Source organism: Serinus canaria, chromosome 14, assembly GCF_022539315.1.
Source record: "Serinus canaria isolate serCan28SL12 chromosome 14, serCan2020, whole genome shotgun sequence".
NCBI lineage: Eukaryota > Metazoa > Chordata > Aves > Passeriformes > Fringillidae > Serinus > Serinus canaria.
Genome location: NC_066328.1, coordinates 13,329,262 through 13,612,023, shown reverse-complemented (window position 1 = coordinate 13,612,023; position 282,762 = coordinate 13,329,262). Strand labels below are relative to the sequence as shown.

The window sequence follows — 282,762 nt, the reverse complement described above, 5'->3', positions numbered from 1 at the left end:
GCGTCCCGCAGGGAATTGGGGTGACAGAAATGAGCGCTCGGAGCCGGCTGCGCTCAGCCCGGCCCCGCAGTCGGCAGTTTCGGCCGAAAGAGGCTCCTCTTCCCCTGCTCCCCCCAGCCCCTTTTTCTCAGGTCCTGGAGGGAGCAGGTGTGTGAGCAAACGTCCTGGTCAAGGCTCGACACTGTTAAAAGCAGCCGGGCTGAGGGGAGGAAATCATCCCAGCAAAGCTGCTGGAGGGGAAGGCAAAGCACCCCCTAAAAGCTCCAGAGCCAAACATTACCCACCCTGCCTCTCTGTTACCTGCAGCTTTCCTTGCAGCACTGCCACTGGGTCAAAAGCCCAGCAGAAAAATAGATTTTGTTGTCAGGACAAAACTGGGCTCTGTCACCCCAAAGAGAGTGTGGCACCTCCAGAGCCAGGTGCAGATGGGCACTGCAGGATGCAAAACCACGTGGGGGATGCAGGGGAATGCAGAGGGATGCATGGCACTGGGGGGATGCACAGGGAGCTGCTGGTTTGTAAGAATCCTGGTTGATGCTCTGGGGAGCCAGTGAACTCAGCAGAGGAAGGGTCTAATCCAGAAACCCAGAACAGGGTGCTGTTCAAACCACAGGAACAACCCCAGGCACAGCAGGGTGGCAGCCACAGCCTTGGCTGTGAGGCAGGAGCTCATGGGGCACTGTGTCTGGAGGTGTTGGAGAGCCACAGAGCCCTCAGAGGCTGCAGGAGGGGGTGATGGTGTCTGGGGCACACAGCCAAGGAAATGGGGCTCCAGCCCAGACAGCCCCAGAACTGTACAGCTGAAAGCACACTGCCTGATCCCTGCTCAGCCAGGAGGGACAAACCACCCCCAAGTGCTTCTCACTTCCCTCTTTAGGGCTCAGCAGGGTGGAAACTGCAAGTCTCTGGTGCTATTTACAGAGGTGAGTTTCCCCTGCAAAACCCCGAGAGCAGCGAGCTGGGGCCACATCTCCAGGGCCATTTCCCTGCTCTGCCACACTCACCCAGCTCAGGCAATGCCAAAATCGTGATTTCCCTCCCAGGGGGAGGCTCAGTACAGCAGTGATCTCATCCTTTGTGCCACATATATGGCATGTGGCATGTGGCAGTGTCCCTGTGGCTGTGGTGCCTCCTCTGCTGGCCTTGCTCCAAGCCCTGAGGTGCTCTGGATGGTGCCAGAGCTGCTTCCCACCCTCCTTCAGGATCTGGGTTCTCATGGGCCACATCCAAACTCGAGGTGCTGGGTTCCTCTGGGCTCTGCTCCCCATGAGCAGCATCAGCCTCCAGTGTCCCTGCAATGGACACGGCAGCAAAACATCCTCTGGCCTCTCCAGCTCCACGTGGCAGGCACAAAACAGGAGGTTTTGAACAAACAGAAGAACCCTTGATGCTGTTCCACAAATGCTTTTAGTAACAGGTATTGCTGCTTCCTTCCTCCTTCAGCTGCTTCTGCAGAAAGGTCCCTCTGGACTGAGCTGAGTCACAGCTCTGTCACGCTGCCAGAGCCTCGAGTGCTGCCACAGCCATGCCCAGCATCCCTGCAGGAGCAGGGACAAACCTCTGGAGCCTGACAGCAGGGCAGAGGTGGCTCTTTGCCTCTGTGAAAACAAGCTGTGCTATTAGTGAGTTGTTAACGTGCTATTAATGAGTTATTAATGTGCTATTAATGAGTTATTAATGCTCTGTGCCCCCAGCACAGCCAGGACTCAGCTGCCCATGCAGGGCATAGCACAGCCCTCCTGCTTCCCAGACATGGATGCACCTGAGAATATCAGCGTTTAAGGCACCTCACTAAAGAAAATTCAGTGTTTAAGGCAGCTCACTAAAAAAAAAACCTAAAAAATCAGTGTTTAAGGCACCTTGCTGGGCTCCAGAGATGCTCTGTGAGCTGTGAGCAGGAGACAGGACAGGGGCTTGTGCTGACCATGCTGGGGACATGGAGGGGATGGACGCTCCCAGCAGTGCTTGGTCCTGGCAAGGTGAAACACCTTTCCCTGAAGGGAACCTCCCCCTGGCACAGGCTGCAGTGGTGGAACCACCCCTGGAGGGATCTAAAAGCTGCTTCAGGGTGGCACTTGGGCATGTGGCTCTTCAGTGAACTGGCAGTGCTGGGGGCAGGGCTGGGCTCAGCCTGGGAGGGCTTTTCCAACCTCTGTGATTCTGGAATTCTGCTGCAATCCCACGCAGGTTGCTGAGAGCTCCCACTCCACCAAGGCCCTCTGAAATGTGCCCACCTGGGCCAGGACACCTGTCCCTGGTCCTGGTGACACATCAGTGTCCCCCCACACTGTCCCCAGCAGCCCAGGCACCCAGGAGCCAATGCAAGGCTCTGAGTGTGCAGCCAATTTGCATGGAAGGGACAGGGGGAAGCCCCAGGAAGTGCAGAGCCAGGCATTAACCAAATCTCTCTAAGAATAACCCTGGGCCATGCAGGGGCTCCGTGCTGCAGCTCGAGGGGCCATGGCTGGAGCCCAGGGGGAGTAGCCACTGCTGGAGAGCCAGATGTGAGTGACCCCATGGAGGGGCTCCGGGGATGGGGTGGGGGGTTTGGGGGCCAGGGCTGGGGCTGGGCATGCTCCCAGTGCCAGCAGGAGGGGAGGCTCTGCTCAGAGCTCCCACCCTGCTGGAGTGGTCAGTGCTGTGGGGCTGGAGAGGGAATCACAGAATGGTTTGAGCTGGAAGGGAGCTGAATTCTCATCCAGTTCCACCCCTGCCACAGGCAGGGACACCTTCCCCTGTCCCAGGTGGCTCAAAGCCCTGTCCAGCCTGGCCTTGGACACTTCAAGGGATGGAGCAGCCACAGCTTCTCTGGGCACCCTGTGCCAGGGCCTGCCCACCCTCACAGGGAAGAATTTTTTCCTAAAACCCAATCTAAATCTACCCTCCTTCAGCTTAAAGCCACTCCCCCCTTGTCCTGTGGTTGCTTAAAGTTTGGCATGAGGGGTCTGTGGGGGAATTCAGAGGGTCCTGGTGATTGAGAGGAAGAGGGAAAGACTCACCTGGCTCTGCTGGAAAATCCATGGCTGAGAAGTCTGTGCTGGGAGCACCACATGGACCTTGGGACTCCGCAGGGAGGGGAATGTCTGTCCTAGAAGAGACCAAACATCTCCTTGGAGGTGTCCTTGCAGCACCTGGGAGGAGGTTCCCAGGCTGCAGCCCCTCAGCTTTAACACAGCCCCAGATCTTCTTCCCATCCCTTATCCCTAAACCCCACCTAGGCCAAGGATGGCCCAGCTCCCTACCACCCCCAAAGGGCTCCCTGCCAGCCCTGGGGGCTGCTCTGGGTGCAAAGCCCAGGTTTGTTCCCAGAGCATCTGAGGAGAGCAGTAGCCTGAGCCTTGCTCTGCCTGGGGATGACTCCAGCCAGCTCCACAGAAAGTCATTATTTAATTTCATAGCAATGTTAATTGAACAGTGGGAGTGCCAGGCCAGCATCCCAGTGCAGAGAGGATTTTTCCCTGGGAATGGGGAAGGTTTCTCTTGTGCTGCCCCAGGTAGGACCCAGCCCATCCTGCAGGGAAGGTGCTGGCTGGGCAGGACAGCCCAACCTCTGAGTCCTGGAGAGAGAGGAGAGGTCCTGGCAGAGCACAGGGGATTTTCTGTATAAAAATCAAAGGTTTGGCTCTGCCAAAGCAGCAGCTCAGCCTCTGGGCACGCAGAGCTGACAATGCAGCCTGGGGAAGCTTTGAACCTTTGGGGCCATCAGCACCAGCATCCCCCACCCTGCAGGAAAGAGCTGCAGCTCCAGGAGGCTCTCGGGAGCCCTCTCAGGCAGCAAAGGGCTCAGGGCCACCACTGCCACCCTCCTGCTGGGTCAGAGCTTCCTGCAGCTGCAGACCCTGCGTGTGGCACCAGCCAGGAGCTGTTATCAGCCAGCCAATTCCTCCAAATGTGAGGTCTGGATGGTTTTTATGCTGCTGAGAGCTGCTCCTGTGCCTCTGGCATCACATGCAGTGCACAAGGGCACTGGGAGCACTGGGGCAGCAGAGGATGGGACAAGCAGCCCAGGATAGGGACAAGAGCACGTCCACCTCCAGCTGGCACTGGTTAAACTGGTGCCTAAAGTCTCCTGGGGAGATTTCCCTCCTTCTTCTGCTCTGACATTTCTTATTCATCAGCCTGGTTTCACTATGACACCAGAACACCCAAGAGAAAGAGCAGGAATGACACACAAGGTGGTGTTTCTGGCACCTTCAGAAAAGCCTGTAAGGACAGGAACAGTCCCCAGTGCTTGTGCTCCCTCTGGCAGTGCAGGGATCCTCCAGACCCCCAGGGCACAGCTCAGGGCCACCTCTAGGCCAGGGTGACCTCTCTGTGTGTCCCCTGGGACTGGCACAGGACACACACACAGCTTGAGAAGCAGATTTGGCTGTGTGCTCCTGCTCAAGCCTGGGACCAGAGAGGGCTGAGGGACAGCCAGGATCTCCCTGCCAGGGGTCCCAGCCCCAGGAAGGGACGAGCCCCGTGGTGGCCACCCCATACCCACCTGTGTCTCTGTCCTGCAGCCATGGATGGGCCACGAGCAGGGCAGGATGCCATGAAGAACTGCACTGACCAGGAGTACTGGGACACCCTCGTTTCCCAGTGCATCCCCTGCAGCCTGGCCTGCAGGCAGTCCCTGGCCAGGAAGTGTGATGCTGTGTGTGGTGAGTGCTGGGCTGCCCCTGCGTGGAAGAGGCAGGGATGGGGCCAAGCTGGGAGGGAGGATCAGAGCCTGGGATGAACCCCAGGGCAGGCTCTAAGCCAGCTCAGCCTTGCAGAGCTTCAGGCCAAATCCACAGGGGGATGTGACAGCTCCCATGGATGGGCTGGGCTGGCAACAGCTCAGGACCAGGACCAGGGTCCTGCAGCTCTGCACTGCTCCCTTCTGGGCTCACCAGGCTGCACCAACACTCCTGTTCCCTATTGGGGAATTCCCTATTCCACCCTCCAAAGGCAGTGATGTGGATCATGACAAACCCCCAGACTGGGACAGGCCCTGAAGTGTCCTGGAAACAGCTGGGGAGGAGGACAAGGGACAAATGAACTTTGGTACCCAGCCCTGTGCCAGCACCCTTCCTGGAGTCCCAGGCTGAGGTGGCTTCACCCATCCAGGGCTCACTCAGCAGCCATAGGTGAACATCTCCTCCTTGGGGACAGGAGATGCCGTTCCTGGCATCCTGAGGCAGGTTTTGGTGTGTCCCAAAGAGCTGTGCAAGCCCCAGGGCAGCAGCAGCAGCCAGGAGCCCCCAGGGGAGCCCAGCTGCCTCTGGCTGGCTGAGATCATCCCCTCCCCTCAGCTCTCCAGCTAAAGACCCCCCAAACCCCGGGTCTGTCCCCCTGGCAGCCCCACAGATGCTGTCAGTGCTGGGGGTGCAGGCAGAGCAGCGAGAGAGCTCTGCTCTGAGCTGCCAGAGCAGCGAGCTGGGCTCGTCCTGTCACGCATTGGGGTGGGGGGGATGTGCTGAGGACACCGCGATCATCTCCCTCCCCTCCCCTCCTCTCCCCCAGAGTCCATGGACTGCAACAAGAGGCCGGGATTTTACTACGATGATCTGGTGAAGACCTGCATCAGGTGCAGCTCGGTGTGCGGGCAGCATCCCCGGGAATGCGCCCCGTCCTGCGAGCGTGAGTCGGGAAAGGGGCAGCGGGACCCCCCCCTTGTCCGGGCACTGCCCTCGGGGGGCTGCCCTCCCACCGGGCTGGGGGAAGCACTCAGGGCATCTCTTTCCCATTTTCTCCGTCCTACCGTGGCCTTTCCCCGCCGTGTGCCAGTGTTCCCAGGTGTTCCCAGGCCGGGAGCTCCCCCGGGCACGGTGGGGTCGGCAGCCGTGGGTGCCCCCCGGCTGAGCTGCCCCAGCCCTCGGGGAGGGGACAGGGAGAGCCCCAGGATCTCCAAGTCCTTCCCTGGGGTTGAGCCGATCCCTGAAGGTGTGGGAGGGTGTGAAGGGAGCCAGCGGGCAGAGGGGACACAGAGCCGCTCCCAAACCCTTTCCCAGCGGAGGGCACAGGCGCTGGCAGCTCTTTCCCTCCCAGAGGTGTCTGAGCTGCCCCGTCTGTCTGTCCTGCCCGCAGCCACGCCCGCGGCCGTGCTGGAGCAGAAGGCGTGCGCGGAGCAGGAGCCGTGGCTGGCGCTGTGGCTGCTGCTGGGGCTCTGCCTCTGCAGCCTCGTCTGCTCGCTGCTCCTGGGCTGGACTCACCTGCGCAGGAGGGGAGAGCCCGGCTCCTGCCAGCCCAGCGCCGGCAGCTGCCACTGCAGGGAGGACCCTGCCAAAGGTGGGTGCTGGCAGCGCCGGGAGAGGGTGGGGGACTCGGGGGGACAGGCTTGGGCTGCCAGAAAAAAGCAGAGCCGCTTCCTAAAAGGGAGGGAGGAAAAGCAAAGACAATGAGAGTGAGCCTGGAAGAGGAGCAGGACTGGAGCCCTGTGCCCGATTCTCCACCCTGATCCCTCAGTCACAGCTTCCCTCTTGGAGCTGCTGCACAGGCAGAACCTCTCCAGTCTCCATCCAGAGGCTGAGGGGACAAAAGCCAACCCTCTCCCAAAATGAACACCTGTCCCACAAAAACCCCACGAGTTTTAGTTCTGCAGCCAGAGGGGCTTCACAAGTCTTTGTTTTAGGGAGAACAGGAGAAAGGATAATGTGGAACAATGCAACGTGGAAAAGGTGGTTTCATTCTTCCTCCTTTTCTTCTCTCCTACCTTTCCAAAGGAAAAAATGCCTACTTACCTATTTCTGCAAACACATCACACATACCCATGTTTACATACATCCCCCTCAAAGCCATCAATGTCAAAAATCACCAAGGAGGACCCCATGAGCCAATGTGACACCTGGAGTCACTCCAAGGGCTGTCCCTCAGGGCCATTCCTGTCTGCTTTGCTGAAGGACACAGGGATCGAAGGGTGATTTTTAAGATGAGCCAGCAGGTTTGGAGAGATGTTCTGGGTGATGCAGTGAATCCATGCTGGAGCTGGGTGTCCTCTCCAGGTCCAGGAGCAGCTCTCATGCAGCTCTTCAGAGCATTCCCAGGTGGAAGCTGCTCCTGGGCCCCTCAGCTAATGCAGTTTATTTGCAGATGGGCTGGTGGAAGCTGCCAGCGTTGGTGAGGGGTTCACCAGCATCAGAATCCCAGAGCCAGTGGAAACCTGTGGCTTCTGCTTCCCTGGACATGGCTCTGCAGTACAAGAGACCAAACCCTGCCCCAGCAGCTCCTGCCACCCCGGGGAAAGGGCTGCTCCCTCCTTCTCTGGGATCTGCAGCACGGGGAGCGCCGGGGCCCTCCCCAGCCCTGAGGATGGCCACTTCAAAATCATCTGCTCTCCTGCCCAGGAGAAGGCACCCATGGTGTGACCACAGGGGTGTCCCAGCACGGGGCCACCATGGAGGGATGCTCCCTCTGCCCCCAAACCAAAGCTGCTTCACCCTTTGTTGCCAGGAACAGCCTCTGCCCAGCCCGGGCTGTGCCAAGGGCTGCAGGACACAGACAGGGCTGGAGGTACCATAGAGCTGTTTGCTTCCACTCAGGAAACCAAATTCCCATTATTCTTGTGAATTCCCAGTGAAAGAAGTCACTTCCCAAGTAGCAGCATCCTCCAGCTTGACCTGGGTGCATGCCAGCCCTTGGGGACATCTCATGGGGACTTTTCATCCTGGATCCATCCCTGCAAAGGATCCCTGCTCTCCTCTCCCTGCCTGGAGATTCCTTCACGAATCAGAACAATTTTCAGCACAGCTGTAAATGTCTCAAATGTGGAATTGGATCCGAGGATTTACTGGTGGAATTGATAAGGAGCCAGCGTGGGAAGCTCCACTGCCAGTTTCCAGCACTGCCATGGGTGATGGGGAGGCTTTGCCTCAGGACCAGGACACGATGCTGCACATGAGGAGCTGGGACAGGCACCAAAACCCTCAATGGAACTGGGTTTAAATATGAAAATTCATCCAAGGCTGAGATCTTTCTACAAAATTGGATTTATGTATATCTGACCTGGGTTATTCTGAAGAGCTGGTAAAAGTGAGGAATCAGCTGAAGATAAAGCTGCTTTGAGAGAATATTTTTATCTAGCCTGTCTTTGAAAGCTATCATAGAAAAATAGGGGTTTCAATGTGTAATTTGGAGTTCTCATTTCCACTAAAGGAGACTGTAGGAATTTTTTTTTTTTTTTTTGCAAGGAATCACTCCTGGTAGGAGCCCATCCCCTCCACTGTCTTAAGCTAGAGCTTTAAACTTGAAAGAATAAATGTAATTCAAAATATGCACAACTTGGTGCTGGGAAAGCAGACAGCTGGAGAAAACATGAGCAGAGTAATGAGATTCTACACCTTCTACATTACACTTTCCTTTAAATGTAAATACTTCCTTATCATTAACAAAGGCATCACCTGGGAGGTTCAGCCTCTCACTCTGGTCACCTCCCACAGTCCATGGACCTCCCAACATCCAGACCAGAGCTGGGATCACTGCTCCAGGTGAAGGTTTTGCACTTACCTTGGGGCAGCACCAGCACATCGTCCCCTGGCACCAGGGCTGGGAATGCCCCCAGCTCTGTGCTCCCTCTGCCCAAGCTCTTCCCAGCAAGGACAGGGAATTCAGGAGAAGGAAAACCCTCAGCAGCAGCCAGTGCCTCCCCAGGCTGCCCCTTCCAGCAGGGAGCTCCTGGGGACACCTGGATCCAGCCCAGCTCTGGTGCCCTACAGACCTTCAGTGCCACCTCCAGGCCATGGTCTTACACAAAGAGATCCAGAACCTTATTTAAAAACAGGACAGAATTAAGTGAACACGTGCCACCAGTGCTGCAATTAGGGCATCCCTGCAGGATCAAGAGGCATCAATTATTCAAATGAGAAGGATTTTAGGGCCATGTCTGTGCCAGTGAGAGCAGGAGCTCACCCTGTGTGGCACCAGGAGCCCCAGCTGGCTCAGGAGGTCACTCACCTCACACCCAAGCAAAGCCAGGGCTGCTCCTCCTGTCACCATGTGGTGTCTCAAAAATTGGGGAAAACTCATCAGAGGCCAAGTCCTGCCCAGACACAAGAAGGGCACCCTCACCCTCCCCTCCTTGTGGGAATGTAACTAAAATTATCAGCACAGAAAAGGTAACAGAGAGCAACTTGAACAAATTAGCAGGAAAATAACAAACACCCTTAGCTGGAGACCCAAGAGGAATCAGTGGATTTGGCATTTTACAGCCACTGGCCAGCAGCTCTGAAGGATCATACCTGGAGACATCAGTTCCAGTGTTAGGGGGACACTATGAACAGGACACCAGCAATTCCAGATGGGACCAGTCCAACCACATGGAATTGAGGGCATTGATTCCGAGCAGGATCCCCCGCCCAGGGTTTAACCAATTCCCACATTTCTGCTTTTTCCATCAGGCAAAGCTTGATCTCTACTAGAGTGGCTGAGAGACATGAAAATGTAGCTAAAAGCACTTTCTGGCTATTTTTGTGTCCCCTGTAGAGCTGTGTTCACTGCTGGCAGGTAACAGAACACACCCCACCGTGAGCCTGCATGGCTGCACCACTCTTTGTTTCCAGTCATTTCTGCAAATGCCTCCTCCCAACAGACCCAGCTGTGCAGATAGAAAATATACCTCAAAATAAACAAGTCAAGCCCAAACTGCTGCCCTGGATGAGGAGCTGTCACTGCTGGCCGTCAGCACATCAGGGAGCCTTTGCCTCACTCTCCCTTCGGCTGTTCCGTGGCCGGCGTTTTCCTACAGGCGATGCTGAAGGAGTTCCGCGGAGGAACCTCCCGGGAATAATTCCGTGCAGGAGCTGCGGGGCTGCTGCTGGAGGGATGGAGGGGGAGAGAGAAGGCTGTGTTTGAGAGAAAGCAGCAGGAGGGGTAGCGCTGCTCATACGCCAGCAGCTGCTCTTCCATTTTTATAGGAAAAGGGAAAATGCTGTCCCCTCCTCTCAGAACCATGGATTTACTGCTGCTGGAAATAGAACCTGGTGTGATTCGGGAACGGACACGGGGGGTGGGCTGGTAGGCTGGAGAGGGGGGAAGAAAAGAATAATAGACCTTTGAATACGCTAAGAATTCTGCTTTTGAAACCAGAGAGAGAGAGCCTTGAAAGCTCCCCCCGAGAACCATCTGCGCCCGTGCAGGCGCACAGAGCAGAACCCTCTCCACCAGATGGGCGGGGAGGAAAAATTAAGGGTGATTTATACGGCTCGGCTGCCTCGTCCCTAAACAATTTGTTCCTGAAGGCTTAACAAAGCCGGCTGCAGCAGCTCCGCCGGCTGAGCGTGTGCTGTGAAAAACAGAATTCATTAAAAGGGCAGCCAAAGGCTCAGACTTCGGCGCCACAAAGCGAAGGCAGCGCCGGAGTCATCCTCATCCTCCTCCTCCTCCTCGGCGGCGCCTGCCGCGGGGTGGCAGTCCCGGTCCGGCCGGGATGCAGCGCAGCAGCGCTGGGGATGACGAGAGCTGGCTCCTGCCTTGCTCCGCAAGCTGCTGCATTATTAAACAGCAGCAGAAAGCATCCGCACGGTGCCGTGCCCGCCCGGGGAAGGAGGGGCCCCTCTCCTGCAGCTCCTGCTCCAGCGCAGGAATGCTCGGCTCAGAGCGGGCGGCACCGAGCACAAATGGAAATGAAATTGTCACACGGGCAGGGAACGCGATGGCCTCGGCAGCGCCGGGGCACCCCCGCACCACACCCAAGCTCCTGGGTCTGGCTCGAGATGTTCCACTTGTCCTTTCCTCCTCCGTGCCCTGTCACAGATGTACAAAACCTCCTCGTACTGTTCCAGTCTGTGTCCAAATCAAGAATTTCACCTGTTCAGTTGCTCCTGTAAGATGGTAATTTAAAACCCAAACACACTCAATTCCCTTATTTTCCTGTTTATCAGACTGTGTTAGACACCTGTACCTCATTCCTGGAGCACAGAATGAAAGGCTTGGATCCCTCCCTACCTTTCCACACTGGCAAAGCTGAGGAATGCCTGGCTGGGGATTTATGCAGAGGTTAAAGATCAGAGCAGCTCTGGCTGCCCCTGGATCCCTGGAAGTGTCCAAGGCCAGGTTGGATGGGGCTTGGAACAACCTGGGATAGTGGAAGGCGTCCCTGCCATGGCAGGGGCTGGAACAAGATGATCCTGAAAATCCAACCCAAACCATTCTGTGACTTTTGGTGTGACACCAGTTCACACAGTGCCCAGCTGACACTTCACCCTCTCCACACAGGAGAACAAAGCTGGTTTTGCTCTTCCAGGCTCTGATTATACCCCCAGCCCAAGCTCCTGAGAGTGAGATCCAGCACGAGCAGCGACAGAGGGGGAGGAAAGGCCCCGGAGCTGAGCTGGGAACACCAACACACAGGCTGTGCCACTGCAGGAGGAGGAGAGCACGTGAAGAGTTAATCCATGTGGGAGGATACAAGGAACCAATACCAGCCTAGCACATACCAGGAAAATGTGTTGTTTACTTAGAGCACTGCAGAAGGGCTCAATAGCAGCAGATCCATCGCTCAAAGCTGCCCCGGCAGCGACCATTCCCAACAGATGGTACATTTTTCACCACTGAGGTTCTCTCAAGTGTCAGATATATATAAATCCACCTTTGGAAAGCAGCAGGGGGGAAAAAAACCAAACCAAAACCAGCAACAACAAAATAAGCGCTTTTGAGAAATTCAAACTTATTCACAAGATTAAAAAAAACCCCAACAAAACAAAACCAAAAAGAACCAAGACCACTCTTACAGTATAAACACACCAATTCATTCATTTTTACTGATGGTTGCATTTATGAATTTCATTCTCGTGAAAAAAGGGAATAAAAGGAAAAAAATTAAGAAAATAGCTATTTATAGAAAACAAAACAAAAAAGGGCTCAAACAACAGAATCTGTGCTGATGCTTTTGGATGAGCAGTCCGATGGCATTGAACATTACCTGTGCAAGCAGGCATGCTTGAAAACCTGTCTGAGTACTGCAGCTTCAGTCCCACAATCCAGGATTTCTTTTATGGTTGTTGGAAAAAAAAGAGCCTAATAGTTTCATACTGTATTTATTTAATAACTAAAATTCACAAATAAAAAGATACTTGCAAAGTCCTTTAGTTGTCTCATCCCCTCCTCCTCCACTCTACTGCTTTCAGACCCATATGCATAAAAAAATGGGTTTGGATTTTTAATTTTAACTGTTATATGATTGGTCGTTGGAGCTGAAGCACCAAATGGAGAAGATGCTTTATGGAGATGAGGGTAGAATCCTTTGCCTTCCCACACACATTTTTGGAGGAACACAGGAGATGTACCAGTGCCCGGACTCCTCTGCTCCCATTTCCCCCACCCAGAGCATTCCTTTCATTTTATATTTCCTCTGTTAAGTGACTGACTGCAGCCTCTTTTCCCCCTTTCTGTCCTCGTGGGACTGCACACACGGTGGACATTGTTCATTTCTCACTCTCCAGGCTGTGAGTCAGTGTCAAGTAGGTCCTGTTACAGCTCAGTGCGAGTTGGTTTGTAATGGGTCTTTTCATTTCAGGTAGGTTTGTGTGTCGATTCAGAAGGCTTGAGTTGTTTCTTCCTTGTTTACATCTGACAAGCTGCTGGATAAGGCTATTCATACTCCAGGAACTGTTTGTGATAGAACAGCAAATATCTGGAAGAGAGCAGAGGGACAGTGGCAGTTCTGTGCCAGAGCAGATGAGTTTCCATTGATGCAACCATAAGACATGAGGGCTGTTAATTTTGGTTTTCTTTTCAATTTGAGGCAATTCCAGGGATGAGAAGGAGGGAAGCCAGCTGACATGATTTTACCAGCAACTCAGGGAACTGAACAGCTGTACATCAAAGAGGAATCCCATGGATGCCCCATCCCTGGAAGTGCTGAAGGCCAGGGACAGGGCTTGGAGCAACCTGGGATAGTGAAAGGTGTCCCTGCCCATGGCAGGGGGTTGGACTGAGATGAGATTTAAGCTCTTTTCTTAGCTTGGCCATTCTGTGAAAGAGTCAAACCTTGTAAAATCTACTCAGGACCTGAAAACTCTGGAAGATTGGATTCTGTTGGTGCTCAGACAGGCAGCAACCATTTAACACTAATGTGACACAAAATAAAGGTGCTTTAAGGTACAGCTGTTGCTTTAGAGTCACACTGCCAGAGATCAGACCAGGATTACTGCAAACTGCCTCCCATTTACTGGAACAGAAGCAAAATGAAGCAGCAGCCATGTGGGTGAACATTCACGTCCCAGTCAAATATCTGATGTGCCAATCTGCACTCAAATCTGGTGTTTTAAAGGATGAAGTTCTTCCTTCCTGTGTGGAGATCAGGGGACTGATCTCCACACAACCCTTACCCACCCTGACACAGCCACTGGGGAGTCCTCAGAGCACTTCTGAGACGTTCCAAGTGTTATAATTCCATCCAAGCCCTGTGGATTCTCTCACAAGATGCAGAGCTACCGTGTCAGCCTTTATCTGAAGCAGGGAAATGCATCAAAGCTCAAACCAGCCTTTATGGGCCATAGCTGTGTTGTACATCCTCTCCTCCTTGCTTCTGGCAGGTTCTTCCCTGGGCATAACCCCACCTGAGCACCAGGCATGTGTTACCGAATTACAACAAACTCATTTCTCTGCTCACCTCAAAGCAGAAGTTCCCTGTCAAGTCATTTAACACTAAAATTCAGGTATTATAGATTTCTGTTTTTACTTCCCGATTGAAGTTTAAAAAAAGGAAAAACGGGAAAATCTATTAAAAAAATTACAACCTGAACATTGTGCCTGCAGCAATCCTTGAAAATGTCATGAATAATTAAAACAAGAATGGTAAAGACTTATCTCTGCAGTACCAAGTCCATAGTTGAAAATGCAAAATGAAGACTTCAGATTTTAAGTTGCTTTTCTTGGAACATGTATCAGTCCCCAGTGCTTCCCTCAAATGAGGAACACCACGGTGCTTCCTTGAAAAATACTGCCCTGTCTTCACAAAGCTTGTGTAATTTAAATATCAGAAACCATAATGTCAATCTGAGATTAATTTAAAGCCATGAGCTAAGAAACAGCTCATGTTCTCTACCTGCCTCCCAAAAAGCCTTGCTATTCTGGGTCACAGCACTTCCTTAATGACTTTTCTTCCAATCTTTTACACTCATCATAATCCAAAGGTTCTGCAGGCACAGACTGGATTGTGTCAGAGGTAAGCACTGCTCCTGCACTGGGTGACCACAGCACTTTGGTTTTCAGAATCCCTTCCATTAGCAGGAGTTTGGACATGAGCAGCAGTTCCAGACATGCAGTCACCTGATGTCCCTTGTCCTTCCCCTCCCTTTCCTTCAGCAAATCCAGGGTTATAAAGCAATCGTGGATAAATGTAACTGTGCAGTCTCCATGCTGAAGCACTGAGCATTACAGGGAATATTCAAGAGAGAAATTATCCTTCTCTACAATTAAAAGGGTTTTGTTAAAGTAAGGAAAACCCAACAAAGGTGGAAGTTTGCCTTCCTTTCCCCTTCCCAGGGGACCACTTACCCTTCACTGTCTAGCACATCCTTAATGCTTGCCTTGGTGATAATGGCATCATCACACTTGAACCACTGGTCCTTGTGCTGCCGGATGAAGCTGGTATAGTGCCCACTCTCCAAGGTTCCCTGGTGATTAACTACTGCAAACAAGGAATACCTGGGACAGGAAACAGACCATCAATATGTGCATCAAAAGGGGCAAAAACACACATGTCAGACAGGCGGAAACTTTTGTTCATAAGCACACATAGCAATGGTAAAGGATCTGATCCATCATAAAACACCAGCTCCTAACACTAGCTGGGAAGAGGGTGGTCTTGCCCAGGGGAAAAAAAGAAGAATTTTTCTCTTCCTTTCTTGCTATTTCTGCAACTCTCCAGTCTGGTGACCACTGTCAGCTTTACCAATACTGACTACCAAATTTGCTTCTAAAATAGATCGATATTGGTGCATTCCTGAAAAGGAACACTGATTATCCAGTCTGACCTTTCACTTCCCTGATCTACTCTAGTGAACCAGAAAAAATGCATTTGAGGTATGAGGAAGGAGGTAATCTTAGATATTTCTAATGATAAACTGCTGAACTGATTAACTGCCCTTAATCTGCAGAGCCTGGACTTATTCTGAAATACTGAATATATTCAGCCTCAACTTCCAGCTCTCAGATGCTGCTGTGCATTTGCCTGAGAACTTGCAGGCCCACTCTGTTCCAAAAAAGACACCGATAAGCAAGTTGCTCTCATTTTGCTTTTCCTTTTCTTTTTTTAAAAGTGCAAGACTGAAGTCTTTGGCTCTTTTGTTCTAAGGTAAGATTTTGTTTCCAGTCTTAAATACACTAGTGGCTCTTTTTCAAGCATTTTCCACTCTCTTTAACTCTTTCATAAAATGCTGCCCTCACACTTTTGTGTGACACAAGCACAGCTACACAATGGTAAAATAATCTCTCTAATCTCACTTGATATTGTCCTACTCAAGTTGAAAATTCACAGAACTCTTTTGACACAGTGGTGCCACAACAAGGCACCTATTCACTGACTGCCTACAGAGCCACTGATTTAGAGCCACCCTCTCGAGGGGAGCCCTTGAATCCAGCTGGGATGGACAGCACACTTCAGTCCCAGCTGGAGCCTTCTGACACTGCCCCACCCCTTCCCTGGCACCCAGATCCCTGAGGAATCTAGACACCTTTGCTCTCATCCTTACCTAAATCTGCTTAATTTTTAACAATTTGTCCAAGATAAGGCACCTCAAAAGTGACCAGCTGTGTTACCTTCAGACCTTTTCTAGCACTACTGAACACCCCACATCCAATGACTAAAGCTGTAGGCCCACACAACACCTGCCTGGTACCTGCCTGGGTGACACCTGCACTAGGACCTGGTTAGTTTGGTTTTATATCTTTGTGTGATTCCAGTTTCTTACTGAAACCTTTAGTGGCAAATCAAGTGCCTTGAATTTAAATACACAACAGCAGCAATGAAACATGTAACCTTATTTAACTGAAGAGGTAAGGTTTGGGTGACCATTTCTATTCTCACAGAACAAAGGATACTGGTTTCAACTACACCCCCCCAAGTGCAAGTCCCACACCAGTCCATCATTTATTCTGACTGGAATCAATATCTGCCCAACAGACCCCAGGATCACTGGGATCACCTACTCCTGACTTTGAGTGTCAGTGTTCTGTTAACTTTCTTTGGTCCTCTGGAACTCCCTTTGCCATTGCAACGGGAAGAGGACTATTGCAAGGCAACATCCATCCCTTGTCATAAACATTGTGACCACAGCATTTCATTTTGCCCAGGAACCATTTGAGGGTATCACCCCCAGCTCTGGAACAGAAGGGCAGGAACTGCAGCGAGTGAAGCTTTACTTTGCAACATGTCAGACTTACTGTGCTGTCAGATACGGTAATGCACTGGCACTGCAGGATATAAAGCAACACTATCTCCTTCCACAAGGCAACTACCTTTCACAATAGGAGTCATGGAATGTACCACTTACTTATTATCATTGTTTAGACTATCCGTCGGCTGCTGGTACTGCCCGTTCATTCTGCTCTCTTTACTGCAACACACACACACACAAAAATCCAGTCACTTAAAGCAGTGGCTTCCCAAACCCAGGAGATTGCTCTGACATGACACACAGCCTGTTTTCTGAATCCAGGTCCTTATTCCAGCTGAGCAGCAAAGGGCTGATTAGGATGCTAAAGATGCTTTATTTGCTCTCACAGCAGTGCTACATCACAAACACCATTTCTCCTCCTGGTCAAGGCTCCAGTGCTGCAAATTCACATCTGTTTACGTCAAATGTTTTATCCAAAAAGCTTCAAAACAGGTTAAGAAAAGATCTGTATTTGAAACCCAGGAAATTATATAATTACATCAATCCTTTATCTTGTAATGGGTCAATCATCTTGGCTTTGACTTGCGAATTCATTTTGTGTTTTGACAGCAGCAATAGGATTATACTGTTGATTTCCTAGCAGGTGAAATTCAGACTACTGAGTTATGCCTGCTGATTATCCCATCTCTATTCCATTATGCTGGATACCTTTCATCAGCAGAGCCTGTTCTATCCAGGGAGAATTCACCACAGAGGAAGAAGGAAGTCTCAGGAATATATTGGAATAGACCATATATTCTTAATAGAATAGTGTTTATCAGAGCTTCAGGGCTCTCCTTTCTCTCTTGGTAGAAGCACCTACGTTTTTCCTGGGTAATAAGGAGTGCAGGCAAAGCTTGAAATTATAAGTAAAATTTCAGCATCAAACAGAGTCTATCTGTTAAGAGATACCATGGTTTTGGGGCTTTCTGCACTGCTTCAGACATAAATTAAATCCAAATATCCTCTTGCACATTTGCATGAATGTCTGACAAATACCTTTTAATTAAGCTGATTAAATTCCTTTCATAAAGGTGCATTTATATAAATGCCACGTCTTCCACAAACCTGGGAGGTGGGAGAAGTCTTGCTGTTTCTATTTTAATCTGGACTATGTTTTTGCTTCTTGCAGGATTCTCTAAACAGAAGCTGAAGGTACTAAACAAAAACCCCCAGATTTGCTTATGTGCAGGAATAAAAAGGAAGGATTTTTATAACTTCAGGAATACTGGTTAGGGATTAGGCTGGCTCTGTTCTGGCCAACTGCACAGGATGGCAGGTGGGTGGGCATGGAGGGGATGGGACCAAAGCAGGGATCTGAAGGCAGGATGGATCTGGGTCTATAAATTGAACAGGCAACCAGAAACATAGCACACATTAATTAAAGAACCCCACCACAATGTTTAAATATAAATCCTTTTCAGGCACATGAAACTGAACAGTTTATCTAAAAATGGGTTTAGACAAGCTACACCTTCCACAGAGAAGCTCATGGCAGAAGTGCCACACCACAGACACTGTTCTGTACCCTCAAGTACTCTCCTTGCTTTGTGCTGCACGTGTGTGAAGTGGAACCAGTTCTGCTCAGTCTGTGGGGGGTTTTGGCCTTGGAACCCACCTGGAAGCCATGAAAGGTGTCATGTCCAGCTCCAGTGGAAACGAGACATACGTAGTGATCTTCCGCCTCAGTTTGGCTGAGTGTTCAAACCGCTGCAGGCAAAGGCAAGAGGGTTCTTCTTTAGAGAAAGGTTAAATTTTACCTCTTTTATAAAGGTCCTAAGCTTAGAAACAATAACATGAAAGCACATTAGCAGTCACTATGCAGGGACAGCCCCAGAGTTTTCCTACCAGCTCTATGGGAATGTCCATGTAAATAACAGCACGTTTCTGGCAGGAAAACAAACCACCATTTGTGGGCTCAGTGTTAACACAGTATTAATTAGATTATTTACCTTGATATCTATGCATACAAACCTATTCCCACCTGACATCAAAGAAAAAATATATTAAATGAGGAGAACACACAGAGCCTTTACCCAAAGCAGTGTTCATTTGCACCAGGGCTATTCAAACCCATGGCTGCTGCCTACCCTGGCTCACAGAACTGGTGATAACAGAGTTTGCCTTCAGATTCACACTCTGAATACACCCATCCCATAAGCTCAAGTGACAGGAGTCAAGCCTACACAGGAATACCCATTCAAATTAAGGCAAAAAATGGAATATGCTAACAAAAAAAGCCTTGTCCCTCAGCCAAAAGGGGGCTGCAATACCCACCACCCTCTCCTCATCTCCTTCACTGAACATTAAATATGATCAGGAACAAATACCAGAAAGAGATGAATGAGTTTCTATTTAAAGGCAGCTTCCCTCTCCACTTTTCAGAAATTCCTCTCTATTTACACTTCAAGTTAATTATTCCAATTGTGATGCTGTAACAATTCCCTAGCAACAGATCCAGATGTGAAAAGCTGAGACTTCTGTAATTCTTATCTTTTGTGTTTCTCTCTTGCATTAACACACAAAATGAAATTTGCATTTTGCATAGACAGGACAACACAATCACTGAGGAAAAGTAATTTATTTCCCAAAAAATCTTCAGTCATTTGGAATCACACAAATACTGAACTAAGCATAGGAAAGGAGTGGAGCACATTCACCTTGACTTGCCTCAGAACTTTTCCATGCTTTTCCTTCAATACAGTGGCAATCTTTCAGTGAAAGTGTAAAAAGTGTACCCTGTAGGATGAGGGGATGTAACTGGAGCTTGGTTTCTGTGCTGGTTCAGGTTTTGGACCAGCCTTCCATTCTGTCTCTAGATTCAAGCTGGTTAAGCTCCCCCAGACACACTGCAAAGCTCCATCAGAGATAATGTAACACTATCTTAATAGAAAACCTAGCTGGCAAGGCAAGATGTTCTTTATATTAACTTATATAATAAAAGTTTTGTCAGTGAAAGTCAGAAGATATGTCTAAAAATTCAGCTCATCCTCTCAGAGAGGAAATCACATCCTCTGCTATGCTGGCCCCCTGTGAACTTACTTTGAGATGAAAACAGGCCACAATGGGTAATTTCTTCATAGTGAGTTGTTTGGTAGATTCTTGGTAGCTATGGCAACCACTACATTTGATTTTGGCACTGCTTCCTAGATGTTCTGGCCTTGTAAACCTAAAAAAATATTGAAAAGCAAAGGAATGCACAAAACAATCAGATGGTTTTTGACATGTGCTGGAAACGCTTTCACTTGTGGGTCACTGGCACCACAAGAGACAAGAGTCAGTGAGTTTTATGTAATTTTGGAAAAACCTTCAATCAAACCAGAATAATGTAAAGTGCTATGGCTCAGATATCCAAATGTGACATGGATCATTGCTCCAGCTTGCACTGAAGTGAATCAGTGGCTGAGAAAGGAGCTCAGTGTCAGTTCATCTCCTACAGCAGAGCAGCTCATTTTCATACAGACAGCAAAGAAAGATCTTTTGTTTTCAAACCCAAAAACATTGATATGGAAGACACTCTTCTGCAACACACTATCCTACCTTGTAGCCCTCCAGGGCTGGGATCAAAGCTCTGAGATGGAAAGGCCTGTAAACACAAAGTTCTGCTGAAAATACAGATACCCTTCTAAAAAACCTTTGTTGACTAAAAATCTCTTTCAAAATTTTCAGACAGAACTGCTCAAAGGAACCATGGAAGAAACCATTAGGGAACAGGGAAGTGCTCACAGAAAATGGACTACCTACCTCAATGTTCTCACTATCAACTACAGCAAAATCTCTTTTCCAGAAACTCAGCACAGAAAGGACCATGGACTTCCCTTTCTTAGTCCTGTCCTCCAAGTTTAGACTTTGAAAAGGCAAATTAACCTTTTTCCCAGAGGCTGCCTTGTAACTAAGATTTTTGAGATGAAATATTTCAAAATATAGTTTAAAATTTTAATTTTACACTTCTTCATTAAATGAAGAATGTGAGGGCAACATGGTGTCCCTCACCCTCACTTTGACTATGGCCAAAGCAGCCTTCAGCACTAAATGACATCACAGCTTCCTGATTCATTAACAAGATTTCCTTTACCTGGCCTATGTGCCATCATGCTCTGGTTTTAATTTTTTTTCTTTGTATTTGTCTATCCATAAGTCTCTAAAAAGGCTTATAAAGTTGCTCTGATAGTTGTTTGGAATGTCACAATCCTGCTCAATCCTTGTTTCTTCAGGTCAACTTCAGCTGCATGGCCACACTGACATCAAGTTACCCACCTTCTTTCTTGCAAACTTTTGGATAAAAAATACAGACCCATCCTCTTTATCCTTTACAGTTCAACTTCTTTCCAAAATCCATACTTTCTGAAGTATCTTTGAACCTGAATGTTTTTCTTTCCCTATCATCAGCTTTGAGTCTACAGATCTCTGTGTTGAAGAAAATCACCAAAATTCAACTGGTTTTGCCTCATGATGTATTCCTGCATCAGCAATTTTTCGTGTATACTAATTCCCTCATTTCCTTAAAATTATTGGTCTTAATGGTGTCAAGCAGATTAGAAATCAGATGTAAGAGACCATGATTTTTTATTTCAGAAAGATTAGCTTTGCCCCAGGCTCCAGGTAACCTCTTCCTCAGGCAAATATCTGCATTTGCCACAGGAGAATGACTTTCAGATCTGCTGAAAGAGCCAAGTGAACTGTACACAAAGCCAAAACCTTCTCCCCAGGTATCTGTTTTCAAGATGCCTCAGTGTCAGCCTCAGAATTACCTTTTCTTTTTGAAAGCTCCATTCCTTTAATCCTTAATGGCATCCCTGCAACTAAGCTGGGAGTAGCTGACTCTCAGTCGTGCTTAGAGCAAAATCTGATTCTACTTGGTGTTAGAATTCAGATAAATATTAAATGCAAAATCAACTCTTTTCATGTACCTCCTCATCCAAGAGAAGCAAGAACAAGGAGACGGACTTTAGTGATTTTGGTCATGTAAAACCACACTGTCTGGCAGTAGCCAATGCAAAATTTGTTTTCTTACATCATGTGGCAAAAGGCTTTGAGTGCTTATTGTTGCTTGGGCCTTCTTACTTTCTCACATGCAAAATCAAAAATATGTGGTATAAAAATGCTGTTTGGGGACAGAGCTATGAGAAAGCCCCACTTAGTCCCAGTGTTCAGAGCCACCTGGAGAAGAGGAAGAAGCCAGATTCCCTGTGTGCAAGGCCAGGCCATACCTTCTCAAGCAGTCTGTGAGGGTGGTGGTGCCCGACACGTGGCTCTCCCCGTTGACCACGCTGCCATCGCTGCCCGGACTCAGCGGCCAGAAGGGGGTGGAGGAGCCTGGCAGATCCAAACTGATGTCCCAGAACGGGTCTATCGTCGTGGAAACGCCACTGGGGGAGACACAAATGGTTCCACACAGGTCACCATCAGATTTTCTGAAAAATCCCTTCGCCAGGATTTCTCCTGGGAAGCTGAGAAGCCTCAGAGAAAAATGAAGACAATAATTATCTGATTTGCTTCTCCTGAGTTTTGGTGCTTTGGAATGTGGTTGGAGATTATTTATCCAACATGTGAATTGTTTTAACTTAATCTCCAATCTCCATCCAGCTGTGTTGGGGCTCTGAAGAGAGTCGTGAGTCTTTCATGATTATCTTTTAGCCTTCTGTCTGTATCCTTTCTCTATTCTTTAGTACAGCATAGTATAGCATTCCTTAATATAAGACAGATCATAAAATAATAAATTAGCCTTCTAAGAACATGGAGTCAGATTTATCATTTTCTTTCCTCCTCACGACAGAGGCTCCAGAAAATACCACACACACCTTTAAAGGAAGCCAAATGAACAGTTTCTCTCTTGCTTTGAGGAGCACTCCAGGTGCTTAATTTTAAGGACTTTGGGATCTCCATCACCCCTAGAGGGCACTCAGAGATGACAGAAAATAGAGCTGCTCCAGAGCGTTTGCCCACAATGGATCATTTCCCTGCATATTTAAAAGCTCTGTGTTTGGGGAAATGTACATGATCTATTAAATACAAAATAAAAGTATTTAAGACATTCTCTCACTCACTGGAGCCCTGAGCCTCGAAGCAGAGCTGCTCTGAGACAGAGGCACCACTGACCAGTATAAACCAGTTAACATCTGTGACAACAGCTACGTGCCATCCAACTAGTTTACAAGCTGGTCTTGTCTGCTCAAGACATGGAAGATGGTGCTTGAGGCTACCTTAAAAAAGAGGTTTTAAAAATACTCTTGCTGTCCAGCAGTGTACTGAACTCAGCTCTGCAGCTCCTCTCAGCATCTCCTACAGCCTTTGGGATTTGAGAGGCCAAAGAGTGACTACAGCAAGCAGTAGCTCGTGTTCTCCATCAGAGCTCTCTAAAGACAGCTGAAGACAAGTCAACAGCCAGACTGTGGAAAAAGCTGCTCAAAATTTTAACTGCCATTGACTCAAATCTTTTCTTCCAGCATCCACATTTTTAAGAGAACTTCAGGGGTCTAAGCTCCTTGTTATGTTAATTTTTTGAGTTCTCTCTTCCCCTAAAACCAGTGTCTTTCAATCTGCAATTTCATTAAGACTTCAATATTCTGCCTTTTCCCTCTGCTTCATTTGTGCAAAAGTTGTCAATTTCAAAAGGAAACTTCTTTTGTCAAAGTTTCATCAATGTTAATATTGTGTCATAACAAATCAAGCTTTGCATTATCACATAAGGATTCTGTGGCTCTACCAGGCAAAGAACAAAATTTCCTATGTTTTCCTTACAGTAAATCATTTGCAAATCCCTCCAGGAAACTGAGAATAAAAGCAGATTCAAACAAGCCCAGCCCATGTGCAGGACAGCAAGAATGTAAGGCAGAACAAAAAACAAGAACTCTGACTTCTGCACTATGGCAACACCAAACATCTCTAAAGAGAAGTCAACTTGTTCCAGTACAGAGTAGGACAATAAATACATTTTTCCATACTCTTGTAAAGGCTTTTTTTCTGGTTCCTGAGATTACATTAGGCATCAGCCTCTTTGAAACCTCTCCTGATGATACATGAGGCTCCTGACTGAAAGAAAATGTGGTTCTGTATGAGAATTTTCTTCAAATGTATTTGCAATTCTGTATTTTGAAATTCAAAGAGATCTTGGAAGTATTTTCTTTATGAACTTGGAAAACAACCACCTTTTCCAGACTAGTAAGAGATTTGTGTGCATAAGCCTGGAGTACTTCCCAGGCAGCTTTTTAGGTATGTCTTAATACGTGACAGTTAAGTGGTAACTGACTGCATTTAGCTGACAGAATCATAGAATTAAAGAATCCCAGGACATTTTGGTTGAAGAGACCTTAAACATCATCTCATTCCAGCCCTTGCCATGGGCAGGGACTAGACCAGGCTGCTCAGAGTTCCATCCAGCCTGGCACTGAACACTGCCAGGGATGGGGCAGCCACAGCTTCTCTGGGAAATCTGTGCTGGTACCTCAGGGTGCTGCACTAACACAGTTCTTGTCTTTCTGGATTTTTGCAGTATTTACTGGTATTCAAGAGAGGAAAGGTTCAGTGCACTGGAGGGGTGCAGGTTTGAATCAGGGCCCAGGATCAGAAGTGACTTACTGGCAGACTTGACAGGTAACATCCGACTGCAGTCCGCCTGTGAAGATTTGGTCTATGATGCAGTTACAGTGGTTGGGGTTGTTGGCCTTCTTCCCATTATCATCACCTGCAGGAATGCAAACACAGGCTCAGAAGTCAAAAATCCTCTGAGGGAACAGTGGTTTGTCTTGGACTGTGTCTCTAGTAACTCTTTCTAACTCAAACTTACACTGCAAGTTCACCAGGATAATACAGAACCCTGCAGAAGTTGAGCATTGAAGAAAACAAGGAAACAAGATTGGAATTCCTTGAAAAATACAGAAGATAACCAAAAGGTGACTAAATGAGGTGAAGCTTTAAGCCATAGCAGTTCTTAGCTAAACCCTTGCTCAGGGCATCTCCCTTTACAGAGGTTTGCTTTGCACTGCCTGGCATAAAGATCAGCTCCTAAGACAAAGAAGTTGCCAAGGTGGTTCATGAAAATCAGTATTTAAACTTCACAGCAGCAAATGCTACTTTTTTACTTCTATCCCAGTCAACTTCTGTGAGTAGAATGAGGGGAGAAGGTTTGTTAAGAGCTATTCACCCCCAGCCCACTGCCTCCATCAATGTGCACCTTCCATGAAGGTTTTCATCAGTGGGAAAATAAAAGATGTCCTTATCTGAAGGGAGGAGGCAATCCTGTGTCCTCCTCCAGCTTCTCCAGAGGCACAGTGAACACATTCCCATCTCTGAGGCATCACACACTGTCACTGCAGGTCCCAGCAGGAAAGTGTCATTTTTAGGACTTGAGTGCTGAGATTAGGCCAATTCAACTTTGTCACAATAACCAGAGTATTAAATAACCAAACACTTCTGCACACAGCTCTCAGCTTCAAAGCCCTCTCCCTCCATTCCCCAAGGTGAAGTAGGAATGACACTCTTTTCCTGAGATTTCCAGACTGTCCACTGCTTATTTTCCTTGGGCAGGACTGATGCAACTGGGCGTGCTCTGCAATCACAGATGCACACACCAACTACTACACAGCACCAGCTAATTATTTTTTAAAATACATCTCAAGATGTTTTTCCATCTCTTTCAACAGCAACTGCTACAACAGAACTAATTTTGGAGAGGGTTCCCAGTGTATTTAACTCACTGGGAAGTATTTGATTTCTGAAACTGAAATGCTAAGATTGAAATACTGAAATACTCCTCAAATCTCTGCTACTTCTCAAAACTAATTATTTTCTATTCAAGAATGTCAAAAAAAAAAAAAAACACCTGAAGAAATAAAAAGTTTCTAAAGAGCAGGGCAATAGACCATTTTCATGTGTTTAAGGTGCTCTAGTTGGAGTTTTCTTGTAGTAGGAACAGATAGAATTGTATTTTTTTTTTCCAATGAAGCTTTAGAATTATGCTGAAAAGTATTATATAATAATCTGGCAAAGGTTCCACTGGATACAAAGTGTGGAAAAGCAGTCATAGGTGATACCTACTAAGCTGCAATGGGCCACTTGAGTTAATTAGATTCTAAATGCCTCAGGAAAGTTCTGCCTCAGCTGCCAGATTTAGGCTTTAGAAACTTTTGTTTGAATTGCCAAGAAAAGCACATTGTTTCCTTAAAAAGACTCTTGAAGAAAATGCTCTAAAATTAGACTTCAAGTGTATGAGGTTCAAGTTGGGGGTTATCACACCCTGTCTGAGGTGTTTCTTGATGGGAATTTCAGCTAAATCTTACTGAACTTCAGAGCTTTTAAAGGGCTCAATTATGCTAAGCTAATGAAGAGGGCATACAGGATAGAGACTGTGCAAGGCATCCTTCACCTACAGAAAAAGGTTCACTTATGCTTGCTTCACAAGCATTAAAGAAAAAAAAATTCAAAATAGAATTAACGGGGTTTTAGTCAAAGCTCCACTTTTCCTTTTTAAAGAACTACCACATCCTTGTAATCTCTCCATTTCAAACATTGTCTCTGCTTTGTTTGGAGGGGGCAGCAGGAGAAAAGCAGTGCTGAGAGCTTTTCCCTGGATCCCAGGTACCATCCCAGCTGGACACCTTCAGCAGACAGTCATTTCCTCCCACAGAGAGAGCTGAGCTCTCCCTTTTCAATTACACAAGTCAATTAGGATCAGTGATGAGAGGGTCTCAAATGAATATCCTGCAAGCTTGTTCCCAGCAAAACAGAAGGGTATTACCCACTCAACATTATTTCCCATGACATTTGGTTGGAGAGGAGGGAAAAAAGAGTAAGATTACCACCTACACACACTTGTCAATATGGAACAGATGCTGAGGGGAGGTATATTATGCAGCTGAGAACTACAAGCTGCTAGATTGTTGTGCTCAAGTTAAGGTTCCCTTCAACATTTCTGTCTCCCAAATGAGGTTTTAATTTCAGGTATTTTTTGGGGTTTAAATCCGGTCCAGGGAAATCAGAAGTTTTTAAGAATGGTCAGCACAAGACTAAAAGCAAACTTAAAAATACATCAATGTACATATTAATGTGATTATGAGAATGGCTGAAAATTGAGTTTAGGAGTTTGCATTCAAATTAAATGCAACTCTCAAAAAACCCCACACAGGTTACTCCTGTGTCTGTGAAATAACTAAGCATGCTAATCTATTTCAAAATAGGCATTTAATATACCACTAAAGGAAAATAATACATAGCAACAGTAACAACAGCTTGAAAATACATAACTTTTAAAGACTGCTTTTGGTTTTGATATAAAAAACCAAGTTTTGCCTCAATCTTTCATTCTGTATTTTAAATGAGAAATGGGAAGTCAGGAATTGTCAGATTTTAAAAGAGGTATTTATCAAAACAAGACATTAACATTAATATTTCTCCTTTGCTTTGGTCCCTGGTGTTCTAAACAAGTGCTTGTTATTTCTGACAAAGTAGTGTACATAGATTTGTATCTATATGGATCAGAGCAGATGACATGTTTCACAAGCATATGCTCTATCAATTCCTAAGAATATCATGGAGAATTCACAGAGCAGGGCAGTGTTTTCCTCCCAAATCTCAGTACACCATTCTTTTTCTGCCTTCAGATTTGTTTTGCAGCACTCCTTGTTAAAGGTGAATGCAAAATGCTTCAAGAAATCCAAATAAATGAGGAATAATCAGCTTTAAGGTACTACTTCCCCTTTTTTAAAACTACTGAATAAAGTTTGGGATAAAAACACAGATTACTTCTATTTTTTTATCTTGCTTTTTGAACCTTTGTGTATCAGTGCCCATCTCTGCCACTTGAGTGTTTCTGCAAAAGGTATGGAAACCCCCACAGCCAGTGATGCCACTGGACAGAACAGTAATTTTTGACTTGCAGTCTTGGTCCTTTCAAGAGAACAATAATTCTGGTCTACGTTTCCCCAAGCTTGAAGATGTCTGAGACAAAGGTGGGAAACTAAAAAGTGCCTGCATGATTGGAAGCTCACTGGTGTGGAAGTTTGCAGAATCAGAACCCCAAATTTATCTCAGAGCACTGGGGATAAAGATGTATCTGTCATGTTGACTAAAAGCTGACTTAATGCTTTACAGCCTGGGCAGAAATACAGATTATTTACACTATTTTTTCCACCAAAATACTACTTTCCAGTTAGATCACCTGTCTCCAGCTGTTGAAATGAAAGTGATGCACAGGCAAGACACACTTGACCCCCCTTTTATTCAGAAATATTTTCTATTACTCCAGCAGCACAGAGGAGCCCTATTGAGGGTTTAGAATGTGCCCTGCCCAGATGCCACAGCTCAACCCAACAGTGCCAGCCCATCTATCACCCCTAAGACAGGATTTACATGGACATCAGACAGCTATCCTGGCCTTCCACACTCCACAGATGCCATTAAAGCAAAGTATAGATTCAACCAGCATTTAAAATACCAACCAAATCAAAAGAAAATTGCCTGGGCCAGCCTGCCCACATAATCATCTCAGGGCAGTTGTAGGATTACAAAATTTATCTTTAAATGGAGATCAAAATCAGGTATTTTTCTTAATTTAGGCAGTGACAAATCAACAACAAATATGCACAGCTTTGTCTTCACTTGCATTAAGACATTTCCTAGACAGCTGAGTACACAGAATGGAAAAGGGATAAATGACTAATGGCAGCCAAACAAACATCACTGCATTTTTATACATAAGGAATACTTTCACTTACTTTGGTGGCTGAAGCCTTGGTGATCATGAATAATGTCCAAAAACTAGAGCACAATTTCCCCCATGACTTTTTTTTATTTCACTGTGTGTTAATTGTAAAACTTCATTACTATTGACTGGAAGCTTTAAAAGCTTTTTTCATTCATTAAAATAAATATTTAATATTGGCAGGGCACATATTATTTGCTTACTGTAGCTGTAGGACATATTCTCACTATTAGTAATAATATTTTTACATCTGCACACTTCACATGCAAGTGTGTCTGTGTGGATACACAAGTGGGAAAACTTTCTCATTACACTGAAAACTAGTTCATTCCAAATGTGGTTTTGCATGACTATACTTGAAATTCTGATTTAGATTAACTTGTTTGGTTCCCACACAACTGCTCAACCACTTATTTAAAATTACCTTGATGTGGTCTGTAAATTATTTACTATGATTTAACAAAAGCCTCTCTATTTCTTCAAAAACAGAAATTTGAAAACCTGGCAGCAGAGTTGTCAAGATTCTTCATTTAAAGTCAAACCACATTTTTTTCAGAAAATCTTTTCAGATTCTTCATCAGTTTGAGAAGAGCTGAGGGACCTTTACTGTTACAACTAAACTAAACCCTAAGTGCTTTTCCTAAGAGCATTTGAGCAAAGTTGAGTGCTGAAATCTTCTTTTTGATAACCAAGGACTTTTTGTTTGTTCTATAGTATCAACCCTACTACTTTTCCCTTGGAGAAATAGTAAAAATTTCACTGGTGCAGTAAGTGAATCAAGTTAGAGAAAACATTGGCAGATTGGGAAATTTTCAGTTCAGCTTGAGTACAGCTAACAAACAGAAAATACATGATTTCATATGATATTACAAAATCAAGACTTAGATACTTCATATCAAAAAGCATGACACTGAATATTTTTATTGTATTGTACAACTACGTATTGTTCTATACAGACTAAGAAAACAAGATACCACAGCCACCCATTGCTCTTCCTTATTCACATTTCTGTAAGCAATTTGGTATCAGAAATACAATAGAATCACATTTAAGCAGAATAATAGTATTAAGTATTAAGGCATAACCTCTCCCCTATGTAATTTTCATCAGTCCCATGACACACTGAGTAAGAGTTCTAACTACTGGAAGTATAAATAGAATTAAAATGGCAATTTAAAAGAAAAGATAGTGACTCACAACCAATAAGAGAACATCATGATGGTGATTCAAACCAATGTACAGACTTGTCTGCTTCTAACTCTTGGTACTTTTTGACAGTGGGAATGGTTTATTTGTTTCTAAATATTTGAAGTCTACCGAACATTTTTAAAGGAATTTGCTAAGAGTGCTGTACTGGCACTAGACTTGGTTCAAGAAGAGATGGCTCTACCTCCTTTGGATGCAAGAATCCTTGTTGATTGGAGCCTCAGGACAAGCCTTACCTTTGCAGTGTCTGTGTAGCACATCTAATGCAGCAATGAGGAACTCGTGTGCATCTTGTTGCTCGTACCCTGCTAAATGCCGTGCGTGAGTCCATACCAGGTGCAATAACCTATATGGAATGTGAGGAGATCGGTGCCCAGAGTAAAACTGCTCAAAGCAAAGAGAAGGACATGACTGTTAACAGCTTACACAGCCTCAGTGCAGTGCATTATTAAAAAGTCAAATGAGAGCAATTAGTCAAATCAATTTAAACCGTTTAATTCTGGTGGCCTTAATAACAAAGGAGAGAGACAGCTTTTGTCACACACTACTGGAGAAGTGATCTCAGAACTGAGCAGCTCAGTTTTCTCCCCTGAAATTCCATCAATTTGTGATGGATTAGCCTGAAAAATGTGGGGGTGCAGGGAGTGGGGTAGGCAGACACAAACATCACTCACAATTTGCTTACTGATACCACTGGCTTTTATTAAAATAGCCTGGGGAGGAAAGAAGGGAAAAAAAATCCTACATTTAAAAAGGATCACCAATTTCATTCACAAATTATGTGAATGAAATGCCTTCCCCCATATCAGAACAAACACTGAAGATGAGAATATTAGATGTTGACTGTCAGCCAATCCGTGACCCATGGCAACTCTGCATCCAAATGCTGTGCACACTTCAATTTTATGGAAAAATTTCTAAGCAGAGCAGCAGCCTCATGCCAGTACTGGCCTTTCACTGTAAAAGGCTTTAAAAACAACTTTACTGAGCCAGCTGTTTGCAGAGCTGAAGGTCCTCATTCAGTGAGTGCTCCCCAAAGCCAGCTGCCATCCCTGCTCCAGCAGGGTGTCCCTGCCTGGGAATCTGGTGCTGGACCAGCTCCTGCATCTGCTCCTTCATCTGCTCCAGTCAAAATCTGATGAGCTGGCTCCAGAGTGACTAAAACTGCCCCAGGTGATTTTGCCAGAAGCACATTAGAGAGTGCATAGATGAATTATCAGTCAGCACAGCCTGATGTGAAACACTGCTGCTGCTGCTGCTGGGGGTGACACAGCTGGGGAGGGAAGGACGACACTGCCCACAGAAACTTTTTTAAATTAAAAACCAGCCAGGTCCCACTTGAAAAAAACTCAAACAACAACAACAAAAAAACCTCCAAACAACCCACCCAAAAAAAAAACACACCAAAAAACCACCCATGCTAAGGGTCTGTGTTTCCCTGGGTTGAGGTTCAGCCCTTCCTTAATCCCTGCACAGTAATACCAGTTCCAAAAGCAAAGCAGGGATGCTTATGTTGTCCCTGCAGGAGTCAGAAAAGGCCCAGAAGAGTTTATTCACTTGACAAAGTAACATTTTATTTTTAAGAAGTGAACATTTGTGAGTCATTTTGCCTTCCCTCACCTTCAGCAAAGGTATCTGCCATAAATGCTGCCTGCAACACCACAATTATGTTTTCCAAGGATCATTTCAAATCCATGGCAGTTTCTTTTCAGTTACTCTTCCCAAACAGAAGACAGAAAGTGGCAAATACACAGAACAAAAAACAAGATTTAAACCCCCAGTAGTATATAATTCTCATTCTTATTGGAAAAGTGAGCTTCCTTCCCCAGCCCTGAGTTTCTCCCTGCACAATCTCCGAGCATTTTATGTAAGTCCAAGCACAGGCTCTGTGCTACAAACCTGCTGAGAGAAAACACTGTATTTTAAGGGACAGGTTGGCAAAAGGCAGCACAATCTTCATCTAATCCTCATATTGGTAGGGTTTCCGACATGATTTTAGTTTCTTTTCTCCCACAGAAATTTCTTTCTCACAAGCTCCACTTTTCCCCAACAAGAAGCTGCACCTCTGCAGCCAAACACCACAAAATGCTCCTATAAATACAAAGATCAATAGTTACTCTGATGCCAACAAGGATGACACTGAGGGACTGGAGTAGGAGTGTGGTAATTGAAATCTGCTGATGCAGCTGCTGCTCAACATAATTCAGGGAACTGCAGCAATAAAACTTCCCTGTTCTGTCACTCCTTACAATTAGTCCCAGAGCTCTCTGGTCATTTTAACCACCAGCACTCCATGTAATTACTCCACTGCAGACACAAGACCTGCCAGCAGATTTTACATTCTCTGCTGCCTCAGTAGGATGAGAAAGATCTGACATGAAGCTTTATCAAATTATTAACTATTATCACACAAAAAACTAGAAACCTGCCTGGTAAGAATGTGGGGCGGGGGGAAAGCTTCACTGCTCAAATAAATATTAAATGTAACAAAGAATCTGAGCACATTCAATAACAATATTTTAACTGGAATGTATAAAACATCCATCCCATCTCTGTCATTTCCTTGCTGCTGGGAAAAGCAGCCTATCAGAGCAGTTCCAGTCCACAAAACGGAAAAGAGTCCATGTAAGTTTTATTCCAACCTTTTCACTGAAGTGTGCAAATACAAACAATGATGTATTTGCAAGTCACCTTTAAAACACAGCTGTTAAACAACTGTTAACTGTTCCAAACATAATTTAAACTTTTTTTTTTGTTTAAATTTGTTTTCAATTTTGCACTATCAGTTGTTTATATTGGAGAGAACTGGTCTGAGCAATTTCAAAGTGCTGGGTAATACACTGCTTAATTGCTATTCCAGGAAAAAAAAGGGAGGGGGGAAGAAAGGAACAAACCAACCAGGATTCAAAGCCTCGATTCTTACATAGCCCAAGTAAAACTAATTTTGTTTTTCCACTTGAAACACTTGCTATTGCCTCTAGAAAGAATCTATGGAGGATTTAGAAGACTATAGGTTTTGTAATTTGGATTATTGTTACCAAAAACATACAGAAAGCAGTGAGGCTTTAAAACAAAACAAGTCCCCACTGTACACATCTGTACTTCTTTCTCCTCCTCCTGCCAAAAACATGCACAGAAGTTTCTCAATTATGTGAATAAATAGATAAATTTGATTTATCCTGCACATGTATCTGCTGAACACTCTCTGAGCTTTGTAATTATGAGTTCATAGGCAGAAATCCTATGCCAGGTTCAAATCTAACTTGAGAATTCAAAAACTCCTCTTGGAAATTGGTTCTCAGTAAAGACTTTAAGTTTTCTGGCCATTTACAATGGATGAAAGGACTGGGCAACACATGGAACACATGCAAGAGAACACCTTCTGGAGGCTTCCCAGAGAACAATGGTTCAAAGAATCACAAAATGTATTTTGCTTGCATGAACTCTGTATGTTCTACACTTCCTTCGGGGAAAAGTACTAAATTTTACTAAATCAGCACAAACTCTGTTTTCCATGACAAAATTCAAGCTTCTGTCTATGTAAAGAGCCTTAACTATATTTTTCTCCCCACTAGTACCTTTGTTGTAACTTATTTTATACAAAAGTCACTTCCACAGTAGCATCTTCAGATATCAAAGCCATAAATCATCTCCTCCTTTTCCCTCTTGGTCCTCACTTCTCAACTCTTCACCTGCTTGTGCTGTGTGCTGTGCTAGGCTCACAGGGCTGAGTAATGATGGGAAAAAGGAAGAGTTTGCTCCTTCCACCTCTGAGTGAGGGGACTGCATTCTGCTCTACTCCCATTGCTACTATTCCAGTCACAGAGCACATGAGACACAGATCTTCTAATCCTACCTTCCTGAGTGGTCATTCTGAAAGGATTTAGATAAACCTCAGGGTGTGGACCATCCTGAAATGAATTTTCATTGGTGAAGCAAAACTACAACACAAACACCAGTAGGTAAAAAGGAGTGCACCAATCCTTTCAGCCTGAAGGCTCAATGAATGGATTGTGTGCTCTATCTTCCCCCTGCCCAGCTTCACCACTATCTGTTACTCCAAAATCCTTTTCATTCCTTTTCTTATGCAGTGTAAGTCATGTCATGATTCTACTGAGAAATGGGTTTCATGTAGCACAAAGAAGAATGTTAATTGATGCAGTCAGATATTTTTAAAACAAGCAGAACTCAATGCTTGGTGTGTCTGCCAGAAAAGCTACCAGGAAGAAAACACCTCAGTCCTGAGAACCATCTGACAGTCATTACTCACCACCAACCTACTTCAAGGTGGAAGAACTTTGTAGCTTCCTATTTATCACAGAGAAATCACTCAACCTATATAACTACATGATCTTAAACAAAAAAGAAATAAAGTGGGATGGGTAACTTCTGTTTAAGAGGCAAAAGAGCAAAACTTGCTTATTTATATATAGTAAGTTTAATTTAATGTTCAGAACAGTCTCTCTTTTCCTCCTGGAGAGCTCCCACTCAGGCACTCACCAGATCCCCTGGCATTCCATTTGCTTAAGATCACACCTTCAGAAAAGAAGGGTGGAGGGGAGATGAAATTAACCCTTGCCCTGATTGTTTGTCCCTGGGTGAGATGCTTTGGGATAACCACACCAGTTAATCCTGGTGGGAAAGCTATGTAGAAACAAGACAGAACCTGAATCAAAGTTTCCCTGGTAATTCAATTACAAAGGAATTCTCAGCCATAGCACTGAGATCTCCTGGTTTGCCTTCCTTTGCTCAGACCTCAGCTCTGCAAAAGTAGTGACAGACTCTTCATTACAACCACTGCAGAGAGCTGGGACATGAAACATAACCAGTCTGCTCCAAAAATGGCAAGATTTTTGTTATAATTCTGAATGCAAAGAAATTAAAACTCACTAGGAACAGAACTGTACAATGGGTGCTGACAGAGCCACAAGCACAACAAGGTATTTACTGCTTGTGAGGTAAAATACACCAAGTTGGTTACAGACCCAACAGCTTTGCTTAGGAGAATTAAGCTCCAGTTTTACTTCTAGGAGGTTGAGTCACTTTCTGTGTCCTCCCACAGCACATGGCTGCAGTATTTAATGTGAAATAAGGACAGGGACTATTGCTGTCTGCACAGTCTGGTGTCACAGATATGGCTGTTCCCTCATCCATACACCCTCATGTTGCAGAACATTTAATTAATAGAACTAATGCAAGTGTAGGCATGAATTTTGACTTGAAAATGAAGGCTGAGCTTCCCAAAGTTGTGTATGAAATTAAACTTGATTACAACTGAAACTAACACAGTAACACCAATGCTGCATTTCAGCCCCATTTTGGGTAACAGCCTGTTCTCTTTGTTCCATGCTCACAGTAGAGCAAAAGGCATCCTGAGCCATCAACAGGGCTCCACACACAAAAATGGAAACAAAAATCATTACCTAGAGAGTCTTGATCTTTCCTGCAGCCTCTCAATCTGTAATGTAACACTCATTTCCCCTTTCCCAAGGGATTTTTTCAAAAATGCATGTGTAAATAGAGTGTGGTGATGTTCAGCAGCGTGGGACTTTATATCACTATTTGATGAAAGGATATCAAGAATTTACTAGTTCCTTATTTTTAAATAAGCAAATAGGTTTCTCTATTAACAGTGTACAGAAACTGGTATTTCTATACCATGACTGATTTTTTTATCTAGGCATTGTGGTATTTCCCCACTTAACTGCACATCTGGTTTCAATAATCCTACAGCTGCTACCTATTGGTCTGCCTGCCTTTTGTTTTTACCTCCTTTCCTGACAGACTCAGAACAATTGAAAAACAGAACAAAAAAAAATGTAACATACAGCTAATGATTGATTAGCAGAATGAAATGTTGCAAATCCTCAAAAGTCTTGAGTATAAGCAGAAACCAACTTTGTACTGGAACAACTAAGGGGGCTTTACCTTCTTCTATATATGTTTAACTCACCTGCAGTGACCAAAAAAAATCATCTCTGGTGAAAAAGGCACAGGAGTAAAATCAAATTGAAAATCACAAGATAAAGTAAAGCTATTTTATGTTGGCCCCTGTCAGAATGAACTTCCACGACAGCACATCCACAGAAAACCTGTTCTGTGTACAAACACTTCCAGCAATTTTAAATGCTCCTTGTCAGCATGTACACTACAGCTCTTTCTGGTTTTTTGGTTGGTTTTATTTTACTTACCAAGAAAGCAGATCTACCACTGAGGAAAAGGCACAGAACTGGGTCTGTTTTGAAAGACATCTTAAAACTAGGAGCCCATGTCCACCCACAGTTCTTACCATACTGATGTGGAATTAAGACAGATAATAAAGCTCTTGGACTATTTATTAAGGAAAAGCCTGTGCTCATCTCACACAGCAGGAAACAGACCTACAGAAAAGAGAGACTGCAAAGCCAGGTTCCTGAGTGGGAAAGGGAAAGAAGTGCAGCTTGTACAGGGAAGACACAAAGTGTAGCAACACATTCACTTCTCTTTATCCTCTTTCCTGGCCCTTACTGGGTTTGCACATAAGAGATGACAGAAAAGATGCTTCTGCTGGTGAACAAGCACTAAAATGAGATCTTTAAAATATTCATACAGACCTCCATAATGCAATACCTTAAACCACAAGGATGTATACTACTGCTTTATTCTCACTCCCATTATCACCCCAAGAGCTTGTGACATATTTTCCAGTTACAACTTGCACCTTTAATTAAAGCACACATTCAGCTTCAAGACTAAGGATTCCCAGATCAGTCTCAGAAGAACAGGCTGCACTGTAATTATTTCCCATACCAGCTTTGCCTAAACAAGGGTGACTTCACAATAGGACTTAAAAGCCATTAGTTTCCCTTTCAGCAGCTGGGTATTTTTGACAGCGAGACCTCAATCTTTACTGCTGTGCTTTACTACCTTTTGAGGGGAAACACAACTTGCATTCCCTTTATATTTGCAAATAGAACACAATTCCTTCTGGGGTAAGAAACAGCATCTGTGGCAAGGTGATGCTTTGTGGCAAACAGCACTCACCTCCTGAAAGAGCGTAGACATTTCACAGACCAGACATGAGCTGGGGCTTTGCATTTCACATTTGTGCCTGTCGGAGAGGAAGAAATCTCGCAGCAGTGGAGTGTGGGTAAGTGCCTGGACAATACAGTTCATAAAACATGTGTTCCCAAGATTGATTAGCCCTCGTAGACCTATAAAGACAGAAAGGGGGAGGGGATGCATAAGCATTATCAAGTTAAAAAACCGGTAGATTTGCATTTTTATGTAGTTTTTACAATATTGCCATGGATTTACTGTATTACATGCAAAGCTCCAAATACAGTTTTATACTGGTTTAGGGAGGCTATTGATATTTTTGTACTCAAGTCTCAAGAAGCTGCAGAAGCTTTCTGAACTACACTAGGATTTTTTAAATTCTAGGAAATAAGGAAACCTGGAAGTTCAGCAACACCAATACCATTATTTTGCAGTGGTTGTTCTGCCATATGTCACCCAAACATGTCCCTCCCCAAGATTGATATCAAAGTGCAATGACCACAACTATTAAGTCAGTACAATAAGAAACCAATACATTTAAAGAAATCAGTAAGTAAGTTTTCAGATTGCTTAAAAAGCTTTCCCCCATGCACATCATGAAGCCAGAACAAGGTTCTTGTACTGTTACAATCATCATCTTTCTAAGACAGGCAGCAAAGAAAACAGCCCTGACAAACCAAGTCAGGCTGTGACATCCAATGCAGACTTCAGAGATTTTAAACCCAAGATCCGAACAGAACAACTTTTAAAAAAGAAACTCTGATCAACACTAATTCCATACCCATTTTAGGTAAATTAAACATTAATCTACAGCATACATCAAAAAATTCAACTTGGCGTAAGAGGATTCATCACACCTTAAGTCAAACGTTCAATAATGTCCAGAGACGATTCCTTGTGCTTGGAAACCAAGATGCTTAAAGGAAAGCTCTTTTGTTGCACAACAGAAGAGAGGTTAGGAGTGGGGAAAGCTTTTCAGTCATTTTGCAAGGTCTAAGTGAGAAGAAAAACATGCTCAAATCCTTAAGTATTCTTCCAAAATATCAACATAATACCACCATACAGGAGCGCTAAACAAGAAGAGCATCAGGTGGCCAAGAATGCTTATTTTTAATCAACAACTTACTTTGAAATGAGATAAAATGCACCGATAGATACAACTCTGGTATTGATTTAAAATCAACATAGTCCTCTTCTGCAATAAAAATAGGATTACTACAGAAACATTGAAAGAAAACACAACAGGATTACTAGTCACAGAATGAGGAATTTCTTTGTCATTCTATGGGATGAAAAAACCTCTCAGCTGGCAGTGCTGTGCTAATTAGAAGTGGTGCAGTTCCCGTGCAGTACAGCAGATAGTGCTCCAAGGGCTCTTTAGCATCCTGCAGCAGGAGGAGGTGTGGTCCAGTTGCTATGATACCACTGAGAACGGGCACCAGAGCAGCTTGAACTGCACCCAGAGCTGAAGGCACGGACACAGAGCACTCCTGAATCTTTTCTCCTGTACCTAAAGCAACATCGACCTGCTTCCAACAGCTTCCTGCTCCTTCTGTTTACTCACAGGACAAAGTTTCTCATTATATTACAGTGACTTCTACTGGGCAGAAGCTTGTTGCAATTATTTGCTTGATTTTCATGCTGGGAGGCAATAAGTGTGTGCACAACATTAGCAGAGTGTTAAATAGTTAATTTGTTGGAGCAGCTTGAAATACTGTGTGATGCTTCAGCTTGGTCCACAGTCCTATTTCAATTCCCAGTCTGTGTCTCTGCAAACAATGTCACAACAGGAGGGGGTTCGTGCTGTGCAAGTGGAGAAACATTTTGGTACCTCTTGCTTACCTCTCCCTTCGTTTTCTGCCATTTAAAATTGACTGGATTTATTTAAATCACAGGCTGTGCTCACAGGAGGTTGGAAGGCTCCCTGACATGCATTTTGAGAAGCAGAAGATTCTATTCTCTCCCTATTTCTCCCTCTGGTTAGCACCAGATTTCAAAGCCAGCCTGTTCAGCACAGAAAACTAGAGGAAAACCAGTAGTAAATCTAGAGATTCCCCCTAGCACTTTTTGGTGTCTAATAGAGCAGTCACAAAAGCAAACACATTAAGGCAGCTTTTTGGAATCATTTATTAAGCATCATTTATTACATGCCTGTGGCTGGACCGTCTTTCCCTGTGACCACAAGAATCAAATCTTCCTTAAAGTTGCCACCAGGAGACAGTTACAGGCATCAAACTCAGAATGCTCTTGCTTTACTCAGCTTGCTTGGTCTTTGCTGTCAGTTTTTCATGGATCTAAATGAACGATTCATGTGCTGGGACTTCAATTGAATGAACCAAGACAAAGCAACCTGCAAAACAGACAAGGCTGAAATGTGAATACTCCAAACCCCAATAAAAATCAGAAAATGGTGATTTGTAGCAAAACATGAGAACTTACTCAGTTGAAAAGGGAAAAAGGAAAGCAGCACACATCAGTCTTATCCTTGTGGGAGCAATGACTGCAGCTGCTGTACAGTCTCTTAAACTGGTGCTTGAAATGAAACAGGTATGAGGAACTACAGCTCAGGTACTGCATAAGTAATTGCAGCACACTGGAAAACATCAGAATTTGATGTAGGTAAACTAAAGAGCTGACAGAACTCAGAACAACACATCCTCTTGTGCTTAACTTTTATGGGGAATAATGAGTTTTGTTGGAAAGAAAACCAGCTAAAAATTAAAGCCTGTACAGCACTCTGGTCAATAACATACTGAGAATGTAAAAGCTTTGTGCCTGCCACACCTATTCCCTCCCCTTTAATAAAGCTTGGCAAGGTTTTGCTGGAATAGTCAAGCATTGCAACATGTGGGTCATAAATTAACAGAAAAATAATGTGCCAAAACCTCACGTGCAGCAGTCCATTTGTGCTAGAGCACCACCAGTGGTCTCCACCAGGCTCTAATCAGAACACAATGTCACAGTCTAAGGATTGTCAGCAGGCTCCAACCTCGACTAATAATAAAGCTCTAGTACTTTGCAAGATTCTGCTGTGCTTCATAGCATTGTCTTTATTTTTGCTTCTTATGAATTGTTCTGAAATGAGCAAGGGCAACCTGTGAGATACTTAATATTTTCTACACATGCATGTGTGTTGTTGTGGTAAATGTACTTCACAGGAAAGAAGTTTTGGCTTTGAACCATGCTGATACAATTGTAAATATTGGAATAAATTAATGTTGCTGAGAAGACAAAATTGTCATGTATGGTATAATCATAAAAGAAGGAAGTATCCTTTAATCATCATGCATGGAATACAAACAGTACTCATTGTGCCAAAAGCTGGGCAGGCAGGGCATAAGCAAAGGCAAGAAATCCACTTTTGCAATGCCTTGAGCACAGGGAAACCCATCTCAGAAATTTTGTACATTTGGTCTCCAGACTGGGTTCTGGCTGGCTTACCTTTGTCAGCTTCAATTCTTCCATCTTCTTCCAGGAATGGGTTCTGTTTTTCCAATGCTCTAAGCAAAAGATCTGCAACACTGGGCAACACTGGTTGTTGGGATGCAAGGAGATCCAGAACACTGGTCCTGCCAGTACACCCACACAGGGGAGATGAAAAATCCAAGACAAGATAAGGAAATTCCACTTCTCCATGAAATGCAACTTTACAGCTATTAGAGCTGGGGAAGCAGGGAAATGAGAGGACCACACATGAATAGAAAATACAGAAAACCCAATCTTGCCCTCATGGAGGAGGTTCTGTTTGCCTCTAAACCCAGGCTTCAGGCTGGGACTGGAAAGACAGCAAACAAAGCAGTATGAACAATGTTCCCATGCAGAAACCTGAGATTGAGTGGAATGAAAGTTCTGGAAGGAAGAGCAGCAGTGCACCTTGGTGAGACAACCAGGAGATGATTCAGAGGCACCAAAGCACAGCCAGCCTGAGATCCTCTCTACACAAAGCCCAGGTTGGCAACACCTTAGAGCAATCCTTGTCCCCTACCCCCAGCTCCCCATCTGGTGTTGATGCTTCCCTGCAGCTCCACCAGACAGAGTCACAAGTCAGTGCAAGCTGAGGAAGAGCTCACTGAAATATTTAAAGACAGTTCAACATCACACATGGAAACAAACAGTGCAGCACAGCAGTGAAGATTTCTAGAATAATTTTGGGTATTCATCCTATGTCCATCCAACAAGAACTGGCGACAACATTTAAGAGCATCTTTCTGAAAGTATTTCAGAAGAAGACTACCCTACTTCCCAGCACCTAAAACTACAACAAAATTCTCTCTCAGCTCTCAGGTTTCAGGTGTAGAGCTGAAACACATGACCTGAATGGAGCTGCCACAAACACTGGCCCAGTGAGACCCAGAGCTGCTGCTCCACCTGCATGCCAAGAGCAGCAGTTTTGCTAATGGGGTTAGTGACAGCAATTATTTTCCAAAGCTAATCCCTTCTGAAATGTTAATACAAAAATACTCATTTCAGAAAGCAGCAGTATACAGACATGTGAAATTACAAGTCTACACAGGAAAACTCATCACATTCTGTGATACCAACGATCACGTGAGTGACCAATAAAGCCCCAACCATGCAGTTTTGGTTAATTTATTCCCCAACACTTCAGATGAGCATCCTTTCTCAGGGACTGAAACCCACAGTAACTACAGAAGCAGGAACACTGAGGCAAATGAATTATAACTTTCTCTTCAGACCTTCTTACAGAACATTTTTTACAGACTTACCAATAACACATTTGGGTATTAAATTGTTTTGACAACTGTTTAGAAAAAGCTACAGAAACTTTTGTCACAGCCAAATTAAATGAAGAAATTTCAACCACATGATCTTAAAAACTAACTGAACAATTCAACTACTGCCAGCAAACACAGAACATGCAATCTACCCAGAAAGAAAAAAAATCATCTCGGGAGGGAGAAGAGGAAGCAGAAAATATTGGTTCATCAATAGATCTTTTTTTCAAGAGTAGTTCTGACAGCAACACCAAGCAAGGGATTACATGACAGATCAAAGAAGTGAAGATGAACACTCAGGACAATAATCTTCCCTTGTTGGGTTACTGCTGAACCAGGGGAAAACATGCTCATGGCTCCCTCTTTTTTATTTTTCTGACTTGAGTCCCTTTCTCCAGCTATTCAGGCCTGCCAGGTCAGTCACTGCTCAGTTTGAATCACTGTAAATCCCTCTAGAAACAAACCACCTTCCCTGAGCTGTTTCACCAGCACCACCCACCCCCTCTCACCCCCTGAGCCATTCCATCACCAGCAGGCACAACCTGGAGAGCTTCACTCACTCTTCTGCTCTACCCAACTTTTAAGCTAAGCCTTTGAAATCACAAGTCAGAATAGAGTTCTAGAGCAATACATCCCAATTTGGAAAATGAGATCTGCAATACATCTTTTCAATTTTTTCTAGATATGTTATATTCTATACATGAATATTTCACTGTATCACTCCATTATCTAAAAATATTTCTTGAATATCATATATATGTTTGTGCCTATCAAGATTCATAAGCCACATTGAATGCTGTAGTTTTGGGAGGCTGAGAGGATGACAGAGGACATTGTATTTAGATAATATTATTATAAAAATTTGGATTTCTTTTTCCTGTTTTAACTATAAGTAAGTATTTTCATTTGTCACTGACAGGAATGAAATAAAAACCAGCCCCTTCATCTAAAAGCCCTGATAATACAGAAGGCACAGAGTCCGGAAGCAGTCAACCTAAGACTATGAAAAATAACTCCTGTAAACAGAGAGAAAATAAATTATAGGACTATTTTAGATACACTTCATTGTGCACTGCATCAAAATCTACAAGTTTAGCCACCACTACACAGCAGAAAGGCAAATAAATCAGAAAAGCCCTTCTGGAATGAAAAAAAAGTCATTATAGGAAAAAGAAGTATTTGAATTTTAAATGAAACCCCATCTTTAACTTTCCCATTCCAGCTAAAAGTTTCTGGATCACTGCATTTTTTCTATTGCTATTGAAGTAACAGATTGCTCAACAGCAAAAAATTTGCTTATATGTGCAAAAGGAAACTGTCCATGAGTTTGTATCTGGTTGAGAACTCTGGAGTCCAACTACAGGAGCTGCTACACTGGGGAGAAGAAGGATCTGCCATGAGTGGCACATGTATTGCCAAACCATAAACTGTAGAGAGAAAACAATATAGTCATTATTTCTCCTTGGATGTATCAGCAGCACCAGAAGACAAGGACTGTTTATAAGGCTGAATCATCAAACCCCAAAGTTCTCAGTCTTGGTGTGTCACTGCTGTACAGAGTTGGAGGAATTCATCCTCATTACTGACCTGTTTCACTGTTAACACAGCTCTACCCCGAGGCAAAACCGGCTTAGGCAGTCCTTTTAAAGGAGTGATCCAGACACAATTCACACTCTACCTGAGCAGCTGACAGCCCAGACCCAAAAGGGGAATGTGTCCCACGCACTGAATGCAGGCTGGCACCTCTACCAGGTGCTTGGTATGTACTTACTTTTCTTAAGGTACTCGTTCCTGATCAAGGGTGGTTTTGTTTTTCTAAAAGAGAGTTAATTTCCCACCTTCCAGATTTTAAGTGGTTCAAAATAAACAACACAGCCCTTCATATCTCCTAGTCTGTAAGAAAAATCTTACCTTATGTGTTTTGATTTAAATCCAACACTTAAAAGCATGTTCAAGTACTTTATTCAGGCTCACAGGGCAACTTCCAAGTCTTTTTTTGGACAATTTCTGGCATATTTGTGTGCAACTGGGCAGTTCTGGAGTGACCTCAGCATTCCTAGGAGACTTTCCAGATTTATTCTTTATGTTGTGTTAGAATTGCCATTCAAAAGTGAATTTTTTGATTCTTTTTCCTCCATTAAAATATCCATAAACCCCTGAAAAGTTGCCAAATGGCAACTTACATTGCCAGGAGAGATGCACAGTGAGATTTGCAGCAGAGATCAATGCATTTTCTAGCACATCTATGAAGAAGACCTAGTTCATCCACACCACGTGGAAACAACAGCCCTTACTGAGACACCAAAAATGTTTTTCCAGCATTTAGTTTGCCCCCACCCCTCTTAGCTGACAGGGAATTGATTGCATTCACTATTCTTATTCAAGAGCTTCAGTGACATCACATAATACACACTTAGAGAAGGGACAAACCACATCAGGACAGTGCAAATGTAATTGGAAGACAAAACAATAACTCAAGAGCAACTTGTTAAAGGGGAGAAACTATCTGAAATCAATTAAATTCAATAAAAACGATTGTAAAGTAGGAAACAAGGAAAAATTAAGCAGACAAACACAAAATAAGGAGCAATGGCTACAGTAACTCAGCCTCAACAACTTAATCTTGAGCTGTAGTTCTTCTACAAACAGCATTCTGGAACTTAACAGGAATAGGAGAAGGCCTGGAAGTCATTCTGCTCTGGTGACAGGTAAACCTCAGCTGCATGATGTCTGGAATTGAGCACCCATTTTAAAAAGAAATTATGCAAAGTCAAGAACATGAGTAAAAATTTGTACGGAATTAGTATTTGAGACTGGAGAAACAACTGAAAAATCCACTGGTTGAGTTAATTAATTAAAACCAGATAGTGTTGGTGGAGGAACAGCCAGGCTGACAATTTTCAAGAATGTTACAGGCCACTACAATGAGGACTGTAATTAACTCTTGTGACCTACCAAAGCTATAATAAAAAAAGACTGAGCTCAGAAGAAGTAAAATTTAATTAGATATTAAAAATAATTGTCTCAGTTAGAAAACACTGCAATGAGGGAGATTGGGACTCTGAGTTGGAGTGGTTCCAAAGGCAGCTCTGTCAGCCCAGTGCACCTAACTCAGGAGAGGTGTTTGTTATCCTTCCCTGTGTCTCACCCTGAGACTGCTCAGCCATTCAGACTGGTATTACAGTTGATACCAAGCACACAGACCACCTCTGGCAGGAAGGGGAAGGTGAGGGCATTTCACAGACAGCTCAGCCCACCTGACGCCAACTGCAGAAATGGTCACAGAAAGGAGGAACTGCACTCACCCCCTGCACACAGCAAGGAGTCTCTGAAAAGCATCACCCAGCATCACTCAGCAGGCCAGGACACACAGACAGTGCCAGAACAAGAGAGGGATGCAGGAACTGTCAGTGCCTCCCAAAGCAGCCACCCCTCACCCCCTCTCCTGTAACAAACTCCCAATGCTGGCAGGTGGTTAAAAGGCACAGGCTGAGCAGTGAGCAGCCCTCATCCCTGGATCCCTACTCAACCTCATTGCTCTGGAAACCAAAATTACCTGCCCTGCTGCCACTCAGACAAGGCTGGAGAACAGGTAACAACTGCTGTTGGAATGAGGGCTGCTAACTCTCCTCAATGTTATTTTTAGACTGCATAGGTATTCTGTGCATGGGCTCTTGCATTTGTGGCTCAATGCATCACTCTCTCCATTTAGTAATGCAAAAGAAGAGTCACAGGATAATGCAAAGAGATCCAGGGGGTCTGGCATTCATTACCTTTGCGTCACACATACTACTGTGTATCAAGGAAAATTTCAGTTTGCACCTAACAAAGTTTAAGATCAATTCTGGAGGAATTCAATTGAGTCCCTGTATTGTGCTGCACCTTCAATTAAAATCAACTCCATAACACTGACACAACACTGGACCCAGGGTTCAGCATAGGAGATATGTGTTTGAAATTTATTTAAACAAGGAATTTCAAGCAATGACACAGAAATAACCAGCAATGAATGGAGATGAGATTCAAGAAAGGTCGTCCTTTGCCAGATTTAGGAGGAAAATGACAACCTTAAGCAATGACTACCAAAGATGGCTTTACTACAGATTCTTCCCCCGTGCAACAGCTTGGCCTTTCCACACATCCTACTTGGACACATATTGTTGGAAGAACCTAAGGGCAAGTGACATGGTTGGAGCAAACACATCAAACAAGTTACCAAGAGTATGAGCCAACACCAAGTGTATCATTTTATATTATTGCTGCACAGATGAAACCTCCAAGCCAGAAATGACTCCTGAGTGTGCACAGTGTGCCAGACACACAAGTACTCTCTATACTCTACTCCCAATAGGTATATCTTTGTGCCAATTCCCAAACCGGTGATGCCAAAACAGGAGCCTTTCCACTGCCCAGAGGAGTTCCCATTCCCTGCCTCAGGGCACACTCCCTTGGATTTCATTTCCTGGGGTTGCTCTGTGTGTTCAGCAGTGTGCAAGCACCGTGTTCCTGATTCTCTGAGGGCTACTGCTCAGTTAGGATTGGTTTTATTCCTGTTTCTCCAGGCTAAGAGCACTTCACACAAGGCAAGTGATCACCTTGGGTTGTGTGGGTTGTGAGGTTACAGCCTGTCACTACTTTGCAGTGGCTGCATGCCCAGATTAAGACCAAGCACACACACAGGACAGGAGCACTTGATGTCCTTTAAGTTCTCCTCCGTCTGATTTGGTGGCAATTGGCTCCTGTGTGCACACCCTCAGCTTGGTAAAATGAGTCAGCAATCCTAAAATATCTGGCAATACAAACAAACAAACCCCTTAAGGTTAATTTTTCATATGGCCTGTGTAAATAGAGAAGCTGTTTCAAGCAAGACAAGGGACTGAAAGTATCTCTTCTCTCTGAATTTAAATTAAGAAACGTGTTTCCAAAACAAAATAAAGTGAGGGGTTTTGACCAAGCCACTGAAAAGTGCATTGAATCTTCCACTAAAATCACAGGAAACAGCTGTAGAAGTTCTTGAGATGTCACCTGATCTGTCCCTATACCTCAATGCAGAATTAACAGTACCTGTATTATTCCTGACAAATGTTTCTCTGAATTGTTCTTAAATCTCATCAGTGATGAGATTCTGCAATATTCTCTGAAATGTCTCTTGTATTCTGAAGTGCTCCAGGGTCTTACCTTTGTAAACAAACTAAGAACTGCAGCAACATTAACATGGAAGATACACGTACAATAAGAGCTACAGATAAGCTCCCCTAACGCTAGAGCTTCTGAATTAGAATGAATGTAATGCTGCAAACAGCAACAGCTTTACAAAAGCTCCAAAAATGAGGGAGGAGACAACTTGTCCAAGATACTGGGTTATCACTGTTTTTCTTTTCTATCTATATGGATTTACTGTCTCCCACAGCAAGCTTAAGTTTAAAATAAATGTGGGGGAAAGGAAAAGGGGTGTTAAAGGAAACAATCTCTGCATTGTGCGAGAGTAGTCTGGAACCTTTTGGTAAAGTCATCTCACAAGATGAGGACCCTGTCAATAAAGGCCTTTTTTTTCCATTTCAAGATCCTGGAAAATGCCAGTTTTTATATCTGTAATTTTGTATTTCAGCATTTTTATTGACCATCTGCATTGTAAAATTGTTTTTCTCTCTCAGGTGTCAGGAAGAAACCAATGCAGCATGTTCTCAAACCCAGAAACCTACACAGCATGTAATCATCCACAGCAACTATCTCTCTGTTTGATTCTCTCAGCTGAAATGAAGAAAGCTGAAAAAGACATTAAGTACTGCAATAGAACTTGAACCAAACTTCTCTGAATTCCTGTCCTGGCACATCAAGACTCACTGAACAAATTTTGCCTGTTGTGCTTCAACCTGATCCAATCTCTGTCAGGATCTCTGAGCATTGAGCAAGCACTGGGGAATGTACACACAGGAGAAGGAAAAGTGTCACTAGAAATAACCACATAATCAAATCTATTATTAAATATCAAAACATTATATGATCTCTGTAAAATATGAAAATCAATTGGCTGGAGGAGAAAGACAGAATCACGGAATCCTAGAATGGTTTGGGTTGGAAGGGAGCTTGAGAGATCTCAAAATTCCAACCCCCTGGCATTCATTCCACTGGAGATGTGGAAGCATGTCAAAACAAAAGCTTCAGAAACAAAAAGGCACCTATTCCTGAAAAGCAGAAAGAGCAACATGAAATGTCACATTTAAGTATACGCACTGAACAAAATGCCTTCATTTACTGCTGAAGCCAGAGACCTCTCAACTGTGGTGCCTGTTGTATACTCAGATATACAAAGCTGAACAAATTTTAATAAGTTGAATAAAGCTATGGAAAAGCTGTCAAAGCAACCAGGAGCTGCCCTGTCTCACAGACCTTATAAAGTTCAAGACATTGAAGTCCTAAGGACCAGAGCATGAAAATAATGATTATTCTCATAATTGCTGGAAGGTCAGGAAAAATAGACAGAAGACATTCAGCACCAAAAAAGTAACAGTAGCAGGCAAAGAACACATTTTCATTTGTGAAAATGCCTGAATGATGGATCCAGAGCTGTATGACACCGGCCTTTAACAGCCACTTAAGCTGTAGACCCTTCAAGGTGTTTTCCCTTGGCAAAAAAAAAGCCTTTACACAAAACAAAACACTTCAAAAGGTGGCACAGAATAAAATATTCTCTTTGCCCTCCCCCAAAGCAGCCAAAGTTAAAAGCTCAGCAAGCACAAGCCTTGCAGAGAGAGCCTTGTGCAGATGGCACCCATAAAGAACAAGAGATACTCCCACCAAACTGACAAAATAAAATTCACACCCGCAGCCGTCCTTTCCCCCCAATATCACACCATATGCTGCCTACAAGTTCTTACCCTTCCTCCAAACAGATTTCACAAATTAATAACTTAAGGAGCAGGCTAAGTGCCAATGAAATTAAATGCATCCAAATATATTAATATGCACAAATTATTGTTGATGAACTGGCACAGAGCTCGTCCAACAATCCACAACACACAAACCATGCCACATGCTGTTTATGCATATTCCTGCTTGCAGTATATACTGTATCTACCTTCTGGCCACATAAAGCCAACTCTGGAAGCAGACAGGAAAGAGCAGAATGGAAGGTCAGAGTAAATATAATCCAAAAGCAATCCACAAAAGAACAAAACTGAGATGGGGATGATTGGCCTTGTTGAAAACGCCACACTTGCTGTGCTGACACCGAGTTAATCAGGTGAAAATACAGTGGGTAAATCAAGGCTTAAAACAAATTGTTGGCTAAAGAGATCTGTGGGTGTCCCATCCCTCCAAATGTCCAAGGCCAGGCTGGACGTGGCTTGGAGCAACCTGGGATAGTGGAAGGTGTCCCTGCCCACAGCAGGACAGGGAATTGGATGAACTTTAAGGTCCCTTCCAACCCAACCCATTCTGTGATTCTATAATTTTTTTAAACATAAGAAAATGAAGATTCTCATGCTAAGGACACAGCTCTGCCCATGGTAAGACAACAGGCACTCGTCTATAACCACTACAGCTCCATGGGCTAATTCTCAGCTTCCCTACTGAACAAAATGCCTCATAACAACAAATATCTCATCTACATAAAGTATCTGGTTCAGAGGGCCATAATAAGTCCAGAGCAGGAAAATCAGGTTTCATTTAAAAGTCTGGAATATGATCCAAGCTCTGGATCAACAACCTTGTCTTCTAAGGAATTTCCCACTGTGCAAACACACACAGGATATCTTCCTTTTCCTCCAATCCCCAAGGGCCACCTAGAGTAACAAAATTAAAGTATTTTCTATGCAAGTAGGAATGGCAATTTTCCAAGACAGGATAACAGAAAAATTCAACCCCAACTGCAATTTGCTGATTTCACACACAATTTGTACAGTCTGCAGGGGTTTTACCTGATGTGAAATGAAAATATCAACAGGACAGCTCATATACTGAGTGGCATCAGCTCCTGATTTTCCTGAAAGAGGGTCTAAAATTCAAAGAAATATTGAGGTAACAAGATCAGAACAAGATCCCCTCATTCCTCACTGGAGCTGGCCTGGTGGCAACAATGCATTCTAAGGAAGTGCTGTTCATCAGTCAGCTCTTCAGATGCTGACAGATTTTTGTCTAACAAAAGTTTCTACAACAAAAGTCTGGTCACTCTAAGCAGGAAAATGCTTCAGGGACTTCACTGATAACTCTGATGTTCTTAATCTTATCCAGGAACAATTAAATCACAGATAATCAACTGCTGTGCAGATAAACCACACACAGAGACATTACTGCAGTGATGCAAATTGCTTTCTGGCACCAGCTTTGGAAAACCAGGTGACAAGTTCCCAGACAGTCAATACACAAAAAGACAACTGCAGCATCCAATCTGGAATTTCTCCTCACAAAGCCTTTTGCAGAGGAAAGCTTCTATTTTATATTGATAAAGAGCTAAGTTTAGCAAGTTTAACAAGATTTTCTGAAAGTACAGCTCTACAAACTTCAGAGAGCAAAATTGCTACTTGTGTTTTAGAATTCTTAAAATATTCACATCCTTCTAATTTTTCTTAGAATTCCCTGGAAGCTTTAAGAGGAGAGAGCTTTTTAAATTTATTTTTAGGATCAGCTTTATCAACTTTAGACCTAAGAAATGTATTACACAACTGGGTCCAATGGTCAGACATGCTAAGCTTGTGACAAAGTAAAACAGGAACAGAAGGCTCTCTATTGATATGAAGGTATCATTTCTTTTTTTGATTTTACCAATCCAACCTTTTAAGAAACAATTTTTCATCAAGAAAACAATTTTATTAATGAAGTTAATATAAATAAAGCCAAAGAGGAAACATTCACCTGAGTAGTCTTAAAGGTGGTTTTCTTTCCTTCATCACACAGCAATCTAAAGGAATTTAAGAATCAGAGATTTCCATTCAGGATGCACTTTGTGCAGTCATAACTTCAAATATCAAAGTAGTACTGCTTACAAATCAGTAATTTAAATTTAAAGCCCTAGCTAAAAATGTGGTGCAGTAACAAACCATATTTTTCATTCCACTTTTCCACTTGAGCTACCCTAAGTGCCATCCAAGGAGAAAAAGCACACCTGAGTGCTGCTACATTCAGAAAAAACATCCAAGTACTAATGCAGCCTTCAACACTTCCAAGTTAGAGAAGCAAAAATGCTTCTGCTGGCTTGTCTAGAGAACAGAAATATTTTCCAGGTCACTGTTCCTCTTCCCTTGCCATCTTCACACGGGAGTTCTGCAATATTCATTCTACTGATGCTCTTTGGCCCATCAGGCTGCTCAGCACTGCAGCTGTAAAACCCACCTGCTAATCCCAGGCAGTTTTGGTTTTGTCACCTCTCCATCCCATCACTCCTGGTGAAGAGGATTTGCTCAGTCTCCTGGAAAGGTTCATCTCCCCTCTGCCTTTTTGCAACCCTGCAAATGGGAATCCCGGGTGGCTCCTGCTAATTACCCATGTGCATTGGGAGTCTCATTCTGCCTGTTGTTAATACACCCATCTTTAGCCACAAAGTCACTTCATATGCTAATCAGAGAGCAGCTGATCCCAAGCTAATATTTCATATACTCAGGAGAATGGATCTGCTGGGGGTATTAACGACAGCAGAGCAAGATGAGCTTGGAAAATAGTTCCCAGAAGATATTGTATCACTTCTGGTTCAACCCCCTAACAAATAATTTGCTTGTGAATGTGGAGCTTTGTCCCTTCCCTCCCTTGCAGAGGGAGGCCACTTTACAGACAAGAGGAGACTGAAAAAATTAGATTTTTTTCTTTTACAATGTTGGAATCTAATTTAGTAGCTATTAAGTCTTACCTAATTTTTCCATGTAAAAGTTTTTGTGTTTATGGGATGCTTGAAACATCAATTTCAAGCCAAAATCAAGATGAGCTTTTCTATGAATATTGAATAGTCCAGGACACTACTCAGTCCTGCTGCTGAGAGCAAAATAAAATAACTTGGGAAATTTCTATGTTCCCCACAATATGCCATCCCTTCAATCTGATCTGTGGAAAAAGCTGTGGCAACACAATGAAAAAAATCAACATTCATGTGTTGGAGGTGGAAAAAGGTCTGAGAATGTCTTGAGCTGACACAGCTTCCACAGAGCACGTTTTTGGTCTGAGTGGACGTGACATTCCTCCTGAATCTCCTGAAATACAGAAGCTCCATCAAAATGTCAAGTCAGGACACCAGAACACACAATGTCCCACACAAAATCCACACTGCAAGGATTTCTCATCATGGCTTTTTGCCTGTAAGACAACTCAACATTTCCACTTGGTTAACAGTGTGTTCCAAGTCACTTTCAAGGGGCTTATGTGCAATATTAGGAACAGCCCTGTACATCCCAAAAGACAGGAATCAGCACAGTTTCCACAGCCTGCAGAAGTGCCCAGTGTGAGTTCTCATTGCAAGAGCAATTTGCTCAATGGCAAAATAGAGATTCAAGTCAAGTTACCTGCACTATCTTCTTACTAGATGGAAAAAGTATCTATGAGATGGAAACACACAGCATTTTAAAGAGCATCAAGGAAAAATTATGGATTTCTGTTAAGTTTTTTCCTCATTTTTTTGAGGATGTGAACAAGAAGTTCCTTCTTCAGTAGGTTTCAAATTGTCACTCAAGGAGAAGAATCAAAAGCTGTGAGTTTTGCACATTGTTTCCTTGAACTACCAGTTCAAGTCTCCATTATAAGAAATTCATCTCATGTCTGAGTATTCTTCAGTTTTAATTCATGGTGCTAATCAAAGACAAAAGATCCTGCAGCTGTACAAAAGTTCAAACAGCTCAAAAAGCAGCAGACACATCCAGCTGTTTTGAGAAGCACCATGAGATTGCTACAAATCTGGAATAAAAAAAATCCCTTCATGTACCCAAAATGTTCAGCCATAAAGTAAACATCCACCTAAATGAGTGTCATGCACGTAATACAGACGTGACAGGCAACTGCAACAATCATATTGTACCACCTAAGTGTGTTTTAGATAGGAATAACATCAAGTTTAATGTAATTTATTGTCAGGGCTCAAAAAGCATATGCAGATCCTTCAAATACAAGTTATGTACATCCTTTCAAGGCCACACCTGCCCAGGTTTCAGTCTGTTGTCCCATGTATTTTAGTTGTAACACTGATAAATTGTCTTACACAAATGCTGAAACAATTGCTGGCCAACCACCATTCCAGGTCATAGCAGAGCAGTGAAACATTCCACTCCCAAGTGATATCTGTGCATCTCTGGGGGTAGGATAGAAAGCCACAAACCTCCCCCTGGCCCTCCTCTTAAAACAGCTTTGAAAAGAGGATTTTATGCATAAAAGGCAGCTGGTTATGTTTTAACAGACTCTTGTGTAAACAGAAGTGCTCAACAGATGTGCAGCGCCTATCAGAGATGGTTATCAGCATCATTTTCATTTCCAGAACCAATAAAACTGGACATCATGCCTATTCTCTGAGCCATTTACCTACCTCAGAAGATAAACTGGATTCACTAATATCTGCTATGGGATTGATAAAAACCTGATGTCAAAAGAACTGAGTATTAGAAAAAGAGAGAAACGAGACTGTCCAGCTACTGCAGCATTTCAGTCTGCAAATAGGCTCTTCACTGATCTGAAACTGCAAACAGACAAGTCAAAGTGAGGGGAGGGAAGGCAAAAAGACTCTGAAGCAGATTTATATTTAGCAGCAGGTTAGGTGAAGAGAAAAGGCTCAAGGACAATGGCAGGTCTTTTCTTCCTTGAGCTAAACCCCCAATGCATTTTTGTGAAAGAAAGCAAGTCTTCTGCTTTTAACTGCAGCCCAAAACTGCATTATGGCTCCTGGGTGCTTTGATTTTTTTTCTTTACTTTCTAAATCTCAGCACACAGGCAGCTCCAGGGCTCAGTAGGAGAACTCTTAAAAGCAGGCCTGCAGAAGTGAAGAGATCAGTGACTGCCTTGTCCCTGTGCTCCCGGAGCTCCCCCGCCCAGACAGCCGCAGATGAGATTTCACGCCACCAGACACGGCCTTTTTAAACAGCCTGAAAGATTCCAAATCCTCCAAGAGCAGGCAGAGCATTCCTTCTGATTGCAAAGAGAAACACTGAAATGTGCTTCAATTCTTCACAAAGGTCATGGTAACCTTCAAAATTCTATCAAACCTCTTCCCCCCCTCCCCAGCTCTATTATCTTTACTAATTTGTAATGTTCTTTACAAAATACACTGGAGTTTCTCAGAACACAAATCCCAATGTGAACATGATGCAAGCAATCTTTGCTGAGTTAATTTTTCCTAGGCTGTTTAAAGTTTCCAAAGTCCAGATGTTTTTCCAACTGTCTTCCCTGTCCCACGACAGCGAAAACATAGGTTCTTTAGAATTACCATTTTATATACATTTTCAACTTACTCTGTGCTTCTCAGTCCATTTTTTCCACATAAATAAACACATACTTTGGATTAAATGACTTACTGCATTACAAACATGACATTAGAAAGCCTTAGAAAGTATGTTCAGTGTATTTTGACAAATGCAAACGTGCTGAAAGCATGACATGTTCCATGAAACAGTACAGAGCCTTAAAACTGTGGAAAAAAATTCAGTTTTCTACTTGCAATGTCTATGGCTACACCTCCAAGCTTGTACAATTAACAATCATGTACCATTAACAATTTTTTTCCAAACCTCACCACTAAAATGTTATTGTGCATTTAACAGCATAGGAAAATGCCCAATAATCTTAATTAGACTTTGTCAGGGAGCTAATTTTAACCCCCTGCTACCCAACCTAAAAACAGCAGGGAAAACGTTGGAAGAACTGTTAATTTTTATCACCTTTACCCAAATACTTCCAGCCAGAAGCAGATGCACACATTTCAGAGAATTCTTTGCTCCAGACCACTGAACTCTTAAGCATTAAACCTCTGAGATGCATTTCAAACTTGCTATTTGACACCACTAGAGAAATAAAATCACTTTTCAGAGCTCATATGAAATTAAAGAGATCCCATTTAGAGCGTAAAACGTGAAGTAGGAATGTGCCACTTCTACTAGATTTACCAATAGACTGCTTTGGTTAAGATTGCACTAACTACAGGATTTCCCTTCACATGGGATCTATGATGCAGGCTGAGTTGAGATAGTATCAGTGATTTCTCATTACAAGCATGTTGTAAAAAACCAGGATTGTGTTTTGTAGCTGTTACACAGCTCAATCATCAGCAGCACCTGCAGTGACAGAGCAGATATCCTTCCACAGCAAGAAAAAGGTAGTGTAAAATAAACTGGCTTTGTTATTCTAAACCTTACAGAAATCCACTACAATCACCAATGGAAAAACAGCACAGAATTTTGAACATACAAATCAGTGACAGTTTGGCTCCAGAAGGGATTTCTGGAACTCACCTATGGTGCAGTTTGTGGTTATTTTTCTTCGCTTGGGGTTGTGTCGTAGCAATTCTAACTCTCTCTTGGTCGGCTCCCATGTTGAATACTTCTCTCCAATGCCTAAGCAGATGAAAACAAAGTTTCAGGAAGTTCTTTAGTACAAGGATTAAAAATTCTGTTCAAGCAAAACTTTCAACGTGCTGTCCATTAGGTTAGATTCAATTTATGCACACGTTAAGGACACTGATTGCTTTTTGCCCCTTCTCAAAAAATATAGTTTGAAAAGGTACCACCAAATTTTTGAACAAAGAAGAACTAACATAAGAAAACAAAGGTACTTCTTTACTTATAAAGAACAGTTAGGCCAATAAACTTTCCATTATTGGATTATAATCCTCCTTTCAGTTAAAAAAAGGAAATTCCAGCACAAGAATAAACTTGCTATTACTCAAAAATACATTTCTTTGTGCTCAGAGGAGGTGAAATGACACAACCAGCATTGATGAACTTGCCAAGTTATTAAATAAATCTAAACTGATCCAACTTAATGGACAGATAATCTTTAGAGAACAGCAGAATTTAATAATTCAGTATACTGAACAGTTACTACGTGTATATGCTATTACAAAGAATGACCTCTCCTTGTACTATTAATGAAGGATTAGACAAGTTTTAATTTTTGACATTCACTTTGTTGACATATCTAATGTTATCTAAAAATGAAATTAGTAGTAGGTTTAAACACCACCCTCCCTCCACCAACCAGTCAAAACTCTCCAAATATTAAACTACCCTTTCTCATGAGCTAAAATCTGTCATTATTCTTTTTGAAGACCAACACTGCATTTCCAGAAGATTTCTTTTGCTCAAAGGAAAGTGCAGTAGAAATGAGTCAGGTCAGTAGTATGGAGACCAGATCTGAAATGAGCACAGAGCTGTGTTCAGTGTACACCTGATACAAGAAAACACAAGAGTGAAGACTCAGGTGCTGACCAGCTCAATACTGCTGCAGCTTTCTATGTAGCACACAAATTGCTGTGCAAGGTCAATTATTGTGAGTCACAAAGGCATCTTGGCACTAAAAATAAAGAATTATAAGATGGCAAGCAGTCTATTCTAAATCTGAGAATTAAAGTCAATTAAGAGTTATTTTTCACAGAATGCATGGAGCAGAAGCAGCGCTTTGCTACAGAAAATAAATTATAAATCATACATATGAAAAGGATAGTAGAAAAATATAGCTGGAGGCTTACACATTCTGCATAATATACATTAAATTTTAATAGCTCTTTGATCTTCATTTTCAGAAATAGCTATGCTTGTCAGAAACTACCCTCCCAAAAACATTCAATTCACAGTTACTACTGACCCTCCAGGTTCTAGTAACAGGAGGTCTCATTTTTAGATTCTCAAGGACTATAGAATTCTTATTTACACAAATACACCCATCTCTCACTTTATTTGATTCAACAACAGATTATGCAAGGAACTTAAGGAACAATACCAGAATCCCTTTCCTTTATCCAAGATTCAGCATCAAGCTACACACCCAGGAAAACAGAAAAGGCAGGGAATGACTGAGACTGATGAGATAACACAGCTGCAATGCTTTGGACACATTGCACGTCTGCAGAGACCCTTTGGAGATGCACAGATGGACACTTCACAGGGATGGAACATTGGCTTCCAACAGGTTTGGCACTGGATGTCTCCAGCAACCCTGGTCATATTTGTAATGCTCCCTTAGGAATTTATATAAACTCATTGGTAACACCATGTTAGTAGCAGCAATTGCATTGTGCAGCTGTAAATTCCTGTGTTTGGGTTCATTACAGGTAAAACATGGCCAAACACAGCCAGTCAGTGTGATGAACCCAGATAATAATTTAAAAATACCCCCTTGGGTATGTTTAAATCCTGGTTTAAGTCAAATACAACAAAATTCATACCTGGAAACACATGTGCACTTTAGGCATGCAATAGCTCCACATATATCAGCAGCACTATTAATATATATTTATATATATCTATATATAATTATATAGTTTAAATACTGTAGAGAATGGGACTAAAGCATGTCACAAGAGCAACTGTAAGTAAGGTTAAACATGACAGACTGGATTACTTTTAAGGATTCTGGGTGAATGAAATAATTGTTCAATTTAAAAGAAATGAAAGGAAACAAAACACCATGTGCAATTAATGCCACAAACAGAGCAAACAAGACAGAAAACATTCTTGCAGAAGCCTCTTGTTAGAAGGAGCACAAGTTAAGTCAGACACAGAAATGAAAACATGTTCCATTCCAGCTATATAACTTAGCAGGAATGCTGAGGTTATATTACTATTGAAAATTTGGAAAAGGCAGAGCCATTTATTAGGAATTGTTTGATGTTTAAAAATGCAAAACTGCAACAAAAAAAAAAAACCAAAAGACAAAGAAGGAAAGAGGTTTAATAAAAAGGTTTAATAACACTCACAAGCATGCCAAAAACTCCAATATAAACTACCTTAAACAAAGACTTGCAAACCATGCACAGGTCACCATTTACAATTAAAGGAAAGTAGTGTTAGATAAGTGAAAATTAGTAATTTTAAAACTGCTGCTATAAAATAGTCAGAGATTCAAGTCAGCACGTGAAATCTCCATCTAAGAAATTATTTTATTGGGTGAAGTACTCAAATTGGCATTTCTCTGAGAATTCATCAGGAGCATAAAGATGAGTGAAGGAAAAGGCAATGAAGGCTCAGGTTTATAAAAGTCACAATTTTTCAATCATTGTTTACTTTGCTGAAGTTAAACAAATTCCAATTTTTCCTCTCCCAAAAATTCAGACAATAATTAGAACAAAGGGCTCTGTGTATTCTCACCTCCCCTGTTATTAATATCCAATACCAAAGGAAAAAATACTGGCCAAGTTGCAACATTCAGAGTTACACCAGATAACCCTGAACTACAGCTGGACTGGGGAATTCAGCACACTGGGAGTTAATACTACAGGAGTATGAAATGAATCTCATGATATTTGGGGGTTTTCTTAAAGTTGTTTTTTTTCTCCAGGCATCATGTTGTTATGTGAGCATCTATTAAAGTATAAACTAAGACCCTTCAAGCACTGTGGAGAGAAATTTGAACATTTCTGCATTTAGCATTCAGTTTTTAAGCCAATCAGTTTCTGCAGACTGGATTGGCTTCTGAAGTTCTTAAAGTTGGCAACAAGATCTGAGGTAAAGTAACTCCATGGTTGCAATATAAACCCAAGACATTGAGTTTGGGGCTTGTGCTCCTCTTGACATTCAGTTTGGAGCAAGAAGGGATCTTTCAGATAACAAGAGGAAGGGAGCACAGAAATTGGAACAACAGAGAGAGAAGGAGAAAACCCAGACATAGCTCTTATTTTCTCCCATGTACATTTCTCATTCCTTAGATAAATTTTTGAGCAAACACGTGGTTTCATAATAAAAAGACATAAAAAAGAACCTATGCCATGACTTTAAACAAACAAACAAAAAAAAAGTCTACATTGCAGACTCCAGTAATTTGAAGTGTTGCTGTCTCTTCCTGGATTTTCTGTGTTCACTGATCACTCCAGATTAGTTCTCCAGGGACAGAAGATGGAATGTGCAGACTCACACAAATATACATTTGTGGATATATATTTAATGTGCCATTTAATCAGCACAGAGGCTTGCAGCCTGGCAGTTCCTTTGGGTGATTCTCTGACCTTCTCTACACAACTGTGTGGTCCAAGATGACCAGTGGAACAATCTTGTAGCTGTAATTCCCTGGAATACAAACTACAGCAGGCTGATGTCCATGGCAGGACAAAGTGGCTGCATCTCAGTCCACAAGGCACAAGTGTATCAATTGATAAGGACAACATAAAGACATTACTCTTCAAATCTGCATATTTAAAAGTAAGGAACTGGGGGAGCTTTCCTCTTCCATGGAATAATGAAGATCTGTTGTTGTTGCAGCTGATTCATTTGGTGCCCCAAACACAGATTGAAGGAGTTTCCAGAATAGGTGCAGATCTTGAATAAAAGGTTTTTAAACCTATTCCCATTTTGTCTTGCTTTGAAAACCAATGCTTTGTGCTAAAAGATTTTAAGGTGTATTTCCTTGTTCTAGGACTCACTATCCTCCTTTCCTCTGACTCCCTTCCCTCAAAGAGGGAAGAAGCAGGAAGCAGACTGGGATCTATAGTAGGAACCAAGTGAAGGCAGCTATCTTTTGAGCCAGCAGAAAAGCTCTCGTTAATACGATGTTAGCTGCTATTTTTAAAATTGGAAATGAGGTTAAGAATGGTTTGAAGTCATATCAGCCCTGACTAAGGCTGTCACATTGAAACAGGATGCCATGGATTCCAGAAGAGACATTACTAGACAGAAGTCATCTGTCTTCAATACAGACTTTCCCACTTTAAGAAAACACAACCCCCCAGAGGCCACTGGAAATGGAAGATGACAAGCTTTTAAAACTGATGCTTACAAACTACTCAGTTTAGAATAAATGATATTTCCTTTCCAAACAAGAAAACCAAAACCAAAACAAAAACCAAAAAAAAAAAAAAAAAAAAGAGAAAAGGTTTGTTTTAGAGGAATTCTATCAAGGAAAGAGCATATGAAATCAAGTCTGCTGCAATTATTCAATCACTGGAACATATCCAAACAAGAGGAAAACGATTTGCACGATAAAACTGGCATTCTTAACTGTGATTCATGTCTAAAATGGCAGGATAATCAGCAAAGGGACGCTTGTTAGTGAGGTGCGTCGCCAGCCCACGCCTCTTACCTGTCATTGTACACTGGTAGTGAGAAACCACTGTTGGGGTGAAGGCTAAAAAAGAAAAAATTAGGGAAAGCAAACTGAATAAAACAAATGTGTGTACATATATTTGTGTGTAAATATTTCTACATAGATACTGTGCGTGTACCCTGAAAGCACAGGTGTGTAAGTAAGCTGGCATGATCTATTTAAAAAAAAAGTTAAAAAAAATCACACACAAGGGTTGCATTTCATGTGAGGGGAACACATTTATTGCCTGTACCATGTAAATAAGCCTAAAGGAGCAGACTATTACATTCTCTACCTAATACAGATCGAACTTTTGATATTATGCAAGTTTTGCAGGATTAATGTTAGATAATTCTGTATTTTTTTTTTGCAATTAGAGATACAATATTTTTGCTACAATTAGGTGTGGTGCACTTGTTAAACCCACAGTCTGACTCCTGGAAACGAAGAACATCTCTCTCCCATGGCTGTACTACTCTCTCTAAAGAGCTCTTTCTTCCCCTTAGTGGTTTTTTGCCACTGAACAAATGGGAGGGACAGGTATGATTAAAAACAGAAACAAGAAATTCAGGCAGGAAAACCAAACCTTGTAATTTCCAAGCTTTTCGTTGTTCTTCTTTGGCAATTTGTTCCATGTCTTTGTCGTATATGTAATCTTGACACATAAAGCAGTATATACCCCCATACAAAAGGTCTATGGCTGCAAAACAGAAGGGAAGTTGGGGAGGAGGAAAAAAGATGTGAGTTCATAAACCAGAAGGCATTTTAAAGCAGGCTTCCAAGTCAGGCACTCCTTCTTCCAAGCAGTCCACAAAAGAAGAAAAATCTGTACCTTAGAATCTGGAAGGGAAAAAACAAAAAGAGAAAAACCCAGACATTTTTCCAGTTTCAGTGTGAGTTATTCAGCTGCTTCTGGCACAGCAAGAAAACTGTGCAGGACAACAAAGCATAAGCTGCCTTCAGGCTGTTTGTAACCCACAATTTACCTTTCAAACACCTGAGTTACCAAGAGGCATCAGGACAGTGACTGACTACAATGCACACAGAACCAGCCCTGTAAGAGTTGATATATGAGTTTGAACTGCCTTTTCCTAAGACTTCAGCCATTTCTCTCCAAGGCCATTAAAATAATTAGGAAGCACCTAGTTAAAATACAGATGAAGGCTCCAACAGAAGACAGCACAGCAAATTCAAAGCTATTTCTCCAGGGGAAAGGTTTTCCAGGGTAGTTTATGCCACAGGTTACTTCTGTCTCAATTTTTCATTTCACACACCCTTTCAGAATAAACAAATGAACACTGACCAATGTTAAAAATATTTTTCTTGCACAACCTTAAACAAAAGAAAGCCAAGAAACAAAATAAATACCTAACTGAGAAATGTCATTTTACTCCAACATATACCATGGAAAAAGTGCAAAGTAATCATAGTAAACTGCTGATTTTCAATACACAGATATGAAAAAAAGCCACGATCACAGTAAAGTTAAAAATCTGTGAGGACTAACAAATCTTACTAAAATACAATCTGCACCAGCCAACAGCTAAGAAATACATCACCCTTCTCCCTCAAATGTAGAGCTTTAATTTATTTTGTTTTTTAATTCCTTTTATTTCCAGATAATAGCATTATTAGAATAGCCTTACTGCAATGGAAACTTGTTTTAAACACAGGAAACCATTACCACATTAGGCAGCCTTCAAGAAACAGCATGGAATTACTCTGAAAGGCTCAATAAGCCAAACCACGTGCCATGCAGCAGGAATTCTGCCATGGATCTCAGCAGGCAAACACAGGTGAAGTCTCTGTGCTGCCCTGATAGTAGGGCAGAGCTTGTGGTGAGGTTTTTTGGTAAAAGTTCCTTTCTAACCCCATCTCCTCCATCCTTCACAGCCTCTACCCCCTCACAACTTGCTGTCCTTCTCCTTTAGTCTGTAACAAGCTGCTTTTTAGTCTCCTTCCTCTCTTTTAAAATCACCTTTTCAATGATTATGTCAACTGTTTGTTACTTCTCCTATTATTCAATAAACCAAATGACTTTAAAGAGTTTTCATCTTGCTGATGTGCTCCATTCTTCTGTTTTGCCTCTTTGGACCACTCAGTTGGTGGAAGAGGATAAGGACTGTTACCTCCTACAAAGGCACAAACTCAATTTTCATTACCTTGTGCAATGTTCCAACACCAGAATATTTCACCCTGATGCCCAGAGTACTGAATAAACCCCTTTAGCAGAATACTCCAAAAGGAGACAAGACTCTGAGCTGTGGTGGAAGATTAGTAATGAAACACTATGCAACTGCAGGGGTGGTATATCACAACTGACAGAATATTAGAGTTCGACAATATTTACTCCACTACTTATTGCATTACCACTTCTGCACAGTTTTCTACAAAAAAAAGCTGTAGAAAATCCAAAATATTGGTCTTAAAACACAAACCCAAACATTGTTCTCCACATACTTTTAAAACATCCCAGCAACAGGCCCCTAAATGACAGAACAGGGGTGGCAGAATATTGAATAAAAAGGACTCTGTGAGCACTAATAGTTACAATTTACCATCAGAAAATATAGGCATAGCTGTGCTCAGAGGACTCCTTACTTTTCTTTTCTTCCTGGATTTACATGCCTGAGCAATGAAATAGAAATGTCAAGATCTAAACCAACAAGAGAGCAGAAGGAATTCCTGGTATAAAGGACCAGAAAGTTTCACAGAAACACTGGTGGAGTTAAAGCTGTAATTGCCCAGCACCTGATTAAGGACTCTTGAGGAAATATCCTCTCTCCAACACACTTATGGGAACAATGCAGTTGTACATTTGCCAACACTTCCAATGTCTTTTTAATGACTGCAGGGGGTTTTGGACAAATTACCTCAAGCACCAGTGACAAGGCAGCCCCAAAGGCCTGGCCACAGCACAGAGGAGGGGCAGGAGATTCTCACGGAACCCAAACACGGCTGCTCAGGAAAAGAGTCCACTAGCAAAGTTTGGGAATTAACTGTTACAGGTTAATGTAATTTGAATTTTTTGCCTTGAAATACACTTAAACTTTCTTATGCTGGTTGTCTTGAGGTGAAGAAGAACAGAGGAACCACTGAAGGGACTGTTTTACTGGCAGAAACTCTACCCAAGCAAGCAATTCCTTTGCACTGACTGAAGTTCCACCACACCCAAAGGACAAAGTCCACACAAAACTTTCTCCCACAAAGGACTGGGGGGACTGAAACAAATTTCACCTCATTGCTAGGCTAAATCTTTTTTGTTTTAAACTAAAGCGCCATGAAGCTCTATCCCAAACTGAAACACCTGGCCAGAAAATTCCATAAAAAACACGACAGTAAAGCATGAGAATGCACACGTAGCAAACTTCAGCACTGGTATTTGCATTGATATTTTACATCACAAAACTAACAAAAAGGCCTCAAATTCATAAAACGTTTGGGAACTACCAACGTAGGAATAATGCCCAGATGTTTTGGATTAACCCACTGCCAAGCCTGCCAGGATGCCCCACATTCCTCACAATGAACATCTCTTTTAAGGAATTTCTGTGCAATGGCTTCTACTCCCAACTTCCAGGATCTGCTTTTCCTAAAACTACTCCAACCCTTCCCTCAGGAAGGTACAGTGGGATGACATCAGTGAACTTCAGTTTTAGCTTAATACACATGCAGAATTTATTACCCTTGGAAAATAAGATATACAGCAAGTAGAAATCTACCCCTTTTTTCACAAGGAAGAACCAAAAGCAATTTAAAAGAATCACAATGTCATTTTATTAAATTTGATCAATCTAGATTCCTGGTTTAAGAATTCAAAATACCTCCTTGGTGATCACAGGCAGAGCAATTTAAGAATGAAAAGACCTCTTGGAATGCAACATTTTTCTCTGCTTTTATACCTTCTGTCCTGACAACAAGCTTCCCTTCCTTTAAAGTCTGATCTCCTCGGACTTCTTCACATACAAAATTATAAGCAGCTGTGACCCAAGAGAAGAATGAAAATATATTTTATTTTTCATTTAAAAATAAAACTATCAGCCTGGAGAAACAAGGAGGCAGCAGAGAAGATCATGCAGGAATGACAACAACTTTATCTACTGGTGCAAGGAACACTAAGTTTTAAAAAACAACAGCTCTGAGGTGAAAGTTTAAATCTGACAGCAAAAAGCCTTCAAACTGCATCTGGGAGCCAAGTAAAGTGTTTTAGTTAAGCCCAAATGCTTTATTTTTCCAACTATATCCACTGATGGGAATACAAGAAAAGCAGGGAAGTGTGCCACATCCAGAGTGTTCATATCTCATCCAGGTAAAAAACCTTGGATGTTCAGCTTTTGAAAGATCCAGGTGAAAAGAACTGGCTTTGCTCAGCCGGGAATGGGATACTTTACCATAATATTTGATACCATTCATCACATAGGAGATATTTGTGAATCATGTTGTGGTGTCATCTCCCTTGGATCATTGGGTGCACTCAAGTAGAAAAAAAACCTCCAGCAGCAGCTCAGAATTCAGGTCAGTTTTTACCTGTACTGAAATTAATTCCATTGTGAATTTCTATGACTCATTCTTGGCATATTATCAACCTCAAATCAACACAGTCTGTGTTCTATGCAAGAAACCTGCATTTTCTTCAACTTCTGTAACAAAGGAGGCTAAATTTGCAATTCTTTCAGACCATTTTAAGCCAACATCCTAAGCTAATTCATGCTCCCTGATTTCTCACCTTGAGTGTTAATCATTAACCCCATTCCAGGTAATTGGCTCAGGTTCCCAAGAAGCGATTTGTTAAACTTCAGCCAGTTCTCCACTGGATCTTGTCTCTGATCTATCAGCACAAAGCAGGCATCTGATTGCCTTCCTCCTGATTTCCTGGCACCTGGAACCTGCACCACAGCTCAGAATTCCTGAGCTGGTAAGAAGGGAGGAAAAGAGGTGGAAAAGGGACTACTCCTGCTAAATTATGATCCAGCCATTGAGAACTGCAGATATTTACTGTCAGGGAAAAAAACCAAAAACAAATCCAAAACTTCCTTCTGTTGCCAAAATCTTTTAATCCACATTAAAAACGATAGTCATAGTCAAGCAATATCCTTCCCTCTCACATTCAGTATCTTCTCCTAATACTCAAAGTAGAACTATTCCATTAGTGCTGCTTTTTCTTCTTTTTTCAAACCAGGAGTCAACAGGTGAGAAGTGTTTTTGTGGCTCTGAAGTCTTCAAGGTGCCTACTGGCCCCATATGGATCTAGAATTTTAATGTTTAAACTCATTTTGCCTGCAATCCAAACATGGCACGCACCCAATATTATCCTGCAAACCACTTAACACCAGGAGCCAAATGGGCAGCCCCTGTGCTGTACACTCTGTGATGGTTTAGAATATCATCCTACAACTCCACATGAATCCAAGCCAGGAAAGATAAGATGAAGAAAAAATGTCCTGGTGTCCCTATGGAACCTAGATAGAAAATGTGCTTTTAACTGTTAATTTACAGGAACCACAGTGTGTCAAATCATTTTATGTTGTTGTTATGAGTGGAATATTAATTCCAGCTCCTTGACCCCAATCAGAAATACATGGATTGTAAGCCCTATAGCAGTGGGGTTTTCTGCAGCTACAAGAGTGTGTACATACAACAGAAAATATTCACTCAGAAAGAATACTAAAACTTCATTTGGTGTCTGCCTAGGAATTTTCAGTCCCCATCAGGAAACTGATAAATTAACCACTGCTGCAGTTTTGAGATGAACTTTATAGTACCAACCTCTCTTCCCTTTTAGAGCTACTGTTCACAGACATCTTCCTGCTTCTGCTACTCTGGGACTAAGTTACTGTGTACCTTCCTTCACTGAGCAGCTGTAGAAAAGATAAGGAAGAGACCATCAATTTTTACAAGGATAGAATCCACCAGCACATTCCCCAGGTGCTGAACCTGATTTGGAAGGATTATTTAGGAAGATGCCAGAGTATGTTGATGGCACACATTCATTTTGGATAATCAAAATAGCTCCAGAAGGATTTCAAGTTACTTAGCAAAAAGGCAATTGCACCAAGAGTGAAACTCCACCCACGAAAGAGGCAGACAAGCAACACCAAGCAGAAAAGAAGTTCTGCAGTCCCTGAATTTAACTCCCTAGTAGCAATATCAGCTCTGTGCTGAACGGCAGATTAAGAAGCACAAAATAGAAGTCATGGAAGAAGTCATGCTGTGCAAGTCATTAGCACAGCAAACTGTCTTAATCCAAAGGGCTGGCACCAGAAATGGACACATTAGAACTGGAAAAGTGAAGTATGATGATGATGATATTGAGAATCATACATAAGAAAAGGTAAAAATTGTTCAGGTTCCTACAGGTGGGGAAAAGGAAACATCTGACAGGATCAAAAACAGGAAAAATCCCAGAGAAGCTCAGTCAGGACTTTGCTCTCAGCATTTCACAACTCCTCACAAAAGACACACAGAGCCCAGTGGGAGTATCAGACTGTCCTGGAGGCTGACTGAGAGGAACTGAGCAATGCAGAGATGAAAAAAAGCAGCTGCTATAGCTGGATCTTACCTCACCTGCCCATCACCCACATCCACAACTCAAAGAATACATTAAATTAAGTCCACCATTATTAATATACATTGAACAGGGAGGCAGATTCAAGAGCACAGGAATCACTGTAAAGGCAGACTGTGAGTGCCAAATTCAGATGGCTCAGACAGGCAGAGATAGGAAGGGATGTATTTAAAACCACTCTGGAATATGATGCTGGAGCCTCCTGAAAGACAGCAGAGAGCTGCAAACACATCCCTGCCATGCTCCGACAGCTGTTACAGCTGAAATCCGTGGTATTTCTTACAACTGTGATTAAGTGTGCAGCTCCTGCCTGTCTCCATGGAGACTGATGTTGGCTCAGCAAAAAGTCACCAAGTGCTTTAAAATAATTCCTCTTCGTTTTGAAATTTCAAAGCACTTAACTTGTTTTTGCCTATCAGATGTTATTTTCCCAACTAAAACTGCAGCAGGAAAAGCAACCAAAAGCATTAGTAGAACTACAAAAATATTTTCAAAGCTCATTTCACATGCAGCTGGAAGTTAAACACCAAAATATACATTAAAAAAACAGAGAGAAAGGAATCTCCAAAACTAGAAATCAAGCAGTCACTTGCACAATCTTCACATTATGTGTATTTGTGCACCAAGTAATTTATACTTAGCTGCAGAAGAATCCTTTTTGGGATTATTCAGTAAAGTATTTTGTGCTTTGGCTTAATTAACTCTTGCCCTTTTTATCTAAAGACTATTCCTTTTGGGACATACCTTTTCTGACACAGCCTTAATTGTCTAATGCCAGGGCAATAACCACAACAGACCCCAAGCAAGAGCATTTTTAAGAATCTCCCTCCTCCACCATCCAGTTTTGGTTTTCCTTTAAGGAAACACAAGCTAATTCACTACACCAGAAAACAGCATATTCTGTCTTGCAGAAAAAATAACTTGAATTTAAGCTTCCCAAATACATAAACAGCAGCTGAGAATGTGTGCAATTAGAAAGATTTTTTTAAAGGTTCTCCATAAATATGGTGAGTTTAGTGGTAAAAATATTACAGTGTTTACAAAGTGTCCACAGATAAACAGGTAAATACTGCTGACAGTCTCAATTTAGCACAGTATTTTTTAAACCCTAAATGTGGCCATAAACTTTTATTAGCACAAAAGGTTGTTTTTTATATATATATATACACACCCACACACCCCTTTTACCAGAAATTCTTCAAGTTTACCTCAAATAATTTGCACTTCCATATTGGTAGAGATCCCAAAAAAATTCAGCTAATGAACTGACTTTAAAAGCTCTTTGAGGTAACACTGTGCAAAAAGCAATTAAAAGATGTCACACTGTCTTTTCAGTTTTCAAAGAATGGCTGAGGTTGGTAGGGACCTCTGAGGTCACCTTGTGCAGCCCCTGCTCCAGCAGGGCCATCCAGCACATCCAGGCTGCCCAGGCCCATGTCCAGAGAAATTCTGAATGTATATGGGGACAGACCCTCCACAACCTCTCAGGGCAGCTTCTTCCAGGCCTTGGTCACCCTCACAGCTTGTGACAATCAGACACAACTTCCTGTACTTCACTTTATCCTTCTTGCCTCCTGGACACCACTGGAAAGAGCCCAGGACATTTTTTAACCTCTCTTTCAGGTATTTGTACCCATTCATGAGGTTCCCCTGAGCCTCTCCTGTGAGCTGAGCAGTCCCAGAGCTCTCAGCCACACCATGATGAGATTTTCAGTACTATTTCCCAGTATTCTATTTTTCAAGACATTTACAAACTTAAAACTATACCACTACTGAGCCTCATCTCTTTCTTTCTTGACACATATGGAGGAAAAAACTATAACGATCTGCTGGTTCAAATAATCTTTTCCATAAATAGTAAACTTACACACCCATTTCTTAAGCACAGGAATACACAGCTCTGTTGGCCTTCTGGAGCTTCTCTGTCTTTATTTTCCATGAAGACAGTTTGTTCCATGAGCACTTTAGGATAAATTAAATTAGGAATGGTGGCCACGCTGGTCAAGAGAAAATTTATGCCATGAAATTTATGCCATGAAATAATGCCTTTTTTTTTCCTGTATCTTACATCACTCCAGCAAGAATGTATTTTAATTTGGAGAAAAATTATATTCATCCATTTTAAAACAGAATTTTAATATGGATCAGGATTTTGCATTATAACTCAATAATGTTCTGAACTATAAGCAATAGGTAATTTGAAATAAAACCAAAGGCTTTTGGTTTTGAACATGGAATAGCACCAATACTGACAGAACAGAAGAACTTGTTGGCCTTGAAACCAGCATTTTATGAGACTGTTGAGGGAAAGGTAATCCATATGAATTAAACTGTTTTGTTACTACTTAGGTTACTGACCCCAACAGAAACAAGAAGCCAACACAGAAAGATGAAGAAACTCCCCCCGCCTCCAAACTTCAACAGTTTAAATAATTCTGATTGCTACTTGATTAGCCTTCTTTGTGAAAGAAATGATGGCTGTTTTCCTCAGCAATAAAAGAAGTGAACATGACCTCCTGAAAAAAAAGTTTACTGAAATAAATGTTCTAGTTCCAGGCATCAAACCCACCATTTTTAACACTTAGGAAAAAACCCCCAAAACTCTGCCTCCTCACATTTTTATATATGACATTAATTCATAAATACCAAGATACTAAGGAAATTTTAAGCTGTGAAGATAAACTTAACAGTGATGCAATGGAAGTTTAAACACCAAGTTTAGAATGAAAGCACTAAACTAACCCAAACCCCCAATAAAATTCTCTCTCTGCCTAATGAGGTAATTACAAGAAAATATCACTTTACTGGCCTGGAATGGAGAGGGATAACAGAGAGGATGATGAGCAGCACTGGGATGAGAACTCACCTAAATTGTGTCGCTTTGTCTTCGCGTGCTCGTGAATATGTTTCTTTGTAAAACAGCCAAAGAAGACACAGTAGAGGCAAGAGTGGAGTCTGTTCAGGTGGGCACCACACATATGACAAATGCACGACTTTGCCTGAAACAGCAAAACAGACACAGATTGTGAGGGCCAGAAGCATCCCCCAGCCCAGGTAACCAGCTCTCGTGGTTGCCCCTCCCTTTCACTCTGGAAGGCTGCACAACAGCAGGGAAACTGTTCTGTCCTCATGTGCAAAAAAAACCAGCAGCTGGACATAACACAGAAAACTCCTCCATTTGTCCAAGAGATTTGCAAGTCCTATCAGGGAGCAGGTCTCATGATTCAGATGAACACCAGAACCCAGGGAAAGGAGCTGCCCAGCAGGGAGGTTAAGTGGTGAAGAGGGAGGAGTTGGAATGGTGGGACCACGGCAAGAACTCTGCTTTTTCACAGCACCAACCTCCTTGATGCTCTCAAAAGCTGCAATATAACTTAGACATTAAAATGTGTGTGGGTATATGATATTTCATTGTTCTGCTGGGAGATTCTGCCACATTCCCTTATTAGATTTTTCGACATTAGTCCAAAGAAGAGTGGCATAGCATCAAATCCATCCCAGCCAGAGATACAGAAGTTGCCTTTGCCATTCTGAGACTGGCTTTGGACCAGGAGCTGAAAGCAATGAAAGTTTTCCCAAAACTGCCCAGAATGGGCAGATCTGAGGAAAGTTGCCCTGATTCATTGGAAATAATAAGCACACACCCCTGATATGATAGTCTATGATAGCAACATATTTTAACAAGTGAGTCTTAAGGACTAAAAAAAGTCACTGGAAAATTAAATAGACTTTTTGACTCCTAATCATATTTGAAGCACTCTAAGCCAACAGCATCCAAACTCATCTCTTAGCATTAAACTAAAGTACTTCAATAATTTTTAATGACTCTGTTTAATAAGAGACTTAGGAGAGTTTTGAGAATAAGTCTTTCACTCAACCATGCCAAAAGTAATTTAAGTTCAATACCATCGGACTGGAAGTTACAGACAGGAGAAATTCCTTGCAGTAAATTTACTTTTCATCTCAGAACTGGATTCAGACCTCTGTCTGAGGGCAACTGAACTTCTGTAACAGCTTAGAGCTACAAAGAACACTTAGAGGTATGTCTGATTTTACAGTCTAATCTGAAAATACTATTTCTTTGCTTGTCAATACAGAAAGACCCTTTTCTCTTCATACCAAAAAAAAAAGAATTTGGATTACTAAAATCCTAAGATATCATCTAACCCAGGCAGTGCATTTCATCAAAAACAACCCACAAAATTCTTCAGTAATATTTGCCCAGTCTGCCACGACTTAAAATTACTGCTGAATAAATGATGCACAATCTTGTTCTCTAGTCTGGCATTTTTCTCTCAGAATACTTTTGGCTTTTTAAAAAAATCATCAAAGCAGCTTGCAATATGTTGCACTATGTAATTTATTTTCAAGCTCCTACAAATTAAGACTTAAATTCTGAATCTCACATGTTGTGTATTCAAAGTTATCATAAGTTGTTAGGGGAAAATGTTGAATCGAACTCCACACACCTACAGAAAGAAATATTTTAAAGTTGGGCCAAAAAAAATTCACCACCACCAGCACAATTTCCATCTTTAGAAAAATGCTGCAGAACTGTCAAACTGTTGCCTAACGGCCGCTCGTTGGCTGCAAAAGCTAAATAGGATCAGCCTATCTGTTAAGATTGCTGCTATGACAACAACTCCAGCAACCAGGCTATTTTACTGAGCCAGCTAAAAATAAATCTTTTAGCATTAAATGTATTGTAAACACATGACATAACAAGCATGTAAAAGCTGGTCATTTTAGGCTAAAAGGCAGAAAATTCACACCCTAAAGTGTTTTTATTGCAATGGAAATTAGGAGAAATTGAAGAATGTATGAGGAATTTAGTGATGAGTTGAAAGAGCAGTTCAATGACCTCTTGAAAGGAAGCTATTTTATCCATATCCTCAGTTTGTTCAGTATAGCTCAAGGTGGCTTTTCAAAAGTTGTAAGAAAACAAGGTTAAAAGAGAGAGTGTGGAATGAAATCAATATCAAAAACCATAGTGGCTATTCTTAACCAGATTAGCTGTCTCCTTGTCATCTGTCTGCGCTTTTAAACAATTTGCTAAGTTAAAACAAAGCTGCCACTCTCCTACCCCACCCCAAATAATCAAATTACTTTGTTTCATAATACTCCCACCCTGCTCACATCTCTTGAGGCTACAGTCTTAAGATGAAACAGAATACTGCAAATGAGTAATGAGCAGCAGTCGGATCCATACAGTCACCAGCTTGTTTTAAAACAGCATTCAACTTTTTAAAAAGGCAAGTTAGGTCTTGCTTATGGTCTCGATACTTTAGGGAACTCAACCAGGATTTCAGCTACAGAGTCAACCTGTCACTTCTCCTCCCCCAAGATACAGGAACATCCCTTCCTTATCCAAGAGTTTTCCCCTTCCTTTGCACTCTCTCCCACTATTATTCTGCTCCCTTCCTGCTTTCCTCCTGTATTATCCTCATCTTTAACCCCATCATACACAATCCCTCATCTTCATGTCCCCAGCCAGTCTTCCTTCATTCCACACTAAACCTCTGTCTGTTCCCTTTATTTTTGCTCTGATACTCCAACAAACCACACACAGAAACCAGAGGAGGCCATGAATGTTTTCCTTCTGGAAGAATACAATCACATTTTTAAATGATAGGAAAGAATGGTCCTGCACAATATAAATGGTGTGTGCACATACAGAGAGCTACAGATAGTTCTGACAGCATCTCAATTCCTCTGCAACTGAGGAATTCCCTCAATTCCTGTATTGCTGCCACAGCTGGGGAAACCCACAGGCCCAGCCCCAGCAATGGTTTTGTACCTCTACAGAGGAGGTTCAGCCCAGCAAAGAGGGTGCAAACATTAGTGCATGACACACCCAGGGAACTGGCTGGCATCACCTCTAAGGCAAGGCAAGAGTTCAAAAACTGCTCTCAATGCTGTGAACAGTCATGATACAAAATGAGTTAAAAAATAAAGCAGCAGGCATCACTAGGTCAAAACCTAGAGTTGCTGACACTCCAAATCTTCCCAAATTGTCAGAACAGCTTATTACGAGTTTACCATCAACCCATCAGAATAGCAGTGGAGAAAATGAACACATCCACTGATGTTCTGCTCTTGCACTTCTCAGTCCAGCAGCTCCTGCTCTGCTGTCCTGGGCCAGCTCAGGCTCCACCTAAAGCAGGCAGGTCACACAGGGCAGGAGCATCACTTGTTCTAAAACCCACAAAGCTGTTTCAACCTCATGTAATACTGGGTCCTCAAACCAACCAATGGCAATGGAAATGAGCTATCCCTACAAAGCCAATAGTGCAGGGAAAGCAAGAGGCATTCAGTGACCTGAGCTAATACAAATTCTCCTTCTGTATTTGCAGCTATTTCAGAAATAGCTTTGGAAGTACAATTTTTATTTAACTGTATATGAAAAGAGGAAAACATCTTTTTAGAAGTTTTCCACTGTGGTACTTAGGAGTCTTGCCTCTTATGCTCACACTAAATATATCAAAGCACTTGGAGAACAGAGAGGTTTTTAGCTACAAGCTTGTAAGCCAGAGACCTCCTACCTTTCACAGTCTGCAAAACATCTCCACCACAAAGGTACAGGGGAAAAGATGGTCGAGGTAACACTAACAAGACAGTGGGAGGCTTGGGAGGTTAAAAGATCATAACGAAGGTGTTGCCACCCTGTAGGTGTTCACAAGTAACTCAAAGAAGCAGATTCTTAAGGCAGTCTTAAAGCAAACATGAGTTATGAATTCCTGCAATGTTTGATCAGGTACAAATTTGTAGCATTTGGAAAGTAAAAGCTTCCCAAACCAAACCTACTTTATTCCCCCATTTTTTAAAGTAAGTCTTTTGTGTAAAACAGATATAAAAAAAAGAGAAAATATTTAATTTTCTAACATGTTATAATCGTTACTGGAAGATTTTGGTGGATATGCTTCATTTTACAGCCCAAACCTTCTTCAGAGACAACTTTATTCTCAGTCTGCACAGATTAAGGTGTTTGTTGGGCAGGTCTACATATGCCTACCTAGAGAACACAGATGTATGTGGGAAATTCTGCCTCCATGCCCAAGTTTGCCACCAAAACCTGCTTTGTTCCCCAGGAGCAGTGTTTGGGCTCCAGAAGTGTTACCTCAGCTCTGCCAAACTATTCCTTACAAGGCTGTGCTTCAGAGGACTTGAGAGAAGGTGAAAGCAACACTTGTGTAGAGCCTTAGGAATCTGTGACAGTTCCTGCAATTAAACTCTGCTTTCTTCAATCCTTAATCCCTTACAGACACACGAACAAAAGTGAAGAGACTGAGTTAAGGTTTGCAGTGTTCATTACCTTAATAGCACACCAGGGGAGAGAAGAAAAAACAAACCCAAACCAGGAAAGTTAGAGACCTTAGACTGAAAATTTTTTAATATGAAGTGCAAATGCCTTCACTGGGCCACAGATCAAGACACTGAAGCAAAATTTAAACATTCTCATATATTCAGTGTTCCAGACCTTAATATTCACATTTTAGGAACATTCAATCCTCTCTGGAATTTTTGCCTATTCTATTCCCCCTGCTATGTTTAGATCACAGCCTGGACACAGAGGTTTATTTTTATTCTTATTCATTCATCTTGCAACCAATTCTCTCCCAGATCTAAAGCAGCCACAGCAGCTCACATTGAGTGATGAACAGTGTGCTTCCCTTGGCCTATTTTTTGAAAGGAAAAAAGGACAGATAATCACAAAAGGCCATGAAACCAAGCACTGCTGAAGATGGAGACCCTATGGCTATTCCAACAGTGGAGATTCTTCTGCCCTGTGGGGGACAGAGCCAGTGTTAAAGCACAGCCAGGAGCATTTATTACTCCTGAGTACTCTGCACCTCAAGAGTAACAAAAATGGGTCAAATCTGCCTTACAACAATTCTGTCACTCCTTAGTCTGTATTTACTCCCAGACTCCCTGTACTGTGCTCCTGACACCAGTCTGTCACAAATCCATCAAACACCAGTGCAGGGGCTGGGACATTTCAGATATTTAAATAATTAAAACTTCAAAGCCATGTTCTTAGAGTTGAGGAGACAAAACGAAGGAATTGATTCTGCAGTTCTCCATGATATGGCATATAAATCACTCCTCCACATGCTGATAGGATGATTCAGTTACTCTGAGTCAGTGCACTGCTCTGACACATCAGCTTTAAATAATTTAAAAATCAACTTAAGTATTGTTCACTCACTTCCTGCAACCAAGTCCTAATTAGAAAGACTGGAAATGTCAATTTTGTCTTTAAAAGAACATGCCCTCAATATTGTAAATTTTATTTTCAGACCCACTGAGGTCAGGGGTACCCATAAAGGTTTTATTTGTACAAGCAAAACTGTGCACTAGTTACAGAATCTTTGAGTTTGGTAAGTGCTCAGAATATCATAGGTAACTTCATAAACTGGGTTATTTTAAATGTTTGTTTAGACAGCAGCAGAATCAAAAAAAAAAAAAAAGGCAGAGAGGAGATGTCTACACAGCTCTCCCAGACTGAACAGGACACTTGGCTCTGACCATCTGCTTGAAGTTTGAAGACAACACTATCACAATTTATAATTAAAGATGAAATGGCCTAAGCTGTTAAATAACATCACAGTTCTCAGATGGAGTGTAAATAAAAATATACCATTATGACCATGTGAGCAGCTTGCTGCTGGTTCCAGTGAGTCCTACTTCTGTCTGCAACTGAAAAAACTGTGGAAGAGAAAAAGGAAACTGAACATGCTAGAAAGCGACTCGAGGAAACTTTTTCTCCTTTCATCTGATAGGAATTACATGCATGGACAATAGTCAAAAGAAATACAACACTGAATTCACTCTGAAATGAAGACATGTTGTTAAATGAGAACCATGCTGTGGCCAAGGTCTAGCCAAGATACAAAACCACGACTTTGGTTCAAGGGCTCTCATCAAGAGAGAAGAGAACCCGGCAAGTCAATCTACAACTACATAACCCAGATGAAATTAATAATTATGTCTGGGGTCGAAACACAGAACTGAGAAGGTATTATTAATTCTACATACAGATTTTCCTCCAGCTCTCCTTATTCTGGATGATGTGTGTCATTTCAAGAGATGGATATTGAATCTCTGCGATTTTTTACACTTTTCCCATTTTTCGTTTTACACAAAATTCCGCAACAGGTACAAGGTTGAAATAAAACTTGGGAGGAAAAGAAGAACTGTGCAATTTAAAAGACAGCATGAGCTAGAGGAAAAAATAGGAGGATACTCTAAAAATGTAATTCTGCTTTTCCTGTACATAGTCACAGTAGTAAAAAGTTGTGTTTCAACAAGAACAAAGCAATTCTCTGGAATTCAAATGACTATGCTGAAATTGCTTCTTTGCTTCTCCTTTGGTAGGTGCTCATCCCCTCCACCAGCGTTTACAAACCTAAATGATTTCTCAAGTACTTTATAAAAGATGCAGTTAAGAGCCTATTGTGTTTTTAAACCATTTAAATAATGGACCTTATTCAAATTAAAACACGTGTCCTTCTAGAGTAGGATTCTTTTAACAGTGGGAAGTCTATTTGCCTTGTGAAAACACATAAGCTTCTTAAGGTTCAAATGCACTGCTCTCTCCCTGGGTATATGAGGAGCATGGATACATTCTGTGTGTTGATTTTTATCTATTTCCTGCAATGCACCACTGCAGCAGCAAATTCCACATGAGAACAAGGGGCCTGCCAAGACCGCAGCAGTGTGTGCTCAGATCAGTGCAAAATCTATTCCTTTCCCTCACCATTCCCCCACGTCAGCAAATCCCGGAAATGTTTTTAAATGTCCTATTAGGTAACATATTGATCTCTTCTGTGGCCACGTGACTGGGGAAGCAATTCAAGGAATAAGCTAAACAGCCAAACCTGCCTGATGCTATGCAGAGTCTTATTAAACCCTGCCCAGTCTGCAGAGATTACTTTTTGCCCTGTGTAAAACTAAGAAATGGGATTCTTCCTATGAAAACAGGAATGCTCTTGGGAAGTTTGCCACAGTACTTGGATAGAAATATCCTAGACTGCATTCTTTCAGAAAGGAAAGAAGAAAGGAACTTCAGAATCAAAGCTCTAACAACTCCTACAGGCTCATTTGGAAAAGCACACATATTCCAGCTATCTTTTCTTTAACTACTCTATGACAGCCATAAAAATACAGACACTTAATTAGCTCAGATCAAAGTCAGAGCAATTCTGCTGGTAGGAAAGATGGATAGAGGATGCTACAACACAGATTCTCCATGGGGTGACTTACCAGTGGGACAAATATGGCAAAAAAAGACAAACAGTAGAAAATGAGCAGCAGTAGAAAGACAGAGGGCACCTGTTAGTGACTGGTTGATCCTTAAGGTCCTTTCCAACCCAAGTCATTCTATGATTTTAAAAACCCAAGGCCACACTGAATAGGGCACATCTATTGCTGATTTGTCAAAACTTCTTTGAGTTCTTAGATATGACACATATATGAAATTAGAAATTCTGCTTGTCTAGTTCCACTTATTATTTTAAGACGTCAGCACCTGAGTATTTATGTTCAGGAAGACTCCAAGCCAACCTGCACATTACTGCTGAGGAACAGCCAGAGAATGAAAGCAAATTCTCAACGTGCTTGCACAGAACGTGTTTGATATCCAGTAAGCTGAGGTTTACTGTTTCCTCATGCCTCAATACCAAACAAATTAATAATTCATGTCACTAGAGCTAAATAAGAGGTCTTTCATTCACTACAAAACTTTTATGCAAATTTGTAAGCCTAAAGTTATGGAGATAAGACAGAGGTAGTCAGAATTGCTTTTCACCCTTTAGAGGATGAGATTTAGACAGATGGATATTTTGAACTCTACAGACAGGCAGGTCAGCATAGAAAAAACATTATTAAAGCAATATGAGCAGAAAATATGTTCTGGAAGAGAAAAGGAGCTTAGATTTCTCACATTAAAACTGGTAAGATGAATGAAAGCATCATCAGAAAAACAGCTGGGAAAGAAGCATTCTCATGGCAGGGATTTACTCCTTTATCCATTTAAAGAGTTTGCAAATTGCTGCAGTCCCACAATAATATAATAAACATTAATCACAAAGTATTTAGGAAGGTGGGCGATAGATTCTCAGCAAAGAGCTTCTGTCTTTTTCCACAGAGTGCACAGCCAACTATGTTCTAACACTTGCTGATGTATTTAGAACATGAACTTGTTTTGCAAAATATGTGCATTTTACCCTCCTCCCAAAGGAATGAATTGGGAGGAAGGTGCTGATAAACTGTGACTGCCTCTCAGGATCAGGGCACAGGGAATTCTACCTCCTGTTGGTTAAGGAGGGCTCAGGGAAGGGGTGCTTCCCACACAGAGAAGTTTGGAACCACATACATGGAACTGAGAAGCAACACCAATGTGCCCCACTGGTATCAGGATTATTAAAGACACCACTTGTTTATTATGTATTTTAACAAGGTTTCAGCTATAGGAAGAGCTGTAGGACGTAGGGTGACATCACAGAAGCAAGTTCTGCATTCTTTCCTCACTGCAGTTTGTTGACTACATCTAAAGAGGTCTCTGATTTTTTTCCCAGCAATATCCAAACACTAAACAACACTTTGTTTGTTTGTTTTCTTAATGTACCAATCACAAGTATTAAGTAAAAATCCATATATTTCCTTTTCACAGCTGCCTGGAGGCTATTAATAGACTAGTTATATATTAGGGTCATTACTTAGTTCAGGCAACCTAAACTGACAAATTTCTGAATTGAGATTTTTTTAAATGGAGCACACAGAAATTCATCCTGATATTTTGCATAGTCTCTTCTGTAAATTACTACAAGGAGTGCTACTAAGTAAAAAAAAGTGTTTTTTTTTTTTTTTAAGTCACATGAAAAAGTCTACCTTTTTTAATAGTGCAAATGCAATTATCTGTGTCTTTCTGAGGTGTCATCCTCAGTAATTTTGACTCCAAAAAAAACTTACCATGATTCTGATCAGTCACAGTTTAATAAACATGAGGCAAACCTGTAAGTGAATGGAGTTGACATCCAGGCCCTAAATCTGCCCACTGACATTTGTGTAAAGGAGAAAAAAAAAAAAGGTCTAGAGCTTCATTGCAATGCAATTCTTCAAAAAGCAGCAAAAAGAACCAGCAAAGAGATTCAAACCTTAACCCTGGCCCAGCTCACACAGCTGCCTACAAGGACCAGAAGAACATTTGTGTGCAGGTCAGATGACACTCACCCTCACAGCAATGGGAGAAGTTCCTGCTCATAGCAGCTTTGAGCTATGTGAATTCACTAGAAGAAAAAAATCTGCCCTTATATCTGTGAGAATAAATATACAAACAAGGTTACAGAGATATTTTGTTGGTAGTGGTTTTATTATTGTTGTTATGGGTTTGTTTTTTGTTTTTAATTTAATTTCCAAGCAGCTGCTCCATCATATTAAAAAAAGCTCCACTGAAACTAACAGCCAAGCAGGAATTGGCCAGAGCTTTGTATATTTGACGAGTACTATATGAAAAATGTTCATATTCAGCACAAAGTCAGAACAAAAACATTATTTTCCACAAATTCATGGAGAACAAACTTGCACAACAATTCCAGTGTCACTTTTGTAGACTTGTAAACAATGATTCATGAGTATTTTGAAACAGATTTTCTATTTCATATTTTACCTTCTAACATTTCTTCTGTTCATTCATAATTTGGATCAAATTGGAAAGATTTGGCTGAATTTCAGAGTGTTTGAACACTTTTTATCAACTCAAGGTAGCTGCAAGACTGCAGCAACCCTGAAAGTTAACCTATCAGGAGACTCCAGCAAAGTGCTACATGTTGATGACATTCATCATCACCTACAGCAAAAGATACCAAGATTTGACAAGAATATTTTGTGCTGACCAGCCAGGCCCCACTCTCTTCACTCATCTTCTGTATTTATGAGAGGAAGTGCTAAACCCTTAACTCTACATAGACATTCCCTCCAACAAAGGCTGATCCCTTCAGCTTAGCCCCATTCACATCCCACCAGTATTATTTCCACATCTTCCTTTTTAGTAGGCTGCTTGGTTATATAATACTCCCCATTGAAAGCAAAAATTAGCAGATTATAGTGTTGGTTTTCATTTATGGACATTGTGCTTGGTTTGTCATTTAATGTAAAAAGTGTTAGTTTCATTTAAAGCATGGCTATAAAAATTAGTTAAGACAAAACAAATGCAGACTGCAGCAGCCAGCTGGGCTCAGTGGCTAGGAAAGCTTATTAGGCAAAGCACATGCTTTTAGCTAGAGCACACCTCTGCATTCCAAAGAGAAATCCCAGCAGGACAGCAAGCTTTTGCAACACCAGGATAAGAAAAGCAAGCAGAAAAACTCCCAGGCTCTTAATTACAGTCAAAGTCTATTTCATAATATCAACAACAGATCTTTCTCCCTATTTTCCTGTCTCTTTAAAGCATGGAATAAAGCAAAACCAAGGCACCTCCACTCTTTACCATTTGACTTGCCATGTTTTAGAGAGAAGTCTCACCTACCCTCTGCTTCCCAAAGGAAGGGGCTGGAAGGACTGCAGAAGAAAGGGTCAAAATACGATTAAAAAAGTGCAGGAACTAAACCAAGCCTTTCTTCCTTGATGTAAAGCATGAAAACATAATGTGGGCATTATATAACTTGTCTGTGTAAACACAAGTTTCTTTCTGAATTGATTAGTTTACATGAAATTCTAAAGCTTCTATTAAAAGATGAAAGATGAAAAAGGAAGATGATATTTCAGTTGAAGTGCTATTCAGTGCTGGTGAGATAAAAATCCATCTGCCTTTATACTACCAAATACATCAAATCCTGTGTCTTAAAGAGTGTGTGAAAAGTACAAAAAAAACAAAAACAAAAAATCCAAAACCAAACCAAACAAGTAACCAAACAAATAAACCCCACCCAAACAAAGCAGAAAGCAGAACAACTCCTTTGTGCTGTACCCCATAAAAGACTCATCTTACAGAGCAACTGGGGAGTTCCAAGAACCATGTCTGGTAGCCAGTTCCAAGCAGTTGTTAGTGATCTTTCAAAAGGGGCACAGCTTTAAACCTTAATAATTGAAAATCTGAACTCAACTCTAAAAAAATCCTGAAAGTATTCCAGCTCCTGAAACCGCTGAGTTCTGCAGAACAGGAACCATCAAGACAGAACACTTCAGACTCGATGCCACCTCTTCATTCACAGTGCATCTTTCTGACAGTACTTCAGAACTCATAATGTGCCATTGCCTCACATTCTCACAAAATGCTCTTTAAACCAGAATACAAGAACTCAAGTTACAAGACAGCAAAGCAAAATGTTTAAAGATGTCAAAGAGTATCCTGAACCTACATCCAAACCGAAAATGGTTATAAAGCTTAGGGACAAAGACCTGGTTTTAAAAAGGAACAGGAAAGGGTTCACCTTCAGCAGTTTAACTCCTGCCCTTACAGGAGCCAGGTCAGTGATGTGCTCAAACACAACCTCTCACCTTCCAGGTGCTCTACAAGCCCTTATGGCTGTGCCCTGAATGCAAGAAAAAGTAACATGCTACATAATATTTTCCACCTCTTTTTTCTTGTGAAGACATTAAGGTTCCTACTAGAGATTTAATTTTGTCCACTGCCAGAGAGCTAGAACAGTACTCTGATGTAAAAGACAATTTGCCTGTCAAAGTTAATAAATTAATCCAGTTATTCTTTCATTAATCACACAGAAATTAAGGATGAAATTAAAAGATTCTCTAAGAGAGGGGAGATTTTTCAGAAACTTTACAGGCATGTTCAAGTGGTTTTCATCAGTCCTGCAAATCTACTCCCTGGCACTTCTTCCCCAGGAATGAAGTAATTGAAATTAACATGCCAAAAGACTTAATCAGAGCAGGATTTCCTGACATCCCATTTCTGATAATCAAGTTATGGCAATGGTAAGTGATGAGGGAAACTGGGGGACAATGATACCTACACATGTTTAAGCCAAAATCTGCATTAGCAGTATCCAGTTCACCAGTCCCAGGTAAAACTCATGGAGAAAAGACTTATCAGATCTATTAATATTCCACATGACCCTTTGAACAGCAAATTCATCACTGCAGTTTTGCTAGACACAAGTCAACTGGCAACACTAAAAAGAAACAAGGAGAAAAAATCCACATAGTGGACATGTCAGGAATACTATGAAGAAAGAGGGAAAACAGAACCCCACTCAATGTGACAGCTTCCTAGATCAAAACTGTTTCAGCCCATACAGCTCTCTTTTCTTTCACTGGCTCTTGGGAAATTCTGCATTTTGGAAAGAACTAATCTTCCTTCTCAAATGAAAACACAATTATGTACATACACACACACACATATATAATGTGTTAAAAAGTGTAACCATTTTACTTAGAAGAAAGCAAACAGAATTTGAATCCTAATTTCCTACAAAGATTGTTTCAGAACACAATTTATATACTCTTAACATTCAGCAAATACCAAGTACCAGGGACACATTGCAATTTCAATTAAAAATAATACCTTAACACAAGAATTGTCTGTATAATGGGAAAATACATGGGGTTTTTTAGAGGCTTTGATCTGTTTATTAATGCCATGGATATTCAGTAGTTCACATTGCATCCTTGGACAGAAGCAGATTCTGTAAGAGCTGAGAGACCTTTAAGAAGAGAAAAACACAGAGGGAGAAGCCATAAGCCATCACTGGAACACATGCACCTGACAAATTAGGAGCACGTGGCATTTCAGGAATACCAGTGCCTGCAAAAGATGCTTGAAAGAAGAGAAGTCTGCTTATGCATTCCAGGTGATTGCCAGCAACTCCTCCTGCACGTGGCACTGATTCATTCAGCCACGACAGTCAGAACTACAGCTCTGTCACATTTGTCAAGCACAAAAAGACATAACTTAGATTCTACCTGGCAATAGCAAATACTGAGCCCACACCATATCCATTAACACTAATAATTAAGATAAGTAGTGTTTCATTTAGCAAAAGGGCATCTGTACAGCAAAGCTGCAGAGAGCTTCAGAAAAAGAATTACTCAGATATAATTTAGAGTTTATTTTATCAGGAGAGTGTGATGGTACTTGGCACACGTGAACTTTTATGCAAAGCAGAACACAGAAAACTTCAGTTGCATAAATATAATAATCATGTGATTTAAGTAAGTTCTTTGGAAAGCAAAAATCATCTATCTGAAGACTCCCAACTAGAAAAAAGACACTAATGAAAATTGGAACACACATTGGTGAAACAAATTGCTCTTTAACTCCTATCACAAACTAAATTCATCTTTTAATCAGAGAGTAAGACAACAAACACCAACAGCCAAACACATCCAAAGAAATTACAAAAAAGGATAAAGGGAGAAAACATCATCCATATGGTCTAGCTCTGCTGCTCTGACAAAACACAGCAGACCTTGAAGCCTCTTTAATTGATCGTTAAATTAGTGAACCTGAGGCTTAAAAAGGCAGAGAAAGAACAGATTCTGTACTAGACTGGATACCACACACCTTGAAGCATCTCCTATTACCATTCTCCACTTTTCCTGGCCAAGGTTAAGCAAATTACCAGTGACTATATGTGTGTGGGTTTTCAACATATATACACACACCAAAAACCCCTAATTAAACTTAAAAAAAAAAAAAATCCACTACAATTGTTCTGTGCATTGAAATGAAGGATTAAAACCTCAAAATTCAAACTGAGACTTTCAAAAGTTAACATCTGGAAATGCATTTATACAGGGAAAAAAAAAAAAAACACCCAAGCCCTGAGCTCCACCCAACGACAACATCACAAAAATGAAATAAGCAAGTGCTCTTACAGGAGTCTAAATACCAAAACACATTTTCTCATCATACATTCTGGTCTCTCATGATACAGGATGAATAGGAGCCTGTTATGAGACACTGGGATTGAAAGAAAGAAATTTCATAACCACTTACAATAATTATTGGCATTTTTAGTAAAACAATAGATGAAGTCACAGTATTATTAACTCTGATATAACAGAGCAGTGACTGTTCAGTGGACCAGAACTCAGTCCTTGAATGAAGACTGACTGGAACAACCTGAGGTACATTTTTTTTCTTTTATGATTAAGACAATACCATGGAGAATGGTAAAACTTTCCCAGAAGCAACTACTAAACCAGCCTTTGCATACATTTTTTAACTTTTTAAAATTAATTATTTGTACAATATGTACATATAAAACACCAAATCAATGTGAGATTGCCTGACAGATGAGACAATATAGTACAGAAAATTTAATGAGCCACAGACTTAAGAAAGAACCAGCCACACTTCAAACACACAGACTGCTGGAAAAACTAATAAAATTAATGCTTTGTTTGTTGAATGTACATGAATTACAATTACAGTTTTATTGCTCTGTATTTGTTCAAATATACCCCAGTGTTCCTTTACACAAATGTAGGCTTCAAAATAATCAATGGAATAATTAGAAACACTGTAGAGAATTAGTGCATTGAGTAACATTTCCATAATTTCTCCTAAGAAATGATTACCAGATATTAGATAGCATGAGCAGTGCTTTTGAGGGACTTAAGGATATACTCATTTGGTTTTCCAGTTGAAGAAAAGAGTTCTCATTTCCAACTGGCTTCCCATCAGCCAATATGTTACTTCAAGACTCTCCAAGAATAAGGAGTATTGGTACAATCAAGAAATCTTACATGCTGCTACTACAGCACCAAGTGAAAGGGTTTTGGGTTTCAGACTCATAGAAAAAGTTTCCTTTGTTATGTGGTTTTAAATTTGAATTTCAACATATGCATTAAAAAAAGAAAAAGGACAAAAAAGCAAGAAGGTCCATCCACAGGAAAGAGCCATAACTTCTCTCTGAGCTGAGTCTACATTGTAATTTCTGCTGACTTTCCAAGGTCCTTCAGGGAAATCGAACTCAGCCAACAGTTTCTGTGCCAAGGCCTCATGTTAACAATTGTGTACAGAACACATTGTTGGGATGGGCAGAACCAGCTGTGCCACCAAACACCACCCTGACAGAATGAGCCTGAAATCCCACTTCTTCCTTAAGGTCTGGAGGGATTATTACACCTGAACAGAACTCTGGGTTGTTCTAGCACACTCAGGTAGTGAATTCCCTGCTATATCCTCACTGCTCACTATTCAGGGGTTTCCTAAACAACCAACATATTAAAAACACTCTTCCCTCATCATCTCCCCACCCAAAACAAAGAGGCTTTGCCTGCAACTCTTCCACATTCCCCCGGTTTGTATGAGATGTTGTACAGGCTTCCATCTCCCATTATTTTCCATTTACTTACTTCCCCTACAGAAACTGAAAGCTTTGTTGTGTCAGGAGGTAATTATTTCTATCAAGCAGAAGGCTGAATTCCAGAGAAGCCCAAGAAGCCAATGCTCAGAAAGCAGCAAGGCTCTGTGGGTCCTGCCTTCCCTTCTCAATTTCAGTTCTCTCCCCAAAGAAACTGTGGATGGTCTGCTGGAATCCTCAGCTTCCCCTTAAGCAGGGAATCCATCTGATGCAATCTCACCAATTACCACATTGCATTCCAACAGGGAAACATCATCACAAGGTAGGACTCCACAAGCTCTGCCCCAAAGCTGTAAATGACTGAGGTCTGAAATCAATCAGCTCAAGCAAACAGATCAACTTAACACTTCTTGTCTCCCAGCTGAGCAACTGAATTTGGGAGGAGAGAACAGCTGGACCTGAAGATCTCAAACAGCAGTCTCACTGGGAAAGAGGGAAGTTAAGTATTTATCATTTGCTTTCCTTCTTCCCCATATCACACAAACCCTAACAGTTTTCAGAAACTTTAAATTATTTATTGCCCTAACATACTAACAAATCTTCTTTGGCAGAAGAGACACATTTTTACACATTCTTCCATGGATCTAGCCTGTCCCAGCTTCCAAAACTCAGACAGACTTACCAACACTTAGGGAAAACATTAGCTGACATACAGCAGCTCAAAGCTCCAAATCCCTCACCAAAGTTAACATAGCAGCAGACATTTGTGTGTGCTTGGCATTGCTAAAAAAAAAAAAAAAAAAAAAAAGGCATTGTATTTGCTATTAAAAATAACCACAGTGCAATCTGAATGTTGGTAAGAACAGAGAACTCATCTGTCAATTTGTTCTAAACAAATTCCTGTTCCTACACTCACGGAAACAGTACCAGGAATAAATTCAACATCTATAATGCACAGATTGAGCCTCAATCCATCATTTGGATGTGGCAGTGGAGGCCAGAAACAGAACAGGGAACTCAACCTTTTTCCCTCCAGCTCCCAAAGCTGTGCAGGCTACCCCAGCAACAGAAACTGTCTGTGCTCTTAGAGCCCCTGTACATGGGAAAATGAAAGGCTGATACAAACACAACCCACAACAGCAGGATAGGGCAGGATAAGGGGAAACAGGAATGAGGGAGAAAGTGAATTATAAAGTCATTTATCTGAACAAAAGCCAGAACTTCCTTGGCATATTGCACTTGAAAAACCAGTTAAGAGCTTGAAGCAAAACCAAGGGATTCTTCAGGAGAGTATTACAATTGCAAATCACCAGTAATCTCACATAGATTAGAGCAAAAATATTCCATGAGAGCCAGTACAGATTTATAGTCTTGATCTCTTGCTTTGTCTCCATAGTTATAAACATGGCTGGTGTTTTGGGGACAAATACATGGCCTTTATGCTTTACAGCAGGATTAAAAAAGCATTTGAGAGCATTGAGGCCTCAGGCCTTCTTAGAGTACCTGAAATTGCTGAAAAGCTTTCCCTGCCAAGCAAAGAGGTGATTTGCTCAGGTCTAAAAGAAGCTCTTCCTAGTTCTGATTTTCAGGGCAGTGTTTCTTGTGATCTGGAAGTGCAAAGAACTGAGGCACAAGGAATGAAAAGCGGAGGAGCTCTGCATGACACACTATGTGTGGATAATAATAAACTCTCCAACACTGCATTTCTACCTGGATTTTGTCCTATAGGAACACTTTCATCATAATATAACTTCTATGGCACCTTCTCTTAAAATACAAGAGAGGATAAAATTATTGGTGACACAATGTCCAGCCACGGGATATGATGAGATTTATGCTGGAAATACATTGGGAAAAGTGTATTTCTGTCTGACAAAACAGTCAGTAAATCTCACTTCCCTGGTAATCAGACACCACCATGCCCAAAATGTAATGGATACCTTGGGGAAAAAACCTACATAACTTGCATTTTTCTACAGCACATATATAAGAGCAAATGTTAAGTTGTTACAGGGGACTCAGATCCTGTACCAAAAATCAACTTATTTTCCTCTTCAGGGCTCTACATCTCAGATGTAACTAAACCAAACACCATCTTTAGGCCAATGCTGAGATATGATGATATCCAGAGTTCACAAAGGCTCTCCTGCTTTTGAAAGATCCTAAGGATGCAGATGGCAGAGGCTCCAGTTCTTCAGAATTGAGCCAACCTAGTCACTACCTCTTAAAGAAAACACAAAATTTCCACAGCACCCAACCATGGCAGAGAACCCAACAAACAGCAGGGGAGAGACTGTTAATTTCCTTTTTTAAATTCCCCTCATCCTACCTTAAAAGCTTTCCTTCCTTTTTATCCTGAACACAAACCAGAACTTCCCTACATGAAAAACCAGAAAAATTAGCCACAATCAGAAGTTCATCCACGTTTTTACTAGTGTTACACAGGAATGTGTTTCAGTATATAATAGTGTTTCCTCCCTGAAGTCAGAGCAGCCATAAAAAGGGGGGAGGGGAGGTTGATTGCATGAGTTCTGCAGCATCTGGCTATGCAATAAGACTCTTGAAATAATTTTCTCTAGTGTAGCATATAGCCAACAAATCTGGCAAGAAGCAACTTTCAGCATGTGTTGCTGTGACAGCAATGAATTATCACCCCAGTCTGCAGCAAGATTAACACTTACAACCTTGGCATGAGGAACAGTCTGCTCAGACTCTGTGTCAGGAGTAGTGCTCCATGCTTAGGCTCGAAAGGGTGGGCTCACGTTAAGAAATTAAGAGCACAGAAATGTAGACATTTGTCTAAACTGTAAACAAACAGATAATTTCTAGGGGAAAAGGCAGTGTACAGCCAGAGGAGTCGGAACACGAAGGAAAACTCATGGTATGGAAGAAAAAAGAATAAGGTAGCCATTGAAAACAAGGTACTGTCTGTTGTAGAGGATGTGCTCCAAAGAACAGATACAGAACAAAAATCAGGAAACAATGAACCAGATTCCTCCTGCTTAGTACAAAATCATTGACATATCCAGGCAAACCAAGCTGATGTGAAATAAGTGACACTGAAAGCTTGGGGTGATCACTGAGTCCAACCCAGGACATTACAAAGTCTGTCAGATCCTGTGTGCTCTGCAGCAGAACTCACCTTTACTTGTGAGTTAAGGCCAAGCTCAAAACCAGCTTTGGCCTCACTGGAAGGTCAGAGAGGAAATTACATCAAAACCATCTCTGCAAAGAAGTAGACTCCTGGTCATCCATTCCACTTTTCCAGCTAACTGACCACAAAGAAACCTGGAACCAAAGCTCCTTACCACAAGTTCTTAAAGCAAAAACTGCAGAAGATGTGAAGGACAAAGCTGAAGAACACATAGTGGAATCTTCTTCCTGCTTGAACACTCACCACATTTAAACCTTCTGTAGAAGTGACAGAACTGAAGCATGACTTCTGCCCTTTGATCTGGTTTGCTAAATTTTTTTCAATAAACAGTCTGGAAATTCCACCAATCATCAATTTTAATTCTAATGCAATCTCTTTGCTTCATGGACCAGAAGAAAAGTACATTAATGCTGGTAAGAGTTGATTTCACATATTATGTGTTCTACTTTCAAGACCTTAACTTGAAAGAAATACTTTGAGCAGTTAAGCAGTGTGAGTTGAAACATATGAATTGGTGAGGTTAAGGGATTTAGCACTGAGGAAGAGCAGGACAAAAGGATTTCATATCTTGAAAGAAAACTAATTCATTAGTTTTATGGATATAAAAGTATTTAAAGTGACAGGAACGGTCTTGCAGGCATTACACTCAGCAAGGTTTACACAGAACAGAGCTTTCTGCATGACAAAAGGAAAATGTCACCATTTCCTTGAAAAGCTTTATTTCAGATACCTGTAAGTAGATATAACACACCTGCAAAAAAGAGTATTAAGAGAACAGTATGTGTTGAGAATTTTGTAAGGAAGCTATTACAAGTCATTTACTACCTTGCTAGGAAATTACCTCCAATTCCCTGTGATTTGAAGCTTCTCCAAGAAAAAGGTAGCAAAAATATTGTGTAGCAAAGAGGAGCACACACTGAGTAAAAACAGTTCCTGCAAATGAAGGTCACTTTGAAAAAACTACTTTGTAAAGAAATAATGGAAATGCATCTAAAGCCTTTAAATTATTTCTCACCATACATTTCTTCCCACTGCTTCATTACTTTAAACTGGTGTGTCCTTCAAGATAGACTCAGCCTTAAATCACTTGCCTTGCTAATACAAGACTGAATGATCCCTCCCAAACCTCTCTCATGTCTTAACAGATCACAAAAACACCATCATTCTTTCTCCAAGAGCAGAGATAAATACTCTTCAGGCTGGAATATGTAACTACCACTTTCTGTGGTCCATTCTCCTTGTAATTCACTCCTCTAGCACAATCATCAGGGCAAGGGAGCTACAAGGCACATCCTTCCTTCCTTATTCCCACTCACATCCACTTCTGGAGACTGTCAGGGAGAGCTGACTCAAAATATATTGTTCTTCCGGTAAATCCTTTGTACACACTATCAAGCTGGGTTTATTACCTTATTCAAATCAGACACTTGAAATATCTGCCCAAAATAGTCTCATGTGCCTCAGCTCAGGGGGGTTTTCAGCTGCAATTCTGCATGGGGGGCTCTACTAACTACCTGCACAGCAAATGCCACCACAATAAAATCCAGCCTTGGCAGCTATTTTGGGTTCCTGGATTAGAAGTGTGAGCTGCATTAATGGGTCAATAAGAACAAAGCCTTCTGGGTCAAGAGAGTGAAGAAACACTGGGTAGGTTGGTGTATCTCAGCTCCTCTACAGAACAAATACCTGTTTGAGCAACCACCAGGGAATTGATTCTTCAAAGAGTTTCACCCATTTATTGTCCTCATCTCCACAAGATGGGACTATTCAAACACATGGGTTTTGTGGGGTTCAGCTTGTGCAGATGAGGTTATTCTACACTAAGATTGTTCTGGAATACAAAAAAGCCACAGGGAAGGGCTGAATACAATGCAGTAACACCAACAACTGATTTCAATGGTATTCTAGGGAATAGATAATTTTTCAATAAAAACTATAAAGTCAACTAGGCAAATGGAGGGATGCTTTTGTTTTTGAGCATATCTGAAGTTGTCATTCAGACAGTGGAACGAGGGGTTTGGGGTTTTGTTTCATTTTAGTGAAAAAAAACCAAAAAAAAATCAGCATTAACAAGCTTTTTCTAGTCTGAGTATCTTATGGATAACAGCATTTTTCGGTAGTGATGAAAAAAGCAGGAAAACACATCAGGAACCACCACACTTAATCAAATTTAAAAAATCTGTCTCAATATTGAGCATCTGTACATGCTATGGAATTGAACATTTCACAGATACAGTACAGAAGCATAAACCAGAAAAAAGGAGATGCTAACACATTGAAAATGTTTAATAGCTGAATATTGAATTATTAATCTATTCCAAAACAAAAGCCCGACAGATGCCCTAGCCCAGTCCTTTCCATGGCTGCACCAGTAGAGGAGTAACTGAGTCCCAGGACAGCTCCTGCCCAGGGATCCCTGGCGGGGTTGCAGAGGCTGCACCTCTCCACGACCCCGGGAAGCACGTTTGGCTTTCACTGGAGTGCTGCTGTCTCCATCTGGCACAGCGGCCCCCAGGGCTCCAGCCAGCTGGCACCGCTCGGAACAGCCTTGGGGCTGCTCCACACTGCACAAGGGAGGAGGCCAGAGGAAAACCAGCACCATAAAGAGATAATTTACAGTCCCATTATCCCATCATCCTCAACTATATGCAGCAGGAGCATGATCTAGGCACACGGCCCATGACCACATGCTTTAAACCAACAAAAAAGTTACATCAGCTTACGAGAGGTTGATTATAAAAGACGGAAATCTTAACTTAGAGATGGGCCTATTTAAAGAGGGACACAAGTGGCTCATAACTTGATTACTTGGAAAAACACTATTCATTTCATTAAATTAAACATAATATGAAAAGATTTACTGTAATAGCTGATCACACATTACAGGCATTCTACACTCCCCCATTCATTTATTTTTCACAGGGAATCTGGGGTAACTTATTTGCATACAGGACTAAGTTCCAACAATTGCAGACATAAGACAAGTTTCATGTATCAGGCTCAGCACACACCAGTGCATCACCTGTGAGAACAGAAGATACAAGTACACCACTGCAGCACTAACAGAGGTTCCTTCACAGAACCTTCTGGATGAAGTCAGTATTAGAAGCCCTTTACAGAAGAATCCACCATTAGGACAACACTCTCACATGGTCTGTCACTGGCACAGTCCAGAGCACAGCAGCAGTTATTATTCAAGCTGCCACATTCAGCCTCCCAGTGTCACTACTCAGATCAGTGAAATATCAGTAAGAGGAGGGGAAAAAAAAACTTTTCATCTTTATCTGTTCTTTCTGGTTCATGGCACAACCACACAAACATGACACAGCAATGGTACAACAGCAGCAACGTGCAGCCCAGAGCTGGTAATTCCTTACACTATTAAGGAAAGACACTTTTTCACCCAGAGCAGAAGAGCTGTTTTTCATGTTCTTCACTTACCAGTCTCCATGATAATGCACAGAAAGGTTCAAATTTCACATCTCTTGCTTTTCTGGTAAATCAAATATTGCCTGTCCTTTACCTCATTGGCATTCTTCTCACCCAAACCATTTACCAATTCCATCATGTACTTGTGTCTCACTGGAACCCATATTTATAACTAGTTTCCAAATTTCAATTCAAGATTTTAAAACTTGTCAGATTTGCTAACTCACCTTCTCCTTAACATCCTTTTCACCACTGCATAAAACAACTTGCCTGCCGGTTTCAACGTACATGTACAACGTGCTCACAGAATTAAACCGCTTGCTTTATAAAGAATTGCTGTAAAAAGTAATTCTTCAGGTTACTGCAAAATTGGAGCTCCGTTTTTCTACAGTCAGATTTCTGCAGTACACGGCCTAAGGCAGACAAAGAAAACATCTCCTACTCCCCAAAATCTCTCAATAAGGACATAATTATTACAAACAGATGCAGAAAACAAATTTAATTTATTGGGGTAACTCTGAAACTTGCATAGCAAGAAAAATTCTAAGTAACAGAACTACTATGTGACAAGGAAATACATCACAAAGGGCAGTAAGACAAAATTATGCTGAACACAGTATAAGATAAATTTCCTTGGGGAACAGCCTCATCATTACAGAGGAAAGTCTTGTTCCTCTTTATGCACAGAACTGCAGGAACTTTGAAACTATTTTCATGGCATTTCTCATCCTGTTCTCAGCATCAAGATCATCCCCCAACCAAAAACACAAAATGTAGTCATGAGTGACCAAAGAACTGAGTGTTCATCATGCAGATAAACATTTCCAATAATAAGCTCTCAGGAGGGGATGCTTGCTGAGAGAGCATGGCAGAAGTCAGCAATGCACAGAGGCCAATGAGAGCTTCACCCTGGCCACCAGCTGCCAACAGGACAGAGATCCAGTCAGGAGCAAAACTGGGCAGTAATATGAAAATAATGAAGCACAGCAAAGAAAAACATAAAACCTTAAGACAAATTTTGCATTTGTCCGTGGAGGGCAGAGGGTCACAAAAGCTCACCTAACACAAACGAGGTACTGAAATCAGTCAGCTATCTCAGCTGTCTGCACTTACTGAGCTGTCATACATCTGCTGTGCAATAAATCTCACCTTTATTTACCAAGTACATTGTAGACGAGGTCCCTTAAAATCTGACTTGCAATGCAACAACAAGGCTGATTACAGAGGACAGAAGTACAAACTGTAATTAGACAAACTTTGTGAAATAACATCAGCCTGTACAAAGACACAAGGATGGAAAGATACTTTTTAAACAGAAGCTGGCAAGGGGGAGGTAGGCAAAAATAAAGCTTATAAACTGCTGCTTTCTTTCCTTGTGCTGATAAACACTGAAGTAATTCAAGTCTGTACTTGATTCAAAAACAAAAGCCCTTTAAAAACAGAAGCAAAACATACATATAAAAGCCCTGGCAGTCAATTCAGTGAGAAGAATCCAAAGCCAAACCCTATTTAAAAAGGGCTACTTGGATGCATGAACTTCTGAGTGACAAGCGAGGCAAATGGAACTCGGTGCCACATGGGCGTTTGATCCTCCATCATACCCATCACTAAACCACATTCAAATGCTGCAGGCTCTTTTATGTGTTTAAGAAAAATAAAGGGACTAATAACGAGGTGATTTTTAAATATAATACATTTTAAACATGGATGAAAACTTGGTTTAATATACTAGGGAAGAGCTGCAGCACAGCACTCCAGATGAAGGCACTAATGACAAAGAGGAGATATTCCAATGATCTCTTGAATGAAATGTAGATTAATGATCTCTAAATATTAAGTCTACATAAACACAATTCACTGAATGTATGAATAGTCACATTTTCACATCTTACATGCATGTGCAGAAGAGCTCAGCTGTGTGTTAAACCAACCATGGCAAAACCAGCATGGTACAAGGACAAGACCATTTACGCTGAGTCAAATCCCAATTCTGATTTCAGACTTACTACCAAGCAGTGTCAGTTAGTGAGCTGCCTCTCACCACTACCTGAAATATGAGGATATTTAATATATTTGTCATGTTTAATGTCAGAATTTGTGTCAGGATATGAAAACTTGCACTAGCCCTCAACAGTTGCATTAAAAAGACACTACATTTTACGTAGTGTTGAAAACAACTCCTGTTAGCAATATTCACTTTTTTCTCTTTTTTTCAAGTTTCACCTTGTCGAATACCCAATTTTTTTATTCTATGAAAAATTTAGTGTACTGTAAATCTTCACAGACATATTTCCCACCAGGGATATGCTGACATCACCAGTGATACTATGCAAGAGGTAGACAAGAAGAGCCACGTTAATTTCAAGCTCCATTAAACACAGGAAAGGAAGAATAAGAGGAGGGGAAAAGTTCTCTTTAGCAACTTTAAAAGTAGCAGAGACAGGCAAAAAAAAAAAAAAAAAAAAAAAAAAAAACAAACCTAAAAAAAGGGGTTTTACATTAGCTTAAGAAAAATAAAACCAAACCTTAAGGAACATTCTACTTAAGTAGAGAAATGCAAAATCTAAAGTAGAGTATTTCCTGTATTCCACACACAAAAGAATGTGACAGGACTGCTTGCTGCTAATCAGTTATCAACTGATAAAGTGAATCTCAGGTTACTTTGAGTCAACTGGTGTCTGGTAACAGTTCACTTTACAGATCCTCAAATAGGTCTTGAGACAGATAAAATGATTCTTTCTCTTAAATGAGAGAGATCAGCACCGTGGCAGCTCCAGCACTAAAGTAAACCACAGATTGTTCCTGAGCTGCTGTGCCAGTTGCATTATGTGGTCCCACTCCCAAACAGAATGCAGGTCTATTTTGCAAGGAGTAACTCTTTACATTGATTCTATTAGCAGCTAATGCAGCAAAGTTCTTAGCTTGAATTAAGCCGAGTGTACATAAAGGACTGCCAAATCAATATGTAAGGGAATACAACCACCAAGACAGAGCTTTCATCCAGTCAGAACAGATCTATCAGCTTCTAGACCTGTTTCTGCTAAGGAAAGGTTTCCAATTCAGGCCTCTTGGGTAACATATGGCTCTCTCCCTACACTCCAACACTGCTTGCTGATAACACACTCCAGGATAACAGAATAAACTGTAATGTCATTATAGCATTTCACTCACTTGCTCCATTGTCCACAGGTTAACGAGAGACTGGAGACAGTGGCTCTAGGCAGCTCTTTCTGTCCAAGTCTAGAAAGGCTCTAACAATGGCTCTCTGTATGGTGGGGAAAAAAATAATTTATTTTTTAATAATGTTTTAAACAGGCCAGTGAGATGTGTATGGGTCACCTTCAGACTGCCTTTCTCCTGATGTATAGTGAGGACATTAGTATCTCCACACCTTGGATGCTGCTGCAGGCAACAGACACATTACAAGTACTTGGAGAACCATGGGAATATAAGTAATAAAAAGCCCAAACCCACCATTTTAAAGTAGCTGTCAGTCAAGTGAAACAGAAAGGTGTGGCTAATTATAAAAAAAAAAAAAAAAAACAACAAACTATATCTACCAGGAAAAATACAGAAATAAACCAGTTTCTTCAAAGAATTCATAGATCATAAGAATTCACAGATCTGCACATGAACAGGAAGAACTGTGGGTACTTGGTTTAATGTGGGAAACACAAGATTTTAAACCGAGTTAATGTTTCTCTGGTTTAAAACAAATCAGCCACCACTGGGAATCAAACTAACAGTTGCAAGAGTATTTGTTAGGAAGAAGGATCCCCAGAGTCCATGGACTCTTTTTTTTGCTCAACTCAAGGAGGAGTAATTCCGGAGAAGGAGAGTCAGCAATTCACAAGCAGAAAACTTCCACTACCAGTCAGTAACATTTGCCTCTAAATTTGTTACACCAGTTACTGAAACAGAAAATCCTCAAATGAAAGGAGGAGAGTACAAGGTTTGCAAGCAATTTGCAGCTCTGGTTTCACCTTAACGCCACAGATTAAGGCTTGAAACAAAAATGAGGCTATCACCTAACCTTTGTTTGGGGTTTAAAGCTTTGATGGCTTAAAATAAAGCTCAACACATAGTCCAGCAAATCAAACAAAGCCATTCCACCCTGCTCACCTTCACACTACTCCCTGTCATTTCAGTTTAAAAGCTTTCAGCATTAAGCAAATAAAATCGTTCAGACGAAATTAAAGAGATGCTACAACTACTCTGACAAACAGCTTGGCTATGAGCAAACCTTTGACTGCTGATAAGACTACAGGAAAAAAAGAAATAAGCCTTCTTGTCCAACATATCCCTATTTTTTCCTTCATCAGCCTGTGCAGATCCATCTTCTTGCTCTAAAAAAGAGAACAAATACAAGTAGGAAGAAAACTGCATTATTGTCTCTCCCATCCATGTTAAAGACAGAGAAGTCCTGATGGTTCAGATCCCACAACCTAAAAAATTGCTATTCACCATCCTCAAGTTCGCAGTGCAAGACCAATTCCTAACCTTTGTCCAGAAACCAACAAGTGATTAAAAAAAACCAAACCACAATACAGGATACAAAATAGGCTTAGCACCACTAGAAAGAGGAAGGTCTTGTATTATGTTCTTCAGCACCCGAGACAAACTCAGTGGAGCATTCTCAATCTGGGATATCCCACATATACCAGGCTCTGCTGGGTACAGAGCTAAAATCTCATGTCTGGGTATCTCACACCAAGGTCATGTCTTCACACTGAGAGGAAAGAGAACACTACCTTCAGCAGGTCTAAGGACCTTTTAAATCCTTAGTGGTTAAGAACTATGGAAGATTGCTCAGGTATGAAACTGGAGACCTCCTGAACAATGAAGCTTGCAGTTGACTTTGACACTTCTCATGGGCTTTCAGAGAGAAGGCAGTTCCCACAGCACATGGCAAAGAAGAACATCCTTCCTGAGTCAGACAGTTCACTCAGGCAGCCACAGCAGAGTAGGCAGCTGAAAAAGAGACATGCTTCTTAAATCCTGGACTCCTCTTTCAAGTGCTCCACAGGATTTGTAATCCAGAAGTTTGGTGCACACGCTAAAAACGTTAAAGAAAAACAAGCTAAGATTTCCTCATTTATTAAGCAATCCAAACACTCAGCCTGTGAAGATGGCACAGCCTGGTGAGGCTCCTGGCCTGTCTCTTACAGTACAAAGCAAAGCACCTAAGCAACATCTCCCTGTTCCTGGACAGGTACATGGGGCAAGGCCCTTGGGAAGCAAACATGCCTCAACAGGCACAAGATGAGAAGTTCCACCAGTAGCTTACCCTGAAGACTGCAAGGTCACTTTAGCACGAACATGACACACTGATTTAGACTGTGAACCACAATACCTGCTACTGAAAACATGACAATGCAGTTATCTGCCAAGTTATTTTAACCTTTTTAACTTTGAAAGTTAGGAAATTAACCAAAGTCATTTCAGGTTTAAGACTAAGAATTGATTATCTGTCAAAATATTACAAGGAGCCACACACTGAAGTCACAAGTTCATGGGGAGAATGATACCTGAAGACAAATCATCACCTATAAAAGCAAATGTTTCTTCATATCCGAAAGGATCAATTGGTCTGTAGGACCCATGTAAAGAGAGAAAAATGGGAAAAACAGGAGAAGCTCTCAAATAGGCAGAAATATGCCATAATGCAGCCGCTGTCAGTGAGAGTGCACGGCCCCTGACAGGCAATTATTCTTTGATCTATTGGCTGAAGCACTGAACAAACATTCTGAAATTCCACACAGAACCTTGTGCATATCACGACTGTGGTCACAATGACCAGTTTACTTTTATCATCAAGAGCCTTTTCAGAGCAGTGATAGTAAGCACCATTCAGAATGAGACAGTTTTCCTCCAAGGCATATAGTCCAGGAAGAGGGAATTTAATCATAAATTCAGTGGCCCTTCCAGCAATGAAACCATTACTTACCAACTCCTGGACACAAAGATGCATCTACATGTGTAATTGCTCACTGATGGGGACAAAAGCTACATTCAGCACTGCAAAACAGATTTTTCTCATCTGTAATTCAAAAGGAATAAGCCAAGTGTTTCAAGTGTGACCCTACAGAAAAAAAATGGAAAAAGCTGACACGAAGGTCTGGCACAAGCTTTTTCAGCATCCTCTGTCTGCCCCGTAATTCCTGAATTGGGAGTAGTGGTGACAAATTTAAGGACCTCTTCTAGAGCGTTACCTAATTAAGTGTGAGGTAATTTTCAGATCAAAATATTCAAGGTAAAGTCCATGACCTACAGAAACACGAGCTTTGCCATCAGGTTATTAAACAGATTCTAACTACGGCAAATTAAAAATCAAGAGTTACAAGTCAAAGCCCCAACATGAAAAAGTCCACCCTAATTTTACGTCACTTTACACACAACCTGAAGTCTAAAACATAGCTCCAACATTTAATCACAGTAACTACAATTTCAAGAGCCAGTCTTTGGATTTCTCTCTCATCTCCTGTTCCACTCTCCAGTGTGACAGCTTTGTCTTTGCTTAGGCTTCACCACCAGCAACAGAATCACACCACGACAAGCCCTGTGCCTAGAACAGCTTGTACAAGTGCTGCACTTCAGTTTGGCCAAGATGCAATGAGATGAAGCAAGTCCCAGCCTCGCTCCTCCGTGTGGATACAACAATGCACCATGATGACAGCTCAAATCCTGGCACAGCCAACGCTTCGGGAGCAAACACACTCTGAAAATCTTCACCAGAATCCCAGTGCCTACAAAGACACATACATAATTACCTCTTGGTTCTGACTGAGGATTGAAATACACGTTCAGGAGACAGCTTTCCCACTATAAACCAGGCTTTAGAGCCATTCTGCTGGAAGCACTGGCTGTAAAGCAAACTGAACGGCGAGCTGGAGCTCGTAAAAGCTTATTCACAGAAAAGGTGCGTATTAAAACCGAATAGCACAGCACTAAAATGGTCTGCCAAGGCAGAACGCAGTGTAGGTACAGCAGCAGAACGGACCCTTTCTGCCCCCTGCAGTTCCCACTGCTCCCTGGATTTTCAAGACAGGCTTAGCAGGGATAGTAGTTACCATTCTAGAACCAGAACCATTTACATCTGGCTCTCACCAACAGCCAAGGCATTTTTACACCTACCTTCATCTGAACAGCAGTTAAACTGCCCAGTGCCTTCCATAAAAATCAATTCTATATATGGAATGTTTCCTGTGATAAACACATAATGTGACTGTCCTTGATCATGCAATAAAAAGAATATCACTTGCTAATAAACCTTTAATTTAGCCTTATCATTTTGATGATTAGGATTAAGAAGAATCTCCACCAATGAATACGTGCTCTTAAGCAGTTGCAGCTTGCTCCTAGAACATATACACATATATACATAATGTATGTGTATGTAAACTATTAAAGGACAAAGGATTGTTGTTGAGTTATATGGACTATCTAGGTAATTTTATTTCTAGCTCTTAGACTACAAATACACCACCAAACAGAAAACAGCCTTTTCCTCATTTTACACATTGTATGTCAGGCATCCATATGTAAGGGAATTTCAGTGAATTAAAATTCCATGGAAGAAGGTCTCATGTTCATATACATAAGGGGTGAATAAAGTACCATAACTGTCATTTACAGACTTTCTTCAATCCTAACAAACATAAGACAGGGAATTGAATCCCAATTTAGCTACCTAAAATGTTCCCCCATATTAATCATGTACACCCACATATTTCAGGTGGGCCGGATTCAGAAACCAAATTATTTTCATACTGGCAACCTGCTAAAATAAATAGAAGTGGGGGGAAAAGCATTTTTAGCACGTACTAGGAATACTGGTGTTTTTCCTGGGCTGACTGATAATTTTGAAACAATCCTGTTCTGCTTTATGAGTCTGGCTGTGCAAAGAGGAAGTGAGAACAGATTGATTACAATGGAATATTCTGTATTTTCAGCTGTTTTCTCAAGCAATGATGAACACATCCCTACATTAGATTTCAGAAGGAAAAAGCTGTTGCAGCACACAAGAGGTATGGAGGTTACACAGGATGCTCCATATTTAGAAAAAGATAATTTTGCTAATGAAATTTCATTTTCATTCTTCCACGCAGCACTTGCTTTATATTTGTCTGAGACATCTTCATACCTCACTTGCCATTTTTTATTTCCACGGCATAGACACAATTTTTTCTCTATTTAAGCTGAAAGCACCATCAACTATATCCCAATTTGTACTTTAACATGCTATAGGCAAAATAAACCCAGATTTTGACTAATATACTCCATAATATTGACCTGTAGGGAATTGTAAGGTATTTAAAACAAGTCTGGCTATACTTTGCAGGGCTATCAAGTAATTAAATCTATTTAAAACGTATTTCTTCTCAGAGTCCATTTTTTCGTCTCTAGGTAAAAATATTGGGAAACTGGATTATCCTGAGAACATGAACTGAGCACAGAGAAATGGTTTGGCACCTCACCCTTTAAGTCCATCCTTCATGCTCTAGTTCTGTTATGAATAATAAGCTGAGCAGCTTAATGCAAAGCACTGGGATCACAAAGTTTTCAATGGGTTGCTCCAACAAAAATACAATCCTTGCTGTCCCAAACCCCAAGTTTTGCTCCGTGTAGCTGCTGCCTTCCCCTCCTCAGTCACCAATGCGACGACTGACAGGAATCTGCCAAGTCACTTTGAAGTAAAAACTAGTTGATTCTAGGGAAAAACAGTGATTAGTTGCACAGTGCATGGAGCAGCCGTCCAGAAACACACATGTGTATAAGGATGTTATTACAGGAGATAGGTGGGGAAAAGCACTCTTCCTGCTTTTTGCCTGGTTCACAGGGATTTTTCCCAGGCGCCAACAGCTCCCAGAGCAAACCCCTCCTGCCCTTCCCTGTACTCCAGGCTGAGCCAGTTCCTTTCCCCACGCTCCACCAGACCAGGAATCCCCTTTTCCAACTGGATTATCAACACGAGCAGCGTTTTTGGTGGTTTTTTTTTTGTTGTTGTTGGTTTTTTTTTTTTTTTTTAAGGAACACCACACACATAACCGAGCGAGCCGCAGCCCCCGGCGCCGGGACCCGCTCCCAGCCATTGTACTCCGCGCAGCCCCCCGGGCTCGGGCGCGGCCCCGCGGGGCTCCACAAAGCTCCGCCACAGGCCGGACGTGCCCGGTGCCCCGGGCCTCCCCTCCCCCCGGTATTCCGGGAAACCTCCGGGAGGAGGAGGAGGAGGAGGAGGAAGCGGCGGCGCTGCGGAACAGCCCCGCTGCGGAAAAGCCGCCGGGGCAGGTGGCAGGGAGGGAGGCCCCGCCGGGGCTGCTTCCCTCCTCCATCCCGGTGCCCCCCCTCGCCATCCCGGAGGCACCGAGCGCTTCCTCCTCCCTCCCCCCAGGACCGCGTGCGGGAGCTCGGGCCCACCTGCCCCGTAGGGAGGGAAGGAGGGAGGGCTAGAGGGGGACCGGACCCGTCCCCTCCCCGAGGCGGCGGCGGGTGGGTCGGGGAGGGAGGGAAGGAAGGAAGGAAGGAGGGAGGGAAGGGAAGGGGGGTGGATGCGAGCCGCCCCCGGTACCTTGCGCTTCCTGGTCTCGGCCGAGCCGCTCCACACGAAGCACTGGTAAATCGCCCGCAGGTTCTGCTTCCAGTTCTCCACCTTGAAGCCGGTCACATGGCAGCACCCGGCCGCCGGCGGACTCATGTCAGACCCCCCCACATCAATCCGCCCGCACACGGGCCGGGCCGGCGGGCAGCGAGCCGGCCCCTTCCCCCGCCCCGCAGCACCGACACGGGCCGGGGCTCCCCCGCCCTCAGGGGCTCCGGCCCCTCACGCCGCCGCCGCCGGGGAGCCGCTGGCACATAGAGCCGGGGCTCCGCCACGGCCCCCCGGCTCCGAACAAAGCGCGGCGGGCGGGCAGCGCGCACTCCCTCCCGCCCTTCTCCCGCACACACAAAGATGGGGCGCTCTGAGGCGAGGAGAAGGAGGAGGCGGCGGCTGTAGCGGCCGCTGCCGCCCCCGGAGTGGCCGCCGCTCCCTTCTACCTCATAGAGGCCGCTGTGGAAGCGGCGGGCGGAGGGGAAGGGAGGGGATGGGGGCGCTGGCGGCGGCGACCCCGGCCGCAGTGCGAGCGGGCGTGTGTGGGGAAGGGGGCGAGTCCCCGCCCGCCGCCGCTCCGGCTTCCCCCGCCGGCGCCTGCACGGCTCTTGTCCCTTTAAACCGCCCCCCCGCCTCCTTCGCCGGCTCCTTCCTCCTCCGCCTCGCCCGCGCCCCCCCCGCCCGCCGCGAGCAATGGTCCGAGCCGCTCACTCAACCCAGCCCGCCCGGCCCGGAGTGGGATAGACCAACGGGGAAGGTGCGGGAGGAGCGCCCCCTCTGCCCCGCCGCCCGCGAGGGAGGGAGCGACGGGGGAAAGGAGGGCGACGATTGGTCCGCTTGCCTGTCAATCTATTCATCTCTAGCGTCTCATTGGTTAATTTTCCTTTCTTCTCTCCCCCTCCACCCTTCCTACCTAGCATTTCCCCCGCCGGAAAAAGGCGGGACATCCCGGACGATTAACAGCTTATCTGACCAACGGAAATAAAGGGTGGGGTCTATGTGGTGGGAGCGGCAGTGTGATTGGTTAGGGTAAACGTCAGTCATGCTGCAAGCGAAGAGCGGATTGGCTGTGTCTTTGAGGGGGCGGCCCCTCCCGGAGCAGCCTGCGCTGCTGTCACATCCGCTGGTGCGGCGCTCGCTGTTCCCTCAGTGGTTTCCTGAGGGAAGAGGGGTCTCCTGAGGGGAGAGCGATCGCCGGTCTCCCGGGAGAGGCTCCGTGCCACGCTCCGACGGGCTCCTAGGACCATATATGGTCCCTCCATACCGCCAGCCTGCATCCTGGTGTTCCATAGGGAAGAAACAAAAGCGGTGTTACACCAGAACTGGTGTTATTTCAGCTTTTTCCTATACAAGGAAATGGGAAGACAGTGAAAAATGATGGAATCTGTACATAGTTTTGAGATTGTATGCCACACACGCTATAGGGTTACATAATGGAGTGAGGCAGGAGGGAAAGGATGGGAATTACTCCGTGGTTTCTCAAGAGAGAGAGCAGAGGCTTTGCAGAGCCTTCTTAGACAATCACTGCAAACACTGTGCAACAAGGAAATAAGTGGAAAAGTGCCACCACATTATTTCACCAATCCCATTTTTCAGTGCATACTAATCGCATTCCTCGGGAGCTGTAACCTTGAAATCCTCACCTTGCAGGTTTCCTTACAGTGTCCAGTTTCCTGACCTGCTGCTGCAGCTTGCGATAAATAAACACAAAAATTTGTGGCAATCACCTGAGGACTTTCCGTTTTCTCCAGAGGTGCTGCTGGTTTAAAAAGAAAGCAGGGTAAGTAGTAGGAAGCGTAGTTTATGATCTGTACATAGCTAGAAGGTTTGGTGGCAAAGTAGGGCTGAACAAGAGCTGGGTTTGTGCCCCCAGGCTGAGGCAGCAGCAGGACACAGTGGCCCTCTGTGTGGGACACCTGTAATTGTTGCTTCTCCTGGCTCACACTACTTATTAGCCTCTCCCAGAAATCCCTCTTCTGCACAGTCTGGGGATTATACTTCAGTGATAAACCTGGAATTGCCCCACAGGTGGAAAAATAAAGGTGCCAAGAGCCAGGAGAGGACCCGATTATCCCGCTGTGTACACAAATTGCACTGGATGTTTCAGAAGATTATGAGTGGAATGTGGAGGGAGGCTGTACCCTCTCTTTGACCCTGTGTAATCATTAGACCTATTAAGTCATCACAGTGCAGCCTACAGCTCCTTGGAATGGGAACAGGAATTGGTGCTGCACGTCCTTCCCGTGTTAACCCAACTTCCAGGAGAATTAACCAGTTTTCAAAAGCAGGAGTCAGAGCCAGCCCCTGCCCTGAGAAAACCACCCTCAGAAAAGAGGGAAGTTAAGGACTGCCAGCTCAAGGTGTGTAGAAGGGAACTGGATGGGTGATTAGTGTCCTAACAGCGTCTAATAATTATTCTCTGAATATTTCCAATTAAACAAAGCCGCCTATATTGCTACAGTCTAAATACAAGCAGAAAGTTATTCTTATTCTGCACCAACCTACTGTTACTAATCTGGGGCTTTTCTCCATGGCTACCACATCAAAACAGGAGATAAAGATAAAAGAGAGAGTTTCTGCCAATGAAATTTAAGTCCATCTCGCTGAAAAAACAGGATACCAAAGAGACAATACATATGTTCAATGTCCTGCAGACTCTGAAATTTTCACGGAGATTTCTGTGCCACTCTGTCTTGCAGAGTCCCTGCGTTTATTCCCTTTAGGGTGTGCTGTCTTATGCAGAAATAACAAGAACTGTGAGTTTAAACACAATTGCTTTAAGAAACACATTTTTAGTGCTTCTCTTTCAAAGAGACAACCTTTGAGAAAATACTGATCTTTCTCTGGCCACTTCCAGAACAATTAGCACAGTTGCCTACTCCTGTCCTGGAGGTCTCTGACCTTGCTGAGGATGTGAGGGGCATCCTCTGAGCCACAAAGGACCCACATGGAGGACACCTGTCCTGGAGCACACCTGGTGAGAGCCACTGTCACTTCCCAAAGGCAGCGATGTAGAAGTTTAAAGATCAACTCTTTGGGGATATTTCCAAAGTGTAGATGTTACCTTTCAAACTTAAAGCTCCCCCAGGCTTCCCTTGGCACCTTATCCTCCATAAAAGGGGTTTATTTATGCTAGAAAATCAACTTGGGCTTCTTGTGGTAAATTGGAACCAGAATAAAAATCCGCTTTGGAATGGTGTAGAAAGCAGTGGCTTTTGAGATTTTTTTTGAGGCCAGCTCCTGATTTGGGGGGCTTGAGGCAAAACTCTACACATGTCATTAAATCCTTTGCTTTCTGTCCTGTGAAGACACCAGAATCTTTCCTATGAAGTATAAAAACTTCCAGCTCTACAAACACTTCTTGCTTCTTGCAGCCCACACAGTAAAGGCGACGCAACAGCACAGAGCAGCAGCCAAAACAAAATGGGAGTGGAAAACAGTGACAACATTTTGTCAGGTAGTAATTGTTAAATCAGCCTGCTTGCTGCACATACACACACACACACACACACACACACAAGTTTACAAGTTTGCTGTAGTTTAATTTACTCTTGGGCATAGCTTGGGAATGTTTCTAGAAAAAAACCTTTTGGTGCAGCAGATAGCTTGGGAAAGGATTTGCCTCTGGGGAAGGAAATAGTTTCATTCTCTCCTGTGTCTCATGGAAGAATTTTTAATTTTAAAGCATTGATGATTATGCTAATTAGTGCTTACCCTCAAATGCCAGTGGAATATAAATGTTGATAGTAGCTAAAACACACTGCAAATGTGCAGCAAAGTCTTCCTCCAGAGAGTCATCTGCGTTCCATGATAGCTCAGCTGGGGAGAAGCAGCATTCTTCACATGGAAAAGCAAAGTAACTGCCTCTTCTATCCATGTCATCCCAAGGTGGCACTTCTAGGCTCCTCTGGATAGCCATGAATCAGCTGTTACCTCATCACTTGGGCATGCTTTGCCATGATATCTCTTAAAATGTCCAATTTCATTCTCAGGTAAACAGGAACCTTTCCCTTTGTTCAAGTGTGTGAGCAGCATCAAGGATTTGGGTAGGATTCCTCCCATAACCCTGGATTACAAGTGGAGCTGGCCTAAATTTGGACCTGCAAGAGGCTAAAGCCCCTGGCTCCACAAGTGGATTTGAAGGGGGATGTTCAGGAGCTTTGCTCCTGCAAGCACAAGGGCTCTCCATGCTAATAACCAGTACAGAATATGTGAGGATTCTTCAGTCCCTCTCCTGCATTTTTTCAGGCACTCTAAAAAAATACAAGTTCTTCCACATTCTAAAAGGAAAGAACTTACAGAACTACTCTGCTTACCAAAACACACACAGAAAAATATTTTAAAGCCCAAAAAGAACACTTTTACCTTTTTAAAATTACCCTAATTTTAATCTTCAGGATTTTTTTTCCCCTGAGCTCCAGTCTTTTGTCATCCAAGCATTGTAAACTTCCATGCAAGTAGAACTGCCATTGCTTAATCCACAGGCTTTAAAGCAGATGAGATTGAGTGTCTGGCTGCAGGGCTAAAAGCTCTGGAGATACCACAGGCAGAATCCATTGTGTGATTCTGCCTGAAGCTCATTGCTTCTGAATCCCTGTGAAGTTCAGCTGAGTTACCTCAGACACCTGAAGGTTTGTAGGGAAACACTGGTACCTGCCATTTATCCTGGGGATGGAGTACTGACCTTGCTACAAAACCAAATAGGTTGTAAAGTCCCAGCTGTGCCAGCTTCTCTAGAAAGCCTTGTTTTCATCCCAATCCATGGCACCTGGTAGGTGCCAGAGCAGAGATTTCCACGTGGCTCGGTCTCAGCACAGGACACAGAGTGGTTTCTTGAATCCACAACATTCCATAGTAAAAGATTGGTTCAGCTGAGCAGGTCCTGCCAGAAAGATGATTGTCAGTCCAAGGGCTGCACAGATAGGTGGATTTCAGTGGATAAAGCTGACTTTGGACTTGGTAATCAACTCTTGCTATTCTCCCTTGGAATCATGGCCCCCTGTATAGCAAATTTAAAGGTACTGACACTAAAATTCCTTGTCTTGGAGATCTTTTGCAGACCTCTTCAAAGCAGTGCACAAGACTCCAAAGATTCATGGCCTGTGGATTGAAAATAGTCCTAGAAAAACACAATGCCTCTGCTTATTTTTCTGCAGATCACTCGTTAGATTTCCCGTCAGCGCTGTCAGAGGGTAAAATCTTGGCCCCAGCTGAACTCAACAGGAATTTTGCCACTGACTTGAATGGAGCTAAAATGTCACTCCTGCTATTTGTCAAGGCAATTACATCCAGACAATACTTTAACATCTGGCTTCAAGTGAACACACAGAGCTGTTCACTCCCTCAGTCTCTGAAGACAACACAGGACATTGGCTATCTCCATAAAAAATGAAACATTTGTTCTTGGCAAGCTGCTTGTAATGAAGGGGGGATCCATCCAGTGACATCCAGGAACCAAGTCCCTGTTCCTTAGCCTATAGTTATTGGCAATAGCATCAATAGATTTTCTGTCACTTTCTGGGAAGAATGTCAAAATCACCCATCTACTGTTGCAAGTCATTCTGTTGTAAAAACTTTGTTTAGAACAGCAGATCTGGCCTCATCTGTGGTTTCTCACAGACGAGGGAGGTTTTCACCCAGTTCATCTCCTGTTTCCCAAGGCACTGGAAGGTCCCTTGTTAGGTCAGGGAGCAGCATTTCTATCTAAACTTTTCTGTGTGTATGGTGGTCAAAGGTAAGGCTGAAGGACAACTGATTATAGGAGAAAAAATGGTGTGAGCTTGTTTCCTTTTCTAAAAACCCACCTGAGACAAGGCAATATTGATTTATTGCAAAATATAAAGGTTAGGTCATCCTCAAGTGGGGCACAACATTTCCTGGTAGGAAAAAATGAAATCTTAGAATTATTTGATTGGTGATTTAAAAAATCTGTTTGAATGGGAAGAATCATGGGATCATAGAATGGTTTTGGTTGGAAGAGATTTTGAAGATAATCCAGTTCCAGCCCCATGCTGTGGTCACGGACACATTCCACTAGACCAGGTGGCTCCAAGACCCACCCAACCTGGCCTTGAACATGTCAGGGATGAGGCATTCAAACTTCTCTGGGCATCCACAACTTCTCTGAGTCACTGGATGATGTCTGGAAGAACAGAGATGTACAAAGAGAGGGCCTTTTATGCATCAGGCAGGCAGGGATCTGTTCCCAGCTGGTGAGTTTCTGTACTGCTCACCTGTGCAAAACCAGCTTCCCTTGGTCTCCTTCCATCCCCAGGGATGCAAAGCTAAACTCAGTCACCAGCATCTGATGAGCCTTAATTCCCAGCACTTAAATAATTAGCTCCTCAAATGTACAAAAACAACTCTCATTTTCTGGATTAATGAGGGGAGCTGGGTTCCACTGAGCACAGCTATTATGGAGCTGCTAATGCAGTGTTGGATTCCTGGCTGCCACTGAGCACGGAGCCATTGGCCCCTGGGAGAGCAGGAACACGGGGAGAGCAACACTGCAGGGAGCCAGCAGGGGAAACCCTGGCACTGCTTTGGGGGTTTATGCAGAGGGAGGGGGGGTTTTATTTCTGTGTCTGCTGAGTCTCATCTGGGTTGGTGGTGATGCCACATAACCCAGATGAAGGCTGAAGCTCAGGCAGATCCTGAGGTGGGTAGTTTGCTTTAATCACGGGCCAGGTAAAGGCAGTTTCTGAAGCTGGGTAACAAATATGTGACACAAACAGAAACCTACAGGTTAGGTAGTCACACAGCAGCTTCTGCCCAGTTTCTGTAGCCAGAGCAGTAGGGAATGGCAAGGAGCTGGAAGGCTACAGTGGGACTGGAATGTTCTTGTCCTCTGTGTCCATTTGGCTGAGGAGTTGGTAGGGAACTAGTTGCAAAAAGTCAATCTTGCCTCATTTTGGCAGGTACAGGCATCTAAACTCTTCAAAACAAACTTCTGTTCTCTCTTTGGGATCTTGGCACAGGGCTGGCAAGTTTATTTTTCCCAAGTGGAAGGAGAGGGGACTGAGGAAATGCCAGCCTGCAAAGGATGCCTTGCTCTGCCCTGGGAGGTTTAAACTGGGGCCACATGACATGGACAACTCACCACTGTTGGGACTGTTCCCTTCCTCTCTTTGCATCACTGATTCTCTGCCTTGTACATGGACTAGGGAGGAGAGAATAATTGCAAAATCAGGGAGATGTAACTGCAGCCACTCAACAAAGTCATGCAGCTTCTCAGAGAACTGGAGATGAAAAGGCCTGGAGTGTTGATTTTCTCAAATTCTTAAGCCATCAAAGAGCCCTTCAGGACATGTCATTCTCGCCCACCCATTAGTACACCCAAATTAGTGGTCATGCAGCCCTGGATGTCGATTTGGGGATAAATATCTTCTCACACTGAAGTTCTCCTCCAACAATATGGCTTCAAGCACATAACATCTGTCACATTTGCAAATCAAACCAAACCAAAACTTTTGACCTCAGTAAGACAAGTCTGAATTTGCAATGAAAGCCCAGGGTTAATCAAGAACCTTGGTGAAGAAATAGCAGGAGTTGAGATGTTAACATGGAAATTCATGGAACTGAGATGGTTTATGCAGCAAAGTTCCTGTTTCATTCAGTGCCAGGCACCAGGGACACCAGGGACCTGCAGGTGCTCAAGAACCTCAGCACCTTCCCAAACCAGGAGCACTCCCCTGGAGGTGGCCATTTAAAATTAAGCTCCTTTGAAAATGCATGGATGCTGCTTCTCATGTCAGGGCTTGTTGGACCACTGACTTCAGAGGAGTAATTTAGCTGAAGCAATCAGGAAATAATTATTACAGTGGAGAGTTAAAAGACAGTAATTAAACTGGATAAATAAATAACTGAAGTGACTAAAAAAGTCCACCCAAAGCCTACTTTTGGAGCACTATTTAATGTAAATGAATCACTTAGTGGACAATACAACAATCATCTGTTCAGCTTCTATTCATTATCAAAAACAATACAGAAGGATTGGCAGGGAATAGTCGTGTGCCAGAGGGAGTCCTTTAGGAAATACCACAGAATCTGGACTGGCTTTTGTCTGTTCTTCTATTGTGTTCTGACAATGCTCTGCTAATGAAAGTCCAACGTCATTTCAGTTGTCTTTTTCTTTTTTTTCCCCCCAAAACCAGATCAGTGGTAATCTTGGCCTTCCAGGGTTGCTTGTTCCTGTTGAGAGGACTTCCACACATTATGTACCAGGTCAGCCAAGGTCCAAGAGGCTGAGGATGTGTCGTCTCAGGCCCTCTGGGAAATCCAACTGTAGCTGATGAGACAAAATCCTTTGTTTTGGGCAAAAATCCACCAAGTTTTAAAGAAATCATCACATATCTCTGAAAGATGCAGTACTCCAGTGAGTTGTATACTCAGTAAATTTGTCTTTTGTTACTCTATTTGAAAGGACAATAACCTCATTCCGAGAAACAAGCTGCTTTTCCATAGGGAGTATTCACATTGATCATTCCCATCATTATCTTGGGAGTTATCTGCAGGAAGCTGCAGGCTAAAGGGAATCCCCATCAGGAATCTGGGGAGCTAAACCTAGCAGGCAGACACCTATGCTAGAACAAACAAAGGTAAGACAATACCAAGCACTAAAATGCTGTCATTATGCCTCAGAATTGATAATCCACTGCTATTCCCATCTCTTAGGAGTTACTGGTTTGGAGTAGCTCCAAGTTCACACCCAAGGGTGCAGCAGGTACCCAGAGGGGTTCCCTTTTCTGACCTGGCTCCTTCTGCATTGCTGCTACAACTTTCAGCTCCTGCAGCGTTGCTGGTTGGACTCTGTGGAGCCCCGCAGTGCAAAATCACTGTGACAGTCTGAGTTAAGGAAAAAGGGCAACAGTGATACACTTAAGAAAATAAACAGGCTTTTCTGCTGAGAAAATGCATGTGCAGTAGCACCCAGACTTGACTTTTCAAGGCTGTCTCTGAGGTTGTTTTATTTTGTATTAAAGAAAATCTGAGGCTCTGCAGCAAATTTCTGCAGCCAGGGTTTTCTGTCAAATCCAGTGACAATGGAGGATGTGGGTTTCTAGTTAAAGCTATCTAAAATTTGAGATAGAAATGCACACTTCATAAAATCTTGCTCTGAGCTCAGTCTTCCAAATAAAGTAGAGATGGCATCAAACCCTCCAGGGCCTTATGCCTGCAAAATCCCCACCAAGTTTGCTGCAAGCTTGGTGAGCAATTTGGGAGTTTTACTCACAGCATGAACTCAGAATGCCACTGAAGGTGGGACCTGAGGGTTGACAGCCCCTCTGGGGGCTATTTCTGATATTCCTGTTTCCAGCCTCTTCCTGTCCTTCAGCTGGAGATCATTTGGGCTGCAGGATGGGTGGCACATCTCTCAGTGCTCAGAATAGCAACAGAACCCGAAATGATTGCTGGGTTGGATTAATACCCTGGGCTGTGTGTGGGGATCCACAGCCCAGCTGCCACCTTGGGGCAGCACTGGGAACTCTGACAGTGAGCTGGGGCAGCAAGAGCCAAAATCCATCCTCCTGCAACCGCTACACTCCTTGGGAGGCACCCTTAGTGCTACAGCTGCCTCCAGACACACCCTTCTTGGTACCTGCGAGGCCAAGCTGACAGCTGGAGTGCTGAAAATGGGTGCTTATAACACCCTAAAACTGCAATCCTGGATGCTGCCCTTCCACTAAAATAATCTGTCACTGGGCTTGGGCAGAGAGGGAAAACTGCTGAGCTTCTGATCAAGAGTAGTTCATTTTGCAAGATCATTGCCACCATTTGCGCTAATTGACACTTTTTTATAGTAATCTCTATTAAAAGACAGAATTTCTCAAGTATGTTATTGGTAGGAAAAAAAAAGCTGATTATGTTAATGCTCAGTATATTAAGGGCATCATCCTTATTTTGGGAGAAAGAAAAACCAAAATAATTACCCTCCCTTGTTTAATAAACTTCCCCTAAAATATATTTTAAAAATTTATTCAGTAAAGTTCTGTTCCTCCCTGCTCTGGTAAAAAATTCTTTTTGTTAGTCCCTCGAGTGGATGCTTAAGTCAGGTCTCGCTGTAATTACACACCTCGCAGCAGTGCGGGAGACTTAATTAAGAGAGTCACTGGAGGTGTGTTGTCAGGCGGATACAACCCAGTGCTGCTGGAGGAGGCACCAGCATCCAGCTGCAGTGGGCATATTGGGGAAGAAAATTCAAGTTTGCAGAAGATTTCGAGATCCTCCTGCAAAAAAAAGAAAGAAAAAAGCAGCGTGGACACACCCAGTAGCCTCTGTTCAAAGCCCCTCAACTCCATCATCAGGGAGTCTATGGTTTTAAAAATCTCTGTACTCACCAGGAGACGCTCTGCCACACGACAAGATTTCAGATTCTCTCCTCCCCTCCTCCCAAAAGTGTGACTCACCAGTTTCAAATGGTGACATTTCATTCCCAAACTATTCCGGGAGCAGCTGGCTCCATAGCACATGGGGATGTGGGGAGAAGGGAGGAGGGAAGGAAGAGCCAGCTTGCACAGTGAAAACCACTCATTCTCTCCCCCACACAGGTATGTTGCTTTTACATCTCGGAACCACGTAATTTGGGACACGCTGGCAAATTCCATCGGAGGAAAACAATAAAACAAGCACATTTCAGGGGGGAAAAAACCCCAAAACCTGCACGCGCTAGTGATGCAATTCCTGGGTCACCAAACCCCTTCCCTGTCAGGCAGGAGGGACCGGGAGAGGGGTTTGCTCTCCAGATGGAAGGGATGTGGGGAAATGCCCTGTCCTCCTTTCTCACTCTCCCTATCAGTCCGAACCCCGCAGTTCTGGGCGAATTTCTGTGTGATTAGGGTCAGGGTTTAGTCAGCATCAATATCTTAATAATGATAAACAAATGCATGTGCAGTGGGACACTACCAGGGGAATGACACAGAAATCCGTGTCAGCTCCTGGTCCCCAGAGGAGCTGTGTGTCCCACTGCAGTCCGGCACCGCTGTGTCCCTGCTGGGGGGACATCGCTGCCACGAGCACAACATCCTGCATGTGAGGAGCGGGGTGCTGCGGGCACACACAGAATTCTGCAGGCACAGAATCCCGGGATATTCCGAGCTGGGAGGGACCCACAGGGATCACCGGGTCCGACTCGGACGTGAGTGGCCCATCCGGGGATCGAACTGCATTGGCATTGGCAGCAGCGGCCGGTGCGGTGCCGGGGACAGGAGCGAGGTCTGGGGCTGTGACTGCGGGCGTGGCTGTGGGGTCAGAGCGGCCACCAAACCCCAGCCCCAGCTCCAGCCCAACCCCAGCCCATTCACTGATGTTCGCCAAACCGCGCGGGGAGGGAGCTGTGCGCGATGGGAGCCGCCGGCAGCGCCGGGATGCCCGCGGGCACTGGCACAGCAGCCTGGCACCGAGGCACTGGCGACACCGGGCTGCAGGGACCGTCCCCAGGGAGGCGACAGCCCCAGGGGCCCCAGCCACTGGTTCTCCCTGTGTGTGCCGGATTGGAACAGGCTGTCACAGCCCAGCCCAGCCCCGTGCATGTTTGCGCAGGAAACGTTTGATTACAGCTTCATTCATCCCCTCTGCTGCCGCTGGAAAGGGGGACGCTATTCCTGTGGCTCTCTCTGCCCGGCAGCAGCCTGGGACCTTGTGCTGCCCAGATCCAAGCCCAATTCCTATTTTTTCCTTGGGGGAGCCCCACTGAAAGCAGTGCTGGTTCACGAAGAGGAGGATGGCTCGCTGCTCGATCCAGGCATGCAGCAGCAATGACCTTGGCTAGGTAACCATCTCCTGAATACAAAGATGGATATAAAAGCAGCAATCCTCTTTTTAAAAAACACCCAGTTTTCTGCTAAGGTAGGGAAAGGCAGTGGTTTGTTAAAAAACTGCGTCTGTCAGGGCTGGATTTCTTTCCCAGCTTCCCTAAATGCCCTTCACCAGCAGAGAGGGGGAGGGGACCTGCTCTTTGAAGCCTTTTCCTTATGGGAATAGAAAACACGGAAAGAATTCAATTCTCTGCCACAGCCCAGCAGCGCTGATCCACACTTCAAACCCCAAAGCCCGGGAGCCCGGCGGGCCGGTGGGTGCTTGGAGCCTTCAGTACCACAGATTAGCCTTGTTCGATATCCAGCATCATTAAGTGTCCCCCGTGGTGTTAAAGCACAGAAAAAGGGGCAGGAATGGAGACTGGGGAAGAAAAATTAGGAAATTCTGTGCAGAAAGAACTGCGGTTATCCAAATCTTTGATCAAAGCACCATCTAGTGAAGGACAGGCTCCTTGCAGCTGGCAGCGCTCTGGGCAGCTGCACCAACATTTGCCTTTCACCACAAGTTTGCTGCTAAAAACCCCAAAATCACCCAAATGTGCACAGCCCGTGCTGGACCTGAACGAACAGAAACATGCCCCAAAAATTGCTGCCTTCTCCTTAAATCTTTCTGAGTGGAAACGCGTTCTTGTGCTTCCCTCATCTCCCACCAGAGAACCTCAGCCCCACTGAATCCTGCAGGGAACGAGGCACCACAGGAAGAGAAGGATTTCCATGTTGTAGTTTGGGAGCTAAGGAAAAGAAAAGGTAAGGGAGCGGTCCAAGGTCGTGCAGGAAGCCAGAGGCAGATCCGGGAATAGAGATCAGCCACCCTGGACCCAGGGATGCCTAAACAATAGCACAGCCTCTCCCTCTGTTGTCATTTAACTCCTTCCTGACCCACCAAAACCCAGACAGGGGTGGGCTCTGCACTCCTCTGCAGATGTGCCTGTGCCTTTACAGCTCTTGGGGGCCCAGCCCTCAGCCTGTATCTGCTTTTCCCCCTCCAAACCAAGAAGTAAAGGCAGAAGGGAAGGACAGGATTGGGTATCCTGAGAGCAGTGAGGCTGCAGGTAGGAAATTCTTCTGTACAGCTGTCCTCTCATCAATTAAAACAACCACAATTAGCATCTGTTTGTGGAAATGGTGCCTCAGCTTTGCCATTTCTGTGTGGGACAGGACATCACTCTCCCCTGGAAGCATTCAGCTCCATTAAAGTGGCTGTGGAGTGTGGGGATCTTCAGCTGCAGGAGGAGAGGATATTGCTGCCTCTCCCTCTTTCCCAGCTCTTGGGTTATCTGCAAGGATTGGGGATTTGCAGCACGATCACACATCAGAAATGCAGTTTCACTAAGTCTACACTGTTCTCACACTGAGCTTGGAAATGCTGCAGTGCAGGCTCTGGAGGAGACAGTAATTACAAACAGACCTTATAGAAAATAGCTGGAAAAGAAAAATAATACTCAGGTGGAGGAAAAAAACTGAACTGCAATGAACTGAACCTGCAGCAAAATTCTCCCAGAGACAAGAGCTGAGAGAAATAGTGAGCAAGTACCCAGAAAGAGTTCTCTGAAAGGAGTTTGATGTCCTTGAGTCAGAGCCCAGTTCCCAACCAGAACTATAACTGAGGCAAAAGTTGAACCATTTTCTTGGGTCACTGTCTGGAAGGGACACAGACAAATCTGCAAACAGCTGCAGGGACAAAGAACTGGAAAAGCCCAGAGAAGCTCTTATTCTTCTGTTTTCCATCCTAGGTCTGGTTCTTTTTTCCCCCCACCACCCTAGAATGTTTTCATTGACTCCAGTTATGGGAGCAGGGAGGGGAGGACAAGAGTCTACACCCTTCTATGAGAGGCTGAGACAAGAAAATCTTTAATCCTGCCACAGCCCTTGGAACATTTACATCTCCCAGCCACAGGCACTGTGAAACTGGGAGCTCTCAGTTCAAACTAGTTCAAGGATGCTTTCCCTGGGGAAGGGTTTTATTACCCTGGGGGGATTTTTCCCAGATCTTTGCTCTTAGGGTAAGCAACCAAAGCTTTTCTTACAGAAAGAAGCTGCATCTTATACTCCTGGAAAAAGAAAAAGTGACAAATAAGAGCCCACAGGAACTAGGGCACAGAATTGCTGCCCTAGAGATTAGGGTTAAAAGGCTGCAGATCTGCCCTCAGTGATTGCAGATGTCACCAAACACAAGTGCAAACTCACATCCTTGAGTTTGGAGATTCTTTTCTTTTCTCTCCCTCAAGAAAGAGCTCCTGCACTGCAAGAGGGCAGGGACAGAACAGCAGGATGTTTGTCAAGGAAGTGTTAACATGCTAAAAGGATTCCAGCCCTCTGCAGTTGTGGCCTGACAAAATGAGAAAGGAAAGAGATTTGAGTGCAAATAAAACCAGCAGGCAGAGTTTTACATTATGCCAACATTTACCAGTTGGGGCTTGCCCAGTCTGCAAACCAGTCCTAGATTTGGGGAGAGCCTTCCCTGGTGGTTCTGAGAACAAAGACATGTTGACATCAGTAAATCTTCTAATCCCAGTGCCTGATGTGTCAATGAGCAGCTTTAAATCAGAGGTGAGTTTCTTGCTAATTACATTAGATTAACCCAAGGAAATGGAATCCCAGCCAAAGCAACAAAGTCAAGCTTTACTTCACTGACTTCTCTCCATCTGCAGCTCCAGTCTGAGCCTTTGCTGTGGGACTTGGTTTCAATCAACTCTGCCAGCACTTGGGAGAGAGCATTTGATCAGATTTGTGTTCCAAGAACCACCTGGGAGGTGCCAGGGAAATGAGCAGAGCAGCCTGGGCACAGCTCTCAGGTCACTCTGGGCTGTGCATGAAGCTCCAGCTCTTGCTGCCCCACCTGGGTGGCAAAGAAGGACTGAAATGGCTTTTTCCAGCTCTGGTTTTCGGGAGACTGAACCAACTACAGCTCCCAGTAAGGCTGCCATGACATAAACTACCTTCTTCTGGGTTCTATTTTTCAATTTAATTTGTGTAAATAAAATTATTGATTCTTTCATATCATTACATATTGTCCCTGAGGTCAAAAAAGTGCATTATCATCCTTCCTTTCAGACAGTAAGTTTTAGGAAGGTTTTGAATTATTTCTAATCTTTTCCCTGAAATATTGATCCCTTACTAATGATGAACCAGCACTGAAGATTTGAATTAATTTCAGGGTTTTCCCTATTAGAAGAGAGGAGCAGAAAAAAGTTACCATAAAAATGGATGATAAAACCATCTTTCAAAGAACTGCTGCAAAAAGCTGTCCTTTATCTCAGGGAAGGACGTCTGGGATTAAATACCCTTGGAAACATTTCAGTATTTCTGATTCCTCTGTAAATGTCCCTTCTGCTCACAAAAACCTTCACTGAGAGCAAATCCCTGTGCCTTTCTTTCCTCAGGGCAAGAGTCCTGACACGTTTGGACTTTTGGGATCACCGGGTTTGTGCCCTTATCAGTGCCAGGGGATTTAGAGCTGCACATCCAGGCCCCATTTCTGCACAGAGCTCTTGGAAAATCAGAGAAATCGGGGCTTTTCCCCATCACGGATTTCAAAAAGGCCCCGCAGAAATGTCTCTTTTCTCCTACAGGAATTTACTGCTGTTCCTCACAGTCACGCCTTGCACAGTCCTGTCCTGTGCCAGTGTCACCCTCAGGGTGGGATTTTGGGGTGTCCTGTGCCAGTGTCACCCTCAGGGTGGGATTTTGGGGTGTCCTGTGCCAGTGTCACCCTCAGGGTGGGGTTTTGGGGTGTCCTGTGCCAATGTCACAGTGCCCGAGCTCTGAGGGGAGAGCAGAGCGGCTGTGGAGCCTCCCTCCCTGGCCATATTGCAGAGCAATCCTGTGCCGTGCTCTGGGACGGCCCTGCTGAGCAGGGAGGCTGAGCCCACGCCCCACAGTCCCTTCCAGCCTAACCCCTTCGGCATTTTGGGATTCTGAGACTGAGGGCAATGCCCACCCGGGGGAACCCCAGGAGGGCGGAACTCCTGGTTGGCATCGCCGCTTCCCGGCCGGGCTGCACAGGCGGGAGGACAGGTGAGGGCAGCTGCTCTCCCATAGCCACTTCCGGTTGGCGTCACGGGGAGCGGAGTCTGGGCGGAAGCGACCCGGGCCCACTTCCGGCGGTGGCCATGGTGACGGCGGCGGCCAGGTGGGGACAGAGGGGACAGGGAGGGACAGGAGGGGAAAGGAGTGGACTGGGAAGGGACAGACGGGAGAGGCCGTGTGGCTGCGGGGCTCAGGGGAGAGCGCGAGAGCTTGGGGGAAGGCGGCGCTGGGGCGCGCAGGGAGGCCCGGCGCTCTCCGGGGCAGAGTTCACCGCTGATACCGAGATTAAAAAGCCAATTGTAGATAAATCAGGGACACAGCCGGCCGTCATGGCCTCACGGAGGTGTAGGTGGCTCTTGGTTTGGGAAATGTCTGCAAAACGCTTTCTTTGGAACAACAAATGTTTCAGTTTTCTGATCAGGCCATCTTTGTTTCTGTCCCGAACACCAAGGGAGGAATTCCGTGTGGGAGGGTGGAATTACATTTTGGAATTACTCTTTGTACATGAGTGAAAGGGGCAGGAACATAATGAGGAAACCATTTCATAGAATCTTAGGCTGGCTCGGGTTGAAAGGACCTTAAGTCCCATCTCATTCCACCCCTGCCAACACCTTCCACTAGACCAGGTGGGATTCCAGGTAATTTCCCAAGTCCAGGCTGCTTTCTGGGTGCTGCAAACATATTTTTTCCCTTTTTGCTGCACTTGAAGAAGTCAGGCAGGATGCACTGAAGGACTGCAGAGATCCAGCAGAGGCTGATGCTTCAGGTAATGCCTGGCTGGCCTCGGGAATTCCAGCTTTCCTTGGGAATTCCAGCTGGGTTGTTGCTCTCCTGCTCCCTGTTTGGAATGAGGAGCTCTGCCCAGTTGCTGCATTCCTCCCGAGGAGTTTTTACTGCTTTTCAGAGTTTGAATCCACTTCTGTCTCCTCAGTGTGGGGGTTAAATTCCCCCTGCCCTGGAAAGGTCAGAGCCTGTGTTCCCTGTGTTTGTTTTTAGAGGCAGCCCGGGGCTCGGCTGGCATTGGACACTTGCTTGGATCGCTGCCAGTTCCACATTTAACTCGGGGCTGTCCTGAGGCAGCACCGAGGCAGCTCCAGCTCAGAGCCACTGCAAGTGAGCCCCTTCCTTTCTCAGGTAGGACCTTGTGCTTTCTTCAGACTAAAGCCCACACCAAGGGCTGTGCTTTTTTCCTTAGGAAAACCAGGGTTTTTCCCCCTTCCTTTTATCCTCCCAGCCTTGGGTTTGGGGTTGCAGCCTCCCAGCTGGTGCCACTTGTCACCTAAAGGACAATGTGATTCTGGGAGCCTGGAGCTGCACAATCAGCTTTATTCCCCCCTTGTTTGGGGAAGCTTCCAGGGGTTTGGTTCTTTAGGATCTGCTCTCATCTTTGCACCCTTGACCCTATTAATGAATAAGGTCATTAATCCTTGTTCCTTCAGAGAGCATTGTCCTGGCTTTTATAGGAGAACACCCAGTGTTGTTTTAAAGGGAAAGTTTTGGGTTCATTTTTAATTGGATAAATGAGATTTATTCTATGGGAAGCCTTCAAAAAGTTTCCTTTCACCTGTATTTGCTGACATTATCAGTGTTCTGCTCTCTGATAACCTGCAGGTTCCAGTCCTGCCCTTTGGGATGGAGAATTGGGAATTGCAGGACTTGGTTTGGAGATAATGAGCAGAGGCTTCTCCCAGGCTGAAACCCTGGTGTAATAAACATCACCTGTTAAAAACAGAGGGGTTTTCCCAGCCTGAATACCCAAATTACTGAACAGAGGTGACAGTGGGGTCTCAGACCTTGCAGCAGCAGGCCTGAGATGGTGAGTGCATCTCAGATGAGGTGTGGACCCCACGTGTTCCCCACCCTCACCCCCATTTTTAATGTGACACAGCATTTCCTGCTCTGGGCTGCCTTTGGCTGCTCCAGTGTTACCAAAGTTGGGGTTGTGATGGGACAAGGTCAGGAAATCAAAGCAGAACTTGGTGCTGTAGGTCTGAAGTGCTACAGAAGTTCTTCTGTCCCAAATGATTTATTCAGCTGGGTTGTCCTCTCTCTCAAGTCTGACTGAACTGAGATTTTCTTTGTTTTGGGGTATTTTTTAAGAGGACATCTGAGCACCTTGGAAAAGGGCACTGCATCTGCATGCCCCAAACATACACATTATATATTATTCTATAATAGATAATAATATAGTATGTATTAATAATATTATATTAATGCTGATATATTAACAATATATTTATGTATAATTATATGTGAAAATTATATATAACATATAAACAATATGTAGATTTTATATATATATATAAAGGGATTTACATCTCTGATTGGCAAATCCTTGTCTCTCTGGCTCCTCTCCTTCTCTTCCCCATCCCATCTTTCCCCTCCCCAGAGCTGTTACCTGCTGGCTCAGGCTCCAGCCTGGAAGCTGCCAGAGCAGGCTGGTGCTCCTGCCTGTGTTTTGGTTTGCTGCAGCCCTCAGGCAGAGATGGACAATCTGCCCAGTTCCTGTGTATAACATGGAGAAAAGGAAAGAAATACAATAAAAGATTAGAAATATTTTTCAGATCTCAGTGTGCTTTAGCTAGGAGAGGTGCCAGGAAAGGCCCCTCTTCTCAGTTACCTTTTCACCTGCATTTCACTGAAACCACAGCAGGGCCAGATTTTTCCAGTGCCTCGTGAAGGAAGTGCCAGTGCAGCTGTCAGCTCCCAATTGGGAAATAATGAAAGGGCCTGAACGTGGGCTGAGGATTTTTTCTGATTCCAGAATGTCCTGTGAGCCCAATGTCAGCACAGCACCTGTCATCCCTGCCCACACTTTGTGCTGTGAATCTCTAGAGACTTTTGAGAGAGCAAAAAAGGGGAGTCATAAAGAAGGCAGCTGCTGAGCACATGAACCAGTCAGGAGAACCTTCTTATCCAGCCTGAAAATCCAGTGGCCTTGTGTCAAAACATCTTTTTCCCAGGAATTATTTCAGGGGAGATCCATTCTCTTAAGTCAGATGAACTGTCCCAGTCCCTGGCTGCAAACCAGTGCAAACACACCCTGTGTGCTCTCCCAGCACAGGGTGGAGGAATAAGATGCTCTGCAGTGCCTCCTTTAGGGTTTCTGCTTTCCCACTCTGGGCACACTCCCTGTGCCCTGGGGAGCTGCTGCTCTGGTGTCTCCCTGCATTATCCACACTGGATCCCACCAGGAAGGACTTGAGACCCACAAGAGCCACTTTGGGAATGGGAAGCTCCGAAGGACCCCAAGGAGAGCTGTGTTCTACCTTGGTGGCTTTGTTTTGAGACCTTGCCAAGTGTATTTAGAGCTGTCTTTATGTGTTACTTTATTGTGTTCCAGCTGTACCCCCAGAAATAGTTATTTTATTCAGTTCACTGCTATTTCAGCAAGCTGTTCACTGAGCAGCTATTTGAGGAATTCTCTCCAAGCCCCTGATGGATATCTGGAAGAGCCTGACATTTTCCACATTAGCTCTGTTCCATGGCATGCAGAGCCTCTGCCATCCCCTCAGTGACCCTGAATTCTGCCTTAGCATTGTAGGTACCCCTTGTTTTCTGCTTCTCATGCTCTCCTTTTGTTTGAAGGAGCACAGGCTGTGTGCCCAGAATTTCCCAGTATCTTCCCAGTAAAGGCCTGTCTTGCAGTTCAGACTGCAAGAGTTCAGACTGCCTGCATGAGAAAGAAGAAGGGAAGGGAAAACACCCTGGAGTTTGGTTCTGACTTCATGTGTGACCCAGAAGATTTCAGGAAGGGGTTGTAATTAACTTTACTCTTACACCAAGCTTTGATAAAAGCTCAGGGATATACAGAGGGAAAATCAGTGGCCTTTTCACAGGAGTCCCACTTGCTCTTTGGCCCTTAGTAAGCTGTCACATAAACTACTCTCTTGAAGGAATGGCTTAGCAAGGAGATTAGGGCTATGCCTTGGTATCAGAATCCAATCCCAGGATGAGATTTCAGTGTGTTAAGCAAATTGCTGCCTCAGAGAGAAAACCTGGAGCCTCCAAAAGACAGACTGGCTTATATCCTTTTGGGATAACACACAGTAACTGATCTCTGGCTTGTAGACACTCTGGGACTGGCTGTTCTAGAGAAACCTGAACAGTTTTATACAATCAGAAGAATGTGGAGAAATATCCCAGCCCTGAGGAACTTCATCACAAGAGGGTGAATTTAGGGCAAAACATGGGAACAGCATCCCTGAACATAAGTTTGTGATGGGACAGCTGACAGGATGCAGTGCCAAGTGTCCTGCTGGGATGTTCACATCACTGTTTCAGTGCTTAAAATTGGGTACTGATGTGAACTTTCCACAACCTAAAGGAAGGGATGAGAAAATCTGCTCAAGATACAGAGGTACCTCGGTGGTTTATTGGTGGCCTAAGGCAGGGTTAAGAAGAATAATTTCAAAGTCATTTTCAGGCCTTTGCTCATTTTCCTCATGGTGAAGTGATCTCTTTCCTTTCACCCTGTGGCTCTAGGAAGACAGCTGAGAAAGGAAAGCTGATGGATTTCACCAGCACTGTCATCATCCCGCTGCTCTTCGGCAGCCTGGGGATCTTCGCGCTGTTCCGGCTGCTGCAGTGGGTGCGGATGCGAGCCTACCTGCAGGAGGCTGTGGTGGTGATCACTGGGGCCACCTCGGGCCTGGGGAAAGGTATGGACCCAAACAGGCCACCAAGGGCAGCACAGGCAAGGGGGCTGTGGCAGGAGCAGCTCTTGGAACAAAGCAGGAACGAGCTGAAAGTTCCTGTTGATTGAGTTTTGAGAGACGTGGCTCCCACCTGAGCTGTAACCACAGCCAGTGTGGATTTATAGGCAAGGAAGTCTCAACATTTGGTGCAAAAAATTTAAATCACCTTGTATAAACTAGAGCTCATCAAAGCAAGGAATTAGATGCTGTTCTTCTGCTGTCAGGGGTCTTTTCCCTAAATCCTGAAAAAGCCAGGAAGGCAAATTGTTTGTTTAAAATCTCCCAGAACTTGTGTTCTGCCTTCATGTACTTCCAGCTGCTCTGCCAAACTTTCCACTCCTTCTCCTTGTCCCTCACTCTCAAGTTAAGGTACCTTTCATGGTACAAATCCATCCACTCTAAAGTCAAACTCTTGGCATTATTAACACCAGGGAGTAATTTTTTCTAAATGAAACTTATGTTTTGCTTCAGTGGCTACATTCTCTAATTCTGCTTTCTATAATTGTTTTAAGAGCTGCTTGAAGAGAAGACAAGGTGCTCTCTGCTATCAAGGCCTTTCATTAGGATGAGTACATTTATAGAACAAATAGAGCTTTAATTGATGCTGCCTTTGCATGAGATTTGTCCCTAAGGACAGGGCTGTTCAGGAACTGGCCAAAGGAGATGAACTGGTTCTCTCTGCCTGCCTCAGCCAAAGAGTGGGAGTGGTAAAGGATTTTGTACTTCTCATCAAGAAGAGAGGAAATTAGTATTCCAGGAGAGACCTCCCAGCTGGAGCTCTCTGTGCTGTGGGGTGTAGAGACTTCCACCACTGTACTGTAAAGTTTCCTCCCTTTTTGACTCATTTGCAAGATCTTCTCCAACTCCCCTTACTCCTAGTTATTTAATACACCAGACCACCTCTAATTACTGTGTGTTCATTGCCATCCACTCTCATCCCTTGTACAAACAAGCAGTTTGTCCCTCTGGCTCCCAGAGGGGACAGGAACATGCAATTAGGAGGACAATAGCCTGGCATCCCTTCTCCAGGCTTTTCCTCATGAAGAAAATCACCTTGATGAAGGCATTAAACCCAGGCTCCCAGAACCTCTGGAGGTGTTCATTAAAACTGAAACTCCTAAGACCTGTGTTAGATGACACACAGGGTAACTGTGGTCCCTTCTAAGAAGGGCATAAAGTCAAAAATGAGGAGGCACAGGCAGATGTGACCAGCTGAGGGGGAAGATGTGTGAACAGCATAGTAAGTGTCTAACCAGCACAGTAGGTGTGAGCACAGCAGCTGCCTCATGTGTCTGTCACAGTCCCAGGAGAGTGGGAGTGGCTGTGACCTCTCTCTCAATCAGCCTGGCCACCACACAGGAGCAATAAAGCCACCTCAGACCCTGCAGCAAACAGCACTTGGAGCTCTCACCAAGATGTGGATCTGTCCTTTGGCTGGTATACACATTCCTACTTTTCTCTCTCTTTCTTCTCCACAGAATGTGCCAAAGCTTTCCATGCAGCTGGCTCCAGGCTGGTGCTCTGTGGCAGAGACAGTGAGAAGCTGAAGGAGCTGGTGCAGGAGCTTTGTGCTGTGAAGAATCACCGCAAGAAGGTGAGTGTGGCACCAGGACAGGCCTCTGGGCTCACCTGGCCTGGATTTCTGCTTTGAGCAATAAGAAAAATGCAGCTCTGTGGTTAGGGATGGATGCTGATACAGGAGTACACTGAGCTGGCATGTCATTCCTTGTAAAAACCCCCAGGAAGAAGCCAGCTTGGCTAGAAATGGAAGTGAAAGCACACGAGGGCAGAGTGACCAGACCCCTTACACCTGCCCCTCATACACTGAATCTAGAAAAGTGACTTCATTTCTGCTTTTATTTTTTATGTCTATGCTGGCTGACTGTGGCTAAGAAAGGTACTGCTGGCTTCTGCAGAAAACACATGGGTTAGGTTTTGCCTTTTTCAGATGCATTTCCTTTAATAAGACAACAGGAAGATCTCCCTTGTCCCTTTCCTAAGCTCAGGGATAAGGAACAGGCTACAGGAGCAGAGAAAGATGAGCACATCCTGCTTCTGCCACTAATTCCTGCCACATGGAACAGGGTCTGGATGGCCCTCCTCCTTTGCTTCCAGGGCTGGGGGATCCCACCATGAGCTGGCACACCCAGCCCTGAACTGTACTTTGCTAACCTGAGTTTGTTCACAGACACACGAGCCTCACACCGTGGTGTTTGACCTGTCAGACACCAAGGCTGTGGTGAATGCAGCTGAGGAGATCCTCAAGGCCTTGGGTCACGTGGACATCCTGATCAACAACGCTGGCATCAGCTTCCGAGGCACCATTGTGGACACAGGACTGCATGTGGATAAGAAAGTGATGGAAACAAATTACTTTGGACCCATAGCCCTCACCAAAGGTACCTGTGGTGCACAGGATTTGCTGATGCCTCTGCAGACCAGCACAGCTGAGCACAGCTTCACTTGTGTTTGTCATTGTAGCTGGTACAGCACAGGCTGAGGGGAGGTTTGGGGCTCTGGGCAGGCCTGAGGGCATGACTGTGTGGGAAATAGCCCAGTGGAGATGATCCCTGGTTCCATCTCCTGATTCCAGCCTGGCAGGGGCTTGGGAAGAGGTCCAGTTATCCTGTCTGCCCTGACAGAACACTGGAAAACGTGGTGGGGGTTCCAGTGGAGCTGCAGCTTTCCTGGGAAGTTTGGTCACACAGAAAGCTCAGCCTGGAGCATGTCAACTGCAGGAAGTGGGAAGATGTTCTGGTGGCAGGAAAAGCAAATCCTGCTGCCCACTGTGTGGGAGATCAGAGCCACCACAGCAGCCCTTGTGCAGCCTCTGGCACAAGGAATCTCCTCCCCAGGCAGACACAGCTTCAGTCAGAGGCATCCCAAGCACTGTCCCAACCCCTGCACTGAGGAGGGATCTTGTAATTCCCTTCAGCTTCTCCGAGTGCTCTGAAAGCTTTGATTCTTGACAGCAGCAATGGCAGGATTGTTGTCTGAATGGGTCTTTTCTGTCCTTTGCTAGCACTTCTCCCCTCCATGATCAAGAGGAGACAAGGCCACATTGTGGCCATCAGCAGCGTGCAAGGCAAAATAAGCATTCCTTTCAGATCTGCATGTAAGTACCTCCACAGAAGATGGGAAAGACATATTTGGGGCAGCAGGCTGAATAAATACTTGGCTCCTGCTTCCACATTTAGCTCTCCATGGAATTGGCTGTGTGCAGGAAAGGCAGAGCTGTGCATCACCCTTAATGGGGTCACAAACCACTGACAGCCACTCTTAAATACAAAATCTTAGCCCTGTCCTAAAGTTTCTAAAGGAAGGAGAATGTTTTGAAAGCAGCTTGATAGTCCTATCTTGAGAGTCACTATAATTCCATAATTTTATGGTATTTTATCCTTGTCATTTGTCTATATTTCCTCTAAGAAAGCAGGAATTTTTGGTTTTAATAAATTACGAAGTGCTATAGTACAAACAATGCCAGAACAAAAGCCTAAACAATCTTGATCCAGAAAACTCTTCATGCTAAGTCAGTTATGACAAGAAATATTGGTGGGATTACTGAAAAAAAAGCCTTTTAAAAGATGGATGAACTAAGATGAGAGAGCTTTTGACACACAAGCATCTGTAAATCACTGAAAGTGAACACCAGAAGTAGAGAGGTGATGGCATACAGTGGGTCAGGAATGATGCTGAGTGGGGGAGAGCTTGGAAGGTTGGGTTTTGCAGGTGACGTGGGTCCAGTTGCTGCAGGAAGTGTGTTCTGAGGAGCTCCCAGGGTGCTTCACAGGGACCAGAGCCATGGGGATGTGGCAGCAGGAGCTCAGCCCTTGCCTGGGTCCTCACAGGGTGTGCAGCCCTTGCTGAGCTGGCTCTGGTGCTGCTGGTGTGGTGGTGGCAGTCACAGGCAGTCACCAAGCAGGAGTCACTCAGCCATTCCATGGGGGGAAACCTGCCCTAGGCCACGTTTCCCTGCTGTGCCTGCCTGTGTGATCTGCTGTTCCCTTTGTGCAGCCAAGCCCTGAACCTGCTCTAAAAGTCCCCAGCGCTCAGCACGTGCAGGGCAGCCAGCTCTACCTTCCCAAGGCTTTGGGTATCCTTTATCAGGAGTGGGAGGCAGTTTGGGCTCACTCTGCAGTGCTCTGGCAAGGATGTGATATTAAGCTCAGGATCCCAGCCAGTTTTGAACTTCAGTTTACATTTTGTCTTCCTAAATTGCCTCTGACTCCCAGTACCTGTTGCTGCCATTCAATAAACAAAAACAAAAGTAGAGGCTGGAGAACAGCTCTTGCTGAGAAGTGGCTGCATTGCTGTGAAAATCCCATTCAGAAAGTGAAAATTCCCTCAGGCCTGCTCCTCTCCTTGGTGCACAGTCCTTTTCCTGTTTTCCAGATGCTGCTTCTAAGCATGCTACCCAGGCCTTCTTTGACTGTCTGCGAGCAGAGGTGGAGCAGTATGACATTGAAGTGACAGTTGTGAGCCCTGGGTACATCCAGACCAACCTGTCCCTCAACGCTGTCACAGCGGACGGATCTCGCTATGGAGGTGAGATACACCCAGTGCCCTTTCTAAAGCATCTCCATGTTATTGTAAGGTGGGTTTGCAACACATGGGGACACAGGTTAGCCCTGAAGGATCTAAAACCAATTCTGGATGCAGGGTAGGAACAGCAAGCCCCAAAATTTAGCCATTCCAGACAGCAACTATTGCCTTCAGGGCCAGCCATGAGGAACACCTGCCTGTGCTCCCATACACAGCTGGAGTAAAAACCAGAGCAAGCAGCCATGTGCAGTTAGAGCACTCCTAGGAAAGGTACTCAGTGGGGTTTACATGCTGCTGCTGCTGGTGCTCACTCAGCTTTCCCTTGGCAGTTATGGACAAGACCACGGCCGAGGGACAGACGGCGGCCGAGGTGGCTCAGGTGGTTCTCAATGCAGTGGGACAGAAGAAGAAGGAAGTGCTTGTGGCTGGCCTGACCCCCTGCCTGGCTGTCTACCTGAGGAACCTCTGCCCCAGGCTTTTCTTCACCTTAATGGCATCTAGAGCAAAAAAGGAGAGAAAAGCAAAAGGCTCTTAGAGCTCAGCTGCCCTGAGCAGGGAGAGGCTGAGCCCCTGCAGCTGGCTGGGACATCACTGGAGGTGCTCCTGCAGGAAAATCCTTTCTCAAAAAGCTGTTTACCATTGCATGGAGACTGGGAAGTGGTTTTCCCTATGCTGCTGGAAGACAGCACCTAAACCTCAGGAAGGGTGCTTGGACAATGGGGGAGAGCTGAGGTGCAGGGGAGGGCTCAGGGGAACACTGCAGCCGGGGAGGCCCCTGCCTGGGAAACTCCTCACCTCAACTGCAGCTCAGCTTTACTGGCCTGCTACAAATAAAACCCACCTGTTCTGCCTTCACACGAGCAGACCTCTGCTGTCCCCACCCCTGTGAAATACAGTCCTCAGCTGGGAGCTCTCGTGATCAGTGTCTCATTCCCACTCCTTCCAATCTGATCCAGGACATGCTGCTTGCAGTGGGAAACTTCACAGCCTCTTCCTGTTAACGTGCCAAGTCATCTGATAAATTAAGCTCAGTCCAGTGCCACTTTTAAAGAAGTAACTGATGTACAGTTTGGGTGTATTTGGCATCATTTTACCTGTCTGAATCATGCCCTACTGATGTACTGGGACAGTTAATTCTGCAGTGACAGCGCTCTGTGGATCCCTGCCCAAGGAATGCAGGGAAGCACTGAACAGGTAGGACAGCACAGCAAGGCAGCTGCTGCCAGGACACCTGCACAGGTGACAGCAGCACACCTGGGCCACCTGCAGCTCAGAGCAGGTGTGATCCTGTGGATGCCAGGCACTCTCTGGCACTAGAAAAGAATCCATGTGTGTAAAGTGTAGCAGACAGACCCTTTGTTCTCATCTGTTTTCAAGCAATCACAGATGGTAATTAGGATGACATCCAGTGGGGAATGACACCTGGCTGTTCAGGTATCACTTCAGGAGCCTGACAGCCTGAAGGGGTGCTGTGTTCCATTCCTCACCTCCTCATGTGAGGGATACCAGCACCATTAGGAAAAAGGAATTGTTGCACAGAGATAGGACAGACGTAATCTTAAAATTGAAATAAACTCTACTAATAGGATCCAAGGTTCAGACCTTTCCTGCCACCTCCATGCACTTGTCAGCATTTTCCATGTGTCCTCCTCACATGTCCTGCCTGGGAGTGCACATCTGATGACAAATAAATTACATTGCTATGAAATGAATCCCTTGGTCTACTCCAGCTCCTCACAGCACATAACACAAAAGGAAGGGAAAGCAGGAGGGTTTTGTTTTTCCTTGCATCCCTGCAAGGTGCTGTTGTACCAGTAGTAGCTGCAGAACAACCTGCTTTATCCCAGCCCTCTTTATGGACCTGTGAGCTTACACAGTGTGAATCCACTCAGAGGATTGCTCACACAAACTCTGATATGGGTATGCAGGCTCAGCAGGACCTTCTGCTTCCAAAAGCCTTTCCTTAACCACTGCAGATCTATAAATGATCTCTGAGATCCAGGATGTGTTTAATGAAGACAATGCTGCTGCTCTGTCAGGACATCCACTCTCAGGCACCTTCCCTGTGGCTGAGGCTGCAGCTGTGTCACAGAAAGCCTGGGGTTGGATTGACAAGGTGAAGCTTTCAGGTGTAGACACCTTTTTTCCTGTTAAGAGAGGAAAGCAAGCCATTACCTTCTCTGCTTTCCACAAGGGGAGTGTTGGTGTTAGTTGTGCTTTTCCTTCTGTGTTTCCCATGCACAGCTCCTCAGTTTCTTGGTGAAATGCAGTGCTCCTGCCAGGCTTGTTCAGCTGCTCCATGTTCTGGTGTTTCAGGTTGTGGCAACTCAGGAAGGACCAAGGGGCTGCTTTGCATTTCTGTGTTCCCATCCAGGGCACTGAGGGTGAAACACATCAGGCCTGAGGGAAAATGATGTGGGGGGAGTTCCTGTAGGAGCTACAGCTCCAAGGCAGAGGTTGCTGAGAGTGCACCCATTCCCTTTGGAGGTAGATTCCCTCTCTATGCTGCACATTCCAGAGCACATCCACAAAGGGCGGGGGGTGGCAGTAAAGTGTGGGGGCTTCTGAAGGGAGGTTTGTCCCCAGCCACTGATGATTCCACTGAGCTACTGGCACTGGGGACAGCAGATACAGCACCACTCCACAAGGATGGGAATTTTTGGAGGTTGTTTTACCATTTCACTGTGCACTAAAATACCCCTCCTGACCCCTCTCTTTCTCCCAGGTCACCTTGCACAGTTACAGCCCTAACAACCAGAATGTTAGAAAGCATTTTAGCTATACTATCACTGAGATTCCTTGGAAACAAACTCCCCTGCCCCTCCACCTCAGAATGGAATAACAGCTGTGGTTTTCAATCAGACATACCCATTGTGACAGCTAAGCTGATTTTTCACCTTTCCTTCTGCAATAAGAGACCACAGGAACCCTGCTAATTTTTAACTCAAGTCTCTGATGCCAGCCATGCATTTAGGGAACCTGCCATAGTGATCATTCCACACCAGGGGAAGCTTAACACAAAAAAGTACCAGGACCCCAGAGGTTTGATGCAGGAGAGGAAGAACTAACAGCTCTGAGAATTATCCTGCATTGAGTAAAAAAAGATCAGAAACACCTTTGTGCTGGCCACACCAGAGGTATTTCAGGGCCTTCTGTAGCAACAAGCAGTAGGAGCTGTGGCAGATGTGCCACTGGCTTCAAATCCATCCAGCAGGGACTCTGAAAACCCGTCAGGGTGGGAGGGCAGCCTGCCCAGCTGGCCTAACCACTGAGAGATGAATTAGTTGCATTTCTTTGCCTCTTCTCTGCCAAGACAACTGTACATTGTTGCTATAAATAGATGCTCTGGATCCCAGCTTCTTTTAACCTTGGAGGGAGAGAGCTCAGCCACTGTACAAAGGGCTGCTGCCACCCAGAAATGTCTCACTGCCACTGGAGCTCCTCCTGCCCACTCAGGTACAGCTGCCTGTGCTGGTGCTCAGGGCTGGGACACCCAGCTAACTCAGCTTGCCCAGCACACACTGGGTGTCCTGCTCTCAGAAAAACTGCCTCAGCAGAGAAGCACAAGTCAGAATCGTGGTCAGAACAGCCCAAGGAGGTGAGGACAGGGCAGATCTTGGTGCCTGCTGTGGCAGTTTGGAGAGAGAAAGACAGAAAGGCAGAATTTGGGGTCTGACCCCTGTCAAGGTCAGTGTTTCAGCTGTGAAGGTCAGGCTGCAGCTCCAACTGGAGCAGGGAGCACACAGTGCACAGGCAGCTCCCACTGCAGGCCTTTGCTCTCCTATTTCAAATGTAACACCTGGAGCTGTGCCAAGCTGGCCCTGCCAATGCCAGCCACACCTATTCCCCATGTGGTGGGAGGAGATTACAGACAGCAAGCCCCTGTCTTTAAAAATAACTGGCAGATGTCACAGAAGAGTAAACGCTTCCCACTCTAAGAACAAGATTTTGAGTTTAGAGCTAAAATATGGAATAATGCACAGGACTGAATTTTAAAATTTCAGGTAACAGTTACAAGGTGCACTCATGTGGATGCCTTGCAGCAGGAGCAAGCAGCTCCTGCTTGCTCCAGGCAAAAGCAGTGGAATTGTGTGGCCAGGACACAGCACAAAGGTAGGACAGGTAGACTCCCACCTTGGCAGTCCCCAAGGCATTTCAGAGATGTATCCACCCTAGGAAGAACTCGTCCAAGAGCTGAGCAGAATGTGTTTGTACCTGGACACTTAAAGTGGTATCACTTTGATAACAGTGACAAGAGAGCAAGAGCATTTGAAATTCTCATCCTTTAATGGTCAATGATAACTTCTGGCTGGTTCTGTGTAATACAATTAAACAATATACTTAAATGTTTCCCAAAAAAAAAAAAAAAGGGAAAAAAAAGAAAAAAAAAGAATGCAGCTCTCACACCCCTTCTTTCTATTGCTTTCTTTCACTGACATTCTGCTGCTGGATTGGACTCCCCTGGCCTAACATACGGATCTCAAGTCACCACACATCCACATCTCAAGTGTAATGAAGAGCTGAAAAACCTTGGTGCACCAGTGATGTGTTATTTGAAAAATAACAGCTCTATCAAACCAAATCCTTCCCAGTCTCCACCGCTTCTGAAAGAGGAAAAACAAAATGTTACTGTGGGAGTCTTAATACACTTGTCTTTGTGGGTTTCTCTCTTCCCTGCTGAAGTCATACAGCATAGAGTTCATAGATCTTCTTTACACAGTACACCAGGGCAGCGAGTGCTATCGTGTTGTGCAGTCTCTTTCTGTGCAGGTCGTCCTTCCTCACCAGCACCACGGGAGTGGACGAGGTGAGCGTATGCAGGGGCAGGCGCGAAAGTTTATAGGCATCGTACTCCACCTGGTACTTGCAACAGGGATCAAACTGCCAGGAGATCCCGTAGAGGGTGCAGCAAGCCACGCTCAGCACTCCGGCGGGCAGGGAGATGTAGTGAGAATAATCTACGGGCAGTGCCAGGGGGGTGAAGAGGCAGGTGGTGCCCGCCAGCACGGCCGTCTTGTGCAGGCAGTTCCCCACGGTGATCCAGCGCGCCGTCTCGTCCCCGATGCGCGTGGGCTCGATCACGATGTACTTGTACTGCGCCTCCAGCGCCTGCTCCAGCTCGTACTCAAACTGGTCCTGAGCGTTCTCCCCGTTGTAGATCTCGTGCACAATGTAACAGTCCGTGGAGGACAAGGTCACCCTGGTAAGGGGAAATGAAGAATTAAAACTACAGAGCTGAAGGACAGGCCGTTCACCCACCCGGATGGGAGAGCAGGACAGAAGTGCCCCAAGTGAGGGCAGCCCCTCAAGGTCACTGCCTCTGTTTCACAACCAGCAGCTTCTCAACTCAAGCTTCATTTCACATCAGCTGATTATGCTTGCTGTACAATAATTCATCCCAAATGAAGGCAACTTATTTTTCTTACCTTTTCCTAACTTGGAGGATCTAGAACAATTTGAGAAATAGGGTCTTGTAGCAGTCCTGAAATGGTTTCTCACACTGTTACCCAAGCAGAAGTGTCACTCACACCTTAGTGACCACGACACATCACTGAACAAACCCCACAGACTTCAGGAGCTTTCACAGAAACCAAGACAAGCAGCTCACTAATCAGGAGGACAAGCTGCTCTGGGAGGTTTGGAGAGAGGAAACATCTCCAGATGAATACATTTACCTTCTGATGCAACCTGCTATTTAGTCCTCCATATTAACACAGCCTAGTAAATCCATGGTAAATCCAACAAGGATGGCCAAGGAACACTGCTGAAAGGGAAGGTGAAGAAGGCAGCAGAACATTCAGTTTGTGGCAGAACGCTTCACTCCCTCTCCTGAAGTGGGATGCAGCAAAGCACGGCAGGAACAAGTTTTTAACCCAGGTTAAACAGTAAAGAAAGAGCTGCTCACTTCACCTGGGAGCACATTTCCTACTCAGGGGATTCAGGGAACTTGTATTGGAGCAGCAGCTTTCAGCTACTTAATGTCACATCAATTTCCACCTTCCCTCCACCCCCTTCACCACATCACCTTATATCTGCAGCTACATTCATGTACACACTGCTAAGAAATAGGATTATGACTGTCCACCTGCACTGAGAAAGGGTAAAAGCCTGTCCATCAGAACCAGGCAAAATCCTCCCTTCTGTGCAGAAATGAATATTTCTGGCATACTTGTGCTTAACCAGAGCAAAACTGAGCACGTGGCCTAGCAAAGATAAAAATATCTAGCAGATTCCTTTAGCAGAAGGAGAACAAATCACACATCTGACCTAATCACAGCAGACAAAACAGCCTCATCCCAACAGCATTCAGACCCCCGTGATATCAGCAGGAACACACTGCTGATGTGGAGAACAGAACGAGCACTTTTTGCTCCATTAGTACAGTGGTACTTGTGTGCATGCACTGGAAAATAAGGGAGAAAAATACACATTCACAAGCTGCTGCTGCCAAACATTATCCTTAATGTGCAGCTCCACTCGGGCTGCAAAGGGGATTGAGCAGTGGCCAGCTGTAATCAAGAATATTGTTAAATTACAAGCTGTTGCAGACATGGCAGGGTTTGTAACAGCAGCAAACATCAACCAGCAGGACCTGAGAGGCACCACCCTCTCCCAAAGCAGAGTCATGAGCAGTTTCATTAAAAGTCCAGCTGGAATTTATATAACCTACAAGGAAAACTCAACTTACAATGTAGTTATTGAGTTCTTGCAGTGCATTTCCCCCTTGGCTTGCTCATGAGTAGAAAGAAAAATAAAAATCCACCTTAATTCTGTGCATGCCAGGGACTTTTTTAGGGCAATGAGTGGTCAGACATTGTTGGGAAAATTACCATTAACCCTTTCAGTACAGGATGTGGTGGGCTCTGATGTTCTGCAGTGAACTGAGAGGTATTTAGAGAAAAAAAATTAAGAACAGGATCTATATAAGGATTTTCTAACAAAAAATGAGTTAAGCAGGTGTTACTCTGACACCAAGGACACAGCTGGTCATGGTTTCTGCCAAGGATTCTTTTCCCTGATAACAGCTGCTCCAAGTGCAGCTTCTTCCAAATCAAAAATTCCAGTTTCATTGCAAAAGATGTATAGAGGCTTAAGGTAACTGCACACTACCACCATGACTTTGTGAAACCACTTGCTAGGGCATAATGATTTCATGGAAAAGCTATTGCTGAAAGGCATTTTCAAGCTGGAAGCCAAGCCAGTGCTAACACAACTCTCCAGACAAAATTAATATTTCCAACAAGGAGCACTTTCAGTGTTTTGTAATACCTAGGAACATGCACATGGGTGGGCAAAATAGAGAAGGAGAATCCAAATTCAACAGAGAACCTCCCAGAGGCTTAGGCACAGCACAGTTGTCATTCCCCATCTCCCTGTCATCACTGGGAAAACAGGGATGAAGTGAGCCCATTCCTTCCCTGCCTCTCTGCAGGAGCCATGGGAACTGAGCTTCTAACTCTAGAATTCAGTATCTACATGACATGGGATTTCTCCAGGCTCAGCACCAGGACAGGTGGCACATCAGCCTCGTTTCCCTTGCTCAGCTCTTGCTTGTTCTTCCCTCTGAACACCCCTTTTTTCCTCTCACCATCACTGCACGAGCAGAGCCACACCACAAACAGCCACCTGTCAGCAGGAATCCAGCAGACTGGCCAGAGGCAGCACTGTCCATCTCCTCTGGAATTTTCTGGTTTGCCAGGCTCTGAGGCTTTATAACAATAAAGTTGAGAAAAGCACATGCCTTTTTTTTTTTTTTTTTGTGGGGCCTCCAATGCCAAAACAAGCAGAATTTAAAGTATGTTCTGCTGGGAAACATAAAAAATTACTGGGAACTGAATAGCACAAAGGCTCTGTCCCTGAAAGAGTCTGCCCCCCAACTGCGCTGTTTCTGCAAATGAGTCCTCTAAAATCAGAATAAATCTCTATCATAGTGCTGAAGCTGCAAATGGCAAAACAGCCAATACAAAAAAGATATCTGCTTAAATAGGACATGTGAAGAGTCAGCAAAGCAGGCAGTAAGTCTCAGTTTCTGCACAGGGAAGTGGGGTTATCATGTGTTATTTCCACACAAGAACTGGCTGCCCCTGGAGCATGGAAAGCTGAAAACTATTTGGATTTCAGATGATACAGAAAGAGACACAGATATGTGGGCTTGAGGAGGTTTCAGCTGAGGATTTCACAGAGACAACTCTCCTGACACAGCCTTTCCACTGAACACAGCAGCTGCACACCACAAATCCAGTCAAAGAACTGGATTTGCTCAAGCACTGGAGGCCATGGAGTCTGCCTTTTGGAGCTTGCCACCCACCCTGGCCATGACAAACACAACTGCAGAGCTGTGCAAGCAACTCTGAGTTGGCATCCACCACTTATCAAGTGTGGGGATTTGATATAAACTCCATTTTACTTAAAAGAATAGTAAATAACCAGAGAGCACCTAATGCCAGAAGACATAAAATGCTGCCAGGTGTTCAGAAGCCTAATTAGGCTGTTTACTAGACAAAGCAGAGCCTATAAAAGCAGTTGTTAATATTATTTAATCAAATGATTTTCCAGGACCTGTCTCCCCACTCCAAAAAAGAGGGCACAGTTAAAAAGCTTGTAGAGCTGTTCTGTAGGAACAGTTCTAGGCCTTATAGCCAAATATTTGTTCTACTGCAGCTTCAGGCATTCTGTATTTGAGAACTTTCAGTGTCTCACTCCTGGTGCTGAATGAATGCCTGGATGGGAGAATGTGACAGAACTCTCAGCTATTCAGCACAGCAAGATGTAAATCACTTCAAACTCAACGATGTCAAATTTTGGTATTGCCAAAGTTAAAAATAAGGAATCCATTGTTAGCAGAGCTACAGCAGCAGGAGGGGCAGAAGTGTCTGTTAGCTATAGAGCAAGCTTCAAATTACATTTGGATTGTCTTCCTAACATGGGAATATGGGAGAGCACCAGGAGAGGGTGAACAACAGCAGCTCCAGCAGTTCATCAAATCCTGAAATGATTTGGGTTGCAAGGGACCTCAAAGCCCATCCAGTTCCACCCCCTGCCATGGCAGGGACACCTTCCACTGTCCCAGGTTGCTTCAAGTCCTGCCCAACCTGGCCTTGGGCACTTCCAGGGATCCAGGGGCAGCCACGGCTTCTCTGGGCAACCTATGCCAGGGCCTCACCACCCTCACAGGGAAGAATTTCTTCTGAAGTTCCAGTCCTCCGAGCAGCTCCATTTCTCTGCCTCTACTCAGCAGGCTCCTGAAACCAGCAGCCTGCCTGGTAAATGGAAATTTCAGTTGGATAGTCTTTATGGATGAAGAAATAAGTAACATTCCAAAAAGGAGGCACAATATGACTCCATGCTTTGCCAGGTGCCAAGTGGCAAAAGGAGAAACAAAGGAACAGAGCACCAAGAACGAGGCAGAGGAAAACATCCTGGGAAAACCCTCAGCATCCTCCTACCACTGCCCACCTGCAGGGAGAAGGACTGAGCCTCCTGAGTTTGTTGCCTTCAACCTAATGGCACCTGCCAGACTTTTTTGGTGAGAGCTTCAAAGTTATCCAACTATCTCAGTTCTGCACGTGCTCAAAATCACACTTGGAAACAATCTTAAGCTGCACAAGTAGAGTTCTGGGCAAAAAAAAAGTTCTTTTGAGCCCCTCCCATAACACATAGGTCAAGTTTTGGTAAAGTTTTCTTTCCTGGGCAAGAATTTTGCTCAGAGCACCAAACAATCAGATTAACTGAAAATGGAGACCAGTTTGATAAGTAGTTAAAAAAATTCAGAAAGGAGAAGCTTGCAGCAGTATGATAACACCTAGCCACAAGCAGCACACACAGCCCAGCTCAGCAGTGCAAGAGGGGTTTCGTGCTGGCTGTGCAAGACCTCAGGAAAAGGACATTACAGATGGCCAGAGCATGTCTGGGAGCATTGCTGGCTTCTCAGCCAAGCTGGAGGAAGTCAACAGAGTCAAGGCATGACAAATCCAAACACTAAACTTCCCTCCCTCCAACATAAAGCCTTCCTGAAATTCAATTTAATTTCAAGATTAAGAAATGAGCTGTGGCCTGGCTTTAATTCTCAGTGGAAATATTCCACCTCCAAGTCGCATTCCCCAGTGTATGTTTCTGCTCAGGATATGGTGCACCGAAAGCACAAACACATCCCACCCTAAACACCTGGAGAATTGTTTCTCTGCTGAAGGTCCCCACAATCCATCAGGCTCAAGCCCTCAGTCAGGGCTGTCAGGCCTGGGGCTTTAAGAAGGGCATTCAAGCAGAGGAAGAACAGGAAATGCAGGGCAATAAAGCAAGACTTGAATTCAAAAGATGCACCTTTAATTCAAATAGGAAAAAGGACAGGAGAACATTGGGAAGCTCTTCAAGCAGCCTTAGGGAGGGACAACATTACCTGAACTCTAAGGAAAACATCACCAGACCATTACAACAAATCCAGCCCCAGACAACAAGGAGGTGTCAATTTTAAGTCAACTAATGATTAGCCAGGCTGATGGAAATAGGTCAATCATTGCTGCAAGCAGAGCACCAGAAATCTGAGCAGTGCAGGTAGCGAAAGGGGAGCTCTGTGAGGGCACAGAGCAGCCAGTGCAGGCACTGGTGATGACATGGAAGCTCTTCTTTCCAGAGTTTGTCAGAACATCTCCCAGGGGAACAAACAACATGCTGTCCACTGCTCTGGCGGGCACCAGGCTGCCTTTTATACAAAAACACCCAGTACAATCCTGTGTCTGTTCTGTATGAAAAAGTTGTTTTGGTCTACAGATTAACAATTCACTTTAGACAGGCTCCATTAAAGAGTCTATCCAGAATGAAGAAAACAAATATTTAGTTGGCTCCCTTCAGTGTTTTTGTTTATTTTGTTTAACATTATTATTTCACCACCAGAGCCAGCTGGAATTCACAGTCAACATCCTTTGAAATTAATGTCCTTACATTCACTCCTAGCAAGGAAAGCACTTTTTAACCAATTATAGCTTTCTCAGTATCAATAAAGTCACTTATGAAGGGACTCAGTCTTCACAGATATGCTGGTCTATTTTTTTGTAAATAATTTTAAATGAAAGCTGCTCTAGTCCCCCAGCAGACAGGATTTTATTCAGTACTGAGTCTCCTCACACCACCTCCGAGACACAGATGCCTTTTAGAGCGGCTGGCTGACAACTACAAACACTCCTTGAAACAGCTCAGTTACCAGGAAAACTGGATCAGCACATTCAGTTCAAAGGAACGTGTCTTTGGACAAGAATCCTGCCCAGAGTAAGAAAACTGTATTCACCCTATAAAAAGCACATGTCATCATGTGATGACATCAGGTCTGTCAGAGCTGCCTTTGCACAACCGGTGCTGCAGCAGCCTGGCAAGACGGGCAGGTGTGGTTTGGGATCAGGCACTGAGGGACAGGCAGGGGCCCAGTCATCCACATCTCCTGCTCTGCAGCTGCCAGGAAGAAGCAGCACCTGGCTGACATCACCCAACACCTTTTGGAATTATCCTCCTGTCACGTTTGTCCAGGGTGACACCTAAAGAACCACCAGCTTTTGATGGGGATTGTGAAACGCTGCTCAGCGGAGGTTGTGCTGTTCTGTTCTCTTCCATACCCTTCTCACTGGCCAAAGAAAAATAATACATGCAGCAGGTTCATGGAGTGACTCGTGTTTAGGAATATTTTTGATCGTAAGATCAAGAGCAGTCACAGGGTTGAAAAAAGATCACCTCAAAAACAATTAGATTATTGTACAGGTCATGGATGAAGTTACACAGTAACAACTCGCTTTTAAGTCTGCATCAGTTTTCACCCTGGAAGAATAACTGAAGTTATTAAGTGCTCTTTTCCATATTCTGTGTCTTCCCTTCTGCTGGGAGGACACGTCTGCCACATGAAAACTCCACACCTCCCGTGCTGGGGCAGTGCCAGCACTGGGTGCAGACAGTTTTACCACTGTGGTATTCTTAGCTGTTTATTTAAACCACGCTGATGCGGGAATTCCATTGGTCCTTCCAGTTCAATTACTTTTGAATTCCCTGAACATAGGCAGCATTCCTGCAGTTCACATGAGCGCCAGAATTTTCAGGGCTACTTGTGGCTCTCCTTGGCTGGGTAGATTCAACAGCATCAAAGAAAACACTGCTGGATCACAGCAAGGGAACAAAGTGAAGCAAAAGCCACGAGACAAATTAAGGGGGATATCAGAGTTTCTAATTAAGAGGTATATCAGAGTTTCGAGGCGAGGCAGTAGGACAAAGGAAAACTCAGAGAACACTGCAGCAGCTTTCAGCAGCTGCCGGTTACATCAGTCAGCCCTGGGGCAGAACAGAAAAATGCCAGCGTCAGGAAATGCGGGATAAACCCAGACATTTTCAGCAGGTGGAGAGCTGTGCACACAGGTTTTAAAGTAGCTCGACCAGACACTGTCTTAAGCTGTGCCAGGGGAGGTTCAGGCCTGACATTTGGAAGGATTTCTTCACAGAAAGGATGATTAAATACTGGAATGGGCAGCCCTGGGAGGTGGTGGAGTCACCGTCCCTGGAGGTGTTTAAGGAAAGACTGGGTGGCACTCAGCGCTCTGCTCCGAGCGACGGGGTGGGGATCGCTCCCAGCTTGGACTCGATGACCTCCGAGATCTTTCGAACCTAACTGATTCCGTGACATATCCCTCTGTCTCTTTTCCCCATTTTAAAGTTGCGATTCCCAAACTTCCACCGCTGCTCCGTGGGTATTTCCAGCCTGTGCCGGCCGCTCCTCCGCCCCGGCAGAGGCCGGAGCGCGGACCCGAGCTCCGTGCCCGCCGCGGCCCCGGCAGAAGGAGGTCACCCTGGAGGACTCGCCGCTCCCTCCCCGCCTTTAAAAATAGCCGTGGACGGAAGGAGCCTCCCGGGGCCGGCCCTCTTCTACCCGGCCCGCAGCGCCGCATCCCGCCGCGGGCAGCGCTGCCCCAGAGGCGCCGCGGGCCGCGCTGACCTTCCCCGGGCCCGGCCCCGCCGAGCGCCCCCGGCCCCTCCGCGCCTCAGCGCGGCCGCGTCCCGCGCCCGCCCCGCCCGGCCACGTTCCCCTCGCGGCGCCCCCGCCCTTGCCGCGGGGTCGCGGGGCCGCCGCGGGCGGTGCAGCCCCGCAGCCCCCGCCGCCCTTCGCCGCCGCCCGGCCGCCCCTCACCTGTCCCGGCCGCCGCCGCTGTTGGTGCTGCCGGGGCCCGCGCGCCTCCTTCCCCACGCCGCCATCTTGGAGACACTCGCCTCGCAAATGTCTCCGCCGGCGGCCCGCGGGCGCGCCGCGATGCCCGACGGAAGATGTAGTGCGTGGGGGCGGCAGCGGCCGCTGCTCGGGGTGGGGCTGAGCCCGCAAAAAGACTACAAGTCCCACAGTACCTCGCGCCGCCGCACGGCCGCGGGGGGCTCTGGGGCGTGTAGTCCCCTGGACGGGGGCGGTGGGGCCAGGTGGGCACCGCGGTGGGAGCCCGGTGAGACCCCCGGCCACGGCCCCGTCATCGGCGGGGGAGCGGCTCCGCGGGGCTCTGCTCTGCTCGGCTCGGCCCGGCCGCCCGAGATCCTCCGGTCGGTGGGAGGAGCGTGGCGGCGAGTCCCGGCCTGCCCCGCGGCCCCGCCGTAAGAGGATGCGGCTGCCCAGGGTAGGAGCAGCTCAGCGTCGTCTGCTGATCCAAAAAATTCAGGAGGCTCCTTCCCTGGAGCGAGTAGGGATGGAGGATCCCCTGTGCAGCACTTCCCTGGAAAGAGAGGCTGGGCGCTTTAGGGGTGTATTTCGCCCCCTTAATCAATCTCGAAAGAGGGGCAGTGAATGGGGAGACTCCCCTGCTGCAGAATCACTTGGGGAAAGACCTCAAGATCATCAATTCAATATCAAGTTTAATACCAAACGCATCTCTAGAATTGCAGTGTAGGTTTGGTACTGCCAGAGGTTTCCCAGCTCCTGCGGATCCATCAGAAGGTTTTGTGTTTGGATGGTTATCTCCAGGATGCTTGAGCCTCTGCAGGGCTCCCTCTTGCTCCTGGCTGGATTCCTCCCAGAAGAGGAGCCTTTTTATCAGGAATTTTAAGTTTTCCTTATCAAACAGCAGCTCCTTGCTCCACACCCCCTCCTTTCTCGGAGCCCTCCTCCAGCCTGACAGCGCTGCCTCTGCATCTCCCGTTCCTAGAAAAACCCTCTTTTTGACAGCATTATTCCCAAGTGATGGAATGTGACTGAAGAGAACAAACCCCTGGCTGCCTCCACCTTCCCAGGCATCCCGAGGCTGCTCCTGCAGCCTGCAGGGCCCTCCCACAGCGCTGCCCTCTCAGCTGTGTTTGGGGGGGCAGCTGAAGGCTGCATTCGCAGGAGCAAGGTGTTTGGGAAGCGTGCCCAGCCCGGCAGAACGTGCGGCAGGGCTGGGACAGGCCGGAGCATGGACTGTGTGGAATGTGGAATGTAAACAGAGTGTGTTACCAGCAACAGCCCAGCCACAGATCCCAGCCGGCCGTGCTGTCCCTGGGGAGCAGCAAACCCCATGCTCCTGCTGCAGCCCAGGGGTAGCTTGTCACACTGGATCAAAACATAACTCTTCTCCACACCGACCTTCCTGGCAATCTGAGTTATCCAAACTCAGCCTCTCAGCCTTCTCACAGCGCTGGGAAGTGACACAAATGCCCTGCTAGGATCCCAAGGGCTCAGGCTGTGCTCCCAGCCCTGGGGAGTGCTGGCTGCACTTGTGCCTTGTGTTCCTCTGAGTCTCCTGCCTGCCCACCTTGCTCTGGACAAGCACAAAAACCAGACATTTAAATATTTTCATGCCCATCTTAAAGCAGTGGACACAAACACTCAGTGTTTGAGTTGTCCTGCAAATGAGCAGGACAACTCCCAAAGACTGGCCTGAAATTGCAAGGAGGAATGATGAAGGTGAGCAGGGCTGGATCAGCTGGCAAAGGAGAGGAACCAGTTGTGATCCCACTCACCCTGAGCTCTGCAGAGTCATCACCAGGTCAGCCAGCCCTGTGACCTCAAACAAAACACAATAATTTCACCCCTTACCTACTGAACCTTTGCAGTGGGAGCATGTGATCCCCCCAGCACGGCACAGCCACTGCAGCTCAGTTAAGCCACACTTTTATTGTATTGTATTCCATGCATTATGTTCATGTTTTATAGTATGACAGAGGGAGGGATCAAGATAAATGTTAAACATAAACAAGAGCAGAAAGGTCGTTTGTAACAGGTCCTGAGAAGGAAAGGCACATCGTAACCACCGAATCCAACAGAACGGAAACCTTGGACAGAGGAAGACAAGGCTGGAGAGCAGATGAAGGAGGGGGTGTTTCAAGTTGGGGGCTGTGGAAGCAGGTTTGACAGCCACCTGCATTCCCCCACCCACCACAGGTCTGTAGTTCAAACGGGTTTGGGGAGCTCAGTATTCAACCAAACCACTTCCACACTCCTGTTGCCCGAGGAGAGTCCAAAATCCCAAACTCCTCCAGGCTTAATCAGCACCAAGGGGCAGCACAGGACTCAAAGCTCCTTTCTGCAGAGACCAGCTGGGAAAAGGCAGCTGGTGGGGAGACAGGGAAGGGTTACCCAGCACCGAGGGACCCCCCAGCCAGGTCCCCCCCAGCCATGCAGGGTCACAGGAGCACCGTGGGCTGTGGCATCGCTGGTGAGCTGCGGGTATTGCTATTCACTGGCATCGAGGAGGAGGGAAGGCTGGGACAGAGCAAGGACACAGCAGAGAAAGGGTTGGCACAGCCACTGGCACAGGTCTCTGCCAGGTCAGACACCAGGGAGTTGTAGCACCTCGAAGGGAAGCAGCAGCAGAACCGTGTGCTGAGCTGACTTAAGGCAGCGATCGCTGCGGGGATCCAGTGCTGGGAAGCTCGAGGTTCCTGTCACAGCAGCACAGGGGCTCCAGAGCCAGGCTGGACATGGGACTCTGCCCAGACAGTGAGCACAGCACACCTTCCAGTGAGCTGACACATCAGGGAGCTGCTGGAGAGTGCACACAGTGGAAATGAGCACTAAAGCAGGACAGAGCTCAAGCATCGCACCCAGCCCTCCTGTGGCAAAGACACACATGTCTTATCTTCGCTTCCAGGGGACAAAACAGCTCAGCTTCACCTTGGAATCAAGAGAAGGGATGGTTCAGTCATCACAGCAGTACCAGAGCCAGCCTTGCTACTGTAACTGTGTGTTCAAGTGTGTTTTATGTGTTAAAGGAGGAACATTTCTTTAAATTTCATTCTAAAGGAGGAACATGCCCACCTTTCTCCTTGAGCCCCTTCAGTTTGTGACCTGCCACCCTTTCCCAATCCCTCGAAGCCACCCTAAAGGTCACAGCCTGGGTGAAATAAGCAGCAGGAGGACAGAAATGAAGCAAAGGCTGGGCTGAGCTTGAAGCCTTTCCTGAACAGCACAAGGCAGAGGTGGCTCTGCCCCCTGGCACAGCTGGTGGGCACGGGCAGGGGTCTCACAGCCTGCAGTGTGCAGGGCAGGGATGGAGGTTGGGAGTTTTGGAAGCCTGAGAGGGCTGTGCTGTGCTGGTGATGGGCAGCCCAAAAGCACAGGCAGGCAGCAAGGGTTCTCCTCAAGCTGGTGGCCAGGGACAGCTCAGGATGAAATCCTGGCACAGGGTCTCCATCTCTGGCCACCCCAGCCAGGAGAGAAGTTTGTGGGAGTATTTGCCTTTGCTGCCATGGATTTTGTGCTGGGCTCTGGGAAAGGGCTAAGCTGCCTCTCACCTGGGGCTTCAGTCACTCCGTGGCACAGATTGTAAACTTTAGTCCCTGCTGAGCTGAGCAAGGTCTGGGTTTGGTTTCCAGGTGAGAGGCTCTCCATGTCCTGCCTGGCTGCAGCCCCCAGTGGCTGCTCAGGGCTGGGGGTGTTGAAAACATCATCTCCCTCACCACAGCCCTGCCTTGGGACACTACAAAATCCTGAGAGCTCAGTGTGAGATGCTCTGAGGTGTAGCTCAGGGGCTGGAAAATGCAGGCAAGGCAGGACAGGCAAGGTGGAACCTGGCAGTGCCTTGCCATCATGGTGTTACCTCCATGTCTGAGTGGGGCAATGCTGGGTTGTGCTACAGAATCATCATCCACCGAGGTAAGAGCACGAAATGAGGGTGTTCCTGCTGCTGGCCAAGGTCCCCACGATGCTGCCAGTGCCCTGAGCTTGGAGCTGTGAGGAAGCCCTGAGCAGACAGGTAATGCCATGAGCCAGGGCTTCTTTCCAAAGACTGTAAGGAGAAGCCATTGGAATCCACGTGGATGCAGGCACCTCTAGCACTGAACCCTGGAGATGGGCCAGGAGCAGGTCCTGGAGGCCTCACCCTGCTGCTCTCAGGATGTCCTGGTGGGGTTGATCTGGGGCACTGACAGGGATGCAGACATGGAGGAGAGGGAGATGGGGGGAGCCTTCCTCTTCAGCTGCAGGAAATCACCCTGGTGCCCTGGGATGTCCCTCACCTCTCAGGCCAAGGCTGGCTGTGAGGCTGGTCTCTTCTCCTGAGCAGGCTGTGTCCACACCAAGGGCAGGGAGACAGGAATAACAGTCCATGACCCTCTGGGATGCCGCTTCAGGGTTGTGTACAGAAGCTGGGCAGGAGCTGGCATCTCCAGGGAGCAGCATCTGCAACTCAGCCACATTTCTTCCTCTGCACAGACTCTGCCACAGCCTCTGCAGTCCAAGTCCACTCCTCACACGGCTCTTGTCTCTAGGCTCAAAGGTGTCACCATCCCAGTGTCTCCACAGCCAGGGCAGCAAAGCCCCCGAGGTGCCACCATGGTCCACATGTTCTGGTAGGTACTGCATGTGGCCTTGGCACGGCTTGGTGCCCACCAGGTGCCGCAGGGGATGAGCCTGACACAGGGCTGGGGCTCCTCCAGAACCTCCCTCTGTCCCACAAAGCTGAATCCACAGCATATCCCCAGCTGCCAGGAGGAAAGAGGGGCTGGTACCCCATGACCAGCCTTAACCAACATCCCCCAGCAAGTTCAGAGCTGTTGCCAAGCAGGGGGGAGAGGATGAGGAGCAGAACAAGTCACGCCCTGCCCTTGTGATGGAGTTTGGTGGAAAATTCACCCTCTTCTATCCCCTGGCTTGGGAAAAGCACTGGTGGGCACCCTGTGTGCCCAGAGGCAGCCTGGCCCAGGGGCTGTGGCCATGCTCACACGTGGGCAGAGAGGAGGAGGAGGTGGTGCCCACACTCACGCACCGCATGGACACGCTAAAAAAAACCGGGAATTGCCAGTGTGGGAAGGGGTTCCTGAGACTGCAGAGAAGCCAAGGCCGCCTTGAACAGTCAGGGCCAGGTGTGCTGGTGAGGGAGCAGTCCTGCCTTAAGGCTGCAAGTGTTCCAGGTACTGCGGCAGAGGGTTCTCCTTGACGTATTTCTGAATGTACCAGCACGTCAGGTGCGCCTTCAGGTCCTCCTCCACCACAAAATCCAGGGCTGCCTGCAAGCAGTGCAGATCAGATGGGTCACAACCAACACCCCCAGCCTCGGGGGAGCCCTGTACCCCTCACCCGAATGGGGGAAGCAGCAGGAGTCCCTCAGGTACCCCATGTGTGAGGCAGGTGGAGGGAGAGGCCTGAGGGGAGAACACAGCTGTCCTGCCACAGCCACCAGCTCACCACAGAGTCCCCAGTTTAACCCTCAACACATCCAGCCCCGTGGATGCTGTGCTGCAGGTGACACAGCCCATCATGTGAAGGCCACCTTCATCATCCCTTTGTCCCCACTTACAGGGCCAGGGAGCAGATGTACCCCAAAGCAGCACCCCACCATTGTGCTCATGGCTCCCCAGCTCTCCTTCACAGCCAAGCAGGCAGGGGGCTCACAAGGGCAGTGAAGGTTTGAGAGGAGGGGTCCAGCTCGAGCTCAGGTGAGACATCAGCCCCTACACAAGGGATTTTTGCTGAGAGGGGGAACGGGCCAAACCTGGGTGAGTGGTTGACTTGCTGACACTTACCCAGCTCTTCTTGCCACAAAACCCAGGAATGTCTGACCCCAGATTTCCATCTGCCCCGCCAGCCACCCCATCTCCCATCAGAGCAGGATTCCCACAGGGCACACATGCAATTCCAATGTGGCAGGGCCTGGGTCAGCCAGGAGCTTTACCCACAGCTGGGATGGCAGCAGGATGGGCACCTTGCCCTTCTGGGAGGCTGGGGCTGTACCTTTGCCAGGTGCTTGGCAATTCCTCTCCCTCGATAGGCATCCGGCACCTCCGTGTGCTGCAGGTCCACGATCCGCTTCCCCACGTACTCGTAGAGCAGCACAGCCTTGTCATGGCAACCTGAGGGTGGCACAGAGGGGACAGGGTTGGGGTGTCCCTGGAGGACCCACAGCAGGGACTGGGACAGAGTGGTGAGGGGTGGGATGTCCCCACAGAGTCCCCAGCAGGATGGGCAGTTTTGGGACTGCTACATCAACCGTCATGCCATGGGAATGGCTCTGGTGCTGGGTTTCAGTGGTGGCTTTGCTTTCAGGGACACCTGGATGTCCTCACTGATCCCCCAAGGTGTGAGCAGGGCCTTTCCAAGCCCCCGGAGTAGGAGCAGGTTTCTGACCCAGCCCTGAATCAGTGATGCCAGCACAACATGTTTAGGGTAAGAGAGCAACTGTGGGGAGGGAGATGTGTTGATGGTAGGGGAGAGTAAAAAGAAAAGGGGGAAAACCAACAAAGCTGACCCAGGTAGCAGCCAATTAATTTCCCCCCCAGCACAGTTTTTTTGTTGTTGTAGCACATAAAACAGGACAAGACTCCTTGGTCTGGTGTTGCAGCATTGTCTAGACACGTTTTGGGGAAGGTGAATCCCATAAACACACAGGAAAGCACACACAGATGTGCAAGGGGGGCTGTGCACACAAATGTACATGTACACACACACAGGCTTCCTGTTTCAACACCCTGCCCTTTCTCACAGCAGCTCAGTTACAGGAAAAAAGAAGTTTCAGCTCATGTATGAATCTGAGGAGTCAGAACACCCCTCTGGTTTCATTCACAGAACCTGAGCCTTCAGTGCAAAAGTAAATGTTTCATTTCTAGAGAGTTTCTGTGCTTAAAAGTGAGTTTCAGAAATGCAAGATCCCAATTAAAGAGACAAGTTTGATTAAAATAATGGGAACTTTTCCTTCTCTCCAATGTTTTTTTTAAGGCTGAAGGGCTGCAAAGTTCACCTGCATTCAGGATCTGCTTTAGCTGAGCTCAGTACACTCCATTTCACTGCATTTCAGCTGACAACTCCAGCCCAGCTTGCCTCACCCCTGTATTCAAGAGAAACTAGAAAGGAGCCCATTGGAATTTTGTGTTTCCAGAGAAGCAGCTCAAGCTTTTATTCCTGCTCCTTTTATTTAGACACTCAATTCTCCTACACTGGATGGAAACCTTCACATTTCCAGCCCGAGTTTATTCCTGCTGGTTTCTGCCCACTCCTTCTTGTGCCAACATTGTTCTTGGGTGGACATAAATAATTTCCCTCCCTGCCATTCCCCCAAGTATTTCTAGGCTTCAGTCCTGCCCCTCTCAGCTCTGGCTCACCAAAAAGCTTTGAGTTTCCCCCAGAGAGAAAAAAGGGAGCACTGCAGTGTTTCTCCATGCGCACCCAGGCACCCCAAAAAAGCCAAGGGGGCAGGTGAAGCCCTTCCCCAGCAGCACAGACCTGTCTTGCTGGAGGGAAACCTGCCCAGGCTGGGGCATGAGGTGCCCTCACCCTCACAGAGCATTTGGTGGCAGCTCTCAGGGTTGGCAAGGGCAGAGTAGGCAGCACCAAAGGCTGTAAAATGATCTTATAGCAGCAGCTTTCACTCGTTCCAGCCCTTCCACCCCACTCTCCTCCCAGGCTAAAACTTTCCATAGCCTCTGCCTGAAGCTTTGAGAAGTTTAAAACTAAATTGACCACAGAAAAAAAGAGCTTTTTTCTTTAAATACACTTTTAAAATATATGATCTGTTTAAAAGTAACAAAGACACAAATGCATTTTTAAAGCAGGAGGTGATTGGAGTATTTGGAGGATCTCAGACAGGCTTTTCCTGGATATTCCCAGTACCACAGCAGCACCACAAAACCCCAGCCAGGACAGGAGCTGCAGAGTGCCACCAGGGCACAGATGAACACATGCAGAAAGGATTTTACAACCAGCCTGATTTTACAACAGACAGACAGTGCTGCTGGAAACTGGGGCCAGTTCAGAAAAACACCCCAGCTCAGCCAAGTGCACAATCACAGCCACACACCTCAGTGGCACAGCACACAAAACCAAAGACACTCATGCTTCAGGGTGTGGTGTGGGCCCTGCAGATCACATCCAGGGCTTGGAAAGAGCCAGTCCTGGTGCTGAGTGCTGCCCTGGCTGTGGGGGCAGCTCCCAGGAAACCTGGGGGGCTGGAAGCAGTGCACCCAACTTGGTGCAATCCCCCCAAAGAGAGGGGGCACATGCAGAAACCCCAGCAGAACATGGCATAAGAGACACCTCCTGCTAGCCTCCAGCCCCTGCCACCCCCTGGGCTTTGGGACAGGAGGTTATCAGCCTGCACAGACACAGCTGGGGACAGAGAGCCTGCCCTGGAGTTTGACTCACTGACACTGAGGAAGTGGAGTCGATGCAAATCAGCACAGCCAGAGAGGAGCAGGATGGCAGCAATGGCAGCACAGCTGGTGCCCTGCTCGTCCTCTGTCCCTCCCTCCACTCACGGGGGGCACAGGGAAGGGGAAGTTTTTCTGGGAACTGGGAAAGGGACCAGCTCTAACCTTGCTCTGCATGGAGGGTTTGCTTGCACTGGGAGCACTGGTGGGCTCAGCCCTGAAGCCAGACACAAGTGCCCAGGCTGGGTGGCTCAGGGGCCTGGGGAAGAAGCAGAGAGCCCAGTCCCAGCCCAGCTGAGGAAGGGACACATCTGGCAGGACACAGGCCCCCCACCCCAGCCCACCCTTCACTGCCCCCCTCTCCTGGCATACACAAAGTACCCAGCAAGGGGAGGCTGCAGCACTGCAGGACTGTCCCTTGTCCCTGTCCCCCTGCAGCAACTCCAGCCCACGATACCCCTTTGTGTACCCAAGACCAGGGCAGGGCCCTGACTGCTGCCTGCAAGGCCAATTTCTGTGCCCCAGCCCCCTTTGGACACTGCTGCAAAGCCATTCCCTGGGAGCAGGGGGACAGAACAAATGCCAGTCCCATCTCCCAGGAGCAGGAGGCAGCTCAGGTCTTCTGCTGCTGAGCCAAACAGAGGGAGCAGAAAAAAAGCAAAAGCTGCGTGTGGGGTGGGCTGAGAGGACAAGAAGTCCTGAGTAGCTCGTGCATCCCAGGCTGGAGCTCTGCCTGCCACGGGCTGGCCTCACTCCCCAGGGAGCTACTGGCACGTTACTACGGAGAGAAAACACAACAGAGCACAACAGCCAGAGAGGAGACAGCACAAGGCTCGTGGAGGGGCCTCCCTGGCAGGAATGGCAGCAGGGGGGTCTGGTTTGGAGCAGTTTCCTGTTTAGGAGCTCTCTGGAGGCGCCTGTGGCACGGGAGGAGCAGGGATGTCTTTGATGCACGGCCTGGTGACAGATCCCTTGGTCCCTGCTGCAAACTCAGCACCTTCCCCCCCTCCTGAAAGCATCTGCCCCATCAGGCAGGAAGGCTCCAAGGCATGACCTGCTCCAGTTTTCCCAATAAACCTGAGCCTGGGCTCCTGGACAAGGAGCTCCTGAGACTCAGATCAGCAGTGGGAAGAGCAGGAGCTTCCAGCCAAAATCCTGCCCTAGTGCAGCTGGGGAGGAGTGGGAGGTTTGGGAAGTGTGGTGTGCTGCAGCCAGCAGAAGTGTTGGAGTTGGAATGTGTGAGAAGCCCGAGCATCCCTGAGGAACTGGAGCTGCTCCATGCTCGTGGTGAGCCTGATGGGTGTGATGGGCATCAAGAAGAGACAGCAGCTGCTGCTAAAAGCTCTTCCCCTGCCCCAAACATCTGTGCCAGCAGCTGGACCAACCAGCCAACTGCTTTGGCATGGGGGGGTCCCTTTGGGTTTCTTGTTTTGACCTGAAATTTCATCTCAGACCCAAAGAAATACCCAACTATTCCTGACAAAACCAGCCTATATGATTCCCATGGAAGCCTTTAGCTTTGACAAATTGATGTTTTCCAAGAGAGTCTCTGCACAGGGAGGCTTCTGGCTGGCTCAGGCTGTTAGTCACATCCTAACCCATAACAAATCCAGTTGGGCGTCTCTCTGCCCTCCTCTCGAGGGATAACAAGGCTCAGTGAGGTCTGGTTATAATCAGCTTTACTTTCAGCTTCTAAATGCTCCTTCATTTGGGATGCAGGGGAATAGGGAATGTGTTCAAGTGCAGCAGCTGTTCCTATCAGAGATATAGCAGCTACTGCAGCAATGAGGGGAGGAACCAGCAGAGAAAGGAAAGACAGGACAAGCCCCAAAAAACTCGAGTGCAATTCATCTTCCTTGTGCACAAGGAGGAAGTCCTGACACGAGGTCACACAGGGGCGCAGAGGCAAACACAGGATGATGCTGAAAATGAACACTTTCACAACCAGTTCACAGCTTTCACTGTCTCAGCCTTCTGCTCCAGGGATTTCCAGAAATTCATCACCATGCAAAGTTTTCTACCCAGCATCACACCACCATAAACCACCAGCTGTCAAAGTCTGGCTGTTTGGTCCACATGCCTGGTGCATCCATGTTTTCCCAGGGTATCATCCACACTTGACATTTAGCAGAAATTAGGACATCACAGGAAAGTTGACCCTGGAGCCCACAAATTGCTGCTCATCTCTGTCACAGCTCAGTGACATGGGACAAGAGTGGTCTCTGAGAGACACAGGGATCACTTTGATGCCAAAGTCTGTCTCTGACCTATTTCTTGTCATTCTCTGCTTACTGCAGGGAAAACCTCCTGGGGCATTCCACACCAGTGATGCTCATCATGCCAGGAGGGACAAAGAGCAGTGCAGGAAATAAACACCCTGCCACGCACTCCCACAGAGATGTTATCTCCTGACCAGCTTCCAGGGCTTGGCTGCTACCAGCAAGTGCCTAACGAGGAGGAGGAGAGGTGGATCACCCACTCCACGTGGATGTTAGTCAGCACAGCAGCACGGACACCATCACAGCAGGACACTGCTCAGCTCAGCTGCCTTGTGTGGCTGAACTCACAAAAAAGGGCTCAGACTCCCTGAACTCCCAGAAAAAACACAACCTTCATCATGGGGATTCACCTGGGTGAGGCCATGGCCACATTGGATGGGGTTTGGAGCAACCTGGTCCGTGTCTCACACAGGTGGTGTCCCTGCCCAAGGCTGGAATGAGATGAGCTTTAGGATCCTCCCAACCCAAACCACTCTGGGATTCTGTGACTCCAGGACCCCCTCCTGAATCAGGAGGTTCTGTGCTGATTCACACACGACTCCCACAGCTGATTCTCTCCCTCTCAAAGTTCACCCTCTCCAGTCACGACTCATCCCTGCTCAGCCACCCAACGCTGCTGGGCCTGTGGTGTGGCTGCCAGAGCTTTTATCCAGAAAACCACAATAAAAGATTACGTCTCCCTAATAATTGTTGACCCTTGGCTGTCCCCTCTATTTCCTGCACACACCAACTTCACTGGCTGGGACAATGCCCTGGTGGTGGCAGTGGGGACCCGGCACTGGCACCTTCTTTGATCTCAGGCTGAAATAAGCAGTTGGTGAAATTGTTTTCTCCGCACCCGTCTCCTCCTTCCTCGCTGCTCCACTGCCGAGCCTCCAGCCTGCACTTTGTAATTAGTGGTTGAAATGAAAATGGGGTGGGGGGGGAGGAAGAGAAGTCTAAAATAAAATCTGGACTATTCTTGTTGTTTTATCGACAAAGCCTCCTGCATTCCCTATGATTTCTGAACTATACATTTTATTTCTTTATTTTTTTAAAAGGCAGCTACCCTGCAATTTCTGCAGGGCAGTGAGGCAGTTTCACCCAGAGTAGTTCTCAGCATAACAAATGGATGGGGAAGAGATGATGGGATTGTTGAATATCTGAAATTAACCATCAAGATGAAGGCTGGGAAAGAATCAGTGCACCACAGAGAAATTTTAGTGGCACCTACTTTTTTTTTCTCTTTGTTCACTCCACCCAATATGTGACAGAGTTTTTTGGGGGTCACTGTGTCACCAGAGCTCCACAGGTGGCTGTGGCAGCTTGGATCCGTGTCGTTGGTCCTACAGAACCGTGGCATCCACCCTGCTGGAGCTCCCGAGGGGTTTCCCTGGAGGAATGTCCCCAGAGCTGGCACATCCACATCCCCCAAAGGCACCTGCTCCGGGGGAACCAAGGCAGTCCCCCCAACCTGCCCGTGCCACCTTCGGGCTCCACAGCCCGACCCCAGCCAAGGGAGCCGAGCGATGCCCAGATCTCTCCTGGGAGAAGGTTCTGGGGGGCAGGAAGGGCTGGGGGTCACTGGGGGGATTACATCGCGGCAGGGTGGGGAGTACGGGGGAAAGTGCGGCGGGACACAGCGGCACGGGAAGGGGCGGCATCGGGGGAAATAGGTGAGAACAGGAAAAAGGGGAGGAACAAGAAGAAAAAAGGGGAGAGCAACGGGGAGGAGGAACGGGGAGGGGAAAGGGGGGAGAGACGGGGGGGCGAAGGGGGGGACAACGAGAGCTGAAAAGGAACGGGAATTTGAGGTCCCAGCGAGGCAGAACCGCGGGCGGAGGGCAGCAGGTAACGTCCCGGGGAGCCCCGAGCGCCGTCCCTTACCGTTGAGCCGCACAGTGAACTGCCGCCGCTTGCGGTCGTGCTCCACCTGGATGGGGCAGCCCTGCTCCAGGAGGCCGAGCGGCGCCGAGTGCGCCATGGCGGGCCGGTGTCGGTGCCGGTGTCGATTCCGGTATCGGTGCCGGTGTCGGTGTCAGTGTCAGTGTCGGAGCGGAGGCGCGGGCGGGCCCGGCGCGGCCCCGGCCGCAGGAAGCCCCAGCTGTGCGGCACGTGCCCGCCCCGCAGCCAATGGCCGCGCCGCGCTTTTGTTTTGGTACGGCCGCGCGGCCCTTAAAGGGGCAACGCCGACACAGCCGTGGGGACCGCAGCCAGCGCCCGGCGCCCCCGCGCGGGCGGGCACCGCCACCAGCGTCCGCCAGAACAGCGCGGGTCCCGTACTGGTCCCCTACTGGTTCTGTAAGGATTCTGTACTGGTTCTGTACTGCTCCCGTACTGTACTGGTCTTGCTTGGGATCTCTACTGGTCCCGTACGAGTTTTGTACTGGCCATGCACTGGTCCCGCACGGATGCTGTAGTGGTTCTGCACTGCTTCTGTACTGGTCCCGCACTGTTTTTTACTGGTCCTTTACTGGTCCCGCTCCGGGTGGCCGGTGCCGCGCTGGGGCTGCCCGCGGTGCCGGCTGCTCTGCGGCAGGTCCCGGGCAGGTGCCCTGCCCTGCTGGGCTGCGGGGGGAAGCCCCAGGTCATGACTCCTATGTGATGCTGGGACCAGGTTACACCAAGTCCATCCAGCCTGGCCTTGGACACTGCCAGGACCTGTGCCAGGTCCTTCCCATCCTCACAGGGGAGAATTCCTTCCCAATATCCCATCCAACCCTGCCCTCTGGCAGTGGGAAGCCATTCTCTGTGTCCTGTTCCTCCATCCCTTGTCCAAAGTCCCTCTCCAGCTCTCCTGGAGCCTCTTTAGGCCCTGGAAGGGGCTCTGAGGTCTCTCTGGAGCCTTCTCTTGTCCAAGCTGAACACCTCTGTCTCTCCCAGCCTCGCTGCACAGCAGAGGTGCTCCATCATGTATCACACAAACAATACATATCACATACACATCACATCTGTGACCCCAGAGCTCTCTGTGACAGGAGCTGAGAGTGCCCCAGGTGTCTCTGCTGGCAGCTGCAACAGGAAAAGCAGCAACACCTAAATTCAGAAATAAGAACAGTTCACCAGCAGCTTCTCTGCACCTGAACACCATCTCATGTAGCCTGGCCTTTGTTTACTCATCCCTTCTGCTCCTGCTGCCCTGTGGGAAAGGGATTTGTAAAGAATTCAAGGCCGTAGAATAGAAGGCCATAGTGGGGGAAAAATATAAGTGATTTGTAGCAAAAGTAAAAGCAGCATTTTGTGGCAAAAGCTAACAGGCTGTAAAACATTTTTGAAGTATTGTAACCAAGAAATAAGTTAGATTCTGATAGGATGGTGTTGAGTTTTACATCTCTTGTGTCTCAGTACTCATCGAGACTGACAACAGAATAAAATCTTTTCAAACACCTCTCAGTTGCCCTGTCTCTATAAAAGCCAAGAAAAACAACACTGCCCGAGTTGCAGCTGAGGAATTCCCTGGATTTGGCTGCTCTGTGCTGCTTCAGTGGCTGCTGCTGGTGTTCTGTCAGGGTCTCCTGCTCTATTCCCACTCCCACCGAGCCTGGCCTGCAGCACCCCCTGGCCCCAAGGACTGGGTGTCTGCTGCAGAGAGGCTTCATTCCCTTCCTTCTCCACCAGTATTGGTGAGGAGATGTCCTTCTCCACCAGTATTGGTGAGGAGATGTCCTTCTCCACCAGTATTGGTGAGGAGATGTCCTTCTCCACCAGTATTGGTGAGGAGATGTCCTTCTCCACCAATATTGGTGAGGAGATGTCCTTCTCCACCAGTATTGGTGAGGAGATGTCCTTCTCCACCAATATTGCTGAGGAGATGTCCTTCTCCACCAGTATTGGTGAGATGTCCTTCTCCACCAGTATTGGTGAGATGTCCTTCTCCACCAGTATTGGTGAGATGTCCTTCTCCCCACGCCCTCCCTGGCAGCCTTTGCTCCCACACCGTGTGGCTGTGGTGGTGCAGGGAGGTACAAACAGCAAAGCAGGGGAACACAGAGAATGCAAACACTGCAGCACTGCTGGAGTGTTGCAGGGAGGAAGGGAAGGGGATAACTGGATGATCCCAGAGCTGTCAGGGAGGGCTGATGTTCCTCCAGCACACAGGGATGCTCGGGACACAGCAGGTCTGCGGCCTGAGGAGAGAGGAGGAAGGAGAAGCAGGTTTTGCCCAGGGTGAGCAGCTCCTTACTGCTCTCTTGGTGATCCTGCACAACCAAGGCTCACCTACAGCCCCTGAAAGCATGGAGAGCCTTTTCATGAGTGCCAAATATCTGGTAGCCTTGCCAAAATCTCTGGGAGCACTCAGGCTCCAGTGCCTGTGATGATTCCCTGGGACAGCAGCTCAGATGAGGAAGGGCAGAAGAAGCCATGGGAAGCTGCAGAAGAGGAGAGGTGCCTCAAGAGACCCCCAAGCCCTGCCATGGCTGGGAGGTGACCTCGTGGCTGCTTCTGGTCCCTTCCTCACAGTTTGTATTTGCATGTAAATTTTGAGATAAATTACAATTGATTTAGAAATGCTATGGAATAGGATAGATATTGTTGAGAGAGAAATGGAGTTAGAAAAAGACTTCAAAAGATAACCTTGCAAATAAGGGTAGATACTTTGAAGAAATAAAATTATGAAAAATGTATTGTATTGGGACCCACGAGGCATAGTTTTAGATGACTGGTTTTAAGGCATCTACAGCATGCTGTGCAAAAAGCTGATAGACCAAGAAACAGTTACAGTGTATTGCAATCAGGAAATAGTTGGCTTCTGATTGTGATGGTGTGAATTATAACACCTGTATTATCTTACCCTTCTCATGAGACTGAAAACAAAATAAAAATTTTTAAAACACCTCTCAGTTACCACATCTCTGCATCAAGAAAAAAATATTATCCAACACTCGAGCACTGGCTCAGCTCAGAGCTGTGTGGATCACCTCAAACCCCACTGCTGATTCCAAGATCAGGAAGATCTTTTATCCAAGAAGTGGATAAACGTCAGAGGGGCCCCTCAGCCCTGCAGTGACACCCACAGCTCTTGCATCAGCTGATGACCTGTGGCTGGGCTGCAGAGCAGTGGCTTTTTTTTGGAAAGACTCCTCCTCCTCGTCTGTGTTGAAAGACTTGAAAGGTGGTGAATCTGCGACGTCTCTGGGGAAGGTAATTGCCCTCCCCATTAAAAACCTGTAATTTATTTTCCATTTGAACTCTTCCACCTTCAGTGTGCAGCTGGATCTGGTGCCTTTGGTGCTGGATCACAGCTCTGCCCGAGGCACCCATGCAGCCACAGATCCCAACCCCTCCAGGTCCTTCCCTCTGGCAGTGATTCCCTTCCACTGCCTGGCTTTGAGGGAGTTTTTCCAGCCCTCAGATTTATCCCAAATGCTTTGCAAAGCTGAGAGCTGGCTGTGGCAGAGCAGCTGTGATCTCACCCGTGCTGTCAGCACTTGCCACCCCTCCAACCCCTCCTTTGGATCTTCACGGATCACGCTAAGAATCCCAGCCAGAAAGTGGCACTTGGAATCTGCTTTTTTTGCTTTTTCCACTGCATCTCTCACATCCTGCCCAGCACTTGTGCCTGCAGCCCAGCTCGGGTGGCTGTGGGAGCATCCTTACCCTGGGATGTGGCACGTTTAGGAGGGATTGATTCCTCAGTGACTCAGAGAGGAATTAACCCCAGAGCCACAGAGTGCCCTCAGCTGTGAGGGACACACGAGGGTCATCCAGCCCCACTCCAGGCCCCAAATCCCACCCTGAGCCTGCCCGGGAGCCTTGTCCAAACACTGCTGGAGCTGTGGCAGCCTTGGGGCTGTGTCCATCCCCTGGGGAGCCTGTTCAGTGCCCCAACACCCTCTGAGGGGAGAACCATTCCCTGATATCCAACCCGACCCTCCCTGGCCCAGCTCCAGCCGCTCCCTTGACTCCCCGTCCATTTCCCATCCGGACACACTGCTGGCACCCGTGCAGGACCCACGGGAGATGTGGTGAGCTGACCATCCTTAGCTGACAGGAGAGGTGCGCGGGTCGAGGAGCAGCACAGGACGGGAATGCTCCGCGCCCCAAGCCCGCGGGTTCCGCGGCGGGACCACACCAGCGACGGGGACACCGAGGCCACCTCTCCTGAGGGGCAGCAGCGCCCGCCCGCCTCACTTCACCCTCACAGCCGCGCCCAAGAACCGCAAAGCCGTTTCCGCGCGGGGGCCTTAGCCCCGCCCCCGCACGGCGCTGGCCAATGGCGGCGCGGGGGCGGACCCGGCGGGGCGGCTGCCGGCGGGGCCGCGGCGGGCGGGACTCGCGGGCTCCGCTCGGGCCGGGCCCGCCGGGCTCGCACAGCGCCATGTCCCTGCCCAGAGGTACGAGCGGGCTCGGGAGGGCCGGCCGCGGCCGGGGGGTGATCGCGGGGTCGCGGCGTAACCGCGGGGCCGGGGCTGCTGCCCAACCCGCCGGGCTTGGGCTCGGGCTCCCCGCGGCTTCCTCTGCGCTGGCCTCGGTGGTTCCGCAACGCGGCGGCGTCGCAGGGGCCGGAGCCGCTATGCCCGGGGCTGCGAGTGGGGATGTGCGGAGGGGCCGCGGGGGACGGGGCGAGGCTGCGTTTGGCGTGGGGAGAGCGATAAAAACAGGCGAGTTTTGTTTTCCCTGCCTTGAGCTTCCGCTCCTCGGGAATCCTGGGCTGAGCCCTCGCCCTGGCTCAGCCGGGTGGGAAGGACCGGGCTGGGATTCCGGGTGTCGCCTCGTGTCACCTCGTGTCACCTCGTGCCGGTGCTCGGGCTCGGCCGGGAACCGATGCCGGCGTGTGCCGGGAGTGCCTCGCTGCTTTCCCGCGGTCCTCAGCCGGAGAACGTGACCGTGTGTCACTGGGGTTATTCATGGAGCACGGCCGTGACTCAGGTGGCCTGTCCCCATCGCAAGGTGCGCACCGGCCGGCAGGTATCGGCCTGCTGTGGCCGTGCCTGGATGGATGGATGGATGGATGGATGGATGGATGGATGGATGGATGGATGGATGGATGGATGGATGGAGACAGTGGCTCTGCCGGTGTCCCGATGCTCCCCGAAGCCGGCTCCATCCGCGCCGTGGGCGCACACCGGGCGGAGCAGGGAGCGCACGGAGAGTGGCTGCCGCCTCTCGAATCAGCGGAATAAAATTCGAGGGGTTTTCCCTGTGCGGGAGTGATGCTCTGGAAACTCGAAGTCAGGAGCCATGTGAGCAGATGAAGGCGCCTCCCGTGACTTTTTTTCTTTTCCTCCCCCCACCCCGGTTTTAAACGATCCGTGTCTTATCCGGAGGGAATGTGGACCTGAGTTTCCTGTTTGCTGTGTAAGCAAGGGGTGAATCAGCAGCGATTTTCGGAGCTGCTGAGTGGAGCTGCTGACTCACAGGTAGGAGCACATGCCTCCAGCCATCCAGCCTTGGAAGGGATCATCCAGGCTTCTTAAAAGGCTGGGACACCTGAGCCCACACCTTTCCTCGGCTGCCTGTGCCGGACCGGCGGATGTGTGCATGGAGGGACGAGGTGAGCCTGGCCCAGGGACCACTTGTGCCCCACGGGAGATGATGCCCAAGCTGAGCCTGGAGGATTTTGGGGGAACAGCAAGAGCTGATGCCTGGAGGAGCACCTGGGAGCGTGGTGCTTTCCTCAGAGGAGGTTTGGAGCTGCTCTGTGCGTGCAGGTTTTTGTTGGTTGTGATAAACTGGTTCATTCATGAAGTTTACCTGGTGTCCTGTGCTGGAGGTGTCACACGTGTGCTGGGAGCACCCGGTGTGTGCTGGCAGCTCCGAGTCCCGGTGTGACCTAAGCTCCTTTGCTTCCATCAGGGCAGCAGCAGCACGAGGGTGGATCCTGAGTGTGTGGTACACATCTGCCTCCTCTCACCCTGCCTCTCCTTGGCTTGCACTGCCTCCCAGGGGGTTTTTCCAGGGATGCTCACAGGTCTGGCTGTGTGCACCTGCTGCTCATGGCAGCTGCTTTCCTCTCTTTCAGTCAGCCTGAATTTAAGCTGAATTTCCCTCGTTTTCCTTAGGGAATTTCAGTGAACAATCTCAGGTTTCCTTTGCTGGTTCTCCTTGGGTTTTTGTTGCTCAGGGTAGTAAACAGAGGCCGCTGTGTTGAAGCTCTTGGTTGGCTCTTTTTGTGACAGATGCCTTCCAAAACTCACCTGCCATCACTTTGGCTTAGTCACAGGGCTGTCTCCTGCCTCGGGAGATTTTTGGGACACGTGGCTGGCCATGACACCAGCCATAGGAATGGTGCAGTGCCGGGGCTTTGCTCTGCACTAAACATAGCTTGGGAGATAAACACCTTCTGGGGATTTTGTGGAGCTTAGGGAGGATTTTGGCTTTCTTTCTTTCTTCCTCTTCCCATTGCTCCTGTCTGCTTGATCCAAGTTATCTCGCAGGATCTTGTATGTGGGAGAACATCTCCTGTGTTATCTTGTTTATTCATGTATGCAAAAACTCCCTGTTTTCTCAGGTCACCCAAGTTCCCTTGAGCTGTGTCTCATGGCCTGGGTGGCACTGTAGGAAGGAATTGGGAACAAAGCTCTGGAGCTGTCCCTGTGTCCTCCTTGCAGAGATTTGCAATGGACACAGCCTCTGTCTGCAGCTTGCAGCATGTGGCTGGGCCTGGGTGTGATTTTCCAAAAGGTTCCACCTTTTTCAGGGAATGGATGCTGTGCAGGGAGGGTGTTGTATCCCAGAGGTTAAAGCAGGAGGGGATTGAAGCCTCAGGGAATTTTCAGCCTTTGTGTGGGTGTAGGGACACAGTGGAGGATGCAAGGTCTGAGACTCTGGGGATACAGAACCAGGCTGTTGCCTTTTCCCTGGGCCTCAAGGTGTTTTTTCTGCCTGCCCTGCACGTGGAAATCCCTGTGCCCATCCCTGGGGCTGGTGGCTGTGACCTTGGGAAGCCCTTCCTGGAGGGACAGGCAGGAGTGTGCCAGTGGGGAAACAGTTGTTTCCCAAAATTTTGGAGTTTGCTGGGAAGAGCAGCTGCAGAAAGGGAGGGAGAGTGAGTGCATGGGTGGGATCTGGAGGGAGAAGACCTGCTTGTCCTGTCCTGGCTCACCCAGCACCGATAGCTGGGTATTTAAAAAACAAGTGTTTTTCCTTTGCAGGGAGTTTGTCCTTTGGGAATAGAGGTGCTGTTGGGGAGGGGGATCAGGATCTGTCTGGAGCCAGGCTGTGCCTCTGGAGAGGCAGCTCTGCTTTACCACAGAGGCTTGGAAAAACCAGCAGTGAGAAATGCCAGGACCTGGGGATGAACTGGTGCTTGTTCTCGTGGCACGTCTATTCTGGGTGGGTAAATAAGTGGTGGTGCCTTGTCCCTGCCGTGCCCTGGCTGTGCCCTCCGTGGGAGCACACCACTGTTATGCAATTCAGTCTGTGAATCCAGCACTGTCTCATCTGCCATTCACACTTTTCCAGCTGCCATCCCCCAAAAAAAGGCAGCTCTGCCAAAAATACACGTGTGGGTCGTGACCTGCTGAAGCAGGACTTTGCCTCTGGGCTCCTGTCGTGTCCAGGCAGAGCAGGCACCAGCCTGGTGTTCCCAGGGTGGGAGTGCTGGGAGAGGTGGGAGCTCTGATCCCATGGAACCATTATTTAATTTGAGTTGAAGCATCAGGGAGCTCGAATCCAATTAATTGTAACAATCCTAGAGCAAACACAGCACTTTGCTCCTGCCTTCCTCCTCTGCTGCCATAACGGTGGGTGCCTGGAAAATATCATGCTGGATGTGATAAATATTTAGCTGTGCCTCAGCAATCCATTTCCCTCCCTGGAGGGATGCTTCCCTGCTTTTCTTTTAGTGGATAATGAATCTCACTGCGGGCTGATCCCTTTGTTTTCCTGCTCTGAGCTGTGGTCCAGGGCTGAGCTGGAGTTTGTTTGCAGAGGTTGTTGTTGCTGGAGGAAACTCATCTGTGCTTTGCAGAGGCTCCCATTGGGAGCAGCTTTCTGGTACTGGTGATTTTGTGCCCCAGAATGACCCCTCTGCAGCTGTGGGGCTCTGTGGGTTTTTGGGCAGAAGGTGGTGTTTGCTTGTGTTGGTTAATAAGGCACAGCCTGGGCTGGCTGTTTGCTGGGCAAAGAGCTGGGAGAGGAGCTTGTGTTGGCTGGGGAGGTGATTTTACTCTATCAACAAAAAGTTTGGGGTTTTGCTGGTGTGACTCAGGGTGGCTTGTGGGTTCATGTGGAGCTGGATTTACCCGCTGCCTCTTGCTGACAAACCTCTGTAGCACAGGTCAAGTGTTACTCAGGGATTTGGAGTGGGGGAAAGGGCAGAGAGGATTTTTTTTAAAAATGGAAACTGGAAGTTTCTGTTGGTTTTTTCCACCTGGGAGATTTTTCATCTTCTCACAATCTCTTACCTGTGTGGGGGCAATGCTGCACTGGTGCTGTGGCAGTGCTGTGAGTCCCAATGTTTGTTGTCCTGAGAAGCACTGGAATTACTGGGCACAACTGAAGCAATCTCAGATGTCACAGTGCTGCCTTGTGGCCCCAGTGGGCCTCAGTTTGCCCTGGATCTGAGTCTGCTCCCTTTTTTGGAGCTGGGACAGGGCTCCCTGTGTGCTCCTTTCTCTTGCAGCCGTTTCTCTGCCCAGCAAAAGGCTGGAGCAGAAGTGCTGCTTGTGTGGGATGTGGTGGGTTATAGTGTGTCCAAGGGGAAGGGCAGGATTTGGGGGTCCCAGTGGGTAGGGGAGGAAGGAAATCATTGCCTTGTGCTGGGGATCTGTAGTGGGATGAAGTGAGGATGAGCTGGACCCCCTCCAGCACCCACTGAGCAGCCACAAACTCCCTCCTCTTGCCTGCACTGTGCCCAGGGAGGGCCACTGCTGAGTTGATCTGTGCTCTAAGCCTTAATTTCATCATTTCAATTGAAATGATTAAAAAAACAAATTAAAAAGATAAATTTCCACTAAAAGCATAACTTGTCAGAGAAGGCAGGATGAGGAGGAGACAACACTTACCAGAAGTTGTTTGTGGAGCATTCACCCTTCCTCCCCCCTCACCACCGCCAAAGACAAATCTGGGTTTGGAAAGGAAGAAACCTCCAGAGTGCTCAATACAAGTAATTTCCCATCAGAGACTGCTAACCTTAGCTGTGGTTTGGCACTGGCATCATCCAAGCTGCTTGTGTCTGATGGAGCTCTCTGGGAATGCCTTGGACCCTTTTCTCCCTGGGACCTGCCTGTTGAGCACCAAGTGCCCCTTTGTCACCAGTGTTCATCCCTGCTGCCTCCTCTCCTGCTGTGGTAGTGCCTTTTGGGAAGTGTAAAAAGCAGCTTTTAATTCTTGTATTTAATTTCTAAAGATCTTGGAGGTTTCTCATGTGGAATGCATAAATCCCTGCAGCTGGGATAGGGTCCTGCCAGCATCAAGAGCCACATCCTCCCTCAGCATCCATGGGTGATGGGTGTGGATGGGACCAGCAGTGCAAGACAGAGGGACAGGAGGGGAAGAAGTTGTCCTGCAGGGCCTGGCAGGTGACAGTCATGTGTGTGACAGATCATAAACACGCAGGGCTGGTTACGTGGATGGGCTGGGGGTGGTTTAGGGGAGGATGACGGGGTTATCTAGGGTGTGTCAGCTTGTCTGGGCTTGCAGGCCAGTTAGAAACTGCTTTGTGGTGTGTGTGTGAATTCCCTCCTCGCTGGGGTCCCGTGGGGATGGCTGACACAGCAGTGGGCTGGCTGCTGTGCATGTCTTCACTAGGCTGTGTTAACAGCAGCTTGGAGATGGCAGCAGCCTGACCCTGCTGGCTGGAGGGCGTTGGCACAGCTGGAGCAGATGTTCCCTCTTGCTGCCCTCATCCCTCCCTGCAGGAGATTGTTCCCTGTTCTAGCTGGTGAAGGACAAACACGCTGCACAATGGAGGAATTTTCTGCTGTAGCACCAAGAGCTTGGTTTACTTGGTGTGGGAGTGGGAAAGTTGAGGCTTGAGAGGGAGGTGATGAAGCAGCAAAGTGTGCAGCCCTTGGGATGGCCCCTCTGAATCAGCCCTGAGCGTTGGGGGCATGGCTGCAGGGCTGTGCTGTGCTGCAGACACGAGGATGTCTTTGCAGCTCGTCACTAGGAGTGATGTGGCTCCTGTGCTGAGGGCCAGATGTGCTCATGGTCAGGGCTTTTGAGGAAAGCTGCTCTGCATAGTTCACAGTCCCCTGCTGCTTTGCACTGCTTGGTTTCTCTCCTGACGTGCTGCCAAGTTGCAGCCCGGCCAAAGCTGAGATGATCTCGTGCTGATTCGTGGCTTTGGCTGCTCTTTGTCATCTTCCAAACACCTCTGAAAGGTGCTTGGGGGTAGGTGACAGGCCCAGCCCCACGTGCCTGTTTGTAAAACCCCCAGAAAATCCCTGCTGGCACAGGGCAGGGCAGTGGGAGACACCTGTGTGTGTGCACGTGTGCTCAGCTGACTTCTGAGGTTTCCCTGGTGTCCCCAGAACTAAAATCCTCCACCCTCTGCCAAATCCTGGTGCTGACTGCCTCCCCTGTGGTGGTCAGGAAAAGAAAAAAAAGATGTAATTGTGCAGAAAGAGGGGTGAAGGTGCTGGTGGGTGGTGATGCTGCTTTAGGACCAGCCTGGACCTGACCAGCCCCTGTGCCAAGCTCTTGTCTCTCTTTGGCAGCACCCGTTTTCCTTAAGTCTCGAAGCAGCTGCACACTGGTTAAAGCTGCTAAAAAGAGGGATGTGGTGGGTGTTTCAGATGATCTGCTTGTACAGCTCCCTGTGTTCACTCTCTGTTAGCATCTGCAGCCTGTTTCCCTCAGGTTTTTGCTTGATCCCTGCAATTGTTTGGCTTTGAGCACCAGGTGCCAGAGGATGGCTGGTGCCAGCCAGGGTTGGGGTTGTCCTCAGAGCCCAGGATACCTGCAGGGCTGCCTCTTGTGCTCTGCTGATGCTGCTTTCTTACCCAAGAGCAGCTTTTTGCAGGTATTAATTACACTTGTCCCTGCCTGGTTTCTTGAAGGGTGATGAGAGTGAAGCGAGGGCTGGAGGAGCTGCCTCCAGAAATAACCAAGCAGAAATTGTGGGTGAATTTCTAATTCTTATCAGCCTTGTGTGTGCTGTGCTAAGGTGCTTGAAAAGCACTCAGCTTTTCCTCCAGCAGCTCCCCTGTAGGTGTGATGTTTCTGTGTACATTCCAGGTACCTGCGAGAGTTTCCCCTTAATTCTGGATCCACAAAGGGTTTTGTGTTTGGTAACTGTGGGTTTCCCCATGGGGTTTTACAGCCTCAGCTCCGTGAGGGAAACCATGTGTAAGCATCCCAGGGACAGGAGCCAGGGTTTGTTTCCCTTGATCTCAGGCAGGTTTGATGTTTCACACATCTCCTTCCAGCTCCTGTCCACACATCACCCTGCAGAGAGAGCGCTGCCGCTTTCCCCAGAACACGGATGTGAGGCTCGCTCTTCTGAGAGAAAGGGGATTCTTAAAAATTGATTTTCTCTTACTCAAATGGAAATGGTTCTTGGAAGCCCTGATTGTGCCCCAAGACAGCTGCAGGCTGGGCTGGGCTGAGTCACTGCGAGCTCTTGAGCTGGGATGTGAGCCGGATGCGTCGGGACCAGCCCGGCTGTGGAGACCTCTGCCTTCCTGGGATGGAGAGGCAGCTCTTTAATCTGCCTTTACCAGGAAAAACCTGCAGCTCTCCCTTCCCTGAACCCTGGAACAAGTGCAGTGTGATAGGGTGGATATGAGAGAGTGACAGAAGGAGGGGAAAGAAGATCAATCCCACCCAGAGGAGCAGCTGTGGTGGCAAAGCACTGCTGAACTGTGGGCACGTTTCCTCTGGAGCTTTTCCTCATCATGAATCAAAGGTGCCCTGTGGGTACTGAGCAAATCCATCCAGTAAATAAGTGTTTTCCCCACACAGACCTGGTCCAGCCTTTGATAAGAGCCTGTGGAGAGGAGGCAGTGCAGGGTGATGCTGGGCAGTGGGGCTGGCAGTGTGCTGGTGCTCCAGCCTTTATCTGGGGGGCATTTTTTAAGTTTTGCAGCAGGGAGTGTGAGGGAAAGGAGAGGATGGTTCACAGGTGATTTCTCATGGACCAGCTGGATGTGGGGTTTGTTCTGGGAATGTGGATGCAGTCTGTCCTGTGGGGCAGAGGAGCAGTGGTGGGAGGGAGGGCAGGAGGTACATGGTGTGGTTAATGCCAGGAAAAGAGGCTGCAGGTCCAGCTTGTTGGGGCTGAGCTCTTTGTACTTGTGTCTCCTGCCTGATTCCCTGGAGCAGAGGAGGGATGGGTGAGAGAGGCAGGGAAGAGGGTTGGCACTGAATATGTACCAAAACCAGCAAAAATTTGGTGTGGGACAGCAGGAAGTGCAGGGAATTTTACTGCAGCACTCACCTGCTGCTTTCTGTGAGCTGCTGGAACAGCACCCTGCTCCAAAGGGAATAATCCAAGGTTTCCTCTGCTCCCACACCTCAGAGATGTGGTGCTGGCTCAGTGCTGGAGGTCAGGAGTTTTCCTCTGAGGGAACACAGGCTTTGTCCACCCGAGCTGTGGTGGCACCCTGGGAGTGGGAAGCATTCCAGGTCCCTGGGGAATAATGTCACTGTGAACCCTCTGAGCAGCTGCTTGGCTGTTCCCCAGTGCAGATGCTGCTCTTAAAGTCCTGCCTAAAGTCTGAGAGCCAGGGAAGCACCTGGGTCAGTCTCTTGTTTCTGCCTCTCTCCCCGAGCAGGCAGCTGGGAACGTGAAGGGACTTTTTTTTCCCCTCCATAAATTCCATTTTCATAGCAGGTGTCTGCTCTCTTACATCATCTGCAGAGATGACATCACTCTATCCCTGCCCAAAGCAAATTGGAGGGAGGATGGTAGAAATATTTTTTTCCCTAGTTTTTCTTTTTTTTAAGAAGCAGAGAAGGGAATACTTTGCTCTCTTGATGAGTTTACAAGGACACCTGGAAGTACTTGAATGATGCCAGTTTGGGTAGAAAAAGTGTCTATTGATGCTGGAGTTGAGTTACTGCTGACAATTACAAAGTCAAACTATTCCCTTTCCCACTGTGCCTCCTGTCAAGCTGATCTATTCCAAGGACAGTTTGAGTTTTTTCTCCCATCAGGAAACTGTCACTAGCCAGTCACATCAATTCCAAGCAGATTTTATTTTTTCATGGCTTAGCCTATGGAGTGAGAAATCAAAGGAAGGAGTGATGCTGGTACCTGCTGGCAAGGAGAGGGGCACAGGTGATGGATGATGCTTCTGGCTTTTTTTTTCTTCTAGTGTGTTCTTTGCTTTTCTCTAAGCATTGTCACCTTTGCCTTCCCCTGACAATCCCAGGGCATCAGGGCTGGGATTCCTTCCAGATCTCTGTCTCAGCACAAAGCTGAGCTCTGAAGAGGTGCAGCCTCAGCCACTGCTTTTTTGGGGGGGAAATCCAGTTGAAGTGAAGGATGCAAAGGAGGCAGTGTCCATCCCAGAGGATGCTCTGCCTGCACCCCAGCTCAGTGCCTGCTCTGAATAGCTGTCCCTGTGACTGTCACCACCTTTGCACAGGGGTTTTGCACAAGCTCTGGCGCAAAGCATTGCAACTCTGGGCACCTGTGTGGTGTGTCCTGTAATGTCACCGTGTCAGTGTCAGCCAGAGGGGCTTCTCAGCTTCCTGAGGGGAGTCTGGCCTCTGGTCACATGTGGGAGTGGAGCCCTTGTGTTCCATTGTCACGGGGCTGGGCAAGAGCAGGCTGACACACAGGGACAAAATCAAACGTTTTTTCCAGCCCTCGAGGTTGTGCAGGTAACCTAAAAATACATCTGGAATGTGGCTGGGCGGTGACATCCTCCCGGGGCTGCCTGGTGTTATCTGGCTGCTGCACAGAGCCCGGGTGTGGCTGTGAGCCCCAGAGGTGGCTGTGCCAATGCCTCTGCTTGTCAGAGACTCTGCCTGAAGTGCCCATCCCCAAATTCCTTGCTGTACACTGGGATGTCACATCCTTGTCCCTTGCACAGTCTCATCCAGAGCTGGTGGTACTGTGGCTGTGACATCCTGCCATCCTCTGATTGTCCCCAACCATGCACCATCTCCTTCCCCATCCAGGGGGATGAGAAGGATAACACTGTTCCCTTTCCACCTGGAGTCAGTTCAAAGGCTCTGTTTTCAAGCAGAGTTTCCAGCCTGTGTGTTCTGTGCATTGTGGGGCACGTGAGGCCTTCCCATGGGATGTGTGGAACAGTGAGCACATCCCAGGCTGGGGCAGTGCCTGCACTGCAGCATTGACCAGGGGAGCTGCTGCCATTCCTGGGAGATGTGGGGTCATCAGGCAGTGTGTGCTGGGATGGGACAGCCAGCTGGTATATGGGCTTGTCTCTGAGCAGAGGGAATGAAGTATTTCATGAAAATCAGACTGTCCCCATGGTTAGACAGCAGCTCTGCTTAGGGGTCAGGTGAAATAATTAATTTAGTGGTCTATCCCAAACATGCCTATCAAAAGCTCCTTTCCAGCCCCAAATGGGACACTCATGGCAAAGCAGCTCGTCCCCTTCTCCACTCCCTGGCTGTGATGGTGACCCAGCCGTAACTGAAGTGGCCTCGGGAGGGGCTGTGTGTCCACAGGGGAAGGGTGGGGAGAGGGGCCTGGTGTTGGCAGGGCACTGTTTGAGCTCATTGCTGTTTTTGTGGGTGTGCTCTTCCCCTTATTCAAGCCAGCCCCCTGGCAGGAGGCTGCTGGGAGGGATGGGAGCCATCCTTGTCCCTGGCTCTGCCCTGGCATACCTGACCTTCTGCAAGTGCCTGAATTCTTCCCAGGATTTGCTCTCCCAGCATCCCTCACCTGTTTTGGGGTGACATCCCTCATGGGGAGGCTTTGTTAACACCGCCTGATGCTTTTTGTTCCCCTGGGATTACCTGTGCCCTATAAAGGATTGGATAATTTCTGGCAAATGGTGCACGCCTGGTTATTCCTACTGCACCAGCAAACCTTTGAAACAGTTCCCAACGGTGAGACTTGAAAGGATGGTTGGGTTTGTTTTTATTTCTTCACTTTTTTTTTCCCTTGTTTGTTTATTTTTAAAGATGCTTTTGAGATGTCAGGAAGCTCAGCTTTACATCACCCCTGGTCCTCGGGGGCTGAAACCCAACAGGACAAATTCAAAGGAAATCTTCTTTCCCATCCCACCTGCTGGGTTAGGGACTTTCTGCTCCAAAGCAGCTCTGACTCTGTGGGTGTCTGTAAAGATCCTTGGAGTGTCTGTGTCTGGGTGAGAGGGAATTAGCTGTTAACAGAGTGAGTGATGGGAGGGCAGCACAGCGCTGCTCTCCCCAGGAGTGCTGGGGACGGTGGCTCTCAGTGCCATCTGCAAGAGCAGCTCCTGCGTCAGCATCCTTTATGTGCTGATGATCTGTGCCTCAAACTATACCCTGGGAGTGGAAATGAGCCTGAGAAAATACCTTCCGCAGTCCTTCTGGGGCTTACATAAACACTATTTAAAATTAGAGCCACTCATTATGTTGGTATGTGCGTTTACCTTGACCTCTGACTTTTCAGCCTGCAAATGTGCCTGGTCCGGCACAGCCTGGAGTTGGGAGAGAGCTCAGCAGCAAAGCACTGGTAGATTTTCTATAATTAGTTTAAGGTAAAGAATCTGGTACAGTATCTCCCCTCCAGGCTGACAGGGAAATCGAAAACAAAACTGCAGCCTGTCAGAGCTGAGCCTGGCTTTGATCAGGAACATCAGCGCTGGCTTCTGCTGGAGCGGCTTTGAGGGAAAGGGGAAGAGCAGCAATTCTTGGCCATGGCTTTTCTTGCACGTGCTTGCAGAGAAATGAATGCTTTTATTTTCCCAGTCTACCTTGCTATTTCCCAGCCAAGTGCATGCAGCAATTAATATTTTGCTACCAGAGATGCCGTCTCGGTTGTCACCCTGGAATAGCTGCTGAGCTCCGAGCTGGCATTGTCATGGAACAATATTTCTACTATTTGTTGTGGTAATAGTTGTTAGTGGCAGAGCAATTAACGTGTCACCTGCAGCACAATGAAACGTGACCTCTTTCCATCCCAGTCCCCCTTTGGCCCCAAACCAGCGAGCCTGGGCACTGCTGGTTGGTGCCAGGGCTGTCCTGGAGCAAGGGTCACTCCGGTGGGATGCCTGGGCCCGCGGGCTGGCTCGGAATGGTTGAATTGGTGGGAAGAGAACGTGTCCCACAGGGATGCACTTTAGCAATCCAGCGCTTCAGCAGCTCCCGGAGCTGGAGTTTGGCTCCCCACCAGTTTCCTGTTGACGTCACCTGCTATTTCTCTGCTGCAGTTTTTACAACTGTTGAGCTTTCAAGGGTAATCGGAGCCGAGTCCAGCCAACCTCGGCAGCTGCCGATGAGGGAACGCGGCTCTACCTTCCCCAATTCCCCCCGCTTGCCTTGGCTGCTGCTTCCAGCCTTGGGCACCCCTGGGATTTGGGGACACCGGGCGAGGAGGGCTCTGTGAAGCCAGCGGGTGCTTGGGGCCATGCATTCCCACTGAGAAGAATCATCAGTGCTTGCAAGAAGTGCCGTGCGCTGGATCCTGCGGGAATTTTTTCCCCTCCCTCCTCCAGTCCGCCCCCATCCCTCTCTTGTGCCAGGCGTGCAGGCGCTGCTCTTCATTTCTGGGAAACCATGGACAAGAAGCAAGGTAGATGTTGCAATTTCCAAAACGTGGTGGGGGAGAGCATAGGGCTGGTTTTGGTGCTAAAAGGGGCTGTGTAACTTTCTGGGGTCAATGCACGCGGTTTGTTCCTCCTGGCTTGGGCAGGGGGTCGGTCTTTGCAGCTGGGGATCTATTTTTAAAGCGCTGGAAAAGTTGCATGTTTTGTAGGGTTAAAACTCTGGCATCTTAATCGTAAAAAAAAAAAAAAAATCAAATCCAGCATGTCTGAAGGAAAATATGCAGAGGGTGAAGCTGGCTTCTGGCTCCGGTTTGAGTCGCATTCCTGGGACGCAGGGTTTTCCAGCAGCTCTTCGTGGCTGTCCCCTGCCTGTTGCATGGGCAAGGTGGGTGCCCATGGCCTTAGCAGTTGGCAGCTCTGATTCAGCACAGGCTGAGAGGCTGTTTTGGGGCTGCAAGGGGCTTTTTGAGCAGCGTGTTTTTTTCCTGCTGCTTGCTGGCAGTTTTGCAGAAGTGCGGAGCGCGCTGACCCACGGGAGCCCCTCTGCAGCGGGACCTCGGTGGCTGATGAGTGATGGCTCTCAGCAGGTTGAGAGCCCTTTTTCCACTTCCATGGATAGCTTTTTCCACTCCCAGTGGTGGAAAACAGCACAAAGTGTGCTTGTGAGGAGCTGGCTCTCATGACCAAGCACCCAAATTCCCCTCTCTGCTCTGCACCCTGCCTCCAATTTATCTCCTTTCTTTTCTTCTTTTTGTTTTTTTCTTCATGCTTTTTTGTTCCAGCTCTTTAGTTGCAGCAGGGCTGGGATCCACCCTCCAGCCTTTTACCCTATCCATGGCATCTGACTCTCCTCCTTGGATCGAGGAGAACGGGGATGCATCCAAAACATTTCCCCCAGCACTAAGAAAGCAGCACAGCTCTCAGAGCAGCCTCCCGTGCCCAGGACTTCACCTGGGGCTACAACCAGAGCCCTGGAGAGGCAGTGGTGAGGTTTAATTTCAAAGGTCGACTCAGGCAAATAGTTTTATTTGCAGTTCTTTAGATTGTCCTGTTCATTTCTCTCCGCCCACGCCAGCAGAGTGGGAAGGAAAAACCTCCCGTGGAGAGGTGCAGCTTAATGGGGCTGAAGTTGGTGGTGGCAAAAATGAGGATTCCGGTGTTAAATTAGGCAGTTCCAGGAAATGTCTGGTGGTTCTTAACTGGTGGTGGTTTTAGCATGAGAAAATATCTCGTTGGGCATTTTTTTTTTTCTCTTTAGGAGGAAATGGTTCCTTTCTTAGCATAAAGGATGCAGTTACGTGCCTGCAGCATCACGTGGGTTGCAATTTCATCCGCACCAGGAACTTCTGTCAGCTAATTTTCCCCTGCCTGGGTGCAGGGCACTGTGCTGTGTGTGTCTGTGGCTGGCAGCCCTTTCCTGTGCCCACAATGGTGCCCTGCCATCCTGTGGGCTCGGGGCTGGCAGCAGAGCCCTGGAGCTTGCAGGGATAATCAAGACATGTCCCCAGATCTCCTTGTCCTGCTGCTGCCTTTTGGCCTTTGCAGAGGGATCTCTTGAGGGGACCTTGTGCTTGCAGACACCCCTCTTGAAAGAGCCCAGTGCTCTGGGAAACTGGAGCTTTTCCAGGATTTTCAGGTGACATAAGCAGTGGTGCACATTCTAGGAATTCCTCCTGCAGGGACCCTCACGGGATCCCAAATGTGGGAGGGATTGTGCTGAGTCTCAAGGGTAGGGGAGGCAGTGCCAGGGACTCTCCAGTGGGAAGGAGCTGACAGCAGCTGCCTGCGGGGGCTGAAAGGCTTGAATTGCAGGGTCATGTCATGCCCATCCCACTGCCTTTCTACTTCTCTCTTTTCCCTTTTTTTTATTCCTTTCCCTATTTTTTCCTCCATTCTTGTTCACCCTGAACGGGGCATGGGCTCTCCTTGGGGAGAGACACTGGTGCCACAGGCAATGGGAGAAGCTTACAGCAAAGAGTAGTTCAGACCAGCCTTTGGGAGCTGGAAATCTCATGTCAAATTTTAGGAGGGCTGTAACAAAGGAATCCATCCTCTGCCTCAGCACCCTGGCTGCAGGGCAGCATCCTGGGTGATTTTATTCCTGCAGAAATGGGCTGAGCTGGGTGTTCTGCCCTTCACAGGTGGCCCAGGCAGATTCTGGGAGTGGTGGTGTAATACCTCTGCTTTAATCAGAGCTTTTTCACGTTGGAGCTAGGAAATGCTTTTTTGGGGCTAAGCAGGATGGGCTGGGAAAGGGATGGTTGCTGATTCCACCTCTGGGAAGTCAAGGGTGGAAATTTGGGAATACAGGGAAGTGTGCAGGGTGCCTGTGACAGCAGAGTTCATGGCCAGTGCACATCAAAAGACTCTCCTGTACAGAGCAGGGGGTTTGGAACAGGGAATCTCTGTGTCCCTTGCTGCCCTGATATCCCATGCTGCAAATCCTGCATGCAAGCTTTGGTTCCGCTGGACAAGGCACCCTGTGATTCCCAACCCCACACTGGGTGCTCCCAGCTCCCTCCAAGCCCAGAAGGGCTGAGGCCATCCTGCAGAGGCCTGGCTTGGGTGCCTGTGGACCCTGCTGCTGCCCTGTGAGTCACGGCCGTGGTGCCAGGGGAGCTGCTGGTGGCACAGAAGGCGCTTTGTGCCGGCTCTGCGGGGTTACTATGGCAATTGGGGAGAGGGAGAGCAAACAGATGGAGCAGAATCCCAGCCAACATGGGGGGATTTCAGGGCTTCATGTGGAGGTAACTGCTGGGGAGGGGAACCTGTGTGTGGAGCAGAGACCAAACTGAGTTGGAGCAGGTCCTGGGGGTGAAACGCTCAGCACGGAGCTGAATCCATCCCCTGGCATAGGATGGGTGCCCACAGCAACTCCCCAACTTACCTGAGTGCAGAAGGACTCAGGGGACCACAGTTTCTAGATTCTGTTCTTGGCCTCCCACACTGAATAGCAAGAAGCTGGGAGTGGGAAAGGGAGGCACTGCTGAGCCCACGGACAGGATCTTTCCTCTGGCTCCGTTTTGTGTTTGCTCCCGTCGTTGCTCCACTGGGTATTTTGCCAAGTGCCATCAGTGGGCGTGTGGGGCTATTCATAGTGCCCCTTCCAGCCCTGCTGGGTGGGCACTGGGGAAGGGAAACTCTGCAGGCTCACAAATTAGAACTTGTGACTGCTCTGACATGGTCAGGTGGTTTCCATCCCAGCGGGATGGGTTTGGGGTGGAGTGGCTCGTGTGCTGGTTTCACTGAGCTGGAAGTTCACATCATGGAAACTGTGCAGGTCTTGGAGCCTTTGGCTCAGCTCTGATGCAGGAAAAGTGGCAGATAAGGTGGGGGTGTGGACTGATCTGTGCTGATTCCCTCAGCAGGGAGGGATGCTGCTGGTCCTGCTGGTGGGACCTTTGCAATGTGTTGCAGACCAGCTTTAACACACAACCTCAGTGAGGTTTGCATTTGGGGAAGGACAGGGCTGGAGAAGTGAGTCCCAGGCACCTGTTTTGTCCTGGAGCTGGCAGGGCACAGGGCTGGGAGCTGTCAGAGCTGGGGACATGCTGGCCATGTGTCTCCCTTCTGTCCTGCTGCAGCTGCAGGAGCTGTTGCACGGTGCTGTCTCCTGAAATTCCAGCTCCTCGCTCTCCCCTCCCTTTCCTGGCAGCCTTTGGAGTGCTGGACTTTGTCCACACTCCTGCTCCCAGCAGCCAGGCAGGTAGGAGCTGTTCTGAAGGGCTGTCCAAGGCCACGCTGAGCTGTCTGCTCCCAGCCCTGTGCCTGGAGCACACCTTGATATTCCTGCTTTTTAATGGGTCCTCCAGCTCTGTGCAGCCACAGCAGCTTTAGCTGCACAGTGCAGCTGCCCCCTCGTCTCTCCTGGGGGGATCCAGGACCTCCATGCTCTCAGCTGCTGCACTTTCAGCCCCTTGGGGTCAGTTTGTTTTCCCAGGGAGGTGGGATGGAATTTTCACCTGCAGGTTTCTGGCCCTGCCTGAGCCCTGTTTCCCTCTGCAGCAGTGGGTGTTGTTATCTCAGGGCTCTTTGGAGTTGGGAGGAGGGGGACCAGAGCATCCTCTTGCCAGTCACTCCTGGTGCCTTGTCCTGGTGCCTCAGCCTGTGCAAGCCCAGATTTGTGAGGGGTTCACTGCTGGCTGACATTCAGCTCATGTCTGGTTTTTCCCTGTTTTCCATTTGTTGTGGATGGGGTGTCCCCTCTCCTGCTGGGACCAACCCTTTGCTTTTGCTGGATTTTGGAGTGCTTTTGTTGGATTTTTTCCTGGATGTCTCGTGGTCATTGCTCTCCATGCCAGATCCAGCTCTGGCTCTTCCCAGGAAGGCCAGGCTGGGGCTGGGGCCCTGGGGGTCATGGAGCCTCTGGACAGGGAATGTTTTTTGGGAGCCCTGCACATCACTAATGGCGTGGGGACCTCTTGTGGCTGGAGAAACGGGGATGGGGCCAGGCTTGGCTGTGCTCCCAAAGCCCAGCTGCCTCCCTCTCCTGGAGCTCTCCTGGGTCCATGAGCCATGAGGGGCACAGGGCTGCTCTCTGCTTTGGCTGGAGCATCAAGGCTGAGCTGGTGCCTCGTTTTTCTCTTTCAGATTCCAAAGGATCCTTGGAGCCACACAAACCAGGTAAGTGTCCAGCAGGAATTGCAGCTTTCACCCCAGAAAGGGTTTAAATCCCAGAAAGAGGGGACTGTTAATGGCCATGAAGGGTGAAGAGCACTTTTGGGGTACAGTGCTTGGCTCCAAGACCTGGAAAATGGTCTCTTAGTGCACCCTTGGCTGTTTCTACAGAGCAGTGTTCAGCAGTGTCATTGAGACCCACTTGTGCTCTGGCTCTTGCCTGAAATTTTGGGCAAGTGGTCACTGTGACCTTCTTGGCATTTTGCTGACCTTGGTGAGGGGTCCAAGCCGTGCATTCCTGCCTAGTGGCTGCTGGGAAAAGGGTGCTTGAAGGAAAAAAGCAAGAATCCATTTGCTCACCTCACGTGTGCATCTTCTCTTCCAGTGAAAGGCAAGAAGAAACGGGATCTGAGGATAACATGTGTCCCCATCAAACCACCCGTGGCCAACACCACGTAAGGATCTCTGCTGCTTAGAGCTGCTCCAGAGCTGGATTGGGCACTTCCTCGAGGGGAATGGCCTGTGAAGACTTCCCAAAATCAGCACAGTTGTTCTTTCCTCTGAAGCTGGGGCTCGTGGGTGATGAGAAGGAATTGCACACGTGTGTGCAGACACGTGTGTCGCTCTGGGAGGTGTTTGGTAGGAAATGTCCTAAAGGCAAAGACTCAGAATCCTCTGGGAAGCTCTCCCCAGTCTTTCTGCCATGGCTCTGCCAATGCCAAAGGGCAAAGATGTGGTAGAGAGAGTGAATCTTCCTGGGGGAAGAATTTGAGTGCAGGGGAAGAGAAGAGGTGGTGGTAGCTGGACCACAACAGAAGCCAGAGGCACAAAGGTTGGGGAGTGTTTTACACGCCCTGAGTATCAGGTTTAGTTGGAGTTGTTTGCAGCTCCTTACCCTGCTAAAAGGAGGCCACAGACATCTTGCACTGTTGTGCTGTTTGGGGCCAGTGCCCAGCAGTATCTCAGGGCACTGGAATTTCTCCCTGCCCTGTTTGCTTTGAGCTGCTGATGCTTGTTATGCCATGGGGGAGAGCCCAGGGTAGCAGTGCTTGGTTTGACAAAAAGCAGACTGCTAAAATTCCACTTCCATGGTGCTCTTCCAAAACACTTCAGGCTGCATCACCGCTGCTGAGCCTTGTTTGCTCCAGAAACCTGTTCTAGAGAACTCCAGGAGAGCAGTGAAGTCCCCAAAAGGGAAATATCACTGCTGAAAACCCCAGGTAGAGAGGGGGAGGCAGGGGAGCTCCCCCACGGATGCTGTGCAGCCTCGCACAGCCCTGCCCTGCCTGTGACAACCACCTCCTTCCCCCACGGGCACATCTGTCTCTGCTGCTGCCAGGGTTTGAATTTCCCCTGGAGAAGGCCTCATGCTGGAGTCTGCAGGGCTTTGCATGCCCAGAGGCTGGTGCAAGCTGCCCACTGCTCCTTTTCTCCCTGCTTTTCAAGCTGCAGTGCAAATATTTGCACAGTGCAAGGCTTTTGCTCAGAGCCCAAAGTACTTCCTTGAAGCTGGAGGCTGCTCTGATGAGACCAAACCAGTTGGGCAATCTCTGCTCTGTAGAAGCTCCCAGGGGATGGGGAGAGCCCAGAAGTGAGGCACAAGGGGCAGAGCACTCATGGTGGCTCTAAAAGTACCGTGCTGCCCAGAATGAGAAGTGGGCAGCAATAAGGAAAAAAGCCATAAAGCACAACTTTCACCTGCCTGGTGTTGTGCAAAGGGTGACACCAAAGTGCTGCCTGCTCTGCCTGCCTGGAACAGGCAGCAGAGTGTACACAAATGACTCATAGGGGAGGAATTACCTGTTGTTCCCTCGCGTGCGTTTCGGGCTACGTGGCTGTGCTGGTACAACACCTGCCTGTCAAAACATGACAGCTGAGCTGCTCTGCCACAGAAACGTCTCATCTCAGCTCCTCAGGCTCCTCTCCCGAGCAGGAATGGTTTCACAGCCTGGTGGTTTGGTGCATGTCTCACCTGGCTGACTCCCTGGGGTTCTCACTGTGCCCCATGGGTGTGGGGTGAGGCGTTACTGGCACGATTTAAAGATTTCGTGGGTGTTTGGAGGGGGCTGGTTGGAACCTACAGTGAGGCAAGGGGGAAAAGCAGCAGCTGAAAGTGCTCAAAGGAATGTGAAACCTGGCTCTGGCTCTGAATGAAGCTGGGCTTTCTCCTGATTCTGTCTCATTTCTTGCAGGCCCCCGAGGAACTTGGACTCCAGGGCCTTCATTACCATTGGAGATAAAGTACGTGTCAATGGGGTTTCTTTTTTTGCTTCCTTCCAGTTTGGTTTTCCCTGGGCATGGAGAGCTCTGTGGATTGTGCCTTGCAACCTGTCAGATCAGGATTGCAGCCTCATGGGATACAATCTAAACCATTCTTGGATGATCCAACCCATCTGTCCTAAATGAGGGTGGCCTCACCAAGCTCTCAGACTGCCCCTAACAGAGTCCCTTTATCCTGCCTACCCACAGGTCTGTGTTGCTGCTTGAGGCCCAGGAGAAGCTGGGCACAAAGTTTCTCTCTGGTTCTCCAAAGTCTTTCCTAGTGACCTGATGAAAAACACTGCTGGAAATAGCCACTGTCCCTCTTTTATTTCATTCTCTTGTTATGGGCTCTCTTGGGGCTGCAGGAGCTCTTTGCAAACGAGCTAAAAATAGCCTGCATTGGATCAGCCCTATATCTAGACCCTTCCAGGCTGGGAGGTGGCTTGGCTGATGGCATCTGGGTCCCTTGGCCTCAGTGCAAGGATTAGGGTTGAGGAGAGGAAGCTTTGGCTGGGTCCAGGGAACAATCCTGCTGCCTGTGCTGTTTTCTGGGCCTGGTGTGGTGTATAGCAGGAGCTCTGGGAGAGATGCTCTCCGTGACAGCCTGGGCACTGTGTGTGCAAGGGGACAGTGCTGCAGCCTAGGGAAAACTCTCTAGAGTCACTTCCTTGCCTGCTCCAGTGTTTGCAGGAAGGGTCTGGTCCGGGTATTTTGGAGTGACATGATGGAGAAGAGGACTTGGGCGGGAGTCCAGCTTCAGGAGTGGAGGTGGGTGGTGACCTCGGGTCCCTGGGATGTGCACAGGCCATGCCACGCATCCCATTGTCCTGGGAGGGCTCCGTGGGTGCATCCATCCCCTCTTGCTGCTGTGCAGGGCAGGGCTGGTTCCTGGAGCGTGCTGGGAGCCTCGGGGCAATGCCAGGAAAGGAAAAACACAATAACCAGGAACAACTGCAGAACACGTGTCCAAAAAGCACCACCAGATCCTTCCTGGAGGCCCCTGCGAGCCTGCACTGCTCCTCTGCCTGCTGCCTGTGCTCTCCTCACCTCAGGATCCACGTCCTGGCCAGGAAAGGGCCGGCACCTTCCTGTGCTGGGCAGGGCACAGCTCCGCGCTGAGCTCAGCCCTCCCTGCCCGCCACAGCTGGCTGCAATCTGCAGCCACATCTGGCTGGAGCCAGGGCTGGCAGGAAGGTCGGGCAGACCTGGTGGCTGCTGCCCATGCTGAGGGGACAGTGCTGGCCAGAGTCTGGCAGCCACATGTCCCAGCCAGAGGCCGTTTCCTCTCTCCCTGCTCAGGGCGTAGCTCGGGCTCCGTATCCGGAGCTGTGCCGTGCTCGTTTCCCACCCTCGCTGCCTTTGTGGCTGCTGGGGCACTTTGGCATCCTGGTATTATTTTCGTTCCCTGAGACCGGAGGAAAGCTGGAGGCTGGATAAAGGCTGGCTGAAAGGAGGCCTGTGACTTATTAGGAGCCATGAATGCAGCATCCAAAAATAGCCCGTGTGTCACTCGATTGGTGCCCTGCCCAGCAGAGGCAGCAATTACAGGGGAACGTGGCTTTAGGGAAACTTGTTTGTGGCTGGTGCAGGAGCTCACTGGCTCCCTGCAGTGTCAGGCACTCGCTGGGGTGAGCACTGGCCATGGTTTTTTCATAGCTTAGGTAGTTGTTTTCTTGGTGTTAACTCAGGTTTTACCTTGCTGGCAGATTTTTGGTGGTAGGAGAAGGTATTGAAAGTGGGTAAAGCCTGTGTGAACTCACTGATAATTAGAAATGGAGTTGCTGTGTGCTGCCTGTCTAAGAGAGGCTTTGCACAGGTGCTGTTAGACGCACAGAGGGGTTTTTGTGACTGTTGATTTTTGGGATGTGGGGAGAGGTGAGGGATCCCTGGCTGCACACAGGGGTTTGGAGCATGGTGGAGGCTTCTGACCGCTGCCCACATTGGCACAGGAGCTGTTAAAATCCTACAAATAGTTCAGCAACTGCAGAAATTCCCTTGTGTGGGTAATCCCTCACAGGCAGCGAGGCACCAACCTTTGGTGCCCTTTCTAGTGGCAAAGTTCCCTGGGCTTAAAGGATGAAAGTCCTGATCTCCAGCTGCAGAGGGGGAATTAAATGAACCCTGGTGAGTGTGAGGTGAGAGGGTTTGGGCTGTGATTTAACAGAGCCAAAAATACCCCCATCCTCTCCAAGCGTGGCGCCTCTGGAGTCCTCCATAGTTCGAAACGCCCTGCACGAGCGAGCTGACAGCATTGCTGAAGTCCTTGCTGATAAACCTGCTTGTCCCTGATGCCATTTTGTCCTCTCTCCCTAAAGAACTTCGAGGTGGAAGCTGATGACCTGGTGAGCATTTCAGAGCTGGGCCGTGGGGCCTACGGCGTGGTGGAGAAGGTGCGGCACGCGCAGAGCGGCACCATCATGGCAGTGAAGGTGAGCACACCTGGCTGGGTGGGGACACCTGGCTGGCTGGGGATCACGAGGGACAGCCCCAAGGGAGCAGAGGAACTGCCGAGCTCCACTGGTTGTGGTAAAATGAGGGTGGGTTTATCTGGCTTTGGCAGCCTCTGGTGTTCCTGGTGCGGTTTGGCCAGTGCAGGGTCTGTGCTGATACTGGCTGGGCACTGCTGGGGTTGATTACAGCCTTGGGAATCCAGGATTGGTGCCTGCAGTGCAAGGCAGGCGTGGCAGTGCCTGTCCAGGCTGCTGGCCTGGCCCTGCACCCGCTGCAGAGCGTGCCAAGGCTTTGGCATTCGTTAAGGTTCTCTCTGGCAGAGGCAATTTGGGCGTCTCCTCCTGGGTGCTGCTGGCTGCAAAATAAGGATAAAACACCCTGGCCCCAGGACTGCAGGTCCTGAGTCAGGCTGGGGGATTCAAGGAGCTCAATCAAAAGTTATGCTTATGCCTTTTTGTTTTGCTTGCTTTTAACCATGCAGATTGGGCAGTTAGCCAACCTAAAACAAATGTTTGAATATCTGCTAATATCTTCTACTGTTTGAATATCTGATATCTGGTTACCCCACCTACACCAAACTCTTGTTGTTTCATGTTTGTCTCAGAGGATTCGAGCCACTGTGAACACTCAGGAGCAGAAGAGGTTGCTGATGGACCTGGACATCTCCATGAGGACAGTTGACTGCTTCTACACAGTCACCTTCTATGGAGCCCTCTTCCGTGAGGTACTGACCTGCCTGGGGCCACCTGGGGCTCTGGGATTGCACTGGAAGCACCAAACTGTCCCTAAAACACCTCAGTGTTCTTCAGCCCAGCTCTTTATCTCCCCTGGGTTTCCAGGGAATTCCCTCTCAGCTGCTTTCTCTCCATCTGCAGGGTGACGTGTGGATCTGCATGGAACTCATGGACACTTCCCTGGATAAATTCTACAAGAAAGTACTGGAGAAGAAGAAAACCATCCCTGAAGACATTTTGGGGAAAATGGCTGTGTCTGTGAGTGGCTCTTGGGTCCTTAGATGGGTTTGTGCATCCCCTGAGCCTGCTGGAGGCCTCTGCTGAGGGCTGTGGTGTGTTAGCAGTGAGAGGCTGCTGCTGCCTGTGACTGATGAGTGCTTTTCCACTCTTTTATCCCCAGATTGTACGAGCTCTGGAGCACCTGCACAGTAAACTGTCTGTAATCCACAGAGGTAAATGCTGGATGGGGTTAGTGCAGTGTGGCTGGAGATCCAACCTTGAAATAAGCTGGGGGAGGGCTCCTTTCCAGGTGTGCTGTGCCCCTGTGGTGAACAGATCTAGATGCTTGTTCCTGAGATGCTTCCCTTTCTGCAGGGGTTGTTCTCTTCCTCCTTTCCAGATGAAGGGTTGAATGTAACAGCAGAATTCCTCACCACCTGTATTTTATGAGCATCTCTGTCCCTCTTGGAGTACAGAGGTGCCTTGAAGGCAGCTCGTGGAGATAAAATCCCCAAATCCTCCTGGCTGGGTAGTTTTAGCAAAGTGAGGGCTGGAGGAGACCTTACAAATTCACAAATGGGAATTGTAACACCTGGGTCTTGCTCTCCACCCTGGTGAAGTCCCTTGTGTACTTGTGGACAGATCAGGCTGTGCATGAGACAAACTCTCCTGAAGATTTGGTGGAGCTGTGCTTTTAAGGCTGTGCTGGCCACATAAATCTCTCCTAAGGAGCTGAGGATAAACTCCTCAACACTTTATTTCAACCTTTTGACCTGCCTGGTTGGAGAGGGGACTTGTTCTCCCTGAGGACATGGTTGGAGTTCACCTGTGAATAACTTTGATTGCAATAAGACTGGTGGGGCTTTGTCTCCCTTCCCCTGTGTTGGGGCCTGCCTGCTCCCTCCCAGGCCTGCAGGGAATTGCCAGTTTTGTCTCAGACTCTTCAATACCCCTGCAAACACCCAAATTTTCCCTCTTGCATTTCCTCTCAGACGTGAAACCTTCCAACGTGCTGATCAACAAGGAGGGGCATGTGAAGATGTGTGACTTTGGGATCAGTGGTTACTTGGTGGACTCTGTTGCCAAGACCATGGATGCTGGCTGCAAACCCTACATGGCTGTAAGTGCAACCCTGTGCAGCCTCAGCCCTGCCTGTAAGAGGCTGCTGCTCAGAAATCAGTCTGTTCCACCTCCAGCCTGAGATAAAAGCCACTCAGGGGTGCTCTGGTCTCCCTGACTCAGCAGAGCCTCCCTTTAAGCCCAGCTCTGTGTTAATCCCACAGTGACTCTCCCTCTGCCCCTTCCATTTGCAGAAGGACACAAAACTGGTTGTGGCACTGCTCCTTGTTGGATAGAAAGTGCTGAGGCTTTTCTTGGCAGGATCATATAGTTTCATCCCCAAGTCAGTATGAGTTTCCCTTTGCCATCTGTGGCATCCATGTGGGAAGTGTGTGCTCCTGAGGGAGGGATCATGCAAGTCTCACTCTGCTGCAGAGAGGCAGAGTGGATGTGAGTTGTGTGGAGCAAGTTGTGGCTTTCATCAGAGCTAGATTCAACCTCAGACCCTGCCTCCCTGGGGGCATGAGCCAGGGAAATCCACCCAGCCTGGCTTTTGGAGCCAGGGATGTGCTCTGTGGGGTTTGCACTGGGAAAGCAGGAGTGCTAACATCTCCCATTTTGCTGTTGCAGCCAGAAAGAATAAACCCTGAGCTGAACCAGAAGGGCTACAACGTCAAGTCAGATGTCTGGAGCCTTGGGATCACAATGGTAACACCAAGGGCTGGGATCTGCATCTGCAGCCCCAGGGTTGGGATGGGGTTTGGGCAGGTGGGGCTGTGCCCTGCTGGCAGCACTGGCAGCTGGGTGGGTGCCCATCAAGCAGGACTCAATTTGGGCACGACAGCTCAGGGAATGAGGTTGATTACCCAGGGAATTCAGGCTCCCAGCAGACAATATCAGGATGACAGTGACTATCCACACTGAGTATCCAAGAGTCTGGCTTTAAATTGCTCTGCAGCCCCCTGCCTGCTGGCTGAGGGGTGGTCAGTGGAGCAGGGTTTGCTGCAGCTGGGGCTCAGCCTTCCTGCTTCACCCCCCATGTCACCAGAGCCTTGCAGGGGATTCCAGTCCTGCTGCACTGAGAGCTGCTGTGTGTGGTTTGCAGCAAATCCTGCCTGCGGGGTGGCTCAGAGCAGCCAACAGGAAGGGGAAATGCTTTCAGTTCCAAAATTGCAGCTGCTTGGGATGGTTTATCTGCCTCCTGCAAGAAACAGATCTTGCAGAAAGCAGCTGAGATCCTCTGGCGCCAGTGGACAAAGGAAATCCCAGCTGTTGGCTCCAAGGGATGCTGCCTGGGAAACAGCTCCTGCTTTCCAGGAGACTCTCTCTGAGGGTAGATTATTTTCAGGAATTCCTCCTGTGCCCTCTTAGCTGTGGCTTTCGTTTTGGGGGCTGCATCCCTGTGTTTGTGCATGCTGTGTCTTGGCAAATATTCCCTCTTCTTTGGTCTCATCCACACCCAAGTGCCAAACCCAAGCCCCTCTCCCTGGTGTCCCCATGCCAGTGCAGAGCTGGTCTGGCTGACTGGAAATGTCATCAGGAGTGTCATCTGAGCTGCAGGAAGCTGTGGGATGGGAGACTCTGAGTGATGGAATATCCAAACCTTTCCAAAGCTGGAAGGGAGAGGACACCTTGCTGGAAGCTGGCCAGCCTGCAGCTGAATGGAGCCCCAGAGTGTTTGGCTCCCTCTCGTGTCTTCCTCCTGGGCTGGCTTCCTGGGGTTTTTTAGGTTTATTTTCTTTATGAGGGAGTTGGATTGATTTCAGACCAGACAGTTTGTGAGCCATTGAGTTGCAGGGCCTTTCCAGGCCTTCCTGGGCTGGTGGCTTCATTCAGTTTTGCAGCAGCAGGAACTGACCTGAGCCAGAGGCAGGGAGGGACACTGGGCTCTGTCCCAGTCTCTGTCCTTTCAGGTTTGTTATTCCTCCCATCACATCACACCCTACCAGGCAGGTCTCAAGGTTCTGTTGCCCATTTTGAGACAGGAGCTGATCCTTGGCACGAGGAGACTACCCAAGAGCTGTGACCAACCTTTTCCTGCTTAAATGAGGGATGGAGCAGAGGTGACTTGTAGGAAGAACCCAGTAATTGAGGTGGCTTTGGCAAAATTGTTCTAGCACTTAATTTTTCCTGGGTTTGTGGATTTTTTGTGTGTTTAGCTCATGCAGTGCCAGCCCAAGGCCCAGAGGCTGCCTTAGGGCCAGCAGAGCACTTTGGAAGCCAGTGCAGAAACTGTGTGCTGTTACTATTATCTTTTTAAATAATCCCATTTTACATATCTTTTGTGACTTCCTGTAAATGCATTAATATGCTGAACCAACCTCAAAAGGAAGTATTTTTGGCCTCTGGGTCTTTGTATTTAAAAAAAAAAAAAAAGAAAAAAAAAGGTGGTATGACCCAAATTGAAAATGGTTTGTAAGGAAAGAAGGTTTTCCTTTGAACCTGAGCTGGCTGAGCCTGGTGGGGCTGTGCCTGGTGTGTGTCTCACGTGTCCCTGCCTCCACCCCCAGATTGAGCTGGCCATTCTCCGCTTCCCGTACGAGTCCTGGGGGACGCCCTTCCAGCAGCTCAAGCAGGTGGTGGAGGAGCCCTCGCCCCAGCTGCCCCCTGAACGCTTCTCCAAGGAGTTCGTGGACTTCACAGCACAGTGGTGAGGCTCCAGCAGGGACTGCTGGCTCTCCCAGCCTGCCTGAGGAGCAGCCCTGATCCCTGGGGGTTGGAGTGAAGTGTGGGGCTGGCTTTGCTCTCCTTTATTAGCCCATTTCTGCCCTCCTGGCTGTACCTGGTGCTCAGCATGGCAGGAAGCTCTGCCCAAACTGGTTTTGCTCTCAGCCTGACTCACCCAGGCTGGCTGGAAGGTGCAGAGGTTTCTCTTCCCCTTTTCCTGTTACTGCTGCTGAAATGTTGGTGTTTTCTGGCAAAGTGGCAATGAAACCAGAACCACCCCCTGGCAGCCTCTGGGTGAAAGCTGCTTTGTGGTTTTGTGGGAAGCTGCTCCCCCAGGGTGTCCCCTGCTCCCTGGGTGCTGCCAGGCAAAGGCAAGCTCACCCTGCAGGTGCTGGGAAACCATATCCTCTTCTTCCCAGTTGTTCTCTGTGTGGGGCAGACTCCAGAGCTGCTTGGCTTGTGCTTTTTGTGGCAAAACACTGAGTTGTCCTTTCCCAGTTACCTGCCTGGCTGCTTTGCTGGTGGTACAAACCTGCTCAGGCAAGGAGGGAGAGGGATGGGTGCAGCCCATGGGGAGCATTTCATGTTGGGTGGGAAGGGGAGATCCCCTATGACAGACCACATTCAGCAAAAATAAAAGATCCTACAGCCTTTCTGTCCCATTTTTTTTTCCTTCCAGCTTAAGGAAGAACCCAGCTGAGCGAATGAACTATTTAGAACTTATGGTGAGTGCAGAGCTGTTTCTGCTGGTCTTTATTCCCAGTTTTAAAACTCAAGTCAGTGGTCCAGCAGGGAAATGGGACAACTTGTGGGTGACTTTTCAGGCATGGAGTGGGATGGGTGCAGTGTGTAAGAGGTGTGGTAGGGTGTGTTGATTTCATGGGTGTTAAGGTCAGGGTTTCCAGGTGTTTTCTCCATCTGTCCTATCTGCTCTTGGAGAGTTTAGACGTGGAAGGATGTTAGTACAGCTGCCAAGGTGGGGTGTCCTGCTGGGGCTGAGCTGAGAAATGCCAAAGTTCATCTTTTAGCTGAAGAATGGTGTCCATGGGAGTCTGGGGAGGAGGGTGGAGTCCCCCTCCAGCTGTGTGACATCCCCCGGGGTCTGTGGTGTCAGCTGATGCTTTGTTTGATCTCATTGGCAGGAACACCCTTTCTTCACCTTGCACGACACCAAAGAGACTGACATGGCCTCCTTTGTGACAGAGATCCTCGGGGAAGACTCCTAACTCCCAGCTCCCTGCAGTCCCTCCATCCCGGCTTCCCCGCAGGAGAGCGAGCGAGGACTCGAGTTCACCACGGTGCTCTGCACAAATCACAAATCCACCGCCCTGCCCTGGGGGCATCTCTGGCCCCATCAAAATCTCTTTTCTCTTTGCCCTGAGGAAAAAATCCCCCAGGAGGAGCCTTTTGAAGCCAACACCTTCCCAGCCAAGCCAAGGACTCTGAAGGCTCTGGAGAGGAGCAGCGCCTGAGCAGGCAGAGGGTGCCCGAGGCCACCTCCCTTCCCCAGAGCCAGGGCACAGCACAGGGGGTTGTGTTTCTTTGCTGTCAGGGGAAGACAGAGAGAATCAGTGCTGCTGTGCTTCTCCCACTCCTTCCTGCCTGCCCAAAGCCCCTTCCCTGGAGTCTGGTCTCACTTGCCTTCTCTCTGTGCCTGGCTCTCTGCCCCCAGGAGCCCACACAGCTTTAGGGGCTCGTGGAGCTCCCTGGGCTGCTGCTCACACCAGAGGAATGTTTTAAGGACCCTTTGAGGCAGCACCAGCTCGGGCATCCCTCTCCCTCAATCAGTGCTGCTCTCTTGAGGAGAGGGGGAAAAAGGCATTTTTCCACTGTGCCACAAGCTGCAGCCCACGCTGTCCCCACACCTGCCCATGGGGCTTCACCCAGCATCCATCCCTTCCCTCGTGGGCACAGGGTGATGGAGACACAGCAGCTGCCTGTCCTCCCCATGGCCCTGGGCTGGGAGGTCACATCCCTGCCCTGGGCATCGTCTTCTGCAGCCCTGGCTGCCTCCACCCCGCCTGGCTCCCTGAGAAGTCTCTGCTCCATTTCCTTTCCAGCCTGGAGCTGCTGTCAGACCTCGCACTGTGACACTGTTCCAGAGGCTGAACTCGCACCCCTGGTGTCCCAGACTGTCCCCAACCCCTGTGGGTGGCAGCGAGAGCCAAACCCCAGAGACTGGCCCGGGGCAGTTGTACATTTGATGTCTATATATGATGGACTTTGTAACGTGTTTCCTAGGTTTGATCTAACTCGCTATAAATTAAAGCCCTTCTGTGTGGGAGGAGGGAGGAGCAGTTCCTTCTCTGCTGACAAATCCACTGTGAAAACCTGATGTGTTTCCTCAAGCTCCCAGCCCGAGGAGCCAGGGGAGCAGGAGGGGTTTCAGGCTTCTACTGTACATGATCACGGATAAACCGGCTGTGGATTTTGGGTTTGTTTATTTTTCTTTTTTTTTTTAATAATTGAGTTTTTCTGAAGGATTTTTTTTCTTTTCTAATATATATTTGTGTGTGTGTATGTGTGCTCTATATATATTATATATTTTTTAAATCAATGATGAATGTGTGGATGTCTATGTGGCCAGCAGATCTGGCGTAATAACAATTTTTCTGGCTAAATTTGGGCAGGTGGGGAAGGGGTCACTAGAAAACACTCTGGCCTAAGATTACTTTTTTTCTTTCTTTTTTAAAGAAATGCATCTATTTTTTAACTGAATCTTTTAAAAATGTTATTCCTGAAATTCATGCCCTGGAGGTCTGGATTTCAGGGTGAATTTCCAGTGTTCAGGGTCCCCCTCAATGAAGAATGATGTTCCCTTAAATTCATTATCCCCCCTCCTGCAGTCCAGGGTTTGATGCAGTGCTGGGGGGCTCCACACCTTCTATCCCCATGAGCTGCTCCTGGAAAAGCTGCTTTGGGGCAAATGGTTTTCAGCCCTTGATGCATCACACAGCCAAAGCTTTTCCTGTGCCATCCCTCTGATCTCCCTCCCTGAGTCAACAAACCCTGGGGAACCCAGCCCAGGTGGAGCTGCACAAACCCTGTTCAGCTTTGGTTTGACCCTGACCCCCAGCCCACCTCTGGATGGAAAATAAGGAAGTGATTGATGTTCTCCATGTCTCCCTCCTCCTCATCCTGCTCTGCAAACCCCCCAACACTCACCTGTACCTGTTTGATTTGACAGCTTTGCTGCTGAGATGTACAATTGTAATTTTTTTTCATAGTTGGTTACTTTGGATTATTTTTGTTTTTAGTTGAGCTTTTGGGTTTTCTCCCTTCTCTCTTTGTTTAAATCCTTTCCCCCTTCCTTTATCTCACCCTTTTTTGGTGCTTTGGGGAATGGTGTTCATTTTTAAAAAAAATTTTTTTGCATGCTTTTTATTTTTTTCTGCATTTCTCCTCCTGGAGAGAGTCCTGATTTCTGTATTTTGGGATAAGGGAGCATCTGCCCTTTCAAACACAGGGGAGATGGCTCTGGGGTGGGCTTGGGCCCTTGTGGATGAGCTGAGGCTGTGCTGAGGAGGCAAACACACCACACCTCCCCGTGTCATCTCCTCTGCTTCATTCTACACAGGTCTTACCTGTCCAAATCCCGTGTCCCTTTGCCCTTTGCACCTCCCTGCTTCCCTGTCCCACCTCGTTCCCTCTGCAGTGGCAGTTCCTTGGGGAGAGCCAGCTTGGCTTTAGGGTGGGCGAGGATTTTGACTCACATGGGAAGCCCCTCTCCCCTTGTATTTTTGGGAATGGTCTGTACCCCTCAACTCCCATCCTTATTTCCAATAAAATTCACCCTCAAACCTGATTCTTGTCTCCTCTTGCTGTTTGAGCATCGGCTGGGGGCTCTTTGGGGCAGCAGCTTGGAAGGGGGATCCTGCTTTCTCCCTATAGTGTGGGGTGATGCTGCTGCTGATTTGGGGATGGTACGAGCTGTGACCCTTGGGATGGGATCCCTGGAGCATCCCAAGGGTCACAGGAGGCTGTGGAGGTTCCAGCGTGGGACTTGCACAACACGGGAACCCCAACTCAGCATCCCAGGAGTGGCACCCCCGGGAGCGCTGCCAGGGGATACCCAGGGCTCTGCTGCTGCTGCGGCCGGGCAGGAGGCTGAGGCTGTGGGTTTCTGGGGCAGGGGGAGGCTCACCATGGACTGGGGACCCCCTCGAGTTCAGGGTCCCGGGGCAGCAGGCGCTGCCCACGGCCGCGAGGGGGAGGCAGCGCCCGGCGCCGGGAGCCGGCGGGACCGAGCTGGATCCATGGGAATGAACATCCACCGGGACCGAGCTGGATCCATGGGAATGAACATCCACCGGGACCCGGCGGGACCGAGCTGGATCCATGGGAATGAACATCCATCGGGACCGAGCTGGATCCATGGGAATGAACATCCATCGGGACCGAGCTGGATCCATGGGAATGAACATCCACCGGGACCGAGCTGGATCCATGGGAATGAACATCCACCGGGACCGAGCTGGATCCATGGGAATGAACATCCACCGGGACCGAGCTGGATCCATGGGAATGAACATCCACCGGGACCGAGCTGGATCCATGGGAATGAACATCCACCGGGACCGAGCTGGATCCATGGGGCTGAACATCCACCGGGACCGAGCTGGATCCATGGGAATGAACATCCACCGGGACCGAGCTGAATCCATGGGAATGAACATCCACCGGGACCCGGCGGGACCGAGCTGGATCCATGGGAATGAACATCCACCGGGACCGAGCTGGATCCATGGGAATGAACATCCACCGGGACCGAGCTGGATCCATGGGAATGAACATCCACCGGGACCGAGCTGGATCCATGGGAATGAACATCCACCGGGACCGAGCTGGATCCATGGGAATGAACATCCACCGGGACCCGGCGGGACCGAGCTGGATCCATGGGAATGAACATCCACCGGGACCCGCGGGATGAGCCCCCACCAGCGGCAGGACCCGGCGGAACCCCCTCTTTCCATCCCAGGCTGCTGTGACTCCCCCTCTGGGCACTTCCCAGCCCTCCCTCGGCCGGGGATGGGGGGTCCGGGGCATCATGCCTACGAGGGATGGAGCTGCAGGTTTGGTGAGAGACTGGGAGTAAGGAACAGCCTTCCTTACTCCCTTTCCAAGTATTTTCCCGGTCAGCCCTCTCCAGGCAGGATCAGGCCGGGGACACCGCGTCCCTCAAGCACCGGGATCTTGGTGGCGATGCTTTGCCTGGAAATGGAGCCGAGGAGGGGGTCAGCGGTGCTGGGGAGAGCAGGGACCCCAGGAACACCCATCCGTGTGGTGTGGGGACACGCCTGGAGGGAGCCCGACCTGCTGGGAGCTGGAGTCTGCTCTGTTCCAATTACCAGCTAAATAGCTACATCGAGACCATTAAAAATGCATCAGTGCCTCCGAGGAAAGAACTTCAGGAGAAGTGGAAAATTCATCACTTTGAGTTCCCTTATTAGGAGAAAAGGTGTTTTTTTTCCCCCCCATTTGTCTCAAAGAGAGGCAAAAAGAGGTTATTTCTGCCTGGTGACTCCCCCGTGGGACTGTCACGAGGTGAGAACAGGCAGTGCCCAAACCTGGGTGAGAAGGACACAGCTCCTGCTGCTGAGAAGGGAAAACTCAGCACAGGCAGGGGGCACAGGGACCATGGGTGGCAGCAGCTCAGTCCTCCTCAGATGAAGGGCCAACAGCTCTCCCTGCCCTGTGCTGAGAACAGTGTTGGGAGCAGGGTGATAATGAATGACACAGGGACTCTGGGCAGGTGTGAAGGAGGGCTCTTCATGCCTAAAACCCCAGGCAGGCAGGTGTGAAGGAGGGCTCTTCATGCCTAAAACCCCAGCCTTTTTAAGCACTTAGCCAGTTATCATGGTTTTAAGGCACAACAAGCCCAAGTCAACCAACCACCACACACCATGAAGTGGACACGATGTGGACATGTGGCAGTCACACAGCACATCTCACATCTTTCACATCTCTCTCATCTCTCTACCCCTATTCCAGCTGAGCCAGTCCCCCAAATCTCCCTTCTCCTTAGCCTAAGTAACAGGCTGGAGCCATCTTATGAGGCCTTCCCTTTCTAAAGCCTTACGAGCAGCCCCTCTAGAAGGGCAGACCCCAATGTGCTCCCCCAGTACAGTGCAGGTGTCTGTACTGGTCATACTGGCCCTTTGCAGGGGTGGCTCATCAGGAACTATAGTGGTAGGACAAGGAGTAATAGGTTCAAACTGAAAAGGGGAAAATAAAGGTTTGAAACACACAAGAAGGAGGCCCTGGCACGAGTTGCCCAGAGAAGCTGTGGCAGCCCCATCCCTGGAAGTGTCCAAGGCCACGTGGGATGGGGCATGGAGCAACCTGGGGTAGTGCAAGGTGTCCCTGCCCATGGCAGGGTGTCGGAACTGGGTGATCTTTAAGGTCCCTTCCATCCCAACCCCTTCTGTGCTTCCATTCTGTGGTGGCTCTCTCCAGGAGCTCCTGAGCTGGAGCTCACGCTGTTCCTAAGAGCCGTGTGCGGAGGAGGGCTGGCTAATGGATTAGCAGGGGGTGTGATGATGCAGCCAGTTTTCTGGGGCTGAGGGTTATTTATTTTGCTTAATTTTTCTTTTTTTTTTTTTTTTTGTATTTTTCAGATGGTGGCTGAGCCCGTATCTAGGACAGGGGTGGGCTTTTTTTGGTTCAGGTGGCCTGTGGGCACCTTGTCGCTCGATAGTGTAAATTAGCGAGTTCACCCAGGCCAGGGGTTTGTACCAGACGTGTTCAATTCCTCCCCTAATGACTGCCTCACCCAGAAACTTCCAAAGCTCTTGTAGCACCTCAGCACTAATGAGCTGAAGCTGCAGAATAGCAATGAGGCCTCAGGAATATGGATCAGCCTTTCCTGGCCCAGCCAGAGGCTCTGAAATGGTTTCAGCTGGCACCCAGAGCGAGCAGTGTAGCCCAACTGGGAGGGAAAGTTTTAAAGGAGGTGCCTTGGGTGCAGAAGCCTTTGCTGCCCTTGAGGAGCTGCTGAGGATGTCTCCCAGCTCTCCTCTCCAAACAGAAGGGGTAGGTGGCTTGTGTTGAGGTGAGGAGAGCCCAAACTCTGGTTGAACCACTGGTATCCAGGTGCTTTGGTGCCCTGCCTTTTCCCCCTGATAATTGATCATCCCTGGTTGATCTAAGTTTGTTTCTAAGTTTTGTTTTTACTGCTGGCTTGGACAAAGCATCTCCAAGCCCTTTCTGCCTGTCCCAGCAGCCTGGTTTGCACATCCAACCCCAAAGTGTGTGTGTGTGTATGGAGTGAGTTGTGCCACCCATCCATGCACAGCTGCTCCATCCCCTGGGAATTCTACAGGACCAACAGCAACAGGGTGCTGGAAAGTTGGGATGATTTCTGCTGGAGCCCCAAACTAGGGGAAAAACTCCCGTCCTACCCAGCAACACCAACCTCCAGCATTCCCTCTCAGCTTGAAACTTCTATTGATTTTTCCCAGACGGGAATGCTGGTGGGGGAACGGGGGTGGGAGGAGGAAGCCTCAGCAGCGCCAAGCCTGAAAATATCAAAGCTCGACGCCAGCGCTCCGGGGGTGACCGGGGGGGTCACCTGCCACGCAGGGAGCCCCGGTCCCCTGGTGGGTTTGCCGGGAGCCTTTCCAGCCCCGGAGCGGCGGCTGTGGCCCCTCTCACGCTGAGTTAACCTTTCTGGAAATGCCAAGCGGAGCTGGAACAGGCTGTTTGTCTGCAGACGCCGGGAGCTGCAGGCACACAGGCAGGGGGCTGAGAGGAGCCTGGAGAGCCACGGTGGCTTTTGCACCTGATTTACATCTCGGGGCAGCTCGGGCGGAGCGGGAGGCACAAACCTCGATGAGCCAAAGCTGCTCCCTTGATATCAGCTGCCTTTTCCTGGGGGGTCATTCCCCGCTCAGGGCAGCTTGTTTCTCCTCGGGGGATTCGCTCCTGATTGAAACTGGGATTTCATAAATAAACCCCGAGTTTCAGACAAAAGCTCTGCCTCGGGTCCGGAGCTGCCACGGGCGGTGTGTGGCTGCTCTGAGCACCAGTGCTCCGCTCAGATCATTAGGCGATTAATTAGCCTTTGCCAGGTCACGCCGACCCTCTGCTCGGGCTCTGCAGAGCATCATTCCTGCAGCAGGTCCCGTTCCTGGCCGGCACCGAGGAGCTGATGGATGATCCCGAGGGTCCCCCAGGATGTGCCTATGGACTGGGGAGCCCTGGCTGTGGCAGGAGGTGTTTGGTTCCCGTGCTGCTGCCCAGCCCCGGGGATGATGCTCAGGGCTCGCTATGGCTCTGTAAATACCCAGCAGCTGCCGGGCATCGATCCGGGCTGGCTCGGCTCGCTCCGGGCACGGAGCCGACACCCCGGGCGGGAGGGGTGGGCAGGGTTGTTGGGTGGAATTTTGGGAGCCTGGGGTAAGGCAGGAGGAATGCGGAGGTGCCGGTGGCTCCCAGGGCTGTGCTGCTGTGAGGGGCAGGGGTGGCACTGGGATTTCTCAGGCAGTGCTGCCTCCAGCTTGTCTTCTCACCCCGCTGTTTTCCATAGGGGTTGTGGGGTTTTTTTTGAAACTTACGCCGTGCCTCTTTTCAGGAACCTCTCCAAACAGCCCAAAAGTGATCTGGGGGTTCTGGTGACTGCACCCCACTTCCCAAAGTTTTCCTGGGCTCTGACCTGGTCTCTTTTGGCCCAGAGGGGGCGAGCTGGGGTCAGGACCTTCAGCTGAGAGGAACCTCCGGCCTCTCCCTCTCCTTTGCCATAACTTGGAGTGGAATCCGCAGGAATTTGGGATTGCTGTAGGCTGGAACACCTGATTGCCCTGTGGGAACTTCAGCCGAGACTGGAAGGTTGTTTTTGGGGGGGCACAGCAGCCTCTGAGAGCTGCATTTGGGGGATCCTTCCCCTCGGGCAATGATGGGGGGGGTCTGCCCTCCCTGAGCCCCAGCAGCAGCAGGACGTGTCCTTTGTCATCATCCCGCCCCACCCTGAGCTTCTTTAATTACAGCTTGGAGAGAGATCTTCCCCTTTATTCCCCCAAATCTTCTCCTTAATTAAAATCTTCGATCTGGGCCAGCGGGAAGCAGCTGTTGCCTCTTTGCAGGGTGTGCTGCAAGCTGCCAGCCCGAGTGTGGGCCACGCAGGGACAGCGAGGGGACAGCGCTGGGACAGGGGGCAGTGCCATTGTCACTGTCCCACCTGCTGATGCTGAAGGGAGCTGGCTGCTGCGAGCCTTGCCCTGCCCGTGGCAAGGGCTGAAATCATCTGAGCTAAGTGGGGACTGAGCTCTGGGTCCCTCTGCTCCCTTCCCACCCTGGAGCCCTTCCAGTGGGGCTGCAGATGGTCCGAGTGCAATGAGCCCAAACCCGTCTGGGGCTGCCAGCTCCTGGTCTGGAGAAGGGCAGGATGATGCAGGGGGATGAAGGTGAAGTTGGGGCTGTTCCTTGAGTTTTGTCCCTGGGATCCACCATGTGTCTGGCCAGGGACAGCTGCTTTTCTTTCCTCCTGTCCTTCCAGTGCAGTGGCCCAGAATCCACGGCTGGCACCTCTCAGGGCTCATGGGACACCCCTGCCACCCCTGTGTCCCCATTCTCCACGACCTGGGGACATTCCCTGCCATGGCCTCGCAGCCTCCGGGTGTTTTCTCCCAGGGTTAGCCCAGGGAGGTGACTTTCCCCTCCCTGCCTGCTCGGGGCGGGCGTTCCTGCAGCGATCCATCCTCGCAGCAGCGGGGAAGCGTCGGGAACAATTAGTGAGCTGGTGGTGTCAGCTCTATCTCAGCTGATGTGTCTCTTCTTAATGAAGCTTGTGGAAGAGAAAAGCAGAAAAAAAAGGGAAAAGGCTGCTGACAACAGATGTATTATTTCACCTCAGATTTACTGGTGCATGCATTTTTCATTCATGGAAGAGGCTGATATGCAGATTTATTCAGAGCAGAGCAGGTACAACCTTTGGTGGATCAATTCCTGCAGCAGGATTAGGAGAAAAGGATTTGGCCAGCCCAAAGCCAGCCCTAAATTTTGTGCCCAAGGTGGGCTAAAAGGCCAATCTTTTTTATTTTTTTTATTTTTTTTTCCCTCCAAATCCACACACTTCAGCCCAAATTCTGTTCCTGCTTTTGGCCAGGGGAAACTTCCACTGACAGCTACAGCTCGTGTTTCCCATGTACTTCAGCTGGGGTGGCCTGGGTTGGCTTTGTTCCTCTTCCAGCTCTGCTTTGCTGGAGGCTCAGTGCCCCCAGAGTGGCTTCACCCCTACCCTGTTTTGGAGAGGATGAATTTATATTATGGACTGTGTATATATATATATATATATATATATATATATATAAATTGTATTGTTTGTATTGAGATGGCTTCTTCAGGAGACCCTTCTTTGTTCTGGCTCCTTGGTCATCAAAGTCATACCTTGAACCTCAAGACCAGAGCCTGGTGTCTCTTACTGGTAACTAAAATTTGGCCTCCAGACATGCCTGAAGCTCTTCTCCTTCCACACACAGCATGTTATGGCTTCTCTGTGATTTGGGGGGCTCTGCTCCCCTGGGGGAGGACACCCTCTGGAAGCCAAGTAGAATTTAATCTCCCTGCAGCGATGAAAGTGAATCCAAGAAAAGTATTTGAGGTGTTTTTCCCTCTCATTAGGAATGGAAGACAGGAGTCTTCTGTCTTCTGGGTACTATACAACCAGCATGAATTATTTAGGACTGAGCATCTCTCCGATAAATAATTTTTTTTATGTGGGGAGATTAAATCTGAATTTTTAAAAAAAATATAATAACAAAAGCAATTTCTCTCTCGTAAGTCCTCATATTTCACCCAGCAAAGAGATCCCAGGCATCCATTCCTGTATTGATCAGCAAATAGGTCCTTTTATAGATTTAGTTCACCCAACCTTGTTTAATTTTGGATTCATTGATTCAATGCAAAGATCTAGATGAAAAGCAAGTGGGCTGTTTCCAGTGCTGGTGATGCTATTTTTAAATAAATCTAGTGCATGCTAAAATAAATATGCAAAACATTTTGTAAGGCCTCGTACGGGTGGGGAGACCAGATGTACTAAAATATTTAACAAACTTTTCCCTGATTTCTCCAAATGCATGTTTTATTTACTAAACACCAGTGGAATTTAATCTCCCCCAGTGTTTGCTCCGACCCATTGGGGTGAGCAGGAAGGTGGGACCTTGGAGGAGCTGTCTGTGCAGTGACATTGGTGGCACATTTGAATGCAAAGCTCATTAACCGTGTCTGGGATTTTTTGTTTGTTTCTCCCTTTTTTAATGTTCACGTTCCTTACAAGAGCAAGAGATGAAATACCCATCTACAATTCCCTTTCATCTCCAGGCATGTTTGGCTGGGGTTTTTTTTCCCCCCCTCTTCTGTTGCTCAGATGACAAAGTTTCTCATTTGGAATTTTATTTGATTTCAGAAGATGAGAAAGAATTAAAAGCATCTTCAGGAGGTTGGGCTCACCTTACTCTATCCAGGATCCTTCAGAAGGAGGATGAGTGACTTGGCAAAGGCTCCTGTCCCCAAAGGATGGAGTTCATCCCAGGGTCAGAGCTGCATCCTGGCTTTTCCTTCACCTGGGGTGACCATCCTACAGATCCCAACCTCCTTTCCTGGGGCATGGCACCCCACTCTGGGTGTTTGTGCCTGTCTCCTTCAACCCTCTGCTTTCAATCCAATCACATTTAATTGAATTGTGGTTTTGATCACATCTGACGGTGGCAGAGATCTTGCTGATAATCAGATTCCCAAGGGTGAGGTGGAAATGGGGCTGGTGGAGGAGGGGGGGACAGACAGGGGCTTGTGTGATGCCACTTGATCCTCATGTGACACCAGGGAAGGGACACAGCAGCCAGGCTCTGGGGTCAGCCACATTTTGGGGACAAGTGAATGTCCCAGTGGGGGCTGAACCCTGCAGGTTGTGTTGGTTTTGGTTAAAAAAAAGGTGATTTCCTTGGCAAAGCCTTCCACCTTGCTGCAGGTTGGAGTGAATCCAGCATCCCCCAGCACTCCTGGTACCCAGCCTGGCCTCACCCTGCCCTGCCTGGGGTCTGTGCAGGGATGTGCTCAGCTCTCTGCACATCTGCCACGTGTGTGGTGGCAGCAATTAATTACAGAGATTCATGTGTGATTTACATGAATTCAGCTGGAAGTGCAGCCCCTGGGATGGGGGAATATTCCTTGCAGAGCTGTGCTGCCCCCTGCTCCAGATGCCTTTGTGCCAGCAAGTGCCTCCTGGGGTGTTTGTTGTGTGTGTGATTTTGGGGCTACCAGAACAGGAGGGGCAGAGCAGCAGCAGCCCCTCCTCCATCGCTTGGTCCTTGCCATGGGCTTGGCCATGGCAGGGAAGTCCTTGGATATGCTGAGGCACCAGGAATTTCTCCCCAGACTGGGATGAAAACAGCATCCTCCACCCTGCCCTCAGCCTCTCCCCCAAGGTGCCAGAGGGACACTTGTGCCCCATCCCAGTGCCAGTGCTGCTGACCCCAGGGCCCAGGGGAGGAGAAGATGAGGCTCCACAACACAACCCAACCCCTGCAGTGCTGTGATGTGGGGCTGCACGAGACCACCTCACACTGGGTTTGCAGGTTCCCAGGACCTGCCCTGCCTGAACTCTCCTTGGCTTTGCACAGCCCTGTCTCCCTGGGTTTGGGTGTTACAGCAGTTTTTCCCATTGAGCAGGGGACTGTGGCTAATTTACCTCCCTGCAGCCCTGTGGTTTAATGCACCAAATCTCCTTGGGTCAGAGAATCCCAGAATGGTTTGGGTTGGAAGGGACCTTCCAGATCATTCAGTTCCAACCCTGGGACAACTTCCACTGGACCACATTGCTCCAAACTGCATCCAGCCTGTCTTTGGACACTTCCAGGGGTGGAGGCAGAAGAGATCTGAGACAGTGAGCTGCCAGAGGAGGATGCAGGGCTGTATTTGTGGGTGTACATCAGGAAAGAGAGACTCCTGCAAGGACCCTGCAGTGTGCTGGCTTGGTCCAGGAGAGGTAGCAGCAAGCCAAGAGACTCAGATATCCCGGCCAGAAGGATGAGAGAACATTGCCAAGACAAGCAGGTGTCCAACAGAGCAGCTCTGGGCCTGGAGGAGACGGGGGGAGACTGGAAAGGAACAACGAGTAAAAAAACCCTGGGGTGTAAGGTGACAGCTAGAAGTAGAAGGGAGCAAGTGATATTTGTATCAGAGGTATCCTGGGGAAAGCATGAAGGAATCCAGCCCTGAGAGCCCCAGCTCCTCTGTTCAAGCCTTTCCTCTCAAACCCAGCATAAACCATCATAAAGGCTCAGCTCAGCTCACCACGAGAGAGGATGGAGCTGGCCATGGTCCACTGGTCCACTGGCTTGGTTCTCACCTCCACTGGTTTGGTTCTGATCAATAATGAGCTAATTAGTTGCTATGGAAATGTAATGTGGGAGAACTTTAGGGAGGAGAAATTATAGGTAATTTTTATTTGTTTGGGCCCTGTTCCTATAGCAACAGGAGAACTTGTCACTGACTACCAGTTGGTTTCCATGGAGTTGGCTGCTAGTTCTGGGTTATTAATGCCTCCAAGCATAAAACAACTTACCTAGTAGGGCTGGTGGATTGTCCTCTATCATCCATGGGAACTTTGCAGTTTGCCAAAGTCAGGGCCTGGCTCTTCGCAGTGGAACGTGCACGCTCCCAGAAGTTGGGCTGGAGTGTTCATCACCAACAAACAGTGTGGAAGTGCTGGAAGGATCGATTGTCCTGCCCCTCTCTTGAGTTGAAGACATCGTGGAATGAATAATCCATCACTTCTTAGCTCGTTCTACTCGCAGCATTGCCTGATTTTTAATTGGATTTTCTCCGTCTTCGGCTTCCAGATGCTTGGAGTTGATCTGCCTTTCTCTGCTAAATTAAAAAGTCTTTTAGCACCTGGCAGTTTTGCTGCAAAGGGAATTACTGTAATTAAGCCCCTTCTCATCTCCCCAGGACTGGTTCTCCTGAATGAAGCCGTTTGTTTTCCTCCAGCCACTCGCCCGACGCGTTCCCGCTTTCGCGCTCTTCCCGACAAAAGGGATGTGGTGTCTGCCTTGCAGAGGGCTGGAACTCTGTCGAGGGACCTCTCCAACTCCTCCAGAAGCTGAGCCTTGGAACCAGACCAAACACTCCTGAGCACTGAAGAGACTGGATTTGGGAGAGATTGGTTTTATGATAGGTTGTAATTTCCCTCCCACCAGCTAATTCCTCAGCTTTCCACGGGTGATAATTACCCAGTAGGAGCTAAAATGTCTCTCCCCACTCCCCCCTTATCAGCCCATTCTCCACTTTGAAGGCATCGCCACTTCTTCCCAGAGTGTCCTGGCCAATCTCTCGGAGTGCCTGTGCATCCTCTGCTGTTTTGGAAGATGGTGCCACATCCACCACCTCTCCCCTTGGAGACCGGTCTGGCTCCAGCTTTGAAGGCAGATAAGTTGATCAGCGTGTGGATAAACCTTTAATGATATTTGGCTGAGCGCTCCAGGCAGTCGGGAGGGAGGCACGAAGCAAAGGGCAGCTCCTCACAAGCAGCCCTTCCTCGGATCTCTTGGCAAGCTCTGCTGCTGGCCCCCAGCTCTGCATGCTGTGCTCGCAGCTGCTCCGTCCCCGCTGCTGAGGCACAGCCCAAATGTCTCCAAGGAGGGTGCAGATGGGGGTGGAGGATGAGTCTGAGGATGAAGGCTGGCTGTGGAGATGGGAGGAGGGTCCTGAGCCATCCAGGTGGGGTCTGGCAGGCAAAGCCAGCGAAGCCAAACCTTCAAGATGGAAGAAAGGCTTCGTTCAAGAGTTCCTGCATCTCCTTGGTGCCACTTGATTTGCAGATAAATGATGTAAGAAATCCCTCTGCAAACTCTCTTTGTTCTTCCATATGTTTCTTTTCAAGAGTGGAAAGAACTCCATGGAGGGAGAGGCTTGGGAAGTTCTGTATTGAGGCAGCTGGCAGTGATGGCTTTAGCAAAGACTGGTTGGATGGAGAGTGTTAGCTGGGTGAAGGGGGCACACCCAGCACACCAGAACCCAGCTCTGGGTTGGGAATCCAGGCTGGGGACCCAGGAGATGGGGGCAGGAGGTGCCGTGCTGGGAATGCACCGTGCTGTCCCTGCCTGGGGTCTCTGCCCACATCAGTGTGGTGGCTGTAAATAACAGGGATGTTCTGGGTGGTCACCTCCAGCCTGGCTGTGATCCATGACTCACCAGCTTCCTGTCCACAGCAACGCTACGGATTGACTCATGGCTATGGGAGTGTTTCACCCTGAGCCCACAGCCCTTTGATTTCACCAGACACCCTGGTGTGTTTACAAACCAGAGATCTCCATTTGATCAGGGCTGTGAAAACTGGTGACATCCTGCAAAGCTACTCAGCAGATGATGCTTCATCCTGAGCTTCACCTGGTTCTCCTCCTCCCCTTCCCTCATGTGTGGCTGGAAAGAAATTCTTCCTGGCTTGCTTTGAGCTGCAGCTCTCCCAAGCTGGGCTTTGCTTCACGTGTGCTGGTGCAGTTCCTTGAAAAATCAGTGTTTTCCCAGTTAATGTCAGCCTTCCTGAGCCTGGAGCAGCCAGGGCTCTGCACCAGAGCAGGCATGGGGCCTCATGGAGGTGTGGGAAGGCAGATGATGTGACCCTTTTGAAACAGCATCTGAAGAGGGGTCTGAGCATGGAAATTACCCAACACCTGGGAGGGTGAGACCAGCCTTTGGAAAACGGCTTTGAGTCACAGAATCATGGCATAGTTTGGGTTGGAAGGACCTTAAGATCATCTAGTCCCAACCCCCTCATCATGGGCAGGGACTTTGTGTCCCTGATGACAGTGGAGCTGCGCTGCTTTGCTCTGAGCATCTGTCACCACCACGGCACAGCAGGGGAAGGGGTGGCGTGTGCCACGTCACGAGGTAAGGCTGGTGCCAGCTGAGAGAGCCATCCCTCGGGGCTGTGATGGCTCCTGGCACGTCCAGGTAGGGCTCCCCTCCTGCAGCATGCTCTGAGGGACGTGGTGGAGCCACCCTGGAGGGGTGTGATGGGAAAGGCTGGCGTGGCTGTGGTGAGCACCGGAGATCCCGCCCGGCTCTGCGGGGACTGTGGTGGGAGGAGCACGCAGGGTTTGTCTGGGTGACACACGAGCACATGCTTTTACTCTGAGTAACCTTCTCCTGACAGTGAATGGAGCCTTCTACCATGCCCTGTGCTCCCAGAGGGGTCCATGACAGAGCCCTGGGCAGGCACATCCAGCGCCTGTCCATGAGAGCTGGCAGCAAGAAGGTTGCCATGGGGGAGCTCCATGCTGGGACAAGCCTGGGTGGCTACTCCTTGTCATCCAGCAGCTCTGCCATCACTCTAACAGGCAGGTTTGGGTTGTTCTCCACAAAGAAGGCAGGACCTGTTTGGGTATGATGTTGTCCCAACCTCCTGCTCCAGGTTTCTGCTGTCCCCAGTCCTTTGTGATGCCTTCAGCCAGCTCTCCTGGGAGGTTCTCTAGTGCTGAGGTGTCCAGATGGGCTTATGGGGAAGCCTGGGGTCCTTCCCGACACCCCCAGGATTTGTCCATGCCCTAAAGGTCAAGCAAACTTTAGAGGAACTGAATTAACCACAGAATGGTTTGGGTTGGAAGGGATCCCAAAGATCATCTCATTCCCACCCCCTGCCATGGGCAGGGGCACCTTCCACTGTCCCAGGTTGCTCCAAGCCCTGTCCAACCTGGCCTTGGACCCATCTTCACAGTCCACCCATTTTTCAGCCCTTTTGGTTTTAACCAGCCACATCCTGGACTTGGAGCACGCTGTGAACCTGCATGTCCTGGTCCTGGAGCAGCTCAGGAATGGGTGAACCTGCAGGTCCTGGTCCTGGAGCAGCTCAGGAATGAGTAGGGAGAACCATTCCTTCAAAAGCCTCACATGTGACCTCACACCTTCAGTCTAAAATAAAACTGAGGAGCACAAAGGTGAATTAGAGCACACCAGACACCAGAGCTACTCTGGAGCAAGCCCAGGCTGGATTAGTCCTGGATGAGAAAGCCATTTTACCTTCAGGAATGGCCACAGCAGAGCCCATCCTGCACAAAGGCCTTGCTGGCAGCCTCCTCTCCTCTCCTGACCAGCTGTGGCCAAGAGCAGGTTGCGTGTGCCAAGGGGTGGATCTCCTGCATCCTCCCGTCACTCCCTGCCCCGACAGCCCTGCCTCGCTGGGAACATGTCTGTCCAGGTGACATGGCAAGGTGTTTCCTGTGGAGCCACTAACCAGTGGTTGAGCAAGCTTGAAGGGAGGTTCTCCTCCTTCCCCAGCCCTTTCCCTGCTCTGGGTCCATCCTTGGGGAGCGTCCTCTCCGAGCTGCTGAGGCTCCCCGGCTCCTCGGCCTCGCCCGCGGCAGGAATGGAGGTGTGGGGGTCTCCTCTGGGCTCCTGCAGCAGAGCAGGGTGGTGAGGGCTGGCTCCAGAGAGGTGAGACCTTCCTCCAACAGGGCTGTGGAGGTAGGAGCAAGAGGAGAGCTCCAGGAGCCATCTCAGGAGCTGAGTGTGAGTCTGGGATGGGATGGGATGGGATGGGATGGGATGGGATGGGATGGGATGGGATGGGATGGGATGGGATGGGTGAGCCCATGCAGCTGCTCCAGCCTTGTTTCACCTCTCACTGAGGTCCAGAAGGCTCCTTGATTGCCAGGAAGGGTCATTTGGAGGTTCAAAGCAGTGATCTACAGCAGTCCACCTGTGCTGGAAGTGTTCTAGAGGCTCAGGGGATGAACCAGCCATCTCCTGTGGGACCTGGAAGGGTTAGGAGGAAATCTGGGGGTTTTTCTGCAGGCCTGGGCTCCTCATCTGCCCCCAGCAGTGAAGGGAAGAGTGGATGGGGTGGCCTGGGAGTCACCTCAGTGCTTGAAAGGACTCAGGGAGGTTTCCTGGTCTAGCTCAGGGTGCAGCAATGTGCCCCAGCCCCAAGCAGGGCAGCAAGGCCAGAGCAGGAGCCTGTTTTTGTAGGAGATGTTTCTGCAGAGGGATTTCCTTGCTCTGTCCTTCCCCACCTCACCACAGGCTTTTCCATGGGTGTTCCTGGGGGCTTTTGCTGGGCTGTCTCTGACAGGACTCCCTGGACTTTTGGGCCCCCACAGGGATTTTGTTCTTGGTGTATGGACAGGTCATTCTGTGTCCCTGTAACCTGCAGGGCAGGTTGTCCTGGGGCTGGTGGCTCTCTGGGGATGCCACCCTGTGTGTGTGTGTGTGCCAGGGGCTCAGGGGGTGCTGCCATGGGGTGGGACCCAGAGGCTGTGTTCCATCTCTAGGACACCGTGCTCCCTTCTCCCTTCTCCATCCTGTTTAAACTTCCACCAGCCAATCAGCTCCTGCCACAGAGCAAACATAATCTGGTAATTAATCTGCACAGATGGGCTTTGTTTGAGCAAGCTGGTGTGCACTGGCCTCAGAGGAGGCTGCAGCAGGGGGCTGGGGTGGGGGCAGCTCTCCACACCCTGCTCCAGGCTCTCCCTGTGTCCAGGGTATTCCTGGGATCACCAGATCTTTTGGCCAGGGCTTGGAGCTGAAGGTGGTCCAGGACATTTGGTTTTGTCGAGGGAGAGGGATGTGAGAAAATAGGTTTTGTGGTTGTGAAACCCCAATGGAGCCAGGGAAGGAGGGAGGGAGGAGACTCCCACTCCTCTCTCAGGGGCTTCTTGCCTCCTCTTGAGCTGCTCCATGGGTTTGGACGTGGAAAACATCAAAGTGGAAAACGTTAAAATGGAAAATGTTACAATGCTGTCAAAGATCTCACCTGGAAAACCTCAAAGTAAATGGGAATCTGCATCTCCCAAGGAAAAAAAAATAAACGATTTGGAAGCCCTCAAGTGCTTCAATACCCTTGAATTATTCTTGCTCCCCTGGTAATTATTTCCTCAGTTTGTGCTGAATTGGCAAAGTGCTCCTGTTGCCCCAGAACCTCATTTTTCAGGTGAATCACTGTTAGCTGATGTTTTTTGCTCAGTGGTGGCCACAGGGGCTCACAGCCCCATGGCCACACCTGAGGGCAGAGGAGGCAGCTCCCCAACCCCACTGGCACCAGGTCCAACCCACTGAGCACTCAGGGCCCTGCCTGGGGAGTGCATTTTTGGGGACAAACTGGAAACATGGAGCTGTGTCCTGAGCCCTTTAGTGACAGAGCCCAGCCAGCCATCAGGCAGGGAGGGACACATCTCCCCCACCTCCCTGTGCTGGCTGCAGGTGACAGAGGCCACGGGCAGCTCCAGGAACCACAGGAGAGCAGAGCAGCACTTCCAGCCTCAGAGATCCCACCTCCCTGGCAGCAGATGCCAGCCTGAGCTGCCCTCCTGCCTGGCCTCGATTCTGTGTCACTGTCAGCAGCTGGGGCTGCTCCTGTTTTTAACAGAGCATTTCTAGATTACAGCAAGTGACAGCAGAGTGATTTGTGATGGGTCAGGTTTCCTGCCCTTTCTCTTATAGCTCTGGCTTATAAAAATATCCTCCCTCTGGGATTGCTTCTGGTCCATCGTTGCTGGCCAGTTCAAATCCCTCTTTTTTATTTGTGTTAGGAGGCCTTGGGAAAGCTTGGTGCCTCCTGGTGCCAGTGCCCAGCAAAGCCCAGTCCTTGCCAGGGCTCCAGGGTGGGGAAGGCTGATTTCCATCCCTGTGGAGATGAAGGGAGGAGCCCTGGGACCCCGAGGCAGGGAAGGATTCACCTTGGCACCTCTCATGGCCCAGGTTCACAAAGACACATCTCATGTGCCCTGTGTGTGGTCCTGGTCTCACAGCCTTATAAAAATCCCTGTCTGAGGAGGGAATCTGTTGGTTTTGGTGTGTGGCATGAGGCTGGTTTTGGTGGGGATTGGTGTCTCAGGGGGCTGGGGTGGCCAGAAGCTCCTGCAGATCCCAGAGACATCAGCTGAGCAATTAACTGAGGCTGGTTAAAGGATCTGAAGCAAGAGTTTGATGCAGGAAGCAGCACAGATCACATCCACAGTTCCCCACCACCCCATTGTGCCCCACTCTGCCTCCCCATGGCCTCTCCCTGCTTTGGGAGATCTCAAAAGGCCTCACAACCACCACTAAATGGAGATTTTTTTTTTTTCCTGGGCAGTCAAGACTGTCCCTGCTTCCCTGTCTGGGAACAGGATGGGATGAGATGAAGGTTTTGGTTTTTCACCCAAGACCTCAGCAGCAGAGCTGAGTCCCAGCCTCCAGCATGGCTGCAAATCCTCCTGCTAATCTCTGCTCTGCTGAGGAGCTCCAGGGGATTTTTAGTGGTCCAGTTGAGATTACTGGCATTTCTCTCTCCTTACTTCCTCTCCACCTTGGCAGAATCGATTTCCTTCACTTGCTTTAGGCTTCCACTGTGGCAACAAAGCTGTGAGAAGACTTCTGCAGAACCCCTCTTAAAACACCTAGGGAGCCTCCTTAGCCCTTAGGAGGGGATGCAGCTCTGTGTTCCCAGTGCCAGAGGTGCCAGTTCTCCCCTCTGAGAGCACTTCAAGCACTTCCACTCCAGCCTGTAAAAGCACAGCACAGACCTCACGGAGAGCAGAACATTTCCAGGACCTTCAGGAGGACAGGAGCACGGAAGGACAGACAGAGGAGACCCCCTGGGACATGCAAGGCAAGGAGAAGGCACCTTGCAGGATGAGGTGGCTGGGCTGAGCCAGTGCTGCATCCATCCCAGGCAGGTTGGATGTGCTGGCTGCATCCCTGGGCCGAGCTGGAAGGAGCCCAGGCAGAGAAAATTGGCTGGCAGAGGATCCAGGGAGCAGCACAGAGCTTGTTGCTCAGGCAGGAAATTGCTGTGTCCCAGGCTCTGCTGCAAGTCCCCCTTGTCTGTGGCTCCCAGCCCTGCAGGACCTGCAGACCCACAGCTGAAATCCAACTGGGAATTGTGGCAATGCTGTTGTCACCTGCAAGGGGGCTGTGCTGCAGTGTCCCAGCATGGCACAGCCCTGAGCTCAGCTGCTGCTGCCTCTGCCCGGGCTCCAGGGCAGGGAATCATCCTCTCCTGCAGCACTCTGGGTGGCTGAGACACTTCTGCAACAGCAGTAACTGGCTTTGACTCTGATTCTGACCCCACAGAGCCCTGCTAATGCAGCTCCTGGATCAGAGCCAGCAAAGCCAGGGTGGAATTTCACCTTTCTCCACACAGGGAGAGGCTCAGACTTGGATATGTGCAGGAAACATCTCTCTCCTGCTCAGGCATCGCTCCCATTCCAAGCCAAGCAGTGATGGGAGCTGCTCTCTGGGGTGGGATTGGTTTGTGGCACAAACATGGGCTCAGCCTCCCAAAATCACTCAGGAGTGCAAATCTTTGCGTGCTGCAGGCACAGCATGGATGGGTATGATGAGTTGTTAGTTGGGATGGAGGAAATATCTAAGCCAGGCAGGGTGGGCAGGCAGAGGAAAATGTTCAGGGTCTGGTTTGAGTCCCAGAGCTGTAAGCAGGCTCCTCTCTCCCCCTGAGCTGTTCCCAGCCCTGTGAGGTTTTTCCCTACCTCCACTGCCTTTTGAGGATTTTATAGAGAGATGGGGACACTGAGACAGGGAGATGTGCTGAGGCTCATGCCAGGAATTAATCTGAAGTGCTTGGGCTCCTTTGGCTTACAGGTCCCTCTGTCTTGTCCCTCCTTCTCTGGACTGGAAGGGTCAGGGAAAAGGTGCAGTCCCATCTTCATGAGGAAATGGAAAGCTCCATGTCCATAGCCTGGATATGCAGCAAAAACATTTGCAAGATGGAAAGGGTCTGCAGAGGCTGGTTTCTAGGAGGAGCTCTTGGATGCTGAAAAAACCCAGAAATGCAAAAAAAATCCAATGACAGTAACAAATCTAGAGATCCAGCAGGTTTGAAGATGCAGAGGTGAACCCTTTTCCAAAGGCAGGGAAGGGAATTTGGGGGGTGGGAAATCTCCCTGGCAGTTATGCAGGGAGATTTCAGCAGTCTGAAAGAAGGGGCCCCAAACTCACTTCCACCCCCTGGATTAAGCAGGAGGAGACAATAATAAAAGCACAGTGTCCCGACAAATATAATTAAGAGGAAAAAAAGGAGAGATTTTTCAAAGTTTGGGTCCTCAGCAGGGATGTTTTATTCATGGCCCGGCAGGGAAGGGCTGGTGGTGCCATTAATTACGGGAGATGCGCCTGCTCCGGGGAGCTGGGCTGGGCTTTATCATCCTGACACCTGGAACAGGGAACTGGGGCAGCCTGGGCAGCCTGTGGGGCCACCACGCTCAGGGACACGAGCCTTGCCTCTCCCATCCCTGCTGCTGGGTGTCCTCAGCCATCCAGAGGGTCCTGCCACCCCTGCTGTGCCTGGGGGATGAACACCACATCCTCCAAAGAGCAGAGGGTGGACAAGCAGCCCAGCAGCCCCAGGGATCACCACCCTCCCTATGGCTGGGAAGAGCTTGGCAGTGCCACTGAAGCAGTGCAAGTCATGGCTTGGTCACAGAACCAAATCAAGAGGGATGATGATGCTATAAAGAAGCACATTCAAAGCACAAGTAAAGAGCTGGTTGGAACCATCCCCGGGCTTGGTGCACCCCCCAGGAGCAGCTCACAGCTCTGATGATTTCCTATTCTGGGAAATCTCCCCAGTAACTTTCCAGAGAGGTAATAAATAAAATATTTAGTGTTCAGCAAACTGAAGCAGGTGCAAGAACAACACAAGTGGGAGAAGGGACCTGGGAAAGGTCCCTGGGGGAGTTGGTTGCAGCTTCCAGAGATGTGAAGGAGAAGGACCAGCACAAATGGGGCCAGTCTGGGAGAAAGGTGACCTTGCAGCAGGACATCCCTGTGCATCACATTTATACCCCTGGAAGTGTCCAAGGCCAGGCTGGATGGGGCTTGGAGCAGCCTGGGACAGGGGAAGGTGTCCCTGCCCATGGCAGGGGTGGGAACGAGGTGAGCTTTAAGGTCCCTCCCAACCCAAACCATTCTGGGATTCTGTGAAAGCATTGCCATGAAAGAAACTTCTCCAAAAATATCTTTGAAATACAAAAGTGGTGAAACAAGGCTGGAAACTGGGACAACAACCTGGGGGTAAAGAAGAGGGTGACCTGTGGCATCATTAGATCCAGTCCAGGGCTGCACCCAGGGGTGCTGGTGCACCTGGCTGGTGGCATCCCACAAAAACAGGGTCTTTTGTGTCTGCAGTGCCTCAAAAGGCAGGGGACAAACCAGGAGAAGCTTTGAAACAGCAGGAGCATCCTCAGAGGAGCAGATGCTGGATTAATGAGTGGAACAACCTCTGGCTGCCTGGCAAGGAGGGAGGGTGGGACGGCAGGTGGGACCCGCCAGGCCCCTGCTGTCACCTGTGACTGGGTGGGGGGACAGTCCTGCCTGGCTCTCCTGGGAGGCTGCTGGGACCCAGTGCTGCATTCCCCCATCTCTTTTAATCAGGGTAATGCTCACTTGTGCCCGGGCCCGGGCGGTGTCACCGGAGGATTGATGGCCTGGCACACCCAGCCCCGGTGACAGCCCGGGCTCAGATGGCCCCGCTCATCTGCACTTCCAAATCCAACTGCATTTCATTTCTGCAGGAGAGGCAGGAAGGGAAGGGGCTGTCTGAGCACTCCTGCCTGCATTCTCAGCCCCAAACATTTCCTAGCCCTGCTACCCCATGGGCAGGGCTCCACCAACCCCAAATCTCTGCTGCTCCATGGAGGGATGAGCTCTATTCCCCATCTTATGGGTTCTGGTTGGATTCAATGATTTTTTTAGGAGCAAATAATGTTTCTAAAGTGTTTCACCTGGGGGATTCCATGTCCAAGAGTTTCATTTGGGGCTCATATCCCCCAAAATGCAGAGGGACCAAGAATCCCTGGGCTGTGGGATCAGAGAACCAGCATCAGCTACTCAGAGGGATGCAATCAGCTCAGCTGGTGTGAGTATTAGAGGGAAGATGGTGTACTCTTGCCCAGCTCCACCTAATGAGAGGAGAGGCATCCTCCTCCCAGCCTGCTGGTTATAAATAGGAGGAAACAAGGGGGGTGGGTTGGATGCTGGGCAAGGCTTGCCTGATGTGGGGTCTGGTGGTGGTGGTGGTGGGATGAGCTGTGCCTGTGCTCAGCCCCTCGGTGCCTCCCCCAATTCCCTCAAGGGGGTCTCAGTGCAGCATCTCTGGGGGAGGTGGCGTGGGACAGTCTGTCACCGCAGCAGGGCTGGGCTGGCTCCCAGGCATGGCAGCTCCATCTGCTCCTGCAGAAAGCCCTCCTGTTCCCTCCTGTTCCGCCTCCACAGCCAGCCAAAGGTACCTGGTAACCCTTGCTCGGAGCTGGCTCCGCGCAAAGCCGTGTGCTCTATAAAAAGCCACGCTCCCTGGGAAGAGCCCCCCGCTATTGGGATTTTTTTAGAGACACCCGATGATGAGCAAATCTCCCCTACAGTCTGGAGTGGAGGCTCTTGGAAAGCAGATCTGGGAAGAAAGGGTTTGTGAGGAGAGAAGGGGCAGAGGGGCAGGGATCTGCTCCTCATGGACTGAGCTGTTCAGGGGTAATCAGCAGCAGCACTTGCCTTATCCCTGAGCCCTTTGTCTTGCTCTGAACGTGTCAGTCCCTGAAACTTTAATGCTTTTACACTGATGCTTTAATTATTAAATGTGGAGGTAATGGAGAAGCCAAGCTGGAAGAGGTGGCTGCTGTGCAGGGGTACAGTCCTGCATCCTGGGCATGCAGGAGGCTGCAGCGGGGATCTGAGCATCCCAGGGGGGCTGTGCTGAGCAGCACAGATCAGACACTGCTCTGGCTTCATTCTTGGTGCTTTTTGGAATTTCCCACATTATATTCCTGCTCTGCAGGGACCACAGAGGGTCTCGGTACCTCCTGCTCTCTGCCTGTGGTGTGTTTGGTTAAGTTTGCCAGAGGGAATGGATGTTCTTGAAAGACTGACAGAGGAGATGTTTGTGATCCCTCTGAATGACTGTCTGTGCCTTGGTTGTCTGTGATTTGGGAGAGAACTGTGAGCTGTTTGGCTGCTTCCAAGGTTCTTTCCCAAAGGGAACTGTGTCAGATTGAAGTGGAGGGGAATGAGCTTGTCTGCAGCCACGACTGGAGCCTGATGGTGCTGGGGAAGAGCCTCCCTCTAGCTACAAAACTGTACTGTGCTTGCCAAAAAATGTAAAGCTCTTGTGCTAACAGGGTAATTAATTAATTACAGCTCATTAGAAGAATTACAATCCCATTAGCTCCTTTGGATCATGATGGGGGGAGCTGATCCTCAGAGGATGAGACTGAGGACACTCCAGGCTGCTGAGAGCTGCACTGGGGAAACTGGGGGTGCTCTGAGGCTGGTTTGTGGGGATAGGGTCCTGCTCAGAGCACCCCCAAATGATGGCCCTCTGCTTCCAGGGAACCAAATATTGAAATTGCTCCTGCCTTCCCAAAAGAGAAATGCCAGCACTGCTCTGTCCCGCTCTGCTCCCAGGAGCTTGTCCTGGTTGTCCAACTCTGCTCCGTCCTGCCGTGCTCTGCCCACATCCCCATTTAGAGATGCCTCATGAGGCTCTGCCTGAGGAGGGATGGATCAGGATAAGCATCTGATCCCATGTGGGGCAGGTCATGGGGTGCTGGCACCACAGCTCTCTGCTCTCTCTGGGAGCAAACCCTCCCTCCTGCCCTCCTTCTCCCCTTGAAATCCCATTAACGCTTCCTTTATTCTCTGCTTCACTTTGCTGTCACTCGCCGGCCGCTCGGTCCTTTGATCCCTTTCATTTATTACTTTCATTTCACAGAATCTTTTATTATAATTTTTATATATATATCTATAAGAAAAAGGCTCTATCACTGAAGCTGGGTGAGAGGGGATCTCTCTGATTAAATATAGCAACGAGACGTGCTGCTCACTGCGTGCCAGCCCTGGGGTGTAGTGCTTGTCCTCCCAGAACTTGGGCTGTTGCCCTCCTCCTCCTCCTCCTCCTCCTCCCTGCTGGGACATGGAGGAGTTCTAAGGCCTGCCACGAGTCCAGATAAATTGCTCCAGACCTTAAGCCCTGGCTGGAGCAAACACCAAGTTTCCTCAATTTCCGTTCCCTGAGCCTGATGCTCAGAATCTGGGCGTCTCCGTAATGCAGTAACACACCTCATGAATAAAGATTAAGTTGATTAAAAAGGAAAACCCAGAGCAAGGCTGAATAAAAGTGATTTGCAGAGATTAGATGCTCTAGCACATCAGGAGTTCCCCAAAGGGCTGAGCTAACATGTTCAAACATAAGAGCTTTAAGCCCTCTTCCCTGTTTTGTAATTAATGGCTGTGGGTTGGGAAGACTGACTCTCCCACTTGATAATTGTTCCTGTGGGACACACTGAAGTTTTATGCACTGCTCCAGAAGCCAACATCCCCTGTAACCTGTTCCCTGTTTTCCATGGGATGTGCTTTGTGCAGTAGTTGCACAAACAATTCCCTTCCAGTGGCCAGATGTGGGGGGAATGGAGCAAAGAAGGGGATGAGCCTTGTACCCCAGCAGCCACAGCTTCTTCCATGGGTCCAAAAACTGGGGATAACTCTCCTGTGTGACTGAGTCTAAGGAAGAGAAACAGTGAAAATCAAGGTTTTTTTCTTATTTGTGAAAGTGAGACTGAATATGAAGTGTGTCCATGTGATGCCCCAGCAGACAGTGTCCTGTCTCAAGTACCTGGAGCAGCCAAGGAAAAACACCCAGCTCCTTTTGCTGTGCATCAAATCCAACGGGCTGCTGCTGTCCCACCCTGAGCTTTCCCTCTGCCACATAAAAACAAAGGTACATCCTCTCTGAAAAATGGGGAAAATGGGGGGAAAAGCCCCACGGTCTTTTCTTTCTCCAGGGAATCTCCAGGGAATCTTTTATTTCTCCAGGGAATCTCTCTTTCTCCAGGAAATATCCCCCTCCCTGGATAGCCCTGGGCCCCAGAGCTTTGAACCTGCCTCTTGCATGCCTGGGGTGATGCTCTGGGAAAGGGGCACTGTGTGTTCCTTAATGGGACAGCAGGGAAAGGAATGTGCATACGTAATCTGGAAAATCTTTTGTCTGGGATTTGCAGGGGTAGATATACGGGCAGAATCCACCTCGCTCCATTTTAATGATGCAACCTCTGTCTTCATCAGAAATTCCCATTTGTGCTCAGGGCTGCAGCAACGTGGCTGCTCTGGGCCAGGGCAGTGTCTTGCTAAGCCCTGTTTGAGTGAGTGAGACTGTTCCTGTACCTGAGAGTTGATCATGTAATTGGCCTTTTTAATCCTGACCTGAAAATGGGAGGTATTCCACGCCACATTTCCCACTCCCCCATCCCCATTCCCTTTCCTCTCTGGAGATGCTGTCACTGAGCTAATGCTGGTTGTGCCTAGCTGGGAAACCAGCCCCAAGGGGAGGCTTTGTGTGTCCCAGCACATGGGGAAGCCCACCCTGAGGTGAGCACACCTGGAGTGGAGCATCCTCTCCTCGGGAGGCAGCTCCAGAGCAGGATGCCAGCAGCAGCACGGGGTAGAAAATGGAGCTAATTTAAAGATTCCCAGGACGGATTTCTGAACTTGATTATGCAGCATGGCAGGGTCTGAACTTGGCAGTTCAGGGTCCTCCTCCTTGTCCCTGCACAACCCAGGAGCTGCGATTCCTGCTGGACCATTTCTTTTTCTGTGTGTGAGTCGAATTCCATCACAGGTAATTACCCTCAGTCTCTTCCAACTCCTTGGGGAGCAGGGAGGCATTTGCTGGTCCTGTGCCTGCCCGAGGAGTCTCAGGTGTCAGCGAGCTGCAGCCTGGAGGTGGCTGCATTGCAGGCGCCCGCGCCGCCGCGCTGCCTCAGTCTCTGATTCCTTATCCAAATGAAATGCCTGTCTTCCCCCGAGCTCCCCAACAGCAGTGGGAGGGGGGAGGCTCCAGGGGTGTATTCATGTGCTGCCCGTGCACTTGGGACAGTTGTGCTCTGATGCTGAGGGATGCTGCCTTGGGAAGGTGGGAAGAGCTTTGAATCCAACTGGAAATGCAGCTGGTGGAGCAGCAACTCCCCCCTGCTCCTCTCCCTTCTCCCTGCAGTCACAGCCATTCATCCCAAGCAGTTGAATCCAGCGCTGTGCTTCAGCAGGAATTGCTTCCCCATCAATCCAGCTGCTATTTCTTTCCCCCCCTGAGGTTTCCAAAGGCTGTAAGTCGGCAGCAATGTGCAAATATTGGAGAGCAGCGTGTGGGGGATTAGTGACTTGGCAATTAAAATATTTGACCTACATCTTGTTGAGTACCAGCAAGGTCAGATGGAGCCGTGCTTCTTCCCAAAACTTATTCCCGAAGGAATTTTAGTGTTGCTGCTACTTCTGTTGGAACAGGCTGCTACTGAATATAAAGGGGAGGGCTCGGGGTCCGGATCCATGGGGCCTTGCGAGGGCTGGACCCCTCAGCTGGGATTTTGGGGGTGCTGGGAGATTCTGAGGGCAGGTTGGAGAACATCTCCACAGCACAAACACCCCACAATATTTACAGGACTCTTCCCCCAAACACGACAGAGAGCAAGCATCTCCTTTTGTTCCTGAGATCGTACGTGCTGAGAATCCTTGTCCAAACAAACGAGTGGGTTTTTCTTCCAGCAAACATCACAGATCTCTTTTTATTTTTTTTAATTTTTTTTTTCCCTCTTCTCCTTTTCACATGTTGTTCGCTCTGTTCTGCAAACAATGTTCTTTTTAAGCCAGGGCAGAAAACTCTGTGTGTGTGCAGAGCACGATGTGACGGCAGGAGCCGGCGATGTCCGCTTGGCAGGGACATGAAGAGGAACTCTCTTATAAAGCTCCTCTCATCCCAAAGCAAGGGGAGGGGGAAGAAAAACAAAGCCCCCCCCAGTACTGCTGGGTTTGGATGGTTTGCTCACAGCTGGGGCTACAGGGACAGTAGTCAGAGGGTTCCTGGACATCCCCAGGCCGAGGTCGGGCACAAACCCTCCTTGGATTTGGATGGTGATGAGTGGCTGTGACAGGGCTGCAGAAAAATGGGAATTTGCTGCTTTGGACTGTGGGCTGTTGATTGTTTCTCCAAAATCCATTTGTATAGCTGGCGTTCCCCAACAACATGGGGAGGATGTTTTGGGCTGTAGTTTGAGTTGTAACAGGGATCCCTTCTTGTGGCTGGGTCCAACAGCTCTGTCTGTTACTCCTGCCCTTGGGAAAGTGTCTGCTCTGAGCCTACCTGCTCCAGGCAGGGCTGCTGAGACACCAACCTGCTGCCAGTCTAAGGGAGCTTGGAGTTCCTGCCTCCTGAAGCTGAGCAGAGGAAGCTGTTGGCATTTGCTAAATAAACCTGGAGGTGATTGCAGCCCCTCGGGTGTGAGCACAGGAAAGGGCTGTGCAAAATCCGTGTGGCTGCTCTGGGAGTTGCTGCTGGCTCTAACACTGGGAAATCCCAATGCTCCTTCCCCTACCTGCTAAGCAGGTGCTCCAGGATGCTGCCTCAGAGCAGGGGAAGCCCAGGCCATTGTTGGTCCCAGCTGATGCTCAAAGCAGAGCCCAAAAACCGAGTGGATCCTCACCTCCCAGTGGTACCCTGACCCTGAGGTTTTACCTGTTGGACCCAAGAGTGTGAGCCTTTACCAAGAGACTCAAGGAACAGGTTTATCCAACAGCAGCAATGCCAGATTTTGGAAGAAGAACAGTTAGAAAATTGAAACCAACAGGTTTGCAGAAACCCCCATGGTCTGTCATCCATATGGAAGTCACTCACCCGTTCTTTCCATGCTGAGGGGGGCCCCACCCTTCCTTTTTGTTCAGTGGGGTGATGCTCCTCAAAAGGTGTGGGGCTGGGGTGAGAAACTCCCAATTGCTGCAGGGGACTCACCTTAGTGAAGGTCATTGATGCTGTTTGCAGTTGTGCTGCCTGCCCTGGTCCTGCCTGGCTTCCCTTGCCTCCCCAGGATCACTCCAGGTGGGATTTGATAGCTTGTCTTTATTGAGGCATGCTGTCCTTGGAGTCTGATAGCAAGAATTTCTTGCAGAGCCATTAATGTCTTCAGGGCTACCAGTCTGTGAGCCAGCAGGGAGCAGGGAATTGCTGAGTTTGGGTAAACTTGTCATTAGAGAGAAAATAGTTCTTCAGGTTCCTCCCTGAGCAATACAGGACTTAAAATAAACCTTCAAAACAACAACAACAACAACAACAAAAAGAAAAATCCAACCTCCTCAACAATATTCACCTCAGCATAGCTCAGAAGAAAAAGAACATCTTTTTTCATTCAACAAATTTTCCTGCAACCTCTCCCTGATTTTCTTTGGGAAATGAACTTCTGGCTAAACCTATTCAATCTCACAAAACATTTCAATTTTGACAAGAGTGCATATTCTGAAGGAACGTGGTTTCATCAGAGTTCCTCCAGCCAGCTCTAATCCCAAATGCCTCGCTGTGACTAAACCTCATTTCTATGTTAAGTACTTGAGCTTGCCTGTAAGGACCAGGTAAAAACTCAATCAGTGGAGGAGCCTCCCTGCAGCTGCCTTGTTAAACAGTGGGCTTTTAAAACTTCTCTCCTTTTTATCTTAATGGAGAAGAAGTGGAAGGTCCCCTGGGGAGAGGCACAGTTTGATCCCTGATAAACCAAGCCAAAAGTTTGCACTGGAACCCTGCTGCCATCCAGGGAGATGTGGGGGCTTGGAGGTCGCTCAGGACTGGGCTCTGGGAAGGTTTTGCTGCTTTGTTTTTTATCATCCAGCATCCAGAATGGAGGGGGAGAGAGGAAGAAAAAAAGGAATTCTTAAGAAGCATCTTTGTTGGGAAGCACAAAGTGCTGGCCTGGTAGGCAGTGCCCTCCTGCTGGCTGCAGTCCTCAGGGAAGGACAGAAATCATTTCTGCCCTGCCACGGACATTTAAAGCTGGTGACAGCCAAATTCCCATCCCAGTGGCACTGGATTTGAGGCATGGGCTGCTGTAGCAGCAGGAGGAGTTTCCTGTCCTCCCAGAGACCCGGATCCCACCTTCCCTGGGTGCTCCACCTCACCTTGCTTTGGCATCCCTGCATTTGCCACCTGAGCATTGCAGAGGGGTGAGCTCCCTTCTGCACAGGAGGGGTTTAGGATTCCCACAGCAGCTCCAGGTGGGAATCAGCCCTTCTGTGTTATCTCTGTGAGCTCCTGCACTGGAGCACCCCAGAGCAGCAGGTACCACCTGATGGGATCTGCTGTGCCACCCCTGCCTCCCAAATGGAATTCCCTGGGATAAACACCCCAGAAAAAGGGAAAGGTGATTTCCCCAGCCCTTCAGGAGCTCCCTGCCCTGGGCTTTGCTGGGTGCTGGGGCTCTGATCTGGAGCATGATGGCAGCTGTGTGTGCTCAGCACTGGCACTGCAGAGCCTGGCACCCATCCCAAACTCATGCAGAGCTCAGGAATTACATGTGACTGCTCAAAATGGGGGAGAGAAGCAACTGGGAAGACCATGGTGCTTTACCTTGGCTTTTTGGAAATGTGAAGTTTTCAGGCAGAGTCAGAATGCTCTGTTTGGAGTTAATTTTTTTTTTTTTCAATTGCCTCTTCTGCTTTGGAAAATGTCTTTTAAATTATCCAGAGGAGAACTGTGATTTACAAATGAGTGCAACAACCTGGTGGGGATCTGGTGCCTTTTGGATTGAACAAACTGATTGAGGCTCATGGAAAAAAAATCTTTATAATTTAGTCTTTCACTTAAAAATAATTTGTTTCCATATGAATGTACAGTTTTAATTTGCTCCACAACCCAAAGAATAGCTCAGCCTTTCATCTGCCTGGCCCTGGGCACTACTGAACCTCTGTTTTCTAAGACTCCACCCTCCAGAAACCCACCACAGGCAGGTGATCCCAAAATGCAGTTCTGTTTCCCACTGGCCTCTTGGCTTCCCTGGCACAGTCCTGGTGTCTGGTGTGAGGTTTTGAGCAGAGGGTGAAAACTGGGGGGTTTGTGCCAGTTTTGTCTGTTTCTTTGCTCTATAAATTGCAATTCCCCTTGGCTCTGGTGCCTGCAGCTGCCCAGTGTCACTTCGTGCTGTGTGCCTGGGGACAGGACCTGAGCAATCCCTAAAGTTTTACCTTTACTGCCATACCCAGATCCCAGCTGCTGCCTGGACCCCTCTGCCCTTTCCCAAACCCTGAGAGCTGCCAGCAACGGGCAAAGAGGCCTTGCCAAGAGCAGGAGAGCACAAATATTGGTGCCTGTGTTCCCCTCTGCCAGCTACAGACCCAAATTCTCTGTCTGCCTCTCTTTTCCTCTCCAGCCCGGGGCTGCTGGTGGCACGGCCAGCTCAGCCAGGAGCTCCAGGCTGATGGAGGAGCTGCTGGTGCTGATTCTGCAGGGATGAATTTAACCTTGCTCCGTGGCCAGCACCGCCCCGGGAGGTGCAGCAGCGCTGGGGCTGCTTTATTTAGCAGCGGGGGCGGGTGTGAAATGCCTCTTGTGAAACTCGGGGCGGGTTCTCAGTGGCTGCAGTGCTCCAGTGACCTGTCAAAGAGGAGCAGGAGGCCGGGGTGGGTCGTGTCCTGTCTGATCCCTCGTCCTCCCGCTGCTGTCTGTGCCTCCGAGCATCCTCCAGCTGATGTCTGACCCCACCGAGCTGGCCTGTGACCTGGTTTGGCACAGGAGGGGATGTCCCGTGGATGGGCAAGTCCCCCAAGCCTGGTGCTGACAGGTAAAGGCAAAATCCCCCTCATTTGGGATTTTCTTTGGCCAAAACCACTGTGGGTAAATCCTTTGAAGATGTGAGCCCGGAGAGAGGGAGGAAATAGTGTCTGCCAGCACAGCCCTCACCACAGTTTTCACCTCACTGAGCAGCCTGGAAGATGCTTCAGTGCTGAAGATGCTCACAGGTTATCCATCCTCTGCATCCTGCTCATGGCCCAGCCCAGCTGGTTCTACCCCTGCTGTGTCCATCCATGGGCTCTCTCCAGCCTCCCAACTCCAGCTGTCTCCAGAAGGCTGCTCAGGACAAAGAGGAATGTCTCTCTCTTGTTTTGGCAGTACTGAGAAATTTGGGAGAGACTGAGATGAGAAATTCCCCCCGTGGTGTGAGCTGAGCACTGGCAGAGTCTCCTGGCTTGGTCTGATGTCTCCATCACTGAGGGGAGTTCTGGTCCAGCCAGCTGTGGCTGGGCTGGAAGTGCTGGCCTTGTAGGAAGGGCTGTTGGGCTCTTCACTCAGCTACCAAGTCCTGGAGGACAAATAGCTTGGGGGCAGAAGTGATTTGTCATTTTGACCCCTTCTTCTGGTGTGTTTTTGCCTCTGGGGATGGGCAATTCTTCTCCACACACCAGAGTTTCCCTGGAGCCTCTCCTGGCACAGCTGTGAGATGGGTCACCAAGGGGGTCTGACAGGTCCATGATGGGGACAGCCCCTTCAGGGCCCCCAGACCTCCTCCAGAGCCTCTGTCCAGGAGGGAATGGCTGTGACACTGAGCTGGCTCCAGCCAGGCCAGGGGTGCTTACATAAGATATTTACTGTGTGCCCCAGGAGTGCCTTGGGAGGAAGCCAGCCTGCTGATTAGGTGACGTCTGCCCGGGCCGGGGGGATTTGCCCTGGGAGCATCTGCTGCCTGCATGGTGGTCCTGCAGGCTCTGCCCTCTGCTCCTTTATGTAAGCAGCCAGTTGAGCTCTCTGGCTGCAGCCTCTGGGTCGTGGGAGGTGCCTGTCTGACCCACAGGGTGCCCAGCCTGGGCTCTGCTGTGAGCAGCTCATCACTGCTGCCTTTTCTTCCTGCTTTCCTGAAATAATCCACACTTTGGATGAGGGGAAGGGGAGCTGAGGTTGTGGAGGGAGGAGACCTGAAAGGGTTCCATGGTTTCTCCTGGGTGCTGTGAGCCCCCAGGGCAGCTCAAAAAGCCAAAGCTATTTTCATCACAACTGGCCCGGGCCATGGAGCTGGCACTGGGATTGTGCACAAAGTCTAGGAATTTCCATCTGCTGCCCCAAATCCTTCCCCAAACACTGCAGGCCATGACAGCAGCAGATAGGCTTTTTTCCTCCTGCTTTTCCATGTTTTTTCCAGTCAGGATCCCAAAGTGATGGAGTCTCTGGCCTGGTCTTGGACTGGTGGCATGCTGAGAGTGCATGGTTTTCCCAAACTGGCTCTGGTTTTGCTCTTCAGTTGTGGATAAGGAGCAGGCTCCCACCTCTGGCCACGATGAAATGCACTGGCCAAGGTCTCCTCAAGTGTTTGTCCATGGGCTGGACCTCTCTGTGTGCAGCAGGGTGGGGTCAGCACCTTTCAACTCCTAAAAAGTATCATGAGCAGCTGGGAAATCCTTGGGGACTGTGCAGAGAGGTGCAAGTTTTATGGAGGATGTGGTTGTTTGGACCAGCACTGCTCATGGTGGAGCAAGGCTGAGCCATCCTGAGCTGAGCTGTGTGCACAGGGAGAAGAGAAGCAGAGGAAGAGTCAGAGGAGGATGCTGGGGAGTGACATTCCCTCGGGACCCTGCTGAAACAAGCTCTAATGGGTGAAATTAAGCCGAGTAGAATGGGAAAATTTCCTAAGATGTGTTAGAGCCTCCCAAGGGGCACGGTGCTATCCCAGCAGCACAGTCCCCAGGGCAAACACAGGGGAGCAAAGCTGGCAGGGGATCTGTGTCCTGCTGTGGGGCAGAGCTCGGCTTTGCAGTGAGCCTGAGCTGTGGCACCAGGGCCGGGATGCGACGGGGGATGCTGCCAGTGTCCGTGTTGTGGCTGGGGCTGGGATCCAGCTGGAAGCTGGATGGATCAGTCCTTCATTAGCAAAATCTGCAGAGTTTCACTGGCTACAAGTGGCATTTCATTTTGTCAACTGGCAGAAATACAAATGTCTTTTTTTTTTTTTCCCTGTGATAGCCATCCTGGGGAGAAATGGCTCACCTGCTCCATAGCTTTTCATGGAATAGATTATTGCTCCTGGCTGATGGTTCCTCAGGCCCAATCCTGCTTTTGCTGTTCTTTCCTGGGTGAGGGGATACAAAAGTGCTGAGCCAAGAGAGCGAGACCTGCTGGGCATGATGCAACCAACCCATGGAGAGCTGCCCCGCATCCCTGCATGGCAATGGCCAATTCTTGCCCTCATCAGCAGTTTCTGGTCCCCAAGACCTCACTTGTAGTGCCAAAAAAGCACCACAATCAAAAGACCTCAGCTTCTGTGTTCCTCCTGTCACCAGCTGGGCTCCTTCCCTGCCCTCTGTCCCTCCTGGTCTCACTGAAGCACACCCAGAAAGCAGAGGTGCACAGGGATGTGCCTTCCTCTATTTCTAGAGAAATCCATGGCAGTGCCACAGCTCACTGCTCTTCATACCCTGGGGTCAGCCTCCCTGAGCACTTTTGGTTGTGCTCCCTCTGTGCTGACACAGCCCTCGAGATGTTCTGGACATGGAGGGCAGGTCTGAGCGTCCCTCTCTCCATCATCCAGCTGCTCCTGGACATCCTTGCCTGCTCTCCCTGGTAACACAAACCTCTTCTCCTCTGCCCTGAGCTATCACCCCTGCTTTCTGCCCTGCTGTGAGCGCTCCAGGGGTGAGAGCAGTGCCCATAGACCCGTGCCATCCCTCCTCCCCTCCGTCTGCCGCATCCCCTGGCCCGCTCTCTTCCCAAATCCCACCAGGATTTGGCTCTGTGCTCCCCTTTGCTGGCCAACAGCTCAGCCTGGCAGGGCGGGCACCCCGTGCCCGTGAGCAGATGGCTGCAGCCAGCCAGAGCCTGGCCCAGGCCGAGAGCTTGGGGCTGCCTGGGCAGGAGAGAGGGGAGCCAGCTCAGATGGGGCTGGAGCTCAGGGCGAGGTGTGGCCATGGCAAAGCTCTGGGCTATTTTTAACCTGGATGGATGAGGGTTTGTTTCCTGAGCTGGCACGTGTGGCTCTCACTGCCCAGTGGATGGGGGGACGTGTTTTGGATCATCAGATGGTAACCCTGAGCCTGCAAATGGCCTTTTTTGGAGCAGAAGTGGGAAGGGAGTGGGGTGCTGGGAGAGAGGAGCTGATATTCCATGGGGATGTCCTGCAGTGGTGTCATGGTTTGGTGTAGCTTGAGTTCTGCATGTTTTGCTGGGCTCTGGAGTGGGTGCTGCATTGATCAGCCTTGGGGCTTCCTCAGCTTGAATTTCCAAGTCCCAGTTATCACACTGGAGCCTTCGATGGGGCTCCATGCCTATTTCCCCCAGCACCCCACCTTCCTCCTGCTGCCAAACCCATTGGAGCAGATGGGCGAGGTGCCATGGGAGCACACCCCTGCCGGGCAGGATTTGTGAACAACCCTGCACCATTTTGGGGCTCAGCAAACCCAGCCTCCTTGCAATCCAGCCGCTAGATTTTCGGAAGGGCCGGAGGATGCTCGGCTGTGTCCCCTGGAGTGCAGGACGGGCTGGTGGCACCCGATCCGAGTGGCCCCGGTGCCCCCAGCAGGATGGGTGACTTAGCGCGTTTCCCCATCACCGCTCCTCCCCCTCGGCCTCCTCCTCTGGGAGCCCTGACATGAATGCAGCAGGAGGGGGGGATTTATGGACGGCAGCCCTCCAATCGGGCCATCCATCCTGATTAAATTAGCCCTAATGGCTCAGCGCTGACTCGCTCACGGCCCCGCGCAGCCGCGCTCGCTGCGGGCGCTCGCCAGGGCTCGACCCCGCCGGGTGCACCCTCCCTCCTTCCAGCCCCTCGTCCTCCTCCCCTCACCTGGACAACTCCTAAAATAGAGGCTTGTGGCAGGGGAAGGTTGGAGCTCCTGGATGGAGCTGTTCCCTGGCTGGGAGCCCACGGGATGTGGCGGTCCCCAGGGCTACGGTCCTGCTCCCACAGAAGGGGACAACGAGCTTCTCCCCAGCCCTGGTGGGAAAACATGGGGAGCTTCTCCCCAAAGCAGAGGGAATCTGGGGCTTACCAGGATGGAAGTCCCAGGCTATCATTTGCATTTCCTGTAGCAAACTTGGGAGAGAGGGATAAGCCACCAGCATGGGCAGGTGATGGGAACACCAGCCTGGCCAGCTGGGGCTGCCCAGCTCCACCCAGCCCTCCCAGCCAGCCCCAGTCTAGGGCTGGGGACCCTGAAGCTGCTCCCCTCACCCCAGTGGGTGCCCCTGGCCCATGGCCAGTCTCCCACCCCAGCTCTGCAGCCAATCTTTTAATCTGTCCTTGAAGGGAGTGTCAGGAACTTTGGTCTGGCACCTCTGGCTGGGCATCGGGGTTCCCTCTGACCTGCAAATCCCAGATCCCTGCTGTTAACTGAGTATCCATCAGGGCTGGGGCAAGGCCCTGCAGTGCTTTTCATCCTGGGATTTTGGTGCTGGTTAAAATTCAGTGTTTCTGAGGTTTGTGGACAAGCCAAGGTGGAGAGGGGAGTGGAGGCAGCACTGGGAGCACTGCCCTGAGGTGTTTGGGAGCAGTGAGGGCACAATCTCCATCTCAGGAGAGGATGGGAGCTGGGCACCAGGAGAGTCACTGCTCCAGGATGCTGTCGAAGGGGAGGAGGAATTGCTGGTCCCAAACTTGTGGTGGGAGCCACGGAGAAGTGAGGGAGAGGCTGCCAAAGAGCAGGGGGGGAGGCAGCCTCTTCATGTGCCGTGTTCTGTGGGGCTTTATGTTTTCTCTGTGACCTGCCAGCTCGTGACAGCCACGCCGAGCAGCGCCGAGCATCGCTGGCGAGGCTGGAGGTCTCCTGGCTGTGATTTCTTTCTTTCTTTCTTTTTTTTTTTTTTTTTTTGAACAAAGCCTGTGAATCCCCAAAAAAGGAGCAGGCAGCAAGGCAGCAGCCCTGGGATCTCGCGGGTGACCGAGTGTGGAGGAAGTGTAGCAAAAATTACAGACGGTGGCTGGTTTGCATCTCCCTCTGGCTGGGAGCCAGCCGAGGTTGTGAGCCCACTGCAGCATCCCTGTGCCTCCCGCTCCCCTTCGCGGGGGAAAGAGGCTGCTGGAGCAAGGTTTCACTTTGACCCTCTCCAAAAAGGCCTCGCTGTTATAAGGGTAGTGTGACCTGGAGACACCCAAAGCCTCCCAAATAATGCTCACCCCCAAAGAAACAAACTTGGACTCCAGTCAACCTTTCAAAAAGAAATAAAAATAATCCCCGCCTGCAATAAAAAGAAGTGGCTCCAATTCTCAGCCCTCCCTCTGCCCCCGTCTCCCCTCCACACACACACACACAACCCCTTGTCCCTTAAACCCGCCCAAAGTGGAGCCTTCAGGGACGCTGTCCCACCATGGATTTCTCGTGGAAGGTGATGGACCGCGGGGCCGCTGCCCCCCGAGCGGCGCGGGGGAGCTGAGATGGATCCATCGGGAAGGGGCTGTTGCTTCCCGGTTCTGTGCCTGCCGGAGCCGGGGCCGGGCTAGAAGAAGCGAGCGGAAGCCATCAAGGTAGAGGAGAGGAAGAAGAAGAAGAAGAAGCAGCAGAAGGGCCGAAGGGCTGGGGCGAAGCAGCCATTAGGAAAGTGCTGATGCAGAGGTTCCCTCGTGTCTACGGGCAGAGTTGGAGGAGTTGCTGTTCGCGGACAAAGGCAGCAGGAGGGAGTGGAGCTTTGTAGAAGCCGGAGCCTGTCTCACTGGGTGTCTGTGTTTCATTCCCTGTCAAAAGCCTGGGAGCTGGGGGGGAAAAAGCAGGGAAGCGGCGAGCTGCAGCGCTCGCTCAGGATCAGATAGCAAGGAAACCAATAGCGGCGAGAAAAAAAAAAAAAAAAAAAAAAAAAAAAAAAGGAGAAAACCAACCCACATCAACCAACCAACCCACCCACCCCTCCACGCTGAGGCTGGAACAGGCAGGTCCCTGCCAACTCCACAGCACGCAGCAAGCAGGGAAGAAGGGAAGAAGTCCACCCTCCCCGGGCAGGAGCGGAGTTGAGCCCGAAGGATATTTGATGACACTTTGGCAACGATGGGTCCCCCAGCATCTTCCAGAGCCCATTTGAGGGTGAAGGCTCCGAAAGCACAGAGGGAGTTTGAAGCTAAATTCACCTGAGTCTGGATCTCTTGGTCGCTGGGATTTATCTGTTTTTCTTTTTTTTCTCCACGGGGAAACCGAACCAAGAAAAAAAGCGAGTTTGCTTTTTTTTTTTTTTTTTCCTTTTTGTTTAATTTTTTTTAATCTCCCTCTTTATTTTTTTTAAATTTTTTTTTTTTTTTTTGAAGAAGATTTTTTTTTCCCCCTGTGGTTGGAATGGAGGGGTTGGGTCTGTGCCTAAGAAGCAGCAGCCGAACGTCGGTCCTGGGAGGAACCCGAGTGGATGTGGGGTCCCCTGCCAGCTAACTCTCCAGGAGCTGCAGCCCCACGGCCGGAGGGACTGGATGCGGTGAGAGGTAAGTGCCGGCTCCGGTGCCTGCCGACCACGGCTCCTCCAGCTCCGTCTTAATCCCAAGTCAGAGGCAAAAACAGCAGTCTCATAGTGAGTCAATCACTTCCACCTATTGCAGCCCTAATGGAGAAATAAGACGGGGAAGTTTCGCAGCGCCGGCTCCACGGGGAAAGTTCCCCCTCACCCCTGTGCCCCAAATGCCACATTAGGGGGGGATGCTTTGCCAAGCGGCGTCACCGTGCCAGTGCCATGGGCCCCCTCCCTGCCCAGCCAGCACGGAGGGTATTGCTGCTGCTTTTTGGGTTCCTCTCCGTGCTCCTGCTCCCCTCTGCTCGCTTCCCCCGGCCAGCTCGCTTCCTCACCCAAAACTTTTGCACGGCGGCTGTTTTGGGCGATGCCCACGCGGGGTTATGCCCCTCGGTGCCCACACAGGGACGTTCACATGTCGGTGTGACACACACACACAGAGCTCCTGAACCTCTTATCCCCAACTCCCCGGGCCCCGCCGGAGGGGACACGCTTGGGGTGAGGCCGGGAGCTGCGGGGCTGGGGGGGCTTGGGAGGCAAACTGCAAAGCACAGGGAAAAATCCGAGCGAGCCGAGCCGAGCCCGGCGGCAGCAGCAGCAGCAGCAGCAGCAGCAGCAGCAGCAGCAGCAGCAGCAGCAGCAGCAGCAGCATAATTGCATCACTGTAATAGTATCGGCGCTGAGCACGAGCCAGGCGAGTAAAATTGTCCAGAAAATGAGCTGTACTAAAGTGGCTCCAGTTAGCAGCACCTGCACGCCTTCACTGGGTGCTCGAGGCCGTTTGTATTTTTAGAAGTCTCTCTTAATTATAGAGCAAAGAGTGTGAGAGGGAAAATGGTGTGTATTTAGCAGCATTCCCGGACAGTTTTGCAGTCAATATGAGCACAAAATCACCAAATAGGGTTGATTTTCTCCCCCCACTTTGCACTTGTGATTTTGAACCACCTGTTTTGCTGTGGTGTCAGCAAACGAGGGCTGGGTGCTTTTCTTTCCTGTTCTTAGAAAGCGTGGCGTGACTTTGCCCGTGAAAAAGATGGGAAGTGATCCTGCTGCTTTCTCTCTGCTCCCCAAAACAACCCCAATATCTGAGACCTTCCCATTCCCATCCCAGGGGTGACACTGCTGGGGACAGGGCGCTCGCATGTCGGCGCCAAGTCTTCTGCAAGCAGCAAAGAGCTGGGGATGTTTTACAGGTCACTGTGAAAAAAAATCCACAACAAGCCCTGCAAGAACTCGTTTTGCTTCTACAAACCTTCTTCCCCTCATCCCCTTCTCCGCAAAACTTTCCAGGGCCTTTTGTTTGGAACAGCAGGTGAAATTCCCTTTGTGTGAGCACAAAGCAATGAAGCCACCAGAAAATAATGAAAACAAGATTAAAAAAAAAAAATTAAAGAAAGAGAAAATCCTTGCCTGCTCTTTTCAGGCCTGGAATAACAGCGAGTGTTCCCATCCATGGCAGATAAGCTTAATAAAGCTCTGGCTTTGCTGGGGAAGGCACCGTAAAGGCCACTTTACTTCTTGCCTCTGATCCAAAACACACTTTGAAATCCTGTGTTGCCTCTGCTGCTCTTTACCCAAAAGAGTTGCTTAGCCTGTGAAGTCAAAGCAGTTTTTTTCTTAGCACTGGAACGACCTAGAGGGTTATGGCAATTCCCGAGGGACCAGCTGGGGTGGGATTTTGGTGTCACTCTGACTCTGGTGCCGTGGTGCTCTGTCGTTTTTGGTGGTGTCACAGGGGGGTTTTCCCCTGTCCCTGCTGGCTGGGGCAGCTCCGCTGGCAGCACAGCAGAAATGCTCCTGCTGCAGATAAACTTCGGAGGAGCTGCTGGGGGGAGCTGCACCCCGAGCTGAAAGCTGGCATTTCCACCCAATTCCCGTCAGCTTTAGGGGCTCTGAGGGTGGGAATGTGTTTGAGAGACACGGGAGCCTCACCCAACCTCTGAGCAGGGGGAACGGGGCTGGGTTGGCAGTTTTGGGGGTGCTGTCTGCAGAAGGAGTGGGAGCACTGTCCCTGTCAGGGGTTGCTGGAGGGACAGTTCTGTCCTGCTCTCCTGTCACCGCTCGGGTGTGTGGCACTTGGAGGGGACACCTTATGTAAGCAGTGATGGCAGCGCCGTGCCCTGGCCGTGCCACCCTGCTCTGCCACTGCCAGGCCTTGGCCACCTCCCCGTTCTGAGGGTCCCCTCTGGGTGCAGGAGCTGCTGGATCACTGTGGAAGGAGCACAATCCCCCTGTCAGGGCAAACAGCCCCAAGCCCAAGGATTTGCCTGTGGTTTTTGCCTGTGAGTTCATGGCTGCACCCCTCCCGGTGCTGGCTCTGCCATCCCCAGCCCTGGGGAGGTGGCACTGGGCTCAAGCCCCTTTCTGGGCTCTTCTGCACCCTGAAGTCCAGCCCTGTTTATGTTTGGCAGTGCAGGCAAGGGCTTGCTCACATGGATGAGGAGGGAGAAATTGTCCTATGAGTGTGGGGACACTGGCTGGCAAAGGACCTGTGTCCCTGTCCCAGATCATGAGGCTGTCTCTCCATCCCCCTGCTCCTCCAAGTGCCCAGGGCATACCCAGCCACCTGCCCTGACCCTGGTGTGCCTGAAATGGAGGAAAAGAGATGAAAAAAATGAGCACTGAGGGTCTTGGGAAGAAGCCCCTGCGTCCCCGGGAGCAGAGCCCGGTGGGTGTCTCATCGCTCCAGCTCCACTCCAGCTTCTGAGTTGGGGTGCAAGGGAGAAAGGTGGGAGTGTGGTGGCAGGGAGGGTCCCAGTGCTGCTCTGCACAGCTCTGGGTGACTGTGGGCTGGTCACCTCCCAGGGATGTGCCCCTCTTTCACCATTCCTGGCTCGTTCCTAGCTTGTTCCCTGTTCCAGCTTGGTCCTGCAGTCCCAGCTTGATCCCAGTTCGCAGCTCACTCCCTCGTTCCCAGCTTGCAGTGAGGCAGGGCTGCCGGTGGGCGATGGATTTCTTGCAAAGCTCTCTCAGATTCCCCCGTTGGACTTTTGAAGCATCTGGTATCACTATCTCAGCGTCATTATGAATTAATTAACATTAATTTCCTGCTCTGGTATCTCCCATTGCTGGGACCTTTAGCCTTGGCTTTTTTTCCCCCCTCTCCTGACATCCTCAAACAGAAATGGCCAGATCCAGACCGTGCCTGACAGAAAGCCAGAAAGAAATCACCTAACTGGGGTGCTGTGGGGGTTTTGGTCTCCCCATCCCTGTCCCCATCCTGGCCCAAGGCAGGGGATGCTGCCAGGATCCCGATGGTCTGGTAGCCAGGATAAGGCTGATCCCGGGGAGCCGTGGTGCTGCCAGCCCTGCCTGCCCCCTCGGCCTGCCCCCAGCACGGGGGATGGGTGTTTTGGGGATGGGTGAGCCGGGTGATGCCGGCTGTGCCACCCCTCACCTCTGTTTCCCCGCAGGGATGCAGGGCAGGTGGGGCCGGGGCTGTCCCGCAGGGGAAGGATCTTCCCTTCAGCTCCGGGAAATCCTGCTCGGGGCTCCCCAGCTTGTGCTGGAGGCACCAGGGATGTTCCTCTCTGGGATGCTGTTCCAGGGATGCTGATCCCAAGCAGGTTGATGGCAGAGGTGCTGTCACAGGGGGGAAAGCAGCCTTCCTGCTGGCCCAGGAAGGCTGTCCTTAGGGATGCCGACCCTCCAGGTTTGTGAGGATGGGGATACAGATGTAGCAGGCTGGGATCGGGGCTGGGTCCTTTGCATCCTGCTCCGTGAGTCACCCCGAGGGAGGCACAGCCCGGGAGTCACAGCCTGACCACCTGGCACCTTCCCTGAGCTCTCACCTGCCCGGGTGAGCCCTGGAGAGCCCAGAAGGACTCAATGGGATGTGGGTGCAGCACCCGCTACCTCCCAGCCCCATCCCACCCCATCCCATGCCCCATTCCCTGCCCCACAGCAGCCCAACCCTCCTGTCCCCCCAGTGCCACCCCCGTGCCACCACCGTGTGCCCCACGGCAGGGCCACAGCAGCCCAAGGGCCGCCCCAGCCCCCCCGTGCAGTGTGGGCTGGGCTGGGGGGGTTCCCCCAAACTCCCAAGCCCCGTGGCTGGGGCGGGGTGGGGGTGGCAGCCCCGGGGGGGAGCGGAGGGACAACCCCGGTGTCCTACATCCCCAGAGCTGGCTCGGGCTTACGTAACGGCCGTGCTGCAGTGTCTGCTCTGCTCAGCGCCAGTGCCACCGGCGGAGCTGCAGCGCGAGCCCAGCTCCCTGGGTATTCGCTTTTTGGGGACAGGGGGAGGGAGGGGGACACCTGCAGGGCAGCCGAGCTTCAGAGAGTGGCCAGGATCTGGAGGGGTTGGTTGGTAGGGCTGGCTGGGCATGAGGTTGAGGTGTCTGCTCCCAGTCCCTTCTGGCAGTGACCTTGGGGGTCAGAGTTCCCCCTGGGTGGCAGCACCCTGTGGAAGGAGGGATTTGGGATGGGGACAGCAGAGAATCCTAAGCCAGAGGTGAGGTTGGAGTCCCTGCTGCACCCCCTGTCACCCACACTGCTGCCTCTCCCCTCTCAGAGAGCACTGTGCAGGTGGGGAAACTGAGGCAGGAGGCTGTGGCATCCTGTGGGGTGCAGGTACCAGGGACCCTCTGGATGGGGAAGGGATGGGGAATTACCAGCTCCTTGGAGAGCCCTGGGTTGGAGATGGCCCAGCTCAGCCCAAGCTCTGCCCCCAGAGCTGGTGTCCCCACTCAGGGCTGGCACAGGGCACAGGGACATGCCGGCACTCGGAGCAGCCTGACAGGGAGGGGCAGCTCTGGGTGTGTGTGACATGACAAGGGCCATGGGGGGACACCAGGCTGGCTGCCGCACCCTCTGTGTCCCCAGTTTGAGTTCCCAGGAAGCCACAGGGTGCCAGAGCTGGGAGCTGTGGGGAGGGAATTCCCTGCCAGGTTGTGCCAAGGCCGTGGTCTGGTGGGGGACTAGTGTGTCACCAGTGTGTCACCAGTGTGTCACCGTGCCTGACCACTGCCAATGCCAGGGTGCACTGGGATCTGACCCAGCCTCAGGCGCTGTGGGTGGGCTCAGGGTGCTGACAGCAGCCCAGGGGCTCAGGGTGGCACCTGCTGGAGGTCCTTCTGCAGCTGAAATGCCATCACAGTCCCACTCTGGCACAGGTCTGCTCTGGCACAGCTGGAAGCAGGAGGAGGGTTTGTGTCCCAGTGGTCACCTGGTGCTCTGGGGACCTGGTGGGTCCCTGGCCCATCCTGCTCATGCAGGGCCATCCAGTGCCACCAGCAGCTGGGCTGTGCCTCCGTTGTGCCTCGTGACCAGTGCTGAGATGGGGGCAATGCCACCACCTGTGAGTGCCACCCACCCTCAGGGGTGCCTGGCAGTGGATGTCACTGCAGGGCTGTGGGAAATCCCAGTGTGAAATACGTGGTGTCATCCATCAGTGACAGCCAGGGTGGCCCCCAGGGACCGAGGCAGTGAGACCACCCTTTTCTCTCCCCCTTTGGCCCTCGTTCCCAGGCTCAGCTGGCATTTCTGCCAGGGCTGGCTGGGATGGAGCCCCAGCACCCCCAGCATCCTGCTGAGTCCCCTGTGCCCTCCTGGAGGGACCCTGCACCCCGAGGCCAGGGGGAACCAAGGACAGCAGTGAGCTCATCCCTCCTGCCTGGGCTGGGAAAATCATTGCATTGTGCTCCCTGCAAGAGGCTCAAAGGCCTTTGGTTCCCTTTTAGGACGTGGCTGGAAAGGAGCCACCAAAACAAATGCCAGGAAAAATAAGCCTTCAGTAGTGGCTACTTTCTTCATGGGATCTGAATGGGGGTCCCTCACCTCACTTGGGGAACCCCCAGTGCTTGGGCTGTAGGGATGAAATCACCCCAACACAGGCCCTTCTTTTCTGCCAAATTCCAACCTGTTGGATGATTCAGATGTTCGGGAAAGTCTCTGGATCGTGCTGCCCTTTGTCCCTGCAGCAGCACAGGGGGACAATCCCCTGGAGGGCTGGGGCACCTGGCACGGTGGGATTCTGCTCCCCAGCCAGGCTGGGATCTGGCAGTGAGGATCTCAGCTGGGCTGAGAACACCCTGCAGCTCGTTACACACACGGGCCAGCTAATCTCCATCTGACAGCGAGTCATCCTTCCCACCGTGCTGAGGGCTGCACTGACAGTGTGGTTAAAGGGGCTGATGAATTAAGTGCATCTTATAAATACATCAGATATTAAAATTCCCGTGTAATTACGGTGCCATGGATTATGTGTGGTGCTGTAAGGGAAGCAACTCAGCAGAGCAAAGGAACGGCAGTGAGAGAGGAGAGGCAGGGAAGCATCACTGCACCCAGCTCTGCTCTGCTGGGGGTAGAGCAGGGGCTGCAGTGAGAGCAAGGCTGAGAGGCCCCAGAGCTCTGCTGGCATCCAGGGCTTGTCCAGGACACTGCAGGGACTGGGGACATTGAGTTGGACCTGCAGAGTTTCGTGGAGAGGAGTGAGAGAGGGCTGTGCTCTGCTTCATCCCTTGCTCTCCCAGGGAGGAAGGCACCCTGCTCCCAGTCTGCCTCTGGCCACACAGATCCACAAGCTTCGGCCATTGCTCACTCCAGCATCCCACTGCTCCCAGTGCTCCCATGTGTGATCAGCAGTCAGTGCTTGAGGAAATCTAAGACAAGAGAACCTGAATTCCCTTCTCCTTCCCTTCCCTTCCCTTCCCTTCCCTTCCCTTCCCTTCCCTTCCCTTCCCTTCCCTTCCCTTCCCTTCCCTTCCCTTCCCTTCCCTTCCCTTCCCTTCCCTTCCCTTCCCTTCCCTTCCCTTCCCTTCCCTTCCCTTCCCTTCCCTTCCCTTCCCTTCCCTTCCCTTCCATTTTTTTCTGTCTCACCCCTCTTTCCCCTTCTGTTTTTTCCCTGCTTTTCCTTGTCTCTCTCCTTTTCCCCTTTCATGCTCCTCGTTCCCAGCCCTTGGGCAGCTGCAGGTGTGTGAGCTGCAGGCTGAGGCTGCTCCAGGTGCTCAAACCCCCCACCCCATCACTCACATCCTCCCATTCCAGCACCGGTGGCACAGGGGGGATTTCTTGGTGCTTTCAGCCCCCCCGCCCCAGGGAGGGGGTGCCACCTGCAAGGGACCTTGTGGTCAGCGTGTCCCCAGCCCGACTTGGCTGCGGAGCTGCCGGAGGAGAGGCTTTGCCTTAATGAGCCGGTGCTGGTTTGCTCCTTAATGATGGGGAGCGGCGCCATCGGCAGACAATTAAGGAGTGTTGTCCTGGGCTCTAATGAGGGCACAGAGCGAGCCTGGGGGGTCCTGTGAGGTGCTGTGGGATGCTGTGGGATGCTGTGGGGTGCTGTGGGAGGCTGTGGGATGCTGTGGGGTGCTGTTGGATCCTGTGGGGTGCTGTAGGAAGCTGTGGGATGATGTAGGGTGCTGTAGGAAGCTGTAGGAAGCTGTGGGATGATGTAGGGTGCTGTAGGAAGCTGTAGGAAGCTGTGGGATGCTGTGGGATGATGTAGGGTGCTGTAGGAAGCTGTAGGATGCTGTGGGATGCTGTGGGATGCTGTGGGATGCTGTGGGATGCTGTGGGGTGCTGTGAGGTGCTTTGGGGTGCTGTGGGGTGCTGTGAGGTGCTGTGGGAGGCTGTGGGAGGCTGTGGGGTGCCACATGTGTGGGCACAAAGCTGGGCTGTGCCAAGGCACCCACCTGGGAGCACCAGTGACCTACCCCACCACCACCCACAGCGCTGCCTCCTCATCCTCTTCTTCCTTCTCTTCCCCCACCCCAGAAGGGCCAAGAGTCACACAGAGCATTGTCCCCATCGTGTCCCCATCCCACACGTGGTGAGGACACGGGGCCCTGTGCTGCCTGTCTTTGCTGGTGCAATGGTGTTTGTTCACTAATTAGCACAATCTGGCAACCCACACCGTTCTCCCAGTCATTAATTATTATTAATTATTTGTTATGCAAATAGGGTTGAGGAGCACAGTGCTGAAGACAGCACAAACACAAACAGTCCCAGGCCTGGGTGTTTATGTAAGGGTGGGCAAGGTGGGAGGGCCTGGAGCCACCCAGGCTCTGAGTGCTGGCCCCTGCCTGGGGTCCCCTGGGAGCTGGGGACATGCTGGTGGCATCAATGGCAATGGGTGTTGCAGGGTTGGTGCTGGAGAGGACTGCAGGAGTGGTGGATGTGGGCTGTAAGGGGGAAATGGTGCTTTTCAGGGCCCTGGGGGAGGAAGGTGATGACCCAAGGGTGGAGGGGGTTGTGTTGGTGATGGGAGGCTGAGGAAGGTGCTGCTGGCAGAGGTGGGAAAGGCAATCTCTGTGTTTTGTGGGTGCTGAGGATGTCCTGTCCACTCTTTTCCCTGTGGTCCATCCCTAGGAATGGTGTCTGGGGAGAAGTTGGGATGTTTCACCAAAGCTGGTTCAAGAAGTGGCAGTTTCCTGTCTCCACCCCCCAGCTGGATGGTGGATGGGGCTGGGACCCACCTGTGCATCCCTCCAAGTCCACTGCCTGGTGCTGATGGGGCATTATTTTGGTGCTCCCCACCTTCCCCTTCCCCTCCATCTGGGGCTCTCTGCTCTGACCATGGCTCCCTTCCCTTTGCATGTCTCTGATCTCACCATCCACCCCAAATGCAGCCCCCCATCACATCCCTGTGCCACAGAGCAATAGCACCACTGGCACCGTGCCACAGGCACACAGCCTGGCAGCAGCAGGGCCCTGCCCAAGCCCTGCTTGAGCAATGGGGAAGGGAACTGAGAAAAAATGGAAATTAAAGAGAGGAAAGGATTAATAAGGATCCTGCCTCAACCACAATGGCTTTGTTTCAGGAGAGCTGATACCACACGCTGGCTAACGCTGCTCCTCAGAGGGTTTTGGGAAGCAGAGAGGTTTTGGCCATGCCCAGGTGCAGATCTGGAGTGCTGTGAGTGAGGTCTTGGTCCCTGCCCAGCCACGGATACTCCCTGGTGTCCTGCTGCTGTCCCCAGCCAAGTGCTGCACCATGAGGCCACCGTTGGCATAAAGCAGAACCCTGGCAGAGTGGAGATTTGGGGGAAGAATTGTGTTCTCACAAGGCAGTGCCTGTCCTGCTGTGGAGCCGTGGCCTGGGACATGGGACAGCCTGGAATCTGGAGGGCTGCTGGCCCCTGCTGCACAGGGAATCACCCCACAGTCTGGTACAGTTCACCCTGACTACCCTGAGCACAGAACCACCTGTGTGTTTCTAACAACTCCCTCTTGGAGCACCAAGCTCCATGTGGATCACCTGTACATCCGTGTATGTCCCTGTACATCCCTATCCAGCCCTGGTGTTATTTGCTTTTTGCACTTCCTAGATCCCTCAGTCGCTGCCCCATAAGGCTCCTTCCTGTGTTTCCTCCATCCCGGGGGTATTTGCCCTTTAGAGGAACATTTCTTTAGAGGCATTCCCAGCAGGGATGGGAGAGGAGCAGCACTTTGCACAAGCTGTGCTCAGAGCTGCAGCGACGTCCCGACAAAGCTCTCCCATTATTCCTGTGCCTGATGTCCGTGGGGAGCTCAGCCTCTTTTCTTCCTTCTCTGCTGCAGGAATCAGCTCTGGCTGCTGCCAGGGTTATCTCCATCCTCCAGCTTGCAGCACGCTCTGCTGGTTCCCCGTCCCTCCGAGGGCTGGGGCTCGACCCCGGCCGGGCAGCACGGGCTCCTGCAGCGGAGCACCAGGGCTTTATTCTCCCATTGCCAATAATGAACTCAGAGATAAAATCAGGAGGAAAACTGAGGACTTGTGGAAGTTCCCTGCCTGCCGCCTGGGCACTCGTGCGTGCCCTCTGCCCCATCCCGATGCCAAGGCGGAGCCGGGGGCTGCAGGGAGGGCTGGAGCCAGATGCCTGTTCCTAATAAAGCTCGGCTCCCGCCGTGAGCCGCGCTCAGCCTCGCCCGCTCCAGATGAGAACGGCGGGGAAGCCGCCGCCGGTCGGACCGCGTGGTACACGTGAAAAGCGGCTGAAGGTGAAAGGCTCTTACATCTGTGCACTGTCCGTGATTTGTGGCGTGAGGATGCTCTGAGGAGCGTCGTGCCCCGGCCCTGTCCCCCGTGGGGGGCTCAGGGGGCTGCGGGGGTCCGAGGCGCGGGCGGAGGCCGGGGCGCTGCGTGGAGCGCAGCAGGAAGGAAGCGCTCGGCGAGGACACAGCCAGCACTGCGTGCACGTCCTTACATGTGTGCTATTTTCAGCTTGACGGGGAGCAGGCCAAGTTCTCCAACAGATTGAGTTGGGAGCTGAAATCCTCCTCTCCTCCTCCCCGCTGCCCAGCACCCACTGCCTGCAGGCACGGCGGGTCCGAGCGCGCCGCGGGCACCGCGCTCCGCTCCGCGCGGTCCGTGCTCCCATCCGGAGCGAGAGCATCCCTCTCCCTCTGCCAGTGGTGCTGCTGCCCCACATCGTAGTAAGGCCGCAGGATCTGGCCTTGCTCAGGGACCAGCGGCTGCAGCTTCTCCCTTCCCTGCTTTGGGCTGGTCCAGACACCTCCACCAGCATCCTCCCAAACCCAACCCCATCATGGATCTTCAGCCTCACCCGCCTTTGGCTTCATCACACACATTCCCACCTGCTCCGTCCTTGCTTTTTTCCCAGCAGAAAATATCCTTCCTCCCCTTCCCAAATTCCCCCTTCCTCACCCCCATCACTGTGACCCCTCCAGAAATGCAGCCATGTCCTCACCCTGTTTGAAATGCAGGAAAGAAACCCATGTGCAACTTACTGTCTCGGCACCCTGTAATCATTTTGTCAGCCAAAAAGCACTTTTGTCAAACCCCCACAGGCAAACTGGGAGGGGATGGATTGGAAAGAGGCATCTGACAACACGCCCTGCTTTTTCCCCCCTTTACCCATCCGGGGTTTTGCTTTACGTGCGGGACAAGCATTGGGTTTTTCTCTCCTCTCCCTCTCCATGTGTTTCAACAACTGTGCAGAGAGAGCGAAAGGAATAAGGGAAATGTTGCAGGAAAGCAGCAAGGCTGGAGAAAATGTATTGCCAGAGGCTGGGTCTGCTCAACAAAGTGCAATTACGCAATGGGAGGAGAAAGCTGTTTGGGCCCGGAGAGGGGTTTCCAACCAGGACTAATGGAGCCCCAGGCCTGGTCACCTGGGATGGCCCCAAAATGTTCAGGTGCTGGGGGGGCATTAAATGGCTCCTTCTGTCCAGCACATGACCTGCTCTGAGGGGTTTTACAGTGGGAGGTCAATGGCATTGGCTTGCTCCATCCTCAAAGCAACAAACTCAGTGACAGTGGCTGCCTGGCCCAATCCTCGGAGCCCCAACCTTTCTCCAGGGCCAAGCCCCTAAAGGAGACAGGGTTGTCCTTGATGTCATCTGTCCCACTACAGCTTCAGGAGGGGTGTCCCTTTCTCAGTCCCTTCATCTTCTCTGATGAGAGTCTGGGGTCACAGCAGCAGCTGACAACAGCCCTTTCCTCCAGGAAAAGGGTGGAGGCAGTTGGAGTCAGCATTTCATACGGCCTTGAGGACAGATGGGCTTCCCAGGGACAGGCAGACAGTGTGGGGGGGACAGGCTCTACTCCAAGTATGGGGACCTCTGATTTGGGTTCTGCAGCCTGGGAATGTGGCTCTCCCTGTCTTCCCTGCTTTTCTTTTGGCTGGCACTTGCCCAAGCACAGGGGCGAGCTGCCTTTGCCAGCCTGTGTCACATGAGCACCATGGGGAGTTTGCACAGAGCCGATCCCCTCTCCCTAACCTTTCCACTAATGAGGAGGCAAATTCCTGGGATGGCTGCAGCGCTGGAAGGTCAGAGCCATCACAGCCTGGCAGCCCCATGGCTCTGCCCATCGTCCCATCCTCCTTTCCTACATCCTTAGTGGTTTGGGGTGTAAAGAGGAGCTGGGAACGGGATGCTCCAAGGAAATCTCATGTCCAGGATGACTCCATTGACTGGAAAAATGATGCACCACAAAGCAAAGTCGAGCCCTGCCTAACGACCAGGCAGTCATTAACTCTGGCTGAAGTGTTTGCAGGTCTCCAACACAGAAAAAAAAAAAAAAAATCCCCAGAACCCACTTGCAAATGCTGCTCATCTAATTAGGGTACCAGGAAAGGCTCATCCATCCTTATGTGTCCAGTGTGTCCTCAAACACGCACGTGAAATCCGGGCCATCAAACACTCGGAGCCGGCGTCGCAGCGAGACGCTCCCGTCCGGAGACAGGTCTTTAAATCATCCCCGAGCTCTGGGAAAACTGCAGACAGCTCCAGAGCGGAAAATGAAAAGGCAAAACGTTGCTCCTGGAGCTCTTGCCCTGAATTATTTGCTCAGCCTTAATAATGAGTTACGCACAAGCCAGACTGAAGCTGCTCAGATGGTTTTATGGGGAGAACCAGCCCGGTGGATGCTGAGGAGCAGTGCCTGGGACCTTGGTCCTCCAGCACCTTTGGGAATTGATGTGCTCTGGGAAGACAGGCTGGGAAAAGAGGGGAAAAAATCCCTCTTTAATGGGCTTTTGTGAAGTATGCAGGTGTGGGAACTGGGACTGAAGCTTTTCATTGATTGTCCTGGAGCTGGAGGGGACAGCGGTGGTGGAGATGATGTTGCTCTATCTCCGCTGGCCCTGTTGCTCCCATGGGTGAATAACTGGCAGGTACCAGCAGGGAAAACTCTGGGCTGTTTCCCTGTCTTATTCTAGGCTAGTTTGACTAAATTTGGCTCGTTTAGGATGAATCACTCTAGCACTGCTGGTTGTGACCTGCTGGCCACTGTGCTTGCTGAGCTTCTACAATTTCTCTTTTATTGGTGAAAATGAGAAGTTGCTTTTTCTGCCCTTTTCTCTGGGATCACAGATTGCAAATAATGATTGCCTTAAACACAGGCTATTTCTCAGCTTGCTGGGGATGGGATTGCTGGGTGTTCAGTGCTGGTGGCACCAGGAGCCAGGCCAGCTCTGTGTTAACATGGTCCAACAAGCATCTTAATTTTACTCTCTGTAATTTAACTCTCCTTTATTTAACTTTCCCCTTTCTCAACTTCATCTTTTCTAATGGAGCAGAGTGGATGAGGTCTTGCCACGAGCCATGTGTTGCATCCTGCACACCGGGCTCTGGGTTGGTTTCCATGTGTTTCTCATGGAAAGGTGATGCCTGGGCTGTATCCTGCTCTGTTGAGCTGCAATGGATCTCATTTTCTCTTGTGCCCGATTCCATGGGATCACATGGAGCACAAGGAGCTGTTCACACTGAGTGCCTGTAGCTGAACACATCTCCCTGGATTTATTGGTTTCTCTTTGCTGCTTTTTCTCCCTTTTCCTTTCCATGGGATTATTTATAGCCAGGCCAACCCCGCTCCCACCCTCCTCTCCCTCCAACGTCCCCAGGTGTTGCCTTGAGGAGGCAGGTACCTTGTTCCCAGTGAAAGATGCTGTCAAGGCTTAGCCCAAGGGCACAGGTATAAAACTTCCTGCAGGAACAATTTGCTGCAGGAATTGTGCTGAACCAGCCAAACTGGGTGGTTTCAGGGGATCAACCAGGACTGTGCTGAGATGATCTCACCCGCTCGCGTCCAGCCTGATCCCATTGCTTGTGTAACTCAAACATGTTTTGTAAGGAAAATCTAACCTGATGATCCTTCTCCCTATGGACTAAGCCAGGACCTTACTTTGGTGCTTCTGGCAGTAGCAAAATATGATTTTTTCCCCACAGCTTCTTCTCTTTGTGACTCCCATAAGAGCCCTGAGGATTCTGCGATGCCAGGTCTTGGCCCTGAGACAGCAGCAGATCTGGGCACGTGGTTAAAGGTGCAGATGAGACACTTGGGGACATGGATTAGTGGTGGCCATGGCAGTGCTGGGTTAACTGGGTGATCTGAGAGACCTTTACAACCCTAATGATTCTGTGTGGAGCAGAAAGGCAGGGAGGTCTCCAGGAACCCAAAGAGTGGCTCTACTTTCGCCTTGGGTCTGTCAGGACCCAACAACCTTTGCCCCAAATGGAAAATGTTCTTTTGGGGTAAAAAAACCCCAACAAAACATGAAAAAAAAATCAGTAGCTGTGATGCCATCTGTGTCTGCAGTGTGGCACAGCAGGGGCAAGCTATGCCCAGACTGCTGAGCACCTATGCCAGGGAGCTGAAAGAGGTGGCACGAGCCTTCCTCCTCATTTTCTCCCCCTGGGAGAGGAATGTCCTGTTTCTCTTGGGAACGACAGATCTCCTTGGCATCTCTCTCTTTAGAAGCTTTGATTTCTTTTCCAGCTCTCTAACCTCAGCAGCGTGTCTTGGATATTTTTTTCTCCCTCTGGTCCCCCTCCTGTTGATCCCAGGGGAAGGCTGGTTGGAAACCTCTCCAGCAGCCCAGGCAAGAGGCAATGGAGGGCTGGGGGCAGCAAGTTGCCAGTTCATTTGTTTTCCTCGATAGGGTTTCAAAAAAAAAAGTGATGGGCTGATGAGTTTGGAGTCTCAGGGGGGCAATTTCCCTGGCAGCATCCAAGTTGTGTCACCTCTCTGCTTGGCTCTGTGACGACAGTGTTGATTTGAATTCTTCCAACTTAAGACTGATTTAAATGATGGTGAAGTTGGGGGGTGGCGTGTGGGAGTAGAGCACTGAGCGCTATTCTTTTTCGGTTGTCATATGCCTCCATAAAGACTTCTTCTGCCTTGGGGATTTGCATAGATCCGTGGTCCAGATTGTGCTGCAAAACCCACCGGTGGTCCTCAAAGCTATGGCAACGCTTCTGTGCTGGCTCCTGAGGCAGATGAAGCTGGGAAGTTTAGGTGTGTTTGCAAGTCTTCTGCCATCATTGTTCCTTTTTGCGTTTGGGGGATGCAGATGGGGCTTGGAGGGCAGCTGGGGGACCCCACTCCCCTCCTGACTGACAGCTTTCCCTCTCCTCTGCAGCCCCATGCCCTGGGGAATGTCTGGCTGCATCTCCTATTCTATTCTATTCTATTCTATTCTATTCTATTCTATTCTATTCTATTCTATTCTATTCTATTCTATTCTATTCTATTCTATTCTATTCTATTCTATTCTATTCTATTCTATTCTATTCTATTCTATTCCTCTTCAGCATGCTCTGCTTCACTGAGCTCTCCCAGCCTTGCACTCCTAACCACTCTAATTTGATGGCAAGATGGTGAGGTCAGGAAAAAAAACCCCAACATTCTCAATGTTTTTGTGAAAAATAGGTGTTTGGGTAATGACCTCATGGGGAGGGAGGCTGCAGAGTGAGCCAGTCTCCTACCAGTGAAACCGCAGGAGGCGAACGAGTGGGATTGTGCAAATGTCCCAGCCACAGGGAAAGCTTAATTCAGTGCTTGTAATAGCTGAGGACACGCACATCTGTAGGGAAGCAGGCTCCCTTCCTCGCGCTGCTCCCAGAAGGGCTTGTTTGTTTAATTTTATCTCGCCGAGAAAATTATAAAAGGAAAAAAAAAAAAAAAAAAAAAAACAAAACCCATACAACCACCACTCTGTGGTTTTACTCAGCTGCAGCACAAAACCACCCCAGCGGAGCCTGGAGAGCGCCGGGAGCGAAGCCCTCGCCTGAGCCCAGGTATTTCCGTGGGGAAGAGGGGCAGCGAGGGGCCGTAGGACGGCGGCAGCCCCCGCGCTCTGCCAGGACCCCGCTGCCTGCTGGCACAGGGCCAGGCAGGATGGAGCCGGCTGTAGGAATCGTCAGAGCTGGAGAAATCCGCACATCGCACTGGCTAATCTGCCCTCCCACCTCCACCCCGTGCCGATAGACCCCACTGCCCAGGGCAGCGGTACCCTGGCAGGAGGGAGATATTTGCCCTTTGAGAGGCTGGAGGAGGATGGGGGTCTCGGGGCCCCCAGCACAACAGCCTGGCTTGCCGAGGTGTCACCAATGCACCTTCTGGTAGAGCAGAGTGGGCAAGGTCGGATTTTGGGGCAGAAAGTTGAGATCTTTGTGGTGGTTGGCGCTCTGCAAGCTGCCATGTAAACCCCGCCACAGAGATGGCTGGTGCGGCTGGATAACGTGGGAGCGCCTGTGCTCTGGTTTCAGCTCATTTTCCTCGCTGTTATTAGTTTAAATTTCCGAGGGAGCCTGGGCTTGGCATCAGACGCTGACATCCTTTAATTTAACAAATGTAAAAGCGGGACCGTTTCCAAGTGGAGTGATTAGAAACGTCCCGCTCCGTCCCGCAGCCGCCGTGTCGGGCGCTGGCCGGGCCGTCGCCCCGCGCTGTCACCGCCACCCCGCTCCCCCCGCCGGCGGGGCTGCGGCTGAGACCTCCCACACTCGTCACACGGGTGTGACATCCCATCGTCACCATCCCTGCCCGCTGCTCTGCGCCGCCGGGAGCTGCCGATGGGCCAGGCTGGCGAGGAGCAACAGGGGGGCTGGATGCAGGAGCGCAGCTCGCCGAGGGGAGGGACGGGGCCGAGCCCCCCGTGCCACCCCCACAGCACCCCCTGAGATCCCGTCCCCCCTTTGCCCTGGCAAGGGCCTTCTCCGCCTCCGGGTTTGCGTAGGAGGGCGCGTGTCCCCCTTAAGCTGCTTAATGAGGGTTAAGAAGCTAACGGGCTTATTTCCAGCAATGGTTTCCACAGCTCTGCAGGTGTCCCTGGAAGCGGAGTGGCCCTGCTCCCACCCAGGAGCATCCTGCTGGTGCTCCCACCAGCCAGCCTGTGCTGCCATGAGTTTGTCAGTGCTCAGCCAGCTGCCTGAGTCAAATCAGTGGCTGTTTTTGGGGTGTTTTAACACCCTGTGACAAAGACCCAGGCTGTGGTTTGGGTAGGGAAGGGGAGTGGGGGGGGTGGAATCCCTATGGATACATCCCTCACCGCCCTGGTCCCTCTGTCTCTGCCTCCAGAGCATCTCTGCAGCATCCCTGGGCGGTCGCCTGGAGACGGCCGCCGCGGGTTGCCACAGCGACGGAGCCTTTGCTCAGCATCCCTCCAGCTCCGCAGCCTTGGCCGAAGTTGGGCGAGAGGAAAATATCCCAGGGAAGGGACTCTGTCCTCCCCTGGTGTTGCAAGTGCAGGGCTGGGGAAACTGAGGCACAGCTGGTGGATTTGGAGGCAGCTGTGAGGCGAAGGAGAAGGGTTTGGAAGTTGCCTATGAGGTGTAATGGGGTAAAGAGTGGTGGAGGGCAGAGGGTGCCTGCGGTCTCTGGGGTGGGGGTCAGCACTTTGGGGGGCAGGTGCTGATGCAGCACCCCCACGCAAGTCCTCCCAGCAGCAGCCATAGATTGTCACCATGGCAATGCCAGCTTGCTCAGGTTGTCATCTGTCGTGACATCCAGCGCATGCTGGGGTGGGCTGCAGGGGTGTGCACACCATGGGGGGCTCAGCCACCCAGAAAACAGAAAATAACCTGGGGTCCCCTACACAGGATGGGGAGACTGGCCACAAAACCATCAGGGTCCCTCAGGGATGGGGTTCCACAGTGTGACACGGTGGCACAGGCTGGTGCCTGGCCCTGGGGACTCTTTGCAGTGAGTGAGAGGAGGGTGAGACCCTTTGGGGTGACCGTGCAGTGGTGGCCCCCACCAGCCCCACCACGGAGGGCTCCCCCCCCAAACCAAGCCTATAATTGAAGGCATGTCCATGGAGGGTGAGGAGAGGTTACGTAACTTCAGCGTTTGGAAAATTCTTTCTGCTCCCTTATCAGCTTTATAAATATCTTGACCTGGGGCCAGGCCAGCCAGGGGGGAAGGTGGTGACAAGGGCTGCTGCAGTCCCCATGCTTAGGCCTCTCCAGCCACCGTGCCTCAGTTTCCCCACCTCTATGGACAAAAGCATCTCTGCTTCTCCTGCTGCTGTGCTGAGGGGAGGGCTCCATGCTGCCTATGGGAGCAGAGAGTCTTTTTTCCCTCCAACGGAAAATAAGGGGGATTTTTCTTCCTCCCCTGAAATAGGCTTGAGGGTGGTTTTGGGTTGCAGACCTCCGTAAGTGGCAAGACCAAAGAACAAAAGTCCTGCCTGGTTACTTACTGCCTTGCCCTAATCTGGTATCACATCCCCCAGGTTTGAATTTGTTGCATCCTTCTTGCTGTCCTTTGATGTCATAAAAGTCCCTGGGTGGGGGTCATGCAGTGCCTTATCCACTGTGTTTTCCCAGCAGGATGCTGGGGGTGGGTGCCCGCCGTGTTCCCCCTGCTCCACACAGCCCTCCTGACCCCCTGCTATGGCACAGCTGAGCCAGGGGACAGTGGGATGCTGGTGCACGGCTGCTGACCACTGCAGGGGCTCCAGGCTTTGAGGGGGGGCTGGAGCAGGTCCCCTGCTCACGTGCACTCTCATTTATGCCACTTGCAGAGTTCTGTGCCCGCGGGGATGTCGGAGGGCGGCCAGGGCCGTGTCGATAGGAGCGCGCACGGCACACACAGCCAAGGGCAGCGTTGTGTAACTCTCCGTGAGGCTCTTCACCAGGGGCATGTCACCCTGTCCCAATGCCACCAGACTTGTCATCCTCCCCAGTGCCACCAGACTTGGGGTCCTTTTGCCCTGTGCCCTCCCATTGCCATCACGGCCACCCAGCCATGCCAGGATGCTGTGTGATGTCTGTTTTTACTACTCAAGGGATGCTGGTGGGCAGGACCAGGTCTCCAGGGGTTCTGCAGGTTGTTGTATGTGGCAGCAGCATGACACCACTGTTACCTCCCCAAATCTTCCTGTGACAGCATTTTGGGTTTGCCTGCTGGTGTCCTTCTCCTTGTCAGCCCATGTGTGCACACAGCAGTGCCCAGGCTCGCCAACGCTGGGCTTTGCACTCGCCTTGTTCATTGTAGGGTTGCACAAGGACACACGTGGGGGTTGTTATTTTAGGGCTGGCCAAAAAAAAATAGGGATCCCTTTATTGCTGTTGTGATCTGCAGTGTGTGCCTGAGTGAGCCACCCACCAATGACCTGCTCTGTGCAAAGGAGCAGAGGAGGAACATGGGCCAAACCTTGATGGTTTAAATATGACCTTTTAAATGCCTTCAATGCCCAGATCTCTGCCACAGGCTCTGTGTCTGCTGAACCCCTTAACAACAGAACCCGAGGCTGGGGCCCAGAAATAATGAATAATTTTAGGGATGTCTGTCTGGTTCCTTCATGGCCACCTCAATTTGAACAGGGCTCTCCAAGCAAGGTTGGTGGCCTGGGAGGAACAATGGGAGCCCTGGGTGGTGGCAGTGGGCGCCCTAGGATGTGGCAGTGGAGTGTCCCACAGCACGTCACCCCTAGGCTCTGGGCTACCAACATCAGCGGATGCTGACGTCGGGCAGAGATTTGACTTCTTGCTGCCAGGGCCAGGCTGAGAGGGCACCCATGGCTGGTCCCCGTGGGCAGGGAATGAGGGAGGATTAATTGAGTCTCTGATCTCTGACGGCGAGAGGGGACGAGAGCAGTGACCCCCCCCAGTGTTACGCAACGCCTGTGCTAAATCTTCATGCAGCAGATAAAGACGGTCCCCAAAATACCCTGCCCTGCCTTTGCTGCCCTTCAGCTGCTTGGGTTTGGGGTCATGCCTGAAGTTTGGGGTTGTCCAGCATCTCCCGTGACAGCAAAGAAGAGTTGAAAAGGCAGAAACATTGGGACAGAAACCTGTTACCCCAAGGGAAGACGATTTCTTCCCAACAGGCTTTGCTTGAGGAATGAGAGCTTTAAAGGGAGCCCTTACAGGATTTCGAAGACACTGAAACTCATGAACTGCTGTGGGCAGAGCCATGAGTTGGAGCGAAAGTAATAGCTGCAAAAACAGTGCAAGGGCCTTTTTTGTCTTGAAGATGCTGGACAGCATCACGAGTGTGCCAGGGGAGCTGGACATCCCCAGCAGAAAAGGAGGGTGATTTTTCATCCTCTCCTAAGAAGATGGGGTTTGCGTCACCGCCATCATTAAACAGCAAGAACAAAGAGGTCTCGCCTTGGGACACCGACTGCCTGATACCACTGTCTGATCCACCAGCTTGGAATGTGTCTCATCCTTCTGGCTGGTCCTTCACTTCCCAAAAATCTCTGAAATCCCCTCCAAGCTGCTTCTCTTCCAACATCCCTGGGACCGCTAAGGCATCGTGGGCTCCCCACCACTGTCACACGGCGATCCCCTTCCCTGCCCCTTGGAAATGCCACTGAAGGTGCACATCCCCCTCGCTGGCGGTGGCTCCCAGGGGCCGCGGCCGAGGTGCCATCTCCTGTACATGTAGGGAAGAAGCGAGGCTGTAATCTGAGCTCGGGTGCAATTAGGCAGGACATCGGCAAAGTCCCGGCCGCCCGCCCGCTCCCTCGGCCGCCGGCACCGGGCTCGGCATCTGCGGCTCTCGCTGCTACCGCGGGGTAAGTAGAGCCAGGAGGGCGGCTCTCCCCGAGCCTGGCATGTCCTTCCCCCCCGTTTCCTTCCTCCTGGGGTTAACAGTCACGTTTAGGGCTCTGCTGACACCTTAGCCCAGGCAGTGCCCAAGAGCGCTGGAAACACAGCACTTCAGAAACGACAGCTTTACCCTGGCACTGCCCTGGAGCCAGGAAAACTGCCTGGGATAGCGGGACACGGGCAGTGTTTCTCAGCGAGAGCTGAGCAGTTGATAATGTTTTGATGGAGCAGGAACAATAGTGGGTTTAAGGTCCGAAAGAGCATGGAGGGTGCTGATGAGCAGTTGATGGCTCAGCCTTGCTTACATCCCATCTCTCCAGGCTGGAAGGGATGTGTGTGTCCTGAGCTGGTTCTCATGGTCATCCCGCTCCTTTCTGTGCAGATTCCCAGCTGGAATGTCACTGCAGGGAGAGGCCATCGCTCTCCCCACTCCCTGGCTCTGGCTGGCAGCTCCATGGCTCCCAACCTGCCTGTGTTTGTGCCTTCAGGATAAACATTTCCTGGGCGCAGGCTCTGCCCACACTTGCGATTTCCCTGGAGTTGGGGGGTTGTGTCAGGTGAGAGCAAGTGAAACCTGCCTTGAAAGTGATGGAATTTGGGAAAGAGGCCTCCACTGGAACCGGGCAAGCAGGAGGTACAGGGTTAGTCTTGCTGAACGAGGATGAATGGATCCAGATCTGTCATCTCCTGCCTCTGGCCCTGAGGTGTGAGAGGGCTCTTGAAATAATCTGTGCCTGTGATATCCCAGGGATGTTTCCAACCACTGGTGTTACCTTCAGGATAGGAAGCCCTCAGCACTGTGGCCCTTAGCTCGTTTCCATCTGGTTGGTGACAAAATCCACTTGGAGACATTTGCCCTTCCTGCCTAGCTTTTCCTTTTCTTCCCACGGTGTTTTTCAGCAGCTGGATGCTCCCCCCTTGGCCAGGGCCAGGGCTGGGGCAGGGGTGTTGCCTCTCCCCTGAGCCTCTTGGCATGTGCTGATGGGAACCTGGCATTCCCAAAGGAAATCCGTGTCCCTGCAGAGGCCCCAGCTATGGCAGGCAGGAGCGTGGCTGACCGATCCCAGCCCTGCCATCATCTGCCTCAGCCCCATTCCTGGGATGTTTGGGGCTGGAGCTGGAGCCCAGCACAGATTTGGGAGCATGCAGGAGGGATCAGGGCCGTATGATGGAGACACCCCAAAGTCACCCACCCATCCAAGAACATCCTCTGGCCCACATGATCCAGGGATGGTTTTTTTGGGGAGGGAGGTGCCCACCTGGGCAGGACTTGCTTCGGGACTTGTACAATCCTGTGGCACCTTGGGCACGGCTAAGCTGGGTGGTGTTTCAGTTCTAAGCCCTGAATATCTCCCAGCCATGAGTCCCACCCAGGGGGGCTCCTCTTCACCCTCCAAAGACCCTGCTGACCCAGCCCCAGCCATCTCCATCACCAGAGTCCCAACCCACCAGCTCCTGAGGCTCCTGGGACACTTGTCACCATGGCAGGACACAAGGACAGGGGACAGGGCACTGCTCTTGCAGAACTTTAATTTGCAGGGTTCTGGGGCTGCTGGGAGCAGATCTCTGATGTCCTGTGGGTCACATCCTGCTGGGTGCAGGGTCTGGAGCATCAGCAGGCTGGGAAACCTCCCCTCCCCCTCTCTAAATCCCTTCCCAGGCACAGGACAGTAGGTTACGGGACTCGACCAGAGGTTGGATTTAAGGAGATTACAATTTCTCCCCCAGGATAATCTAGAAATTCAATTAAAACTCTCTGTCTCCTGCCCAGGCTGCAGCAGGGCCCTGGGGCACTCTGTGCCCTGCAGCCATGGCTGGGGAGTGCTGGGGTCCCCCCGGGCACACACCAGGTAAGGGCTGACCCCTCCCCAGGATCTGGATGAGCCCCCCCTGCCTGCCTGGGGAGCAGCTGGGGCTCTGCCCCTTCCCAGGCTGATTTCCTAGGATATTTACACCCACCCTCTGAGCCAGGGCAGCTGGTGGGGGGGTGGGGGTCTGCAGGGGGCTGTGGGGAGGGGTAAGGGGGTAGCCCAGAGTTTTGGGTGGGTGTCATGTGGACAGGGCAGTCTGGCTGGGTTTTGGGGCATCCTTTGGCAGCCCCTGGTGCAGGTGGTCGCTGCTAAGGCCTGGGACCCCCTTGTCCTCATCCTTCCCCCCAGCCATGTCCCCCTGTCCGGGTGTGTGGATGTGAGGGGATGGAAAAACAGCCTGAGTTTTCCAGGAGAACGAGATGGGATTTCAAGACCCGGGGAGGGGGTGGCAGGGCTGGCTCGGGGTTGGGGTGACTGTGGGTGCTGTGGTATTCCCAGATCCCTCTGGCACTGTCCTGCAGCCAGGCAGGGGGACAGCAGCAGGAGCAGTGGGAGGCAGCAGGGGTGTCTGTAGAGCCCTGGTGCCCTGTCAGTGCAGGGTGTGGGTGCTGGAGCAGGAATGGGTGCTGAGCTGGAACAGACACAGCTGGACTGGGGTATTCAGTCCCCACATCACACCACGGAGTTTGGGGCCAAATGAATGCTCAGTGCAGCCTCTGAAAGGCTTTTTCCCAGGATCTCTCTGATCCAGGGCACATCTAGCAGGAGTTTTAGGGTGCTTAAGCACAAGCTCATCACCCCACAGAGGCCACCTGGCCCCAGTGGTGACCAAAGCTGCACGTGGCCCTTTTTTCAGCTCCCATACCCGTGGCATCCACACGTGGCTCAGGGGGACAGGGATGAGCCAGCATCTCTCCAGGCACCAGTTCTGCCACCAATGGCCTTCCTTGTCCCTTGTGCCTCAGTTTCCCCTCTGTATGTGCCACCAAGGCTTGTAGACAAGGATTTCTCCACTGCTTGTTGGAAATAGGGAGTACATTGTTGTTCTGGGGAGGGGGTGTGTGCCCATGGCTGTTTTCCTCTTGTGTCCTTGCCAAAGTGGAGCAGTTTTTTCTCATTAGGGATGCACTGTGGTGGGAACCTCTTTCCTGTCCTCCCTGGCAGTGGAGGGGAAACAGGGAGCCATTAATTCTCATTTATTCTTTATACATCCTGACCTGGCTTGCCTTGTGCTGACCCTTAATTTTTTGGCAGTGCTCAAAGACAGGGCATTGTAGGAGGGAGTTATTCAGGCATTGCTGCTGCCCCAGCATGGCTGGGGGAGCCTCCAGCCCCTGAGCTGCCTCCCCTCGGTTTGTGGGTGCCCACTGAGGGGTGGCTTTGTCAGGACGGGGTGAGCAGGGGACATTTGGGCTCTCTCGGCCGCACACAGGGCTCCCTCCTCTCCGCTGACATTGCTGTCCTGCTGCCGGGCCATGAAGGGCATCTCCGCGGGAGATAGCGGCGTTATCTCCCGGAGCAGGGCAGCGTTATCTCCGGCTCGGGGCAGGCGGCAGCGCCGAGCGCGACCCGCTCACGCCATCCCCTCCCTGCCGCTCACCTCTCCTGCCCCTCGAACGGGGGACCTGCAAACTCTCCATCCCCAAACTCAGCTCCTCCGAGCCCCACCTGAGCAGGGCCCGGCTGTGTGAGCACTCCCATGGGAAAATCCAGGCTGGGAGGGTGCGAGAGGCGGGTGCCAGCCGAAACGCGTCCTCTCCAGAGGAAAGGTGTGATGATAAATCGCATTGACACATTCAGCCGGCTCTAACTAATGACTTCCCCGGCACCCAGCACATTTTCCCAGCGTGCTGCCTGTCCCGAATATTGTTGTAACATTTAACATCCCCTTTTAAGAAAAAAAGTGAAATAAATAAAATTAACCGTGCAGTTGGCAGATTGCTGGAGACACTGGGATTCTCGGCGGGGATCCGCTCCGCGCTGGGAGCCGGCTTGCTGCAGTTTCGTGGCAGGAGTTGCTGCCTCTCTTGTCAGCTCATTAGCTGGGGCACTCCTGCCTTCCGAGCCGCGGGGAGCCGGGGCCGCTCGTTCCCGAAACTCCGATTATGAGCCAGTTTTGTTTCCCATACGTTAACGCTGTCAGCTCTGCCCGGGACGCGTGGCACCGACCCCGGGGATGGTCCCGCTCCTGCCCCGCACCCAGCGGGAACTGGGCTGGGAACGGGATTGACGGGCAGGGGTCGTCAGGGAAGTTTTGATTTTGTTCCTGGGCGGGAAAATTGTGATTGGCAGGTTTGGGACTCCCGGGAAGGAGGCAGGAAGGGGGATGTAGCTCCAGGATCACCTGGGGAAGTTCTGGCTGTGGGGAGGTGCCAGGGCGGTGCTGGAGGATGAGCTCCGGAGCCAGGGAGATGCAGAGTGACCGCGGGGATGTTGTCCCCGGCTGGTCCCCTGTCAGAGCCCGTCCAGCCACGGCTTTCCGTGTATTTGTATGAGCCCTCTCCCAGCCTGAGCCTCCCGCAGCGGCAGCGTGGGGCTCCAGCCTTCAAATTTAAACCAAACCAGAAATTCAGCTTTCAGCGAAGTCGAGAAAGTGTATTTCCAAACAAAACTGTGCTAAATAAAGGACGAGCCGCAGGCGGCCGCCTGCTCCGGCACATCCACTTTGCTGCCTTTATTTAGCTGCTTTATTTGTCTCCCCAGGCTGCCGCTGCCGGCCTGGGATGGGGAGGGGGGTCTGTCCCCCCAGGAGCACCGGGAAGGACTCGGTCCGGGAATGTGGGGTCCCAGATGGGAAAGGGGCTGTCCCTGTACCCAAACCAGAGTCGGCTCCTGGGGTCTGTCCTGGCATCACCCCGTGGCAGAGGGGTCCCTGAAACTCTGTGTGACATGGAAAGGGAAAAGAAGGAAAAAGGGAAAAGAAGGAAAAGGAAGGGGAAGGAAGGAAGGAAGGAAGGAAGCGGATGAAGGAAGGGAGAGGCCGAAGGAAGGAAGGCAGGCAGGAAGGAAAGGGACCTCCTCTTCAATTGCCGTAGGCGGCCTTCACTTCAGGAACGGCCTTGACTTCAGGCCAGCCGTCCTCCGTCGTCCTTCCTCCTGCCTTCCTTCCCTCTCCTTACCTGCCTTCCCTTCCTTCCTGTCCTTCCGTTCCGTCCTTCCTTCCTTCCTTCCGCCTTCCGTCCGCTTCCCTTGGAGGACCTTCCGTCCGCCTGCCGTCCTTCCTTCCTTCCCTTGCCGTCTGCCTTCATCCTTGGCCGTTGTTTGAGTCTCCTTGGTCTCGACTTCGTCTTTTTTCTCGGGGCGCCAGCGGATGCCGGGATTTTTCTGGAGCGTCCTGAAGGTCCCCTGACAACTCCCACTGCAGGTGAGGGCAGCTCTGCTGCCTCTGCAGTCATCCGGGCACAGCTCCCCTTCCAGCACAGTTAATCCAGACCCCAGCTAATCCTCTCACAGGTCACTGGGGGCTCATTGCATTTTGTTCACTTCTCAATTGCAGCTAGAATTAATTTAAAAAACCCAACTCTAAATTCCTCTTGTGGCAATACCTTCAGTGTATTGCCCTGAGGTGAGCCAGAGGGATGATAGAGGAGCAGCCTTTTCTGGCCCAAAATGCTCAGATTTAATTTTTAAAAAAGAGGAGAAACGTTAATGGATGGACAGGAGGAAGACTCGGGGTGGGAGACTAGGCTGGTGTTGGGCAGCTGGCCTGACAGATCAGCTCTTCAAGGCTGCTTTGGTCCTGTGTCAATTCCAGGGATTGTAAATATTTACTATTAATATTAACTGTTTGTGCCTATTTTACTCTCTCCAGTGGCTCCAAGGAGGGAGAGGCTCTCATTCAGTGTGTGAGCAATCCCTTGGTCTGCTGAGATGCCAACAAACCACTGTGGCTCTCCAAAAATCAACTTCGGGGATAAAAATGGTTGTGCTTGTATTGCAGCAGGACAAAATGTGTTGTTTGGTATGAGGTGGTGGCACACATGGGTCTGTGTCCTGCAGCTGGGAGGTTTGGGCAAGCTTTAGTGCTCCTGCTTGTGGTGCAGTGCTTCTGGAGGGTTTCTTGGTTCTCAGGCTGGCTTTGGGGAGCATTTCAGTAAAAGGCAGTGCAGGGTATCATTGTGAGCTGGGCTGATGCAGCCCCAGGCAGGCTGTGCCTGGCAATGCTCCCTGGCTCTGGCTGGCCCTGGACTCTGTGTAATGGAAAGGGTGTGCTTGTCCCAGCGTGTCCCCGGGCTCTGGAGCTGATTGCAGGAATCGAGCGCATCGATCGGGCTGGTGGATCCGGCACAGCCTGTCCAGCTCCAGGCACAGCTGGGCTCTCACGGGGGGCTCTGCACCCCCTCCCCCACCACCCTGGTGCCCTGTGCAGGTCTCACCCCTAGCAAGGTGGTTCCATCCTCAGTGGCACTAAATAATAGGGTGACCTGTGCCAGGGGCTGGTGTGCGGGGAGTTCCTGTGGTGCCATCTCTTTGAGGTGCTTGGGATGAAGAAGCCACATGGCCTCTTCACAGTCCTGTCCACTCCCTGATGCAGTCCCACGACGGGCTGGGGGGTCCAGCAGCCTGGCAGAGGGGGTTCCCCCACCATGTTCTCACCTCCACCAGGGAGCCCACTGGGCTTGGGCCACCTTTCCCATGTCCATGTCACCTCTCTCCCAAGCAAAGCTGAGTGTAGGTCCTTGACCCTGCAGCTGAGCCTTCCAGAAGGGACCAAAACAGCTCCCCATTCCCCAGTGGCAGCTGTTCCTTCATGAGACTTGGCCAGCTAAACCCATCTGTGACCGTGGATGGCTCCATGTCCCAATGGATACGTTGGGAAAGTTGCTCCTCAGGACATCTGCCCTGACCAAGTACCTTCCCGGGGCCTTCTCCAACCAGATGCACGTTGGCTGTGTCCTCTCCCATCACCGGGCAGGGGGGCAGAGGTTAAATTCACATCTCCCTGTGCTTTCCCTCGAGCCCAGAAGAGCTGGTGCTCTGAGGTCGGCGCTGGGCTGGGCACAGATCCATCTGGCACAGGCAATGTGAACTGATGGAGCTGCTTCCAGGAGTACCTTTATTGGTATCTGTGTCCCACAGAGAACAGCTCAGCCTCTCTGCTTTCCTCTCTGGTGGCAGAGCTCGTGGGAAAAGTGAAGTGGAGAAACTCTCCAGGTTTTTCCTCTGCTGGAGTTGTTGAGTGTCCCACAAATGCAGAAAGATTTGTTCACTCACTTTGTATCATGAAAGAAGAAACTCTAACATCCTCTCCTTTCCTCGGTGTGTTTTTTGAGAGCAGCCCAGCCAAGGAAAGGAGGATTAGAGCAGTGTAGAAGGTTGTCACTCAACATGCAGCCCAACAGAACCACTGGCCAAGCAGCCCCTCGGGTCCCCATGCCGTGAGTGGTAATAGCCCTGTCTTTGTTTTCTCATTGCAGAGCCTCTCACGGGATCCACGTGGTGACGTGGCAGCCAAGACGTGGAAGTTTGGGACTTCTCTTCCACCGCAGCAGAATTTGGGGGGTGGGCAGGGGTGGGTCAGGGGGACACTGGGAGTCGCAAGACCCTTCACCTTCACTGTGGGCTTGGCTCAGGGATGACAACGGGCAGAGTCAACCCTTACAGCATCGTGTCCTCCGAGGAAGACGGGCTGAGGTTGACCACCATGCCAGGTATCAACGGCTTTGGCAATGGGAAAATCCACACCAGGAGGAAATGCAGGAACAGGTTTGTAAAGAAGAACGGTCAGTGCAACGTGGAGTTCACCAACATGGATGACAAGCCACAGAGGTACATTGCAGACATGTTCACCACGTGCGTTGACATTCGCTGGAGGTATATGCTCTTGCTCTTTTCCCTGGCATTTCTGGTGTCCTGGTTATTGTTTGGGCTGATTTTCTGGCTAATTGCACTCATTCACGGAGACCTAGAAAACCCGGGTGGAGATGATACTTTCAAGCCTTGCGTTCTGCAGGTCAATGGCTTTGTGGCTGCTTTTCTGTTCTCCATCGAGACCCAAACGACTATTGGGTACGGCTTCCGCTGCGTGACCGAGGAGTGTCCGCTGGCCGTCTTCATGGTGGTGGTTCAGTCCATCGTGGGCTGCATAATCGACTCTTTCATGATTGGTGCAATAATGGCAAAAATGGCCAGGCCCAAAAAAAGGGCCCAGACATTACTTTTCAGCCATAACGCAGTAGTGGCGATGAGAGATGGAAAACTCTGCCTGATGTGGAGAGTTGGGAACCTACGGAAAAGCCACATAGTAGAAGCCCACGTACGAGCTCAGCTCATTAAGCCCAGGATCACAGAGGAAGGGGAGTACATCCCGCTCGACCAAATAGACATTGACGTGGGGTTTGATAAAGGCTTGGACCGTATTTTCTTGGTGTCTCCCATCACCATTCTCCACGAGATCAACGAAGACAGCCCCTTGTTCGGGATCAGCCGCCAGGACTTGGAGACAGATGACTTTGAGATCGTCGTCATCCTGGAGGGCATGGTAGAGGCCACAGCCATGACGACGCAAGCTCGGAGCTCCTACCTGGCCAGTGAGATACTGTGGGGCCACCGCTTCGAGCCCGTCTTGTTCGAGGAGAAAAACCAGTACAAAGTAGACTATTCCCACTTCCACAAAACCTACGAGGTCCCGTCCACGCCCCGTTGCAGCGCCAAGGACTTGGTGGAGAACAAATTCCTGCTGCCCAGCACCAACTCCTTCTGCTACGAGAACGAGCTGGCCTTCATGAGCCGCGACGAGGAAGAGGAAGACGATGACAGTCGGGGTCTGGAGGACCTCAGCCCGGACAACAGGCACGAGTTCGACAGGCTTCAAGCCACAATAGCGTTGGATCAGCGGTCGTACAGGAGGGAGTCAGAAATATGACTCTTGGTCCTTCCGTTGACTTTTCCAAGGGTATTTTTTTTCCTCCTCTAATCTCTTCCCCTACAACCCGCTCAAATTATGCAGAACAATGCAAGTGCCATAGGAATGCTTGAGAAATTAGTATCGTTCATAGTTTTCAGTTTCATCGCAATAACCACTGAGCGGTCTGCAGAGGGGACGGTGGCAGGCCACGGCGCGTCCCCCGCGCCCAGCGCCCGCGGCAGGGCCCACGGCTCTGGGGGATGGATGGATGGACGGATGGATGGATGGATGGATGGACAGAAGGAAGGATGAGGAGAGGAGGGTCCGTGGGGCATGGGCAGGTGCTCGCCCCGCACGGCCCTGTGGGGCTTTGCTCTCCCCGCGGGGAAAACGCCAGCGTTTTCCAGGAGCTGAGCACTGCGAGATCCAAAAAGAGGAAATATCAGGAAACAAATCTTGCTCTCTCTCTTTCTCTCTTTCTTTTCTTTTCTTTTCCTTTTATTTTTTAACTGAGCAGCAACAACAAAACAATTGCTCCTTCGGCAGGTGGTCTGGTTCAGTTGCACAAGAACAACACTTGAAATAACATGCAACATTAATGTACTTCTTTTTAATTTGGGAAAAAAACGGGGGAGGGAGGTGAGAGGGTTTTTAATATTTTCACCGCACCGTTTGGGAGACTGTTTACCAAAATAATAATAATAATAATTATTATTATTATAATTATAACAATAATAATAACATGAAATCTGAAAGAAGTCATTCAGTGTTTTTTAAAAATGAACAAGGGAACGAAGAAGCCACCGGGGTCCTTTGAGGGGGTGACTTGTTGGGTAAATGCAAGAGTAAAAGTTAAGATTGCATCCAATTTTGGGGTGTTTTTTTACCACTGGCATGGCTTCATATGCAGACGTAAGTGACTGTAGGTCCGTGGCAGTGAAAGAAAGTAGTGGAATTATTGACAAGGGAGGTAATAAGGATAAGCAGGGCTGTGAGAGAAAAAAACATTGTAAACACGGTAATTAGCCAGTTTCTGGAAATGTTGGATTTTGGGGTGGAAATGGGGTCTGGAACATCAGCTGCTGAAGTGTTGGGTCTCCCCCAACATCTCTGATGAGGAATTCATAAGGTTCACTGAAACAGGGACATGACTGTGAAAAGCACAAAAATGAGAGTGGAGAGCTCTCAAAATTGGGTATTTCCCCACTTTTCTGACCAATTTGGTATTTTTCTTCCTTGAAGAATATTTTCAAGCATGGAAATCAATGGGAAAGTCATCTTGTTGGGCTGCACTTCTGGTCCTGGAGCTGTGTCCGTGACAGGCTGGGCTTTGTGAATTCCCAACCCACCAGAGAGTTCTGCTTCAGAGGCAGATGTTCTCCCCAAAACTAGAGATGCCAGTCGAGAAAATCACCCCACCTTGTGCTTCAGCCCATCCCTGTGTCCCAGCCTCAAGGTGGATTGTGCCTTAGAGATGCGAACTCATCCCGTGTCCCAGCCCTTCTCCACAGCCCCCATCCTGCATCCCCCCTGTCGCTCTGCAGCACCCACATCCCGTCATCCACCGCCTTTCAGGCTGGCCTTGGTGCCAACCTGCTTTAGCTTTGGCTCTGGCACAAGGCAGAGCATCCCATGCATGGGAAGCCTCTGTCCTGCCCTGCTCCCCACAGAGAGAGGGAGTCAGGCAGGTGCAGGTTTGTGGGTCCCTTCATCTGGCTGTGCTGCTCGTTGGTGCTCTGGGAGCCAAAATCTGGCTCCCTGCTCCCTGTGGCCATGGGAAAGGCTTTGGACCCATGGGCATCCCTCATCTGACCCTCGGGGAGAGACTCAACAGGGGGGTCCTCCACAGCATTTTGGCTGTGGTGGGCTCCCGGTGCTTTCCCCCCCCCAGCCCACACCAGGGAAGCTGTGTCTTGGGGTCAGGACTTGCTGTGGCGTGTCCAAACGTGGGTGGATTTGTCCTGTGTCCCCATCCCCATCTTTTCCTTGCCAAGGGCTCTGGGGAACAGCTGCCCTGAGTATCCCCCTGCCCTGTGCCACCGAGCACCGTGCTGGGGAAGGGGACATCATCCCTGCAGAGCTTCCTCCCACCAGTGTCTGTCACCATCACCCCACACTGCCCACCCAGGGGCTGCTCTGTTTTTGGTTTCCCCTAAAAACCACTGGGAGAAAAGCTTCTCCAGGGGCAGCACTGGGAGGCAGCTCCTTCAGCACTGAGTGCCCCAAATGTATTGTCCCCAAAAGTGGGGACACGTAGGGACCTGCCATTGAGCTCCAGCCATGACATTCATGTTTCTAAGGCAGTGAAGGTGGATGCCATCCCATCTCCAATCCCTTTGCTCCTGGGGGGATGCTTTTACCCCCTGCTTTTTGCACCACAGCATCTGGGGGGTGGGAATGATGGAAGGGGGGGGCAGAGAGATTTTGTGTGAGCACTACCTATTTATTTTTTTAAAACAAATGCTTTTAAGTGGTTTTAGGTTCTTTTGAATAAATAATAATTATTAAAAAAAAATAAAAGGTGCACATCTTGCTGCTGTAGAGTTCTCAGAGGGTTAACTTCTTTATAAATATATATATATATATCACAGTAAATATTTGTATAAAAACGAAAGAGAAATAGAGATGTCTAAGTAAATTATTGCTTTTAAAGAAACTTCTATGATTGTACAGTGTTACCTGGGAGAATAGAATAATATATACAGATGTATTTTTAAACTGCTGTGTAGGAGGATGTGAACTGGGACAGGGAGCGCCTGTGGCTGGCACAGGGAGGGGATTTTGGACCTTCCCTGGCCCCTGTTCACACCCCCTGCCCCAAGCCCTGCTAGAGAGGGTCTAGCTCTGGTGAGATGTCCTGTATCTACTGTATAGTCATTGTCCTGACCATGGACCACGCTGGCACATAGGGTATAAATATTATTTTTGCCTACCTGTGAGAGCTCAGAGCTACTGATCCTTTTCCCTCCCACCAGGGAGCATTGGGAAGGCTGCCCAGCCATAGCTTAAATCCCATCAATTGTCAAAGAAAGGGGTAAAAAGAAAAAAAAAAACCAACAACAACAACAAAAAAAAGGTGGGAAAAAAGCCCAAGTTCAGCACTTGGTTTTCCTTAGGGGGCTGGGAAGGCACAGGGATGCTTTGGGGGTCTGGGTTTTTATGGAGTGGAACCCCTGTGGGAAGGGGCTTGGAGAGGAGCAAGGTGAAATGTGCTCCCCACCAAAAACAGCCACCGGCCATTTCCTCCAGGCAGCCAGCTCCATCCCTGGAGTTCAGCCCGGCGTTACACCTGATCCTTGGGGGATGGCAGGAGTCCGAGAAAGGAGGGAGCCGCTGATCCCCCTGGCCAGCATCCCTCGGGGATTGCCCCGGGCCGGGGCTCGGGGCTGCGCCTGCTGCTGCTCCGGTTTGGCCTCACCCTGAACAACTCCCCGGTGAGGGCAGCAAGCAGCAGCATCCCCACAGCCCAAATCCACCCCTGGGAAGAGCATCCTGTGCCCTGGGGGCTCCTCACTCGGCCGGGGCGGGCCGGGCGCCATCGGGACGAGCCTTAGCTTCTCATCACCGAATTTAGTGCACTTTGTCTTTTAGGGCTGGGACAATCACTTAGCGCTCAACCTTTCGCGATTCGGTGCCTGCTTGACCTTCAAACCTTTTGTAGGAGATGATTTCAGAGCCACCTTTTCTATCTTTAATAAGGCAGAACAAATACGTTTATTTTTAAACCCTCCTGCTCTTCCCTTTCCTCTCGTGCTGACAACCAAAAGAGTCCCCTGTGTGTGTGTGTGTGTCCCCCTCTCATTTATTGCACACAGAAAGGAGCGTGTGGCAGCTGTGGCTGTGTCCAGCACTCCGGCCACATCCTGCTCTGCCACCCCCCAATTCAGGAATGCTGCCACGGGGGGGTTGGCACAGGGCAGGATCCAGATGCATCAGGAGCAGGGACAGGACGTGGGACAGCGCCCAACCCGATGCCACCCATCCCCTCGCCCACCAGCTGTGCACATCTGTCCTGCTGCCCACTCCCAGGGACCTTGTCCCCTCCATCTCCCCCCCAAACACACCCCAGTGCTCCCCCAGGCTTGGCCCCACGTGGGTTTGGGGACAGAGACCCGGCACCAGTTCACAGGGCAGGTTGGCAACTGGGAGCACTGGTTTCCCAGGGATGAAATGCTGAGTCTGTTTGCTGGGGCAGTGGTGGTAGAGAAGCTGAGGGATGCAATGAAGTATCTGTACCTTTTCCACCTCCGGTGTTTCTCTGTCTCATTGCACATATATTTGAGATATATGTGACAATGTATATATATATTTGTAAAATGTATTTCAGATGACAAAACTGGCCAATTTTATGTTATTTTAAATATATTATATATATTATATATAAGAGTCTCCAAAAGATATAAATAGACTAGAGAAAATAATATAAATATGTAATAAATGTATTTTGATCTATTTAAAATATCTCGCGTCATGCTGTATATTTTAAAGATCATAGTGAAGAGTCTGCCTGTAGCCAACTTCCAACGTGTTTCCAAGTCTGTCAGTTGTCACACACACAGGATATGTGGAGCAAACTTTGAGCAAGACTGGGGCCAGCACGACAAAGAGAGATTATTTTTAAGAGCCTTTTAGCAAATATCCATCCTGCTGCCTTTAGGTAGGAGCAGAAAACACACATCTGAATTTTTCTTGGGAGGATAATTTTCCTCCCTGCTGCAGGAATGCTCAGAATCGGGGGGGGCTCTGCAGAGGGCCCCCAAACAGCCCCTCCCTGGGTACCACTCGCTCCAATGCTGCCCAGAGGAACAGAGTGCAGCCATGCAGGGAGCCCGGAGATGGGAAAACGTGTCAGGCAGAACGAGCCCAGTCACCCAAAACCCACCCAACAAATCTTCCCAGAGCGACCTTGGTCCCCGTGGGCCCTGGAGGATCTGTTTCCTACTGGCACTGCCTCCTCTGGGGACCTCAGGGGACCTCACACCATGTCCAAGTGACAGTTTGAATGTCTTTAGTGGTCACGGCTGGAGGAAAGCGGAGACTGTGAGATGCTATTTACAGAGAGGTTAATGGCCTACTGGACACAGAGCCCCTGCATTTGCCATCCTGGATTTTCCTCCTGGCTTTCACACCTGGCTGCCACAGGGAACGGGGCTCGTGTGCTGAGATAACCTGGGGAAATTATCCATCACCATTCCTCAGGCTGGGCAGGGGCTGAATCCAGTTCAGGTGACCGCTGGCTGATCATTTCCACCCACCAGTGATGGTCTGTTGGGTCCCATCAGCTCCATCCCTTTTGCCATAAGGAAGTTTTTTACTAATTTAAAAAAAAAATCCCCACCAGCCACTCGCTCTAATCATCACAGAGAGGGCTGGGGCTAAGCAAGATTTAAGAGCAAAGCCTGTTTAATTTAGCAAAGGGGGAGACTGAGAGGTGACTTGATTACAGCATTTGTCATGGGGAGGATACACTGGTACAAAGAGGTAACTTAATCTAGCAGGGAGAGCCATAATAACCATCTCTTCCTGGAAGCTGGAGCCAGACAAATCTATCTTGGAAATAAGGAGCGATCTTTTAATAATGATTAGCTATTAGAACAAGCCACCAATCTCTGTCTCTTAATGCCTTTAAATCTGGACCAGATGCTTTTCTGGAAGCTTTTCTCTTGCTGAGGAGAGGAGTGGGGGTTCTCAGTAATGGCCTGTTAGAAGCAGGGAGGAAAGGAGATGGGAAAAACTCTACTCCAAACCACTGGGCTGGATCTCTGCAAGGAAAATGCCAGGGAGGAGGTGGGGGATGCTCTGGCAGAGCCCTGCCAGCTTCTCTCCTGGGGAGAAGCACGGGCCCGTGCGGCAGCTTCCCACGGCTCCCTCCCGTGCCTCCGCTGCCGGGGTTTGCTCTGCCATGAGGCAGTGACTCCTCACACAGCAGAGATTCCTCACACAGCAGAGACTCCTCTCACAGCAGTGACTCCTCACACAGCAGTGACTCCTCTCACAGCCGTTTGCACTACAAACCCCAGCGCTTCATTTGTGGAAGCATTTAATGATTCAGGAGCCGGCAGCTCCCTGGGGACGGTTCCCACTGCCTCCAGAATCCCTCCCTCAGTGGCTGCTGCTTGTACAGAAATCCCCAGGGAGCTGAGCTGATGCTGGCACCACGGGAAATGTGCTGCCAGGGTGTTTGGTCCTTGCTTTATTTCCAGTCCAACCATCCTCATCTTTGAGAGCTGAGCTGAGGGGTGGGAGCAGCAGGGATGGGAAGGAGTGGGTGGCTCTGAGGGGAATGACCTTGCTTACACCTCACAGGCCTGGCTGGGAAGTTTTAAGCAGGGATGGGCACCAGTGTAATGAGACTGGGGGTGTTTCTTAGCTGGCAACCTCCACTTCTAATATTCAAGATGTCTCTAAGGGCTAAAACCCTCTCTGGACCCAGCATTGCACCAGCCCTCACAGACTGCCCTCCTGCCTCTCTCCCTTCAGATTCAGGTGATCAGAGCATCTCTCTGTGCCCTTGCAGAGGTTTTTGGCCTCCCAGAAAGCAGGGTATCTTTTCATCAGCTTGGATGGTTTTGGCTCAAACCCACTGAAATCTGGCTCAGCCAGTCTGTCATCAAGAGGCAGAGAGTGGGCAGAGGGGCTGGGAACTCTGCATTCCCACCAGCACCTCACCTCAGAGGGATGAAGGCAAGGAACTTTGCCCTGGCCCCACTGGAGATGCTGCTTCTCCATCCATCCTGCATTCATCCTCTCCCCAGACCCTACAGACCCCTCAGATTTGGTCCCTTGCCCCAGGAGTTGCCCCAGTGCCATTCCAGGTGTCCAGGGAGGAGCTCGGGTACCTCATGGATACCCAGGGATGCTGGGTTGTCTCTGGGGGTAACCATAGTAACGGAGCAGCATCTCTGCTCTCCTGCTGGCAATTTGCTTTTTCATCCTACATTAAGGTGGACCCTCTCCAACTCCTTGCTTCCCCTCCATAAAGGCAAAACCAAGAGCTCTGCCAGAGGGGCCAGCTCTTCCATTCCACTCCATCCCACACCAGGTTTCATCCCACTAAAAGCAGGATCCAGCCAGGGAACCAGCCTCCAGCATCCTGCAGGGAGTCCAGGAAGGCAGCAGCTGGAACTTCTCCTTAACACAGATTTATAATTGTGAGTGGGACAAAATTAGGGGTTTCCTTACACTTGTTGTTAACAGGTCACTGTCAAGGGTAAAAACCTCAAATACTTTAATTTTTTTTTAATTGTAAAATGCCTCTACTAGCAATAACACTCTAGCTTATTAATATGGATTGGCTTTTTTCAGTGCAGAATGTAATTATCACCCGTTAAGTACTTTGTTCACCTTTCACATTTCTCCTCACTCGGGGAAGGCAAACACATGAGTCAGCGTCCCTTTTTCTGTCACTTTCAGGCAGTTTTTTTGTGACAAGCCATTGTGAATCAGCACAACACTGCAGAGTTCAGGTCACAAACGCTTCTGAGGTGCTGCTCACAGGGAAAAACAGTGATTTTTAGGAAGGAGGTGAAGGACATCTCCGGTCTTGACCCTGGGCTTTGGGGGGAAACCCCAAATGAATAAATTTGGAATCCAACTGGGCTCGGTGGTGCTGATTTAAGGGGAGAAGTGAGAAGGGTTTCCCGTGGGATATCAGGATGGAGAGGATGTGTTCAAGCTGACAGATCAGCATCCCTTCCCCAGCCAGTCGACACTCCCTCTCCTCTTCCCCTGCAGCTGGCACATTTATTTTGGAAACACCTCATTAGGATGTAATTAAGCCTTCCCCTCTTTGCCTGACGACCCCCAGCATCCCTCCCGTCCCCCAGGCTGGGGTGTTCTCGCTGTCCCCTTCCCTGCTCACACTCCGGGGTGGCACCGGCGGGGGGATAGCCCCAAAATCCCGTTCTCCGTGGGTCGGCATGCCCGCCTCGGGGGCTTGCTGTCCGTTTGGGTTCGTGGCTGACTCAGCCCCAGATGGTTCTGCAGCGCTTACATAACGCGTGTTGTGGCGGGGGCCGGGACGCGGAGCGCGGCGAGGAGGTGGGCGCGGGGGCGAGGGAGGGAACAGAGCTAAAGATAAGCCTGGCAGCTCTGACAGAGCTTTGCCAGGCCCCGCGGGAGCCGGCAGGGGAAAGGCTGCTGGGATCGGGCACCGAGCTCGCAGCCAGGTCCCGTCTCCATCCCTGTCGGCGCCTCCCCGGCCCCGCAGCCCGCCCGTGCCAGGGTCACCTCCCTCTGCCTCTCACAGACAGACCGAAAATCACCCCTCTTCTTTCACCTCAGGTTTTCCCCCTGGTGTTTCGTGACCCGAGTGCAGTTTTGGTTGCAGGACTGAACCAAGCTGGGTAAAGACTTTCCAGAGCCTTCATCCCCATCCCTCCTTCCCTCCCTCTCCTCTGCTTCACCTGTGACTGCTGACCAGCACTGGAGCTCACAGTGGGAGCAGAAAACTGATGATATTTCTCTTGCAGGGATGTTTTGGGTGACCTTTGACCTCTGTAGAAGTCTTCCTCTTTTTCTCAGTTTACGATTTCAATGTACACACAAAGATGAACCTTGTTTTATGGGAGTTTTATTTTAATGCTCTGGAGATTTGCTAAATAAAAACCATTCGAATACACAGGATGTTCTGGATGTGATGGCTCTTCTGAGGTGGGGCAGCTGCAGGGCTTGGGGCAGGTAATTCATCACCTGAGACATTTCTCCACATCCCTCAGCAAAGGGTTAACCACGAGCCCCCACCCATGGCTTTTATTTGTCTGGAGCTGCCCTCAGAGGAGCCTTCCCCAATCTCAACAAATGTGAACACTGATTTCATTCCCAAATCCCTTTTTTCCCAAACCCACAGCTGCAGGGCAACCCCAGGGACTGCTTGGGGGTCCTGGAGCAAGGCAGATCCCTTAGCCCTGGAGGGATTCCTGGCTGAGGGTCCCTGCTGCAGGAGGGACGAAGAGGGCCCCTGGCCATGTCCTGGTGGGCAGGATGTCACCTCTGAGCACTGCACACTGACACTGGTTACAGGGGTGACAGCAGGAACAGGCTCTGTCAGGAGAAGGAGCACTGATGGTGGCAGGAAGTCCACAGCTCCTGATAATTAGGAGAAAAACTAAATAAATCCCTCTGCAAAAGACAATGTGCAGGGAGAAGCTCAGGCCTGGGCTCCTGCCAGCCCTGGATTTGCAGAGCTGCCCACGCAGGGCAGGAGCAGAGGGGGGATTGTCCCCACAAGGTCAGGGGGACAAGGGTGGCAGTTGGTGGCTCCAGCCCAGGTGGGGGGGTCTGGGTGTCCCCTCACATGCAGGTGTCTGAGGGCCCCTCCCAGGGCAGGTCTCCATCCCAGAGCCCCCAGCACAGGAGGAGTGGATTTAGGGGAGCAGGAATCTGGGGATTACGCTGCCGGGGTCTGACCAGCCAAAAATTGTTAAAAATCAGAATATCCGTAGCTCAAATCCAGCTTAAAAGTCAAACCAATCATCCAAACCATCTGCCTCACCACTGAAGATAATACTACTTTTATTGTTTCCATAAGCTGCTAAGCAGCTTTTCAGCAAGAAAAACCCTCTCTGCTGGGACATTTGTGGCCGCGGGACAGCACGGTGGCCTGCCTGGTGGCAGCCAGGTCCTGCTAGGATGGGGAAGCAGGGGAGGATGTGGGGACCTGGGGGATGCAGGGCAGGGATGGTGCTGGGGGTTAAGTTCTCTGTGCCATGGTGCAGATAACCACAGGCAGCCACCTGCTGCCATCTCCCTGGAAATTCACCCATGGAAGAGGGGTGGCACTGCCAGCTCTCCTCCAAGACATCCCAAAATTTTCTGGAGGCTCTGGCAGCTGAGGGTGGTGAGTGGCAGCCTGTAATGGGAGATGCCCGTGCTGCTGCCCACCTGACCTTCTCCCAGGGGTATTATTAGCCCGTCAGGAGCAGCCAGCCCCAGCCATCTGCAAGTCCTGCATGGCTGTGGGCCAGAGAGGGGAGCTGGGCTCAATCCTCCCTGTTTCCATGGGGAGGTTTGGTTTGGAAGGGACTTTAAAGATCATCTCATTCCAACCCCCAGCCATGGGCAGGGACACCTTCCCCTAGACCAGCCCCATCCAGCCCCTGGCCTTGGATACTGCCTGGGCAGCCACAGCTTCTCTGGGCAGCCTCTGCCAGGGCCTCATAGAATTTTTTCCCAATATCCCAACTAACCCTGCCCGTTTACCTTGTCCTCTCATTCCAGGCCCAAAGTCCCTCTCAGGCTCTCCTGTAGAACACCACACTGAAGACTTCCAGCCACTCTCCAAAGTCTGCTCACCATTTCCAAGCAGATGTCCATGCCCAGCAGAGAGATCAGAGTGTCCTATCCCCTCCTAAGCCCTCCCTGTTTCATCCCTTGGAATGGCTGCTGTGCAGTTCACCCTCTCCCAAGTCCTCACTCTAGCAGCCCCTAAGGTGAGAGGAGCTGATGTCTCTATTCCCACCTACAGCTTCCCTGGGTAACAAAAGCATCACCTGTCCTGTCCTTATCTGACACCCTGACAGACAGACACCCCCTCCTCCCATGGATTTCCTATCAGGCCATGTACAAGTAGGAAAAGGCCAGGTTGGCTGGAGCTGGGAGCAGCCTGGCCCAGTGGAACATGGCAGGGGATGGGAACACTCACTGGTGTCTGTGAGGCTGCACAGAGGCAGGGAGAGCACAAGAGCTCACTAATGAAATCACCCTGGAGCTGCTGACATTGCACATTGGTGCTGCTGGCTGGCTGCTCCTCCTGCCTTCACCCAGGGTGAGTTTGCTTGGAGACATCATTATCCCATGGGAAGACACCTGAAACAAAACTTTTTTCCTCATGTGGCAATAAGGAAGGAAAAAGAGCTGAGAGATCAGCAACCAACAAGCCAAGAGGAACCTGCACTTCTATAGATCATCCAGCTTTTATTTTGTCTGATTTTAAGTGCCTGGCAGGGAGTTGGCCCTTCCTGTCCCCTGGGAGAGGCAGAGCATGTCCAGCTCATCAGAGCATCCTGGATTTGCTGCCTCTGCTGCAGAGCCACCACTGCCACCTGGAAAGGGACTTTGCAGTGGCACAGAGCATTTCCCTCCTGCTCAACAACAGGGCTCAGCTCAGGGCCCAGGACCCCCTCAGCTGCCCCACCTCTCTGGCAAGGTGGGCTCTGATGTTGTGCCTCCTCAGGAGGACTCTCCTGGATGTTTGGCTGCTCTGCAGCACCCGGCCATGGCAGGGGATGTACCAGGCTCCAGGGATGGCTCCATCCTTCTCCACCTCCCAACCTCTGCCCCAGGCTCGCCTGGGGGACCTGACTTGCAGCTGCCAAAGCCACATCACTGATTCTTAATTAGGCAGAGGTGCAATTAGTGAAACACAGCAGAGTGAGAGGAGAAGCCCTGGCCTGTCAGTCTTGGCTGTGAGGTCCCTGACACATTCCCTAATCAGTCCAGGAAGACACTTTGCCTTGACCGTGACAGTCCAGAGGGTGGGGGATGCATCAGACCTTGCTAAATCCCAGCTGGATTTAGCTCCTGTTAAATGTCTGCAGAATATCACCCAGCAGAGCAGTCTGGAAGTTTTCCTCCTCAGGAAAATGGACAGGTGACACCCACAGCTTTACTGCTCTCGTGTGTGTGTGTCCTTTGTCCACACAGCAAGGTAAGGGTTGTGCTGAGAGTGCAGAAGAGGGTGGTGCTTTGTGCCTGCATCCCTTCCACCGTGTGTTTCCAGCCCTGTGGATGAACACAGGCTCTTTGATCTCAACAGCAGAGTTGTCCAGACACTCCCAGGGATCCAGGGAGACACAGCTGGGAGGCACCAACAGGGTCAGACTCTTGGAAGCTGAGTTAGGCCCAATGCACCCTTTGCCAGATTTCCACATGCTCCCACATCATCCATCCTTATCCTGCTGCAGGAGGGATTTGCTGCTCTGAGCTGCAGCTCCTCCACTGCCAGTGCTGTGCTGGGGCTGCAGATCCCACCAGGGCCATTTCCGAGATGCTGGCAAACATCCCCTCGAGAGGAAAGGAGCTCAGCCAAGCCTGAAATGACCTGCTGGGACAGGGCTTCTTCCACTCTGGCATCATGTGCTGGGCTTTATATAAAAGGGGATTCTTTGCAGGATGGCCTGAGCCATGGAGAGGGGTGTTTGTAGTGTGTGGCTCCCAGATCACAGCTGGAGCAGCCCCAGGCTCAGGGAGAGCCCCAGCCTCTGCCATGGAACACTTGGCTCTCATTGAGGTCAGGCTGGGCTTGTGTGTGGAGTCACAGCACCCTGGGCTGTGGCTCAGGCCTCTGAACAGTGACCACACGTGTGATGCCACACATACCTGCCCCCCAGCTGGGGCACAGCACTCTGGTCCCTCATCCCTTACCTGAGAAATCAATGTCCTGCTCCTGTGTTCCCACCCTGTGAACAGACCCCATCCCTGTGCACCCCATACCCCCAGACCCCAGGACAGCTCTGCTCCCCCTCCAGCACAGACCCTGTGAGCTCCCTGCACTCACAGCAGCTCCCACACACTTCCCAGACTTTGATTAACTCTGGGCTCCTCTCTTTTCTCAGCCTCTAGGGAAATAAAACTCTCCAGTGCTGCAGATTGTTTTCAGGTGATGTTCAGCAGGGGCTGAACCCTCTGGCAGTGCCACACTCACCTCTGCTGAGGCTAGAGAGGGATCCAGGATGGATTCTTGTTGGAAAGGTGCTCCTGTGTGGCCAAGGCTGTTGGCAGATTTGACTAGCTTGCCAAATTAGTCAACTCCAAGTTTATCACAGCCACATCCGCCAGGCTGGCTGTTCTTCTGGGCTCAGGAATGAACTGGGCTCTCTGGTGCTGCTCAAACACAACCCACTGGGGAAACCATATGGAAAAAGAGGCAAGCTCAGAGATGGAAATGTTGCAGTGGTTCCTGGGGAGCTGGGCTTCCACCATGGTCCTTTCTGTCTCCCCTTGGTATGCCCATGACTCAATTCTATCACAAACTGGTTTCCAGCTCCTAATCCCAGTACAAAGCATTCTGTTTTTATTCCCCTCCCCAGACTGGACTGCAAAACTCTAAGCCAGCTCAAGTGGGAGCATCCGTGGTTCCCACACTGTGAGAGCATCCCCACTCCCACAGGGGTCTCCAGGGAAGGCCCATCCAAGAGAAAGGATCTGGTGAGGAGGAGCAGCCACCCTGCCTGCCCAGCCCTGCTCCTTCATCCCTGCCTGCTCCCTGTTCCCTGTCCCCCATCTCTCCCTGTTCCCATCCCTCCCTGTTCCCTGTTCCCCATCCCTGCCTCATCCCTATTCCCCGATCCCTCCCTATTCCTCCATCCCTCCCTGTTCCCTGTTCCCTGTCCCCCATCTCTCCCTGTTCCCATCCCTGAGTGCTCCCTGTTCCCCATCCCTGCCTGCTCCCGCTCCCACCGCCATGTGCTCTCACGGTGGCAGGACAGGCGATGCCAGGCACTCCTCGGGCACTGTCACCTGATCTCCGCCGCCCCCGCTCGGAGCCCGGACAGAAATAAACCCGGGAGCGCTGCGGTGGAGCCGCCCTGGCACGGCCGGCCCGGGCTGAGCCCATCGTTCCCTGCTAATGCCGGTTCCAGGGACTGATCCCAGAGAAATGCAGAAATTCCCCTCGCGCCTCTCCAGCCTCCTGCTGCACAGAAACCACGGCTCAGGAGCAGGTGGAAGAGAAAATGACATGGTTTTTTTCCTATCATGTGAATTTTCTTGCTGATAGAAGGCTCCTTGCTTGTGGGGAGAGGCTAAAGTTTCCGAAGGGATTATTTTTTTTCCTTGAAAGTTTGAATTTAAGAAGAAGAGTAAAAAAAAAAACCTTCACATTATATCCTGAAAATATAAAGCCTGAAGCTCCCTCTCCCCTGGTCTTGGCAGGGCCCAGTGTTCCTGCTGGGCAGCAGCTTTTTGCTGTGTGAAATTGGCATCTCCTTGCCAGCTTCCATGGTGCTTCCAAGCATGTGCAGAAATACCTGTGGAAGGGCATGCTGGGGCCAGCCAAGCTCATTTCAGTCGTGACCTGAGCAGGTGCTGGGTTGGAAAGGTCCAAAGCTGGGGCAGTGGCTTTGGCAGGACAGCACAGGAGCTGTGTGGTGACAGAGGGGACACCACAGTCAACGATTTGGGGTCTTCTTCAGCAGTCAGCCAAGACACACCCGAGACAAACCAGGCCTACAGAAGGACTCAGCATTTCTGTGGTATATCCTGGGCTCTCACTTCCATTTGGGTGGCTGGAAAGTTGCCTTCACATCTCTGATTTGTCTTGGGGTGCTGAAATACCAGAGACTCTGCCCAGAGGATCTTTACTTGCAGCCACCCCAGCCCTGGCTGAGCTCAGGATGTGCCCCAGCTCTGCATAAGCAGCCCCAGGAAGGTTTTGCCACAGGAGACCCCACCAACAGAACCAAAAATTGGGCACCAGCTGCATCTCCTTGTGCTCCAGGTGTCCAAGTGGCTTCCAGGGCCCCTGCCCTGAGCAGGAGACATCAAAGTCTCTGCCAGGCAGAGGAAGGACCAGGCTCCTTCCAAGGAGCCCAGCGTGCTCTCAGCCTGGCAAGGCGATCAAAGGGGAAGAACAGACAGATCTGAGCAGAAAACTGAGAGAGAAGGCAGCAGCAATATGGTCCTGGAGAAAGCAGGAGCACAACCCTTTGGCTCCCATTCCCTGCTACTTCCCCTTGCTTCCCAGAGTGCCTCCAGCTCCGAGTGCCTCAGCTTTGCACAGAGCTGATCTCCTGGAGTTCTCTGGGCTGCAGCCCCATCCCAGCAGCTTGAACTCTGGAGCATCCACCAGAGAGGCTCCTGCCTCTCCCAGCAACGTGCCAGGGAAATCACAAGACTCTGGGCTAACCAGCAGCTCTCCAGGGGCAGACCCTGCCTGCCTGCATCCCGCTGTATTTTGTCCCTGTCCCCAAAGCCTGTCTCCTCTCACCCCCTCTCCCCAGGCCATACCTGGTGCTTCCGAGGGCGTCATGACTTCACTGTCTATTTTTATCCAGCCCACTACTAAGTAAAAGCAGAGTTGACACTGGCTTTTGGAAAAAAAAAAAAAAAAAAGAAAAAAAAAAGGAGAAAAAAAAAGAAAACAAGGCATTTTTCTTATTGTGTGGGAAAAGATCCATGGGCTGGGTTTTCTTTTTCTTCCCCCTTAACTTGGAGATCTCCCAAAGCAAACAAGTGCTGTTAACTGGAAAATAGGATGATTCACCAGTCCCCTGGGCAGATGGTACCCAGGCCCTCTATTCTCTAACTCCTGGCAAGGGAAAATGCCCCCTGTAAAACTTAAAATAAACAGATGATCCTGTATCCACCAGGGGATCTGCCCTGCCAAGCCGACACATCCCCTGTGTGTGCTCAGAGCACTCAGGTCACCCCCTGTGGGTGTCCTGCCCCAGGGGGCACTTTGGGGCATGCAGGACCAGATCAGGGCCACAGGAGGGTCCCAGAAGTTGCAGCCTGCCCGTGGGTGCTGGAGGCTGAGTGATGTGCTGGGTTAGAGCCCCAGGTGAAGGGATGGAACTGGAGCAGAGCTGCTGCTCTGTGACAAGGTGTCTGTCCCTCCGTGGAGCATCTGCCACACGATGCCCTTGCTCTGGGGTGCTGAGGAGATGCTGACACAGGGAAAAGCTGGCCAGGAGATCCCTGTGGGTGAACAAACTGTGGGGCCAGAGCAATGAAGCAACATTATCTTCCCTGCAGCCCCTGACATGTGTCAGGGGAAGGATCGTTCTCCTCACAATGTGACTCAAATCCCATATGGACAGTGCAGGAATCTGCTGTCCTTCCCAGAGACAGGGAAGGCCTGTTTTTAAATACCCCCAGATCCTCCCTTCTGCAGGCAGTGGAACCTCTCATCCTTATTGCATTCCCCTTCCAGATTCCCAAATCCTGGCCACACCAGCAACAGGACTGGCCCTGCAAGGAGGCCTCATTTCAGGGATACAGCAAAGTGAGGGCTCTTGAGGTATTTTGTGGCACCATGACCCCTGAAGCACATCCCACATGGAAAGTGCCATCACCAGTGTCCTTTCAAACAGGAGCTGTGGTGGTGGTGCTGGAAAATACTGGAGTGAAAAGAGGACCTTGAGAGAGCCTTGGGGTGACCCAGGAGTGAGCTGTTCCCTGCTCCCTGTTGAGATGAGGGTTCCTGGACCTCAGGAGCAGGGCTGTGTTCAGGGTCTGCTTTTCCCTGCCTGGGACACTGTAACAGCAGAGGAGCCCCAAGCACAGGCTGAGAGGCTAAATTCCCAGCACTTTAAAATTCCCCCTTGGAAGCTTTTTGGCTGCTGGAGGCCTGGGTTATTTCTGGATGCACTCTGCAGGAGTGTTTTTCTCTTGCTTCGAAGCAGGGATGAACAAAGAGCTCAGCTCTCTGCCTGCACAGAGACAGCCCCACTGCCCTGGCAGCACCCACACCAGGGTGTGCCCTCTCCTCTCCCTGCTCTCCAGGCCAGGGATGAGCTCCCAAGAGTGGGGATCAACCCACAAACTGCTCCCTGGATGGGCCAGAGACACACGACAATCTCTTCCTTCCTCTCACCTTTAAATCAGACTTTTTCAGCCCAAATGTGGGGGCCAGCAGCCCCCACTCCTCACATGGGGTCTGTCCTGCTCCCTGGGCTTCCTCCTGCATCCCTGCTGGCAGGGAGACTTTTGGGCTGCACAAATGCTTCAGCTCCTAAGAGGGCTCTTGGGACAGAAAAACAAGGTTTCTTAAACAAGCCAGAGATGCTAAGCCTCAAAATAAGTGACAGCCAGTTGCAGTGTCACTGCATTGCCCACACTGCCACAGCTGCTCTGGGCATTTTTATCAGCTTTGCCCTCCTCCTGCTGCTTTTGTGTTTTATTCCAAGGCACCCACTCAGCCCTCACGCCTTGGGGTGGGCAGCAGCCTCTGCCTGGAGCCCACTCCTCCACCTCTGCCTGAGTACCAGGCTGTGACAGCCCCCAGGTCACCTCTGGGTGTATCTGCAGAGGGATTAACAGGAGAAATCCCATGTTTTAAAATGCCAAATATAATGAATAAATTGTGCTGTTACAGATTTAGGAAGGAAATACAGCCAGCACCCAGGAGTTCTGGTTTGGCAGCAATGTGGGCACCCTGAAGGCAGGAGGTGTTTGGGTTTGGAGGGTGAGGAATGGTTTTAGGGCTATGATTGCCCCTCTCAATTACCCCCTGCTCCCAGGGAGGGGGCTGGGAAAGGCTGGCTCTACAGAAGGCTCTGATTTTGCATAGAGAGCCAGGCTTGACCTGGAAGGGTTAAATTCACCCAGTTCATGCAGCAGATTGGTCCTGTTCCCCTCCCCATCACCCAGCCCTGTGGTGTCCAGCTGCAGAGCAGGAAGAAGGGGTTGTAGCCCCTGCTCTGACCACCCACCAGTTGCCCTGCCTGCTCCTCCAGCCAGCTGAACAAGCACCCAGCACTGGGGGATCGTGGGCTTAGTGGTCCTGAGGGGCAAGGGGGGGTGAGGGAGGTGGGAAAGGCACTGGGTGAGGGAGATGGGGATGAAAGATGAAGAGGTGACCTTAACCCTGGCACCTGGAGTGGGGCAGGTGGCTGGGATGAGGTGGGTGGTCTCTGGTCCTCATCAGAGAGGTCCCTTCTAGGCCTCTCCAGCTGGCAGAAGTACAAACATCCCAGAGCTGGGATTTGGGACTGCCAGGATTCACTTTGGCCACAGATTTTCCTGGCCTGGCTGCAGCTCAGAGAGAAGTGATCTGGCACCTGGGGTCCCCTGCTCACCTCACCTCACACTCAGCCCCAGGGACTCCTCTCTTGGATCCAGTCCCCAGCTGAGCCACTGGGACACACCTGTAAAGACCTTTCCAGAAGGCTCAAGGCAGCTGGAGGGTCCTTTTGGTGCCATCCCAGTCAGGGCATGGTGGCAGCTCCTGGGGACAGTGGTGTGATGTGGCTGCTGGGGTGGGCAGGCAGTGCCCCTGTGCAGAGGGGCCAGCATGGCACAGGGCAGCCCCAGGCACCCTCTGTCACTGCCACCACCCCGTGGAGGTTTCTCCTTCAGCCTTTCCTCTCCCAGACCTTGCTCAGAGGGAAGGAGAATGGGGCAGTAGGAGGAACAGCCCATTTCAGACCCTAATCCCAGTGCAGACACACCTAAAGGAGATCATTTCTGCCACAGGCTTCTCACACACAAGGACCCTTCTCCTGTAACAGCCCTGAAAGCTGAGCTGGGAACCAGCCCCAAGCCCCACGAGGTGCCAGCAGACACTGTCCTCATGTCCCCACTCCCCCATAGCTCCTGCCCCTGCCCTCAGCTGCTGCTCTCCATGGAAATTTGCCCTTTTTCCCCCTGACAACAAGCCCTGCCCACGCTGGGTCTGACTGTGCAGCGCTCCAGGCTCCAGCATCAATCCATCTGCCAGGCTTGGTGTCACAAGTGCATCATGGAAAATGCCATCGATCCTCCAAGGTGGGGACTTCATTTGAGGGCTCTAATGAGGCAGGGATTTAACCTTATTACACAAAGGTAAGTGGAGCTGCTGGGTGCCCTGGGCCAGAGGGCAGCTGGTGGTGTTGTTGCCCAGCTCCTCGTGTGGGAAGGTGTCTCCAAGGACACGTTGGTGCTAGGGAAGGGCTGGGCTGGTGTCCAGAACTGAGTCAACATCTCATTGTGCTGGTGTGTCCAGGCTCCTGGTGCTGCCCAAAGTCACAGGGGAGTTCAGAAACCAGACGAGCTCTGAGCTGCAGCTCTCAGCATTGCTGTCTCTAGTGCTTCCCTGCATCTCCTGGCTCCTTCCTTCCCATCTCCTGGCTCCTTCCTTCCCATCTCCTGGCTTCTTCCTCCCCTCCCATCTCTTGGAAGCCTCTTAGTGCCTCGAGTTAATGTACTGTTTCAAAACAGCTTGTTCTGGCTTCACAAAAAGGGTAGAAAACTCAGGGGAGAGCACTCATTAGGAGACTACCAGCCTGCCACCAATTCACTTTACATCTCTGATGAAGTCCTTTATTCCAATTTCCTCATAAATGCACCACATTAACATGATCACTCCTTAACTGGATGTATTTGCCCTCCCTTTCCTCAGGCCATGCAGCTTAGCTGCCTGGACATCTTTGGCTCTCCAGGGCCTTTGGGACACAACCAGGACAGAACTGGATGTCCCCAGGACTAAAGCACTGCTGTGGGATGGAGCAGAGAGCCCAAAGGCAGCCAGGAGGGTGATGGGGCAGCTGAGCACTGGCCGAGGTGCTCCTCACCAGTGAGCAGCCAGGCACAGGGAGGGCAAGAAGGGAAGGCAGAGCCCTCACTGACCCATGGGCTGGGGAACGTGTCCTCTGTGGCCTGGGGCAGCTCTCACTGCCACCAGCAGCTCAGTTTTACAAACATCAGGGTGATGACTTTAATTCTGAGTCCTCTCCTGCACACAGCAATGATTTTTCCAGTATCAACCACAAGCTCACAGCATCAACCTCTGCTGTGCTGAGCCCAACAGAGCCCTGATCCCTCCTGGATTGCTGAGATACCACCACCATCCTCTGATCCCTCCAGAAGTGTTTCCTCTCCTCAGCTGGAAGCAGGTGCAGGCTCCTGATAGCTCTTCTTTGTGTCCACAAAGGAAATGGGGCGTGAGAACAGCCCTGCACAGGAGCAGGATGACAGCCCTGCTCCCACTGATCTCAGCTCGGGCTGCAGATGACTCTTCCCTGCTCTCTGCCAGGCCTGGCAAAGTGAGACACTGTGAATAGAAAACAAAGGCTTAAATGTCCCTAAGCCAGTGATCCCAGTGATGTCCCAGCACACCCTAACAACGAGGATCTCCTCCTCCTCCTCACAGCTGGTGGTGGCAGGACACCAGCACATGGTGGAATGACTGTCTCTGTTTGCAGGACTGTTGTTTTCAGCACACAGAGAGGAGGGTATTAGATGGTGGAAGGTGTCCCTGCCCATGGCAGGGGGTTGGAATGAGATCAGCTTTAAGGTCCCTTCCAACCCAAACCACTCTGTGATTCTGTTCCTCTGGCCAGTCATGGCAAGCACTGGTATCTCTGCAGAGCTGAATTGTCCTGAGTTGTTGGTGTAACCAGCCTCAGCATCAGGTGAATGTACTGTCCTGATGGCCTCAGCTGGCTGGAAGCAACATCCTGAGGTTCAGACACTCTTCCCAGCTGTGTATCAGCATCTTCCTCGTTCTACCACTCCAGAAGATCCAGGCAGTGAATGTGGATCCCTACAGAGAAGTGTGCTCTGACCCACACATGAAGCAAAAACATCAAAGAACGAAAAGAAACAAGCCCAATAAAAAACCAGAAAAGCTTTTGGAAATTGGGAAAGAATCACAGAGTGATGAGAAGGAGAGGAAAAAGCTCTTTGCCTTCTAGTTCTTCAGGCAGGCCTCAAGCCTAACAGACCCAGATCTCCTTTAAAGCCCAGGCAGCTTCATCCCTTCCCACACAGCAAAAGTGGCACAAGAAGTCCCCCCAAAGGGAGGGTCAGGGAGGGATTTCCCCCTCCACTCCTTCCTCCCACCCACCACCAGCAGCTGAGGACGAGGAGCAGGGTCAGTGGGCTTCCCCTGGGAGCGGGGACACGCTGTGCTCTCACCTGGTTCCCCGCCAAGCCCACTTGTGTGTGTGTGCACACTCAGCAAGCAGTCAGAGCTCCAAGACACGTTCTCCCCAGCTGCCTCCCTGCCTCCCTCGCCGCCTCCAGCGGAGCCTCGTACGTCAGCGCCTGTGGGGGAGAGCGGTGGGCTGGGGACCGAACTCTGCTCTGCGTGGGCAGCTCCCGCACGCTGCAGCAAGGGCCCAGCTTAACGAGGATCTTCAGAGGGATCCAGCAGCTCCAGGAGCCCCAAGATCCGTGACACTCTGACTGGGTGGGTTAATGCAGCAATTGCACGTTAGGGATGCCAAAGGAAGGCTGGAGGGGGTGTGGGGAGAGGCAGGGGGATGAGGAGAGGATAAATAAACTGCAGGACTGAGGACCCCGGTCCTTTCTCACTGTTTGAAATGCAAATCAAATTTGCCTTTCTAAGAGCAATGAAAAACCTCTACGTCTTGGCAAGGCTCGGAGAGACAAGGCTAAGGCAGATCCATGGAATAAGTGAGTGCCTCCTGCAGCCAGCCTGAAATTGTACCCTACAGAATCACACACTCCTGCCCACGCCCCAGCAGCCCCCACTTTAAACCCAGTCAGCACTGGGATTCCTCTGCAACCATGGGTTGGAAATAGGTTGCTGGGAGAGACAGATGCCAAGGGAGAAAGGTTAAACAGACATTGCACTCCAAGGGGGAAAAAGAAGGATCCAATTCAGCTTTGCAGTTTCTAAAACAGTCTCATGAGATCCTGAGTGAAGTGTGCGCAAGCAGTTTTGGCAAGGAGAAACAAAAGACCTGAGAGGAGCGAGAGGAAGGATGAATGAACAAAAGACAGGAAAGCTGCACATGTTTTCAGTCCCTGAAGTTCACTCATCTCTCTTTTCATGCCCAAGTCCTTTTCTTCTTGAGGCACCTTTGGGAAAGGTAGGAAACGGGGGAGGGAGATTTGCTGCTGCTGGGTTTAGCACTGGATCCTATTAACTAAAACAATGGGAGCAAGGAGAAATTCCCAAGGCGAGAAAAAAAATCCATCATTAATTGACAGGTCCCTGGGGGGCTGAAGCGGAGATGTTGAGCTGAATTCAATTACAGACCTGGTCAGAATCAGGCAGGAAGATGTGGATTCTTTCACTGTGTCAATTAAAGAAGCGACTGGGAATGATAGACTTCTCTGACCCATGACTCAAAACCAAGCTTCCATCCGGCACTGCCTGATGGCCTCGTGGCTCCCACTGGGAACAGATGGGCTCATGGGCAGTGCAGGGATGCCAGAAGGCCTCCTTGCAGGCTGGGCACTCGACAAAACCAAGCCTTGTGCCCACTGCAGAAATTGCTGTTCTCTGCAGGAAGGTGGCATCGTTAACAGTAATTAATTTGCAGCCACTGTGCTACCTGAGCAGAACCCAGCACAGCATCACTGAGCCAGCAGCTCCCTCACCACATTTGGGGACTCTCTTCAGCATTTCCCTTAAGGAATGAGGAAATAACTGGCCATGTGAAGAGGGAAAGGGCAGAGAAGCTTTCAGAAGGTACCTGGGCACTAAAAGCTCTGTGTCAAATCTGCATCCCCCCTTTCCTGGCTGATGGAAGCAGCTCCCCTCAGACCACCTGGTGCTGCACAGCCTGAACCCTCCAGCTTTCAGTCCCTGGTACCACAGGAAAAAAAGCAGATGTCAGTAGAATATCTCATCCTTTTCCCTTCACTGTCCTCCACTTGGGTATCCCTAACTTTCAGTTTTCCCTCATTTTCCCTGCAGCAAAGCTCAGCTGGGCAGGGCTCTGAGAACATGGCCCAGATAAGAGATGGGGCAGAGCATGGTCACATTCCCTGCAACCTGTTCTAATGGAAGGTGTCCCTGCTCATGGCAGGGTTGGAACCAGATGAGCTTTAAGGTCATTTCCAACCCAAGCCCTTCTAGGATTCTATGCTTGATTCCTGCTGGGCTAGGGTGGGCAGGATTGTGTTCTTCCTTTGTAGGATCAGAAAACTTCAAAGGAACCTCCCTCTGCACCACTGGGAAAACCTGCACATCCTCCCATTTTCAGCTAACTGCTCTCTTCAAAGGAGTAACACTACTGTGTTCCTACTGACACCATTTTACACCTTGAAAAATCTCTCTTTCTCCAGATTCCCCTTCAAGGGTTGAAAACATCCTTTCTTCTGCTTGTTCCTGCTACTTTCCTTCTCCTTTGAGGATGTTTATTTTATTGAACAGTCTCTCCTTTGCAACACATGCAGCCTATTTCTTACCATCCTGAATGCATCATGCCTGGCCTGATCACAGGATGCCATGGGTGGCTTCAAAGCCTTCTGGGCATCCTCACACAATCCCTCAAAAAAAAAAAAAAAAAAAAGTGACAAAACTGGTGCCAGAAAGGTCTGATTCCACTCTGGGAGCACAGCCCAGAATGCAGGGCTCCAAGGAATAAGCTGAATAAGGGCTGATCCTGAGCTCTCTGTGGACCAGCTGAAACCAGGAGTACCACAAAGTTATGAAGAACAAAGAGGTCCTATACAAACATCTCTGTATATTTATAGCTCTTGAAAGCTCCTTTCCTGTTGGTGCTTTTAAGTGGCATTGCCAGCACCTGGGGAAAGAGATCCTCAAGGGATGGGCAAATTGATGGAATTATTCCTGGTCAGCTGCTAACTGGTGGAAGAGGCTGAACAGGGGGGCTGAGCTGCTGGGAGAACTTCTCTGAGGCCTTTGGAGGGAGAAAGAAGCCAAGAACAAAGGATCTGTGCAGTGTCAGGCAGGGCCTGGAACGGGAGGAATTCCTCTTTCTCGTGTTCTTGGCTTATTTACAAAGATTCCCAAAACTCCTGTAAGGAGGGAATGAGCAGGATGAGCAATGCTTCATTCCCAGCCCCAGAGCACAGTCCCAGCAGCAAAAGGAGAGGTTTCTTACAGTCAACAAAACCCAGCAGTGGGTAGGGAAAGGAGCTTTCCTGCTGCAGCTCCTCAGCAGAGCCTCAGCTCAGAGCACCCTGAGGGTGTGGGGACCACAAATCAAGGTGTGTGAATTCCTCTGACCCCCAGCACAGGGGGTGTGGAAGGAACAGGCTGTGGCTCTAAGTCAGAGCTCTGGGAAAGAGCAAGGAGGGAAGTGTCCTGTCCTCCTGCCTGTGAGCCTTTGGGCTCATGCTTGAGTCACTTCTCCATCCAACAGAGCATCTTCAGGCTCCGAGACACTTCCAGCACCCCTCCCCTGCTTCCCCTGCCTTTCTCAGCTTCCTCGGAGCCCAGAAGGTATTGAGGAGGTGAAAGAGAAAGCAGCCTCCACTCAGGTTGGTGAGAAATGCCCTCCTGCCCCAGTCCCGAGGCTGATTCCTGAGGAGAGGCTCCCCATGTGTTCAGGAAAGCTGTCAGCAGGAAAGAAAGGAGGGGAGAGAAGGAAAGGGCACGTGCTGTACCCGCTGTGCTGACTAAACGCTCAGGCTTTGTTTGCTTGGTCTCTCCAGCCCCATAAAAGTCAGATGAGCCTTTTAGGCAGGAGCCTGGGGAGGAACAGAGAGGCCTGGGATAAGTGCAGCAGCGTGAGCCATTCCCTCCTGTACCTCCCCATCTGGGGGGGCCCAAGGGAGCCACTTCAGGTCCTTTGGTCTTACAGGAATTCCTTGGTCTGGAGCTCCTTCTTTTGCAAATTTCTCCTTTTAGGAGCAGTTCCATAAGGCCATAAAAAGTGCTGGACTTGGGAAGGGCTCAGCCTGAAACTGAGCAGGGACTGAAGACAGAGAGGTTCAGCAGCTCCTTCATCTCAGCCTTTCCTCCCCACAGAGACATAAACCAGGACCAAAGGGCTCCCAAAGATGAGGAAAATTTTAGAGTAACAAGGCAAAAAGCACAAACACTCCCAAACCCATTCCTCCAGCCTGGGAAGTACCACAGCAGCAGCTGGAGCAGCAATTATCCCTGTGAGGAGGAAGGGAAGGAGTGCTTAGCAGGGAGGTGTAAAGGGAAATCCTGCTTTACAAGGGCCCAGTCAGTCCTGCTTGTACCAAGTGACAGACCTGACAGGAACTTGTGACAAAACACAAACAGTGTCTGGTGGGTACAAAACAGCAGCAGGGACTCATTGCTCTCTGCCCCAGCAGGTATTGGGATGCTGAAAGACAGTTCCCAGGTAACACGTGGGGCTTCTTATTTGAAAACTGCTCTTTTTATTATTATCTTTCCTCCCACTGCAAAAGGCAAAGAGAAAAGAGACAGGGAGAGGGAGAGTCGTTTGACAAGATGAAAACTTCTCTGAGGGGGGAAAATGAATAAGTGGGGAAAAAATGAATAAGGGGAGGAAGAATAAAAGCGCAGGTGAAGAAGGAAATACAAAGTCAAAAGGCTCAGGGCTGACTCAGTGTGGTGCAGGGTTTGTGAGGGAGACTCTGCCTTTTGGAAATCAGTAATCCAAAGGGCTCTGCATGTGTGCATAAAGTTATTGACTGACTGCATTACATCCACTTATCCCCCATTAAGCAGCAGGCTTCAGCTTGATCCCCAACAGCAAGGAATTAGAGTAACTCTACCCTGCGTTTTTAGAAGGGTTTCCATCTCCCAGGAATCCAAAGTGCTTCAGCAGCCCTCCAGGGAATGCAGGACTGACATCCAGATCCTTCTGGGGTGGAGACTGGCAGTGGGACAGGCTGCTGTGTGCAGCAGAGATGGGAGGGACCCCTGATGCTTCTGTACAAAGCTATAGGATCCCTATTATGCAAGCAGAGTAGGAAAGGGTTGGCTTCCAAGGACACAGAATATAATTAGCCTATCTCAGAACAAGTAGTGATTCCTCCTCTGCTAAGCTGCTCTCAGTTCAGCTTCAAACAAATCATCTCTGCTCCCTGGCTGTGTCTCCACACATGAGCACCAGACAGCTCTTCACGTCTGGAGGGGACGAGAGGCTGTAGGTCTCCATACAGTTACTGAACATTTCCAAAGCTGACTTAGAAAGTTTTTGTTCTCTTTTTCTGCCCCCACTTCAGTTTTCCACCCCCTCAGCTGTACTGATGCAACTGCTTGTGGATCTATGGGGAAATGAGACCACAGAAATAATTATTTTTAATTGTTTTTTTTTAAGACATATTCACTTGCATCACTTCAGCAGAGCAGCCCCAATCTCAGAGCAACACAAAGTTTGGTGAAGAGGTGGAAAGAAGCTCCTGGTGGGGGAGGAGGAAAGCAAAGGAGCCTCAGGTGCCTCCATCAGCTCCTGCTATCCTGAGGTGCTCTGCTCTGGAGCCACCACAGCCATGCACAGCCCTGGTGACCCTGCAGCTCTGCCAAGACAGCTCCATGAAGATGTCCCTGCAGCTGGCACGGGGGACACTCACAACTCCCTGTTTCAAAGATGCTTCTTTGCTTTGTGCCTCTGGCTTCCCTGCCATGCCCCAGCTGACTCCCTGCATGGCAAAGCCGCCTTGTCACGGATGTCACTGGAACTGCTGCTTCTCATGGAGCTAAAGAGGAACTGGGAAGCTCCAAAGGAGGAGGAAACTGCAGCTCCCTCCAAGGGAAACAGAGACAAGTGAAAGGTTTCCAGGTCATCCCAGACTTCTAGGGCAGAACTGGGGAAAGATCTTGAAGGAAGAGATGAAATCAGGGTGTTTAACCCCTGCCATGACAGCAGACATGGAGGGCCTATGAGGTTGGGAGCTGGGAGAGTTCACTTGTGCTACAACAGAGAGCAGTGGTCCTCAACTCCTCTGCCTCTGCACCACTTCCAAAAATCCTCCAGATGGGAGCTGGGGATGATTATGTTTATTGCCTTGCAAACAGCAATGTCCCCATGCAAAGTGGTCAAACAGGGAGCTGTCAAACTTCCCTTTACCCCCTCTGCACCCTCCAGACAGTGCATGAGAGGCACCTTGTTTATGGGCTTGACACTGGGTATGACTTAACCAGCTTTGACAGGGGTGATCCTATTTATAGGAGGAGCTCCTAATGCCTCTCATTCAATGTCATGTTTGGGAAAAAGTGAGAAATGAAACAGAAATGACCCCTGAGCTTCTACTTTCAGTAATGGAAATTTCAGCTGCTGACCTGGGCAGGTTGGGCAGCACTGAGCCAGTTTACTCAAGGTCACTGAGAAGTTCACATCACAGTCCAATTTCCCCTATTTGAATGTCCTTCCAGTCTTGGCTTGGCACTACTGATGCATTTTTAAGTCTGGATCCCTCTCATTTTGGAGTCTTTCAGAAACTCAACTGCAACTCAGCCCATTCCATAAGGATGGGAATGTGAGGAGCTGAAGGAGAGGTGTTACTTCCTAGAATGCCACTCAGGAGTTGCATAAATGCTTTGCTAACTCACCCCAGAGTACAGGTCAAGCACAGGAACAGCCAACCAACCACTTTTATTGCTCCTTACACACCAAAGACTTCAGCAGAGGTCAGATCTCATCAGGGCCTGCAGCTCCTCCCAAGGTTTAGGCTGGAGATCAGGAAAAGATTTTTCCCCAGAGGGTGCTGGGGCACTGAACAAGCTCCCTAGGGAATGGTCCCAGCCCCAAGGCTGCCAGAGCTCCAGGAGGGTGTGGACAATGCCCCCAGGGACAGGGTGGGATTGTTGGAGTGTCTCTGCAGGGCCAGGAGTTGGACTGATGATCCTTGTGAGTCCCTTCCAACTCAGGATATTCTATGATTCTACAAAACCTCTATTTTTTAACCCCTGTAAATTTTCCCAGCATCTCAAAGAATGGCTGGCCATGCATTTGGCCACCAGCCCTGGCCTTTCTGAAGTCCTCTGGTCAGCCCCTCCTCAGAGGGGAGCATCCAGAGGCTCAGTGCTGTGTGATGAGCCGTGCCAGGAGACAGCACGTGTGCGAGGCATCCTGAGCTCGGGCGGCTACGATGACTCAGAGCCAGTCGCCTTTTTCCCTGCAGTGCAATTGTACCAGGCCCTGACAGCATCAGCTGGCTTCTATCACTGCTCCACATCAGAGCTGTCAGTCCTGAAGACAATGGAAGGTGTGTGGAGGGGGAGGAATTGAGATCTCTGCGCTCTGTTGGCTTCCCAGAGTGATGCCAAAGTGGCGAGCAAAGAGGTTTTGATGAGCAGCAGCAGCAGAGTTTCTGATTAGCAGCCTGCTGCTGCAAGAGGCTCAGCGAGGACGTCAGTGAGTGTGGCAGCACTGAAATAAAGAAGCGACACTTCTGGAGCTTCCTCCTCTGCTGTTTTGTGGGGAAGAGCTCGACTGGTGGTGATGAGAGCTCTGGAGGGCACGGAGCCACTGGATGGTTCATCCATGCTCACAGCTCTGTGGATGGAGGGCTTCAGATCTACTGGCTCCAGTGGGGACTGCAAAGGATTTGAGTCATTTCCTCAGTGCAACTCATCTTGCCCACGTGTAACTTCTCAAACTCACCTGTTGCTGTGGCAGTGACAACGACAGAGAAGGAAGAGACTTGAAAAGCAAAGTCCGGGGGCATTTAGTGAACAAACAAAAGCCTCAAGCGAACAAAAAGATCAGATCTGGCCAGCTGAGTCCTCTGCCAAGGAGGAGGGGGGTGTTTGTGCCTCCCTCAGGGTGTCTCCTGTGGCCCAGGTTTGCAGGGAAGATCACCCACGAGGATTCTCAAGCCGCCCTGGTCCCGTGCCTCTCTCTCCCTCGCGCTCGGGGGCCGCTTCCTGCAAACGCCCACGGAGCGATTCGCGCTCTCCCTGCACGTCCCCGATGAGATGAGATGGAAAAGCTGACAGCAGCAATGCCCAGGGTCTGTTTGCCTGTCAGCTCTGCCTTGTTTCATTCCTTCTCAGCAGACTTGCACCTGTCTGCTGTCCTCGTCTTGCACTTATGCACCAAAGTCCCTCGGCACAGAAATCAGCTTTTTATTCTGCTTCTAAAGCACAGAACACAAGGACTTTGATGCCATCTAGATATTATGTTTATCCTAAAACCAGGGCTAAGGAAAGTGTTATATTGATTATTTTCCAGACTCAAAGGTTAGTTCAAAGCAGGGCAAGTGATTTGGAAAAGATCTAGGGAAATCTGTGAACCCTGTCAGAACAGGGTCTATTTCTCTCAAAACTCAATCCAAAACCTGAAGCAGAAGTCCACCCTTCCCTTCAGGATGGACTTAAGACTGATTCCTAAAGTGCTGAGGCATTATGTAAAATAAATTAGCTAGGTCTGTACAGGCACAAGTACAATGGGTTTCTAAATTAAGCCCTTGTAAATGGAAATGGTAAGACAGGTGTGAGAGAAGATACCTGCAGGCTGGAGAGCTTAATCAGAAATGAAAGTTGCTGAATGGACCAGCCAGTGATTTCAGCAAGTATTACGTGGTGTTGCTGCAAAACAGCAACAAAATGGCCATTGTTTTATTGATCCCACACAACCTGCTCTGCCCATGGTACTGATGCACTCAGGCACTGTGTCACCGTGTTCCTGAGAGCTGCTGCAGTGACAGAAGTCACCACTTGTCCCTGGGCCCTGTATGGCCCCAGCCTGTGAGTTTCCATCCAGCCTCCACAGGTGAAGTGCCCTGTGATGACCAAGTGGCATTTCATCTCCACAGTATTCCTCTGGAAGTGACACATGGGGAAAAGAACACATTCAGCACCAGGACAAAAGCTACAAAATAAGCAGAAAGGGAGGAAGTTTAAAAATTAATCAGAGCTCAGAGTGCTGTCAAATTTTTCCTCCCCTTGCCCTTTCTGGACACACAGCCATCACCAAAGATTAAAACTGATTGACTGACCAGGTCAGGGCAGAGCAGATGTGATAATAGGAAAAAAGTGAATGACTTCAAACTGCCAGAGGGTAGGGTTAGATGGGATATTGTGAAGAAATTATTCCCTGTGAGGGTGGTGAGGCCTTGGCACAGTTTGCCCAGAGAAGCTGTGGCTGCCCCATCCCTGGAAGTGCCCAAGGCCAGTTTGGACAGGGCTTGGAGCCACCTGGTCTAGTGGGAGGTGTACCTGCCTGTGGAAAGGAGGCTGGAACAGGATGATCTTTAAGGTTCCTTCAACAAAAGCCATTTTTGGATTCAGAACATTGTGTTAGACTCTCCTGGAAAACAATTTACAGATCTCTTCCTCCACCCCCTTTCCTCTGTAGCTCATTCCTGTTCCCTTGCTATGAAAAGTTTGGTTGTCTTCTCCTTTTTCTGTCTGAGTCTTTCCATGGCAGTTAGCTGCCATGGTGATAGAAGTTAGAGAAATTAGTAAGAAGAAGAGTCATAATTAACAATTGACTGACAGTCCCATCTGACCTGAGACAGTAGCTGAAAGCTGCCTCCCACTTCAATCTGCTTGCCACGAAACAGCCAGGAACAGGCAGATCCACTAGCCAAGGTGGTCTGGCTGTTGGCTCCATTCCTGCAGTGGCTGCCCTCAGTGGGTTTGGTGCTCAGAGCCTCGGTGAGGATGTGTCACCATTGCCCTCTTCTGGATCCACAGCCAAGCCTGCTCCAAAGATGGGAGATGTCCCCGTCCAGTGATGGCAACGCGTGCTGACTCCAAGGGAGCTGCTTCACAGGTGACCACTGGGACCTCGTGCAGGTGCTTTGCACTATTTCACCCCCAGACCTTCAAGTTCTTTGTGTTTCTCCTTCCAGAATGGTAGGAGAAGCCTCCCTCCTTCCCTACACTGCGGGGCCTGTTTACAGCAGATGGTGGCTTCAAAGGGAAGGAGATATTAGAAAACAAATTAACACTAAATACATGACTAATTCAGGATCTTTGTGAATGTGTACCACTGTGAAAGGTGGGTGGTTCAAAACCTCCCAGGAAGAGGGGGGATCTCAGGTTCAAAAGGAAGGAGATGTAGTTAAGCTGAGGAACTTCTTGCCACAGGATGCTGAAAAGGCTAAAAATATATATGAACTTAAGAACCTGGAAAAGTTTGTGGAAGAGAAATCCAGTGAGGGTTACTAATTACACAGAACTTCTAGCCATTTATATAAGTTATATTTCTACATTAAATACATATTTATGGTAGAAAAAGCTTCCTAGTCTATTTGAGGTACCTTCTTTTGGGATCATAGGACATGATCCTGAATCAGCCCTTTGCTGACCCAGTATAGCTCACTCCTGTTTGTATGAATATGGAAAAGCAGGGGTCAGGTCCTCAGCTGCTCCCTCAAGGTTTTATTCAGCTTGAGGCAGGTGAAGACTCAGTAATTGCTCAGTAACACACTTGGGGCCTGGCCCACCATGGAGCCCTTGAGATCTGGTGTTTTTGTAATGCACAAAATTATGCAGAAACCTCACTGTTTTGTACAGGGAGGAAAATTAGCTCAACTCAACAAGGCACATTACTGACGGACTGAGCGAGGCAATTTTTCACACTCAGCTGGAAAGAATTTCTGCACTTGTCTGTCTGCTGGAGATGGTGCAATATGGTAACACAGAGAACCAAACCTGACACTGGAAATTATGGGGCTGTTGTCAGCATCCAAGGACTGAAAATAGGCAGGAAATAGGAATCTGGTGAGGAGTTTCAATAGCTTGACCCGGCTCTGTAATGGACTTCAGAGTCAAGAGCAGGTTGATGACAGTTGTTAATCCCTTCTAGCACAACCCTCCCTCACAGCTCTGCCTGTGCTCCCTGCTGGTAAATAATGTATGTTCCAAATAGGGAAAAAAGAGGAGCAGGCATCTCCTGTTTCACCCAGCATGGGGGAAAGGAAAGATGGGGGAATGGTGTGTCCCTGACAGCAGGGAGAGTGATGGATGAGGGAGACAGGAGAGGTGCCTGGCACATGGAAGGAGAAAGGTAGGTCCAGGGTGAAGGACAGAACACAGGGGACATCTACCCCTGAGACAAGGATTTAGGGGGGAAATTGGAACACACACCTCTTGAGTCAAGGGTGGGTCAGTGAGGTAGAGTGGGATGCAGGCTGGAATTATCCAGGAAAGTAAGAATGGAAAGCAAAGTGCTCCTAGTCCAATGCAGTCATACCCAGCACAAGCTCTAAGTGTGAACAGTGTGACAGAAGGGACAAACCCACAGCTGAGGCGTCTCAACATTGTCTCCAGTGGGTTTCTGCCAAATGAAGATCCCAGCATTGAACTGCCGGGTTTGGAGAGGAACCTGTGAGACAGAAGTGTCCAAGGGTGATAAATGGGACACAGAAGCAGCAGCACACAACATGCATAAAAGAAGCTCCTCAGGGCCTGGGTGACAGAGTGCCTGGAAGATAGATCAGGGACTAAAAGTCAGGATTCCTGACCCACGATTAAACTTTGGCACATGTTAACTTACACTGGACAAAAGACACACTCTGCCCCAGTTCCCTGCTTTCCAGCAAGTGTGAGAGTCATTGTCTGCCCTAGAAAGAGAGCATTCTCCATTCATGTTTGGGAGGCTCCTGGAGAGCAGAAGCTGTGCAAATGCAGAGCATTATCTCCTCAGCATCCTGCAAGAACATGCCAGCAACATTCAACCTCCCCTGAAATCCAGTGGCAGGTCACAGCGATTGGCGGGTCTCGCATGTGTGTGACTGTGAGTCACCCAGGATTACTGATCTTCATATTAATCTATTGTTGTAAATGACTTGGAGCTGCCTACAGACAATCCTTCAAAGTATGGAACAATGGATAACCTGCACATCTGAATAAAGCCTCCTCTGCATGGCAACTTATTGCCATCGTAACCAGCATAAACAAGAGCAATTAAGACAATTTCAGAGCATCACCTCCTCCCTCTGGGGTCTTAATGAGAGCACGCTCAGAAGGGGGCTGGAGCAGAAGGAGCACAGGCTGGGAGTTAACTTGTGCAGGAAAAGAAGGGTAGGGAGAGTGCTGGATCCAGAGGATTGCTCCTCTCTACTCCATAGTGCAACACAAAGGGCAAGCAGGGGGAGAGATTCAATCAGCTCTGGGGTAGATAGAAAAGGCTCTGGGAATCAGAGCTTTTCTGCTGTCTAACCCTCACACCAGCTGTCTCTGCAGCTTTGCTGATTCTGCTGACATACCCAGGTGACCAGAAGTAGCCAGAAGGGGTGAGAAAGACACAGGCACCACACAGAAGGATAACAGGATTCTGAGCCATAGTTCTTGGTAGACTCAGGATTGGACTGATGGCCTTTTAGGAGCAGGGTGTTCAGGAAGAAGCTCTTCAAAAGATGATGATTATCCATCCCAGAAAATAAATACAAGCCTCCACACAGTGCTGTTGGATTAGTGTATAGGTTGCACATGCTCCATAAATCTTTGCTGTATGCTGCTGATCTACGAGCACTTAGACTGAGACACAAACTGAGAAGCTGTTTGTGGGTGGCTTTGCAGTGAGGAGAGGTGGAAAATTGGGAAGTTCTCCTTTGAGGAATTTGTCAGGAGATGAGAGGGACTGACCTGTTCAAATACTCCAGGGAAGGAAGGGAGACAGCTCCTATCAGCTTGGTGATGGCACCCCTTTCTTTGGAAATCTGGCCCCTTGCAATGGAGAAGAAATGGATGGGGCTCTGGAGCTGAGCTTTTGTGAAGGTATTCATAGGATTGCAGGAACT

The 282,762-nt window shown here is 49.2% G+C and overlaps 7 protein-coding genes and 1 long non-coding RNA gene across 17 annotated transcripts; 4 read left to right on the top strand and 4 right to left on the bottom strand.

Annotated features, from left to right (window-relative positions):
* Window positions 1-1,388: 1,388 nt before the first annotated feature.
* LOC127060148 (uncharacterized) lies at window positions 1,389-3,336 on the bottom strand. Its single transcript, XR_007778798.1, has 2 exons — window positions 3,000-3,336; window positions 1,389-1,598 (listed from the first exon to the last, which is right to left on the bottom strand). It is a non-coding gene; the product is annotated as an uncharacterized LOC127060148 (long non-coding RNA).
* TNFRSF13B (TNF receptor superfamily member 13B) lies at window positions 2,401-10,419 on the top strand. The gene is made up of 5 exons (XM_018915829.3): window positions 2,401-2,504; window positions 4,506-4,646; window positions 5,491-5,607; window positions 6,055-6,255; window positions 7,057-10,419. Exons 2-5 carry the CDS (start codon window positions 4,508-4,510, stop codon window positions 7,329-7,331), a joined length of 732 nt encoding a protein of 243 aa, XP_018771374.1. The 5' UTR covers window positions 2,401-2,504; window positions 4,506-4,507; the 3' UTR covers window positions 7,332-10,419.
* Window positions 10,420-11,686: 1,267 nt separating this feature from the next.
* On the bottom strand, window positions 11,687-100,937 carry USP22 (ubiquitin specific peptidase 22). 2 transcript variants are annotated; one of them, XM_009091786.4, is made up of 14 exons: window positions 100,193-100,935; window positions 68,642-68,774; window positions 59,797-59,910; window positions 59,208-59,252; window positions 54,431-54,532; window positions 36,268-36,437; window positions 29,481-29,628; window positions 23,919-24,024; window positions 21,551-21,709; window positions 19,383-19,509; window positions 17,959-18,050; window positions 16,458-16,520; window positions 14,461-14,610; window positions 11,687-12,592 (listed from the first exon to the last, which is right to left on the bottom strand). In XM_009091786.4, exons 1-14 carry the CDS (start codon window positions 100,316-100,318, stop codon window positions 12,550-12,552), a joined length of 1,578 nt encoding a protein of 525 aa, XP_009090034.1. In that variant the 5' UTR covers window positions 100,319-100,935; the 3' UTR covers window positions 11,687-12,549. The 2 variants fall into 2 exon arrangements, with proteins under 2 accessions (XP_009090034.1, XP_009090035.1); XM_009091787.4 differs by lacking the exon at window positions 59,208-59,252 and having other exon boundaries at window positions 100,193-100,937.
* Window positions 100,938-116,053: 15,116 nt separating this feature from the next.
* On the top strand, window positions 116,054-127,006 carry DHRS7B (dehydrogenase/reductase 7B). Of its 6 annotated transcripts, XM_030229885.2 has the most exons (9): window positions 116,140-116,158; window positions 116,765-116,821; window positions 117,052-117,189; window positions 120,541-120,716; window positions 122,231-122,346; window positions 122,941-123,151; window positions 123,775-123,867; window positions 125,145-125,297; window positions 125,624-127,006. In XM_030229885.2, exons 4-9 carry the CDS (start codon window positions 120,566-120,568, stop codon window positions 125,827-125,829), a joined length of 930 nt encoding a protein of 309 aa, XP_030085745.1. In that variant the 5' UTR covers window positions 116,140-116,158; window positions 116,765-116,821; window positions 117,052-117,189; window positions 120,541-120,565; the 3' UTR covers window positions 125,830-127,006. The 6 variants fall into 6 exon arrangements, with proteins under 6 accessions (XP_009090037.2, XP_030085744.1, XP_050835998.1 ...); XM_030229884.2 differs by lacking the exon at window positions 116,765-116,821 and having other exon boundaries at window positions 116,070-116,158; XM_009091789.4 differs by lacking the exons at window positions 116,765-116,821; window positions 117,052-117,189 and having other exon boundaries at window positions 116,054-116,158.
* Window positions 127,007-129,559: 2,553 nt separating this feature from the next.
* TMEM11 (transmembrane protein 11) lies at window positions 129,560-138,785 on the bottom strand. The gene is made up of 2 exons (XM_030229908.2): window positions 138,451-138,785; window positions 129,560-130,494 (listed from the first exon to the last, which is right to left on the bottom strand). Exons 1-2 carry the CDS (start codon window positions 138,513-138,515, stop codon window positions 129,978-129,980), a joined length of 582 nt encoding a protein of 193 aa, XP_030085768.1. The 5' UTR covers window positions 138,516-138,785; the 3' UTR covers window positions 129,560-129,977.
* A 1,590-nt stretch (window positions 138,786-140,375) lies between these two features.
* NATD1 (N-acetyltransferase domain containing 1) lies at window positions 140,376-151,232 on the bottom strand. Its single transcript, XM_009091790.4, has 3 exons — window positions 151,004-151,232; window positions 144,451-144,569; window positions 140,376-143,726 (listed from the first exon to the last, which is right to left on the bottom strand). The coding sequence occupies exons 1-3, from the start codon at window positions 151,098-151,100 to the stop codon at window positions 143,610-143,612; spliced, it is 333 nt and encodes a 110-aa protein (XP_009090038.1). The 5' UTR covers window positions 151,101-151,232; the 3' UTR covers window positions 140,376-143,609.
* A 4,080-nt stretch (window positions 151,233-155,312) lies between these two features.
* Window positions 155,313-185,490, top strand: MAP2K3 (mitogen-activated protein kinase kinase 3). Of its 3 annotated transcripts, none has more exons than XM_030229675.2 (13): window positions 155,313-155,451; window positions 172,267-172,299; window positions 172,679-172,748; window positions 174,486-174,534; window positions 176,871-176,984; window positions 177,611-177,730; window positions 177,882-177,998; window positions 178,141-178,192; window positions 178,952-179,079; window positions 179,649-179,726; window positions 181,529-181,668; window positions 182,365-182,410; window positions 182,828-185,490. In XM_030229675.2, exons 1-13 carry the CDS (start codon window positions 155,331-155,333, stop codon window positions 182,909-182,911), a joined length of 1,152 nt encoding a protein of 383 aa, XP_030085535.2. In that variant the 5' UTR covers window positions 155,313-155,330; the 3' UTR covers window positions 182,912-185,490. The 3 variants fall into 3 exon arrangements, with proteins under 3 accessions (XP_030085535.2, XP_018771380.1, XP_009090039.1); XM_018915835.3 differs by lacking the exon at window positions 155,313-155,451 and adding an exon at window positions 156,491-156,611; XM_009091791.4 differs by lacking the exon at window positions 155,313-155,451 and adding an exon at window positions 167,163-167,702.
* Window positions 185,491-198,934: 13,444 nt separating this feature from the next.
* LOC103817611 (ATP-sensitive inward rectifier potassium channel 12) lies at window positions 198,935-250,353 on the top strand. 2 transcript variants are annotated; one of them, XM_018915839.3, is made up of 2 exons: window positions 198,935-199,187; window positions 248,336-250,353. In XM_018915839.3, the coding sequence occupies exon 2, from the start codon at window positions 248,494-248,496 to the stop codon at window positions 249,781-249,783; it is 1,290 nt and encodes a 429-aa protein (XP_018771384.1). In that variant the 5' UTR covers window positions 198,935-199,187; window positions 248,336-248,493; the 3' UTR covers window positions 249,784-250,353. The 2 variants fall into 2 exon arrangements, with proteins under 2 accessions (XP_018771384.1, XP_050836218.1); XM_050980261.1 differs by lacking the exon at window positions 198,935-199,187 and adding an exon at window positions 219,838-220,858.
* Window positions 250,354-282,762: the final 32,409 nt, after the last annotated feature.

Coding starts and splice junctions, on each gene's coding strand:
- NATD1 (XM_009091790.4), bottom strand. CDS start 151,100: ATGGCGCACTCGGCGCCGCTCGGCCTCCTGGAGCAGGGCTGCCCCATC. Junction 144,570..151,003: donor GTTCACTGTGCGGCTCAACG/GTAAGGGACGGC, acceptor TGCCACCCTCAG/GTTGCCATGACAAGGCTGTG. Junction 143,727..144,450: donor TTGCCAAGCACCTGGCAAAG/GTACAGCCCCAG, acceptor CACTGCTTGCAG/GCAGCCCTGGATTTTGTGGT.
- MAP2K3 (XM_030229675.2), top strand. CDS start 155,331: ATGGCGGCGCGGGGGCGGACCCGGCGGGGCGGCTGCCGGCGGGGCCGC. Junction 172,300..172,678: donor CTTGGAGCCACACAAACCAG/GTAAGTGTCCAG, acceptor CTTCTCTTCCAG/TGAAAGGCAAGAAGAAACGG. Junction 181,669..182,364: donor GTGGACTTCACAGCACAGTG/GTGAGGCTCCAG, acceptor TTTTCCTTCCAG/CTTAAGGAAGAACCCAGCTG.
- TMEM11 (XM_030229908.2), bottom strand. CDS start 138,515: ATGGCGGCGTGGGGAAGGAGGCGCGCGGGCCCCGGCAGCACCAACAGC. Junction 130,495..138,450: donor AGCGGCGGCGGCCGGGACAG/GTGAGGGGCGGC, acceptor TCCCCTTACCAG/GGTGACCTTGTCCTCCACGG.
- DHRS7B (XM_009091789.4), top strand. CDS start 116,139: ATGGTGACGGCGGCGGCCAG. Junction 122,347..122,940: donor TGAAGAATCACCGCAAGAAG/GTGAGTGTGGCA, acceptor GTTTGTTCACAG/ACACACGAGCCTCACACCGT. Junction 123,868..125,144: donor CATTCCTTTCAGATCTGCAT/GTAAGTACCTCC, acceptor CCTGTTTTCCAG/ATGCTGCTTCTAAGCATGCT.
- LOC103817611 (XM_018915839.3), top strand. CDS start 248,494: ATGACAACGGGCAGAGTCAACCCTTACAGCATCGTGTCCTCCGAGGAA.
- TNFRSF13B (XM_018915829.3), top strand. CDS start 4,508: ATGGATGGGCCACGAGCAGGGCAGGATGCCATGAAGAACTGCACTGAC. Junction 4,647..5,490: donor GAAGTGTGATGCTGTGTGTG/GTGAGTGCTGGG, acceptor CCTCTCCCCCAG/AGTCCATGGACTGCAACAAG. Junction 5,608..6,054: donor ATGCGCCCCGTCCTGCGAGC/GTGAGTCGGGAA, acceptor TCCTGCCCGCAG/CCACGCCCGCGGCCGTGCTG.
- USP22 (XM_009091786.4), bottom strand. CDS start 100,318: ATGAGTCCGCCGGCGGCCGGGTGCTGCCATGTGACCGGCTTCAAGGTG. Junction 59,911..68,641: donor GACAAAGCGACACAATTTAG/GTGAGTTCTCAT, acceptor TCTGTTTTGCAG/CCATAGACCTTTTGTATGGG. Junction 18,051..19,382: donor TGGCCTGTTTTCATCTCAAA/GTAAGTTCACAG, acceptor CTTTGCCTGCAG/CGGTTTGAACACTCAGCCAA.